Here is a 285,576-nt window from a genome sequence, read left to right as displayed (position 1 = left end):
TCAGAGAGGGGAATTGTTTCCAGGGAGGAGCCAGCTCCTGTCTCAGGAAATAGATCTACTAACGGGTCATCTCCCTGCTCCTCCCAATGTCCACACACGGCTAATACCACATTCCCCCTATCATGATATGGCTTCATCATGTTAACATGGTACATCCTGCGGCAGTGTGCCCAGTTAGACAGTTCCACCACATAATTTACCTCATTTAGTTGCTTGACAACCTTGAAAAGGCCTTCCCAGGCGGCCTGTAGTTTGTTTTTTCTCATGGGGATGAGAACCATCACCTGGTCTCCGGCAGTGTAGGCATGGGCCTGCACTGTGCGGTCATACCAGAAGTTCTGTTTCCTCAGGGCTCTGGCCAGATTCTCCTTGTCCAGGCCCATGAGCTCAGCAAGTCTTTCTTGGAAGGTCAGGACATACTCCACCACTGATTCTCCATCGGGAGTGGTCTTTCCCTCCCATTTGTCTCTCATCAGGTCCAGGGGCCCTCTTACCTCACCTGCTGTTCGCGTACAGGGAGGTGCCCCAGGAGTCTACTGGGTTTTTGCCTTTTGAACTGTTGTATGGAAAAAGGGTAAGTACTTGTCCTAATCCTGCGGATGCTGGTTCATAAAGGTTTTCAGCATCATCTTTAGAGTTCCATTGAACCTCTCCACCAGCCCATTGGACTAGGGGGTGATATGCTGAGGCCCAGGTGTGCCGGACCCCACATTTCTCCCACAAGCACCGGAGCAGGGCTGACATGAAGTTGGATCCTTGGTCTGTCAAGACTTCCTTGGGGAACCCCACTCGGCTGAAGATGATCAGCAGCACATCTGCCACGGCGTCTGCTTCAATGGAAGACAAGGCCACTGCCTCGGGGTAGCGAAATCTACCACCACCAGAATATATTTCTTCCCTGATCCGGTCATCTTGCTAAGAGGCCCCACTATGTCTACAGCCATCTTCTGGAAAGGCTCCTTTATAATGGGCAAAGGTCTCAAAGCTGCTTTTCCCTTGTCCTGGGCCTTCCCCACCCTCTGACGGGGTCACAGGATTGGCAATACTGCTGGACAGTGGTAAAGACCCCAGGCCAGTAAAAGTTCTGTAGCAGCCTCTGCCTGGTACGCCGGATTCCCTGGTGTCCTGAGAGAGGGATGTCATGGGCCAGGCACAGGAGCTTGCGGCGATACTTCTGGGGGACCATCAGCTGCCTCTGGATCCCCCATGACTCCACTTCCCCTGGGGGAGCCCACTCTCGGTACAGGAATCCCTTCTACCACAGGAACCTCTCCTGGCAGAGTGGTCTGTGCCATGCTGAGGCCAGCCAGGTCCCTTAGCTTCTGCAAGGAGGGATTTTTCTGCAACTCGGCCTGGAACTCAGCAGTTGGGGAAGGGATGGGGACCTGCTCCCTCTCACCGGCTGGGTCTGAAGCTACTGCCCCTCTGAGCCTTGTCCCTGGGCACTCCCTCCTCACTAGGGGAGGGTTTGGCCCTCTGGTGAGGTACCCTACCCAATATCAGGGCGCAGTGCCCCCCGCCAGCTCTGGCTACAGGTCATGACTAGGGTGTTCTGGGGGTTGCTTGGCCAGTCCCTTAGGTCACCCCCCATCAACACGTCAGTGGTCAAATGATGATGCACCCGCACATCCTTGGGGCCCTCCTTGGCCCCCATTTCAGATGTACCCTTGCCACGGGCACCTTAAATGGGGTTGTGCCGACACCCGTCAGGGTCAGGTAGGTGTTGGATACCACCCGATCTGGGGCCACCACCTCGAGCCAGGCCAGCGTCACCTCATCACCCGTGTCCCAGTATCCACTGACCTTCCTCCCATCCACCTCTAGGGGAACAAGGCACTTACTCTGTGGGGACAGCCCCGCGCCCACCCTGTAAACTGAGAACCTTGAGTCCGGAGCATCCAGCCCCCCTGAGGAGCTAGTCTGGGAAACGCCTCCCTCCTGAGCAGTGGGTAAGCTGCTAGCCCCCCCGGCCTGGGACGCCTGCCCCTCTTCCAGCTGAGTCCTCACCAGTTAACCCTGTGCAGGTTCAGTCTGCTTAGTCTGTCCTTGAGCTTGGGGCACTGGGTCCATATGTGGCCTCTCAGTTCATGTTCCGTTGGTCCCCTCGATCCGGGCGGTTGGTCCTGAGGCCGGTTGTTCCCCTTGGGAGGGTGTGCTCCACATTCCCCCTTTGGGGAATCCCAGGGTGACTCTTTCTCTGCATCAAGGTGGGCCTATTCCTTTAAGCCTCCTCCTGTCCACCTCCTGACCAGCGGTCCACGAACTCATCGACTAGCTGCCCTGCGCACCGCAGGTCCTCTGGCTTTTTGTCCCCCCAGCCTCATCCTCAGGTCGGATGGGCAATGTTCATACAGTTGCTCCAGTACAATCAGTTTAGCCATGTCCTCCTTAGTCTGGGCCCCATCTGCCTACTTGTAGACATATCCCTGCATTCGGAGGATCAGTTCCAGATTTGTGACCTCAGGGGTTTTACGCAGACTCTGGAACTTTTTCCGGTATGCCTTGGGCGTCATCCCAAACTCGTGTAGCAGGGCATTTTTGAACAGTTCATAGTCCCCTGCCTCTGCCCCTTCCATTCGGCTGTACATCCGCATGGCTTTAGGGTCCAGTAAGGGGGTGAGATACCGGAGCCTGTCAGCAGGGTCAACCCTGTGCAGCTCACAGGCCTTTTCAAAGGCAATCACGAATTCATCTATGTCCTCCCCTTCCTTATATTGGGACAGGATGCACTTACCAAAGCTCCATGCAGTCCTGGGTCCCCCATCACTCACCGCAGCAGGGGGCTCTCTGCTCCTCAACCTTGCCATCTCCCGCTCATGCTGACACTGCTTTTCCCATTCTTCCTGCTCCTCCTTCAGTTCCTGCTGCCTCAGCTCCAGCTCTTTCAGTTTTATCTCCCTCTCCCATTCCAGCCGCCTCAGCTCCAGGGATGGGGAGCTCCGCCGGGAGGATCCCCTGCTGGCCGCAGGGGTCAGGGTGCCCTCAATGTTTGCTGGGCTCCTCCCAGCCCCTCCACTAGGCATATGTAGGAGGGGCCTCAGGATGCCCTTGGCAGCAGTCTGACCCCTCCCAGCTGGGACAGGCCCCGGTGCTCGCCCTGCATCCACTGGGCTGCTTCCCTCAGAGACAGGGATCGGTTCATCTGAGCGATCTTCCTCCTCCAGCTGAGCAATCAGCTGTTCTTTGGTGAGCTTCCCAATGTGCAGCCCCCTCTCCTTGCACAGCTCGACCAGGTCCCTCTTAAGGCAATGGCTATTCATCTTCCCGCTGGCCCCAAGTTATCTCAGCTCCCCATGGTTGCTCTCAGCTCCCATGGTTTCTAGGAGGATCCCCTAGTATGCCAACCCTTCTTCAAGTCACCACCTCTTTCCCAGGGTCAAGCCGCAGATGACTCCACCCCTGGAATCACTCACCGGGGGACCCCATTCCTGCAACAGTCCTTCTCTCTCCCAGGGTCAAGCCACAGATTCCTCTGCCCATGGAACTGCTCGCTGCAGTCCCCAGAGGGACCCCGTTCCTGCAACAGTCCTTCTCGCTGGTCACCCACTCCCAGGAGTTAAGTGTAGCTCCTCTGCCCAGTGAAACCTCTCCTCTCTGAGCCTTCAGCACGCCTGGTCCTCATCAATCCCCCTTCATTTTACTGCTCCCCAGTCGCTTACTGCAAGAAGCACCATCCATGGGGTGCAGTAGATCCCACCGCTACCACCAGTTTTCACGAAGCGTGGGGGAGACAAGGCCCTGCACCGCCCACTTCCTGCAATTCATCATGACTCTCAGCCATCCAGAAAAGCAGAAGGTTTATTAGACAACAGGAACACAGTCCAAAACAGAGCTTGCAGGTACAGACAACAGGATCCCCGCAGTCAGGTCCATATTGGGGGACAGGGAGCTTGGACCCCAGCCCCAGGTCTCCCTCCATTTCCCCAGCCAGCTCCAAACTGAAACCCCCTCCAGCAGTCTCTTCCAGCCACACACCCCAGCTCCTCCTCCAGCCTTTGTCCAGTTTCCCGGTGTCAAAGTTCCTTCCCCACTCTGAACTCTATGGTACAGATATGGGGACCTGCATGAAAGACCCCCTAAGCCTATTGTTACCAGTTTAGGTTAAACGCTGCCACCACCAAAGTGTTATACAAAGAACAGGAAAAGTGCCCACTTGGAAACGTCTCCCCCCCAAGAATATCCCCCCAAGCACTACACCCCCTTTCCTAGGGAAGGCTTGATAAAAACCCTCACCAATTTGTATAGGAGAACACAGACCCAAACCCTTGGATCTCAAGAACAATGAAAAAGCAATCAGGTTCTTAAAAGAGAATTTTAATTAAAGAAAAAGTAAAAGAATCACCTCTGTAAAATCAGGATGGTAAATACCTTACAGGGTAATCAGATTCAAAACAAGAGAATCCCTCGAGGCAAAACCTTAAGTTACAAAAGGACACAAAAACAGGAATATACATTCCATTCAGCACCAACTTATTTTATCAGTCATTTAAACAAAACAGAATCTAACGCATATCTAACTAGATTGCTTACTAACTCTTTACAGGAGTTCTGACCTGCATTCCTGCTCTGGTCCCGGCAAAAGCATCACACAGACAGAGAGAATCCTTTGTTCCTCCCCCCCCCCGCTCCAGCTTTGAAAGTATCTTGTCTCCTCATTGGTCATTTTGGTCAGGTGCCAGCGAGGTTTTCTTAGCTTCTTAACCCTTTACAGGTGAAAGGGTTTTTCCTCTTGCCAGGAGGGATTTAAAGGTGTTTACCCTTCCCTTTATATTTATGACACCTGGGCAGAAGGTATCATCTGGCCCCAACCCCCTCCTGGGCTCAGGTTCCATGCTCAGGTATCATCCCTCAAGTGAAGTCACACCCTGATATCCCATCACCAATGCAGACAGTACCAGTAAAACTCCCACGCAACATCCCCAGGTCAATCCTCCCACTCCCGACTCCATCACACAGGATATGTGCATTCCCTTCATAAGGTCTTGCCATCCAGCCTCTGTGCTGCAGAACTACAACTGTAAGATTTCAGTTCTATGGGATTCTCAGGAGTCCAAAGTTTCTTCTTAGTCCTGTGGACAATCTGAAAAATCCTGGCAGTTTTAGTGTTCCACAGTAATCCCCTTCTTCCCTCTTTAAGCATCCTCTTCCCCAGCCCCCTCCCCCACACGTATATATACCAGTACAGAAACGGTGGTGCTTCCCAGCCTAATTGCCTTAATTGGCAAGGGAGCACACCAAGACAATGAGATACCGGAGGGACTCTGTTGAGAATTGTGATTTCTTTCGCATAATCTGTGCTCCAGAGTGCTCATTAGGCTGTGAATTACTATCATGCAATGCATTCCATTTATAGTGCACAACATCTCAGCACGTAAACTGACACTGATTTGCTATGTCATCTCGGACAAGGCAAGGTTATGTGCCTTATCTGGGAGGTACCATCATCAGTTAGGAAGTGAATTAGCAATTAGGAAACCAGCGTATTTATTCTCCTACTGACATTTACTTGATGTGTGACTTTGGGTAAATAACCTTTCTACAGGTCAGGTACCCCATGGATCAAATGGGCAATATAATAATTATTTACTAACCTGGGTGCTCAGGGACTTCGCTCAAGGGAGGTGGGGTCTAGTGGCCCTTGTTAAGGATAGCAACATTCAGGAAGCATCAAACCAAACAGTTCAGCATTATGGAATTTACAAGACCCGTTAGCAATGTTACGTCAGACAGAGGAACTTGCAAACACTGACTAGAGCCTGAAATGTTCTGTTGCACCTTTTAAAAAAACCTGGGAAATTAAATGCAAAAATGTATATAAATGCAATGTTAAAGTTGCACACCAGCACTCAAAAGTCAGAAAACACAAAAATTATAGTTGGAGAGGCAACCTTAACTGTGACCTCTTTGTGCATATGCATTATGAAACTATACTGTTTCTCAAATAATGCAGTCTAATAACAATTTTCCTGCAACCTTGAATACACATACAAAGCATCTTGAATTAGTGCTTTGGGGGGGGGTATTTAGATTTAAAATAATAAAGACTCCAATCAAAGGCTTTAGATGCCCTAAGAGCCTTAATTATACAATAAATACCACCACATTAACTCTGATCAACATTAAAATCATCAGTGCCAAAAACTCACCCAGCCAGCCACTCACCCCCTTCCTCAACAAGGAAACATACCCTCAGCCCTCTCAAATAGATGCCTTTTTGCATGCCTGGAAAGTCAACAAATTCAGGTTATTTTGGACCACAAGGAGATGAAGTTCCAGAGTTCATACACACAATGGTAGGTAGAAAGCTGGCTAGATTGTCGGGCTCAACGGGTAGTGATCAATGGCTCCATGTCTAGTTGGCAGCCGGTGTCAAGTGGAGTGCCCCAGGGGTCGGTCCTGGGGCCGGTTTTGTTCAATATCTTCATAAATGATCTGGAGGATGGTGTGGATTGCACTCTCAGCAAATTTGCGGATGATACTAAACTGGGAGGAGTGGTAGATACGCTGGAGGGGAGGGATAGGATACAGAAGGACCTAGACAAATTGGAGGATTGGGCCAAAAGAAATCTGATGAGGTTCAATAAGGATAAGTGCAGGGTCCTGCACTTAGGATGGAAGAATCCAATGCACCGCTACAGACTAGGGACCGAATGGCTAGGCAGCAGTTCTGCGGAAAAGGACCTAGGGGTGACAGTAGACGAGAAGCTGGATATGAGTCAGCAGTGTGCCCTTGTTGCCAAGAAGGCCAATGGCATTTTGGGATGTATAAGTAGGGGCATAGCGAGCAGATCGAGGGACGTGATCGTTCCCCTCTATTCGACACTGGTGAGGCCTCATCTGGAGTACTGTGTCCAGTTTTGGGCCCCACACTACAAGAAGGATGTGGATAAATTGGAAAGAGTCCAGCGAAGGGCAACAAAAATGATTAGGGGTCTAGAGCACATGACTTATGAGGAGAGGCTGAGGGAGCTGGGATTGTTTAGTCTGCAGAAGAGAAGAACGAGGGGGGATTTGATAGCTGCTTTCAACTACCTGAAAGGGGGTTCCAAAGAGGATGGCTCTAGACTGTTATCAATGGTAGCAGATGACAGAACGAGGAGTAATGGTCTCAAGTTGCAATGGGGGAGGTTTAGATTGGATATTAGGAAAAACTTTTTCACTAAGAGGGTGGTGAAACACTGGAATGCGTTACCTAGGGAGGTGGTAGAATCTCCTTCCTTACAGGTTTTTAAGGTCAGGCTTGACAAAGCCCTGGCTGGGATGATTTAACTGGGACTTGGTCCTGCTTTGAGCAGGGGGTTGGACTAGATGACCTTCTGGGGTCCCTTCCAACCCTGATATTCTATGATTCTATGAATGCCCAGCCAGTCACCTCCTCTTTCATTCACCAACAAAAAACTTCATTTGGTGTTAGTTAAGGTTGCTCTCATCAATAAACTAAACCATAAAAAATGAGGAAATGCAAAGTTAAGGATTAAAAGGCTGCAGTGACAAATGCTCTCAGGTTAGGAAATGCCATAATGAACGTTGCCTCGGCAGCCTGAATTCAGCCCCCTTGTGTGTGTGCATTGTGACACAGCCTTTAATCACCTGTAGAAGTGACTGTGCAAAGTTTGGTGGGAGTGTCATGCCCATCATCCCATAGGAATTTGGTGGCAGAGGCAAGGATAGAATCCATGCTTTCAAAGTGGCATGCAACTTCCCTAACCACAAGGCCATCCTTTTTCTTCCAGCAGTCCCCTGCCTCATTCCCTACAAATCTTCCAATTTCTGCAGCACATGAGGCAGGGATCCTACAGACAACAGCCTCCTTTTCTGTACTTCCCTGATTCATCTCCAGTGCACTGAATGAACCTGGGGTCCTGTGTTACACATACTATGGGTTCATGTAATTAAAGACTGTATCATAATGCACATGTGAAAAGGGGACAAATTAAGGTGCCATAGACAACTTTCAGTATGGAATTTCTGAACTTGAGAGTGCTTGATTTTGCAACCTTTAAATCTTCATTAATTCTTAACTTTGTATTTCCTAATTCTTTATGGTTTAGTTTATTGTGAGAGCAACCTTAACTAACATTAAATGTAATTTCTGATTCGTTAATTTCCTTAGTTTTTTAAAAGGAAGAAAATGGTTTATATATGTGCTATTTAAAAACAAAGCACTTACACATTTGTTGTCTTCAGTGTATACACTTCATTGCCATAAGCTATCTTTGTGAAGCTCCATATTTCATCACTCAGTGATATGTTGTCCAATATATTGAAAGTCATGAAATTAAATTGTAGTAAAAACAAACCAAGTTTTAATGCAACTTCAATTTTACTGCAACATCTAAATGACAGTTTTTAAAATTCTGTAACAGGAAACTGGGCTGGGACTCAAAGCTAGAATCTTCCACTTTTTAAAGGAATCTACATGAAAAGAAGCTGGAGTTTTGCATCTTCTTTTCATATCCCCCTTTTGAGGAAAATAAGAAACAAACAATTACCGAAGAAACCATGGAACATACCACAGTACAAGCCCAAAGGAGCACAGCTGGAGTTGATCCAAACCCAGTCTGCTCTGTCCCAGGTCCTCCTGGGGCCCTGCTTTGTACTAATGTGATGATCATCTGAGGGAGACCAGTTATCAAAGGCAGTCATTGCTATGACAACCAGGGCCCTAGTGGCTCTCCCCAAGTATGCAGATGAGAGTGCTGAGTGGCTGATTATCTCTGGTGTCACAATGTTACTGTGCAGGTAGCTGCAAGCGACACTGTGTGAACAAAATAAAAATCAGGTTTTTCCAGTATTCTGGTTTTCCCAAATTTTCCAAAACAGACCTCAACATACAAACCCAAAGTACACATTGGAGATCATGCCACACAGGTATTAATCAATGGCTGAAATTTCAAATTCCCCATGACCTGGTTACTTAAAAGGGTTCCAAAAAAGGTGAGACATTGATGTACAGACCCGATAACACAGAACATGTTGATGCAACCTTAACTATGGTCTTGCTGTTGAGAGACCATAATAATGAGGGAGTTCCAGCTTAATCACGCCTTCTAGCCCCAGCTGTGTTAGCATGGCCTGGAGAGAGAAAGGAGATCTCTTAGGTAGGCTGGTGCCGGACCATTTAGGAAGACACCATCCGAAGGCCACCTTACTAACCCTATCGGCCCCATATATCTCTTGCAAAAGAGGTGTGACAGGATGGTGACCCACGGCATCCTATACTCAAGAACTCTGCAGGAGGAAGAGCAGTTGCCCACAACTGCCTGCTGAGATCCAAAGAAAGCCACCAAAGAGCAGCCCTGCCAGGCTGTGAATAATTCTGTGCATATAGCAAAGAACGGGTGAAAACAACTGACTGGACAGTAGACAGTAAACCATGAAGGGACATATCTCAAATGCAGTGTAGTAAAACAGGGTAACAGTGAACAACATATGCATAGGCTAACCATTAAATAGCATGAAGTCTTTCAAGGACTACATCACTAACAGCTGTGCTTCATCAAACCATACGAGTTCTAATCCTTATTTAGGCCTTCATAGATTCACAGAGTTTAAAGCCAAAAGAGGGCCCATTAGATCACCTAGTCTGACCTCCTGTGTATTGCAGCCTCTTAAATTTTGCCCAGTTAGTCCTGTATTGAGTCCAATAGCTTGTGTTTGGCTAAAGCACATTTTCCAGAAAGGCACTCAGTCTTGATGTGAAGAGATGGAGAATCCACCACTTCCCCTGGTAGTTCGTTTCCAGTGGTTAATCACAATCCCTGTTACAAAAAAAGTGCCTTATTTTTTATTTTAATTTGTCTGTCTTGAACTTCCAGACACGTTATGCCTTTGTCCACTACATCAAAGAGCCCTTTAGTACCCAGTCCCGCTTAGTTCCTATTAGGATTTCCATTCTCCTTATTTCACAGAAGGTAGGCACATCCTCACCCCTCAGGCCAGTTTAATCCAGTTTTCATATAAATGAGGCATGTCAGAAACTTCTCTTTAATTGCCCACTTTCCTATTTAGCCTAAGCTATTCAATATCCCTAGTTTCATACAAAATTCCTATTAATTTCAAAGGGAATGTTGCCTTTTAAAGGACAAGTGGATAAGTCACACTGTATAGACATACCACTATTTATTTCTTACAATGTCACTGTACAACTGGGAAATCCCCATGGGGACCTGATCCATCTCTCACTGGCCCCAGTGTAAATTAAGAGTAACTCCATTGGAGTAAATCCAGTTACACAGTGTAAATGAGTGGAGAATCAGGCCCAGGCACTTTTAGGTTAGATTATCAGGAAAAAAATCACTTTTGACTATCATGCATTGGCTGAAGGTGGAAATATATTTAACTTTCAAATTATTACCGTGCAGATTTCTATTCTAGATTCAACAAGTTCTCCTGGGATATTAAAGAAACAGGTTCAAAGAAAGTATCACCAGTACTCAGTGAATTAATTGTTGATTTTTATTAAAAGTTTTGAAGAGGTCACGTGGGTAAGAAATTTGGGGGCAGAACAAAGATAGAGTCAAAAAAAGAATATTAGAAAAATTCATACTCAGTGGATCTCAGGAGGATGAGAAACATTTTATGAACCAGTATAATAATGAATAATATGTTTATTGTTCAGAGATATGTATCCAAAGTGGGGGAGGGGGTCGGGTTTAGATGTACAGTTAACAATTTTTTTTTTAAAACTACATCTAATTTGCTGAATCATAGAATCATAGAATATCAGGGTTGGAAGGGACCCCAGAAGGTCATCTAGTCCAACCCCCTGCTCGAAGCAGGACCAAGTCCCAGTTAAATCATCCCAGCCAGGGCTTTGTCAAGCCTGACCTTAAAAACCTCTAAGGAAGGAGATTCTACCACCTCCCTAGGTAACGCATTCCAGTGTTTCACCACCCTCTTAGTGAAAAAGTTTTTCCTAATATCCAATCTAAACCTCCCCCATTGCAACTTGAGACCATTACTCCTCGTTCTGTCATCTGCTACCATTGATAACAGTCTAGAGCCATCCTCTTTGGAACCCCCTTTCAGGTAGCTGAAAGCAGCTATCAAATCCCCCCTCATTCTTCTCTTCTGCAGACTAAACAATCCCAGCTCCCTCAGCCTCTCCTCATAAGTCATGTGCTCTAGACCCCTAATCATTTTTGTTGCCCTTTGCTGGACTCTCTCCAATTTATCCACATCCTTCTTGTAGTGTGGGGCCCAAAACTGGACACAATACTCCAGATGAGGCCTCACCAGTGTCGAATAGAGGGGGACGATCACGTCCCTCGATCTGCTCGCTATGCCCCTACTTATACATCCCAAAATGCCATTGGCCTTCTTGGCAACAAGGGCACACTGCTGACTCATATCCAGCTTCTCGTCCACTGTCACCCCTAGGTCCTTTTCCGCAGAACTGCTGCCTAGCCATTCGGTCCCTAGTCTGTAGCAGTGCATTGGATTCTTCCGTCCTAAGTGCAGGACCCTGCACTTATCCTTATTGAACCTCATCAGATTTCTTTTGGCCCAATCCTCCAATTTGTCTAGGTCCTTCTGTATCCTATCCCTCCCCTCCAGCGTATCTACCACTCCTCCCAGTTTAGTATCATCCGCAAATTTGCTGAGAGTGCAATCCACACCATCCTCCAGATCATTTATGAAGATATTGAACAAAACCGGCCCCAGGACCGACCCCTGGGGCACTCCACTTGACACCGGCTGCCAACTAGACATGGAGCCATTGATCACTACCCGTTGAGCCCGACAATCTAGCCAGCTTTCTACCCACCTTATAGTGCATTCATCCAGCCCATACTTCCTTAACTTGCTGACAAGAATACTGTGGGAGACCGTGTCAAAAGCTTTGCTAAAGTCAAGAAACAATACATCCATTGCTTTCCCTTCATCCACAGAACCAGTAATCTCATCATAAAAGGCGATTAGATTAGTCAGGCATGACCTTCCCTTGGTGAATCCAAGTCCCAATGCTGTCATCCCTACTCCTAGTGAGTGGTACCTTCCCCTGTTAGCAGGCTTGCTGATTTCAGTAGGATTACTCCCAAAGTAAAACTACTATTTGACATGAATAATGGGGGCAGAATCAGATCCTAAAAATATACTGTACCTTTACGACAATAGGCTTAGTGGAAGCATACAACAATGACACAAATATATGAAAAGATGCGGCATATGAGTAGCTAAAGTTGGAGAAAACCCTGTTGCATTGCATTATTTATGAAGTAGTGTGTGATTGCACAATTAGAAGCCAATCCTACCTCTCTACACAGTGCCGTTTTGCTGCGTAGGAAGAGGACAGGGTGGGAGAGGTCTGTCCAGGAAATGTGCACCCTCTGCATGCAGCTGAGTTCAACTTCAGCTCTTCCCTGCATGCTCTGTAATCTCAACTAAGACCCAGCTGACCATTCCACAACCCACCTTGGCTGCTGATTACAGTGTTAATTAAGAACCTGATCCAATGCCCATTGCAGTAGAAGAGTCTTTTCCATCAGGTTTAATAAGTGCTAAAATCAGGCCCGGAATGCTCCGAATGTTGCAAGTTTTGTCATATTATTTTCCTTTTTTCTTGTTACACTACAAATCCTTTATTTTTTGTGCTGCCCTCACTGACTCCTGAAAATAATTGGTCCCTTTCTTTCATTTTTGTAACAGCCTTTTATATATCTGTAAACAGGGCCATCTCCCCTCCCTTTCCTTTTCAGCAGCCTGAACACATCCAGATCCTCTAACCTTTCCCCATTGGTCTTATTTGCCAAACTTCTGTCATTTTACAGCTCCCTTCTGAACTGTCTCCAATTCTCTCTCTTTCCTAACAAGTGGTGCCCAAAACAGAACTCCAGCTGAGGTCTGACCTGTGCGTTCATTTCATCCTCCTGTTGATACCTCCTAAAGCCCCATCTGTCTGTTTTGCAGCATTGTCAGTTCGTGTTCCATTTATTTCCCACTCTGACCCCCACATCCTGCATTGTCATATGACGCTCAGGACAGCTTTCCCCTATGCTGTGGGCCTGATCCCACGGGTACGCTGACTTGTGGTTCCTCGCTGCGCTCAGGATCAGGCTGTGTATCAATGCACGTAACTACTTCCTATGGAGCCTGTTTACAGAACAAAGAATAATCAAATGTAGTGAGATGGGTAGGAAAGGAAATTTCCTGCCTCCTAATTCCTTTTCTAGAGGGCTCCAGCTTCAAAGCAGCCACCGCCAGCTGTAGCTGCTTACCAGGAGGTAAGTCAAGGCCTCCTACCCACAACCACTGACCCAGAGAGACCTGGCACCAGGCCCACCAATGCCCCTTCCTCTTCTCCACAAGGAGAACCACAACATGAACAAGAGGGAGCTTGCAGGGACAAATGACATAAATCCTCCAACCCTCACCGCTCCTTGCCCAAAGCTATCAGCACCAAATACAACCCAGGGCACAGGGCACAGCATACCCCCCACCACTGGATCCAGAGGGACCCACCCCCAGGTTACTGGGCCCTGTAGCCTTCCCCGCCACGCTCCACATGGGAAGAAGCAGCAGCTGCAAGGAGCAGCTTTCCCAGCCTCCTGACACCATTCGCTCATCACCGAAACCAGGACTCTGGGAACGAAATCCTGGCCCCTTTGAAGGCAGTGGCAAAACTTCCATTCACTTCACCCTGAATATTTTCTAAATGGCTGTGTTATCACTGATTTCTGGCCCCTTTCCTCCTATCCCAGCAACCCCTCAGCTGCCAGTCCCACTTTCCCTGCCTATGGTGGCTTCACGCTCCCCTTTCCACCTCCCTCCTTTGTAAGTTCTCTCTTTTTATCCACTGCCCTTCCTCAGCCCCCATTTCAACCCCAACCCTTGGAGAAACGAAAGCTGCATTTTCATCCTTTAACTCTGACGAATACACAAACACGTTTATTTGGATGGATCTACCAACCATGTACTCAGCACCCTGAGCACTTTGCTTGGATCTCATATTTCTTTCCTCAAATCCATCGCTGTTTTTTTGCCTTTTTAGATTGCAAGCTTCTCAGGGCAGAATTCTGCATGTTTATACGGTGAGTAGCATCCTGTGGCACTACTGAAATAAAATAAAATAATAAATAATTATTAAACAAATAAATTAATAAAATAATAAATAATTATAAAACAAAATTATTTAGTGCATTGTGATAACGACTCAGGGTCTGATCCAAAGCCCATCGGACTGAATGAAAACATGCCTTTTGAATCAGGTCACTGTTTGATCAGCCCCTCAAAGAGGCAGTGTTTCACATGTCAGTTCAGCCCCCTCTTATTTATCTTAGGGTTTTATAATACTGCCACCCATTACCATAGTATCTGGGTGCCTGCCAGGTAAAATCAATAGAAACAGCCCAGTCCCTAGTAGACTTCAAGGAGTCTCTAGTTCAGGGGTGGGCAAACTTTTTGGCCTGAGGACCACAGCTGGGAATAGAAATTGTATGGCGGGCCATGAATGCTCACAAAATTGGGATTGGAGTGCAGGAGGGGGTGAGGGCTCTGGTTGGGGTTGCGGGCTCCAGAGTGGGGCAAGAAATGAGGAGTTCAGGGTGTAGGAGCGGGCTCTGGGGTAGGGCTGGGGATGAGGAGTTTGGGGTGTAGGACGGTGCTCTGGGCTGGGACTGAGGAGTTTGGAGGGCAGGAGGGGGATCAGGGCTAGGACAGGGGGTTGGGGCATGGGGAGAGGCTCAGGGGTGCAGGATTTGGGTAGCACTTACCCCTCAAGGGGCTCCCAGAAGCAGCAGCCATGTCCCCACTCTGGCTCCTATGTGGAGGCATGGCCAGACAGCTCTGCATGCTGCCCCGTCTGCAGGCGCCGTTCCTGCAGCTCCCATTGGTCAAAGTTCTCGGCCAATGGGAGCTGTGGGGGCAGCATGCAGAGCGGAGCCCCATGGCTGCCCCTACACATAGGAGCCGGAATGGGGCCATGCCGGTGCTTCTGGAGGCAGCGTGGAGCAACCCCAGACCCTGCTCCCTGGCTGGAATGGGGCAAGCCCCAGACCCTGTTCCCCAGCAGGAGCTCGAGGGTCAACTTAAAAGGGCTGGCGGGCCACATTCGGCCCATGGGCCGTAGTTTGTCCACCCCTGCTCTAGTTTCTCTCCCCCTTTTCAGAGCAACAACTGCTTGAGGTAAGATAGTTTTGTTTGTTTCTGATTTTTTAGGGCAGGGCAGTTGAGTAGGTGGGGTGTGGAAGGAAGAAAGGAAGAAAACTTGCTAAGGAAGAAAAACTCTTCCAGTATACAGAGAGAAAATGTGCGGATTTGACCTTTATGCAACTAGTTGATGCCGTCTCAGAGAAAACAAGGAAATGTCTGTAGTGCCTGACCGCTTACAGATGGGTACACTATATGACAAACCAGGGGGAGAAAACACTATCTTCTGAAAAAAACCCTACACTTCCATTGTTAGGAGTCATTGGAGAGGAAACAATAGCACATATAACATCTGCTATTTAATAAGCCCTCATGTAGATTGCCCAGCTGGTGAGAGGAATGGGGAAAGTAACCACATGTGACAGATACTACTTCTATGTGGTTGATTCACTGCTGCAACGTGATCTGGTGCTACAGTGATGGATGTATTAAAAGAACCAGTGCAGGCGAGAAACAAACCCATCTGGGGAGGGGGGAAAGTCTCCAGAGCAGTGCTTATATCAAAGCTAAAGTAATGATCATCCGTTATCTTCAACAGGCAGTTTTAGAAAGAGAACAGAGGGCATATGTACACGTCTGTGTTTTTGCTCAAGAGCTGGTAAGTCTGCCTCTAGGAACACCAACTGCTGCACAGATGATCTGAAGGGGGTGTGGATGCCACACCACCAGCAGTGCTAAAATGTATGAGCACATTAGCTGCATGAGAAGATGATCTACAGCAGTAGGTGAAAGGTGCCAAAGCTGACCACAGTTATCTCTTTTGGCTGAATATGCACTCAGGCCTGAGAGAGTGATTTTGAGGATTGCTACCAAGTACTTCTCACGCGAGTGTTCAGAGGAGATGTCTGACTCTCAGAATGTTTTCTCCTCTTTCTCTGCTCAGGTCACGGAGGTAGGCTCAGTTCTGCCAGCAGTCACAAGCAACAGTTATTTCAAGTTGGGCCTCTCTGCCACGATCATAGGTTTGCCAGGCGTCCAGTATTCGACCAGAATGCCGGGTCAAAAAAGGCCCTGGTGTCTCCGGTCAGCATGACTGACTGGGCCATTTAAAAGCCCAGTCAGCAGTGCAGCAGGGCTAAGGCAGGCACCCCTGCCTGCCCTGGCTCTGCACACCACCACAGAAGAGGCCAACATGTCCCTGCGGCCCCTAGGCGCAGGGGCGATCAGGGAAGTTCTGCACACTGCCTCCGCCCCCAGCGCCAGCTCCACAGCTCCTATTAGCCGGGAAGTGCACCCTGACCCATACCCCAACCCCCTGTCCCAGGTCAGAACCTCCTCCCACACCCTAACTCCCTCCCAGACCTCAGACCTGCTCTCACACCCAAACTCCCTCCCGGAGCCCATATCCTGCACCCGCTCCTGCACTCCAATCCTTGCCCCAGCCCTGAGCCCGCTCCCACACTCCAAACCCCTCAGCCCCATCCCAGAGCCCCCTCCTTAACCCCAAACCCCTCAGCCCCAACCCCACCGCAGAGCCCGCACCCCCAGCCAGAACCCTCACCCCCTCCTGCACCCCACCCCCCTGCACCAGCCCAGTGAAAGTGAGTGAGGGTGGGGGAGAGTGAGTCATGGAGGGAGGGGGGCTGGAGTGAATGGGGTTGGGGCCCCAGAGAAGGGGCAAGGCCTTGGGGAAGGGGCACGGCAGAGAGCGGGGCAAGCATGTTCAATTTTGTGCAATTAGAAAGTTGCAACCCTACACAATCACCATCATAAATAATACCTATATTACCTGTTCCAGGTATCCCCTGGGGGGGCACTTCTGCTTCTACTCCATCCATGGATGGTGTTACATAGACCCTTCCCCCCCAAAAAAATGGCTCCAATAATCCAGTTACCCCATGTCTGCACAGATCTAAGTAAACAGGTGAGCCATCCTGCCAGGTACAGGGGTGATCACACCAGTGACCTCACAGGGCCCAGGGTCACTAAATCATCCTGCCGGGTACAGGGGTGATCACACCAGTGACCTCACAGGGCCCAGGGTCACTAAATCATCCTGCCGGGTACAGGGGTGATCACACCAATGACCTCACAGGGCCCAGGGTAACTGAATCATCCTGCTGGGTACAGGGGTGATCACACCAGCAAACCCACAAAGGCCAGCTTTCCTTGGGAACATGTTTCTGTGGTTGGACAGTTCCCCATACCAGGCTGGATGCTCAGCTCTTGCCATAGCATGCACATAAGGATTATAACTGAAGTTTAGCAGATCTTTGGACCCAAACAAAACCTATTTTTGCCTGTACTCTCTGGTTCCCCACAACCTGGTCAGTGCAGAGACCACAGAGATTTTCATTCTAGAAGCTCTTTTTCTTTTTACCCACATAAACTTGACTATCTGTTAAAAAATCAGATCCTCCCGTGCACCAGAGCTCGCCTTGACACAGCGGGGGGTCCGTCTGCATTGCAAGTGAAAGTGCAACTGTAGCACAGGTAGGCATAGGTAGTGTACACCTGGTGGCACAGGCTTTACCCCAAACTATAGACCCAGGCTCCCCAGCAGGCTTGTACTTCACATCTTCGCTTGCAGAACAGACTTACTCTGAAAGGGAGGCAAAGGTGGCTTTAAGCCACATTCGTTGTCCTCAACCCACCAGAACTGACTGGGGCTGACTCTGCCCCCAGCAAAATTTGGACCCACAGATGTAATGGCCCCTAAGGAGCCATTCCATGGGAAAAGACAGCTAGAGTGAAGTTATATTCCCTTCCCCCAGCCCATCCCACGACACACCACCTATGTGGACATTTCCTCCCCCCTATTATGGCTTTAAGGCTGCTGTGGGTCACTAACACAGAGCAGCCTGATTTGGGCCCACGACCTCGACCAATTACTCCTGCCATAGTTAGTATATAACATTCTTCTCGCTCTGATCTGTATACCGCACATGAGTGCATTCATACATCACACTTGGATGCTCTACAACATACAAAGTAAATTAAAACAATAAATAAGAGACGATAAAGGGCTAATTTCACCACTTTTATTAAAGTGCCTAATGTTACTCTTGAGTCCCCTTTATGAAGTCTTTCTTACCCTTCAGCTGTACAGTCTTCCCGGCAAAGTCACAAGAGAGGTGACTTTTGCAGATTGCACTACTAATGAGAAAATTGTTTGTTTTTATTGTAAGATGATTTATATAAATATTCCCCGCATGATAAGACTCTTGAAAAAACAAGTCTCATTTTCAAAAGTGTCCTGGGACACGGCAGGAAACAACAAACAAATTCATTCATAAAAACTTGACATTTAGAAAACATTTGAAGAACAGGGCTTCACGCTTAACAATCCCAGTTCAAAAAACCCTAGCACTGGTTGGCATTAATTTTATTTCTGAGGGAATTTATTATTGATATTATTCTATTGCTGTGCCCACGATGAGCTAGGCATTTTCCATGCATTCAAGGCTATGAGCCACTCACAATTTAAAGACAGCTAAAAGGAGGGCAACCACAAATAGGGAATTTTCATACTGCTCAGCTAGCTTCATTACAGGCAACCCAACTGAGCAACAAGGCCCTGCAGATGGGCTCGGGGGATGGGGGGCAAGATTGGACCATGTTTTGGAGACTCTACAGAAGAAGGTAGAGTGAGGGTTTCAAAGACAAGAGTGATGTGATCAAATCAAGAGGTACGGAAGATGACTTTATGGGCTGAATAGAACCCATTACAGCATATACTGAAGGCAGACAATATTATCTGATTTAAAAGTTACCAGCTATATAGACAAAATGGGAACAATACCAGACACAAGTTTTTTTCCTGGATTTGGATGAGCATGTACACAGCAGGTTGGCTAAATCTGCTGATGACACAAGGTGCTTTACTTTCTGACAGCTGTTGAGGGTTTTGAGACACTCCCAATAGATCTAAGCACACTGGGATATTTAGCCAAGTGAGTGCAGATTAAATTTAATTAGCAAAAAAATGCAAGGCAATGGCCAAAAATAGTCCAAACTTTTATATAAGCAGATGGGCTGTGAATGAGCTTTGAGGATTCACGGAGGGAAAGACCTTTGGGTCAATGTGGATAACTCAATGGAGCTGTCTGCCCAGTAGTAGATAAAACAGATATTTTGTGTGTTAGAAGAACATGGAAATGAAATTTTCTGGAACAACTGTGTGAGCCCAGCTGAAGTGATGTGAACAGCCAACAGCAGTCTTGGACTGGCACTCTGAGCCCCAAATTCCTCCCTACATCAGTGCAGAACCCGGCACAGGGATGGGGAGGAGAGGGGCTACTAGGGACCAGTATGGACCCTGGTAATATTTAGGGCAGCCCTCAGTGCTGCTCTAATTTGGGAGCCAGCTGCCCAAGGCCTCTGCCTGCCCCTATGTCCCCCAGGAATAGCCCCTGTGCTAGCAGCTTTCATGACCCAAGACTACTCAATTGTCACATACTTGCCCATAAAAGTCAAGGGTACATTTAGCAAATGGAGCAGGATTTAATGTGATCTCAATTACAGGCAGCATTTTCCAAAGCATTCAGCTTTGGCCCACCTCTGCTCCTGTTGAAGTCAAAGGTACAATTCCCATTGCCTCCAGGAAATGCAGAGTTAGGCCAAGCTGAGGGCTTCTGAAAAATCCTGCCTTACATAGTAGGTAAGCCTTGAACACTTAGGCAAGTGAAACCTCTTTTCTGATGGGTGACTAGTGTTGAGTCAATATTAATGGCACAGAATTTCTTATTTAAAAGAACTATAAAAGCTAAAAGAAATCTCTAAGCTTTCATAATGGAATACTGAATTCATGAACACTAATGAGCACAATAAAAAACCTAGGGCCTGCCTGATCCAAGGCCCATTAAAGTCAATGAGGGTCTTTGATTAGTCCCTGAGAGAGACTACCTCCATGCAGATTGTAAAATGAAGGAGTGATATAACTGTTCCATTGGTGTCCAAAAGCTATTTTGCACTGAGCACTACCGCTTTGTTGAAATTATCAAAATACAACACCAACATCAAATTCAAGATTTCTCAGAGCTGTGTACTTTCAACACTACTTTATAGTGCAGAATGCTGGAGAATGAGGAAGTATGACATGTCCAAACTGTCTTCATTTCAAACAACCTGTCTCAGAAAAATCCTCCATATTTTTTGGCCCAGAACAATCTCAAACCGAGATCTATTGACACAGCCAAGAGTGCAGCACAGTGCAGCCCCCTCATTGCCAGGAGGCGTTGGAGATGGATCGGTCATGTGCTTCGGATGGAAACTGATTCCATCACCAGAGTAGCAATAAGATGGACACCTGAAGGCAAGCGAAAATAAGGCTGCCCAAAAACAACATGGCGAAGAGCTGTGGAAGCCGAGCTGAAAAACCTGGGGCACAGCTGCGGAACCATTGAAAGACTTGCCAGAAACAGACAGGAGTCGAGGAGCTTCATCGCTACCCTAAACGCCGAGGCATAATAGAAACATCATGATGACGATGACTACCATACCATGTTGTGAACATCAGCATTTCTAGTGCTTATTATGATTCTACTCTCCGTTGTTCATTAACTGGACAAGACCAATTGTTGTTCCAGGGTAAAGCCTGCAACATAAAATAACAGCATTGTCACCTCCTGTTCCTCACTGTGAGACAGTGATTTGAGAGATGAGGTGGCCAGGTTCAACAGGACCAAGAAGAACTGTCAAGCTCTAGGCTAAGCTGAGGAGAGAAACTGGATTCTTTCAAGGAGATCTGTGATGCCTAGCCCTAAAGATTTCCATGTGACTAGTTAGTATTCTATTGGTATTCTACAGGCCAGTCAGCCTCACCTCAGTCCCCAGAAAAATCATGGAGCAGGTCCTCAAGGAATCAATCCTGAAGCACTTACACGAGAGGAAAGTGATCAGGAACAGTCAGCATGGATTCACCAAGGGTAGGTCATGCCTGACTAATCTAATAGCCTTCTATGATGAGATTACTGATTCTGTGGATGAAGGGAAAGCAGTGGATGTATTGTTTCTTGACTTTAGCAAAGCTTTTGACACGGTCTCCCACAGTATTCTTGTCAGCAAGTTAAAGAAGCATGGGCTGGATGAATGCACTATAAGGTGAGTAGAAAGTTGGCTAGATTGTCGGGCTCAACGGGTAGTGATCAATGGCTCCATGTCTAGTTGGCAGCCGGTGTCAAGTGAAGTGCCCCAGGGGTCGGTCCTGGGGCCGGTTTTGTTTAATATCTTCATAAATGATCTGGAGGATGGTGTGGATTGCACTCTCAGCAAATTTGCGGATGATACTAAACTGGGAGGAGTGGTAGATATGCTGGAGGGCAGGGATAGGATACAGAGGGACCTAGACAAATTGGAGGATTGGGCCAAAAGAAACCTGATGCGGTTCAATAAGGATAAGTGCAGCGTCCTGCACTTAGGACGGAAGAACCCAATGCACAGCTACAGACTAGGGACCAAATGGCTAGGCAGCAGTTCTGCAGAAAAGGACCTAGGGGTTACAGTGGACGAGAAGCTGGATATGAGTCAGCAGTGTGCCCTTGTTGCCAAGAAGGCCAATGGCATTTTGGGATGTATAAGTAGGGGCATAGCGAGCAGATCGAGGGACGTGATCATTCCCCTCTATTCAACATTGGTGAGGCCTCATCTGGAGTACTGTGTCCAGTTTTGGGCCCCACACTACAAGAAGGATGTGGATAAATTGGAGAGAGTCCAGCGAAGGGCAACAAAAATGATTAGGGGTCTGGAACACATGACTTATGAGGAGAGGCTGAGGGAACTGGGATTGTTTAGTCTGCGGAAGAGAAGAATGAGGGGGGATTTGATAGCTGCTTTCAACTACCTGAGAGGTGGTTCCAGAGAGGATGGTTCTAGACTATTCTCAGTGGTGGAAGAGGACAGGACAAGGAGTAATGGTCTCAAGTTGCAGTGGGGGAGGTTTAGGTTGGATATTAGGAAAAACTTTTTCACTAAGAGGGTGGTGAAACACTGGAATGCGTTACCTAGGGAGGTGGTAGAATCTCCTTCCTTGGAAGTTTTTAAGGTCAGGCTTGACAAAGCCTTGGCTGGGATGATTTGATTGGGGATTGGTCCTGCTTTGAGCAGGGGGTTGGACTAGATGACCTCCTGAGGTCCCTTCCAACCCTGATATTCTATGATTCTATGATTCTATGGTCACCCATTCCAGCCAAGCTGCATTAGAATCTTTTCCTTGCTGCTAAATCCAGTTTGTCTTTCAATCAATCACCTTGCTGTACATAAATCTGTAACGTGTGGCCCTCAGAGTACTTTTCAATAACAAAAAAATTAAAACAAATACTAAAAGCAAAAGAGGGGAAAAAATTTAAAAAATTTAGCGGGATTTTAAATAACCTGAGTGTAGTGGCACTTACTGTGCTTTGTGTTTAGAGACCTGCCAGAGCAGCAGCCTGTAGCTTGGCCCTGCATGTTGTGTAATTAGCAAACCAGGTTATTTGGACCCCACGGTGCTCGTATGACTCCTTCACATCAAGTTTGTTGTGCAGAAGACAGAGCACACGGATTCTACATTCTCAGTAAGAGGAAACCCTACAGAAGGTGAGTTAATTAGGCAAGTAACTGAGCACCAAGTGATTTCCTTCAAATGTACAGCATTATTTAAACACACTGGGGGACACCTGGAAATGGAATGAGTCCGTATATCACTACCCTTCAAACATGAGCATGTTAATCACAAAGCCTATCTAATTCAGCTTCAAAATATGGCAATGGAAGTGTTGCAAAATTTAATATGGTTAATTTGAGTTAATTATGCCTAATTATACATGTGCCATATTGCTGAGTTATCTAGAAACAAGTGTGTTTAATAGCTACAAACAGTAAGTATAATATTGAGCTCTATGATGAAACTTTAGATGCAAAATATATTCAAATACACACAAAAGAGCCATTGGCCATTATCTTTGAAAACTCATGGCGATTTGGGGAAGTCTCGAACGACTGGAAAAAGGCTAATGTAGTGCCCATCTTTAAAAAAGGGAAGAAGGAGGATCCTGGGAACTACAGGCCAGTCAGCTTCACCTCAGTCCCTGGAAAAATCATGGAGCAGGTCCTCAAGGAATCAATTCTGAAGCACTTAGAGGAGAGGAAAGTGATCAGGAACAGTCAGCATGGATTCACCAAGGGCAAGTCATGCCTGACTAATCTAATTGCCTTCTATGACGAGATAAGCGCTCTGTGGATGAGGGGAAAGCAGTGGACGTGTTGTTCCTTGACTTTAGCAAAGCTTTTGACACGGTCTCCCACAGTATTCTTGCCAGCAAGTTAAAGAAGTATGGGCTGGATGCATGCACTATAAGGTGGATAGAAAGTTGGCTAGATTGTCGGGCTCAATGTGTAGTGATCAATGGCTCCATGTCTAGTTGGCAGCCGGTATCAAGTGGAGTGCCCCAATGTCGGTCCTGGGGCCGGTTTTGTTCAATATCTTCAAAAATGATCTGGAGGATGGTGTGGATTGCACCCTCAGCAAGTTTGCAGATGACACTAAACTGGGAGGAGAGGTAGATACGCTGGAGGGTAGGGATAGGATACAGAGGGCCCTAGACAAATTGGAGGATTGGGCCAAAAGAAATCTGATGAGGTTCAACAAGGACAAGTGCAGAGTCCCGCACAGAAGAATCCCATGCCCCGCTACAGACTAGGGACCAAATGGCTCGGCAGCAGTTCTGCAGAAAAGGACCTAGGGGTTACAGTGGACGAGAAGCTGGATATGAGTCAACAGTGTGCACTTGTTGCCAAGAAGGCCAATGGCATTTTGGGATGTATAAGTAGGGGCATTGCCAGCAGATCGAGGGACGTGATGGTTCCCCTCTATTCGACACTGGTGAGGCCTCATCTTGAGTACTGTGTCCAGTTTTGGGCCCCACACTACAAGAACGATGTGGAAAAATTGGAAAGAGTCCAGCGGAGGGCAACAAAAATGATTAGGGGACTGGAACACATGACTTATGAGGAGAGGCTGAGAGAACTGGGATTGTTTAGTCTGCGGAAGAGAAGAATGAGGGGGGATTTGATAGCTGCTTTCAACTACCTGAAAGGGGGTTCCAAAGAGGATGGATCTAGACTATTCTCAGTGGTAGTTGATGACAGAACAAGGAGTAATGGTCTCAAGTTGCAGTGGGGGAGGTTTAGGTTGGATAGTAGGAAAAACTTTTTCACTAGGAGGGTGGTGAAACACTGGAATGCGTTACCTAGGGAGGTGATGGAATCTCCTTCCTTAGATATTTTTAAGGTCAGGCTTGACAAAGCCCTGGCTGGGATGATTTAGTTGGGGATTGGTCCTGCTTTGAGCAGGGGGTTGGACTAGATGACCTGCTGAGGTCCCTTCCAACCCTGATATTCTATGATTCTATGATTCTATGAAAAGCAAAAACCAGACAGTGCCAACTGCTGAAAAGCAGTAGTGTCTTGTGAGGCCTCTATGTCAGCTCTTGCTATGGGCCACAGGAGACCCTGGTTTTCTTCTTCGTGTGTGTGTGTGTGTGGTGTGTGTGTGTGTGTGTGTATGTAGTTGGTGAGCACATCAGATACACTTCTCCTTCCACTTCCATTTCAGCCATCTGTCACAGAGGTGGCTGCCCCTTTAAGGTCAGGCCCTGGTCCAATACATCCCTGATACAAGTTCTGGTCTTTCAAGGATAGGCATTCTGGGAATTGTAGTCTCCCTCAAAAGGATCATGTGACTGCAGGCTACAGCAAGGTCATCTGGGCAAGGTGGGGCAGACTGTGAACAAGAGTCAGACCAGGAAAGAAGAGGGCCCTGATGCAGGGCACTCCACTGAGGGAGAGCTGAAGAAGCAACAGCAGCTTGCTATTGAAAGCTCTTGAGTGCCCTGTGTCTGTGGAGAGTGACAGGGAAGGAGCAATGGAAAGCCTTGATAGGGGAGTGCTGGGAAGAGGCCAAAAGCTGGGAATGGGTGAAAGATCCATGGGCGAAAGATCACTTGATGCTTTCCTGTTCTGTTCATTCCCTCTGAAGCACCTGGCATTGGCCGCTGTCAGAAGACAGGATACTGGGCTAGATGGACCATTGGTCTGACCCAGTATGGCCATTCTTATGCCAAGGAGAAGGCATAAAAACAGGCCAGCACCATAAGTGGTGGCCCTGGGAAGCACCTTTACTGATGGTGAAGGACTGTGCAGTTCGTTATTGTTTGTGGCTTGTTTTCCCTGGAAGAAGGAGAGTCTGATTTGGCCGGAGAGTCCAGTCGCTAAATTCACAGAAGCACCAAGAGCGAGGGGAAACTGATGTACTGACGCAGAGGGATGGCTACATCTGACGCTGGATGGGCGAGCTGACCCTATCATGGTCCTAAGGAATCCATGGGAATGGGGACAGAAGATAGAAGAGACACATACAACAGTTTATAATCCCAATAAAGGGAAAAAGGTATCCTCTACTACATTGGAATACCTACACATTATCTCATAAAAGGTTGTACATGATTGCTTAGGAGAAGTGAACATGTCTGTATCAAGGAGACATTATCTGTAAAATAGGAAGGTCAGGACAATATCTTTCCAAGACCCCGTATGCTGGTCATAAACTCTTCTTCCAGGCAAGTGGAGAACAGAAGAGAGCATACAGTTCTTTGGGCCCCATTCCCATGTGTGGAGACCACTTCTCAACGCAGGAGAAGGTGAGAAGCTTCCCCCCATTGGTTCAGTTAGTACATGGCTGCCATGCTGAATGAGAGTAGGAAAGGAACTGAAGAACAGATATAAAGGCCTCAAGTTCCAGGACACTGAGATGCAGCTTGGACACGTTTGGTTTCCACAGCCTGTAAGCTCTGAGCCTCTCTTCCAATTCAGATTTTAATGTATCTGTCCCTACATAGGAGACAGGGTGGTTGAGTAAAGAGTGGCCCTCTTAGCACCTTATGTTGTAGGGATCACCAAATCAGCAAGTCATTCTTTCTAAAAGGTTACAGGGAATATACACAGATGATGCCATCGTTTTGGTCTCTTGGACACTGCTCAAAGCAGCATAAATTGTACCCCTGAACAAGTCAGATCTTTCAAAAGGGAGTTTCTGTCTCTTTTTTATGGATTTCCTTGAATGACACAAAAGTTCTGAGCCCAGAATGCTTCTTGAAGGTAATGACTGAAGAAACAGAATTAGCTAGAGTATGGAAAGGATCCAAGAATATTATTACTGCATGCCTGGGTAAGTCTTGTCCCTCTTAAATGGAGGTCTTCGTAGCCTAAAAGAGAAAATCAGGGAGAATAGCTATAATTTGGAGGATCTTACTGTACAGATGGAAGTTGCACCACATCATCAATGCCTCCTAGTTGGCAATTTTCACAGACAAGGTGGCCAAGGAGTAAGCTCTCTTTCTCATGTAATATACCATAACTTCTATGGCTCTTTAAGTTGGAGAATCATCTTGGAAGACCCACCCATCCTACACCTTTCAGAGGCAGCAGAAAATACCAAGGAAGGATCCTGGACAATAGATATGGATGTGATACACAAGGATGGTTTTCTAAGCTGCAGATGAACCAAGGGCAGTGTGTTACCAGATCTCCTCAGCTGGATCCATTCTCCCCTCCTTTATTGGTAGGGCCATCTCTCCTTAATCCTTTGTCTCCACGACATCAAATATCTTGTGTATCTTTTCATGAACTACAGCAACTGGAATGTGAAACGTTAGAGCTTAGTGTCCAGCAGTCTCTTGGATGGCCTGACTGTCCTCAAGAGCAGAACGCAACTATGGAGTAATTCTGTGCAGTGGCTGCAAAAGAAGACTCCTCATTCACCTTGTTCTTCTCTTTTTCTGGTGTCAATTTGCAGATGAATAGATTCTAAGGAACCTCCGGAAGATGATGGCCTTCAAATGCCTGTTTATGATGCGTGGAGACAGAAGAAGATGGAGACTAAGCTCTCCTAACTCCCTTCCTTTTGGAGGGATGTCCTTGAGAGGCTTCCTAAGAAGGTGTCATATAGGAGCATTTTAGTCTTGTGGTTAGACCACTAGGATCCTGGCCTAGGATACCTATTCCCCATGAGGCAGAGGAAGTCAAAGGATGAAGAACGCAACTGTCCTGGTAACACTGTCTCTGCTGGACACTCGCCAGGCTGCTGTGTGTGTGTTCCACCCGCTGGGACCATGTGGTCTAAGCATTCTTGTGGCTAAGTAGAATACAACACTGTCTGTTCCCTGGACCACTCTGGCACATTTCCTAGGTACAGGCGCTCTGTTATCGCTTCATAGAAACGGGACGTGCATCCCAGCTGCCTTAGTGCTGGCTCCCCCAGATTCCCCAATAGCTTAGGCACATCCTTTCCCAGAGCTCCAGCCTCTGGGTACTTTTTACAGTTCACCACTTCAGGAATGTGGCAGTGAAATGCAAGCAGACACATATGCTTTACAAGGATTTCTGAACACAGTTCCTCTTTCCTTAGACAGCATGAGGCAAAATAAGAAACACCTGCACACATTCCCCTGGCTCATTTTCCTCGCCACTCTTTTGCATTCTTTGGGTTTAGGGCAGACTCCTCTAAGGAGTCCTGGATTCCCCTCCTGCGCATGAGTTCTCCTCTGAATCAAGGCATCTCTCCTCTCCTGTAGATGAGTCAGATTCCTTCTCCCTCAGCTGGTCCCTCAGTTAAACAAGACCCACTGCTCTGGAAGCATGCCCCTCTCTTCCTCTCTCCTGCCCAAAGCTTTCTATGTCTCTCTGAGAGTCCTTCCCAAGCCACCAGTCTGTGGTTTTGGAAGGCTAGCATCAACACCTTGGTTTCTTGGTTCTGCTGCTGGGGATTATCCGCTCTCCAAACCCCAGCCCCCTGCAGGGAAGTTGGAGAGAACTGATTTCCCCTAGGATGAAATTACCCTTTTGTTCTCCCTAGGTAAGATCTGTGCAAGTTACTGATAGTCCTTAACAATCAGCCTGTTCATGGGCAGAAATGTCAGTGCTATCCCCTGTCTCCTTAATACAAAAAGCATGGGGCAACACATATTAAAAGAGCTTCATAAGGTATAATACAGACAATTCATAAAATCAAACTGTAATTCATAAGTTGTATATAGACAGATTCCCCAAATTGTCACAGAAGCTCTGGCTAAGGAAGCAGAGATCTGTCCGGGTACCTTAATAATGGAACCAAAAGGGCTGCCTCTGATCTGAATGCCCCCGACCCCAAACAGACAGGCGGGGAATCCAAGTACCAGTCCCTCAGAACCAAAGAGGCTGTATACACTGGACTCACCCTAACCCAAAGGCTCTTATGGCATGGGCACATAAAGAACCGATTTCCCTCCTACAGAATCAGAAATGGGCCACATGCATTTCAAATAGGAGTGACGTTTGTTGCCCTCTCTCAAAGTGTTGCAGCAACTTGGAATCATCGCACAGGACTCCTACTAATTCACTGTGTGCAGAGCACAGGCACAAAGCCCATATATTACTTAAGTGCCACTCAAGGCCTCCTTTGAAGGCCTAAGTGGAATTTAAGTGGTGCATAAGCCTTGAGCCTCTGCACAGGGGTGATGTTCACGGTTAATGCGTTCAATCAAATATTGGAGCAAACAGACACATTTTGAAAAACTGAAGCCCTGAAAGAAAGGATTTTGAGAGTTTTATAGGCTTGGTAAGAGGATTCATTAGACATTTACTCACTAACTTAATACTTGGCCAGAATGTGTAGAATCAACCATTGTCCAGTTTCACCATTAGGATAGCATCAGGCACATTTATGAAATCTGATCATTATTGAATGGCTTTCTGGGTGACAAGTACAAGAAAGATGTCATGTCTTTTACATAATTTATCAAATAATGTCAAGCAACTAATGTTAAACACAAAAGCAAATATCTGATCTTTCCCCATAAGAATCTGTATCATACTTTATAGTCTTGTAATGTAAAATAAATTCTTAAATAATTATTGATACAGCTATAAGCTGAACTGAACAGAGAAACCATCCTTTTTTATTCTAATCCTAAATCATTCTTTAAAATTCTGATCACAGGTCCCTCCACAACTCCTCACTCCTTGCGGAAATCACGTCAGCAATGGGAAGAGCAAGAGAACAGGGAATTTCTCGGAAGCTGGTGAAAATGCCAGTACTATCAACAGAAGAGTGAAGTCTGCTGCTGCTACAAACCGCATTAAACTCTCCATGGAAGGAGAGTAGCTGAAGAGTGCCTGAGACAGCCAATGGCAGCATAGCTTTGAGGCTGATAAGTATAGATAAATAATAACCATAGGTGTAAATTCAACACAAGCTATGTTTGGCAGAAATGCAGGGCTGGAAACTCAGCCTCAGCCGGCTATGCACAAAGGACCCCCATTCAGCAAAACTTTTAAGTGGGTGCTTCAGTCTGTCCCTATTCTTCAAACAGACAAGGTGGGGGAGGCAATATCTTTTATTCTGTTGGTGAGAGACACAAGCTTTCACAGAGCTCTTCTTCAGGTCGGGGAAAGGAACTCAGAGCATAGGCATCAACACTTCCCGGCGCTAGTGGGTGCTTGCCCCCTGCCCCACCCCCATTCCAACCCCTTCCCCAAAGTCCCCGCCCCAACTCCGCCCCCTCCCTGCCCCTATTGGACCCCTTCCCCAAATCCCGGCCCCGGCCCTACCTCTTACCAGAGCCCGCTGCGTTCCCCCTCCTCCCCCCTCGCTCACAGCGCTTGCCACCCCGAAACAGCAGTTTCGCTGCGGCAAGCGCTGGGAAGAGAAGCGGGGACGTAGCGTGCTCAGGTGAGGTGAGGTGGGGCGGGGTGGGGAGCTGCCGGTGGGTGCAGAGCACCCACTAATTTTTCCCTGTGGGTGCTCCAGCCCCGGAGCACCCACAGAGTCGACCCAGAGTGTCAAGGTGGAACAGATAGAGAGTTAACACACGTTGCAAGAGACCATTCAAGGTGAAGTGGGCAGTTAACACCTCTGCAGTCATAGGACAAAGGAGGGGTAGTGGATTACAGATTATTTTAATTTATTACAAGTGTCTTTATTAAATCCATGATTTTTGATGTCTAGCAGAATTATGAATTTAAGTTCCCAGGCCTTCAAAGTGCTTAAACACGTGCTTATCTTCAAGCATGTTGTGAAGTCCCACTGCAGCCAATAGGATTTAGCCATGTGCTTAAGAGTTTTCATGAATAGACCTGAACCTGGACCAAAATAACCACAAAAGGTACAGGGTAGAATACAGGATAAAATCCGTTGCCCTAATAATGTACAGAATCCCTAAAGAACGTGTGGTATTAAGTCATTCTCCAAAGGACAGGAATATGTCCCTGTGAGTATTACCTGATGGACAGCACTTAAACAACCATCAGGGCATAGTCCCTAGATTAATGAAGATCCGCTAAGGCTCCTAATGACATCACACTCATAAATATGACTGGTTCATTCTCATAACTCAGGGCTGTGATAGCACACCTATGATTAGGAATCATTTTTGCCTGGGGTTCCTTGCATATAATCAGTTTTTTAAAGGGTGGAAGAGCAGGCAGGCTTCTACCCATGAAGCTGTTACACATGGAGAGAGGACCAGAATGAGAAGCAGTGGGTTCCATTTTCACAGTTTAAAGAACAAAATGAGCTGTATCACTGGGGAATACAAATGGGACCTCACAAAATGTTTAAAAGTTTGTGTTTCTAAGGTGTGCTTAGTCATAGGACATATAAATTGTTTTTAAATAGAAAGTTTTACAGTTAACTATGTCCCTTTTGGAACCAGAAAATAAGAACCAGGAGACAGAGTAAGCTAAGGCAGGTTATATATCCATCATGACTGGCGGTATTCAAAGCTGACACCCATTTATCAGAGATGGCTTAGAAATAATGATACACATCTTGCTATAATGCAGTGTGCGTGGAGAGGCAGACGATAAAATAATGTAATGCGTTGCACTTAGATGGCATAGTCTGGGGATCTCAAGATGTGTTACAAACATCAATGAGTTTAGCCTCACCACATTGATGTGAAAGAGCATTGTCACTTCCTTTCTGTAGCTGAGTCACAGAGAAACTTAGGGTTTGCCTAGATCAGGGGTTCTCAAACTGGGGGTCGGGACCCCTCAGGGGGTCATGAGGTTATTACATGGGGGGTCGCAAGCTGTCAGTCTCCATCCCAAACTCCACTTTGCATCCAGCATTTATAATGGTGTTAAATATATTAAAAAGTGTTTTTAATTTATAAGGGGAGGGTCACACTCAGAGGCTTGCGATGTGAAAGGGGCCACCAGTACAAAAGTTTGAGAACACTGGCCTAGATGGAGAGTTAGTGTACAGCAAGCCAGGGTGTGCGCTAGTGTGTTGTGCACTAACTGGCTGTATGGACCCTACTGCTGTGCACTAAACGTTTCCTAGTGCTCTCTGATCTACACCAGGGGTGAGCAAACTATGGCCCATGGGCCGGATGCGGCCCACCAGCCATTTTAAGCTGGCCCTCAAGCTCCTGCTGGGGAGCGAAGTCTGGGGCTTGCCTCACTCCGGCGCTCCAGCTGGGGAGCAGGGTCTGGGGCCATTCCACGCAGCTCCCGAAGCAACTGTGTAGCCCCGCTCCAGCACTCCAGCTGGGAACCAGGGTCAGGGGCCGCTCCATGTGGCTCCAGAAAGCTACAGCATGGCCCCCCTCCGGCGCTCTAGCCGGGGAACAGGGTCGGGGGGCGCTCCATGCTACTCCGGGAAGCAGCGGCATGGCCCCCATCCGGCTCCTTCATGCTCCAATGGCCCCACTCCAATGACCCCCTCCGGCGCTCCAATGGGAGCTGCAGGAGCAATGCCTGCGGATGGGGCAGCATGCAGAGCTGCCTGGCTGTGCCTCCACATAGGAGCCGGAGAAGGGACATGCTGCTGCTTCCTGCACCCCTGATCCTCTTCCCACCCCCCTGCCCCAGCCCTGATCCCCCTCCCACCTGCCAAACCCCTCGATCCCAGCCCAGAGCACCCTCCTGCACCCCAAACCCCTCGTCCCCAGCCCGACCCCGGCTGCAGTACCCCCAGCCAGAGCCCGCACCCCTACACAACACACTCTTCCACACCCTGAACTCCTCATTTCTGGCCCCACCCTGGAGCCCGCACCCCCAACCACAGCCCCCACCTCCTCCCACACCCCAATCCCAATTTTGTGAGCATTCATGCCCACCATACAATTTCTATTCCCAGATGTGGCCCTCGGGACAAAAAGTTTGCCCACCCATGATCTACACCCTAGCACCCGGTACAAATACCCAGCTGAGCGCACTAGGGAAAAGGTTCCACCACCAAGTCACTCTAGCCTGAGCAACCTCCATAGGCCTACCAGCCTTTCTTTGCAGGAGGGCAAGACCCACCCCAGATCCTTCCCAGGCCCGCCTCCCTCTTCCCTGCTGTGAACTGACACACATGGAGCTGCCACTCAATTGGGCTAGTTTCTGCAAGAGTGGCTGCACAAGGCATCCTTCCTTCACAAAACTGAATACTGATTCTGCTGCCGGGGCTGGCCACGAAGGGAAAGGTAGAGGCAGGATTTGACCTTAAATAACATGCCCTATGGGAACACAGAAAACCTGTTGCATAGCTGGGAACAGCACCCATATTTCCTATCTCCAAGTCCTATGTTCTAACCACAAGACCATCCTTTCAACCAATTGACCTGATCTAAGCCCAATAAAGTCAATGAGAGTTTTTCCATTTACTTTCATGTACCATCTAGGTACCAGGCCTAGATGATCCAACTGTGGTCCTTCAGACCAAAGCAGTTTGTAACTATTTCACCTTTTCCTAGGTTAGTAGCATCCTAGGGTTTGTTTGCTTTCCTAGTGATGCCCGTGAGTAAGAGAGGGCAGGTGGTCAATGTAAGGTACCGATTTGGGGGATATTTGTGCAGAGCTTTGAAAAAGTAAAGTACTAGGTCTTATTACTATTATTAATTGAATAGTATTATTACTGCATTCCCAGAGATTTAACCCAAAGAGAGTTGAACAGGAGATGGGGGTATATATTAATGACCTTACTGTATGTATTCTCTCCTCTAGCCCTATGTGTGTGAAACTGCAGAGTGCTAAATAACTACAAGGGAAATTCTGCTAACACAGAGCAACACCGAAACCCTAGAGACTGGTGAATAATAAAGTAAGCATTTGTTCTTTTGGTAGTGGAATTCCTAGCCTGGCCTATTGAGTCTGGTGCTCGGAAGGTCCCCAGACATTTTGGGGAGGATTCGGCAGGGACCGTGTGGGAGAAGGTCAGTAATAGCCAGTTGCCCAGCAGGAAATAGGCGCATTACCAATGTTGTTAATGCTTAAACTTGTGTTTGTCAGTCCTGCCTCATGCACGATTCTGAAATAAACAATGTGGAACGGGTGCCAGTGGAAATTGTGGCCCAGTGTGCTAGGCACAGCACAAACACATAGCGAGGAACTGTTCTTTCCCTGAAAAGTTTATGGTCTAAACCAACAAGACAGAAAGGGTGGGATGGCCACAGAAACATAGGAATTGCCAGATCAGCGGATCCTTATCTTGTCTCTGATAGTGGCTAGAACCAGATGCTTCAGAAGGTACAAGAAACTCCAATGTGTCTCCAGTGGAAGTTTCTTCCCTAAGCATAATTTTTTTAATTTATCTAATGTAACTGTGAATGTTCTAACTATTAATATGAACAGCTGACCCTTTACTGAATCTTGTTAAGCTCTTAACTATAAGATACAAATTCTATTCTATATTTGTGTCATGTGTCACTGAGTAAAGCCTTGTCCATTCTAACTGCAATTAGTTCATTAGGTGATAAATTCCTACTAGATGCAGTTCCTTTCCCACACATGGAGAGACCATTTCCCATTTCCCTGCATCTGCTGGATGGATGGGGAGTTCGGACTGTGTGTTACAAGACGGTGCTCAGGCTTCACCAGACACAAGGGCCCAGCTCTTCAAAAGTATTTAGGTCCCTCACTCCTGTTGATTTCAATGGGTGTTAGGCACTCAAATCCCTTTGACATTCTCGATAGGGACCTCAGCAGTTGAGTGCTACAGTTATGTAATATTAAAAAGAAAAGGAGTACTTGTGGCACCTTAGAGACTAACCAGTTTATTTGAGCATGAGCTTTCGTGAGCTACAGCTCACTTCATCGGATGCATAGCATATCGTGGAAACTGCAGAAGAAGAAGTTATGTAATATTGTGCAGGTAGCGTGCATTGCCATTTTAGGAGATGGGAAGATATAGGGTACACTTTTCCAAGGTATTTACATGCCTAAGGATGCAGCAAGCACCTAGAGGGATTTCAGTGGGCTTTAAACACACACGTCGCTTTTGCAAACCCCAGTAGGTACCTTGCTGCATTTAGGTGCCTAAACCCCTTTGGAAATCTGGCCCTAAGTAATTTAGGAGTACAAGTCCCACTTAAAATTAATTAGGCGCTTAGAGGCTTTTGGACCACCCCCTACCCCCAAGTGTTGTTAAAATATTCTACAGGCAGGGGGGCGCTCTCAAAATGCCATGAGAACAAAACCAAACCCAAACCCAAAGGAGGATCTTGCACAATCGCTATTCCTGGAAAGCCACCAAAATGAAATGCAAAAATCAAGACAGCAGACCAGGCTAGTTGAGGGCACCCATCAGCCAGGCAAAGCGGTGTGTTTTAGCAGCTTGCACTGTGCTGGGGAACATACACGCATTCCGAGGCTTTTTTTTTTTTAAAAAGTCCCACCAATCTTTTGGGGCTCACATAGCGGGCCTGACGCTGCCTGCAGAACGGTTTGACTTTTGCCTGAGTCAGGACTGCAAAATGTTGCTGTAGCGCCTCACCTCCATCCCTTCCTCCCCCTCGCTGGTGTGTATCACTGGAAAGGAGAGGAGCGTTGCCACCCGCTGCCTCTGATCACACCGGGCTGTCCAGGCTGCCTGCGCCTGGGAAATCCGCAGGGAGCGAGGTGTTTCACTACAACGGGTCCGGCAAAATGCAGCCTCCAGATCAGCTGGGAGGTAGCTGACACCGCTCCGCCCCCAACACCCCCAAGGTTGCTGGGAAGCCAGAGGGCGAGACCGTGCATGTTTCCGGCGGAGCATGGGCACGCAGATGGTTTGCACATAGCCCCTCTTCCAATGGCCGCAGCAGGTGCATCATCCTCTGCCCACTTCGCCGCCGGGAGTACGGAGGGGACAGCGCGCTGCAGGGCGGACGGCTGGGGCTGGAGCTGCCCGGGACGTTAATCCGCAGCGCGATGCGGAGCGCAGGGGGCCGGAGGCCGGGAGCTGTCGGCGGACAGAACTTTGTCTTCCCAGGCGGGCGGGCGTGAACCCCAGAGCCGCCTCCCACTCCCGGCGGAAACACCCTTCCAATGCAATCGTTACAAGCACCGGGCCGGTCCCGCTCCCCTCCCACACCCACTCAGCCCCTCTCCCACGCCTCCTCCCTAGCCCTAAAGACGCAGCCCGGTGCGTGCAGCAAGCAGGCAGCTCGGGAGCAGCTGGAGCAACAGGCATGCAAGCAGCACACATTGCTGTTCTCCGCAGCTCCTCATCCCTCCACCCATCGCAGCTCGGCACGTCTCCAAGCCCGCGCTCCGGGGATGTGCCGCAAGCCTTAGGATCCTGGGAGCGGATCGTTTGATTATTTCGGGGGGAGGGGCTAGGAGTGTAGCCGGTCCCCTGTAATGTCTGTGCCTTTTGAAAAGCACCGCCTAACGTAATCAACGCCGGTGATAAAACAGGTCTGCACCTTGTTCGTTGGCAGCAAAGCAAAGGCGCGAACAGCCAAAGGACCCAGCAATGTAGCCGGAGACCCCACATCACTCCGAGCGGACACTGAGCGCAGGCAATCGCGTGCCTCTAACTTCCAGCGGGGTCCCACACGCTGCTCGCCCTCGCTTTAGCTGAGTTCCTCTGATGGGGGTGGGGGGGTCCGCAGCAATTACAGGCGGGAGCTGGGTGCAGATGGAAAGCGTCTCTCTCACCAGCAGAAGTTGGTCCAGTAAAAGGTGGGTCCAAGCAAAACCTCGCCCACCTTGACTCTCTAAGATGCTGGGACCCACAGAGCTACACCGCACCGCTGCGTGTCACTTGCAGGCGGATGAATGTGGCTCCCCGTTCTGCTGTGAGATTGCATTCCCTTTCCCAGGGGGATGTATCTGATTTCCTGCCTTCAGCCCTGAACCCTGTCAGAGTCGGGAGATAAATGTGTCTGTGCGGGCGCATCCTAAGTCACGCTACCACTGTGCTAAACTTTTCAATCACACAAACCCACCCGAAGTCTCTCCCCTCCCCACTCCGTCCCTTTCACTATTATTCAGAGATGCTTCAATGATCCAACCTCGCTTGTGAAACCCCCTTCCACTGCCTTGTGGATTCCGTACTAAAAATGCCAGCAGCTTGTATGAAAATAACTTGCACAATGCAGTGAGATCACCCGAAACCGTACCGGGGGACTCATCCCTCCTTTCCCTCCACGAGCAGGTAAGAGGAAGGAATTTAAGGACCCTGCCAATATTAGCAGCAAGGGGGTGGGGTGGGGTGGGGGGCCGATGATAAATCGCGGTTGCCAGCTCCTGGTTTTTCCCCTGTCCCTCCGCTTTGCTGCAAGGAACCGTAGTGCCGCCCTCTGGGGCAGGGCAGCCTTGGCACCACCATGGGGGAGAGGCGGGGGCGGCCAGGGCAGAGCAGTGCCACTGCGGGGGTGATGCCCTGTTCCTCCTCTCTGCAGGTGACCTCACCGGCAGAGGGGGGCAGGGGGGGTTGAAGACTAACACCCCCAGCCCCAATCTCATCCCTCCTGCCATTGTCCCTGGCCAGGCTTTTCACCGTCCCTCAGCTGCGGGTGCCGTGTGCCCGCCGGGGGCTGGGGCTCGCGGCTCGGCAGGCTGAGCAACAAGAGGTCACCCTCCCGCCCGCGCCTGGCTGCGCTCCTCGCCCCTGCTCCGGCAGCCGGGCGGTTGCCATCAATTATTAATCGCCTCCCAGCAGCCGCGGCGGGGAGCGGGAGCAGCCGCGATAAGGGAGGGCGGCAGGGAGGGCGGGCAGGAGGAGGGGAGTGTGTGTGCGAGCTGCGCCTGGCTCACTGAGGCCGGCGGCTGCCTGCGGAGCGGAGGCTGCAGCGGCGGCGCGTTTGGAGAGCTGCGGGTCCCCCTCGCCACCATGTCCCCGCGCTGCGCGGCGGCCGCCTCGCCGGGAAGGGCCGCCGCCCCGGAGGACACGGGAGGATGAGGCGGAGGCGGCGGAGGAAGGAGGAGGCGGCGAGGCAGGCAGGGGGAGGCCGGAGGAGGCGGAGGGGCGGCGGAGGATGAAGTGGAGTGTCCGGGGAGCCTGCGCCGCGCTCTCCAGCTGCCTCCTGCTCGCCTGCGCGCTCAGCGCCGCCGCCGTGGGCCTCAAGTGCTTCTCGCTGGGCTCGGAGCTCAAGGGGGAGCCCTTCCGCCTGGGCACCGCCGCCGGCGCCTTCTACTCGGGGCTGCTGCTGGCCGCCGGCCTCTCGCTGCTGGGCTCGGCGCTGCTCTGCTGCCGCCCGCCGGAGGGGGAGGCGGCCGGGGGGCAGCAGCCCGCGGCGGCGGGCGGGGGCGGCGAGGCGGCGCCGCCGGGGGGCCGGCAGAACTTCCTGCTGCTGGGCGTGCTGGTCTTCATGCTGGGCGTGCTGAGCGCCTTCGCCGGGGCCGTCATCGACGGCGACACGGTGTCGCTGGTGGAGAGGAAGTACTCGCACTACTGCGGCCCGGCCCCGGGCGGCGGCGGCGGCGGCCCGCGGGCGGCGAGCGCGGCGCTGCGCTGCCAGAAGCTGCGGGACTACCAGCGCGGCTTGGTGCTCTCCACCGTCTTCAACGCGCTCGAGTGCCTGCTGGGCCTGCTCAGCCTGCTGCTCGTCCGCAACTACAAGGCGGCCCAGCAGCGCGGGCTCCGCCGGCAGCGCCGCCGCCAGCAGCAGCGGCCGGCGCCCGGCGGGAGGAGACGGAGGCGGCGGCGGGGCGGAGGCGGGGGAGCGGGAGGGCGGCGGGCGCCAAGGCCGAGCCAGGGCTCCATCTTCTCCAGCGAGGAGCCCGAGCTGTCCCCCGCCGACTGCCCCTTCCAGGCAGTCTCCTACATCAACGTGGGCGTCTTCCACGTGTTCGACGAGGCCGGCGTGGAGGTGCACTGTGGCGGGCACCCCTCCCTGGAGCTGCCCGGCTACTCGCCCATGGACCCCGAGCTCAACCCCTCCTACCCCTATTGCTACCCACTGCCCCACGAGCAGCCCCCGGCCTATGAGGAGATCTACCCCGGGGAGCCCTGCGCCAACAGCAGCTAGCGAGGGGCCGGCCCCGGGGACCCGCACCTGCGCTGACAATCAGCCGCTGGCACCAGGCAGCCCCTGCCACAGCTTTTGGGGGACATACCCTGGGCAGCATCAGCCCCCTCTCCTCACCTCATCGGCCCGCGCAAGAAGTGTGCGTTCCTCGTCTCTCCGCGCTAAAGCCCGCTGCGGCTAAGCGCCTTGCAAAAGATCAGCCTCAGTCTCCCACACCCTCGAGCTTCATCACTGCATTTCGTGAGACCGTGACCAGAGCCCCACCGTCCGCTGCTCCTGCTGGTGAAGAAGGCTGGGGCGTGACTGAGCAATCCCACTAGTACATTTTTCACTATCATGGTTCTGCCTGCTGGAGTTTTTCATCTGTCTTGTCTGCTAAATATCAAGATCAAGTTTTAAAATGCTGGACAAGAACCATTTAGGAGTTGGTTCTTCCCGTCCTGATGTCTCTTTGGCCAAATTTTTTTTAAGTGAATCATCATCATAGTCTTTTCTTCAGCTTTAAAACGGTACAAAAGTATACCATTTATGATAACCAGCCAGGGTAAGGGGGAAAGTGTAAGGAAGCTTCTTTACCTCTCAAACAGAGAAATTTTTAACAACGAAAAGACGTTCCTGTAATGTTTACCACAGCTGTTTGGGGAAATTCTTATGTTTACACTTTCTTGAAGATTTAAATTCTATTTAAAATGTAGTGAGAATTAAACCCTGTGTTGGGTCTGGTAGGGTGCACATTAAACCCCCCCTGCACTTTCAAAAGGAAAAGGAAACAGCAACATTTTTGTACACTAATGTGCCTGCTTTTGTTGTTAACTTCTTACTGTAAAAGCTTTCGAAAGCCTACAGCGAAAAGGTTTGGTAGATTCATTGCAATCTAAAATTAATCACTTTACTAAAATAATTGAGATGTTATTGGGATATAGCAATTAAAAGGAAGTCCAAATGTCAGGTACATTCCTTTTTGTAAACAAGTTCTGTGTTTTTAATGCGAGGCAGGGCTCATTTTTGTTTTACACAAGTTTAATTTTGTACAACTATATAATTTCTCTTGTAAAGAATTTCATCTTACTGTTATAAATTCATCAATCTGGTAAGCTTGAATATTAAAGTTTATTTTAAAATATATACTTTAAACAGCCTTAATTGATGTAATTGTCACAGTTCTAAAGGAGAAGTTGTACAAACACACCTTCCAAACACATTTTCAGAATCACACTTAAAATTCCCACTAAACCTGGAGAATAAAAGTGGAAAGCGTAATTTAATGCACAGACAGCAAAGAAAAAAAATTAGATTAATTTACAAAAGTTAGCAAATACAGACATATTTAAAAAGGATTCCAGCCAAAAATAAGAAACTATTAATCCTCATTTAGCAGCCTGTTGTGGGATGTCAATTTATCAGATAGCAGGAGAAAGTAATAATTAAGGAAAACAACTATGGGGTATTTTTTTGCTGCACAGAAAAGGTGAAGGCTTAAGTAATGTTGCCCAAAGAACAAACAAGGCACACTTCGGATGGTAGCCTCCCACCTCTTTTTTCAATTAGCATGTATTAAAATGGAATCCTATACAACTAAGAACCCTTCTGTTAATCCTCATTTTGGAACCTACTGTGTAATGTCAGTGTATTAGATAGTAGGAGGAAGAGGTAGTTACAGGAAAACAGAATTATGGCATGTTTTTGTGGGGGACAAAGTTATTTTTAAATGTTAAGAAGCCAAGAGAAAAGTAATTTACAGCCTTAGACTCAGTAAAAGCACATTTTAGCCTAAAAATGTTGCTGCCTCTCTGCACTATTTTGTTTTCTAAAGTGTTTTGATTTGCACACTTTGTATAGCCTAAAATGCAGAATGCCTTAGAAGTCTTTTTAAAATAAACTGTATCTATGAATCACATAACAAATCTTTACTCTAGATATGGAATCAAATGCAACTATTCCAAGTTTGCCAAGTAATTCTAAATTGTGGAAGTCTAGTGATACAGTGCTTTTCATTTGGCTGAAATTTTATCCTGTGGAGAAGGCCAGCACAAAGCCCTGTTTAAGTCCTACTTAAGTCTTCAAAATAGGCTTTATGCTGGCCCTCTGCACAAGGGGAAAATTTCACCCCCTTTAAACCCAATCCTGTAGTCCTTACATACAGTGCTGATTTAGCCAAAAATTTCATATTTTATATAATAGAGAGAGCCAAGGTTGTGGGGTTTGGTTTTTTGTTTTTGATGGTTTATTTTTTATTTTATTTTTTTACAAAATAGGTAACTGAAGGAAGGATGCTAAATCCTTATTTAGGCTCCTGAATAAGTGGCTTGATTAGCAAAAATGCTGAGCACCCAGCCACTCACTGAATTTAAAGGGGATTTGCTGGGTGCTGAGTACTTTTAAAAGTTAGGCCATTACTTGAAATGGCTAAATAGAGATTTAGAAGGTTAATGGCAGGTGTCTATTTTTAAAATCTTGGCTATACAATGGAATTTTTAAAAAACTTTAAGAAATTGATTTTTAACAGGAAATACCAATATTTTAGGGTTCATAAAATTAGATAAGTCTGAAACGCCAGTTGTTCCAAAGACCAGTGCTCAGGGAAATAAATGGAAAGTCAAGAAAGCTACCTATTACACTCAAGTTTAAATATAAAATAACTTTAAACTCAACATTTTAAAAGATTGTTAAATTCACTTTTTTGTTATGTTATTTAAATATTATCTTTTCAGAATGCCATTATGTTTAAACATTGTTTGTGGATCAGCTACTTCCTAAATTCATATCTTTCTTCACTTGGGCTTTTTCCCCTACTAATAGTTTAATTCAGTGATGGAAAACATGCCGGAAAAACAATCTAAATCCAACTACTACTGAAGTTAATGGGAGTTTTGCCATTGACTTCAATGGGAGTAGGAGTCAGCACAAATGATTCTAGCTACTCCACATAATACATGTGTAGAACAATATATTAGTCTTCTGGCACAACAGATAAGATGCAGCATGAAATATTAGCGCTCAGATATGTATTATTTGTATCAACAGAAGTATGAAGAAGGTAACATGGTGTCACACACTTTTTATACATATAAAATTAGGCAGGCAAGTTGACCAAACAAGCCATGTTTTCTTAAAGATGGTATGCAAATGTTTCAGGTATCAGGTGACTAACTTTTATGGTAATACGCAAATGTATTTATTTCTCAGTGAGAAGAAACTTATAAATACAAAGTACAAGAAGAAGCTTCACAAGCGTGATCCAAGTGTCATGGAGCCATTTTCAGTAATTTTGAAAACCATTATTATATAGATTGAGCAATAATGTTCGAGTGTATATATAGTATTCTGCCCAAATGGAAATAGGCTGGTGTAGTATTAGAATTTTAGGTTAATTACATTAGAGGGCTCATGCTACCCAATCTTTTTAAAATTATATTCCATATGTCATGTGACTGACAGAGTAAATGCAAAAGCAAATTTGATATAGGTCACTGGGGGGGAGGGGGGGTTAACTACCTTACAGGATTTTATTCCATAAACATAATAAAACAAGGGAAAAAAACACACAAATATTGTTAACATGTGTATCCATACATACACACTCATTTAGGTCCCAGTCTTGCTTTAATTGAAGACCATGGCAACACTCCCATTGCGCCTGATCAGCCACTGCTTTACACTTTGTTTAGTCACATCTGTGCAAAGGTGATATAAAGTGGGTGTGAATGCTACTGAACTTGCAGCATTTCACCTCCATTTTCCAATGCCTTTTCGCAGGTGTAAGTGACCAAAAAAGGAACAAGACAGTGGAGAATCAAGCCCATTGTCTTCGGCCGGAGCAGAATTGGGCCTCTGTGTGAAAAGAAAATGCCACCAGCCTATTAGTAATTCAGATGAATGATTTTCACACACTCCAACATCTTGCTTAACTAAGTTACTATATTTTGCATTGTAATTGACAGACAGAATAAATGTAAATTAAAAAAGAAAGAGTATTTGATGCTAAAAGAAATTTTTATTAAACTAGTACAGTTCATACTCTAAGTTTGATTTCACTATAGGACTTCTTTGGTTCACCAAAAGGCACTATGGTGACTGGTATAACTTAGATATATTTCCAATGTAATGTTTAATCATCAGAAAAGGTTTCTAAAAAAAAAGTTAATGTGATGAGGGCAATCTGTTTCTGGGTTTGGACTTAGTACATATGAAAACCTTTTCTCCATTTTGCCATTTAATCTGAGATTGATCCTCAACAAAAATGTCAATAATTGAGATTGTAATTTTAGGATCAATAAAATATGTTTTAAAGCACAGCATATCCTATAAGAAAAGCCTAATGCTCTTCATTTCATCTTTCCTTCTTGTCTTATAGTTATACCTAACATTGCTACTCAAAATAATATTTAGTTGCAATTTCCAGGACAAAGTATGTTTTCAGGGATTTATACTGAGCATCAGGTGGAAAACTGGCATTACATTTATTAGAATCATAGAATATCAGGGTTGGCAGGGACCTCAGGAGGTCATCTAGTCCAACCCCCTGCTCAAAGCAGGACCAATCCCCAATTTTTTGCTCTAGATCCCTAAATGGCCCCCTCAAGGGCTGAACTCACAACCCTGGGTTTAGCAGGCCAATGCTCAAACCACTGAGCTATCCTCCCCTCCCCATTAGCCCTGCTTTGAATTAAAATCTACTTAAGTAAGTTAACCAATATTTTTAGCTATAGAGCATTCAGAGGTTTTTGGATGCCTTTTTAGTTATTTAAATGCCCAAACGAGTTCTATTTTTTAAAAATTTTATATAATGAAATTCTTCGAGCACAATTGAGGTCTCTCTCCTTAATACAGGCTATTAACTCCTTTTAAATTTAGTATGGGAGAATAAGATTGAATTCTTACTGTAGACTCGCCATTTTAAAACTTAATTTTTTTCTAAATGGCCATTTAACCTCAAAAAGTTGCTATTGTACATGACTAAACACATACTCTACAAAATCACTGTGGTACTGAAACTCATAACTTAGCAGATATAAAATGGGGTCCAGAAAGACCACTGCAATGTTATATGAAATTCCCCATCTAATGAATATGTTGCAACAATTCAGTTTAAGTTGCACTGAGTTCAGAAAGCGCCCCTGAACCAACACACTGTCACTGAGAGGAATTAGAGTACATCATTCATTTGCATTGCTTTGGTATGTTCTTGCTATTACAGTATCAAGGTGGAGACCATTGTGCTGCATATGCCATCTATGGGTGAAATTCACCGCAGTGCAGAGGGACAAACACAAGACCTATGCACAACTTATGCTCTCAATATAGGGTTTAAGTGGTGCCTGTGCCAGTCCTCTGCACAAGGCTACATTTCACCCGATATTCAGACAGAGCAAATCATGTAATATTAGAACTCTGTATATAGCCTCATAGTTCACTGACACGATAACCCTGAGACTGAAGCATGATGGTTTTGGATGCGGTAATTGCCCTGTCATGGGTGTATATCTCATTTACAACAGACCAAATCCTGAAGTCCCCTTTTCATTCCCTTCAGGACAAATCCTTATGGACTTCAATGGGTTTATCCTGGAGTAATGATTAAAGACTTAAAGATTTGGCCCAATAGTCCTATGCTGAGTTTCAGATATTTGAAAGATCTCATTAGATTTATAGGAGAAAAATATGTTTCTATTAAAATATCATATAAAGTATCACTGGCGGCATGCTGCCTATTTGTAAGCTTATATGTATTATGGGAAATGGAGAGAACTGAAGGATCAAAATTGTGTAGATGGCCCAGAGATTGCCTCAAGGGAGGATTGATCATAGAAGTAGCTGGTGTGTCACTTCCAGATTTGATTCTATGGTGATCCAGTTTGGTAATGTCTAGTAGTTGTTGTTTTTTATGTCTGACAGTCTTTGTGAATAAGTCAGTAGTCTCAGTCCTGCTCCTAGGGGACAGATGTCTACTGAACACCATAAAAGTCACTTCCACAGTTGTCAATCTTGCTATTCTTATCAGCAGTCAAAGTTTGAAAGGCATGAAGGCTGAAATAGTCTTATATGTGGTCCCTCTAGAACAGAGTTAAGGCATATGGGTGGGATGAAGAGGGGAACTTGTACAGATATTTTTGGAGAAAGAGGACTTCATGCTCTAGATCCATCATTGTTTTTAAGTGAGAATCTGCATTAGATATAGGGAAATATATCCAAGAGAGTATTTTCAGCACACACGTTTGAAATCTTTTCAAAAACCGTAAGACTTTATTTTAGAGAAGGTGCTAGAAATCTTTGCATTTTCCCCTTAGCCACCTTTAAATCCTAATTCAGTTCACCTAATTAAATCCTCAGGAGTTTAAATTTTTTAATTTAGGGAAAATATTAGCTTAATCCTGCAAGATACCGAGTGCACTTAATTCTACTGAGGTCATAGGGAGGAACTCAGCACCTTGCAGGATCAGGCCTGATGTGGCCCAAATTGTGGCAGTCAGTCACTGCCTGGGAAGGGAGTGGTGCAAGAGACAGTCCTTTCCAAAGCAGCACAGGGGCTCCCTGCAGGCTGCAGACATGTCTGAGGTGCATTTAATCATCATATATTCATGATTAAAATGTGTAACCTTACAAAGATGTCCATAGGGGAATGTAAGATTTGAGTAGATGCATGTAATTTCAGCTAATTTATACATATATTTTGAACCAAACTCCTCCTAAGAGAAAATACTGCAAAAAAGGGGATTGTGCTCCCACACACACACAAAAAATCCATATGGAATTTCTGCCATGCTCCTGCTCCTCCAAATACCTGACCGTTCCTGGATTACCATGAAATTGCTGGAACAGACAGAAGATGGTCTAGCTAGAGTCCTGGAGAAGGGATGAAACTGAAGTGCAAATATGTTGAAAGCTATTAAATGTTTCCAGGATGTTTTGATTACCCATGAGTGCTCTCAAGAGCTGCGCATGTGCTATGAACAGCAAATTCCGCAATTTTCAGAAACAGATCAAGCAGTTGAAAGATCTACTTTTATGATGCTGAGGAGGGGAAATATTAGCAAATGAAGATATACAGGTGCTAAATGGGACAACTTTTCTAAAAGACAAAACTAGAAGATTTAGAGAACCAGAGGTGATTCTCCAATCTGTGTTTTGTGGGCATCCGAAATGAAGAGAAGGATGTTGAGTTGATGGTTTTTCTGTGATGGCTCTTGCAACCAACACTCAGTAGAAAAGATCCAGGCCAAGAAATAGAAAGCACACTTGTTTTTCTTAGGCCCAAGTCGAAGACCAGATAAAAGTTCTTGCACTTCACCAGCAGAAGTGATTTTGCAAGAAATCCTAGTTGCAACTTTGGTGGATATTGATAAACAGATTTGCACCCATCCTGATACTAACATTGAAACTAACTCCGAGACATAACATCTGATCGTTGCTGAGAAATCACGTTCTGCCTCTGATATGTTATGTTGCCATCTGAAGGGAACAGAAAGGGGTTTCTGCCAACACTGTGCAACTGGATTATTTGATTTAAAAGAGTTTGACTGGAGTGGCATCTTCCCCTTCTACATCACCAAGAAATCCTGGATCATTACCCTGAGCTGCCAAGAGATACAATTTGTACTAAGTTTTATCCTGAACATTGCTTTAATGTACAATGATTTCATGTTCCTATACATACTGTATAACATATTGCTGTGGCTTGCCCATGAGATGTCATACATACTCATGACATTTATATGCTAACATCTGGTATATAAGTACATTGAGCAGGCCAAGCTTACGGACCACCTGCTACTATGCCCAGGATGGTTTGGTTTTGCGTATCTGTTAAGTGGTGATTAAGCCAGGAGATAGCACTGCAATTTGGGTCAAATCCTGACCCTGCTTTATGTAACAGTGAGAGTGTTATCCCCTTATTGCCAAGGTTTTACACTTGACCCATCAATATTGAGGAGAGGTAGAAGAAGGGAAACTGGTCCTTGTTCTGGGGCCATGGAGATTTCTACAAAACTACCATGTGGGAGTGAGGAAAGGGCCTCCCTAAGGCCAATTAACGGTGGATAGGATGAGTGGGTAGGATACTGTCCTTATCTCCTTGTGAACACTATGGAAGTGATTTCATCACCTTTATATGGGAGCTAGGTATTCTAGCCACTGTGTTCCCCTCTAAACTGACTGCTTTCTGAGACTTATTAGTCAGGAGACCAGTCTTGATTCACAATGTCTATTCAATCTCTCCCAGCCAAGCGACTGCCAGAGGAATTCCCTACACACATGGAGTCAAGACGACACTGTGCTTGTGCATTGCCTCTCCTGTGCTCAGGTGGAAGAATGCTATGGTATATTAAATTATTGGATCAGTCAGGGGTACGATAAATAGAAAAGAGGAAGAAGACATGAGAAAGCCTTGCTAGTATCCTGCAGTTATACAGGTTTTTTGTTTCTTTAAAAAAAACCTATCTACAAACATCCATTGTCTCATATATCCCCCTGAAGTCTGTGGGAGTTTTACCTGTGTTAGGTCTGCAAGATCAGACGTTCTAAGTCTGAGTAATGCTGTCGAAAAGTCCCACACACTGGTTTACCTCAAAAGCAGTCCTGACCTTGTTCCAGCAAATGCATCTATGCATGAAAAGCACAAACAGGGCTGAGACTACAGGAGTCCATTACTCTTTTGACAACAGCAGCAAAATAGATAAAAACGCTATTTAAAGTAGCAACAGCTCAGATTCAAAAAGTTCTTCGTTACAGGGAATATGGACCTGGCCAGGGTTAGAATGGCTTTGGGAAGGCATCTATGCACCAAAGGAAAATGGATATTTTTTTCCACAACATTTTCCTGACAACTATTGGAAACATATGAGGAAAGCAGGGGATTTCAACGCACCATCGCATGTACTACTAGAACTGGTTTTCTGTTGTACAATGTATTCAGAACTTCACCTTACGTCTGATTGACTCTAACTTGCAATTTTTTCCTGGCAGATATCATATTCATGCACACACATTTTTTTAAACATATTCAGGGCTAACCTACAGAACTCTCACTCATATGGAGTAGTACATTGTTCCAGGTGATGTCCCTGTGAAATCAACCCAACTGTTCACGGAGTAAGGGCTTACCAAACATGAGCAAGAGTATCCCAATCTAGCCCATAGTAAAAGAGAGGACGTAAGCTCTCTTGTTGTCTCTGACCATACTGTTCCCTAAACGTAAACCAGGCTATTTGTTAGAAGTGTCCATGGAATGTTGCCTCAAGATCCCTTTAGGCTTTATCGTGGGCATAACTGAGCACCTAGTGCAGGGGAATAAGGGGGTACAAGGAATCCTCTTCTGTAATGAATGGGCTACCCACATTGTCGCCACCTGTGCAATCTGGAGCAAGGACTGGGCAGAGGTTTGGCTCCACTCACAGCAATGCATTTGTATCAGTGTGGGAAACGGGGAATAAATTATACAAGGCAAAGGGTTCATGCAGCTTATTTCTCCCCAGGACAATCGGGGACTGAATCATGACTCACAAGTCAGTCCCTATCCCCCTCTGGGGGCAGCACAGCTCTGTGCTGTCCCTTAACATGGCCTGGATTGCAAGGTCCCTATGTAGCCCTCGATAATGTCATGAAGTCCAAGGCCAGAATTAACTGCAGTCTTCAAAATGACACTCCGCAGATAAGGCCTGGGTAAATGATGCTTCTCTGGTGGAAATTTCTTAGCTGACTTTTGGTAGATAAAAGAAAGCCTCTGACACCACAATGAATGGTGTGCCACTTCCAAAGAAGCTCATCTTAAAAGAAAAATAGGGATACCAAGCCAACTAGCAGAGATAGTTAAAATCAGAAGGGACGTAAATCCAAACGAGAGCCACAAAACAGAGATCTTTGACCATTTCCTCTATTTTCATCCTTGACAGTCATTTCAACTTGTTCATGGTTTCAGTGCTAGCTCTCAAAGAGTATAAAAGCTGGTAGAAGTAACACGGGCAAAGCATCAGGAAAAGGAGAACCAGTTTTTACATTTCTGCTCTGAACAAGAGTGGACCATATTCTAGCCTGCAAGCTTAGAAAGCAAAAGCAGAAATGATTAATTACTCTAATTAGGGCTCTAAATAGGGAAAAGCCAGCTCCCTTGAGCAAAGGCACAATGAATTTCCTCATTTATGCGCAATTGTATTGCTCAGAGGAAGAAGCCATCAAAGTGCATCTCCAAAACAAACATTTTCCGACTTTAATTTAAAAACACATTCAGGCCCTCAAAACTGAAATACCTAATGCTGAGATGCAAGAGGCTATCTAGCCCCTGGCCAACAGGAAATCAGCTGAACTGAAGCAAGCTTTTCCCCTACGGAACTCTTATAAAAACCAATGCAGGAACAACAATAATCTTTATGTCAAAAGTGTACAACTGAGGCCTGAGAGACGGTGAGCTGGCTGACACCAGCTGCAGAGCTGGGGGACTGAGTCTGACCTCTGAGATGGGATTCAAAAATAACTCCATTGAAATCAATGGAGCTCCACCAGAAACAGTCTCATTGTGCCAAAAAGAGAGCAGGCCACGAAAGGAATACGTACGTTATTGACCACTAGCGCTGCCCAATGCTAAACAGAAAATCCCAGCACAGTTTCTTGGTGACAGGATGGAAGATGTTATGCAAAAAACCTTTTAGTTGGATTCTCAATTTGCTCCACTCAATCTAGTCACAGACCAATGTAGCAATATTCTTTCCTTGTTCAGGATTCATTCCTATCCCAGTAGCCTAATAATGAATGACTATGCTAAATTTTGCTCACGTTTTATAATGGATGCAAACTACACAATAGTCATAAATTGGGGAAATACTGACTCATCTCTAAATGACGGAGCACAAGAAACGGGGATGCTTTGATCAGGGTGAAATTAACTTGCTCCTTAAACAGTTAATATTGAAATTAATGAGCTACATGCTTCCTATTTCTTAATGAAAAAGAAAAAATGAAGGTTACTTACCAGGGACTGCAGCTGTTCAAGATGAGTGTCTGTACATTCACCCCACTGGGAGATGCGTCTGTGACAAGAATTTTCTTCTCACTTAGCTAGAACGCACTGAGGAACTGTAAAATCCCTGAGTATGGAAGATCATTCCCTTCCTTTATTCCCAGGAGAATCACTAATCTCAGCTGAAGGAAAGGGCAACTGTGCATATTCCAACATTTTACAATCTTATAGTGCACTTTGGAGTTTAAGATCAAAGTGATTTACACATTCTAAAGAGGCAAGTCACTTGGGATCCACCAAAGGTGTCACTTGGTCTTACCAGAACAAGTGAGCAGGATGCCTGGACATTCCCAGAAGATGATGCCTTGAATGGGCTGAAGACATCAAGAACCAGATGAGGGAACGGGGGGAGGGATCGCTCAGTGGTTTGAGCTTTGGCCTGCTAAACCCAGGGTTGTGAGTTCAATCCTTGAGGGGGCCATTTAGGGATCCAGGGCAAAAATTGGGGATTGGTCCTGCTTTGAGCAGGGGGTTGGACTAGATGAGCTCCTGAGGTCCCTTCCAACCCTGATATTCTATGATTCTATGAAGGAAGCTTCCCAGTTTTCCCTGGAGATGATATCCCACCCCTGGAGGGTTAGCAGACTGCCAGGCCATCACCTGTCAGGACGGCATAGGAAGTAAGGGAGAGCCAGGACCTGTGGGGAGATAGTGGTTCTAAGGCAAGGGTTTCAGGGTTTGGTGGGGCCAGGTCTTAAAGTTTGGGAAAATTCCAATCAATTTCCAACTTGCCGAGGTTTATTCAGCTGAATCCAAGGGCCTAAACCTTTTTTCGAGCATCACTAATCTCACATAAAAATAATATTGTAAATTACAGTAACCCCTAGGAATTTAGGCCTCACATTCCCTTCTCTGCTTCTCCCTTGCTCCTCCGGGAGACCGGGGGTCGTAATTTGCTGTTAGTTTATGCTAATATGTTGGGGACAGATTTTAGGCTGTGCTCACTCCCCACCTATATACTCTACTGGGGAGTAATAGATGCACTGCACTCAATTACTGCTCCACAAGGATATAGCCAAAGTCACAATCCAGACCAATGAGACTTCTCGTGTAGTAAGGGTGGCAGAACCCAGCTCTTAGATATTAGGTACCACAATTGTTCTTTAAATGGAACATGAAATATAAAGTCCATTCTGTTCTCGTGCATTTTCAGAGAAAGTGTATTAGGTGAACAACTGAACTAATTTCAGATCAAGAGGAAATCAGTGATTTGCGAATGTCACATTAAAATCAAGTGATGGGGAGATGTACATACATAAAAATATAAACATTATAAACCTCACATCAAAATCGCAAGGCAGCATTACACATGGAGCCAGTTGTCGCAGAGGTTAGTGGTGTGCGAATCCCTGAGGGCCCTTAAATATAAAAAGACAAATTCATTCAGTACCTGCAATTAGCTTGTCACAGAAGGGCCACATTTTGTCATTATTACTGTCTGCAAATGAAAGCTTTTCCATCAAGAAAGTGTTGGCCATTTAAGAAAGCCAATCCTCATGGGGCAGACAGTTCATCCTTTTCCATTTTCTCAGAATGACCCTCTTACCGGAGAGCAGTAAGAGATCCATGTAGAAGCAAATGGAGTGAGATTTAGCCTGTGATCTTCAAAACAGAATATAACATTCAGCTGATGGAATAATTAAAGGAACATAAAAGAGGGGGAAAGAGCCCTACAGTAGGCGAACTCCTGTAAGTTCACCTGGAGACCAAGTTGAACATCCAGATGGAACATTCACACCCCTCACTCTACTGCTGCTCCCCATTTCTTCTTGGGAACCAGGGACCTTAGCACCCGCACCCCATTACTGCAGACAGAGAAAACACCTTCTGTCTGATGACAGTCACTGCTAGACCGAGACACAGGCAGACAGCATCAACATAGGCCATCGCAACTATACTCTCGGAATTAAGGGGCTCCATTTCCCTGGTGCAGGGTTGCTAGAGAGCTGCTGAGGTTTCCCTGGATACCATGAAAGGGATAATGAGGCCCTACCTACCTCTCCCTATGTGGAACAGTGACTGCAGCCAGAGAGGGAATATGTCCTCTCTTATGCTCTTCTATGGGGGCTCACGCTGCTCTTGCCTCCTGGAGACCCTGATGGATTAGAAGGTGATGACCCTCACTTAAAGCCCACCCCAAAGCAACAGAATGAGAGAGCCTCTGGACTTCCTTTAACACAGGTTAGTTAGGGGATCTCTAGGAGTTACAGGGGCTTCTGGAGGGAAGGGGGACTTGAGAGGTACGCTGCAGTAATAGGGTTGCCAACTTTCTAATTGCTGAAAACTGAACACCCCGGGTCCCACCCCCACCTCTTCTCCGGGCCCTGCCCCCCATTCACTCCCCTCCCCATCTCCCTCCATCATTCGCTCCCCCTCCCCCACGTCACTCATTCCCCCCTGTCCCGGGACTCACCTGCCGCCTGCAGAGCCAGGTGGGGAGGAGCTGACGTGGAGCCTGCCTTCCTGCCCAATCGGGGCACAGCAGGGTGGAGAAGGAGTTGGCTCCTGGAGCGAGGAGCTGAGGCAGGGGCACAGTGGGGGGGGGAGGGGAGTCAGTCCCCGGAACAAGGGGCAGGGATAGGAATACAGTAGGGCAGAGGTGGGGTGGACAGGATCCCCCCCTCCCAGGCAGAGGTAGCACTGGCATCTACCTCTCTGACGGAGATGCTGGAGCTGGGTCTGGTAGCCAGATAGCCAGTTCTCTCCCTCAGCAGCTGAGCAGAAAGCAGCTCCTCCAGGATCCTGCTCCTTCAGACTCTTCCTGCCCTCTTGGCAGGAACCTGATTGCGGTTACTCTGGCCTTTATGACCGAACTTTCCAGTCAAAAACCGAACACCTGACAACACTATCAGCGGTAACTGCATTATACCAGGCACAACCAACCTTGTGTATCAGAGCTGATATATTGCAATCACATTAGAACCTCAACTTCATCCTGTTACAGATGAGTTGCAAGGCTCTAATCAAACCTTATATATTGTCCTCATGCTAAAGATTGAGTCAATACTTCAGCAAGCTTTCTCAACCTTATGCGAGACAGGCTTACAACATTTCCCTGAATCAGATATCAGAAGCATGTCCTGTGCTCTTAGGCGTTGTCCACACCTGGCTGAGAAATCTTCCACCAATATACCAGCATCAGTTGCAGCTTCTCTGATGGTAGCCATGGTATGGGTGTTAGCAGCCAAGGCTTTTCACCACCATTTCTAGACGTATTTTGAGTAGGATTAGCTAAAAACAGTGGCAAAACCCCTACAAAAGCACTCCCACCATGTCTACCACCAGAGGAGCTACAGTAAGGGAAGTGCAATGTTGAGAGATTTCCCAGAGCACTTGTGCACAGCTTTGAAGTCCTGTCCATTACAGATTTTCAGGTACCCAACAAAACCAGGAGGATGTTATTCTGAAAGAATCTCTAAAGGCCAGGCCCATTGCCAGCCAAAATGAGAGAGAATGGAGAAAACTGTGCAGAAACTTTGAAAGAAACTGGGTCTGAATCTCCTCCCGCCAAACGATTTGGAAAAGATGATGCATTCCCTGGATTGTTTTTTTTCCAAGGAGCCCGTGGGAGTTAGGCACCCAAATTCCATTTAAATTCAGTTCTCAGTTCCCTTAGGCTACATGGAAATCCCAGCCTAAGACTTTTTTTTTAAACTTGCAAGCCAAAAGTTAACCCCCCGGTGTTTATCTGTCTAACTGAATAACTTGCCTCTTAGCCAAAATTTTCTCATGTAAAATGCCACAAAACAAAGCCACAACCTTAGAGACACACAAAGCTTCCCATCAGTTCCACACAGGAACAGCCCAAGAAGATATTCAGAAAGCCAGCATCACTGTAATTAGCTCCACAAAACATCTCAGAAACAGCTAGTATGCACCCATATGTGATACCAGCGCTTCTCCGAGGCTAGTATCTTGTTCTCCAGAATCTCAAGCTTTCATTTTAAAAAAAAATGAAAACCACAAAAATGTGAATTAAGTAACCAAAGCAGAGAGAAGTCTGCAGCAAGCCTGGAACAATCACTCGGAGAGGTCTAAACTTCCCCCATGCATCTCACTGAGGGGTTAACTCAGATGCCCAGTGAGGATAATTTAAAGTATCCCTGTTAACTATTTCATCCCTCATGTAAGAAAGCGAGGGAGAGGCATAGGGCTGCACAATTTACTGAGTGATGTCTCATTTCTGTGCCCCAGGGGAGCTGTTTGGGAGTTATCATCACTTATCTCCTCCCCCACCACAGATCAAGAACCAAGGCGCCCAAGAGACCATGTGCATATTCAAGCCCCAGCAAGAGAGAGCCCCACTCAAGGAGCCCAGGAAAGGCAAGCGGCAACATCATGAACATATTTACAATCTTCTGTGACAAGAGGAGTTTATTTGGTGGGCCGAGCTGGGAGGAATACTACCATCTTTCTACCTCACCTCCTGCAACCTGACCTCTGCATAAAGCCCAAGCACCTTGTCATTTCCTGCACCAGGACTATGGAGTCCCCATTCCCACATCCTAGCCACACCCAGGTCACTCAGATCCTCCTAGGGTGACCGGATAGCAAGTGTGAAAAATCGGGACAGGGAGTGAGGGCTAATAGGCTCCTATATAAGAAAAAGCCCCAAATATCAGGACTGTCCCTATAAAATTGGGACATCTGGTCACCCTAGATCCTCCTCCTTACACAATCCTGGCACCAGAGGTTCCCTGCTAGCTATAATCTAAGGCTGGGTATGCTTTTAGGTAGCATTTTCATCTCCACCTTTAAAATAAAAAATCTCTTCGGAAAAAAACACAGCCAAGCAGCCCTGGGCTCGGCTTCCCCTTGCAAAGGCACTGGTTTCCATGGCTGCCCACCCCCTTCATTCCTACACTGTTTTGTTTGTTCGCTCTTCAAGGCAGGACTTTGCACTGATACCAGTTTGATACCAGCACCTGAGCACCCTGCTGGTGTTATACTTATAAGAAGCACAAGGGATCTTTATAGGGGAGAAGGCAGCACGCCGCATTTGTTGAGAATACAACAGTTAGCATATGCTTTTCAATCACACACACACACACACCCCATGCACCCAGTCCTGCCAGTCGATGTTTATAGTTACCAGTTTAGAGTCTGGATCAATCTGGTGGCCAGCCAGATTGGTCGCAGAGGGGAGCAGGGCTTTGTCAGTCGTGATCCAATGCTCCTGGAGAGTGGCAAGACAAACCCAAAGTCCCATGACCAAGCACCCTGTTCTTATAGTCTTTTTTCTCTGTTGAAGTCTATGGATTTTGCTGTGTCAGTTTGTGACCAGTTACTTCTTAATTGGGTATCTTTTGATGTAAACATTCCAATACACCTCCAAGAGGGTCATCCTTTCCTGGTTCCAATTTAATCATTGTCCTGTCTTTAGGGGTGCCAGCCTTCACCTCAGGGTCGTCAGTCTGCCCTTCCTTCATTATGGATGTCCGTTGATGGTTCTTTGGTGTCGTTAAGTCTCTTCACTCCTTCTTCCTTAACCATCTGGCAATAAAAATGGCCTTCACACTTTATCTTTTCCTGATGCATGCATTCCTCATTCACATAAACCGTCTTTTACAGAGACCTTTGAGAATACAAATAGTATCAGTTTATATTGAGCAAAAGACATTGTAAATTAAACCTTCCTCTAATCTCCTTAACATGGACACAATACAAGATCCTGTCTCTTAGGCCTGGTCTACACTACGAGTTTATGTTGGATTTAGTAGCATTAAATCGAATTAACCCTGCACCGGTCCACACAACAAAGCCATTTTTTTCAACATAAAGGGCTCTTAAAACCAATTTCTGTACTTCTCCCCAATGAGGGGATTAGCGCTGAAATCGACATCGCCGTTTTCAATTAGGGTTACTGTGGACGCAATTCAAAGGTATTGGCCTCCGGGAGCTATCCCACAGTGCACCATTGTGACTGCTCTGGACAGCACTCTGAATTTGGATGCACTGGCTAGGTGTACAGGAAAAGCCCCAGGAACTTTTGAATCTCATTTTCTGTTTGGCCAGGCAAGCTTATCAGCACAGATGATCATGCAGTCCCAGAATTGAAAAAGAGCTCCAGCATGGACCGAATGGGAGGTACTGGATCTGATTACTGTATGGGGAGAGGAATCCGTGCCATCAGAACTACGTTCCAAAAGACGAAATGCCAAAACATCTCTGAGGCCATAAGGGACAGAGGCTACAGCAGGGACGCAACACAGTGCCACGTGAAACTTAAGGAGCTCAGACAAGCATACCAGAAAACCAAAGAATCAAACAGACGCTCTGGGACAGAGCCCCAGACATGCCGCTTCTACGCTGAGCTGCATGCAATTCTAGGGGTGAGGCCGCCACCACTACCCCACCCCTGTCTGTGGACTCTGATGATGGGGTACTCTCCGCCACGCCTGAGGATTTTGCGGACAGGGAAGGTGAGGAGGAGGAGGAGGACGACGACGAGCTTGAGGAGAGCACACAGCACACCGTTTTCCCCGACAGCCAGGATCTTTTTATCACCCTGACTGAAATACCCTCCCAACCCAATGAAGCCAGAGAAGGGACCTCTGGTGAGTGTATCTTTTAAAATATAATACATGTTATAAAAGCAAGTGTTTTTTAATGATGAAGTAGCCCTGAGGACTTGGGATGCATTCGTGGCCAGTACAGCCACTGGAAAAGTCTGTTAACGTGTCTGGGGATGGAGCAGAAATCCTCCAGGGACATCTCCATGAAGCTCTCCTGGAGGTACTCTAAAAGCCTTTGCAGAAGGTTTCTGGGGAGAGCAGCCTTATTCCGTGCTCCATGGTAGGACACTTTACCATGCCATGCCAGTAGCAAGTAATCCGGTATCATTGCATGACAAAGCCTGGCAGTGCATGGTCTCAGTGTTTGCTGGCATTCAAGCAACATCCGTTCTTTATCTCCCTGTGTTATCCTCAGGAGAGTGATATCGTTCATGGTAACCTGGTTGAAATAGGGGAATTTAATTAAGGAGACATTCAGAGGTGGCTGTTCCTACTGGGCTGTTTGCCTGTGGCTGAAAAGAAATCCTCCCCGCAGTTAGCCACGTGGTGGGAGGCGGGGGCCATTGGCACTGAGCTGTTTGCGTTTGGCTAACAGGGATCTTCCCCGATACCAGCCACGCGGTGGGGTGAGAGGTAAAGCAATCATCCCAGAGAATTGGATGGGGGAAGGGGGGTTAGTTTGGTTTCTGCTGCTGCACGTTAACAGGAAAACCGCAGCACTAAATGGCCAACTCAACGGGCTTTGCTTGGTATGGGAGAGGAGGGCGCTGCTGTTACAAAGGTTGCAGAAGCTGAAAGACTATGGCTTACCATGGCCACTTGCAAGCCGAATTCTGTTGCCCGGCACTGCATGTGTGATCTCTAACACCAAAGCCGCAGGCACTCAATATAAGATGCAAAATGCGACCTTGTACCAAAATCACATGTGCTATGTAATGCGAATAGTGTTATTCACCGTGAAAGAGTATAGCCATTGTTCTGTAAAATGTATCTTTTTAAATACTTCACTCCCTTTTTTGTCTCCAGCAGCTGCAAATGTTTCAAGTCTCCCTCCTCCGTCCCAAAGGCTATCTCAGATAAGGAGCGAAAAAAACGCACAAGTGATGAAATATTCTCTGAGCTCATGCAGTCGTCCGGCACTGACAGAGCTCAGCAGAATGTGTGAAGGGACACAATAGCAGAGTACAGGAAAGCGGCCAATTAACGTGAGGAGAGGTGGTGGCAGGAAGATCAGAGGAGGCAGGATGCAACACTGGGGCTACTGCGGGATCAAACGGATATGCTCCGGCATCTGGTGGAGGTTCATGAATGGCAGCAGGATCACAGAGTGCCGCTGCAGCCCCTGTTTAACCGCCCTCCGTCCTCCCCAAGTTCCATAGCCTCCTCACCCAGACGCCCAAGAATGCGGGGAGGGGGAGGCTCCGGGCACCCAAGCACTCCACCCCAGTGGACAGCCCAAGCAACAGAAGGCTGTCATTCAACAAGTTTTAAAGTGTCCTTTTCCTTCCCTCCTACCTTCCTCCCACACCCAAACTGGGCTACCTTGTGAGTTATCTCCCTATTTTTATAATCAATTAATAAAGAATACATGTTTTTTAAACGATAGTGACTTTATTTCCTTTGCAAGCAAGCTGTGATCAAAGGGGGGAGGGCAGGTGGCTTACAGGGAATTTAGAGGCAACCAAGGGTGCGGGTTTTCATCAAGGAGAAACAAACAGAAGTGTCACATAGTACCCTGGCCAGTCATGAAACTGGTTTTCAAAGCTTCTCTCATGCGCAGCGCTTCCTGCTGTGCTCTTCTAACCACCCCGGTGTCTGGCTGCGCATATTCAGTGGCCAGGTGATTTGCATCCACCTCTCACCCAGTCATAAATGTCTCCCCCTTACTTTCACAGAGATTGTGGAGCACACAGCAAGCAGCAATAACAATGGGAATATTGGTTTCGCTGATGTATGAGCGAGTCAGTAAACTGCACCAGCGACCCTTTAAATGTCCAAATGCACACTCTACCACCATTCTGCACTTGCTCAGCCTATAGTTGAACAGCTCCTGACTACTGTCCAGGGTGGTTGTGTACAGCTTCATGAGCCAGGGCACTAAGGGGTAGGCTGGGTCCCCAAGGATAACAATAGGCATTTCAAAATCCCCAACAGTTATTTTCTGGTCTGGGAAGTAAATCCCTTCCTGCAGCTGTTTAAACAGACCAGAGTTCCTGAAGACGCAAGCGTCATGAATCTTTCCCGGCCATCCCACGTTGATGTTGGTGAAACGTCCCTTGTGATCTATCGGTGCTTACAGCACCATTGAAAAGTACCCCTTGTGGTTTATGTACTGGCTGCCCTGGTGGTCCAGTCCCAAGATAGGGATATGCGTTCCGTCTATAGCCCCACCACAGTTAGGGAATCCCATTGCAGCAAAGCCATCTAGTGTGACCTGCACATTTCCCAGAGTCACTACCTTTGATAGCAGCAGCTCAACGATTGCGTTGGCTACTTGCATCACAGCAACCCCCACAGTAGATTTGCCCACTCCAAATTGATTACCAACTGACCAGTAGCAGTCTGGCATTGCAAGCTTCCACAGGGCTATTGCCACTCGCTTGTGAACTGTGAGGGCTGCTCTCATCTTGGTATTCTTGCGCTTCAGGGCAGGGGAAAGCAAGTCACAAAGTTCCATGAAAGTGCCCTTACACATAATCACCCGTGACAAATTTTTGGCTCAATCAGGCATTGGGAGCTCAGCCGAGAATTCCAGTGGGCAGCTGGGACTGCGGGAAGTGTGGGATAGCTACCCACAGTGCACCGCTCAGAATGTTGATGCTTGCCACAGTACTGTGGACGCTCACCGCTGAATTACTGTGCTTAGTGTGGACGCATGCACTCGACTTTATACAATCTGTTCCCAAAAATCGACTTCTGTAAAATCAGAGTACTTTCGTAGTGTAGACATGACCTTACTTACTAAACCTTAAAACAAAGAAATGTATATTTAACTAGATTGCCTAATTTGTAATACATATAGGAAACCATAATAGACATTATAACTTATCCTAAAACAAAAGTGTGACCATAATCAGTCATAAGGATTGTTCTGGTCTGTCCTTGCCTTAACATCAGTACAGACACTGGCAGTCTGTCAGATGCATTTCTACCAATGTCCCAGAAGGTCATTCCTTTCTGCTATTCAAAAAGGGTGGCTGGCAGGACAAAATCAAATCATACATTAATTCTCGTAGTACAATTATAAAATCCTGCTCTTACACTGGGGCCATACAGACCTATAGCCATCACAACTTACCGTGTGTCCACTGATTTTCTTCTTCTGTTCCTTGCCATCTTCCCCTCCACACTTCTCATTCCTTCTGAACCTCAGGCTACAGCAGGGTTTGTTTTCCCTCTGACAATTTCCTGCCTTTCTGTGTCTCTTCTCTCTGTCCCATCTAAACCCCTTCCCTCAGCTTCACTTGAGTTTTCTCCTCTTCCCTCCTGGGATCTCTCTGACTGGGCTCATCCAAGTCTCTGTTCCCCATTACAGTCTAATTCCCTCTCCTTCCTTGGGTCTCTTTCCCCTTCCATCACCCACTTCTCTGCTCTACCTTCAGGTAGGTGGGAATCATGAGATCATGTATAGACTTGGACACCAGATATTGTGACCGGCAGTAAAACTGTGAGAATTGGTGGCATGCAACTCTTACTGATCAAGAGGGAACCTCCAACCCAAAAACAAGGAAGAAAAGGGAGGAATAACACAACTCCCCAACAACAGAGGCAGAAGGGCAGCCAGATAAAAGACCCCTTGAGGGAGAACTAGAGGCTGTGACTATGGGAGGAGTCTCCTGACATGAATGCCTAGCTCTTATACAGTGCTCTTCTTCAGCAGATCTCAAAGAGCTTCACAGTCTTTAATGTATTTATCCTCCCAACACCTCTGTGAGGTAAGGCAGGGTGGTTATCCCCATTGTACAGATGGGGCACTGAGGCACACAGAGGCTAAGGGACATGCCCAAGGTCACATAGGAAGGGGTCTAGGAAGAGGGAAGGAGAGAGCAACTGAAAGGATTTCCCCCAGGGAGAAGGTGTGAGAAGGAGAGGGAGAGCGCTGCCTGAAGCAGAGTGACGGGATAAGTGGTGGAGATACCCTGCAAGGGGGAGAACCGTACTAGAGGCCTATTCTAAGAGGGCGTGAGGTTTTTTTGTGCTGGGGGCAGCAAAAAACCTAGAGCCGGCCCTGGTATGTGGGGGTGGGGGGGTGAGCCTGTGGCTGCCCCCGCATGTGTCCTGATATTTTGTTCTTGTCATCTGCTCACCCTAAAGCCCACAGATCTTAAAGGGGGCTCAGTTGAATCATAGAATATCAGAGTTGGAAGGGACCTCAGGAGGTCACCTAGTCCAACCCCCTGCTCAAAGCAGGACCAATCCCCAATTAAATCATCCCAGCCAGGGCTTTGTCAAGCCTGACCTTACAAACCTCTTAAGGAAAGAGATTCCACCACCTTCCTAGGTAACGCATTCCAGTGTTTCACCACCCTCCTAGTGAAAAAGTTTTTCCTAATATCCAACCTAAATCTCCCCCACTGCAACTTGAGACCATTACTCCTCGTCCTGTCATCCGCTACCACTGAGAACAGTCTAGATCCATCCTCTTTGGAACCCCCTTTCAGTTAGTTGAAAGCAACTATCAAATCTCACCTCATTCTTCTCTTCTGCAGACTAAACAATCCCAGTTCCCTCAGCCTCTCCTCGTAAGTCATGTGTTGCGAACCAGCCAGTTGCGAACCAGCTGAGCAGCGAACAGCAGAGCAGCTAACAAAAGAAGTTTGCCTGGGATCTGCCTGAGAGGAGGTACGCTAAGGGCTGCATTAAGGAGGCTGTGTTGGTGAGTATCTGAGTGTTTGTTGTGAGGACAGTGTGACTGTGTGCTGTGTGCTTGATTGGTTGTTTGAAAAGGGCGGGAACTGGGTGTGCTTTGTTCCAGGTGAGTCTTAAGTGGGCCTGACTGCACAAAAAGCCAGTCAGCTGCGAACCAGCTGAGCAGCGAACAGCAGAGCAGCTAACAAATGGAGTTTGCCTGGGATCTGCCTGAGAGGAGGTACGCTAAGGGCTGCATTAAGGAGGCTGTGTTGGTGAGTATCTGAGTGTTTGTTGTGAGGACAGTGTGACTGTGTGCTGTGTGCTTGATTGGTTGTTTGAAAAGGGCGGGAACTGGGTGTGCTTTGTTCCAGGTGAGTCTTAAGTGGGCCTGACTGCACAAAAAGCCAGTCAGCTGCGAACCAGCTGAGCAGCGAACAGCAGAGCAGCTAACAAATGGAGTTTGCCTGGGATCTGCCTGAGAGGAGGTACGCTAAGGGCTGCATTAAGGAGGCTGTGTTGGTGAGTATCTGAGTGTTTGTTGTGAGGACAGTGTGACTGTGTGCTGTGTGCTTGATTGGTTGTTTGAAAAGGGCGGGAACTGGGTGTGCTTTGTTCCAGGTGAGTCTTAAGTGGGCCTGACTGCACAAAAAGCCAGTCAGCTGCGAACCAGCTGAGCAGCGAACAAATGGAGTTTGCCTGGGAGTTCGCCTGGGGAGAGCCCACTGAGGCCTACATCTTGCCGGATTCTCTGAGTAATTACTACAACTCCTGAGGAAGCTCGTAGAAGGAAGGTAATATGGATGGGGGGTGTTCAGCTGTTGTGACCTGCACTGGATGTGCTATGTTTGTCTTTCTTCCACAGGACAGATGCGACTTTGTCTGTACAAAGTGCAAGCTGGTCTCCATACTGGAAGAGAAGGCTCAAGGTCTGGAGCAACAGGTATCGACCCTGCGTTGCATAAGAGAAACTGAAGGTTTCCTGGACGGATGTCAGGATAGGCTTCTACAGGCACAAGGTTCTGAAGATTCGGAGCAGGCTGCACATCGGGGACAGAAGGATGGTGAAGAAATTTGGCATCATGTGACCTCCAGAAGAAAAAAGGGGAACGTCCATGTACCAGCAGGGCAGATACAGGTAAGTAACCATTTTCATGTTCTCTCCACAGGTAGTAATGAGGAGAGTGGACCAGATGATACATCTGAGGGAAGGGAGCAGAAAGAGACTCCAACGATTGGAAGACATGAGATGCACTATCCTAGGGTTGGGGGTTCCACGACTACCGCTCCCAAGAGAAGGAGGCGGGTGGTGGTGTCGGGGACTCTCTCCTCAGGGGGACTGAGTCATCTATCTGCCGCCCCGACCGGGAAAACCAAGAAGTCTGCTGCTTGCCAGGAGTTAAGATTCGTGATGTGACGGAGAGACTGCCGAGACTCATCAAACCCTCAGATCGCTACCCCTTCCTGCTTCTTCACGTGGGCACCAATGATATTGCCAAGAATGACCTTGAGCGGATCACTGCGGACTACCTGGCTCTGGGAAGAAGGATAAAGGAGTTTGAGTTGCAAGTGGTGTTCTCGTCCATTCTCCCCATGGAAGGAAAAGGCCTGGGTAGAGACCGTCGAATCGTGGAAGTCAATGAATGGCTACACAGGTGGTGTCGGAGAGGCTTTGGATTCTTTGACCATGGGATGATGTTCCAAGAAGGAGTGCTAGGCAGAGACGGGTTCCACCTAACGAAGAGAGGGAAGAGCATCTTCACAAGCAGGCTGGCTAACCTAGTAAGGCGGGCTTTAAACTAGGTTCACCGGGGGAAGGAGACCAAAGCCCTGAGGTAAGTGGGAAAGCGGGATACCGGGAGGAAGCACGAGCAGGAGCGTGTGAGAGGGGAGGGCTCCTGCCTCATACTGAGAAAGAGGGGGGATCAGCGGGTTATCTCAAGTGCCTATACACAAATGCACAAAGCCTGGGAAACAAGCAGGGAGAACTGGAAGTCCTGGCACAGTCAAGGAATTATGATGTGATTGGAATAACAGAGACTTGGTGGGATAATTCCCATGACTGGAGTACTGTCATGGATGGATATAAGCTGTTCAGGAAGGACAGGCAGGGCAGAAAAGGTGGGGGAGTTGCACTGTATGTAAGGGAGCAGTCTGACTGCTCAGAGCTCTGGTATGAAACTGCAGAAAAACCTGAGTGTCTCTGGATTAAGTTTAGAAGTGTGAGTACCAAGGGTGATGTCGTGGTGGGAGTCTGCTATAGACCACCGGACCAGCGGGATGAGGTGGACGAGGCTTTCTTCCAGCAACTCGCAGAAGCTACTAGATCGCAGGCCCTGGTTCTCATGGGAGACTTCAATCACTCTGATATCTGCTGGGAGAGCAATACAGCGGTGCACAGACAATCCAGGAAGTTTCTGGAAAATGTAGGGGACAATTTCCTGGTGCAAGTGCTGGCGGAACCAACTAGGGGCAGAGCTGTTCTTGACCTGCTGCTCACAAACCAGGAAGAATTAGTAGGGGAAGCAAAAGTGGATGGGAACCTGGGAGGCAGTGACCATGAAATGGTCGAGTTCAGGATCCTGACACAAGGAGGAAAGGAAAGCAGCAAAATATGGACCCTGGACTTCAGAAAAGCAGACTTTGACTCCCTCAGGGAACTGATGGGCAAGATCCCCTGGGAGAATAACATGAGGGGGAAAGGAGTCCAGGAGAGCTGGCTGTATTTTAAAGAATCCTTATTGATGTTACAGGGGCAAACCATCCCGATGTGTAGAAAGAATAGTAAATATGGCAGGCAACCAGCTTGGCTTAACAGTGAAATCCTTGCTGATCTTAAACACAAAAAAGAAGCTTACAAGAAGCGGAAGATTGGACAAATGACCAGGGAGGAGTATAAAAATATTGCTCGGGCATGCAGGAGTGAAATCAGGAAGGCCAAATCACACCTGGAGTTGCAGCTAGCAAGAGATGTTAAGAGTAACGAGAAGGGTTTCTTCAGGTACGTTAGCAACAAGAAGAAAGTCAAGGAAAGTGTGGGCCCCTTACTGAATGAGGGAGGCAACCTTGTGACAGAGGAGGTGGAAAAAGCTAATGTACTCAATGCTTTTTTTGCCTCTGTCCTCACGAACAAGGTCAGCTCCCAGATTACTGCACTGGGCAGCACAGTATGGGGAGGAGGTGACCAGCCCTCTGTGGAGAAAGAAATGGTTCGGGACTGTTTAGAAAAGCTGGACGAGCACAAGTCCATGGGGCCAGATGCGCTGCATCCGAGAGTGCTAAAGGAGTTGGCGGATGTGATTGCAGAGCCATTGGCCATTATCTTTCAAAACTCATGGCGATCGGGGAGGTCCCAGATGACTGGAAAAAGGCTAATGTAGTGCCCATCTTTAAAAAAGGGAAGAAGGAGGATCCTGGGAACTACAGGCCAGTCAGCCTCACCTCAGTCCCTGGAAAAATCATGGAGCAGGTCCTCAAGGAATCAATTCTGAAGCACTTACAGGAGAGGAAAGTGATCAGGAACAGTCAGCATGGATTCACCAAGGCAAGTCATGCCTGACTAATCTAATTGCCTTCTATGATGAGATAACTGGCTCTGTGGATGAAGGGAAAGCAGTGGACGTGTTGTTCCTTGACTTTAGCAAAGCTTTTGACGCGGTCTCCCACAGTATTCTTACCAGCAAGTTAAAGAAGTATGGGCTGGATGAATGGACTATAAGGTGGATAGAAAGCTGGCTAGGTTGTTGGGCTCAACGGGTAGTGATCAATGGCTCCATGTCTAGTTGGCAGCTGGTATCAAGTGGAGTGCCCCAAGGGTTGGTCCTGAGGCCGGTTTTGTTCAATATCTTCATTAATGATCTGGAGGATGGCGTGGATTGCACCCTCAGCAAGTTTGCAGATGTCACTAAACTAGGAGGAGTGGTAGATATGCTGGAGGGTAGGGATAGGATACAGAGGGCCCTAGACAAATTGGAGGATTGGGCCAAAAGAAATCTGATGAGGTTCAACAAGGACAAGTGCAGAGTCCTGCACTTAGGACGGAAGAATCCCATGCACCGCTACAGACTAGGGACCAAATGGCTCGGCAGCAGTTCTGCAGAAAAGGACCTAGGGGTTACAGTGGACGAGAAGTTGGATATGAGTCAACAGTGTGCCCTTGTTGCCAAGAAGGCCAATGGCATTTTGGGATGTATAAGTAGGGGCATTGCCAGCAGATCGAGGGACGTGATCGTTCCCCTCTATTCGACATTGGTGAGGCCTCATCTGGAGTACTGTGTCCAGTTTTGGGCCCCACACTACAAGAAGGATGTGGATAAATTGGAAAGAGTCCAGCAGAGGGCAACAAAAATGTAAGGTCAGAACACGGAGCATGCCCAAGGTCCCACTCACTGTATCAGATCCAGTTGGGAGGAAGACACCCTAACACCAATTCATTATTTAATTAGATTTCAATAATAACACAAAGACTCCTACCCAAGGTTCTTGAGGCCCAACTAGCATATCATTAACACCACACAATCCCAGCAACATTAAAATAATCATTTCAAAGAGGAACTCAGCCAGCTACCCACCTTTGTGCCCTGTCCTTGTTTCTGTAGGACACCCGCCACCCCCTCCAAACACCAATCAAGTAGATATCCCACTAGATGATGGGAGACACATTGCTTATCCCTTGGGCAGATCCCCACTGTGGAACTGTGTCCCCAGACTCCCAACCAGGGGAGCTGAGATGCTGTTGGAACTCCTCCTCCTTCTGGAGTGGGATAGCATGACACCTCCTGTACTGGCTGCCCCGGCCTCTCTTGCACAGTCAGAGTTGGAGAACATGCAGGCCCAAACTGTACATCCAAATAATGGAGGAGTGCCAGGTAGGAGGGACTCAGCATGCAAATGAGAATGTTAGAAACTCTTCATCTGCATGCACTTGCAAAAATCTGTGACCTTCACAGGAAAGTCCCCGGGATTCTCCACTCCCAGCACATGCAGCCGAGGAACTAACCCAGTATTTTGGCTGGGGTTGACACTTGAGCCCAGCCACTGCCTCACTGCAAGACTTTGACACACAACAGCAGCTAAGCCAAAGCACTTGAATCCAACCTTTTAAGAGTTATTTAAAAAACAATTCTCCTGGGCCTGCTCTGGGACAAGTCTGAAATAAGTTGGTTTCCAAACATTCACACTGACACCATCCCTTTAATAAAAACAACACTAAACAGCTCATGCTCATAACAGTAATAAGCAGTTAATGGTTATCGCTTAACAATGCTAACAGCAATAATTCTCAACAGCTAATCATAATGGCAACATTAACAAAAATGGTGTCCTTACAAATAAATAATAGTAATCATTTGTTAATAGTAATAATGAGAAGAGTGAAAAAACATTCCAAAATTGAATGGTCCGTCAGGGACTCCTCTGCAAAGAGTTACAAGGGATCTCATAAAACTGGGTGACTGGGCAACAAAATGGCAGATAAAATTCAATGTTGGTAAATGCAAAGTAATGCACATTGGAAAACATAATTCCAACTATATAGACATAATGATGGGGTCTATGCTAGCTGTTACCACTCAAGAAATATATTTGAGTCATCATGGATAGATCTCTGAGAACATCCACTCAATGTGCAGTGGCAGTCAAAAAAGCTAACACTGTTAGGGACCATTAGGAAAGGGATAGATAAGACAGAATATATCATAACAGCACAATATAAAGCCACAGTACACCCACACCTTGAATACTGCGTGCAGTTCTGGTCGCCACATCTTTAAAAAAGATATATTAGAATTAGAAAAGGTAATGAGAAGGGCAACAAAAATTATTAGGGGTATGGAAGTTATGCGACATTTTTTGCCTGCCATCTGGTTTTTGAGCTGGTAGGAGAGGCCACATTGTCCCTTTCTGCTCCCTACATTCCTCTGCATGCACCCCTCTGTCTCATCACCCTTCTTAAATTGACTTGGACTGTCAGCATTACTTATTTCACCCACCAATGAGCCCTCTCGCACTGTGCTGACTGAACTTCAACCAGCCAAATTAGCCACTTGGGATCCTCCTCCCATCACTGGGGCGGTGTGACACTGTACCTCAAAATAGCACCCTGGAACCCCTATATTCACCACTGTGATATTGGGATACGTTTTGAACAAAGCATGCCTTATGAGATATCATTGTGTAAGTCTTGATCCGTTGAATAATAATAATCTGTTGGATTGTATGTACTATCATTGTATATGACATTATGAAGTATTATTGTATGTGTTACTGAAATACGTTGTGAGGTTGGGAACACCCACAACCAGCCTTTCAGTTACAACAAAGGAGTAGCCATCAGTAGCCAATGTTAATGGCTCATCAACACACCATCCATTATCCCAGAGACTTCTCGGAGAAGGCAGGTACACCAGGGGGTGGACTAACTCACATCACAGCAAACATCTTTCCAGTAAACTGGAAGAAAGTATAAAAGAGAGACAGTGACATCACCACTTGGCATCTCTTCCCTCAAACTCAACATCTGGAGGAACATCTGGAGGACAAAGACTTTGAACTGGGGAAGTTTGGTCCCAGGCTGGAAGGTAGTGCCAGCCTGTGTATTGAGGAACTGTAACCTGCTTGTACCATCAGTAAGGGTGAGAAAAGCTGTTTGACTCAACATTTGCTTAGACTAAAAGTTTAGGCTTTAGAATGCGTGTTTCTATTTTTGTTTCTTAAGGTAAGTATCTCTAACCTTTACGTCTACCGCTTATAATCACTTAAAATCTATCTTTCTATAGTTAATAAAGTTATTTTAATGTTTTATCCTTCCCAGCAAGTTTGTCTGAAGTGTTTGGGAAATCTCAGGTCAGGTTACAAAGGTTGGTGCATATCCATATGGAGAAGTGGCGAACTAAGTAATGAACTTACCCTGGTCAGGCTTCTGACCAGTGCAAGACAGTACAGTTCTGGGGATCAAGACTGGGGAGCTGGGAGGAACTGGCTAGAGCCTCTCTGTTTATGGTTCATGAGTGGCTGGAAGGTCATTCATGTAACACGGTTGGGTGTGTCCCTGCCTGTGGATGGCTGTGTAAATGCAGTGCCTGTCAGAGGTTTGTAGCTTGACATCAGCATCACAGTGTGAGAGGCAACCCAGGTTGGTGGGTTTGGAGACCTCAACAGTTCCACAGTCCAGGTTGCACCATGGGGACCCTGTCACAGGATGTCATAGGATCTCCCCTCTTCTAGATCAGTGGCTCTCAACCTTTCCAGACTACTGTTCCCCTTTCAGGAGTCTGATTTGTCTTGTGTACCCCAAGGTTCACCTCACTTAAAAACTTACAAAATCAGACATAAAAATACAACAGTGTCACAGCACACTACTACTGAAAAATTGCTGAGTTTCTCATTTTACCATGTAATTATAAAATGAATCAATTGGCATATAAATATTGTGCTTACATTTCAGCGTATAGTATATAGAGCAGTATAAACAAGTTATTGTCTGTATGCAATTTTAGTTTATACTGACTTCGCTAGAGCATTTTATGTAGCCTGTTGTAAAACTAGGCAAATATCTAGATGTATTGATTTACCCCTGGAAGATCTCTGTGTGCCCCCAGCAGTACACAAACCCCTGTGTGAGAATCACTGCTCGAGAAGTGTAGATGTTTCCCCTTGTGGGGCCCTGGAGCGCTGTGGTACCACTATGTATTGGCACAGCCTGTGGCAGCATGTCAAATGCACAATAACTGAGGCAAGCACTGTAGGTGCTTCACCTGCTAAGGCGCTTGTCACCACCTTGGGTTTCCCATGGCCAAGGCTTGGGTAAGTCCTGCTACCACCAAATTTTGCATTTAGAAATGTTGTACTCTCCCACCCCTCTCTCTGCTCCCTTATTCCAAAGGCGGGGGTCCCAGGAGCAGGAGCTCATTGATAAATACGGTAGGCGCTCTGCAAGGGACACTGCAAGAAAACCCAGGCACCACAGCTCCACTCCAGACTGGATTAACAAACTCGTACCTGATTAATTACAAGTAAACCCATGAATAAACTAATTTGGAGTCTCTTCTGGGCACTTCCAGCCCTGCCCCAGAAAAACTCACCTCCAGCTGGCCAGTCTCAAATCCCCTCCCCCGGGTCCTTGCCTGCTGCCAGAATTTGAACCAACACTCCATGGTGGCTCTTAGCAACCAAAAGGGACTTTGCAGAGTCCTCAGTTGTAACGTCACTGTTCCCTGTCCAACCATAGCTTTTGTTTCCCAACAAGCCCACATGTAAAATAACATTAATGCAGCACATTACCTCATGTTCTCCGCAGCTGTGAGAAACCGCATGCCTGGTAGTCCCACAGTCCCAACACGCTTCCCAACTGCCACCACACCACGCTCCCCCATGGCCTCCTGTGTTCATGTAGATGGAATAAATGGGCCCAAGAGTCAATGGTGTCCCAGCTCCCCATGCACTCTGTCCTCCCTGACCATCCTCCAAAACCCATCTGCCCACCCCAGCACCATGCTCCTCCCATAGACCCAGCTCCCTTGACATCTCCACCACCCAGTTGTTCCCCCAGCGGTCCCCCAGCACTACACTCCTTCCACAGTCTCAGCACCACAGCCTCTCTGACACTCCTCCTGCCCAACTGCCCCCCAGCATCACACACTTCCCAGGACCCCAGGCATCAGCCTCTCTGGTACACAGACCCTGCATTAAAATACCACCTTTAGTTACACCATCACATGCCCTACATTATCTGGTGCAAAGAAGGGTAAGTAGTAGCATTCCATGGGTAGCATAAAAATTTTACCTATGAAGGCCTTTGCAACAAGCTTAATCTTATTATACTCGCTCTCTTTCCCCAGTGGGGACATAGGAGCAGAAGAAACCTGTGCCAGCTGGTCTCCTCACACACACATGCCTCCTCCAGAAGCAGCCAGGGAGGAATATCAAGTCACTTTTGGAGATTTGGGAATGAGAAAATGAGAGAGAGAGAGTTTTTCTAAAGTTTGGATGGCAGGCTACACCAACTCTCCCAGGAACACCCCACTGCAGCAAGGCGTCCACAGGCTCTGCTTCTTGTGAGGAAGCAGCCCTGCTTCTCCAGTCTTCCCCACCATCTTGTGGTCTGGAGGACATTTTACAGCCATAACACACACTGCTGAATACTAAGTTCTCCTCTCCCCCAAAGCAAGGGAGGGCAGCAGGGGTGCGATGACAAAGTGTCTCCATGAAATAAATTGCCTGGTGCCATGAGCAGCCTCCTTTGTTGTTGTGCTCAATCCTACCTATTGTTATTGTCACTGTTATTTCTACTGTTAGGCCACCATACTTACAGTACACCCACAATTACACTCCTCCCATTCCTGGGATTCGACCTGGTATAGTGCTAAAAAGGGGCCCAACAGACCTGTCTTCCCCATTGCATTTGGCAAACCAGACAACTACTTAGATGATCCCATGGCACAAACCCCTACTTCACCCAACACAGTCCAAATGGGGAGGGATTGTCCAAGGAAACAGCAGACATAGGAAACCAGATACCAGACACCTATTCTGTATCCACTGCATTGGATTATTACCTGGGCACAAGCCTGAAGCAGGCAGCTCTAAAGCTACACAAACTAAAATTGATGCTGATCAATGCAAGATTAATTGCCAACACACTATACATTCCCTTATCAATTATGAAGCACCCAGTGCAACTTGCATCACAGAGACCTGGCTGGATGCTACCAAAATCCCTGTGCTAGCCCACTTGTCTCCTCAGGAGACCATCACAGACTGAGACAGGACAGGGCAGCAGGCAGCACGGCATTCACCTGCTCATCAATTATCATGTCCTAGAGAGGTGCCTTGTGTAAGAAAAGTTAATTTGAATTCATTCATCCAATAGAAACCAGAGCCAACGCTGACAGACTTTATGCTTATCTTCAGACTACCACAGACTAAAGGGCACATAAAGGAACTCACACATGCCTTGTCGCCTATGGTGGCAAAATATGCCAGAGATTTGTCATCCTGGGAGAAGTACGCGACACAGTCTCAGAGTCTCAGTTCAAGACCTGTGAATCTGACCCATTCCTTTCCTGGCTGGTGAAAGAGTCATGAGTAACTGGGGCCACTAATGACCAGACTAGTCAATGCCTCATTCAGAGAAGGAATCTTTCTTTCCTTCTTCAAACACACAATTGTCTGATCAACACTGAAAAATCTACTCTGGACGCATTGGTTCTAGCCCACTATTGCCCAGTATCAAGCCTCCTGTTCCTGAGGAAGCTCGTAGAGAAGCTAGCCAAAAACTGACAACAAGCTCATCTAGTTGAAATAATACCCTAGGCCAGCACTGTCCAGATTCAGATCAGGACATAGGACAGAAACAGATAGCCTAAAGCTCCAGGATGAGGACCGCAGAACAAACTCCTACAGGAACTAAAAGCCATCACAGACTTCCCTACCTTCTGCTCCAAGTGCAAGGTGCACTTCTTTGACCTGTTTTTTCCAGTAAAAACTTTCCTCCCTTACCCCACTCCCACCAAAAGCCCTACTAAAACAAAACAGTACCTTGCACACACAATTCTCCCCCTGGAGAGAGGATAACAAACCATGCATGACAGACGTTGGCCATATTGCTTAATGCGCAGCTGGAAAGTGCTGCAATACTTTAGGTGATGCAGGCCGCATAAGAACCTGTAGAAAAATGGAAGAATTTATTTCCTGCCAATGCTCTACTTTTTATGACTGGACACACATCTGGGAGGTGGAGACCAGAAGACTTCTGACCTCTCTTCTAGTGAATTTAATGAATAAATTTACAACAGAAAAAAATCTCAGTATATCCTTTCGCATCTGAAATCCAAGCTCAATGGAAGAATGAACTCCAAGGTTTTCCATAGCCTTGCACCATATACAAGTGGGTGTGAAATGGCAGTAGCCTTTTATGCCTAGTTGGTGAGGGAGGGGAGAATCAGGCCCAAATGTCCCTGTCTGTAAAGAACAGGACAAGATCTGGTTCTGTCAAGGGAATGGCTAACTTCCTACCAGACCCATCGCCATGGGGAAGCTACTGAGGGGCACCACCAGCTGTCCTCACAGACTCTCCATTCCTACCTCCAGCTTCCCACTCCCTCACCCCCCATACCTCCTCAGTCATTCCATGCCTACTGACCACACAGTTCTGGCCCTGATCTCCAGGCTGATCAGGAGAGCTGTGTCGTTGTCCCACCTTGACTCTGCTGACCGCTCCCCACCTGCTCCGAGCACAGCAGGGCAGAGCAGAGGGGCAGGTGCCCAGCAGGCGGAGAGCGGGTGGCCCCATGATCCCAGTATTGCTAGCCCCAGGAATCAGCCACCTGCAAACATTAGAAAAATGGTGGTGTTAACTTAACGGAGAGGAATCTGGCTTTCGTTCCCTTAAGAGTAAGGGGGTAGGGAGGATTACCCATTTTGAAAAAGAGCAACTCTTCACAAGCTTGTCCTGTCTGGTTGCCAACTCTTGTGATATTTGGAGCGCTTTTTTAAAGGCATCTCATAACTTTCATATTTGGGGAGCTTAAAACATAGCCTTTTTGGATAAAGGCAATACTAACTCCTGTTACTGCTATCAATGGGACTCAAGCCACAGGCTGCCAAGATAGCCACTATTTCCCTACAGCCTTTGCAGGTGAAAATGAGGAGGTTGCCAGTAAAGATGGACGCCAGCTCCCATTGTTTCTAAGGAAGCTGAAGCCAGTCTGCCCTCAGAAAAGATGATGGCCCCATAGTCACGAGGCATAGGCAGGGGCACTGGAACGGGGAGAAGAGACACACGTGAGTGGGGGTCAGGGCCACCGTTCAGGTGCAGGTGGCACACCCACTTTTAGGAAGCTTCCACCGCCCCTGGGCACAGGCAACTTAATTCTGGTATTTTTTTACATCTGAGTGATTGACTTTGCCACTTTATCTATTTTAAACATAATGCATATGAAAACAATTACCACCATTTTTAGCATATATTCACAGACATTGAAAGAAGTAAGGTTACAGCCTGGTCCTCCTCTGCCAGTTGGGTCAGTCTCTGAAAAAGAGCACCCCTCACAAGCAAAGACAGATTTGCAGAGGCACTGTGATGTCTTGGGACAGATTCTTATCTCATTTATACTGGTGTACATCTGGAGTTACTTCACTTAAATCCATGGAAGTACTCAGGGGATTAAGACCAACATAAATGAGATCAGACAACTTCATTTTTCACCACGTCTGTATTTAAATGGTTCCTTTTTATTTGCCACAATAATGCATATAAATATAGGAATTGTTACAGTGGATTAGCCCAGCCGTGATCAAGGCCACTATCCTGTCCTCAACAGTAGCCAGAGTCAGCTATTGCAGAGGAAGAAGCAAGAAACCCCATGCATTAGACAGTTATGAAATAACCTGCCCTCAGAGGAAATTTCTTCTGAACTCCCATTAACTGGAGGTTGGCTTATGCCTCAAGGTATGCACAACACTGAACAAAGTCATTACTATTTCAGTACAATTAAGCATTTTATGTAACTAAACTGAAATGCACTTTTTTGGCCCTCATTAAAAGAGTGATTATTTCATGGGCTAACCTAGAATGATTATCTATGTACTTACATGGTCCCCGTCACTACAGTATCTGACACCTGTACTATCTATCAGTCTGAACTAGAAAATGCCAGGGAAAGCCATATGGAGGTTTCACTGTCTTTAGCATTCCCAAGGCGGAGATCTGTAGGTTAATTCATACCTTCAGGAGCCATTTTTAGTGATGCAAATAGTCAGGTTCCAAAAGTGGCTGGCAGTTTATAGAAGCAGAAATGGAGAATCTAATCTATCGATTACTTTCAGGGAGATGAATGAATTCTTTAAAAGTTTATGAAAAGGCAAATGTTTGTCAAAGCAATGCTATGTGAAGATAAATGGCAGGTTCTTATGTTCATTACACTGGGATTTACCCCAGGTAATTCTTCCAAAATCAATTGAGTTCCTCTATATTTACAGTGGTGCAACAGAGATCAGAATCTAGCCAATAGCCATAGTCAGAAATAAGTGAAAATCCAATGAGAACCAGGAGCTATACTGGTCTAAGTGAGAGGTAAATCAGGCCCATTACCAGAGAATAGTCATTCTGGAAGGTGCAAAGCTATGAATCTCCCCAGATTCAGATAGCAAAAGCCCCATGGATGGCTCAGTACATAGCCACAGAGCCTGCTGAGGTGGAAGTGTTATCTTACTGGTGGCAGAGTAATGCTGATCCCTTTCCAGGATCTCCATGCAGTCTGATGCCCACATACAGCATGTGACAAATAATATGTAGTAGTTTATTCCCTACTCAGTGAGGAAGGATTTTTCTGTGTTAGTTTAGTGATGGTGAAAAGAGCCAGCAACCAAAATCATGGAGTCCAATGCCCCCCTTGGCTGCAGAACAGGTGCAGCATGGAGAGTGGCCAATACCAGTGTCCCAACATAGCCTCATCCCTGACAGGAGGAAATGCCCTTAGACAATTCAGTCTCCAGGTCTATTCAAAATTTTTGTGTCTCTACTGAGACTGCCAATTAGTGCCAGTTGTGATGGTGTTTTTTGTGATTTCGGTAACTATCCACTGGCAACTGGACTGAGATTAAACAGGTAAAAGGTAGAATCAGCTTTTGGCCAGTGCTGAACTGAATTCACACTGGTAACCCAGAGGGGATTCATAAAGGAGATAAACTGGATTCGCAGAATTTCCAGCAGAGAAATCCTGTTAAAGGAACTGAAGGCCAAAATAATGGGTTTTCTCCTGGATGATAGGTACAGATCAGTGGGCAGCCATGCACAAGGAGAAGATGACATGGAAGAGAAGAATATCACATGCATCACCCCAAGCTCAGTGGAAAGCAAACCAATGGGGAGGGAAAGAAAGACAACCCCCTCCAAAACAAAGGAAATTGGCAGTCTCTTTTTTTTGGTCAAGCTATTGTATTTCTAAGGGACTTATCCTGTGATCTGGAAGAGAGCTCATGATTGCTCCATTGTTTGAATACAGCAAATCTAAGAATATTTGTGGTGTTCACTAAAGGGCTCAGCTTTGTGATGAGATGTGTGACACATTTATGATTTCACATGAGCGAAGAGCTGACAGCAGCCTCCTCCGTTTCAGATGTGACTCAGCTACCCTCCCGCATGCCCCAAGGACTGTGGATCTAAAATCCTGAAGATCCCTTGTGTCTGTGATGTGAGTGCCCTGGAAACAGTTTAAATAAAGAGATGTTATATACAAATTCTAGTCACTTACAAACATAGGTCTGGGAAATAGGCTAATGTTAGTTCAGTGGTGGCTGCTGCATAGCTGTGTAGATTTCTAATATAATAGTTTAAGTATGTAAAGCATTTTGGGATCCCTCAGTATAAAAGGCACTGTAGAGAAGCCATACTTTTATTGGCAACACTGTAACAATGCCTGTGATTTTATCACAAGGCTCTCACTAGTGTTTCTCTCAAAGTCCCAGCTTCCAGAATCATGTGATAACAAAATTTCAGCTTTTGTGTTAAAAAAGTTTCTCCACTAACATGAAGGCTAGAAAAGCTTGAAAGAGTGAAAACTAAAAGCTAAAAAAAAAAACAAAAAAACCCTCCAACCAACCAAACAAAACAAAAAAAAGAAAGGAAGGTTATCTTACTTGAAAACTGGAGTTTGACATGGGCTCTCCACATTCATGGGATCCACCACCCAGGTGCAGCTCAGACAGTGGACCTTAAATAGCAGTGCTCATTGAAACACTTTCAAGCCCTCTCTTGTCCCTCACCCTTACTGTTCCTGAATGTTCTGAGGGCAAAGCAATCAAAGAGAACTTAACACAAAGATCACCTCAGGTCCTCTGCCTCCTCAGATCCATTCTAATTACGCCTCTGAGGAAGAGGAGGCAGGGAATGTCAGCATACAGAGTCCTTCCCTGAAAACTCCAGTTACAAGGAAGAAACCTCCATTTCTCTTTCGAGTGGTCTCTGCATATTCCCACTCGTGAGATAGATTGGCAAGCATTAGTCCCATTAAGGGAGATGGGACGAGGAGTCCTAATTAAAAAGTGATTGAAGGCCTGCTCTGCCAAATTGAGCATCAGATCTGGACACTAGATCCACAGAGTAATGTCTTGTAAAAGTGTGTTTGGAGCTTTACAGATTTCTATAATTAATATGTGTCTAAGGCAGCGATCCCCAAATTTTTTACCTCATGCCCCCCCTTGCTGCTGTCTGCACAAACACCCCCAAGAGCCACAGTTGGGAGTCTGGGCCAGGAACAGGGCCATGGCCAGAGCTGTGGCTGGGTTCAGGGGCTGTAGCTGGGGCCAGAGCTATGGCCAGGCTGGGCCAGGGCCCAGGGACCAAGGCCAGGGCCACAGTTAGGGCCAGAGCAGAGCTGGGGGCAGAGCAGAGCTAGGTGGCACTCCCTTCCCACCCCCATGGGGGCTGACCCATGCCCTGATGTGCCCCCAGACATTCCTCTATGCCCTCCTAGAGAGCATGCCCCACAGTTTGGGGACCACAGGTTTAAGGCATGCCATTGAGGCCACCTTAGCTCTCGTAGAGTGGGAGATTATCCTGAGGAACCGGGATGCCAGCCAAAGTGTAGGCCTCTTGTATACAGAGCTTAAACCATTTGGATAATGTCTATGAAGATATAGCCTGCCCCTTTTTTTATTATTAGCATAGGAGCTGTACAGAGTTGGAGAATGCCAGAACTCTTTAGCGCTGTCTAAATAGTAAACTAAAGTTCTCCTTACATCTAACATATGCAGTTTGGCTTCACCCTTATATGCCTAAATGGGTAGGTTTACTGACTGCTTAATGTGAAAATCTGCTATCACGTCGCGGACAAATTTGGGATGACTGAATACTACTTTGTCCTTATAAAAAGTCATAAATGGTGGCTCTGCCATAAGTCCCTATAATTCGCTCACTCTTCTTGCAGATCTGATTACAACCTACAATGCTGCATTAGCCAATAAGTGAAAGAGAGAACATTCTTCAATTGTTTCAAATGGACATTTCATTAGCTGTATGAGAACTAAATTAAGATCCCATGAAGGTATAGGGCAGGGGTCTCAAACTCAATTTACCTTAGGCCAGTGCCAGTCCTCAGATCCTCCCCGTGGGCCAATAATGTCACTGAAGATGGTGTTCAGAAAAGAAAACTTTTATATTGTATTTTTTATTTCGAATTTCTCAGAAATAATAAAACTGTCATACAACTTTATACAATTCTTCACCTGCCAGAGAGTTTTTAGTGTTTGCCAGACACCTGGCAATGCTTCAGTTCTGTCAGTTTTTTGATGTTTGGCCTCAGTGACTGAGCAGTTGAAACCTTCAGGATTGCAACAAGGTGGGCATCAGATAGCTGTGTTCGGGATTTTGATTTGTTTATATTCCTTATGGAAAAAAGTGATGCTGCCTCCATGACTGACTCTGCCCAGCGACTAGTGATGGTATCGCTGTCCCTCTCCCCCAGCCAATAGGATCTGGGGGGGGAGGGGCAGCGCCTGCAGCAGACAGAGCCGGCAGCGTGGCTGCATGGGTCTCTCCTCCGTGGTCCACAGTGGGGAGGTTCTTAGGCCGCAGATGGCCCTCAGGCTGGGACTTTGAGACCCCTGGTATAGGGCTTCTGATAGGAGAGTAGACATTGAAATCATCTTGAAATGTTTTAACCATTTCATGGGCACACATTGATTTATTGTTAATGAATGAATGGACAGCAGATATTGCCGATAGATGAACCTTAATCAATGATGGCGACAGGCCCAAGAGTTTATGCTGCAACAAAGCCTCAAGTATGGAATGGATTGGAGCCGTGGTCAGGTGTATATTGCTGGGATCTGCCCACTTATGAATCTTTTCCATTTTAAATTATAACACTGTTAAGATATTTTGAACAAGATAGCTCATTAATGGACTTGGAACTATCACCCCACACTGGGGTGAAAGGAGTTCAGGTGTGGATAATAAACGATCATTTTACTGGGTCAGTAGGTCTGGGCTGACAGGGAGTGGCTGGTGGATCCCTGCCAAGAGGTGAAGCAAGTTTGGGAACCATTGCTGTGTGCTTAAAATCTTGTCCTGCTTTTTTTTCTTTCTTATGACCCTCCTATATGAGGAAAAGGGAGGAAAAGCATCTAGAAGCCCTTGGCTCCAGGTTCGGAGGAATGCATCAAATAGAGTGATTGTCCCTTCCTGCTCTGGAACACATTTTTTTGGCATTTCACATTGTGTTTGGTTGTGAAGAGGCCCTTGTCTGGGTGGCTCCAGCAGCCGAAGATCTCCTTTAGTACTGACGTTTTCAGTGACCACTCATGAACGTCTATCATATTTCTCCTTCATTGGTCCGCCAGGTTGCTCTCTTTCCCTGCTGGGTGCAAGGCTACTGGATACATATTGTGGAGAATGCACCATTCCCACAGATTTATTGCCTCCCTCCAAAGCTGTGGGGAATGGGCACCTCCCTGTTTGATTATACAAAACATCGCTGTGGTGTTGTCCTGTACTGGACTGCTGGAGAGGAGGCAGAAAAGCTTTTAATGGCCAACACATCACACTAACTTCACAATGGCTGATATGTAACTACCTTATTAGGGGGTTCCAAAGTCCCTGCACTGTCAAATTGTTGCAGGGAGCTCCCCAGCCTGTGCTGGATGCATCTGTGGTCACAGTTATAAACCAAGCTGGATGGTCGAAAGCTATCCTTTGAGGATGTTGTAAGGCTGAGTCCAATACTTCAGAGACAGAAGTACCTTTTTCAGACTGATCAGTTTTTGACACATGCTGTCTGTACCGGGTCTGTAGTTGCCTGCCAGGCAGTGTTGCAGGGCTCTCATTTTGAGATGTGCATAAGGAATTATGTAAGTTGCTGAAGCTATAAATCCCATCGATCTGAAGTAGAGTATGACTAAGGCACTACCAAATTCACGGCCATGAAAAACACATCACGGTCCATGAAATCTGGTCTCCCCTGTGAAATCTGGTCTTTTGTGTGCTTTTACCCTATACTATATGGATTTCACAGGGGAGACCAGCCTTTCTCAAGTTCAGGGTCTTGACCAAAAAGGGAGTTGCAGGGTGTGTGTGTGTGTGTGTGTGTCACTAGGTTATTTGGGGGGGGCAACCAGAGAGCGGTGGCTGTTGGCCAGGTGCCCAGCTCTGAAGGCAGCGCCCCACCAGCAGCATCACAGAAGGAAGGGTGGCAACACCATACCACACCATCCTTACTTCTGTGCTGGGCAGCCGGAGAGCGGCAGCTGCTGCGGGCCCAGCTCTGCAGACAGCAGCAAAGAAGTAAAGGTGGCAATACCATACCGTGCCATCCTTACTTCTGTGTTGCTGCTGGTGGCGGCTCTGCCTTCAGAGCTGGGCGGCCGGAGAGTGGTGGCTGCTGACTGAGGGCCCAGCTCTGCAGGCAGCAGAGCAGAAGTAAAGGTGGCAATACCATACCATGCCATCCTTACTTCTGCATTGCTGCTGGCGGTGGCTCTGCCTTCAGAGCTGGGCTCCTGACCAGCAGCCACCGCTCTCCAGCTGCCCAGCTCTGAAGGCAGCGCCGCCGCCAGCAGCAGCGCAGAAGTAAGAGTAGCAGTACCGCAACCCCCCCTACAATAACCTTGCGACCTCCCCATGACTCCTTTTTGGGTCAGGACCCCGACAATTACACCACTGTGAAATTTCAGATTTAAATAGCTGAAATAATGAAATTTATTATTTAAAAAATCTTATGACCATGAAATTGACCAAAATGCACCATGAATTTGGTAAAAAGAAAAGGAGGACTTGTGGCACCTCAGAGACTAACAAATTTTTTTGAGCATAAGCTTTCGTGAGCTACAGCTCACTTCATCGGATGCCAAATTTGGTAGAGCACTAAATATGACCCTTTGGCAAGGCGATAAGGTGCAGAGTGTCTATTGATGCCTGGCTCTTCAGAAATCTCTTGAGGACAAAGCACTCTGCCTATGTGAGAGTCTAGGATAGCTCATATGAAGAACACGCTCTGAAAGCGTTGCAAAAGAGTTTATTTTTTCAATTTAAGAGTGCATGTGCAGTAGATGGTGTGGTAAAGGTCTTCCTCTGATGGCACGTTCATTAACAAATCGTCCAAATAAAAGTAAATGTGTAACCCTTAAATGAGCGCCTACTGCAGATGTACATTTTGTAAACACTCTTGGGGCAGTAGAAAGGCCAAAAGGGAGGACCTTGTACTGAAAATGATCCTTCTTCCTAGTGAAATGGAGGTATTTGTGATGAGAGCATCTTATGGAAACAGGTGTCTTAACTCTACAGTTGCAAACAAACCTTTTGGAGAAAGGTTTCAGAGTAACAGCCTGGTAATAGCAGGAGAGTGAGTTTGTGTGGGCGGGGGGTGAAAAAACCTGGATTTGTGCTGGAAATGGCCCAACTTGATGATCACTTTAGATAAGCTATTACCAGCAGGAGAGTGGGGTGGGAGGAGGTATTGTTTCATGGTCTCTGTGTATATAATGTCTTCTGCAGTTTCCACAGTATGCATCCGATGAAGTGAGCTGTAGCTCACGAAAGCTCATGCTCAAATAAATTGGTTAGTCTCTAAGGTGCCACAAGTACTCCTTTTCTTTTGGAGAAAGGATGAGTATGATAGAGGCTAGAATTAGCATTCCAAAACAGAGTCTTCTGATGAAAGTACAGAGCTTTATGAGGTCCAGTATACAGCACAGATCTCCATCCTTCTTCTGAACTGGGAAGTATTTGGAATAAAATTCTCTGCCTCTGTACCTCGACTATAGCCCCTACCTTCAGAGGATCAAGAACCTCTGATCTCAACAGGCTGTTGTGAGAGGGGACTCCAAATAGGGATGGGAGAGGAAACCGGAAGGAGGAATGGTTCAGATTGTATCAGAGACCCATGTGAATGCTTTCTAAAATCCACTTGTCTCTGGTTATAGATACCCAGTACTGGAAGAAGTGACACACACAGTCTTTGAAAGGTAAGGAGGGCAAATGGATTAAAATTGGACTGCAGTTCTCATGCATTATGTCACACTTGGGGCGTAAGGCCCAACGCAGATGTTGAAGATGATTTACCTCTTTTTCACAATTTGATACACCTTCTCCTTTGATGAGAAAGCTATTAAAGGAGGATATTGCAGAAGTTATCATTATCTTCCTTATCAAGTGTGAAATGGAGGAAGATGATGGATTTTGCCATCTCTAGGACTTGAAAACCAGGTATTCCAGGTCTTCTCCTGACTGCTGAGGAACACCCAGTGCGTCTCATCTCCTCTTTTCAAGGACATCTTCCATTATAGTGCTACACCCTCTTTCTCCCGCAAAGGAGAGATCCGCAAACTTGGATTTACATCTTCAGAGCTCCCTCCAGAAACCTCAGCCTAGCATATCTTCTGATGGAGATCGCAGAAACAATGGCTCGAACAGAAGCAGCTGAAGAATCAAATGTTGCTCTTACAGCATGTTTTGTTACCTGTTGACTCTCTACAGTGAGGACATTTGCAAGTTTTATCTGGCAAAGACTTGGCAAAACTCCAACATTTTCTCCCAGAGCTGGTGTTGGTAGTGTGCCTAGAGTAAAGAAGGAGATGAGTTTCCTCTTCCAAAAACATCCATTTCCTTTCTATCCCTATCTGAATTAGTAGACTGCACCTATCCTCCTTTAGACCTTTGCACACCCACCAGGGAGTTTGGGGCCGGGTGTGTCTGGAAATGTGAGAAACCCTCTTGGGGAAGCTGATGTAATTTGTTTCCTTTTTTTAGACATCACCTGAACAGAAACTGGACTTGACCAGATGAATTTAACACATTTCAAAAGTCTATCTAAGACAGACAGTGAAACTCTACTAAAACAATGGAGAAAAACTTACTACATTTATGTCCTGATTTGGGGCGGGGGACTGGCTCATATTTGAACACTTACAGTTGGCAATTTCCTAAAAACTGTTTTCCTAAAAATATCCTCAGCTATATTTGTTGGTAACACTAAAACTTACATCAGATGGTGATAGTCTGGCCTATTAAAGATTCTCTACAGTGAAAGATACCAGAACATTTAAATTAGCCTGAAAATGTCAAATTGAGACAATTTTCTCCAATTAACTATTCTATTCTATTCCTAAATTAATCCCCATCCCCCCCCCATAACAGTGAGAGAGAGAGTTTCCTTTTTAATTCTGCAAACATTTTATAAAACACGATTCTGTGTGCATTTTTATACCTTATTTTGCTGCTACAGTGAAGCTAATAAATCATTTGACTTCCAGGAAAGGAAAGTTACTTTAAACTTCATAGAAATTCAGGGGATTTTCAGAAACACTAAGTGCTGGTCCGACTCTCCTCCCACTGAAATCAGTGGCATTGGTGTCAATGGGCATGCCGAGCACTTCTGAAAATCCCACCTTTTAAGCATAATCTTTTTCCTGAGAAACAGAATTTTTTGAAAGGTCAGCTCATCTCCTGAGGGTGGGGCTGGGACCCAGGAATGCCAGAATTCTAAACCTGACTGCTATTCATGGCCATAATAATGAGTAGGCACATGAGGCATAGGCCTACAATGCAATGATTTGGGGGGCAATGCTTTGGAGAGCCAGATAAGGGAGAAATAATAGTAGCAAATCTGGCTAGGCAAAGGGCCCTAACAAGCAGATGACCAGCCAGTGTGCATTCAACACTTACTGGACACTGCTTGACAAAATACCAGCTCATTTCCTTACTCTAGAACAGGGGTGGGCAAACTTTTTGGCCCGAGGGCCACATCTGGGAATAGAAATTGTATGGCGGACCATGAATGCTCACAAAATTGGGGTTGGGGTGCAGGAGGGTATGAGGGCTCTGGTTGGGGGTGCGGGCTCCAGGGTGGGGTCAGAAATGAGGAGTTCAGGGTGCAGGAGGGGGCTCCAGACTGGGGTGGGAGAGTAGGGTGCAGGAAGGGGAGGAGGGGTGAGGGCTCTGGGGTGGGGCTGGGGATGAGGAGTTTGGGGTGCAGGAGGGTGCTCCGGGCTGGGATCCAGGGGTTTGGAGAGTGGGAGGGGGATCAGGGCTAGGGCAGGGGGTTGGGGCATGGGGAAAGGCTCAGGGGTGTAGGCTCTGGGCAACACTTACCTCGAGCGGCTCTCGGAAGCAGTGGCCATGTCCCCTCTCCAGCTCCTATGCAAAGGCACAGCCAGGTGGCTGTGCGCGCTGCCTCAACCGCAGGCGCTGTCCCTGCAGCCCCCATTGGCCGCAGTTCCCAGCCAGTGGGCGCTGCGGAGGCAGCATGCAGAGCGGAGCCCCCTGGCTGCCCCTACACGTAGGAGCAGGAACAGGGCCATGCCACTGCTTCTGGGAGCCGCATGGAGCGACCCTTGACTCCAGCTGGGGAGTGGGACAAGCACCAAATCCCTCTCCCAGCAGGAGCTTGAGGGCCAGCTTAAAAGGGCTGGCGGGCCGGATTCGGCCCGCAGGCCCTAGTTTGCCCACCCGTGCGCTAGAAGTTCCTCCTACTCACATTCTGCTCAACATTGATCAGTTAAGGGCTAATACTCACATAAATCTGGTTGTTCCAAACAATTCACTGACTTGAAATTTTTAGCATCATCAGAGAGCTGGAAAACATTAGGCATAAAGCATTAGAGCTCACAACCTTTACACCAGTTCGCTCGGTTGCTTTGTAGTTTGGATCAATTAATTTTCTATGCATGCGTGTATCTGCTACTATAGGCCTGTCCAATGCCATTATGATTGGGGGGGAGGGAAGAGGGAAGTACTGATTTTGTCTGACTTCATATAGTTGATCCTAAAGTTGAGCGTTTACAAAAACCTATTGATGTAGCTTGTGAGGGATCTTAGCTGGATCAACATTGTGAAGACAAACTGGCTCCCAGTAGGGTTTACTGGTGGAAACACATTTTAATTATTATTCTGCCTGCTGCACACGCCTTGACCTGGCCCAATCCAATCCCATTCTGCCCATCCGTTACACCAGAAATCAAGTCTCCTTGCCCATTGATAGAGGGTGCTGTGTGGAGAAGAAAGGAAGAGAGATGAAATCTCTCCTATTTCTTTCCTACTAAGAGATCAGCTATGTGCTCCCCCAACCATCCACCCCCTATCCCTCCTCTCAGGGCACGATCCAAAGCCCTTGGAAATCAGCCAGAATCTTCTCCGTTGGCTCAAACCCTCAATGCACCTGCTGCCTCATATTCCTAGGAGACGGATTTACCATTATTGCTAGTCTGAACTAGCATGAGCTCTGCATTGCCTAGAGGTGCTTGTGAAATCAATAAAGGAAAGCTCTACACGTTCCTGGGGGCTCACTTTATTAAATCACTCCTTGACTGCTCATTACATATTGCAGGAGGGGTGGGGGCGAACCCACAGGGAAAGGAAACTGTTCCACAGAGAATGCCCAAGGCCAGAAGATAAAAGGAAAAAGGAAAACACAATGGATATGATTAAGCTCCCCAGAGCCCTGGACTTTAGGAAAGTGGAAAATATGCAAATCAACATTTTCACTGTCCTTAAAAGCCATCAGAAGACAGAAGTCTGTCACCGTTGTTGCCTGATTAAGAAGGTTAATAATATTAATTTGGATAGTATGGTTTATAGGCTCACCAATCAATTTGATCGGAAGATAATAAGGTTCTTGTCCCAGAATATGCAAAAGGTCCCTCGGGGGTATGACAGGATGCTTATACTGATACCAATATATAAAGACTTTTATTGAGATAAATGGAATTATAATCAAATAGTAATCAAATGGTAAAATAATCCGTTACAAATCCAATATTATTGTTCTAAAGCTACATATGATATTATATACTATAAAACTTTTGATTAATATACTCGCACCCTTCCTTGATGACTTGGTAATAAGAGACAAAGGACCAGCCTTGCCTTGGGTTCCTCAATTCATGAGTGAGGTGCAGAGCTTCGAAGAAGCTAGAGAGCTAAGAGCTATTGAAGCTAATTTAGAAATTCACTTGAATTTTAAGTTTTAAGTCAGTTAGTTAACTAACAGACTAATAAACTAAGAAAGATGCTTGGAGCTTAGAAACTTAGATGCCTAGCTTTTTAGGTGCTTAGATTCTTAGATGCATAGATGCTTCCTTGGCATGGTGGGTCACTCCTCTTACAGAGCATCAGTGCTTGAGCCCTTCTTCTATGTCCAAACTTAGTTTCCTCACCCACCAAAATGCTGGGGTACACTTACTCCATAGGCTGGTAGGTTTGTACGTATTGATGACATATACACACATATTCCTGACATTAGATCAGGGGTTCTCAAACTTCATTGCACCGCGACCCCCTTCTGACAACAAAAATTACTACACAACCCCAACAGGCGGGGGACTGATGCCTGATCCTGCCTGAACCCCGCTGCCCCAGCTGGGGTGAGAGGGCAAAGCCAAAGCCCAAGCCCCACTGCTCAGGGCAGGGACAATCAAAGCCGAAGCCCAAGGGTTTCAGCCCCATGCAGGGGGCTTGTAACCTGAGCCCTACTGCCCAGAGCTGAAGCCCTCTGGCTTCGGCCCCAGGTGGTGCGGCTCGGACTTTGGCATTGGCCTGGGCAGTGGGGCTTGCGCTTTGGCCCTGGGCCCCAGCAAGTCTAAGCCAGCCCTGGTGACCCCATTAAAATTGGGTCCCGACCCACAGGTTGAGAACCGCTGTATTAGATCATTGTCACATTTGTTATTTTTGTCCTCCCGGTTCTTTCCTTATGGTGTACCTGTTTACAGAGGGCATGAGCTTCAGAAAGCTCCCTAAGCCAACCTGCTTCAACGCATCCTTTATCTATCTAAGTTAAAGGTCGCTGCCATACATGGACCTTATGCTTTAACTTATCACTATCTAGCTGGGTGAAAGGTCCCAGATATATGTATGCTAACCTTGCCTTAGCTTAACACACAGGATATGGCCTGTAGGTCCCTTGCATTATAGCCAAACTATTTTAATATAAACCTATTATAATAAAACAAACAATCAAAACCATAAGAAAATAAGAAACCTATAAGAAAAGATATATAGGCAAGCAAGCAGGCTAGCCCTAAAGGCCACACTGTATGACTCGGGGACAACTGGACATACACACACAGACAGTGCTGTTTTCAGGCTCTGCTGTCTTGGGTGCAGCTTCTAGCCCAGGCCAGGTGTGGCCGGGAGAAGGCCAGAGTTAGATATCACAGGAGCAGCACATCATCATCAAATCTTTAAACAGGCAAGGGATCCTTTACAGCAAACTGTAACAGGTATGTTAGCAAAGATGAGGGAGAGAAATTGGCTGTGACAGAGGGCAAGTCTGATGCATGCTGTTCTCCTCCCCACAAAGGGGCGGAAAGGTGGAATGGTCCAGTTGACTGTCTCTCCCGTGCGGGAATTCAATGTTTCTCCCGGGAGCACGCGCTGCAGAGCAGGGCATCCACTGTCGTCTGCAGGGAGGAGGAGCTCTAAGTGGACAGGATGATCCATGTGCCACGTGCTTCCCTGCAAAATACAGCAGCCTACAGAACACTTTGATGCTTATTGTCACAAACTAAGGTTAAAAGCCGGGTCCTTCGATTAGGGAGTCACAAAAGCCCCTGGGAGAAGAGATTGGCTGCTGGGCTAGGGTGTGAGCAGCAAGGCAGACTGACAGAGGTTAGAGGGCCTGAGTTACCCCTCAAGGGTACAATTAAAATTTGTCAAGCTAGCAAACGAACAGAAAAGTGCTGCTGAATCCTTCAGCCAGGTCTTGTACTGCTGTGGCAAGAAAATAAAGCAGCAACAGTGGGCTCACTGTGCCAGGAATAGACAGGCAGATTGAAGGAGCAGCATCTAGGTAGCAGGAAGGGGAAGCATTGAACTAGAAGCAGGGACTGATTGGAACAGCTGTGAAAGGGATGGGAACAAAGATCACATCGAGGCAGTGGCTTCCCCTCTGTATTAATAATACATCTAAAACCACGATGTTCATAGAAAGTTAAGGTTGAAAAGTCGAGCACTCAGCTGTTAGGAAATGACAGAATTAAGGTAGCCTGGGCAGGCCTAATTCAGCTCATCTGTGCCTGTGTATTATGATACAGTCTCTAATTATATGATCACATAATGTCTGTTCCAGAGGGCCCTGCTTCATATATATTTTAGTGGAGCAGGGAATGGCAAGAGAACAGCAATAGGACACAGGGATAAGGCAACATGCCCAGTCTATATGATGAATCAGTAGCAGGACCCACCCTATTAATCTACCTCTCCTCTTTTATATCTTGGATTGTGCGAGTTCAGTGGCACAAAGGGATGGTAAAGGCCAAATTAACCAACTCTCCATGAATGCCTCCAATTTAGTCAACAAAGCAGCTGTATGCCACTCCATGGGCAGTCCCTGGTGTCGGGGACATGGTGTGGAGGAAAGGGGTATTATGCTCTGGCTAGTCCTGGCTGTTGGAATTGTCCCTTGGAGCTGTTTTCAGCCGTATATAGGTCAGAACAACCCTAAGGCTGATGCAACTGACACTGGGAGGGCTGACCTGACCTGACCTCTGCCCACCCAGAACTGGGAGGAAGCCAAATTGGCTTCCATTCAGGTTCTGTGTTTAATACAGCATGGCTGGATGCAAGAAGCAGGACCCACATGTGACAGTGTTACACAGGGGCGTTGGAACAATTTGTATACTGGAGGTGCTGAGAGCCATTGAACCAAACTGTAAACCACTTCAAGCCAGGGGGTGCTGCCACACTCCTAGCTCCAGCCCCCGGGGTTACATCTGAGAAACTGAACTGAACACTTGAAACTACTAAAGGATTGTAATAACTTTAATATTTATATTGCTGTTAGCACCCAGAGGCCCCAGGGAGGATCAAGGCTCCAATATGCTAGGCACTGCACAAATACACAGGAAGGTAAGGTAACTGCCTCAAAGATCTTACACTAGTTTCTTGCATTAAGTTTCTCTTGCTCATCTAGTATTTTAACTATAGCTCTTATTTCCAGTGTTTTTTCTTGACTTCCTCACCTGAGCAGTTATAAAGGTTACATTCTGCTTGGCTCATTAGTGAATAGAAAGTGCTCTCAAACACATTTGTAGATCTGGGCCAAAAAGCCAATTATTTTTGTGGGAAATTTTAAGTTTTTCTAAAATGTTCTGTGAAATGTATTGTTTTATTTTTGAAGGCCATTTTTGATAAAAATATCTGGTTTTCAGTAACAATTATTTATTTGCAAAAACCAAAGAGATTTTTCTTTTTTAAACAAATTTTTGCTTTCTGTTTTTTTGTCAAAAAAGTGTTTTGATGAAAAAATTCCAATCAGCAATTCCACCTCTTCTCCTTGGAGAAAGGCCCCCAATACATTCCAGGTGACAGTCTGGAGCACAAATGTTTCGAGTTTTCTTTTTCTTTTTTTTTTTTCATGCGCCACTCAAATAGGTGTCAATGATAAGATTTTTTTCTTTATTGATATGGCTGCCAACTTGACCATTAACACAATATAAAATATATTCTAACATATCTCAAAAGCTGCAGAGCCCTACAATAAGTTAATTGCAGAGACATTAAAAAATCTAATACCTCCACCCAGATGTACTACTATAAACATGTGAAGAGTGTTTCCATTTGATAACTTAATTCTTTAAGAAGCATTGTTGAGAAGCTTTGTTGCAGCACACAGGGAAGATTAGAACATGAAGCAACTGATAACACTTAGTAATCTTGTGTAAACATAAAACCCCAAACCAAGATGTTGCTGCAGCTTCTAAATCAATTGAACTACAGTAGTAGCACACTGCATAATGTTGTATGCAGTGTTAGTGAAGCCATGTTGGACCCTAGAGAGAAAGTGAGTGATGGACCATCATATTTTGTGGAGAATGACACGTTTTGAAGCTTACACAGAGTATAACACTCTGAGCACATTTCTCAGAGCAGAAGAAGAGCTCCGTGTCAGCTCACAGGTTTGTCTCTCTCACTAACAGAAGTTGGTCCAATAAAAGGTATTACCACCCCCACTTTCTCTCTCTAGTGTACTGCATGAGGTAGGAGGAGGGAAATCACTAAGCTGTATGGTCTTGGGGTCAGTTCTTAAAGTATGACCGAAATTGTGGAGTGAGATCCATATTGGTTTGAACAGCCAGCCAGAGCCACTAGATAGCATAATTCATGTAGCTATTTACTCAAGTTGCTACTATATAAAGCTAATTTTGTGCAAGCAGCAGTCACAGAACTGCAGCATGAGGACAATTTGGCTTTCCATTGGTTCTTGTCTTTTGGAATAATTTATTTAGAGTTTTGCCAACCTCGCAAGTTCAAAAATCATGAGTCAGACAAAAAGAAATAAGAATTTTAAATAAACCATGATTTTAAGCCAAACTTTTTTTCTCTCCATTTTATGATGTTTGAGCTGCTGCGGGAATAAACTGTTCTTTTGGTGCATGCGTGTTTCAGGAAACTCAGCCAGGACTGGGACCACACTAAAAGCAACAAGAGAAAAGAGAAAGTCCACAGACAGTGATGGGAAAATTGGAATAGTCTCTATTGTAGCCTATGGGCCTTCCCCCTTCCATCATAGTCAATTTAATATGTCCCCCAGCCACACACAAAAATACAGCCACTAATCTGAGGAAGTTGACACATCCCTTTTACGTTGGACTGACCACGTGTCCACCAACTCTCTCCCTGCTGCACTCCAAACACTGCCCAGCTCCCTCCCGGGGACTTGGCCCCCATCCCTCGGATCATGTCCCTGTCCAGCTGCCCTGCCCTCTCTCAGCACCTGTCCCTTTCCCCCATGCCCTCTCCTGCTCCCATATAGCAGCCCTGCAGTGGTGGAGGAGGCCTGGGGTCCTAGGTTCCTTTATCCTCCCCCAGCTCAGCATTATACCGGGTGAAGCGGATGGGTGAAGCAGTCTCTGGCAGCTTGGCTGGCTCCCATTAGCTGCTGCTTCTCGGCTCTATGCAGACATCACACACCAGGGACGCAGACTCAGGCAGCAGGCTCAAGCGCTGCAGCAGCCTCTAAGGGGGGCAGCCTGAAGGGGCAGGCCACAGCCTAGGCTGCCATGATGGGTATCTAATGGCTGAAGCGAGAAGAGAAACACCAGCTACAACTGAGTTGCAAATCCCTGAGTTGCCAGGAATTGCTTGCGAGAAGCAAGTAAGAAGTGCTCCCAAAAAATCACAAGACTCCTGCGCAGAGCTGGCAACGCTGCCTTCGGTAGAACGGTGTTTGTGCTCAGCTTTCTTCTAGCATTGTACTGCTCTGAGTCCCGTGCCCTCCCGTTCTCAAAGCAAGACCTGTGATACAAGATTACTTTCCCAGCTCTGTGTGGCAGCGCTCGCTATTTTTCCAGGTGAGGCGAAATCTCCTGCTACTAATAATAGAGAGAGACAACAAAAACAAACAGATGTACCGTACCAAACATTATTTTCTTTGAAATTGGTTTCATCCAGAGAAGTTCTCAGATGACAGAAGCAGGTTCCCAGAATCAATAGCTTTAAGACCAATTATATACGGATGGGTATTAACACTTCAGCAATCTGCTGTGAGAATGCACATAGAAACACTGGTGATAATCATTCTTTGCACATACACACGGCCAATCCTATCCTTTCATACTTGGTATCTTTCAACCGCAGAAATCACATTATGATCACTTCAAACCCTAGGTATCTTAATGTGGAAATAATCACTTCAAAAGATGATAAAGCTCTAAGCATCCCACACAGACCTGATTGCTCTGAGATTTCTATTCTTTTTAGCACTGTGAATGCATACTTAATATTTTCCAGTAGCTACTAAGAAATTGAAGACAGAAAAGGCTTCTGAAAGAACACGTACTATTTTAAGAGGATCCAATTTAAATAAGTACCAACCAAAATGTTCCTTGGTTGAAAAGTTTTCTATAGCAACTTGTGAATGCAAAAACCAAGCCTCCAGCACACTCCTAGGTGGTGTATCTTTCCATCACAAGCCAACACTACAATATAGAAATATGGGCAAGCGGGTTTCATCGCAAATATTTTAATCAAGTTACAGTAAGTCAAAACGTATTGGGAAGGTTGTAAAGAAAAGCAAATTACCCACCCAAAACAAACAAATACCGCCCTGGGGTAAGGCACCAATAATTAGAGGAAACTAACAAGCAATAGAACTGCAGGGCCTGGGCCTGCATTTGCTGTCCAGGATCCTGCAGGGGTTCAGATTGCAGGAGCAGGGCCCAAAGGTGTCAATGCAAAATTTCCCTTGGATTTCAGTGGCTCAGACTGTAAATCCCAGACACGTCTGCTGCAGGGTTGGGGTCTTAGAATCATATGTCTCAACGTTTGAGCCCTTCTATTGGTTTTTTTGCCCAGCCTAGGTGAGATTCCATTTCAGTAAGAGAAGATAAAGAATTTGGCCAAGATTTTAAAAACACAAGAGCCTAAAGTTAGGTGTCCAAAGCAGAGGGCTGGTTTTCAAGAGTGCTGAACACCCAGCTGCTCCTGTTGATGCCTTTGGGGATGCAGGGTTCTGAGCATGTTGGAAAGTCAGGTTGCATATTATGCACCTAGCACTAGACAGCTATGTCTGAAAATATCGGCTGCAGCTCTTGAAAGAAGGTTGCCACCTTTGTAGTTCACTGAAAGCTGTCAGCAGCACGGCCAACCCCATCCTTTCAAAACTCATGAATCAGACCTCCAAAAATAATGAATTCAGGGGTTATTTAAAAAAAATACAATGTGGGGGCTTTTCATTTGCCTTCTGGTTTCTGAGCCTTCAGGACAGAGTCAGGTCACATTTTAAAGCTTTCCTCCACAGCCATGAGCGCTAGAAATGGTCAGTTTTTCAACAAAAGCTGAGATTCTCATGTAATCACTTGACTCCAGGAGCTAAGGCCATAAGAGAACCAGCAAATATCTTGAGTCTCAATAAAGGCACATGAGCTGGCCACACTCTCAGCAACACAATCTGAGTCTTACCCACAGTCTGAGTCACCTACTAGGCTGCGGAAGCCCTCGCAGCCTCCTGCACAGTGGTGGAGCTAATGGGGGACCAGGGAGGCAACTGCCCGCTCCCCTGGCAGTCTTTAGGTGTATATGTGGTGCCTTTTGGAGCCAATAGGTATAACTGACTGTGGCCCTGCCAATGACACATCGGCCCCCAGGCACCACCGCTGCTCCCGCACACTTCCTTGTCAGTGGTGAAAGTGTGCCCATTGGTTGGCATTCCACCTGCTGTTAAATGAGTTTGTCAGCTTGTGGGATTGCTGCCCTTTCATGGATTGCTTGCAATTACTCTGGGAGATGCTGCTTAACTAACCTGACTTTCTTAACCCATTCGTTCCTGGTCTTGTTTGACTGCTTGGCTGCAATTAACCTGATCCTTAATTTAGCTCTTCCAAGTGGCCGAATATTTGCTGCTGCCTGTAAATTCATTGCTAGCTTTCTTCTTACTGCTGCTACTTAATACAAACTCAGCAACTGCTTTAACATTGCCTTTCCTACTCACCGATTTTTGCCAGGCTCAGCATCCTCGCTCTCACGGAGTAGTCCCCTCCCCCACACCTTTCTACTGTCTGCTTTATTTCACTTGGCTCTTGCTCCTTTTCATGCCCACTTTGTCCTCCAATGCCCTGTAGTGTATTAAAAAGAAAGTGTAAATCCAACCTTGCTGCCAAAGCCACCATGTAATTAAGGACTAAAATAGAAGGGAAACATGATGCCTATGTGGACGAACAAGAAATCACACGATCATATTTGTTCCCTTTCCTCCCCACCTTTTCACTTATTTGTATTGCCGTAGCTCCTAGAAGCCTCCATCAGAGATCAGGGCTCCCTTACATCCTGTGTGGTAAATCAGAGTAAGAGACCTTGTCTGCCCAACAAAGCTTAGGAGGTGCCGTTTCTCCCCTCTAGCAGGGGATGTCCACTGCTCCCCCCTCTACATGATGCCCAACCCCTGCCTCGATCTTCTTGCTTTTTAAAAAAAAGCTGTATTTCCACCAATCCCAGCTCCAAAGCTTTGGCCGGCTGAGTGTGCCCCACATGGCTACAATACTTGCCCATCTCTAAGACTGGCTCTGTATCTCCAGGGAAACAGAGGGCTGATACCAGTTCCAGCTCCGAGATGCCCATCCTACTCCCTCCCTGGGGGAATACAGACTCCCAAGTTCTCTACAGGATTGCCTGCCCATAGAGCACAGAATCCAGCACATATGGAGACCCAATTCAGCAAGGAACTTAAATACGTGCCTAGCTTTAAGACCACGAGTAGTTCGACCAAGATCAACCCAATTACTCATGTGGTTAAGCATCTTTCTGAATCAGGGCCTGAGTGCAGAGATTCAGCTCCTAAGCCCACATGTCCATGAGACTGTGGGTGGGTCAGCATCTTTGAAAGTCCCATCATTGTTATTTGAGTATGGAAATATGGACTCAGAAACTGAACTTCAGGTTCCCAGTTGTGAAGACATTGGTTCTCTTTTCCATACACTTATAAACAGGCAGCTCTGTTACTGTATGTTCTGGTTCCAGGTGATTATTCAAAATCTATGAGATAAGGTTGAAAATGGGCGTTTGTGAGAAAAAGCCAACGTGACCATAAGAGGATCCTGTCTCCTGGCTTTTACAGTTAGATTTCAGAATCAGTTAACGTACTGATGTCTTAAAATATTGACAATAAAATGCCCGTGATCAAATTGGAGCTTTTACAGCTTGAAATTCATTGGCAGTTTCCCCCGTATTCCCTCTGCAGCAAAAATCAACCAAAGAACTTCTGAGCTCTCTGACTCAACAGGGCAAGACTGGTTTTATGATTTCTTTTAATTTTGTGTTCCTGCCTCTTCATTTGCTAGTCCTTCAATTCCTTGAATTTATAGTCAGCTCCAATTGCCTTCCCAAGTAACTTATTCATATCCTTATAACCCTGTGGTAAACCCCTTCCCCCAGAGCTCCTAATTTAGGCTGTTTCCTCACTGTTATATCATGTGCCTGAGTTTTTGATCATCTTGCAGCTTGTGTCTTCAAATACAAGTACATCCAATTACAGTTCCATCCTACTCCTCTTTTAGGTCTTCACTGCTGGAGCAGACATCTCCCAGCTGACTCGAAAGTCACAAGTAAGGAAAGATTTTTGTGTTCCCTTTAATGTCTCATAAAAGACTCTTGTCTGAATTCAGCAAAATGCTCCAAATCAATAGCTTGTGCCAACAAATGGAATTTCACTCACTATACAGTGCAGTGTTGACATAGCATAGATCAGTGGTTCTCAACCAAGGATCCAGGGGCCCCTTGGAGGCTGCAAGCAGGTTTCAGTGGGGCCGCCAAGCAGGGCCAGCATCCGACTCTCTGGGGCCCAGGGCAGAAAGCTGCAGCCCCACTGCATGGGGCTGAAGCCCAGGTCCCTGAGCCCTGCCACCCGGGGCTGAAGCCAAAGCCTGAGCAATGTAGCTTTGAGGGGGCCCCTGTGGCATGGGGCCCCAGGCAAGTGCCCTGCTTGCTACGCCCTAACGCCGGCCCTAGCTTTTATATGCAGAAAACCAGTTGTTGTGGCACAGGTGGGCTGTGGAGTTTTTATAGCATGTTGGGGGGAGGGAGGGCTCAGAAAGAAAAAGGTTGAGAACCGCTGGCATATATGACAAGGGGCAACATGTTCCCTAAGAGCTTAGCTCCCCTTTTGGCACTTACATGACATTGCCAGCTCACTAGGAATTCTGGCTTGAACTATTCCCTGAATCTGAACTAGCCCTCATTCAATACATCTGGCCAAGTAGTCCTGGGTAGTGTACCTCCATGTGTTCTGCTCAAACTCCCCTGGGGGACTGCTGCTTTCATAGCTTGATGCCATTCATTACAGAAGGACAGCCTCTGCAGATGGAATAACCGGTTAGGTTTAACAGTCCAAGCTCCAGTCAATGCAGTCAATTCCCTAACATGGTATTTTGAGTTGTCCAGTCTGCTTTTAAATAATTTAAGCAACTGGGCTTCCACCACTTTCCTGTGGAGACAATATTCCCCACTTACAAGACAGTAAGACTAGTAAAATCACAAGTAAAATTCCTCAACATGATGTTCATTTTTCCTTAGCACAATTATATTCCAGTACTCTTAGTTATACACTCATCAAACACCCTGAACAATCCCTCTCCTGTGGTGGAAATACCTTTAAAATGCTTCTTACTGGTCATCCCATTTAATCACCATTTAGCTGAGTTACACATTCTGCAAAGACACACCCACGAGGCCCCCTACACCCCACAAAGCGCTGCAGAAGTCAATGGGGCTCCATGCTAGCATTGGGATCCGCCTGTATGCATCTCTTTGCAGGACAGGGACCTTACAAATTAGCATCTTCAGGCCTTTAAACATCTCTGTCTGGTCGGAATACTCTCCAGCTTGTCAACATGATGCTGTTGCTGTGGGCAGACCTCAACAGAGTAACCCATCACAAGACAAACAAACTATATTAAAATGGAGTTACAGTTGAGAGTACATATTGCTGATGTAAGAGTAAAAATGTTACAGGGGTGTGTAACTATCCCTAAAACAAGCATTACAGCTTCAAGAAATTCAGGGTTAAGGTTACACTTAAAATGAATCAACCATGATAAGGTATGGAAATACACAGTTAAGATACCTACATCAGTGACACCATGCAATTAGGGTTAAGATGTTTTAGTGATTATGTTCCATGTTAAAGTAATTTTTTAAGACAAGTCCCCGTCCCGTCCCGTCTCATTCCCCCCCCCCCCCCCCATGATGGAGAGCCTGCCCCACACTAGGCTGTAAGGGTTAATAGAGCCCTAGGGAGGTTGTGCAGGATGCAGCCAATCAGAGATGGGCTGAGAGCAGCAGCCAATCAGGACCAGGCGGCCCATATTAGAAGAGCTGCAGGGTAGAGCAAGTTCAGTAGGTGACTGGAGCTCCAGGGGAGAAGACCAGGCTCCTAGCAGAAGGAAGGAGCGTCAGCACCTTGGACAGAGCAGTGCAGCAAGCAGGGACTGGGGAAGCTACAGAGAGCTCCTGGCTGGCTGCTTGGGCCTGCAGGGTGAGGCAGGGGCAGAAGAGGGTGCCGGAGCTGCTTGGGAAGTGGCCCTGGGACAATGGACTGCAGTTGCCACTGGGGGAGTGGCTGGACAGAGACTGCAGGTCCCTCAGAAGGGGAGAGCACAGAGTGTGGCACAGCCGGAGGTCTGTGTCACTGAAGAGGACGCTGCAGTCCTGGGAGTGGCGCAGGTCCTGGAACAAAACTGATGGGGGCGAGGCACCACCAGAGGCGGGCGCTCTGGTGAGCAGAGCTAATTCTCTTCCTACAGTCCAGCCTTTGTTCCTCAGGTGATTTCAGATGTGTTATTGTAGGGAGTGAGGTCCGTTCATGTTGTCATTGTCCCTCTTTTATATCTTCCCTCCACTTGCTGGAAACCTTTTTTGCTGGGACCTGGGTCAAATAGTTCCCATTGTGTGGAGCTATCTCTGAGACGTTTCTATTGCACACAGTTCCTGGGGTCATCCTTATGCTTGTGTGCATTTCTTCAATAAGCCACTCACATTGTTTGGCCTCATCCAACGTAGCACATTTGGAATACAGAGACATGGTCAATATTCCCAGTTTAAGATACAGAAATGATACATGCACACAAATTGGATATTTACATTCAGTAAATCATAACCTTTCCAATGATACACTTTATGCAAGATGGGTCTTTTATGGTATCTGTTATATCATATTCATATCAGAACCATATTTGTATGAAGAATATGGGGTGCAACGTCACAGCCACATTAAAAGAACACTAAGGCAGCAAGGTTAAGCACTCAAAAGTTCAGTGCCAGAATTAAACTTGCCTGTACAAGTTTGTGCAACCCTAAGCATATATATCAAGCTGTCCCCTTTCCCCATCTCCTCTGGATTGGAGTCAGGTATCTTCCTCCCTCCTGCTCCATGGGCACTAGTGAGGGGGTACTGATAGCACAGGACTGCCTGTTTCCCTGCTCTCAGTTCTGGTGCCTTGGGTCAGTGTAACCCCAAGCAGCCAGGAGAAGTAATTGCAGAAAGTGTCCGGTTCAGCCCCTGCAATCCTGGGATACTCAATTATTCTGTTGGGAAGGCACATGCCCAAGCTGGTCACACGTAGGAGCTGGGAGCCACTGGAGCATGCCCAGTGTGGGTGAAATATTCAGAGAAAAATGCTGCCAACTTCTAACCAACCTCTACTGAGCACATACAAATCCCAATTTTTCTAAGGCTTAGAACTTGTCTGAATTTGGGCCAATTTTCATGGGGTCAGCAAAAGGCACAGGCCTGACACCAGGGCAACCTCTTGTCAAATTTTAAGTTCCTGCTCCTAAGCATGGGGGCAGTAGAACTGCTCAACAAAATAGTTGTAATTTTAAATATTTTATTATGAAACATGGGTGGCTTCTGAGCCATTTTCACTTAGTCCCTTTTATAGCTAGTTTGGGCCTAATCTATCTTTCATTAATTCAATGGGAGCTGGATTGGATCCTAAATTGTTTTTTCCTGCTTATGTGGGTGTTTTACATAGCAACAGGATTGCAAAAATGTGTTAAAGGAACATGTGAATAAACATGTGCCACAGAAATTGGCAAGGGGCTTCAAGGCCATGAGTATTACCTGAAACCTCTTAGAACCGGCTAGGTTTCAGTTTGACATTAGTCATCTGAAATAAAGCCCATGTATGAAAAGAGGATTGAGTGTATGTTTTACAAAAAGTTGCGTGAACCCTTGAAAATATACGCAGCATTTATCTACATACAGCTGACTTATATGCAGCTAGGTGATGGAAAGAATTTATAACCTGTGAGAGGAAAGGCACGAGAGCTTGGAAGGTGTGTAGGTGAAATTACTTTGGAGCAAGAAGTGCTGTCAAATGCATATAGTAAATCGGAAGGATTGAAAAAAATCCTCTAATCTTCCAGTTACAGTAATGATGTTAGTTCTAACAATAGTAGCTACATTTTCAGAGTGATTTTTTTTCATTACCGTTTCCTTAAGACAATTTCATCCCTCCCCCAAATTTAGCCAAATAGTCTCTTCAAAAAGGATTATTTCCCTGTCATATTCAGGTCTCTTGAATTATCCACTGAAAAAACATGTAAAGAAAAAAGTTATTTTCTCTTCATTCACAAACATCTGAAAGAATTTCGCTCAAAATTTACAGAGAACAAGCATGGAAAATTACAGCCCAAAAGATGAAAGTTTCATAATCTGGTGTGTGTGAAACCAGGGGTTATGGAAACTGTTCTGTAACATTTACTAAAGTAGTGTGACTTCTATGCATATGCACACTGGATTCAGAGTTCTTCACATTATTTTAGCTCTTCAATTGCTCTCTGCTGTGGCACTGATCCATGTGAAGTATTAACTATTCTCAGGTCTCGCCATACTAACAGGGTTGGTCTTCAGGGTGACGGTTCATGAAAAAGCACATAATAAGACAGAGTGAGGGGTCCCTAAAGAGCAGAAAGTAAACACAGAGTCACAAGAGCAGCCAATGGCAGTTTGCTCAGAAGCATGAAAGCCTGAATTGGCAACACTGTAAAAAATCCACTTTGATCAGTATTTCTTACATTGATCTCCTCCTTCCCTGAATCACCTTTTGATTTTGTGATCCTTGGGACAGGGAACCTGTTTTCCACTTTGTATGTTCAACACTTAGAACAACTGTGCTCTAATTCTATTATTCAACATTTATAAGCTCACATAAATGAGCCCAGCATTCACATGATCAGATACATCCGTAAATTTCTGCAGCCTTTACTGCAAGGGCTTAAAGAAGTTTTAAGAACACAGTATCAGACAAGAAAGGACTTTAAGGATAGGGTTAAGAAGAGTGCTTAGTGTCTTTCCAATCCCACTGACCTCACTGGGAGTGGAATTAGGCCAACATGCAGTGCTTTAAAACACTCCATTCCAAAAATACACAAATGTTTGGTATTTGTATTTTATTTGAATGGTGTGTTTAAGAATAAATTAACATGTTTCAAGAAAATTAACAACCAATGAAGAGTATTTTTATTTAAACATTCAGCAGCATGTAAAACATTAACAGAGAAGCCAAGTTTCCTTTATACTTAAGAGCATTTTTCAGTCGCATACAGAAATGAATTATATAATGCTTTGCATCAAACAAATAGGAACACTATGTGATCTCAGGGCCTTTGTTTCAGATAATCTACATTTGCTGCACTCCATACAAATGAGCACATTTACTGGAAATTGAGTGATTTCACATTGCTAATCTAAAATTGTATTATCAAAACTGTAGTCTTTAAATAACTCGTTTACACCATGCATGTTCTCTAGCTATACCATTTTGTGCTGTGACCACATCAGTTCTTCCAAACACTCCAGCATTAAGGTGGGTTAGCACTTATATTGAAGGCTTCCAAGTACTTCAGGAAGAAATGCTGGTCGTTCAGCAGTTGATATTGCTCTTCCTGTATCTGTCCTGATCCCATATCTCTGAAAGGTATTGGTAGGGCACTCTGCTGCTGAAGGTGGATGATAAGTCTGGACCCTCTCTAGATGGTGTCTATGCGAGGGCTTTGGCTTCCTTGACCATGTGATGCTGCTCTAGGGAAGAGATGGGGTCCGCGTGACCAAGAACAGAGAGTATCTTTGGACACAAACTCATCAAACTAGTGAAGAGGGCTTTAAACTAGGTTCCAAAGGGGCAGGTGACAAAAGGCAATAGGTAGGTATAAAAAAATAAGGTGATAGAGGACTTTCTGTTGTGAGGGAATGGAAAACTACAGTAGTGTCATAGGAACAAGTAGTAAATCACTGGGGGAATCCGCTCACCATAGATGTCTATATGCAAATGCAAGGAGTATGGGGGAAAAAAACAGGAAAAACTGGAAGTGTTAATACATAAATTATGACTCAATGGGGATCACAGACATGCAGAGCATGCAGTTGCTTCCCTGACTATCTTGGCTAATAGGTCCATCAATGGCTATCTTCCATGAACTTATCTAATTCTTTTCTGAAGCCAGTTACAGAAAAGGAGTGAGCTACAGAATAAGAACAATGGACTTCAAAAAAGCAGTCTCTAACAAACTCAGAACTGGTAGATATAGTCCCAAGGGAAGAAAATCTAAGGGAAAAAGAGTTTGAGAGCTGGCAGTTTCTCAGAGACCATATTAAAGGCACAACAACAAAAGTATCCCGATGCAAAGGAAAGATAGGAAGAGGCCAATATGGCTCCACCAGGAGCTCTTTAGTAACCTGAAAATCAAAGAAGAATCCTACAAAAAGTGGAAACATGGACAAATTGGCAAGGATGAGTATAAAAGAAAAGCACAAGCACGTAGGGACAAAATCAGACAGGCTAAGGCACAAAATGAGTTACACCTAGCAAGGGACGTGAAAGGTAGTAAGAAGAGCAAGAAAAAGGCAAAGAAAAGTGTGGTCCTCTACTGAGCGGGGAAGGAGAGCTAATAGCTGATGACGACATCAAGAAGGCTGAAGTGTTTAATGCCTATTTTGCTTCAGTCTTCACTAAAAAGGTTAATTTCCTCTTTTTGACAGGGTTACTGGCTTAGTGGATGGGGGAAGCTGTAGATGTGGATGCATCTTGATTTTAGTAAGGCTTTTGACACAGTCCCACATGACATTCGCACAAGCAAACTAATTGAATCAACAACGTGATGCAGTTGCAAAAACGACTAATATTCTGGGGTGTATTAAAAGGATTAACTCCTCCTGGATTAACTGGAGTGTTGTATGTAAAAGGGAAGGTAATTATCCCACTCTATTCAGCATTGGTGATGCCTCAGTTGGAGTCATATGTTCAGTTTTGGGCGCCACACTTTAGGAAAGATGTGGACAATTGGAGAGAGTCCAGAGGAGAGCAACAAAAATGATGAAAGGTTTGAAAAAAGACCTTTCAGGGAAAGCTTAAGAAAACTGTTTAGTTTTCAAAAGGAAGACTGAGGGAGGACCTGGTAAGTCTTCAAATATGTTAAGGGCTGTTATAAAAATTTGGTTGATTGTTCTTCATGACCACTGAAGGTAGGTCAAGAAGTAATCAGCTTAATCTTCAGCAAAGGAGATTAATGTTAAATATTAGGAAAAAAACTCTAAGTGTAGTTAAACTCTGGAATAGGTTTCCAATCAAGATTGTGGAATCACCATCACTAGAGGTTTGTAAGAACAGGTTAGACAAACTCCTGTCAGATACAATCTAGGTTTACCTGGATCTGCCTCAGGGGATGGAATAGACAATCTATTGAGGTCCCTTCCAGCCCTACATTTCTATGATTAACCTTGGCTCCCTATCTGAATTCCAACTCTGGTATTCAGAGTAACAGCCATGTTAGTCTGTATTCGCAAAAAGAAAAGGAGTACTTGTGGCACCTTAGAGACTAACCAATTTATACTGTCCACAGTATGCATCCGATGAAGTGAGTTGTAGCTCACGAAAGCTTATGCTCAAATAAATTGGTTAGTCTCTAAGGTGCCACAAGTACTCCTTTTCTTTTTGCGAACTCTGGTACTGTAATTATTCTGCTGCCTTCCCCTTATGGTTTCAGCCTGACACAGTATATTTCTCTAGTGCCTGTCCTAAACAATCATGTAGTATTGCTATATGCTGTTAAGCAGAGAAGGGTAAAGTGCCTCTTGGCTATCTCACAATGGTACTTGGAGACCACACCAATACAACTACACAACAAAAGACATTAAGGCAAAGTTAAGGTTGCAGACACTGCCAGTGGTTTGAGTGTGAGAGCTAGAAAATGAAAAATCCAGGAAAAATAGGTTATTTCCTCTCTCAAACATGGCACTTTAATAGCTTCTCTCCATCCTGTGTCAGCCAACAATGATCCCTTCCTTATGTGCAGAACACTGAAAATGTGCACCACACAATATTGGTTTTGTAGTTTGCGTCATACGTACACATCTCCGATACAATCGATTGCTGGGCCCTCTGTTAGGAAAGTAGATGGTCTGCTGGAAGTAGCACTAACATGTAGGATACTCCTTGAATAGGTACTTCTAAAAAAGTTAATAAAAATCAATCCGATGAAAACACCAGTCCACACGAGTAAGCCTGCCAGATCTCAGCGTTCACTTTAAAGCTAATGCTTGTTGTCTGTCTCATTGAGCCTATCTCGAAGAAAATCAACCTGGTAGGCACTGGTTTTGGTTTACCTGTATCTGACGAGGGCATCCAGTCTAGGTAACTTATTTCTCAGGACTAGAGCATCACAAAATGCTGCCATTTTTTGTTCAAACTTAATTTTTGCCTACATGCAGCAATGGTTTTTAAGAGCTCTTCCCTTGGCCCTGCCCACTAGGAGAACCAAGATGAAAACCTTCCTGAACAGCAACCACTTCCTCCCTACTGCTATTTTCTTGTTTCGCTCTGTCCCTGTTCTTCACCTCACTTTCACCTTCTATAATTTGCTTTTCCCTCTTGCTCCTTTGACAGTTCTTTATGTGTATAACGCCCGACACCCTTCTGAAGGGTCATTATGCTTCTCACAGCACTTTCCTCAGCTCTCTATCTGCCCAAACCAGACTGCATAGAACCTTCTGGCTTAAACATTCCATCCTCTTAAAGGGACATCCCTTGAAACATTCTTCTTGCTAGCTGAATAGCAGCATAGAGGACAGTATTGCTTCCTTTACAGTGTAGTCCTGTTATCTCACTTAACTCACCTGCTGCATGTGTTTTGCAAGCCACACAATTCTGTACCCATTTACCATCGCTCATAGTCAGGAAAGACGCATATCACCTCAACTATGTTCCTATAAAGTGCACTATACTGCAGTCTCCCTGCTGGTATGTTCATATTTGCTTGCACTGGTGGTCTGCTACTTGATAGGTTCTGAGCCAATGGGAAACTTAAGGTTTGGCTTCTTTGGCTGCAGTCTCATGGGCATTGGTAGGAACTGGATTGGGAAACAGTGGAAGGGATTTTTTTTTTTTTACACTTACAAAAGAAGGTGGAAATAAACTAGCCAATTTCAGAATGTCCTCATTAGAGGCACAAGCAGAAGAATCCTGCTTACAATCAAATCTCTTGCTGGGAAGTCTTCAATACTCTTGTCCAGTATTTGATTTAACGAGGACATGAATAGCAGGGGGACAATAACCCCTCCCACCCCTGCATAAAGGCTGCCTGATTGCAACACCACACGGATGACATTTAGTAACAAGAATAATTCTACCAGCAGTATGAAGTTACACAAGAAGTTTTATAACAGAATTCAGCTACTTCATTCAATTCATGGTATTGGTTTAACTTTGAACCCACCGACACCAACAGCTCTAGTCACCCGAACATCAAAATGGCCACCCAGGAGCAGAGCCCAATGAGGGCAATCCGGGGTCCCCAGGCACACTGCAGCATGGGACCTATAGGGTTTCAACCCTTGCACCAGGGCCCCAATTGGTACTTGAAGTGGCAATATCCTGGGTCCCCCCATTCCTTCCCAAGAGGCAAGGGCAGCTGTATGGGCCCCGTCCTCCCCGACAGGATTGGCAGTAGGGACTCCCATTGATCAGAAGCAGCAACAGAGGTCCCCTTGGAGCAGCAGGGTTGGCAGACAGACGGGCCTATTATGTACCTCAGCAGCCAGGGTGTGTCTGCTTGGATGGGGGCACAGGAGTGCAGGGCTCTTCCTTTCCTGCCTTGCAGAGACCTGTGCTGGGCAGGGTTGGCAAAGACCCCACAGCAGTGGGTCATGGACTTAACATCCCATCAAGGTACATGGAGCTGTTCATACATCTCCAGTCTACTGTTCCAGGTTCTCCGCAGATTTGGTTACACTTAGTCATGTTTTCAAGCTTTACTTCAAAAGCATACGAGGTAGGAAGTTTGTTTTTAAAGCAGGTGGAGATTCTGAGGTCATCTCATGTTTCCAGAAGCCAGAGCCCTAGGCACGCGCCTAGTGTGTCCATGCCTTAATCCAGCCTTGCCCAGCAACATTAACAAGTTGTGAGTAAACTGAGCTCACAAGCAGCATTGAACTAAGGGTAACAAATCAGATTTGCCAATCCAGTAATTCTAATGCCTTCCCATCCCATTACCACATCTGGGAACAGACCCTCAACCTTCCCCAAACACCCTACCAAATAAATGGCTTTTGCAGCATGCCTACTTCAGATCAAAGAGGGGACCCAAGGCCCTCATAGAGAATGTCCTGCTAGCAGCCCACTCCCTTTTTTTAATTAAGAAGGGCGTCCAGTTTGAGCACTCCCATTCACCTCAGCTGTTGCAGTATGGCAAAGAAAGTGGTCTCAGGTTGGTGGTCCCATGCTGTTTAGAGCTTTTTAGGGAAAACATCCCTTTAAATTCCACCTGGAGACCAATAAGGAGCCAGCACAGACCCTGGCACCCGGGCATCATTTGTTCTCTGGGAGATGCTCTCCTCACTAAGAGATGCACCACTTTCTGCACAGGCTTTTGTCTCCAAAAATGGCAGTCCGGTTCACCACAGGTAGACCACATTGCGATAGTTTAACCTTGAGGCGCTAAAGGGGTGAACAACAGTGGCAAGGTTGCATCTAAACAGAAAGGTCACAACCTCGTGGCCAAGTGCAGATGATAAAAAAGATGACAGGGTTACAGCTGTAATATGATCGTCCAGTAGCACAGCTGGGGTGCAAAAAGCACTACAAAGGCTATGTCTACACTACCTCTAAGTCAACCTATGCTACGCAACTCCAGCTACGTGAATAACATAGCTGGAGTCAATGTACCTTAGGTCGAGTTACCACAGGGCGTACACTGCAGGGGGGTTGATGGGAGCCTTACTCTTCTCTGGGGTAGAGTACAGGGGTCAACTGGAGAGTGATCTGCAGTCTTTACTAGACCTGCTAAATCAACCGCCAGTAGATCGATCTCAGTGTGTCAATCCCGGCTGTAGTGTGGACCTGCTCTAAGTTGCAAACTCTGGTGACCAATGGCAGACACTCCTTCAGAACAAGTGATATTATCTTGGCTATCTTCTGAGGCTGTTTTCCCCAACATCCCCTCCACCTTGTCTGGGTTGAGTTATAGCCAGCACACTCGCATCCATGCCCCAATCTCAATTTGAGATTGTCTGAGATGCTGAGCTGCATCCTTCTTCAAACTGGATGAGTGGATGAGAAGTGCACATTTGGGTGTCATCAGCACTCTGAAACACACCACAACCAATACCTCCTTATGAACTCTTCTCCGGGCCCCATGTGCATGCTGAACAGGAGAGTAACGAAACAACACCCTGTTATGTCCCACACCAGACAGCTTTTCAGGAAGAGAAGCTATTCCACACAGCTACCCAGTGTTCTCTCAAACGAAAGAACAAAGCCAACCAAAAGCAGTCAAGGTCAGCAGGTGAGTCAACAAAACTTTGTGATCAACAATATTAAAGGGATCCAACAGATCTTATACCAAGATAAATACTGGATCTGCCGGGAGGACATGGGCCAACTGAGACTCCCTACTGACGCTAGGACTTTTATTCACATTCACAAGGGTCAAGAACTTCAGAAGCACCTAGGAACAGGGAGTTGTCTTGTTACAACTTTCTCTACAATCACACCCATTCCCTCTAACGAAGGGCAGGCTGCCTACGGATAACGAAGATTTAGTGCAGTCTGTGCTCAAGAACGCATTGCTTGATGACACTCTGCACCAGCTAAGGACCCATCACTTCCCCACTTGCTTTCACCAGCTAGGAGAGGATGCAGATCCAAAGCATTGGTTGTGGGATGAAGTTCTCACACCTGCAGTACCTCAGGAAGCATTGCTGGCTGAAACTGTAGCAGACTAGTTAAGGCCTTTTTCCCCTCAAGACCTTGTTCTGCCACAACAGAAGCAGACAACTCACCGTTAATCAGCTTGACCTTGTCTGTAAAATATGACATTTCCTTGGGATGGTGAGGACTCTGTCCAGCTACCGAGGAGAGAAAATCCAGATTGACCAGACTCACTATAACCTAAAACATCTTCTGTCCTAGATTTAGTGCATATTATGAAGGGAAAAGACTTTTTTTTGGTGCTTCCTGCATAACCACAATGCCAATTGCAATAATTTTCTATGCCTCAACCAATCAGTCTCAGCATGAGATTTCCAGCCCCCATCCATCTAGCCATCTTCCTCTTGCTCCAGAGGTCACGCATCATCTGTAAGTCAGGGAGACCTGTGACAGCAAAGCCTCTGAAGAGGGCACCTGGTGGCCAGCTCCTCAATGGGGGAGGGCAAAAGTCTCTCAATTCCTCCCAAACCACTGAGGAAACATCCTGTTAGTGGAATCTTTTCTTTGAGGGTGGACCATCAACACAGGTCCTTCACCATGACCAGAGAAACAGGCACCAACCCCAAAGTACAGGGGGCAGTGGTCACAGGTTTTAGACCCAATTGCCTAATCTCCAATTGCGATCTAAAACCCAGTTCCAGAGGAACTTCACATCCCCCAGTTGGCTCTCTATATATGGCTTTCATTGTGTCAACTCCACCCGATACAGAATTTAGGAAGACGTTTTCAGTGGCATTAACTCCTTACACAGTAGCTGAACATACATTTCACAAGAATATTAATGAAAGGTATGACCGTGGCTTTCATTTAAGACCTCACATGACATTCTTTGGTAACCAGAATGTACATACCAGGATTAAGATATTCTTGTAACCCCCTTGCCAAGTGGCACTGAGGGGTTCTTAGGGTCACATCCCATTTTACAAAACTGTCACTTAGTGATTACATGCTATCTCTGAAGATGGGTAAAGATTAGGACTTCTGTTTCAATGTCTCATGCAGTTTCAACGTCAATCAATGAGCCAGATGCCATATGTTATTAAGTAGAATGCCCCACTGAAATAAAGGGGGAATTTGGTTTTCAACACTGACAGCCTGATTTGCCTTAGAGCAGACAAGCAAGTTAAATGAAAGAGAGGACATTGCACAACATTGGTTTTTAAAATTGATCTAGCAAGTATCAAGAACTGTTGAACTAAAAAGGAGTATTGACCTAATGTGCCACATCTTTAATAGGAACCAAGAAAAGCTGGACAAAAACCGGCTATTTGCTTATAGTACTGGCAAGAAAAAAAGAGTCCTGTGGTCAGAACACTAATAGATTTCTTGAAGTTGGTACAACTAAGTCTGCACAATCATCATTCCAATACATTTGCCTCAGTATATCTGAAAAAGCAGCTGTGCTATTTTCCCTCTACAAAGGCAAATCTCTGTAAAACGATGAGAAAAGGACTCCAGGCTGCTCCACTGGTATCCCGACAGTTGCTCTCCAAACCTCTGTGAATAGTGTGCGTTTGAACAGCAACAAATCTCATGAACTTCAAGGTGCCAATTCAAAAGTATCAAATGTCATTTTTCAAGCTGCTTTTCCTTAAAAAGAACCTCAGTCTCTCGTTGAAGTGCTTCTATTATTCTTGTTCAGACCCTTCCAAGGTCAAGTGCAGCAAAAAGTGGTGAAGCTGGAAAAGGTTCATTATGAAGCAGTTTTGAGACAGGAATAGCATACACTGGATACATAAAGCAGTCCGCATTCTGACTCTGCTCATTCAGCTCTCCTATAGAATGAACCTACTTCTGGAGACCAATTTTTTCCTTACCAGCTAGAAGCCATAATACCGGAACTCAGGGAAAAGACCACCATTTATCTATGGTTTGATATTTTCTGAATTCATTGGCAGCACCTCTTCCCCTTGTTTAAACTTCAGCAGGCTCAAGCTTTGGGCCTCACTCCCCGTTTAACCACACCAGGTCCATGCTGATGGAACTCAATGCCAAGTGCCGCAGCTGCAATATTTCACTTTAAAACCCTGAGTGAGACCCACAGCTCAGAAACCGAAGCCACCACGTTTTCTTGCCATATAGCCAAAAGGGAAGAGTTAGTGCCTGTGGATGGGTGATCAAAATGCCTCCTCTCACAGCTAAGGCCTGACAAGCCCAAACACCCTACTGCAACATGTAGAGTAGTTGTCCATCTGTTTCCCCCCAGTTTGATCTGCACACTCCCATTTTGTGCAGAAGTAATGCAACTGTGGGAGTTAGGGCTGGTCCAATCAAACTTTGTATTTGCAAACTGCTGTTGACTATCAGATCCTTCCAAACTGAGCATGCCATATTACAACTGTGTCCTCTTTCATTTCACTTCCCAGGAGGCCAAAGGAAGAGTTCCCAACATATGACGATAAATTGCTTAGATTAGTATCTTCAGGCAAGAAGGGACTACTGTGATTATTCAGTCTGACCTCCTGCAGAACAATCCATACAATTTCAACCAATAATTCCTGTAGTGGAGGATTTTAAATTGATTTGCTAGACCCCAGAGGCAGCTTCCCCTCTAGTTCTCTTTCCATAACTTTATGTGTTAGCCTGATGGGTGGAGGGAGAGATGCTCTAGGCCCCTGTAATTACATTCTATACTAAAATTAGGAAGTGTTGCTCAGGAATTTACCAAGTATAGAAGTTGGCAATAATCCCTATGCTGTTGCCAAGCAACAAATAACCAGAAAAATATTCGACCTGAGTATAAAGAGAATTCTCATTGTGCTGTGTGAGAGACACATTTTAACAAATACAAAATATTTCCAATATTCATCACTTCATAGTTAAAGCATTTTTATTTAAGAAAGGGCAAAATTTCATTTTCTAAATACTCTAACACAGGTCACAATTAATGACGTTCAAGAACCATCCGTCTCTTATATAGTTTGCTCCAGCTGAACACCAGTTACTGAAAGCCAACATTTTGAGATTGCCCATTCACAGAATTCGCATTATAGTGATTAAAATGGGTTGTTGGCTCCTTCTGGTAACAGAGATGCCATGTACCAGAATAGATGTGGCCTCTTTCTGAAACTCAGGGTGTCTGAAAGTTGAGATGAAGGTTATAAGCAACCCTAACAAATTGGCCATCAGCCTCAGAAGTGAATTAGAGGTCTCAAAAGCATTTATTTTCAAACTGATGCAGTCCAAGAGGGTACATCATCTGTTAAACCCATCAATATACCTCTAAAACTACAATACTGATTGTGCCTATGTTACTACACAGGCCAGAGTGAGTTAAAAAATATGGAAAGAATATTTAAATCTAGTATAGTTAACATTGATTTGTTTTCTTGATAGTAGCTTGGAAAATGGCAAGATGTGCATTTACTGCACCACATGGCCTGAAACCTCACAACGTGCCCCCAGGGAATCAGACAAGTGCATCCAGAGCATAAGTAGGGAATCTGACACCTTAGTGCTTGAAACTGAATCTATTAGTCCAGAGGTGGGCAAACTATGGCCCGTGGGCCACATCCAGCCAGCAGGACCCTCCTGCCTGGCCCCTGAGCTCCTGGCTCGGGATGCTCGCCCCAGCCCCTCCCCCACTGTTCCCCCCTCCCCTGCACCTCAGCTCACTGCGCCAGCGGCGCAATGCTCTGGGCGGCGAGCTTCTGTGCTGCAGAGCCTGGCCTGACCCAGTGCTCTGTGCTGCACGATGGGTGGCTGGCTCCAGCGGGGTGGCACGGCTGTAGCGCTGCCAGCCACCGGTGCTCCAGGCAGCGCAGTAAGGGGTAGGGAGCGGGGGGGGGGTTGGATAGAGTGGAAGGGATGGTCAGAGGTGTGGTCAGGGCGGTCAGAGGGTGGGGAACAGGGTGGTTGAATGGGGGCTGGGGTCCCAGGGTGGGGGTAGTCAGAAAGGAGAGGAGGAGTTGGATGGCGCAGCTGGGGGCAGTCAGGAGCAGGGATTCTGGGGGTGATCAGGGGACAGGGAGAATGGGTGGTTGGATGGGGTAGTCAGGAATGAGAGGAGGGGTTGGATGGGGCAGTAGGGGGCAGTCAGGGAGCAGGGGATGGTGGATGGGGCAGGAGTCCCCGGGAGGCCATCAGGGGCCAAGAAGCAGGGGGGGTTGGATAGGGTGGGGGCTGGGCCACGCCTGGCTGTTTGGGGAGGCACAGCCTCCCCTAACAGGCCCTCCATACAATTTTGGAAACCTGATGTGGCCCTCAGGCCAAAAAGTTTGCCCGCCCCTGTATTAGCCCTTCCAATGCTCAAAGCTCTAATGCTTTCATAATGTGTGAAAATCAAACAGGTTAAAATCTAATTATACATGCTTAGTAATAAGCAACAACACGTTCTAGAACTGAGCATTCAGAATCTGTAAAAGATTCATTACTTTGTCAGCCCTTAATGCTTCTTATTCATTGTGTGAAGCTCAGAAGAAAGGAATACAGAAGTCTCACACTCTTAATCATGGCATTCCTCTATGGGAGAGAATACTGCATTTATTGGAAAAAATGCAGACATTAAGAAAACTGCTAGAAAAACTGACACTGAATTACTGTATATGACCAATTACTGTATATAACCCATCCACTGTTTTGATGAAAAGGTGAAATATGTACAGGGGAAACACAAATATCAGTTAAAGAATATAAGATCTTGTAAGTTTCACCAAGAAATCCTGTATTATCTTGCAATGACAATCCCAAAGGAAGGAAACTGTCATTACACATTATGGTGACTGCAAAGTTAATACCATACATTTACAGCATGTAAGATACATATTTCTCATTTTATAAAAGCCTGTTAGGCACTGGCATACATATTTACACAAATCTGCAATTTCAATGAATTCATGTTTATAGAATTACATATGTTTTAATAGAATTGAAAATATCTAATATCTGTGATTTGTCAGGTTTCAACTCTCAAAATATCTACCTATGTAGGCTTAGCATTACATATTGCCTTTACCTAGTAACCTTCTGTCATAAATATAAAGGGAACGGTAACCACCTTTCTGTATACAGTGCTATAAAATCCCTCCTGGCCAGAGGCAACATCCTGTTACCTGTAAAGGGTTAAGCAGCTCAGCTAACCTGGCTGGCACCAGACCCAAAGGACCAATAAGGGGACAAGATTCTTTCAAATCTTGTGGGGGGAGGGGAGGAAGGGGTTTGTTTGTGCTCTTTGTTTGATCGTGGTTGATCTCTCTTGGGACAGAGACGCCAGACAGAAATCATCCACACTGAGTCAACAGTCAAGAAGGCCAATGGCATTTTGGGATGTATAAGTAGGGGCATTGCCAGCAGATTGAGGGACGTGATCGTTCCCCTCTATTCGACATTGGTGAGGCCTCATCTGGAGTACTGTGTCCAGTTTTGGGCCCCACACTACAAGAAGGATGTGGAAAAATTGGAAAACGTCCAGCGGAGAGCAACAAAAATGATTAGGGGACTGGAACACATGACTGCTGAGGAGAGGCTGAGGGAACTGGGGATGTTTAGTCTACAGAAGAGAAGAATGAGGGGGGATTTGATAGCTGCTTTCAGCTACCTGAAAGAGGGTTCCAAAGAGGATGAATCTAGACTGTTCTCAGTGGTACCAGATGACAGAATGAGGAGTAATGGTCTCAAGTTGCTTTGGGGGAGGTTTAGGTTGGATATTAGGAAAAACATTTTCATGGGGAGGGCGGTGAAGCATTGAATGTGTTACCTAGAGAGGTGGTGGAATCTCCTTCCTTAGAAGTTTTTAAGGTCAGGCTTGACAAAGCCCTGGCTAGGATGATTTAGTTGGGGATTAGTCCTGCTTTGGAGCAGTGGGTTGGACTAGATGACCTCCTAAAGTCCCTTCCAACCCTGATATTCTATGATCTTCTCCAACCCATCCTAATCCAAGTCTCCAATATTGCTACCAGTATAGGTAAGCCAGGCAAGGCAGATTAGTTTATCTTTTATGTGAATTTTCCCTGTGTTAAGAGGGAGGTTTATTCCTGTTTTCTATAACTTTAAGGTTTTGCCCAGAGGAGGATCCTCTGTGTTTGAATCTGAATACCCTGTAAAGTATTTTCCATCCTGATTTTACGGAGATGATTTTTACCTTTTTTTTTTTTAAATAAAATCCTTCTCTTAAGAACCAGACCGATTTTTCCATTGTTCCAAGACCCAGGAGTTTGCATCTTTGATCATTTTGTAACCAGTTGGTTATGATATTATTCTCAAGCCTCCCCCGGAAAGGGGGTGTGTAGGGTTTGGGTGGGGGGATATTTTGGGGGAAGATGTCTCCAAGTGGTCTCTTTCCCTGTTCTTTGTTTAAAACGCTTGGTGGTGGCGGCAGTATACTGTTCAAGGACAAGGCAAAGTTTGTACCTTGGGGAAGTTTTTAACCTAAGCTGGTAAGAATAAGCTAGGGGGTCTTTCATGCGGGTCCCCACATCTGTACCCTAGAGTTCAGAGTGGGGAAGGAACCCTGACATGGTGGCAGAGTGGTGGGATCATTTTGACCAGAGATCATTTTGAACCAAAAGCACAGACCTGAAGAGGTGGTTTTTTTTTTAAGCTGAGAGCAGCTAGAGGGTTTTCTGTCTATTTGCCTGGGGACAGAGGTGTTAGTTTTTTTTACAAAGGGATTTTTCTTTTTTGAGCTGGAGTTTTCTCTATCTAAAGTCAGGGTAGTAAACCTCCTGCAGGGAAATTCACAAGTTTTTTTTTTTTCCCCCTAACTCTCGGGTATAGTTAGAGTTAAGCACAAGAAAGCAGGAAAATGACTACCAGTGAAGCAGCTAATAAACTAGAGCTGGCCAGATTCGAAGCTGAAGAGAAACAAAAAAAGCATGACACACAGATGGCCTTAAGGCGCTTGGAGATGGAGGCAGAAAAAGCCAGGGTGGAGGCAGAGGAAGCTGCCCACAAGAGAGCTATGGAGGAGAAAGAAAAAGAGAGGAAGCATGCACTGGAGATGGAGAAGGCAAGGGCTCAGCAGAATATACCAACCAACTCTAACAATCCTTCTCCAGGTACCGCTTCCCATCCCAGAAAGTTCCCCACCTACAAGGCAGGCGATTGATACTGAGGCCTTCTTAGAAAACTTTGAAAGGGCCTGCCTTGGGTACAGCATCTCCACAGACCAGTACATGGTAGAGCTGAGGCCGCAGCTCAGTGGACTCTTAGCAGAGGTGGCGGCTGAAATACTTAAGGAACACATGAACAGTTATGAACTTTTTAAAACCCAGGCGAGAGTCAGAATGGGGCTAACACCTCAGCATTCCCGTCGGCGGTTCAGAGCCCTAAGGTGGAAACCAGACGTGTCATTTACCTGACATGCCTACCACATTGTGAAACATTGGGATGTCTGGATATCAGGAGCAAGTGTTAAATCTCCAGAAGAGTTGCCCTTCCTAATGCAAATGGAGCAGTTCTTAGAGGGTGTTCCTGAGGAAATAGAAAGGTACATCCTAGATGGGAAGCCCAAAACTGTAATCGAGGTGGGGGAGATTGGAGCCAAATGGGTGGAGGTGGCAGAAAAGAAAAAAACTAGTAGCAGTTGGAGCGAATATCAGAAGGGGCAACCCAAAACAAAACCCTATCACCAGGGACAACCCCAGGCCCCACCTACATCCCAAGGAAAACCCCAGACACCTTATCATCCCACCACACCATTCTCCAGCAACCCACCTCACCCCAGTGACCAGTCAACTGGGCAATGTTTTAAATGTAATGAGCTGGGGCATGTGAAGGCCAACTGCCCCAGGAACTCCAACAGATTACAGTTCATTGCACTGGGGTCACATCAAAGGTCCTCAGGCAGAGATGCCTCCCAGATACCCTTAGAGCAAAGGGAAACTGAGTGCGGGCGGGAAGAAGGTTACAGTGTGGAGGGACACTGGAGCGCAGGTGTCAGCTATCCATCAATCCTTAGTGGACACCAACTTAATCAACCCTCTACAGGCCAAAGTGGATGCTATCCAAAAGTGGCCTGTCCCAAAGTCAAAGAAACAGGTCCAATCCTTCTTAGGCTTGGCCGGATATTACAGGCTATTTGTACCACAATACAGCCAAATCACCGCCCCACTGACAGACCTAACCAAAAAGAAACAGCCAAATGCCGTTCAGTGGACCGAAAAGTGTCAGAAGGCCTTTAACCAGCTTAAAGCGACATTCATGTCTGACCCTGTGCTAAGGGCCCCAGACTTTGACAAACCGTTCCTATTAACCACAGATGCGTCCAAGCGTGGTGTGGAAGAAGTTTTAATGCAGGAAGGACCGGATCAAGAATTCCACCCTGTAGTGTTTCTCAGCAAGAAGCTGTCTGAGAGGGAAAGCAACTGGTCAATCAGTGAAAAAGAATGTTACGCCATTGTCTACGCTCTGGAAAAGCTACGCCCAAACGTTTGGGGACGGCGTTTCCACCTGCAAACCGACAATGCTGCATTACAGTGGCTTCATACCGCCAAGGGAAATAAACTTATTCGGTGGAGTTTAGCTCTCCAAGATTTTGATTTCAAGATACAACACATTTCAGGAGCTTCTAACAAAGTGGCTGATGCATTCTCCCGTGAAAGTTTCCCAGATCAACTGGTCCAAATCGTCCTTAAGATGTGGGAAATATTGTTAGTCTTTATACAGTTAGTAGTACATTTAGAGATACATGTGTCTTAACTCTGTTTTCTCCTAGAGCTACAGGAAGAAATCACAGCCAGTGTTTCACCCTATCTGTGATTTGGGGGGGCGTGTCAAATATAAAGGGAAGGGTAACCACCTTTCTGTATACAGCACTATAAAATCCCTCCTGGCCAGAGGCAACATCCTGTTACTTGTAAAGGGTTAAGAAGCTCAGCTAACCTGGCTCGCACCTGACCCAAAGGACCAATAAGAAGACAAGATACTTTCAAATCGGGGGGGAGGGGGAGGGTTTTGTTTACGTGGTTGATCTCTCTTGGGACAGAGAGGCCAGACAGAAATCCATCTTCTCCAACCCATCCTAATCCAAGTCTCCAATATTGCTACCAGTATAGGTAAGCCAGGCAAGGCAGATTAGTTTATCTTTTATGTGAATTTTCCCTGTGTTAAGAGGGAGGTTTATTCCTGTTTTCTATAACTTTAAGGTTTTGCCCAGAGGAGGATCCTCTGTGTTTGAATCTGAATACCCTGTAAAGTATTTTCCATCCTGATTTTACAGAGATAATTTTTACCTTTTTTTTTTTTTAAATAAAATCCTTCTCTTAAGAACTTGACTGATTTTTCCATTGTTCCAAGACCCAGGGGTTTGCGTCTTTGATCATTTTGTAACCAGTTGGTTATGATATTATTCTCAAGCCTCCCCCGGAAAGGGGGTGTGTAGGGCTTGGGTGGGGGGATATTTTGGGGGGAAGATGTCTCCAAGTGGTCTCTTTCCCTGTTCTTTGTTTAAAACGCTTGGTGGTGACGGCAGTGTACTGTTCAAGGACAAGGCAAAGTTTGTACCTTGGGGAAGTTTTTAACCTAAGCTGGTAAGAATAAGTTTAGGGGGTCTTTCATGCGGGTCCCCACATCTGTGCCCTAGAGTTCAGAGTGGGGAAGGAATCCTGACACCCTCCCATTAACAACCTCAAATATACGTAAACAAGTAAGATTTGACTATTATTTGCTCCACACAATAGAAAAATATTTTTCAATTTACAGACCCATCTTAATCTTATGACTAAAATCCACAAGGTTACTTCAAAAGAATGTTATTCCAGTTTATAATGGCTTTTGGGACTGTGGTTTTAATGAATTACCTTTAATATTTTATTGTCTAGCTAAAAGTAGCTATATAAAGACTGTTCCCAAAACCAGCAATTTTAGAATAACTGAAGAAATCTAAACTTAATGAGCACAGTTTTCACTTAATTGAATGAGGACAGTCAAGTGCGTCCCCATTTAAGGCCTGATACATCTCCCATTGACCAGAATGGGGGCTGGATCAGGCCTTTAACATTGAAGGCAATGAGTTGCAAGTCCATGACCAACAATGACAAAACACCAATAAGATTTCATTGCTAAGGAAGTTCTTAATATTTGAAGCCTCACTAAATCAGATGGTAATGGCTGCACTGGTGAAGATGGTAAAGATCTGAGTTCTGAAATAACTGATACAGAATAAGGGAGCTGTAACTAATGATGAAAAGGTGGGTTTACTCAAATTAAACATTTTGAAACAAACCTATTTAAATAAAACAAGCCTTGTATAACATATGTTTTCCAACAAACAAAAGATAATTACATTTCACAGGATAATTTAAAACTATTATTTTCATTATATGACTCCAGTCTAACCAGCTAGTACTGTAATGACAGACTTTGGAACGATACATTCACTTTCAGTCATGGATTTTCTGAGACCGGTTCTGATCCATGGCTGTAAAGAACATGCAAACAGCAGCTGTGATGAACACACGCATTCCCTCATAAAGAAGTTTAGGTGAGAACACACTCCATATGAACAAGTGGTACCGTAGACCTGTTACCAAAATTATGTAGACTGTGACTGGAACAGAACATATCAGTGCATAGCAGAAACAGCCATGACCCATTGCTGCTGAATTCCTGTTAAAAGAAAAAAAAAAAAAGTTAATGTTCATGTATTATAGATTCCAAGGTCGAACGGATGATTGTAGCCATCTGGTACAATCTCCTTGTATAACACAAGCTATACAACATCCCCCCTCCAACTGCAAACTCCTAGAGCATATCCTTTAGAAAAACATCCAGTGGTGATTTAAAAATGGTCAGTGATGGAGAGTCCACCATGACCTTTGGTAAACTGTTCCAATGGTTAATTACCATCACTGTCAAAAATTTACACTTCCTGTCTGAATTGGTCTAGCTTCAACTTCCAGCCACTGAATCATGTTATACCTGTCTCTGTTGGACTGAAGAGACCATTATTACATTTCTGTTCCCCCTGTAGGTACTTAGACTGTACTCAAGTCACCACATAACCTTCTCTTTGTTAATCTGAATAGACTGAGCTCCTTGAGTCTATCCCTATAAGGCATGTTTTCTAATTCTTTAATCATTCTTGTGGCTCTTCTCTGAACCCTCCCCAATTTATTAACATTCTTCTTGAATTGCGGGCACCAGAACTAGAAATAGTATTCCAGCAGCAGTTGTACCAGTGCCAAACACAGTACAGACCCGTTTACGCACGGATGTCAGGAGTCAAGCCGTCACAACCGCGTGTTAATGGACCACGGGTTAAGAGGGCCATGCTGAAATATCTTAAGATACCTATATATATATATATACACACATACATACATACACACACACACACACACACACGTACCAGTTTAAGCTAAAAAAGTGTAAGACATGTCGCGAAAGAAAGGTTTCCCGTTAGAATCAAATCAACAAGAATCAATTTCAAAAATTATTAGCACAGACTATATATATATATATATTACATGTACCAAGAGTCCACAATGATATATACAGTAGTCCTTGGCTCTAAAAAGTGTCTATGATTCACTTAGAAAAACAGCCGTTATTTTCTGCTCTTTCTGGCTCGCATTTTTTTTTTCTTATGAAGTCTGTCATTCGCCACAGATGAATGATTTCGATATTTTCCAGATTTTGCTCCTCCATAAATCTTACAACAGTTTCTACAACAGTAAGGGCTTCTGTGGGCGAAATTTTGACCTTTTCAACAACATCCTCGTCGTCATCATTGCCATCACTTTCGCGGTCTGACATAGCCTCGCAGCCCGTTAATATTTCTTCCTAGGACAGAAATTCTGAAGTCTGGCAATCTTCATCCATCTCCAGCCACTCGGTAAGGATTTCCGGTGATGTATCAAAACTAAAATCTTTTATCATCTGAAAGAGAAGTTTACCTTTATCCTCTTTTGCCTGCGTGCGTGTTTGTAGGATGTCTTCTTCCGAAAATCCCTGAAAGTCTGGCTCTGAATAGGTGCCACTGCTGGCATTTTTCAAGTCTGAGCCGTCTTTGATAGAAAAGGCATCACAGAGAGCCTTCATCCAGCAGTTTTCAATGGACTTTTGTTTTACTCCGTCCCAAACTTTTTTAACTAAATAAATAATTTCCTTCATGTTTAACTGTTTCGGGAATTCGGAAATGCCTGAAGACGTGCATGACACTATCACCGAAATCAGCTCCCGTTGATAATTGTTTTTAATATTCTGAATAATACCCTGATCTAAAGGTTGAATGTTTGATGTTGTGCTGAATGGTAGGTATAGCACTCGAATTTTTCCATCCATCGATACCAGTGATTCGGCTGGAGGATGGGCTGGACTATTGTCAAATAGCAAAAGTGCTTTGGCTTCGAGTTTCTTCAACTGCAGATGCTTACGAACAGCTGGAACAAAGCTGTTGTGGAACCAGTTGTCGAAAATGTGTCTCGTCGTCCAAGCATTTTTGCTGTTAGCGTACATTACTGGCAGTTTGGCTCTACTGAGGTGATTAAAGCAGCGAGGGTTATGAAAGTGGCCAATGAAAACAGGGGCAAGCTTATGGCTGCCCGTCTTATTACTACAAAAAAGAAGAGTCACACGATCTTTTATCTTTTTAAATCCAGCTGTTTTCTGTGTATCGTAATTAAAGGCTAAAAAGTCTTAACAGGTAGCAGTTTTGCAAATAAAGCTGTTTCATCACAATTATAAAGTTGTTCTTTATGGTAGTCTTCATTTTGTAAAATAGATTTTAACTCGGCGGGAAACGCGTTCGCAGCCGATTCATCGGCTTTCTCCAGAAATCAATACCTGCACTATGCCATGACACTTTTAAAAACTCCTTATAAACCCCTTGCTGGCTTGGAATGATTCACACACACACCCCCCCCCCCCCGTTAAATTTCCAAATTCTGTTGCTTAGGCTTGAAGAATTGGCCCACTTAGCGGCATTCCTTTCGGCCTTTCCTGAGCAAACCACGTGCGCATGGCTTTGTCTATTGTGGCTTTTGCTGAATAGCGCACATGTTTTCACTTAAGTCCCGTGGCAGAATCAATATTTTGTATAAAGCCATTCAGTTTAGATTCGTTTTTTAGCCATCCTTGGAGAGTAGATTCAGTAATCCCAATATCTTTTGAAACTTTGGCCTGGGTTTCTCTGCTCTTTACTCTATCTATTGCAGCTAGCTTTTCTTCTACAGTGTAGGAACGCTGATGCTTGCCCTCTGCTATTATATTAAGCCTACCATTAAAATTTTCTAATGTAGTATATATATTACTATATAACTACTATATATTCTATATCTCTCCAGTGTGACCATGACTGAGCGTGCGTGATACGTCTTTACCAATATTGGTAAAGATGTACACAACACGTTTCCGCTCTGCACTTCCTGTTGATTTCTATGTCACTGAGTTAGTGAGCAAATCTGTAGCTCTGCATAGCAAATTCCTGTACTAATGAGTCTCGCATGTTAAATAGGTAGCACTGGGAGGCATGGCACTACTGCGCATTAAGCGGATTCACACGTAAACCGGTCTGTACTGCACAGAAGTAAAATAACCTCTTTACTGCTATTTGAGATCCTGTTTATACATCCAAGTATCACATTAGCTCTTTTGGCCACAGCATCACATTGGGAGCTCATGTTCTCTGATTATCCACCATGACCCCCAAATCTTTTTCAGAGTCCTCCATTCCATAAGTGTGGTCCAGATTCTTTATTCCTTGATGTATACATTTACAGTTAGTTGTATTAAAACACATATTGTTTGCTTGCGTCCAGCTTACCAAGTTGTGTGTCCGCTGCAAACTTTATCCGTTATGATTGTATGTTTATTTTCCAGGTCACTGCTAAAAATGTTAAATAGCATAGGGTCAAGAACTTATCCCTGCAGGACCCCCCTGGAAACACACCTGCTCAATGAGGATTCCCTATTTACAATTGCATTTGAGACCTATCAGTTAGCCAGTTTTTAATCCATTTAATATCATTCTACTCTTTTTTAATCAAACTATCATGTCAAATGCCTTACAAAAGTCTTAGTAACAGAAGTCAACACTAACCAACCAACCAAACTTGTAATCTCATCAAACAAAGAAATATCAAAGTTAGTTTGACGGGCTCTGTTTTCCATAAATCCCATGTTGATTTGCATTAATTAAATTATCCTCCTTTAATTCTTGATTAATCAAGTCTCATATAAGCCACCGCATTATCTTGCTTGGGATCAATGCCAGGCTAACAGGCCTATAATTATTCAGGTCATCCCATTTACCCTTTTTAAAAACTGGCAGAACATTTCTTCTGGAACTTCCCCATTGCTTCAAAACTTATTGAAAATAAACATTAATGGTCCAGTGAGCACCTCAGCCAGCTCTTTTAAAACTCTGGGATCCAAGTTATCTGAACCTGCTGATTTTAAAAATGTTGAACCGTAGCAGCTTCTGTTTAACATCCTTCAGAGATATAGTGGAATTAAAAAGTGTTATCACCCTGCAATGAGATTGTCATCGTTTTTTTCCCCAAATACAGAACTGAAATATGTATTGAACACCTCTGCCTTTTCTGCATTATTATTGATAATTCCATCTAGTAACAGATCAGTACCATTGTCAGGATTCTTCCCCCTCCACCCCCACCCCAAAATGAATAAATACCTGTTATACAGAACCTTTCATATCTTCATCTAACATTGTGTTATTATAAAGGCTCCTCTTACATGATCATCTTTATTTAGAAGACTGTCATATTTATTATTCAATGGCAATAATGTAACGAAGCCCTGGTCTACACTAGGATTTTAGGTCGAATTTAGCAGGGTTAAATCAGTGTAAACCTGCACCCGTCCACACGATGAAGCCCTTTATTTTGACTTAAAGGGCTCTTAAAATCGATTTCCTTACTCCACCCCTGACAAGTGGATTAGTGCTTAAATCGGCCTTGCCGGGTCGAATTTGGGGTACTGTGGACACAATTCGACGGTATTGGCCTCCGGGAGCTATCCCAGAGTGCTCCATTGTGACCGCTCTGGACAGCACTCTCAACTCAGATGCACTGGCCAGGTAGACAGGAAAAGAACTGCGAACTTTTGAATCTCATTTCCTGTTTGGCCAGCGTGGCAAGCTGCAGGTGACCATGCAGAGCTCATCAGCAGAGGTGACCATGATGGAGTCCCAGAATCGCAAAAGAGCTCCAGCATGGACTGAACGGGAGGTAAGGGATCTGATCGCTGTATGGGGAGAGGAATCTGTGCTATCAGAACTCCGTTCCAGTCTTCGAAATGCCAAAACCTTTGTCAAAATCTCCCAGGGCATGAAGGACAGAGGCCATAACAGGGACCCGAAGCAGTGCCGCGTGAAACTTAAGGAGCTGAGGCAAGCCTACCAGAAAACCAGAGAGGCGAACGGCTGCTCCGGGTCAGAGCCCCAAACATGCCGCTTCTATGATGAGCTGCATGCCATTTTAGGGGGTTCAGCCACCACTACCCCAGCCGTGTTGTTTGACTCCTTCAATGGAGATGGAGGCAACACGGAAGCAGGTTTTCGGGACAAAGAAGATGATGATGATGAGGTTGTAGATAGCTCACAGCAAGCAAGTGGAGAAACCACTTTTCCTGACAGCCAGGAACTGTTTCTCACCCTGGACCTGGAGCCAGTACCCCCCAAACCCACCCAAGGCTGCCTCCTGGACCCAGCAGGCAGAGAAGGGACCTCCGGTGAGTGTACCTTTTAAAATACTATACATGGTTTAAAAGCAAGCATGTGAAAGGATTACTTTGCCCTGGCATTCGCGGCTCTCCTGGATGTACTCCCAAAGCCTTTGCAAAAGGTTTCTAGGGAGGGCAGCCTTATTGCGTCCTTCATGGTATAACACTTTACCACTCCAGGCCAGTAACACGTACTCGGGAATCATTGTACAACAAAGCATTGCAGTGTATGTTTGCTGGCGTTCAAACAACATCCGTTCTTTATCTCTCTGTGTTATCCTCAGGAGAGTGAGATATCATTCATAGTCACCTGGTTGAAATAGGGTGCTCTTCTTCAGGGGACACTCAGAGGAGCCCGTTCCTGCTGGGCTGTTTGCCTGCGGCTGAACAGAAATGTTCCCCGCTGTTAGCCACGGGGACGGGGGAAGGTTGAGGGGGTAGCCACGCGGTGGGGGGAGGCAAAATGAGACCTTGTAACGAAAGCACATGTGCTATGTATGTAATGTTAACAGCAAGGTTTACCCTGAAAGAGTGTAGCCACTGTTTTATAAAATGTGTCTTTTTAAATACCGCTGTCCCTTTTTTTTTTCCTCCACCAGCTGCATGTGTTTCAATGATCACAGGATCTTCTCCTTCCCAGAGGCTAGTGAAGATTAGAAAGAAAAAAAAACGCACTCGTGATGAAATGTTTTCTGAGCTCATGCTGTCCTCCCACACTGACAGAGCACAGACGAATGCGTGGCAAATAATGTCAGAGTGCAGGAAAGCACAAAATGACCGGGAGGAGAGGTGGCGGGCTGAAGACAGGGCTGAAGCTCAAATGTGGCGGCAGCGTGATGAGAGGAGGCAGGATTCAATGCTGAGGCTGCTGGAGGATCAAACCAGTATGCTCCAGTGTATGGTTGAGCTGCAGCAAAGGCAGCTGGAGCACAGACTGCCACTACAGCCCCTGTGTAACCAACCGCCCTCCTCCCCACGTTTCATAGCCTCCACACCCAGACGCCCAAGAACGCGGTGGGGGGGCCTCCGGCCAACCAGCCACTCCACCACAGAGGATTACCCAAAAAACAGAAGGCTGGCATTCAATAAATTTTAAAGTTGTAAACTTTTAAAGTGCTGTGTGGCATTTTCCTTCCCTCCTCCACCATCCCTCCTGGGCTACCTTGTAGTCATCCCCCTATTTGTGTGATGAATGAATAAAGAATGCATGAATGTGAAGCAACAATGACTTTATTGCCTCTGCAAGCGGTGATTGAAGGGAGGAGGGGGGGGGTGGTTAGCTTACTGGGAAGTAGAGTGAACCAAGGGGCAGGGGGTTTCATCAAGGAGAAACAAACAGAACTTTCACACCATAGCCTGGCCAGTCATGAAACTGGTTTTCAAAGCTTCTCGGATGCGTACCGCGCCCTCCTGTGCTCTTCTAACCACCCTGGTGTCTGGCTGCGCGTAACCAGCAGCCAGGCAATTTGCCTCAACCTCCCACCCCGCCATAAACGTCTCCCCCTTATTCTCACAGAGATTGTGGAGCACACAGCAAGCAGTAATAACAGTGGGAATATTGGTTTCGCTGAGGTCTAAGCGAGTCAGTAAACTGCGCCAGCGTGCCTTTAAACGTCCAAATGCACATTCTACCACCATTCTGCACTTGCTCAGCCTGTAGTTGAACAGCTCCTGACTACTGTCCAGGCTGCCTGTGTATGGCTTCATGAGCCATGGCATTAAGGGGTAGGCTGGGTTCCCAAGGATACATATAGGCATTTCAACGTCCCCAACAGTTATTTTCTGGTCTGGGAATAAAGTCCCTTCCTGCAGCTTTTGAAACAGACCAGAGTTCCTGAAGACGCGAGCGTCATGTACCTTTCCCGGCCATCCCACGCTGATGTTGGTGAAACGTCCCGTGTGATCCACCAGAGCTTGCAGCACTATTGAAAAGTGCCCCTTGCGGTTTATGTACTCGCCGGCTTGGTGCTCCGGTGCCAAGATAGGGATATGGGTTCCGTCTACAGCCCCACCACAGTTAGGGAATCCCATTACAGCAAAGCCATCCACTATGACCTGCACATTTCCCAGGGTCACTACCCTTGATATCAGTAGATCTTTGATTGCGTGGGCTACTTGCATCACAGCAGCCGCCACAGTAGATTTGCCCACTCCAAATTGATTCCCAACTGACCGGTAGCTGTCTGGCGTTGCAAGCTTCCACAGGGCTATCGCCACTCGCTTCTCAACTCTGAGGGCTGCTCTCATCTTGGTATTCATGCGCTTCAGGGCAGGGGAAAGCAAGTCACAAAGTTCCATGAAAGTACCCTTACGCATGCGAAAGTTTCGCAGCCACTGGGAATCGTCCCAGACCTGCAACGCTATGCGGTCCCACCAGTCTGTGCTTGTTTCCCGAGCCCAGAATCGGCGTTCCACAGCATGAACCTGCCCCATTAGCACCTTGATGCATGCACTGGCAGGACCCATGCTTTCAGAGAAATCTGTGTCCATGTCCTGATCACTCACGTGACCGCGCTGATGTCGCCTCCTTGCCCGGTATCGCTCTGCCAGGTTCTGGTGCTGCATATACTGCTGGATAATGCGTGTGGTGTTTAATGTGCTCCTAATTGCCAAAGTGAGCTGAGTGGCCTCCATGCTTGCCTTGGTATGGTGTCCACACAGAAAAAAGGCGCAGAACGATTGTCTGCCGTTGCTCTGATGGAGGGAGGGGGGACTGACGACACGGCTTACAGGGTTGGCTTCAGGGAGCTAAAATCAACAAAGGGGGGTGGCTTTACATCAAGGAGTATTTCAGGCAGGACTTCACGGAGGGTTCCAATAAGAAATGGTGCACCTAAGTTATTGTTCTTATTGGAACAAGGAGGTTAGTCTGGCCTCTGATTGATACATGGCTAGATTTACCTCGCTGCACCTTCTCTGTGAGTGACTGCAGTGTGATCTAGAGGAATGAGTCCCCTAACTCAGGAAAAAAAAGCGCGAAACGATTGTCTGCCCTTGCTTTCACGGAGGGAGGGAGGGAACGGGGGCCTGACGATATGTACCCAGAACCACCCACGACAATGTGTTAGCCCCATCAGGCATTGGGATCTCAACCCAGAATTCCAATGGGCAGCGGAGACTGCGGGAACTGGGGGATAGCCACCCACAGTGCAACGCTCCGGAAGTCGACTCTAGCCTCGGTACTATGGAAGCACTCCACTGAGTTAATGCACTTAATGCACTTAGAGCATTTTCTGTGGGGACACACACACTCGAATATATAAAACCGATTTCTAAAAAAACGACTTCTATAAATTCGACCTAATTCCGTAGTGTAGACATAACCTAAAAAAAGTTTCCCTATTGCCTTATATATCCTTTGTCCTCTTCTGTACAGCCTCTCAAGCATCTGTCACCGCAGCAGCTGAACACCACAATAAAGGTGCCTGATACTATGGTGATGGGAGTCATCTGTGTACATAGATAGATATCCAGATGTTTACTTTCAATATTTTTTTCTATGTAAAGACTCCATAAAACAGTTATGTTGACAACTTTACAAAAAAGTATGTGTCTTTTGCACTGTTCACTTTCTGCTGCACAGGCCCCATCTTTCTGCAGAACCATTCTACAGGAAGAGCTGACAACAATTTTCCCAGCACTAGTTTTCCCCTCTTTGCTGGATGGTACAGAACAGAAAAGGATTATTTATGTCTTGGTGAGAGCTCTCTAACATTAGTAAAGGGTAACTGGGCAGTGCACAAAACTGCGCACTCTCAAAATGAACTGCTGCCAAGAAGCGATGATACTGTATTAAAGCAATGTAAAAATTAGAGTATTAGAAAAGTTATAAAACCATGCTTGTTATATGCCCTCCAGAAAAATATTGTATTTCAAAGTGAGAGAGCAGTCAATTAAATCCATGTCATTAAGGCTGACAGCTCAGCATGATCCTAACCATAAATTAGTCTTCTCATAAAGTAGAGATCTGCCAATCCAGTGAAATATTAGAAGTCTGATGGAAGTAGTATATGTTCATTTTTCTAAATAGTTTTTAACAGATCTCCCTCATGACCCAAACCCCAGGATATACTGCCTCCATTGGTATAGGTGTGTCAAGGTTCCTTCCCCACTCTGAACTGTAGGGTACAGATGTGGGGACCTGCATGAAAACCCCTCTAAGCTTATTTTTACCAGCTTAGGTTAAAACTTCCCCAAGGTACAAACTATTTTACCTTTTGCCCCTGGACTTTATTGCTGCCACCACCAAGCGTCTAACAAATATATAACTGGGAAAGAGCCCGCTTGGGGGGATTTTGGGGGGAAAAAGGTTTCCAAGCCCTACACTCCCTTTCCTGGGGAAGGCTTGATAAAAATCCTCACCAATTTGCATTGGTGAACACAGACCCAAAGCCTTGGATCTTAAGAACAATGAAAAAGCAATCAGGTTCTTAGAAGAAGAATTTTAATTGAAGAAAAAGTAAAAGAATCACCTCTGTAAAATCAGGATGGTAAATACCTTACAGGGTAATCAGATTCAAAACATAGAGAATCCCTCTAGGCAAAACCTTAAGTTACAAAAAGACACAAAAACAGGAATATACATTCCATTCAGCACAGCTTATTTTATCAGCCATTTAAACAAAACAGAATCTAATGCATATCTAACTAGATTGCTTACTAACTTTTTACAGGAGTTCTGACCTGCATTCCTGCTCTGGTCCCGGTAAAGGCAACACACAGACAGAGAGAACCCTTTGTTTTCCCCCTGCCCTCCAGCTTTGAAAGTATCTTGTCTCCTCATTGGTCATTTTGGTCAGGTGCCAGCGAGGTTATCTTTAGCTTCTTAACCCTTTACAGGTGAAAGGGTTTTTTCCTCTGGCCAGGAGGGATTTAAAGGTGGTTAGCCTTCCCTTTATATTTATGACAAGCTGCAACTCTATCCCTTTTCCTTTTCTTCTGCAACTCTGAACTACTGCAACTTTTATCCCCCACCTGAATTCTCATTTGCCCCCTTTTCTCCCCTCCCCTTAGCTAGCAGGATCCTGCATCACTCGAGAGCTCAGCTGGATGTTCCTCTGACTGAGTGGTCTAGCCCAGTTGTTTTGCCCAATGTGTCACAACAAGCTTCTTCCCAACTCAGTCTGGGTGGTCTGAATCCTGGTACCCACATGACAGGAGTCAGAAGACACCCAAATGAGACAGCGTGGAGCTGGAAGGCTCTGTAGAAAGTACCCAGGACTGCAAGATATGCAGACTACTGCTTCTACTACTCAGAGGCACTTCCTCTACAGTAGTGATACCATGGTGGTGCATATCCTCCTTGCCTCCCACATGGGTCTGTCTTGACTTAGCTCAGCAGAGACTGCTCAACCACTCCAAATTATGGGTGCCTGGTCAGGTTGGTAGATGGAATAAATGTGGGTAATAACATGCATAAGAAAGTTTACTCCTGCCCATCAACAGAATCCATAGATTATAGTTTGTATTGACTCAGATTCTGAGTGGACAGTGCAGTGAATGACATTCCCCTCAGTTTTTAACTACATGGATCTTGATATTCTTCTGAACAGAAAATCATTTAAGATGGCCAGGTAGCTCTAAGATACACTGTCTTTTTATATTGGTGACAAAATATCAAGCCAAATCCTTCCCCTCCCGCCCCCCTCAAATCTTGATTGTTTGTATGGGCCACAAAATACATGAATGTACTATTCTTTAAGACAAAGTCCAGTTAATAACTTCAGACAAGTCCTGCTCCCATCGAAATCAACAGCAAAACTCCTACTGATTTCAGGGGGGAAAAGAATGGGCCACAGCAGCATATTTCCACTCTGGCAATTGATTAAAAATGGCAGGTGCCATATTCATCGTTACTCAGCAACTCCAGAACAAATATACTCAGTTTATAAATAAATGTTATTCCCTAACTGCCCAGCCAAGGAAACTCAGCTAAAATAGAAGAATAAGCTAGGTTTCTCCCTTCTTACACATAACCAATAAAATATTCTGTAGGCAAAATTAGACCTCAGTTACATCTGTACATTTCTACTGTGTTCATTGGCTTGTACAAATGTAACTGATTCTAAATTTAATACGGGATTTTTTTAATATATAGACTGAACAGAATCTGCAGCTCTCTCAATCCTAGCTGTTTGTGCTAACTGAAGTAAAAAGTAGCAGAAATTTGACACTAAACTTAGGGCATGTCTACACTTACCGGGGATCGACGCTGTGGCGATCGATGCACTGGGGATCGATTTAGCGGGTCTAGTGAAGACCTGCTAAATCGACCGCAGATCGCTTTCCCGTCGACTCTGGTACTCCACCAGAATGAGAAGCGTAAGGTAATCAACAGGAAAGTGTCTCCCATAGATCCAGTACGGTGTAGATGCCGCAGTAAGTTGACCTAAGCTTCGTCAACTCCAGCTACGTTATTCACGTAGCTGGAGTTGCGTAAATTTACCCCCGTAGCGTAGACAAGGCCTTAGCTAATCCAACTGAATAAACAAAAGACAAGACCTGTTCAGTAAGAAGATAATTGTTGTTTCTTGTTTGTTAGTTTTGTTTTACAGTCAATTCTCAGAGTTACACACTCTGAGAACAGATGTGACCAGGTGAAGATTATTTATGGCTGAATGCTTCCGATGTCTATTAAACACAAAAAGGTTTAAATGAGATTGTCAAAGGAATCTACATGAGTTAGGTGACCAACTCAATGGTAATTATGCATTAAACTACTTTAAGCCCCTTTAAAAAAGCCCAGCCTTTATTTTTAAAACAGAGGCATTTTCCGTTCCCAGTGTTCTCCTGCCAATACATTTGATATAGCATTGTGAAAACTTTCACTTAACATAATCTCAAAAATTAATCCGTTGGAAGGGCTAAAAATGGCAATGCCCTTGATTAGAAATAAATTGATTAAGAGCAACTTTTAATGGATGGGGTGGTATTTATACATGTACTGACTGACAAAAATAGACAAATGCTGATTTTGATATCCCATTCTTATAAACTGAAAAACACAAATACAGTTTTCTATCAAATAAAGATGAACCTTTCCAATACTTTTCCCATCAAGAATAGAAAAACAGTATCTAAGCTAAATAGTAAATATAGAAAGCACAGAACTACTCAGACACACAGTAATATCTGATTGCCTTCTATTTGTATAATACTTAAAATTCAAAAAGATCTCAAAACAATTTCAAAGTAGGATTCACCTTGCCTCTAAATGAAATACAGCCAATGTGGGGGAGAAACAAGAACTGTTTCATCGCTCATAGCAACACTGCACTACACTTTATGGAAGTATGACAGACTGTGAGTAGCCTAAACCTGACTCACCACTCTATGCAACTTGCAAGCATCCCACATGGCCAAACAGAAGAGAGAATTGGTTAAGGATTGGATGATTAAAGTACTAACAAGGTGATTCAGCTCATCAGCGGAGGACACTTAAAAGACGGACAGAAGAGGGGGAGGGAGGGGAAGGCTGGGCCAGAGAAGCCCAAGGTCTAAGAGATGAGATTCACTGCCCCCATCCTGTTGTGAGGGACAAGTGTAACCCACATGCCTAATAGGGAGATATCTTTAAGAATATAAAGGGAAGAAAGGGGGAGGAATGAGTTGTGTCTGGGTCATTGCTCTGCAGATGCACAATTAACATTTAACCCCCAGACATTTCTGGAATTGGCTGTGGTAGTTTTGGGCACGCTGTATAGCAGGGGTTCTCAACCTTTTTCTTTCTGAGGCTCCCCCAACGTGCCATAAAAACTCCAGGGCCCAGCGGGGCACTCAGGGCTATGTGCCAGGGGGTCCCTCAGGTATAGGCATAGTCTGACTTCTATTTGGGGGATCAGGGGCCAGCGGGACTTGGGCCAAAACTGCCCGGCCCGGTCCCGGGAGGGACCACCACCTCCGCCCCCCACTCACCTCAGCAGACATCTAGCCTGTCTGGGTTGTGGGGTGGGGGGACACAACCAAAAATTATCACTCAAAGGGACAGGGTTCTCAGCTCAAAAAGTTTGAAAACTGCTCAGGGTGCAGACACAGGGTAGCTAAGGGCTGTGTACAGGCAGGGGGGTAGCTCAATCTACAAGGAAAGGGTAGCTAGGGCTGTGTGCCAGGAGGGCCCCCACCTGCAGTCCCTGCTCCCCGACGGCTCTGCCGGGAAATAGGCTGCTTTCCTCTAACTCTGAAGCATTGTGCAACAGGTTAGTGATATTGTTAGCTTTCTGATGGGGAAGCAGGGGCAGTGTTAGTTACATAAAGGGGAAATTGACTCTCAGACTGTACAGAGTTGAGGAACAAAAGACAGGTGAACTAAACCTAAAGCTTTTGGAACTCTGAGTTACTACTACTTCTGTTTTTGTGGGGACTACCTTATTTAGATTTAATGTGGGTTTTTATATTTATGTACAACTGTGAAGATAATATACGTGGATTATGAAGTACCCTTGTTATTTAGTAGAAATTAAGTTATTTTATTATGTTTCTTTATCATTCTAAAATTTTATTAAATTGGCACATAAATATTAAGTTAATTGTTCTTTTTGGACTTGATTGTGAGGAGACTGACCCTCTGCAATCCTTGCTGACAATCCTCAGTGACTAAATTCTGAACTCCATGTGCTTTTCTAGGAGTTGGGTAGAAGCACTAGGAGAGGCATGGTTAAGTAAACTCTAGCCCACCCAAAGGTTTTGAACACTTTTATAGCACACTGTAAATAAAGCACACAGTGCTGAACCTATGCAGGAGTGTAACAAGACTGTTTGCAGTGAGGAATCCAGGGTGAGGTAGTTTAGTGCTGACAGGAAGGGATTTCAGTAAGCAGAACGTAGTTATCTAATAGATTTTAGACAGGGTATAAGAGCTAATCCCCTAACTCATGAAGAAAGGGCCATGAAATGTTTAATGGGCATAAGCAATTACAATGGTTTTAATGTCATATTCCTAAAGAGCTCCTTCAGCAGCACAGCATTCCATAAAAATGCTGGCTTTCTGGTCTGCTAATGGCTTCAAGAACAACTGCTGTACTTACTAAAGCATGAAGACTGTTCCATAGTAGATTGATTTTCCTTGAATGTCTCCAAACCCAATGTAAATCAGACCCAGTTGGCTTAACTGATGAAATCACAATCTTTAGGTAGTTGGGTTAAAGTTTTTGAGTAATAAAAAAAATACACCTTCCATTTCAGCATTGAATACTAATACCAGCAATAACAGCCACAGAGTGCCCTTAAAAATGAGCATATGCAGGACTAAGCCAAGTTATAGGCCCCATCTAAAGTTCTGATCTATGGCTGCTTTCCTAGCATATGAACTCTGCAACAATTACTTCCTTGTTGGTGCGGTAAGGGATAAGGTACAGAAAGAGGGAGAAGTAGTCAACGTACTGTGGATAAAGTGCCACTAGAAACACGTCTGTTGATATTTATTCATGTTTTAGTGCCGTGCAGAAGGTTGCATCCATTTTTACTCTTTAAAGGTTCAGCTCATTTCCTAGATTAACTTCCAACACTACTGAGTCCTCAGAATGCATTAAGTGTAGAAATACAAATCAGAATTTGCTCACTTAAATGTATGCTGAAGATAACTAGAACCAGAAAAATCAAAGGCTTATCAGAAATTGCTGCACTGAATGATGCAATTACTGCAAATTCCCTGTTCTGACTCCAAACACTAAATATAGTCCAGCTCAGGCAGGGGCTTTAAAAAGAAATCTTCCTTCTAAATTAATATTTAATGATATACAAGGAGGCAAAGCCGGGAACTTCCACACTATTTATGGATTTTCTGCTCGCCTTGCTCTCACACATCCCAACAGTTAATATTCTTCACCAAATCTTTCACCCTACAATGCCTCGCTTGCCTATTTCCACTGAAAATAGGGTATATAGTACGGAGGTGAACTTAAAAAATAAAAATATTATGCTGGCAAAAAATGTGAAAAGAAAACCACTCTTTTCTTGTAAAAGTATATCACCCATTTACACTGAATACTTGTGTGACCGGGTGCCTCGATGCACCACACTTTGAATGCTATATTCCGGGCAGACTGCAAAGAATAGGGCAGACAAATCCCAAAACTGGTAGTTTATTCTATAATTAGATTCACCAGGCCAATAACAAAACAGCTTCTGTAATATCACACTGGTTACCAAGAAGCCAAATACAGTCTCCTTTAAGCGTTCCAGCCCACGACTCCCATCTAGACAGCCAATTCTAAAATAGTAAGAGGTTATTGAAAATCTGATTCACCATATATGAGTCTGATTCACCAGTCCCAAAGGACCAGACGATGATCACCAGGTCAATAGGAGTCTCAGATCTTACCCAATAATCATGCAGATGCCAATCTTTTGGTAACTAAAAACACTCAAGGTTTAACAATAAAAAAGAAAGAAAGAAGAAAGTTGCTGTAGTTAAAAGATCAATATACACACAGATATGTGTAAAGGCCTTAGGTCAGTTTCACAGCAGAGATGGTGAGGCTGCTGATTTGTAAAAGTCTTTTTGGAATCAATTTTAAAGGTTATAGTCCAACAAACAGTTCAGGTATTGAGTCTCTTCAAGTTCTTCCATGAGAATTTCAGGGTAATCCAGGTTAAACTGGAAACCTCCGTTTTTAAGGTTTAGACCTTCCCTGTTAAAGTTTAAGCAGACAGGAGATAAAAAGGATCAGTCCTGAAGCTTTCTTTATAGTTTCCTAGCCAGCTGATAAGTCTCTTGACAGCAATTGTCAAGCAGGACCTCCCCGCACCCGCAACGAAGAATGGGCAGTGCAGATTGTTGTTTTGAAATGAATCTGTTTCCTATCATACACAGGTAGACTACCTGCATCCAAAAACAACGAGGAATCCTTGTGGCACTTAGAGACTAACAAATTTATTTGGGCATAAGCTTTCGTGGGCTACAACCCACTTCATCGGATGCATGGAGTGAAAATACAGGAGCAGGTATAAATACATGGAAGGATGCGGGGTTGCTTTACCAAGCGTGAGGTCAGTCTAACAAGATAAATCAATTAACAGCAGGATACCAAGGGAGGAAAAATAACTTCTGAAGTGGTAAAAGAGTGGCCCATTACAGACAGTTGACAAGAAGGTGTGAGTAACAGTAGGGGGAAATTAGTATTGGGGAAATTAAGTTTAGGTTTTGTAATGACCCAACCACTCCCAGTCTCTATTTAGGCCTAATCTGATGGTATCCAGTTTGCAAATTAATTCCAGTTCTGCAGCTTCACGCTGGAGTCTGTTTTTGAAGTTTTGTTGTTGCCATTTTTAGGTCTGTTATTGAGTGACCAGGGAGATTGAAGTGTTCTCCTACTGGTTTTTGAATGTTATGATTCCTGATGTCAGAAAATAACAGAATGCCCATAGCCATCACCTACAACCGCCAACTAAAACCTCTCCAGCGCATCATCAAAGATCTACAACCTTTCCTGAAGGACAATCCCTCACTCTCACAGACCTTGGGAGACAGGCCAGTCCTTGCTTACAGACAGCCCCGCAACCTGAAGCAAATACTCATCAGCAACTACACACCACACAACAAAAACACCAACCCAGGAACCAAATCCTGCTACAAACCCCGGTGCCAACTCTGTCCACATATCTATTCAAGGGACACCATCATAGGACCTAACCACATCAGCCACACCATCAAGGGCTCGTTCACCTGCAACATCTACCAATGTGATATATGCCATAATGTGTCAGCAATGCCCCTCTGCCATTTTCATTGGCCAAACCGGACCGTCTCTACGCAAAAGAATAAATGGACACAAATCACACATCAGGAATCATAACAATAAACAATAAATAAATTTGTTAGTCTCTAAGGTGCCACAAGGACTCCTTGTTTTTGCTGATACAGACTAACACTGCTACCACTCTGATACCTGTATCCAGTCACATATGGCAATTAGCCTTGCAAACTATCAAGGCAGTTTACAGGTGGTTTACTATGTGGAATTTCAACTTTCAAAGAGAGATTAGGACAATAATATTATTACACCATAAGTCCCATCTAAATGATAATATCCCCTTTTGATCTCTAATAGAGCATTATGAGACAGGAACAGGATTAGCATCTACAAGTTAATTAGATCACACTGTTAAACTTCTAACAAGATAACAGGTAAACAGACAAATACACTTAGGACCTACCCTTGATTCTATTCCCACAAATAAATGGGTTAATGATTACTGGTCTAGGACATCTCTTTGAAATTCACATACAAGTAGATTGTCCTGATAACTCAACAAGAGGCATTGAAATGTAATTGGTCAATTTGGGAATGACTCGTCTGTCAGTATCACAACTTGGCAGACCCCGGGTCACATTTCATTCTTTAAAATAAAAGACAGCTGGCACTAGACACGTTTCCATAGGAATTGTAAAAATTCACAGTTTGCATTAATATAGGTCTTGATTACAAGATAAAAAGATGCTGCAGAACAATTTAACCTTCTGAAGCAAGAACATGCTGTTCTCCTCTGAACGATTTTACTGTGAAATAGAGGATGCAAGGCAAACAGCTAACGGCAAACAACAACTGCTAGTTTGTGTCTATTTTGTTGTCTTCCTTTCATCACTGGTTTTCTTTTGACATTTCTGTTCTCCTGGTTTCTCTCCCGCACTGAATATTAGTGTTTACAAGATTACTTTTTCCTTGGTGTACTGAATTGCATTTTTCAAAACTGATTCTTATTTTATTTCCTGCTCTTCTCTGTGTAGGTCCTGTTGTATTTGTCCCGCAACGCCTTCCAGTCACCACTATCTGAAAACAGTCAGTGTACTGTTAACCTGTGCCTCACAGATTAGTGAAAGACTGGACCAATCCCTGTGGCATCCCTCCTGTAACACATATGACATTCCTGCAATCCATATGACATTGTTCAGATTCGCCTAATTTCAGTTAATTTTACAATGAGAAATACTGAGAAACGCTATCTGGTATCCAAATCTCAGCTGTATTACCTCTACTGCATGCCTTTCATCCACTATTTGTATAGTTCTATTAAACAAGAATTGTAAGGAATAATCCTGCATTGACAGGCAGATGGTCTGGATGGCTTCATTAGGTCTTTTCCACCTCCAAACTGCTGGTGTGGATACTTTGGTACCAGTGATGAATCAGCCCAGATTTTGTATAATTTGTTTTCATTCATGTCATGGGATCCTGGAAGCAGGGGTTTCAAGCCCTCTCTCCAAACCACAGAGGTCAGAAGGTTTTGGGGAAGCCTTTCCCCAGTGCATTAGGCTTCACATATTTCTCAGGAAAATAGGTTGGCTATTCGGGGACCTTAAGCCATTTTACAAGTTCAGGGGCTGTCGCACAGGATATGATATGGCTTGGAATAATGCAGCCTCTGATACGGCCTTGGTTTTAAGTGGCTGTTAATCCTTGGGACTTCATTGCTCTGGATTTCAGCATCAAAAGGGGAAAGGCAAGTGAGAGCAGAGCAGAGAGGCCTGATCCATTTTCACCACGAACTGGAGAGGTGGCCCTGAGAAGCTACCTTGCTGTGGATTTAATAAAGTTTCACGCACTGGCCAAAAAATCCAGATGTCCCTGCCATTAGCAAAGCTGCCTCAGAACAACCCAATTTTGAACCCAAGGTCCATCTAGTGCAAGTAATTGCTCCCAGAAGGCATTTTAATGCTCTGTGAATCTCAGACACTCCTCTCTATATCATTTGTGCATGTAACGATTGGCTTCTTGACTTCTTTCATTCAAATTTGGCACTGGAAGGCAAAAAGCTGTTCCACAAGGCTTCCCAAAGGAATACCATAAGGGTTCCCTATGGCGATTTTCAGTTTGCTGTTCGATACTGATTAGCTGTTCAAGTAGATAGGCATGTTTAAGTGTAAATAGCTAACATCTCTACTTTACGTAGAAACGATAAGTTTAGCCGCCATGGCAATAGGCCAGTTGTATTCATTAATAAAAGACTAAGATTTTGCCAAAATCTTAGCAACCTATCTGGAAAAATACCCATCATTGCTTAAACACTGGTGCTCTGCCAATTCTCTCTCAAAGGCTTGGGACCAGTGTATATTCTGTCAGTCTGCTGAGCCAGTCACTGCCTTCTCCTTCCATGTGCAGAAGGTACTTGACAGGATTGAATAGCAGCATCTATTTCGTGTTTATAGTTAAAGGGATAACCATTTCATACCCTAGACAAAACTAAACAAATCCCAGGCTCCTTCGTAGACTCATTGACTTTAAGGCCAGAAGGGACCATTATGATCATCTCTAGTCTGAGCTGCACATTGCAGGTCACAGAACCGCACCCACACACTTCTGTAATAGATCCCCAACCTCCGGCTTACTGAAGTCCTCAAATCATGATTTAAAGACTTTAAGTTACAAGGAATCTACCATTTACAATAGTTTAAACCTGCAAGTGACCCCATGTCCCATGCTGCAGAGGAAGGTGAAAACCTCCCAGGGTCTCTACCAATCTAGCTTGGGGGGAAACACCTTCCCAACGCCAAATATGGTGATCAGTTAGACCCTAAGCATGTGGGCAAGACCCACCAGCCAGACACTTGGGAAAGCATTCTCTGTAGTACCTCCGAGCCCTCCCCATCTAGTGTCCCATCTAGTGTAGGCAGTCCCAGTATACCACCCCTTCCATAAACCTACCAAGCTCAGCCTTGAAGCCAGTCGTTTTTTTGCCTCCGCTGCTTCCCTGGGAAGGCTGTTCCAGGACTTCGCTCCTCTGATGGTTAGAAACCTTTGTCTAATTTCAAGCCTAAACTTGTTCACTACCAATGAGGTGAAACAGGTCAAGGATATGGAGGCTACTTACTTGTAAATGGAGTTTTTTTGAGATGCACCCTGCAGATTCACGCACTCTGGATGCACTGACTCGGTGCAGTTAAGATGGTGGAGCCTTCTTCTAGTAGATGTTAGAAGCTCCTTGCCCCTCCCCTCCTATCCCCAGAGCCCATGCCAGTCAGGGGGCATGGCTATAGGAGGGGCATTGGCATAGTTGACAGCTCAGTTTCGGCCAAACTAACACAGAATACCAAGTAATTATACAATCAAACTCCACAGAAGCAGGGAAGTGGGTGGGAAGTGGGAACATGCAGTGCATCTCAAAGAACTCCAGTTACATGTAACCAACCTCCATTTCCTTTGAGTGCCATTTGGCATGCAGTAATTCAATAGGGAAGGATGGGCAGAGTCCTAACTGAACAATGATTGAACTACTGCCCTGCCAAAATGAGCATCAAACCTGGATTCTAAATCTAGTGCATAGTGACTTGTAAAAGTATGGATTGTTCTCAGCGTAGCACCCTTGCAAATTTCAACAATAGGAACATGCTTGAAAAATGCTGTAGACAGCCATTCCCCTAGTACCATGAGCTCTAAGAGGACCTGGAAAGGAAAGGAGAGCAAATTTGCCCTACACCACTCCTCAATACAAAGTCTGACCCATCTAGATAATGACTGAGCTGACATGGCCCTAAACTTCAAAGAACCGGTACAAGAGATAAGCAACTTAGGAGAAGATCTGAAGTTCTTAGTACTATCCAGGTCATATGAAAGTACTCTTTTTGCAGCTAAAGAATGCAATTTAGCATCTCCCATACCTCTACTTTCCCCCAAAACCACATGTAACTAAGTTTATATATGACACACACAGAAATCAAACAATTTTTGGAATGGACTTTATGATGTGGTCTAAGGACCACCCTGCCCCCATAAAAACAGTACCGGGGTGTAGGAGGAATCTGCCATTAGTGCATGCAGCAAAGTCATTGCTACTATAAAGGCTGTTTTCATCAAAAGGTGAAACAGGGAGCAATCTTGTAATGGCTCAAAAGGGGAAGATATCAGTTGAATCAATACTAAATTCAAATTCCACAAGGTGACAGGGTCTCTGGTGAGCAGATAAAAGCTCAGTAAACCCTTCAAAAAAAATCTCTTCATCATATGTGAGAAAATGAGTGTGTCCTCAATACACATGTACTGATGAAATAACTGCAAAGGGCTGGTATACACTAGAAAGTTAGGTTGACCCAGTTATGCTGGTTAGGGGTGTGAAAAATCCATACCCTCTGAGCAATGTAGTTAAGCAGACCTAAGTCCCTGCGTACACAGTGCTAGGTTGACAAAAGAATTCTTCTGTTGCCCTAGTTACCACCACTAGGGAAGGTGAATTGCCTATGCTGACAGGAGAACCCCTCCCCTTGGCATAGGTAACATCTACACTGAAGCTCTACAATCATCAGGGGTTACATATGGCATGGATGCCATGAGCCCAGTAACTTCAGAAAAAACCCTTATCATTTGAACCAGCTGCATCATCAGTCATTGCATCGAGTCTGTTATTTTCAAAAACCTCTCTTCTGGAAGACAGACCCTTCCTTTGACAGAACTGAAGATTGCCCCACTGAAGGGAACTTTTTGAGATGGAGGGAGAAGTGACTTTTGCTAGTTTATAACACCCGAATAAAGAACAAATTGCCTGAATAACTCTCTCTAATTCTCCTTTGGATTGGCCCTACAGCAACCAAATATCTAAATACGGGAATACAAAAATCCCCCATTTTCTTAGCTGTGCTCCTACCAAAAAGTCAGAGGAGCTGCTCTGCAACTCTCCTGAGATTAAGGAAACTCATCCTGTGAAGGTCCCTCTTGATAGTCTTCTTCTGAGGGAGTGGGGGGAAGGGCAAGGGAGATCTGATGGTCTCGGATCCGTGGCTGAAAGACCCGGACCTCTGAGCTCCATAGACTGCAGTAGAATCTGTTCTGGCCCTGGAAGTCCAGTTTTCTACTGACAAAAGAAAAAGGAGGAGTCAGCCAATATGTCCACAGCATCCAGAAAGGCATAGGGTTTGCTGCCAGCTTGCCAAGTCAGGTGTCAATCACCAAAGGATATCCAGGGAATTCAGGACCACTCCTTGGCCTGAACACTTCTTCCATGAAAAGAAACGTCCACTCAACATCCGTACTGGATCCAGCTCTACCTCCAACCTCAGATCCAATCCTGGATCCAACACTGAAGTGATTAGTGAAGCCCATGATGTAGGAATTCTAAAAAGAGAAGACGGGGAAAAAGATCTCCCCTGGTGACCCTGTCAGGGCCTAGGGTGGAAATAAAGCCAAGGAACTTGGCCGATTGGAGGAACTGCTGGAGGCAAGCTTAATCACACTCTTCCTCAGAACCAAGGAAGATGTTCCAGATGTGTCGTGTGGATCCCTGTGATGCTTGTCCGGATCCAGGACTGATGCAGACTGCACTATGGTCAAGGTTGGTTCAGAGGGCCTAACCACTGGGGTCTCAGCTGACTTGGAACAGGAACCTGGCGCTGAAGCTGAAGCTCTTGTCATGGATATGGATGACTTCTTGGACCAGAAGTAGATGGAGCTGACTCTGGTCTCTTGTTTTTACAGCCAGATCCTTTTGAGCTTTCAGATCCTGCAGGTTTAGCAGACAGCACCTCCTTTAACAAAAGAATGTGAAGTCTATTTTGTCTGTCCTTCTGGGCTCAGGGGGTAAATGTGCTGTACATCTGACAGCGTTCTGGCAAGTGATTTTTGCCTAAACATTTTAAGCACCAGAGCACATGTCAGAGGAAGGAAAGGCCACCAGACACGATGCACATTTTTTGAAGTTGAGCTTCTTCATGTCACCCATTATGATCATCAAGTTAACTACGTTATTTTAATTTAATTTTTAATCTGATTTTAATCTTTTTACCAACAAGTATAAAATATACTATCTGTCTAACTACTAAAATATAACAACTGTTGCTATTTATTTTAGTCAGGCAGATGGGCAATGGCACTAACTACGGACAGAAACAGATCTAAGGTGGTTCACATCTTAACTCAGTGATGGCTGGAAGGAACTAAGGCGGCGGTGGTGCCAATACCCTCCTATAACCACATCCATAGACTGATGCAGGCTCGGAGCAGAGGAGGGGAGATGCGAGGTGAGTAGTATAAGGGCCCTACTGTCAATCAAACCCTAACCCTGCCCCTTGACCCCTTAAGCCCCATCCCTTGATCGCTTAAACCCTGCCCACCTGTCACCGGAAGTCCCGCCCCGTGGGGGTATTACTTCTGGGGTCAAGGCTGCCACATGACCGGAAGCAAGGTGTGTCATGTGAGCCCTCTAACTCCTCCCACTGCCCTCTACCAATCAGGAGGGGTTTCGCCCTTGTAGGACCGCCCCGAGAGGAGATTTGACCAATCAGGGCGAGTTCCGGGGCGGGGTGTCCTCTCCAGAAGTGGGTCTTGTGACCCCCTCTAACAACTCCTCCCACCAACCTCTACCAATCAGGAGGGTTTTGGCCGCATAGGACCACCCCGAGAGCAGATTTGACCAAAATAGGGCAGGTTCTGGGATGGGGTGAACCGCCCAGAAGATGGGCGTGTGACCCCTCTGCCAATCAGAGCACAGCACCATCACCCCATAAGTCCCAGCGCCGGGCAGAAGAGGCCATCTTTTACCAAGAGCACGTGTTTTAGAAATCATGGAAACATGGACTCCTTCACCACCCCCGTGAGAACTTCAGACATTGTTTTAGCCCCAAGGGTCTTCGACAAACCGCTGAGAAAGCGCTTCATCAGCGAGAGTTCTGAGAAGGAGGAGGGAGCAACTGAGGGGAGCCCTTTGGCCCAGCCATTGATGGATACACCGGAACCCGAACCAGAAACCCAGCTGCTTGTGAGGCACCCGATGAGCGTGATGGCCTCTTATTGTGCATCTCCCTGGAGGAGGAAGGAGAACGTAGCTCGGGGGAGTCACTAGTGGACAAGGTGAACGGAAAAGACAACGCTCAGGTAAATGAATGTTTAAGAAGTGACGGTCAAGGGTTGGGGGTGTAATGGGGCTAGGAACCAGGGATTGTGTAAATCAAAAACCAGGCAGTGGTTACACTTTTCCTTTTCTGAAAAAATCTCTCAACAGCTTGATGATGTCTTTGTAGAGGACCTGGAAACCCTGGACAGAGTTGCATCAAGCAGCGAAGATGAACCAGGCCCACCTTGTTTTTGCTCAACGCCGATATAAAATGTTGAAGAGGACTCTGAGGATGACAGCTATGAGGAGTTTAGGAGGAGGCTTGGCACGGAACTGACTGAGCCAGTTCCACGTCGTGAACATAAAAAAAGTTATGTGGACTATTGTACGCGTTGCTGTTTATGCTGTTCTTAATCACTGTCTTAGGGAAAAGCTTTTTGAAGATTGTGAGGGCTGTGTCATAGATGCACCAGGTCAGCAGCACCATGACTGTGTGACTTGGACTTCAGTGGATATAAACTGCAAATTCCGGGACCCGTGTACTTAGCCGTATTTGGAAAGCTTATTAAACACTGTTATAGCCATAGGTTATGCTATGCAATGTCTGTGCCTAACCCAAGAACATTCAGCGCAAGGGGTGACCTTGATAAATGCTGTGCAATTCAGTGGAGACCCTGACCGTGTTTTAAAGAAAATGACCAAACCGGAAGATGCCTCCTTAAAGCGTTATATTGACCATCTGGTCCGCACAAAAAGTTACAGAACCCTGGTTCAGAAAAAGGCTATTTGTAAGAAATCTAAAAAGATTAAGTTAGAAAATGGTGAGGGGCCAAACATGCGATATAAAACTCGGTAGCTGTAAATTAAAAAAAAAAAAAATCTATTGAAAAGGGCTTTGTGACTCTCTGTATTTCTGTTAAAAGGTCTCTGGCCCTTAAGGGAGCTTAAAATTTTTTTCTTTTTTAATGGAGCATCTTGGTTTGTTTTCAAGGAGCTGTATGTCTTTTAAAATAAAAAAAATAAATTGTTTGTGAGAACCTAGCTCTTGTGTCTTTGCGCCGGTTTTGTTCAATATCTTCATAAATGATCTGGAGGATGGTGTGGATTGCACCCTCAGCAAGTTTGCAGATGACACTTGTCATAAATATAAAGGGAAGGGTAAACCCCTTTAAAATCCCTCCTGGCCAGAGGAAAAATCCTCTCACCTGTAAAGGGTTAAGAAGCTAAAGGTAACCTCGCTGGCACCTGACCAAAATGACCAATGAGGAGACAAGATACTTTCAAAAGCTGGGAGGAGGGAGAGAAACACAGGGTCTGTGTCTGTCTGGATGCTGCTTTTGCCGGGGATAGAACAGGAAGGGAGTCTTAGAACTTTTAGTAAGTAATCTAGCTAGGTATGTGTTAGATTATGATTTCTTTAAATGGCTGAGAAAGGAACTGTGCTGAATAGAATGACTATTCCTGTCTGTGTATCTTTTTTGTAACTTAAGGTTTTGCCTAGAGGAATTCTCTATGTTTTGAATCTAATTACCCTGTAAGGTATCTACCATCCTGATTTTACAGAGGGGATTCCTTTACTTCTATTAAAAGTCTTCTTGTAAGAAAACTGAATGCTTTTTCATTGTTCTCAGATCCAAGGGTTTGGGTCTGTGGTCACCTATGCAAATTGGTGAGGATTTTTACCAAACCTTTCCCAGGAAATGGGGTGCAAGGGTTGGGAGGATTTTGGGGGGAAAGACGTGTCCAAACTAAGTTTCCCAGTAAACCCAGTTAGAGTTTGGTGGTGGCAGTGGAGATCCAGGGCCAAAGGATAAAATTAATTTGTACCTTGGGGAAGTTTTAACCTAAGCTGGTGAAAGTAAGCTTAGGAGGTTTCCATGCAGGTCCCCACATCTGTACCCTAGAGTTCAGAGTGGGGGAGGAACCCTGACAACACTAAACTGGGAGGAGAGGTAGATATGCTGGAGGGTAGGGATAGGATACAGAGCGCCCTAGACAAATTAGAGGATTGGGCCAAAAGAAATCTGATGAGGTTCAACAAGGACAAGTGCAGAGTCCTGCACTTAGGACGGAAGAATCCCATGCACCACTACAGACTAGGGACCGAATGGCTAGGCAGCAGTTCTGCAGAAAAGGACCTAGGGGTTACAGTGGACGAGAAGCTGGGTATGAGTCAGCAGTGTGCACTTGTTGCCAAGAAGGCCAATGGCATTTTGGGATGTATATGTAGGGGTATTGCCAGCAGATCGAGGGACGTGATCGTTCCCCTCTATTCAACATTGGTGAGGCTTCATCTGGAGTACTGTGTCCAGTTTTGGGCCCCACACTACAAGAAGGATGTGGAAAAACTGGAAACATCCAGCGGAGCGCAACAAAAATGATTAGGGGACTGGAACACATGACTTATGAGGAGAGGCTGAGGGAACTGAGATTGTTTAGTCTGCGGAAGAGAAGAATGAGGGGGGATTTGATAGCTGCTTTCAACTACCTGAAAGGGGGTTCCAAAGAGGATGGATCTAGACTGTTTTCAGTGGTAGCAGATGACAGAACAAGGAGTAATGGTCACAAGTTGCAGTGGGGCAGGTTTAGGTTGGATAGTAGGAAAAACTTTTACACTAGGAGGGTGGTGAAACACTGGAATGTGTTACCTAGGGAGGTGGTGGAATCTCCTTCCTTAGATATTTTTAAGGTCAGGCTTGACAAAGCCCTGACTGGGATAATTGAGTTGGGGATTGGTCCTGCTTTGAGCAGGGGGTTGAACTAGATGACCTCCTGAGGTCCCTTCCAACCCTGATATTCTATGATTATAAATGTGATCAAGTCATGATCAGTTTTACCTAAGCTATCATTTTTAGTTCTGTGATCAGCTCCTCTCTATCTTTCAGGAAAAAGTCTAAGAAAGAATTCCACCTTGCTGGCTGAAATACTTTTTGAGTTAGGAAATTGTCATTTATAATGTTGAGATATTCTAAGTATGTTAAAGAAAAACTACAGCTGAAGATCATTTTGTGCAAGGTGACCTTGGAGACTTAAAATAGTTGTTTACTTGCTTACTTAGTTGTTAAAATGAGACTGACCAGCCTATAATGTAACAATAAAGAAAGTAACAGGAGAAGCCAGGAAGAGAATGAGGATCTTCCATGGAGATACTGTTAAATTAGTTCATATAGCTGGCAGATTTTTAGGTAGTGCTTTCCCCTTTGGCTGGGAAAAACTCATTTAGTGTACATCTGATTCCCTCCAACACAAGCTGTTTCTTCTACTTTCAGGCTCCAATTACTTTTGAATACTGATTTATTTTAACTAAGAGCTACATTACAGGACAACTCTTGCCTTCCCAAAGTATGACGGTAAACAGCAGTTTCAAAGTTATGCACTCCAAGAGATAGCTTGCCAGAGTAGTATGGGGAAGGAAGATCCCCAAGTCTTACATAACAATGGACAATATTTAATCTTGCATACTGCTAACTGACTAAAAATGTCAGTTTATCTTGGGTACAGTTTAGAGAAAGATTAAAGTTCATTTAAAGGTGAAAAACAAGAAACCAGAGACATGTTTGAACTTAAAAGGATTCTTGCCTAGATTTGTGGACTGTTAACCCTTTCCACCTGTTTGCATGGCTGAACATGTCATCAGGAAGCTAAAGAAAACAATGCTTTTGGCTAGCCAAACAAGATTAAAAGAGAACTAAAGTTCACACTAACAAGCAGTGTTGCGTTGGACCAGACTGGCAAGCTGGTACTCCCCTCCTCTCCCAAAGCTGCTATGTGGCATTCCAGAATTTGAGCTTTCATTAAAATAAACAAAACTTAAAATTTCTAGCCATTAGGGTTATAAAAAACACCCTTCAAAATGTGAACAGAGTGCAAACTAATGCAGGGACAACTGCCTGTTTGCAGACAAAGTAAACGTATGAATTGCCCCCACTCATCTTGATGAGGTGTTAACTCAATGCCAGTAACTTAAATTTCACCTATTTTATTGCTGATCAGAGAATGTAAAAGAAAGGAACAATCATAAAAAAAAACCCTCTTGTAATAGTTGTGCATGATACTACTGCTGCAGAGATGACTAGCCACTTATTTTCTCATATATAAAAGAGGGGTAGCTGTGTTAGCCTGTATCCACAAAAACAATGAGGAGTCAGGTGGCACTTTAAAGACTGACAGATTTATTTGGGCATAAGCTTTCATGGGTAAAAACCCAACTTCTTCAGATGCACGGAGTGAAAATTACAGATACAGGCATAAATATATATTGGCACATGAAGAGAAGGGAGTTACCTTATGGTGGAGAATCAATGTTGAAAGCCAATTCAGTCACGGTGGATGTGGTCCACTCCCAATAACTGATGAAGAAGTGTCAATACCAAGAGAGGGAAAATTACTTTTGTAGTGAGCCAGCCACTCCAAGTCCCTATTCAAGCCCAAATTGATGGTGTTAAGTTTGAAAATTAATTGTATCTCTGCAGTTGCTCTTTGAAGTCTGTTTTTGACTTTTTTTGTTGAAGAATAGCTCCTTCAAAATCTCAGAGGGGTAGCTGTGGAAGTCTGTATCCACAAAAACAATGAGGAGTCCAGTGACACCTTAAAGACTAACCAATTTATTTGGGCATAAGCTTTCATGGGTATAAAACCCACATCTTCAGATGTACATATGAAGTGGATTTTTTACCTATGAAAGCTTATGCCCAAATAAATCGGTTAGTCTTTAACGTGCCACTGGACTCCTCATTATTTTTAAATCTGTTATTGAATGTCCAGGGAGACTGAAGTGTTCTCCTACTGGCTTTTGTATGTTACCATTGCTGATGTATGATTTGTGTCCATTTATCCTTTTACGTAGACACTGTCCGGTTTAGCCAATGTACGTGGTGGCAGAGGGGCATTGCTGGCACATGATGGCGTATATCACATTAGTAGATGTGCAGGTGAATGAGCCTCTGATGGTGTGGCTGGGTCCTCTGATGGTATCACTAGAGTAGATATGGGGACAGAGAAGGCAGTGGGGTTTGTTACAGGGATTGGTTCCTGGGTTAGTGTTTCTGTGGTGTGGTGTGGAGTTGCTGGTGAGTATTTGCTTCAGGTTGGGGGGCTGTCCGTAAGTGAGGACTGGCCTGCCTCCCAAGGCCTGTGAGAGTGGGGGATCGTTTTCCAGGATAGGTTGTAGATCATTGATGATGCGCTGGAGAGGTTTTAGCTGGGGGCTGTACGTGATGGCCAGTGGGGTTCTGTTATTTTCCTTGTTGGGCCTGTCCTGTAGTCGGTGACTTCTGGGTACCTGTCTCGCCCTGTCAATCTGTTTCCTCACTTCCCCAAGTGAGTACTATAGTTTTAAGAATGCTTGATAGAGATCTTGTAGGTGTTTGTCTCTGTCTGAGGTATTAGAGCAAATGCAGTTGTATCTTAGGGCTTGGCTGTAGACAGTGGATCTTGGTATGTCATGTGTCCTGGATGGAAGCTGAAGGCATGTAGGTAAGTATAGCAGTCAGTAGGTTTTCGATATAGGGTGGTGTTTATGTGAGCATCACTCATTTGAACGGTAGCATCCAGGAAGCGGATCTCTTAGAATCATAGAATATCAGGGTTGGAAGGGACCTCAGGAGGTCATCTAGTCCAACCCCCTGCTCAAAGCAGGACCAATCCCCCATAGTTGCCCCAGATCCCTAAATGGCCCCCTCAAGGATGGAACTCACAACCCTGGGTTTAGCAGGCCAATGCTCAAACCACTGAGCTATCCCTCCCTCTTGTGTGGACTAGTCCAGGCTGAGATTGATGGTGGGGTAGAAACTGTTGAAATCCAGGTGGAATTCTTCAAGGGCCTCCTTCCCGTGAGTCCATATGATGAAGATGTCATCAGTGTAGCATAAGTACAGGAGGGGCGCTAAGGGACGAGAGCGGAGGAAGCATTGTTCTAAGTGAGCAATTTTCCCTCTTGGTATTGACACCTCCTCCTCAATTATTGGGAATGGACCACATCCACCCTGACTGAATTGGCCTTCAACATTGGTTCTCCACTTGTAAGGTAACTCCCTTCTCTTCATGTGCCAATGTATATTTATGCCTGTATCTGTAATTTTTACTCCGTGCATCTGAAGAAGTTGGGTTTTTACCCATGAAAGCTTATGCCCAAATAAATCTGTTAGTCTTTAAAGTGCCAGCGGACTCCTCGTTGTTTTTATTTTCTCTTATTTCTTCCACCCACTTCTCAATGACTGATGCTGCCAACAAGCCAAAGAAGAGGAGTGGACCCAGATGGGACTTCCAAACCCCACCAAAGAGAAACCAAGCTGAGCCTACCCACACAATTCCCGCAGCTCCCAAAACCATGTACTGCTGTATCCAGACTTACTGGCTCTTACATGCCACTTCCTGTACTGCTTATAGCACATGTAACTGCACTACCAGGCCAGGCACATGGGAATGTGCCTGGTTCCCAACACATTTCACTTTCATCTAAACTTTGATGAACTCTAGCCATAACTAGTAATACACACCAATGATTATAGTTTTAAGCCATGTTTTCTGCATTTGATTTCATCTTGGGTTTGTCAAGGTAAGTTTTAAATCTGACCTCTGTATATTGAAATTTGTTTCACAGGATTAGGTTTGAAAGTTCTTCCTGAACAAGGTGCTGGCCAAAGTACTTCCTTAAAAGATGAACCCATCTTTTTCCATATTTTATCTTTTGACTCTTTTTATTAATATGTAGCATTTTATTCTGTATACTTGAGAATCAATAAAAACAGATTTGAGAACAAGCTGGTTCAGTTATCACAGAAGATTAGGGTTGGAAGAGACCTCAGGAGGTCATCTAGTCCAACCCCCTGCTCAAAGCAGGACCAACCCCAACTAAATCATCCCAGACAGGACTTTGTCAAGCCAGGCCTTAAAAACCTCTAACGCTGGAGATTCCACCACCTCCCTAGGTAACCCATTCCAGTGCTTCACCACCCTCCTAGTGAAAAAGTTTTTCCTAATATCCAACCTAGACCTCCCCCACCGCAACCTGAGACCATTGCTCCTTGTTAAGAAGATACATAACTTCTCAGCATATTCTGCAGATACACTAAATACAAAAGAAACCCATAACATTAAGGTGAAGACCTAATAGGAGGCAAAAGTGAGGGGAAGATAATGAAGTACCATCTATACTACACTTTATAGTAGAATCAGGGGAATCTTGTTACAGTCAAAATTAGTAATGTAGATACGACCATATGGTATCCTTTTAATTGAGATGAAACCTTGGGTTCCCACTAGTTAATCTCCCCAATGGCTCCAACCTCTGAAACTAGTATGTATCAGTGCAATGTTCCGTTCACCTTTATGGCCAATTTCCACAACTATCACTTTTTTTAACCGTTCTAAACTACCTTTATTATATTCAGACATGCCAAATAGCCTCTAAATCTACTCCTAAATCATGCTTTAATCCCCTGTAAACCCTTGCAAGTGCTGGAATTTTAATAATTGCTCTTGTCCTTTAGTCCAATCCATTGTGTAGAAAGTCATTGCTTTGTGCCTACTTATTTTCGTACCCATGCACTGGTCAGCAGGTAGGCAAGCAAAAAACATATTAATGGTCAGGAAACTGAACCAAGGGGGAAAAGACTGCACCAATCACGCAGGTGGCTGTAGCCCATCCATACCATTATGTGAAAGAGACAATGCACAAATGAGGTTTGGCCAGAAGTAGGTCTTCTATGGAAGGGGAAGCAATATATCAGCCTTTTTACAGCATGATGTCATTCAATACCAGAAGTGAATCATGAATGCCAGTGGTTTTCATCCTATTTTCATTTGTGGACCCCTAAAAAGTTTTGAATGGAGGTGCGGACCCCTTTGGAGATCTTAGATATAATCTGCGGAGCCCTGGGGTCCACGGACCACAGGTTGAAAACCACTGGTATATGCTGTGAGCCTCATTGGAGGGGTAACATGTGAGCTGCTAGCCGGAGAGCATTTTCAAAAGACTCGCTCATTTGAAAATGCACACAAAACTTCACAATCTTTCCATGATAATTAGCTAGGCTGTGGCTTGCATTCTTCATTCAGCATTTCCCAAAAGTGTACTTAAGGGAACTGGACTATTACCATGACCTACAGAAAGAGGCACAAAAGCCATCTAGAAATTGTAATCACAGAAGATTCTGATTAAACAACATTTCGAAAGTCAGAGGATGTCTGATCCAAAGCCCTGCAGAGATGCATACAGTACAGTATATCCAGAATGCTCCTTTTAAGTGGCATCTGTAGATCTCTGCAGTGGGACTGGGATCCTGTGGGTCCCGCAGGACCCACTGTCATAATACCGGGAGCGGGATTAAAGAATAGTTCCACGCAGGGCTCTAGCTTCTCTAACTGCGCAGGAACCCATACTGGTAAGAGCTCAGTATCAGCATGTAGCTTTTACTGTTCAGAAAGGAGAGAGAGAGAAAGGAAGAGCAAAGTTGCTGCTCAGTTTCAGTTTGCCAAAGGTTTTTCTGCTTCCTAGGGGGAAAAGATACAGAACAATTACAAGGAATGAAGAATGGCAAGAAGGAACGTGCAAAGTGATAAAAAGCCCAGGGAAAGTAATTACTGGTGTATACCTGTTTTTCAGTGCTCTCCATTACAGTGAATTGTTTTCCGCTTTTCTGACAGTTTAAATCTGTGTTGCAGTATGTGATGAATTGCTTACATAAGAACGGCCATACTGGGTCAGACCAATGGTCCATCTAGCCCAGAATCCTGTCTTGTGACAGTGGCCAATGCCAGGTGCTTCAGGGGGAATGAACAGAACAGGCAATCATCTGTGATCCATCCCCTGTCTTCTGGCAATCAGAGTTAGGGACACCCAGAACATGGGGTTGCATCCCTGACCATCTTGGCTAATAGCCATTGATGGACCTATCTTCCATGAATGTATCTAGTTCTTTTTTGAGCCTAGTTATAGTTTTGGCTTTCGCATCCCCTGGCAATAAGTTCCACAGGTTAAGTTCCAGAGATGAGTGAATGAAGAAAGGATGAGATGGAGCCCTGACTTAGAGTAACCAACACTTCTCTCTCTCTCGTACCTACTTGTCTGTGGTTGAGAAACCATTCCTCTGAGAAATGGGATATTTTGTCCACTAGTCTTAAACTTGGCTAAAATGAACCAGTATTTTATTGTTCAGCTTTTGATATATTGCTGGTACCCCTGGCCTAGCTATCAGTTCCAAGGTTTCCTTCTGGCATAGTTTTTATCCCTTCTTTTGCAGTTCTAGCCAGAGAATGAGTGAAGATAATATTTCTGCCTGTTGGCCTTGTAGTCAGAGTTCTGTTTGATGAACAAAGGGCCAGCTTTAGTTTAGATGCATTGTCTCCAACTATCTCATCCAATTTCCCCCACAAAAGGAGAGTGCATGGGAACTTTGAGGTCCTCGGGATTTACGGAAGTGGTCTCTGCTACCCAGGGACATAAATAGATCTGGCACCTGGCTACTAAGTTAGATGTCATGGTTTGGGCTGCAAGTCACATGATGTTCATGCAGGCATTTCCCACAGAAGTGAATGCTAGGGATATTCTCTTAAAGATGGACAGGTAGTCAGGATGGTCCTTCCTGTCTAGAGACTTTAGGTATTCTAGCCAAACCACAATAGCTCTTGGGAAGCAGGTAGTGGCCAAAGAGGCTCTTACAGCTGCCAAAGAAGCCTCAAAGTCTCTCCATAGGGTGGCTTCCACCTTTCTGTCCTGTGCATCCTGGGTTGGAAGGTCACCTTCTGATGGTATAACTATCACGGTTTCAGGGTTAACTGTAACTTTAACCCCCCGCCTCCCCCGTCTACCTCGAGGGCACCCACTTAAAGTTTCAGGCTCCCAGCTGTCACCACTGTCCCTTAACACTATGCAACTTTTAAAAAACATTCTACATAATTCATTAATTTTTGTTAATCTGCTTTACAATCCTGGGTTTGTTTTTTCATTATGTAGTTTAAACAGCCTGTTCCACTAATGATAGAAGTAACTTAGAACTATTATAAGTAATCTTTTCTAGGGCTTTTCTGGGAGGCCTTTCAAGTCTCCCTAGAATTCTGCTAACAGTTCCTGTCCAGATTCTTAATTTTCTTTAGAAAAATACTGGTTTGCTGAACATTAGAACCAAAGTCAGTGAAGGAAGCAGTTCCTTCCTAGCCATCCCTAATGTCAGTTAACCAGTTTATGACTATAAACTTTATAGTTTATGACTATAAAGTCAGTTTATAACTATAAACTGGTGCCAAGTATCAGAGGAGTAGCCATGTTAGTCGGTATCCACAAAAACAACAAGGAGTCCGATGGCACCTTAAAGACTAAGGGATTTATTTGGGCATAAGGATCTGTGGGTAAAAAACCCCCACTTCTTCAGATGCATGGAGTGAAAATTAGAGATACAGGCATAAATATACTGGCACATGAAGAGAAGGGAGTTACCTTACAAGGGAGAACCAGTGTTGACAAGGCCAATTGAATCAGGGTGGATGTGGTCCACTCCCAATAATTAATAACTGCATGGACTCTTCCTGACAGTTGAAATGACAGACTGGACTTCCAACTTCCTGAGGAAACTACAATGCATTGGTGATCTTCCTGAAAACACCATCCTGGCCACCATGGATGTAGAAGCTCTTTACACCAATATTGCACACGAGGATGGACTACAAGCTGTCAGGAACAGTATCCCTAATGAGGCCATGGCACACCTTGTGGCTGAGCTTTGTGACTTTGTCCTCACCCACAACCATTTCAGATTTGGGGACACTTATACCTTCAAGTCAGCGGCACTGCTATGGGTACCCGCATGGCCCCTACAGTATGCAACATTTTTATGGCTGATTTAGAACAAAGCTTTCTCAGCTCTCGTCCCCTAGCACTCCTCCTCTACTTATGCTACATTGATGACATCATCATATGGACCCACGGGAAGGAGGCCCTTGAAGAATTCCACCTGGATTTCAACAAATATCCACCCCACCATCAACATCAGCCTGGGCCAGTCCACACAAGAGATCCACTTCCTGGACACTACAGTGCAAATAAGTGATGCTCACATAAACACCACCCTATAGCAGAAACCTATTGACCACTATACTTACCTACATGCCTTCAGCTTCCATCCAGGACATATCACAGGATCCACTGTCTACAGCCAAGCCTTAAGATACAACCGCATTTGCTCCAATCCCTCAGACAGAGACAAACACCTACAAGATCTTTATCAAGCATTCTTAAAACTATAGTACTCACTTGGGGAAGTGAGGAAACAGATTGACAGAGCGAGACAGGTGCCCAGAAGTCACCAACTACAGGACAGGCCCAACAAGGAAAATAACAGAACTCCACTGGCTATCACGTACAGCCCCCAGCTAAAACCTCTCCAGCGCATCATCAACGATCTACAACCTATCTTGGAAAAGAATCCCCCACTCTCACAGGCCTTGGGAGGCAGGCCAATCCTCACTTACGGACAGCCCCCCAACCTGAAGCAAATACTCACCAGCAACTACACACCACACCACAGAAACACTAACCCAGGGACCAATCCCTGTAACAAACCCCATTGCCTTCTCTGTCCCCATATCTACTCTAGTGATACCATCAGAGGACCCAACCACACCAGCCACACCATCAGAGGCTCATTCACCTGCACATCTACTAATGTGATATATGCCATCATGTGCCAGCAATGCCCCTCTGCCACCACGTACATTGGCTAAACCGGACAGTGTCTACGTAAAAGGATAAATGGACACATATCAGACATCAGGAATAGTAACATACAAAAGCCAGTAGGAGAACACTTGTCTCCCTGGACACTCAATAATAGATTTAAAAGAAGCCATTCTTCAACAAAAAAAACTTCAAAAACAGACTTCAAAGAGAAACTGCAGAGCTACAATTCATTTGCAAACTTAACACCATTAATTTGAGTTTGATTAGGGACTGGGAGTGGTTAGCTCACTACAAAAGCAATTTTCCCTCTCTTGGTATTGACTCCGCCTCACCAATTATTGGGAGTGGATCACATCCACCCTGACTGAATTGGCCTTCTACATTGGTTCTCCACTTGTAAGGTAACTGCCTTCTCTTCATGTGCCAATATATATTTATGCCTGTATCTGTAATTTTCACTCCATGCATCTGAAGAAATGTTGTTTATTTTTTACCCACAAAAGCTTACGGCCAAATAAGTCTGTTAGTCTTTAAAGTGCCATCGGACTCCTTGTTTTTATGACTATAAACTGTTAGTATTGCAGCTGGCTCTGCTATGGGACCTAGTCGTACCTGTATTTATTCTTGAACAGAACCACTTCATCCTATGAGAATTAATTTCTGCACCCTTTGCAACTGGAGTTGGAAATGCTGGTCGCATAAAATAGCTTATGAAATTTAATAAAGGATCAGATACTTATGTTTTTATAATAGAACCACACTACACAGGCAATCTCTTGGAAGCACAGTAGATAACAGGTAGTAGGTCTGCAGAGACAGTGAAAACTGCTTGGCAAAATAAACCACACACTACCGAACATACTTCCAATAAGATGTAGGAGGAGAAAAAACCCAGGAGATGAGATACTGTAAAGTCTAAGATCAGAATTTTTGGTGGAAGCCAGTAATCCATAGACACTCTGCTTTTGACTGAAGATCACATACAAGGAAAGAGAACAGCTAAAACATCCAAATATTGAACACCAGATCCTGCCTCCCTTATTCCTGTCAAGTAGTACCTTTCTCAACAAATAGTTCTCTTGGTTCCAGTGGAAATATTCACATAGTAAGGTGCTACTCAGCATGACTAAGAGTGGCAATCTGGACCCAAGTATTTAAGGCAGTGACCATCTGTTATGTGTTAGTAAAGGATCTAGCACCAGGAGGACCTGGCTTGTATACAATTGCATCCTTAGACACTACACAGTACAAAACATATTTCTGACACGCAGGATTACGTGTCTTGAATATTTTAAATTCCAATCCCCTTAGAATATGCACATCCTGTATCTGTTAGTAAAACTTTTACAATAGATATTTATAAATTCAGGCTCACTTCCACCCCCTGCCAATTGCACAGTGTTTCATCTCCTGAACTACGGCTGCATAGTTGGCCCACAGGGGAAGGAGATGACATTTATGTTTCAGTCAGCTTTCAAGCAACTTGTCATGTATTTGTGACACAAGTGATTGTAGGCAACCCTGGTTGGCTGCATAGTTCTCACTTAGAAACAGATGACCAAATCCTGCCTTAACATACAGACTATGTAATAATATTGGTAGCAATGGATCACATGGGCCAAGAGTGAGGGCAAAACAAGGCTCGTAGGGGTATGTCTATGCAGTGTTTTGGAGCCCACAGTAGTGAGCCTTCCAGCCTTGGTCAACAGACTCAGGGTAGTGCTCTAAAACAGCTGTATAGCTAGCACTTTTAAGGGGTAGCCCAGGCTAGAGCTCAGACTCTGAAGCCCAAACCTATCCCTAGGCTTCAGAGCCCGAGCTCTAGCCCAAGTCACAACTTCAAACAGGATACTAACAGGAGCCTTGCTAGTCCAAGTCTGTCGACTCTGGCTGGAAGGCTTGCTCCCATGAGTTCCAAAACACAGTGTAGACATACCCTAGGAGGCTTAATTGGAAATGTCAAAATCTCTGCTCACTGGAATGACAGGGGAATGACCAAAAAGGTGTCAGTTGTCCAATGTTAACTTCAAAGGAAATTCACCTGCCCCTCCTGGAATCATAATATGTTGTGAGAGATCAAAGAAAACAAGATATTTTGTAGTTCTTCCCCATATTGTTAACACTTATTCCTAGTCTCAAACTATTTCCAGGCATGCATATGCTCTATACAAGAGACATGTAGATGTTTCCAGTGTTGATTTTAAAACCGGCCAGGCTTCTTGCAGGAGGCAGGACCTGGATGAGCAGCATGGATTCCTCCTTCTCTATAATGTTATTATATTAACATGGTGGGAACAATTCTTTAGATTCTTCCTCCCAAGGCTGATAGACATGAGCAGCAGTAGCAGCATTTAAAAAGGCAGTATCATTTGATTTGATTGGGGATTGGTCCTGCTTTGAGCAGGGGGTTGGACTAGATGACCTCCTGAGGTCCCTTCCAACCCTGATATTCTATGATTACTGCAATTCAGAGAAAATTCTTGCTTTGCCTCTTTATAGCTAAGAAAAACTGACTTTGAAATGGGTGGTATGAGCATTGTATGTCATTGAATTTATACGGGGGTAAAAGAACTGCTTTAGATAAGGTGCAAGCTAGGGATAAAATTGTCAGAAGGTTAAATGGGGAAGGAGCTGTCTTGAGCTACAGTATTTCCTCTAGCCAACATATCCTCATTTTAGTTTGTCAGCACTATACTAATTTTACAGTAATTTAAGTAATAAGCCCCTTAAGTTATTTCTGAATGCTTATTAGACTAGCAACAAACTTAGTTTATTGAATGACACTACTGTTAAAATATTAAACATTTTATAGCTATTAGCATGCTATTGTTCTGTGCAATTTCCATCTACAATATCTGAAAAGGCACTCACTCCTATTCAACTGAATGTCTACTGTGTCAATATGAATACAGAAGATTTATTAAAATCTAAGATGATGAACATTGTAAAACCATTTTTCATTTTCAGGTTCCAGGAGATATCCAGCAGAACACACTGAAACCAAACTCATCAGGCCAATTAAAATATTCATTCAAACTTTTTGAAGAATTTGAAAATCTGAGTGGCACAACAGGAAATTGAAAGTCCGTAGCAATTTTACTGCTCCTCTAGGCATATTTAACAATGCCTCACAAAATATTTAACGAGAGGTCTAAAAAGAATGTTTAGAGCATAAAAGGTTTTTTAAAACCTAGAGCTGCAATATGTTTAAGTAACGACAGGTTTCAGAGTAGCAGCCATGATAGTCTGTATCCGCAAAAAGAAAATGAGGACTTGTGGCACCTTAGAGACGAACAAATTTATTTGAGCATAAGCTTTCGTGAGCTACAGCTCACTTCATCAGAGGCATTCAGTGGAAAATACAGTGGGGAGATTTATATACACAGAGAACATGAAACAATGGGTGTTACCACATACACTGTAACAAGAGTGATCAGGTAAGGTGAGCTATTACCAGGAGAGTGGGGGTGGGGGGGGGAAGGGACCACATTTTGTAGTGATAATCAAGGTGGGCCATTTCCAGCAGCTGACAAGAACGTCTGAGGAACAGCGGGAGGGTGGAGGATAAACATGGGGAAATAGTTTTACTTTGTGTAATGACCCATCCACTCCCAGTCTTTATTCAAGCTTAAGTTAATTGTATCCAGTTTACAAATTAATTCCAATTCAGCAGTCTCTCGGTGGAATCTGTTTTTGAAGGTTTTTTTGTTGAAAAATTGCCACTTTTAGGTCTCATTGGGAGATGATTAACAAACCTGTGCCAGATCCAGGATTTTTTTTTTAAAACATGGGAATAAAAATAGGGTGAGAAATAAAGGAGTTAGTAAGAGTACTGAACTATAAAAAGGGCAGGAAGAGCAACTAAGGGCTAAAGTTAAGGGGGGAAAGGCATATGAGCTCCTGTTTACATTATGTGGATGCTTTTCTGTATCTGTGAGAACCATTACTTTTAATTTTATCAGATTTTAGTACAGACAATTACCTGCTAACTTCGGAACTCAAGTAGCACAGCAAGTGAATGGCCCAAAGCAAAGGTCCTGCGTACGTTGCAAACCCAGTCAGAAAAATTGCTGGTATTTCCACATAGTTGTCTAATCCCACAAAACCAGCTGAAATATCCACTGTAGCGATACTATTTGAGTTTCCCTGAAAATAAAACAAAGATATCACTTAGATGTCTGAAAGGCAGAATGAAACAGTACACAACAAAGAGTTTAATTAACACGTAGGTTTAAAGGCTTAATAAGTCTTTGAGCCCTAAATCAGTATTCTGAATTTAACTAAAGAAACTTATGAGAAAGAGGTTCTACGTTAGCACATAAATGAGGAACACAAACAACCCTTGAAGCATGAAGCTTTTCTCACAAGCAAGAATAAAAACAAATCTTTGGCAAATGCAAAACTACCTTAATATAGCATATATGCTGTGGAGAATAACTCCTTTATGTTCAAAAGTCTGAAGAACGGGAGGCAACCATATGCCTCTGAAAATAGCACTCATTTTGCTCAAAACATGAAATTTCATATGGTCAGAAGCACCTCTCACTATCTGGAAGCTATTAGTTGCATTGCCTTCGCGACATTTTGTGACACCGACAATAAGGAAGTGCTATGTCAGACTAACGAGTTTCCAATCTGCTTTAACACTAGTTTAATGACACAGAAGCTTAGTGTTCTTCTGATTGCTTTTCCTCATGACCTGGCCTTAAACACATGCCTCTCTTTAGTAACTAGAGTATCATGCAGAATAAATAGGTATACAAGCAGGTTGTGCAAGAAAAATCAAGAGTTATTTTAAATAATTATTTGAATCCAATCATTAAATTTAATATGAAATAAAAGAAGAAAGGCAAGAACAATATTCAAGGTTTTAGCCTACAATTTCCTTCCTCCCTCTTACAGGCACATTGTTTCAAAAGACAGTTAAAGACGACAAGTCTGACCAATGCAATCAAATGGAAGCCTCATCTGCCAACGGTCATCCATTCCTGACAATTTTACATTGTAAGTTCTTTTGAATAAAGTTTTACTAATATGAACTTCTCCGCATATTTTCAATTGCTATTTTCTTAGTTATGAAGCCGACCATGGAATACTAACTGAAACCTCAACTTATGAACTGGATTTGGAGACTTTTTAAAAGACATTTAGTTTAAGCTGTCACTGCTTGTAAACATCAGGTTTCAGCATGAAGACAGGTTTCAGCCAGACCACACCACACGATCCATTGTCTACAGCCAAGCTCTACGATACAACCGCATTTGCTTCAACCCCTCAGACAGAGACAAACACCTACAAGATCTCTATCAAGCGTTCTTACAACTACAGTACCCACCTGCTGAAGTGAAGAAACAGATTGACAGAGCCAGAGGAATACCCAAAAGTTACCTACTACAGACAGGCCCAACAAAGAAAATAACAGAACGCCACTAGCCATCACCTTCAGCCCCCAACTAAAACCTCTCCAACGCATCATCAAGGATCTACAACCTATCCTGAAGGATGACCCGTCACACTCTCAGATCTTTGGAGACAGGCCAGTCCTTGCTTACAGACAGCCCCCCAACTTGAAGCAAATACTCACCAGCAACCACACACCACACAATAGAACCACTAACCCAGAAACCTATCCTTGCAACAAAGCCCGTTGCCAACTGTGTCCACATATCTGTTCAGGGGACACCATCATAGGGCCTAATCACATCAGCCACACTATCAGAGGCTCGTTCACCTGCACATCTACCAATGTGATATAAGCCATCACGTGCCAGCAATGCCCCTCTGCCATGTACATTGGCCAAACTGGACAGTCTCTATGTAAAAGAACAAATGGACACAAATCAGACGTCAAGAATTATAACATTCAAAAACCAGTTGGAGAACACTTCAATCTCTTTGGTCACTCGATTACAGACCTAAAAGTGGCTACTCTTCAACAAAAACAACTTCAAAAACAGACTTCAACGAGAGACTGCTGAATTGGAATTAATTTGTAAACTGGATACAATTAACTTAGGCTTGAATAAAGACTGGGAGTGGATGGGTCATTACACAAAGTAAAACTATTTCCCCATGTTTATCCCCCTCTCCCCCCCGCCCCATTCCTCAGATGTTCTTGTCAAGTGCTGGAAATGGCCCACCTTGATTATCACTACAAAAGGTTCCCCCACCCCCGCTCTCCTGCTGGTAATAGCTCACCTTACCTGATCACTCTCGTTACAGTGTGTATGGTAACAACCATTGTTTCATGTTCCCTGTGTATATAAATCTCCCCACTGTATTTTCCACTGAACGCACCCGTGAGCTGTAGCTCACGAAAGCCTATGCTCAAATAAATTTGTTAGTCTCTAAGGTGCCACAAGTCCTCCTTTTCTTTTAGTATGAAGACAATGGTCTACATTTTTTAGGACTCTATAATTAATGAAGACTAAAGTAATCTTTACTTCTGTTGTCACTGCATGCTCTGAATTAAACAGCAATGATAAAACCACAAGGCACTTCCAGGGAATTAATGATCCATTGGAAGGCGCGGATGGCTTGAGGCTCAGGAAAATAATGATAATCAGGCAAGGTTTGTTGAAAAATTCATTGAGGTTCATAAGCTACTGACTTACAGTAACAACGTGACACACAAAAAAGATGCTGATTTAACTGTATTAAATTTGTTACAGTTGGTTAATAAGCTTGATTTTTTTCCTCTTCATCTTGTAACACAATGTAGCAATTAAAGCAAAAAAGCAACAGGAGTCAAAGTAAGCTGGCTTTCGCATCTTCATCTCAATAAAAGCCCTCAATTATACTGATCCAGCCACTGGCAAATTAACATCTTTCCTCTAAATATAACTACTTCTCCAATTTTACAATAAAAATACCATATTTAAGAGTTAAGAAAGTGTCCCTGGTAATTTCCCTGATGAAAAGCCTGGCCAGCAACCCTCACACCTCATATAGAATATATTCCCATATAGCAGGAGAAAAAGCCACAGAAATTCCTTATGACTAACCACCCGCAATGTCTCTCTCATTCAGAAGGAAGTCAATCCAATCCACATCTCCCTTCCACAGGGATGGAAATGCTGGTTGAGGTAGCCTGGGACCAGCACAAAAAGGAAAAAGAGGGAAAAATGTCACCCTCCCAAATCAATGTCCATAAATAATGTATCCTTATATTCTATATCCCCAATATTACCCTGAGAGTTATATTTGCCACCCTTACTCACAGTAGAGCAGCTCTACTCATTGATATCAATGAGGCTCCGCAGGAAGTAAGGTAGCAGAATTTGGCCTTTCTTCAGATTCTCGACAAATTACATTTACAATAGTTTTCATCTCACCTAAACTACATCAAAGTTTCATACAGTTCCAGTTCAGAGGCTTTGTATGTCTCAAGTCAGTGACAGAACTAGATTTGTCTGTTGCTATTTTAAATATTAATCATGTCTGTTAACATTCTTAAATTAATTATTTGTATTGCAGTAGCACCTAGGAGTCCTGGGACTCCATATTAAAGTGGAATATTTTTATACAAACCAGCATGATCCAAGCGGGGTGAATGAACATGATTTTACATGCCAGTGTTTTTGCCAATATTACAGTCCACAATGAAGATATTTACTGGAGTTACCTGATCTTTTCCCCATTTGAAAAAAACAGTGGCAGTAAATATTTATACTATGGCAGGAAATCAAAGCACTTCTGAGAATTTGGCAAAACACCATCTCAAATTATTTATTAAATACCTTAATTAACATGGACCATAGAAGTTTTTCAAAAGCTTTTAAAATTTTTAAATTAGTCCACTTAGCCCTTGAGTCTTCCCATTGCCCACTGAAACTACCACTATTAATACCTCCTGCTCCACAAATTAACTTTACATATTTCCTTTTTTATATACTTTATTTCTGATGCTATTCCTTCAAGAAATTAGTTGATGTTATAATATTAAGAATAAAAAACATTCTGAAAGTTGTATCACTATTTTCAGAAGCTATCCTTCCCCATATGTGCCAGGATAGATTTTACCATATTATATTTTATTAGTAGTAGCCTTTAGAGAGAGACTAAAATAGACCAGAAGTTATAAATTGACTGCAATTTTATATTAGCTTAGTTCATGTTCTTGCCAAGAACACTGTACATTATATATATATATATGCGCACATGTTAGCACTATTTATTTATTTTTTGTATGTACGTGCAAACGTTATTCCACGCTAAATAGCATAGGTTGGTGGAGAATAAAGTTAACTGAAACCTAGGGGCCTCACTCTGCATGAGTAGTTCCACTGACTTGAGTCTTTGCCGGATCAGGCCCTATGGTGCAATTTAACACAAAACATGGTAGAATACCTACACACATTATTTTCATTGATGCAATATTATCAGCTTACCTGAAAATAGAAGAAAGCTTGGCCAAACCAATAATGCATAATAGTAATTTGAGCTGCATCAAATTTTAGTGGCTTCCAGATACATCTTGTCATTATCATTTGAATCAGTAGGCAAAACACCAAAACTGGCAGGTTATGGGGTCTAAATAGCAAGGCTGCTAGCAGAACCAATCCGCTATATACTTCCCATAAACCGATACTCTTGGTCTTGCAGTCTGCAGATATAACCTGTGATTTGAGTAAATCTTTGGTTCCAGTGAAGATTATGCCAAGAACAAAGACATAAACAAAACGAGCTTCAATAATTCCCCTAAAAAGGAAAACCAGAAAGATAATTTGTTAGTATCTATTTTCACAAGTCAAAAAAAGTATGAGACAAAGATGATTCTGAGAAATGCATCAAAATTCAAGTGTGATCACTGGCCAAGCGTGTCAAAGTGTATTTCAAATAGAATAGTGTTAAAATATTTCAAATTTAAACTGTGCTACCCCAATGAAACAGCTTTGGCAACGAACACATTAGTTTTTTTAATTGTTAAGTCAGCTAAAGTCACTGCAATGATTTGTTACTCCTATCAAGTATCAATCCTGGTACATATGGGGAAGGATAGCTCCTAAACTTACTAACATCCAGATGGCTTGTCAGTTTAACACATGAATTTTATCTTGAAATTTAAAATTCAACAACTTTTTAGATTTAGGAAGTTTCTTTCAACAACTAATTATTTGGTTTGTGTCAGTTCTTTCAAATCACAGGCATTTAAGGCTATATCAAAATATTACTCAAACGTTTTTATTTCAGCCAGAGATCCACGATCTACAGTTCTCTTAGAAAATCGAACACAGTGGGCATGAATGGACTTTTCACAATAATCTCCCAATTTTAAACAGTATACACCTGACTAGAATCACTGGATGCATAGTACTACATCACCTTAAACTCTGGTAATGTGCAAACTGCAAATTAATAGCAGGTGAAGAAAGGTTAACATTAAGCTTGAGATTTTAAGCACACCAGATTTAGGAAACTGAAAAGTTAAAAGTTCATACAACGGGAACTTGACTAGGTTATACTTTTGACAAAGTAATTAGATCACTTCATTCAGTTAAATGTATAATCAACCTTGAATATATACAAAAGCAGCAATATGGCTTACTGTTTTATGAATATTAACTTGTGTATTTAATTTCTCAACCTTCACATTCCATTAACAGAATTTGGGTGTTTTGGGGTTTTTTACATGTAATGTCTTTATATTTTTTCTCTTTCTCCTTCCCCCACCCCCCCCAAGTACTATTGTTCCAATTCACTTCTGCTTGCATGTAAATTTCTGCATATGATACCTTTCTGAAAATAAAGTACATGTGCAAACAGTGGTTAAGATTTTCAAAAAATGGTTGTATAAGATCAGGTTCTGAAATTCTTAGTCACAAAGTGGCACAACTTATCAATTTTAATGTTTCAAGGCACAAGAAAACCACTAAAATGAGGCTAGGAAGCGTCTCTGGTCAGGTTTTTATGTAACCTTCTGACATAGGGTTTCTTGTACCATCCTCTGAAGCGTACAATACTATCTGCTGTTGAGGACGGGATACTGGTGGGTACAAATGGAGAGGATAAATTGTAGAAAAGGAAAAGAATTAAGAAACAACCAGGAAAAAATAACTTTCAAAATCATCAAAAAGCTTATGAATAAATGTTGCTGACCTGTAACCCCTGACCTGATTTTAGGGAGCAACATTCAATTGTATATCATATGCTAAGGCACATTAACATGCTTTAAGATAGTAATATAGAAGTTAGAGCTGTAATAGTAGTAGAATAACAAAAAAATAATATTTGAGATAGGCTTTGCAATAAGTTGAGGCCTAGTAAAGTCTGTTAGTTTAAGTATCATTATCTTAAGCAGCAGACAGTTAGCAGAAGGCCTAACACTTAGGCCAAGAGTAAGTGCTTAACCTAGAGTTATATAATTTAGCAATTTATAATAAGCTAACCACAAAAGAACAAACCAAATCTAATTTTGGGGAGTTTTTTTAGTACATGTAACCATGTGATTAACCTCATTCCCATATTGGAAACAATGAAAAGTGTATTAATGCGGTATTGATGCAAACAGCTATGTTATCAACTGAAACTCCAGTTATGGTTTTCCAGACAGCCAGACATGGATGGGGGTCAGGATTCAGTCAAATATGGTCACCAGACATGTGAGCGTGTCCAGGGGAAGGAGGCATGAGGTATTTAAAAAAAAAAAAAAAGATGTCCAACAGGACATCGGAATCAACAAAGTAGATAGAAGCTCAAATGTTATTCAGGCTCATGATGAACTTCCCCAAAATGATTCCTAGAGTATATCTTTTGGAAAAACATCCAATCTTGATTTAAAGATGGGTCAATGATGGAGAATAAGTTGTTCCAATGGTTAATTACTCTCACCGTTAAAAATTTATGCTTTCAATTTGTCTAGCTTCAACTTCCAGCCATTAGATCATGTTATACTTTTCTCCGATAGATTGAAGAGCCCATTATTAAATATTTGCTCCCCGTGTTGGTACTTTTAGATTGTAATCAAGTCACCCATTAACCTTCTCTTCATTAAGCTAAATTAAGCTCCTTAAGTCTATCACTATAAGGCATGTTTTCCAATCCTTTAATTATTCTTGGGGTTCTTCTCTGAACCCTCTCCAATTTATCAACATTCTCCTTTAGGATTGAAGCCATTCTCTTGGCTTTACTGTTGGTAGTACTAAAAACATTTAACCAATTTTCTGTTTTAGAATATCAGAACACACCACATTTCACAGCTTCTCAAGCAAAACCAGTATTTTAGGGAATGTACGCTAACCATTTCCTACAACTGATATTTTAGTACACCCATAAATTGATCTTTATTCTCCATTTCCAGGTACCATCACAGCCACAATATCATGCATTTGAGAGGGGAGCAAAAGTTTTTGAAACAACCTGAAGTGATCACTGGGCTCCAGAATTTTGAGAACAGCTGTTCAAGAAGAAGAGAGCATGAGACAAGGCAAAGTAGAACTGAGAGGAAGAGAAGGTATCTAGATGTACACTAAAAATTAATTGGTGCGTCTCTGTTCATTGGGCAAACTGGACCAAAGTCAGCATTCACTGTGGACTACTGAGCCACCCAATAGTACAATGGGGTCCTAGTCCATAACCAGGACTCCTAGGTGCTATGTAATACAAATAAATGAAAAATGCTAAAAAATAATATTTTTAGGAAACCAAATACAATAGAATTTCTCCATTGCCACAATTAACTACTTATATGTTCTGAGTGGAGGGTGAACATGCCCTGCTCTATAGATACCAGAATCAATTCAGATCTTAAAGTAAACTGATTCAGAAGCTCTCAGGTGCTCAAGATGTGGTAGTCTGGATCACATAACTCAACTTTGGACAAACCTGATTTCAACCAGGAAAGCATTCACAAGAAACAAGCTTAGCCAGAATCTCCTGGAAAAAGTCAAAGCAAAACTTTTCCCTTTCAAATGCGTATGTTTCAACTCTTTGTGAAACCAATTTGCATTAGCATCCCAAATAGAATAATAGAATCATAGAATATCAGGGTTGGAAGGGACCACAGGAGGTCATCTAGTCCAACCCCCTGCTCAAAGTAGGACCAATCCCCAATTTTTGCCTCAATAGGCAACTTTGACCAAAAAACTACATTTTCATATCAGAGAAAGAGACTAGAAATGAAAAGAGGATGGGGGGAAATTGGGGAGATTATCTGGGGCTCCAGTTCTTTTCAGTAGCACCAACATTAATAATTTGTGGTTCTATCAAGCCAATAAAGGCTGAAGAAACCTGACACTAATAATGAGGACTTTCAACATATAAAGACAAAAAAAACCCTACACCCACCATTAAGCCTTCAAAGCAATTTTTTTAAAGGCGGAGACACAAATGAAACCTAACACTACAAGCTAGTGTTTGCTTGCACATTGGTGTACAGTATTTAAGTGTTTTCCACTTAACGTCCAGTTCATATGAAAGTCAGAACTTCCTTGCATTGATTTTTTCTGGTCTGCAAAGCAATTAGCCAGTAGCTATTAAACAATGTTGCCCACAGAGATTTTCCATGTGATCATGATATATACCCTTCTGACAATTTCTATTTTTGGAAATGAGTTCTCCCTGCTTCTCTCCCCCACCCCCTCAAAAATTCAGCTGAAAATATCTTTCGCCTTTAAGGGCTTTTTCTCTCCCTTGCTTCTGTAATAAATATACAGTCCTTGCCTCAGAATTTAAAATTTAGTTTAATGACAAGATGCAACAGTCAGGGAAAGGTAAATTAACAATATGTGCATGTATTTGTACAAGAAAGCTGTCTTCACAACATAGTTCACCACCTGGCAGGGATCTGCAGGCATCATGGCAGAGTGTCTTAAAGGATTTGAAGGAAAGTGTTTTGGACTGACCTGAGTTCAAACAGGGCACAAAGCTGGAGAAGAAAGAGTGGATTTGATTTAAATCACTAGCCAGGAAGACTCGATTTAATCATGGATTTCTACATAAAAGTGCATTCTTGTTGGTTGTTATAACCTTAATGCATATTCTTCACAACTCAGAGATAGATGTAGGTTTCATTTTTAGAAGGTACACACTCTACATTTTTAAAGTGATGTTCCTTTCATCATCTTCAGGGCAGCTTCCTCCTGAGAAGGAATACTTCTCATGATGTTGTTTCATTCGCACAACCAGGCCTTGCATTTCTTTGTTGCACTGTTTGCATTTTGCACGCATGCCTATCTTACCCACAGGTAGAGGAATGTCATTAAAATGTTCCCAAACTGGGTCTCTTATGGCCTGCTGCCATTTTAGGTTTTCCCTTCTAGTGAGAGAATGATATGGTAGATCTCAAATCAATGAAGGCTACACTCAGAAAGACCTCAAGACTTCTGGAATACGCTGCTCAAACAGTTTCACTTTTGTTTCTACTGCCTGTCCCTCCTTCTCACATTTATCTCCAGACTTCTTCTCCTAGTCCAGATCTATTCTGCCCCCAACAATCTTCTATTCATTGAACTTTCTGGAACTTTGCACTTTTAGAGAGAGGTACGGGATTGACTCTGTGTACACAAATTTGCAGAGGGAGAATAGGGTTGAGGTCTGTTATTTCTCACCTCTATATATTAATTTATTTTAAAACATTTTTGCTGTTAACAAGCATGGTATCTCTGGAGAGACAAATCCACAGATTGAGAACTGAAAAACTAAGCATGTCTGATGGTATCTTCTAGACTGAGCACTGAGTGCCATTGGGTAGATAAAAAGATTAACCTAAATAATCTATACAGAAGCCCCGGGTACCCCATAAAATTGGGACCCTAATCCATGAACTATTGGAACTCATTTACAAAACTTTTCTTAAACATTACATGAATATATGGTCTTATACTATAGAATTAGAATTTATAATCCCTATTCCATGATGAGATCTCTTTGAGCTATAATTTATCTTAATTAAAACTGTCTTTAGATAAAATGCTTTTTGAGGGGAAAAAACTATCAAAAAAATCTGATTTTTTATTTTGATTTTTTTAAAACATTGATTTTTATCCACCCTGGAAGCAAATGGTCTTTTCAAATTGACAGCACCCTTTTTAAGGCAAGGAATTGCATCTTTTGGACACAATTTTCAAATATTTTTTCAAGTTGGAAGCACTTATACAAACATCAGCTGGGTTGAATAGTCTCAGTAAGAAAACCAACCATTACTGTGCAATACATGTTTCATGCAAATGTCCAGTTTAAAAAGTCTTTTTAAAAGTGACCAACTGAAAATTTACTGGAAAATATGACGTCTGAAGTAAAAGAATTTCTCCTGCCCTTGTACTCTCTGCGGGAAAGAATTTCACTCTTAATTAGAAGCGAAAATCTAATACAAAGTACTATGTACAACTAGATCAAGGAGCATATGTAATTCAAAATCACAGAAGCACCAACTTAAGAGCAAACATTCAAGATGGCAATATCACATTAACCAAGTCAAATCAAGCAATAGGCAGGGCAATGAGGCAATTTTAGCATTAATCATGAATTTAACCAGGTACTTACAAACATCTGAAAACACCGTGTCCAGTATTATAAAAACCTGCCCTTGGACTCTCTGCGGTTCTCTGATCTGAAATTTCCCTCTCTCCCCCCCTCTCCACTGAAGATAAAACTACAGTTTCCAGTTGTGACTGCTGCTCAAGGTGGATGAGGAAAAAGGTAATTAAAATATGCACACTCTTCCATGGCTTGTGCTAGATAGTCTCTAAATTAAAAACCACTGAAGAATAATTTGACCCTTCTCTGTCCCTCAAATTACCTATTTAAAAAGATAAAATGTGGAGAGTGGAAAAAATAATTTAAAAAATGGTAGTGTGAAGAAAGTAAGACAACGTTGCATCATCTTAATGTATGTGCTCGTCTGGGAGAATTTCGCGTTTGAAACTTCACTGGCCAAATAGGTCATAGCTTTTATCTAAGATGTTAATAAAGGGCAACACCTGATGCTGTTCTCTAAAGATATTTTTTTCTTGTAGCTTGTCTCAAAATATTTAAATGACTCCTGTGAGGATAATTAGTGAAATAACTTGATACAGTAAAAGCTGTTTTATCCAGCATGTTGGGGGAATGGGGGTTGTTGGTAAATGAAAAGTGCTGGTTAACTAAGAGGAAGGGAGTTTGGGTGAGGGAGAGGGCTTGGGGCAGGTGGTCAGGGTGCAGGAGGGGCTCGGCATGCTGGATCCGGGGGGCACTCACCTCGGGCACCTCCCCGCAAGCGGCAACCTGTGGAGGCGTAGCTAGGTAGCTATGTGCGCTGCCTCCAGCCATAGACGCCACCCCTGCAGCTCCCATTGGCCGCAATTCCTGGCCAATGGGAGCTGCGGAGTCACACTTGGGGCAGGGACAGGGTGCAGAGTGGTCTGCTGTGCCTCTGCGTAGGAGCAGCCGGGACTGGTTGCTGCTTGCAGGGAGCCGCCCAAGGTGAGTGCCTCCTAGATCCAGCACCCCGAGTCCCCTCCTGTGCCCTAACCCCCTGCCCCGAGCCCCCTCCTGCACCCCCAGCTCCCACCCAGAGCCTGCTCTCTGAACCCTGTGCCGCACCCCAACCCCCAGCCCCGCCCCTCACCCAAACTCCCTCCCTCTTAGTTAACCAGCATTTTTCACTTACTGGCAACCCCCATTTCCCTGACATGCTGGATAAGAAAGCTTCTACTTCACTGTCAAGCCATGGGAGAACTTGGCTAATGTCAGCACGATGTGAGACAAGAGAGCTTTTAAAGAGGATTAAGCTTTCTGGAAAGTAATGTGGGATAGGTTCAGCTGGATCCTCTTTTTGCTGTAGATGATCACACTTTACAGGGTTGCCACACCTCTTATTTCATTCATGATGCCTCATGAAAGGAAAGAATCAGGTTCTCTGTCTTGAAACAATACGGAGTTTGCAGGACGCCTTTTTCCCCATCCTGTATATTTTACCGTGGAAAGGGAGCCAGTTGGCCTTAGTAATCTGTGACAAACTTGACACGTTACCTGCCTTTTGGGCCATATTTTTTAATTTGAAGATTTTAAATATAGTTTTCAGAGACCTCCTAGCCTTATTTTTAATGTATAATTGTCATAACCATAGGGGTAGCCTAAATTCCTCCTTACCTGAAAGGGGTTAAGAAGCTCAAGTAACCTGGTTGGCACCTGACCAAAGGAACCAATGGGGACAAAAGATACTTTCAAATCTGGGGGGAGGGGAGATTTTGTTTTGGGTTCTTTGTTTCTGTGGCCGTTCGCTCTTGGGACTAAGAGGGACCGGACATCAATCCATGTTCTCCAAATCTTTCTAAACAAGTCTCTCATATTTCAAACTTATAAGTAATAGCCAGGGCACAAAACAAGTGTATTAGTTTATCTTTGTTTTCTCAACTTGTGAGTTTTCCCTTTGCTAGAGGGAGGTTTATCCCTGTTTTGTTGTAACTTTGAAACTAAGGCTAAAGGGGGTTCCTCTGTGTTCTTTGAATTTTCTGCTACTCTGTAAGGTTAACTACCAGCCTCAATTTACAAAGGTGATTCTTTTACCTTTTTCTCTTTAAATAAAATCCTTCTTTTTAAGAACCTAACTGATTTTTCCATTGTTCCAAGACCTAGGGGTTTGCATCTTTGATCATTTTGTAACCAATTGGTTAGGATCTTATTCTCAAGCTTCCCCAGGAAAGGGGGTGTATAGGCTTGGGGGAATAGGACTCCAAGTGGTCTTTCCCTGATTGTTAAATCACTTGGTGGTGGCAGCGATCCCAAGGCAAGAAGAGAATCTGTGCCTTGGGGAAGTTTTAACCTAAGCTGGTAAGAATAAGCTTAGTGGATCTTTCATGCGGGTCCCTGTATCTGTACCCTAGAGTTCAGAGTGGGGAAGGAACCCTGACAATAATTATGAAAGGTTTTTTTATAATACTGAACACGGTGTTTTCAGATGTTTGTAAGTACCTGGTTAAATTCATGATTTGTGCTAAAATTGCCTCATTGCCCTGCCTATTGCTTGATTTGACTTGGTTAATGTGCTTTGCCATCTTGAATGTTTGCTCTTAAGATGGTGCTTCTGTGATGTTGAATTACATATGCTCCTTGATCTAGTTGTACACAGTACTTTGTATTAGATTTTCGCTTCTAATTAAGAGTGAAATTCTTTCCCGCAGAGAGTCCAAGAGCAGGAGAAAGCTACTGGGCTTTTTATTCTTCCCTCTCTTGTAATAACTGTCATCAAATGAGGCACCTGCCACTTTGCAGTCAAGCATAGAGGAGACTAGCTCTGATCCATGCCTGGACACATTGGGGCCACCTCTGCTATCCAGTAGGATATTTGAGATGTACAAAGGCAGAAAGTGCAAGCTTTTGTTGCTGCTGTTTTTAATAGAGCTATTTGTCTTCTACTGATCACATAAGAAGTGAGATAAGACCATTACTGCCTCCAGAGTCAAATATGTTGTAAGTAGTGCATGTCAGAAGCTATATATGAATTCTACTTTTCTTCATGTAAGCAAGGATTAACTGTGGGATTTCTTAAATAGCTTCCAAAAATATTTCTATTATAGGCAAAACTGGCAGCAATGGCTTTAACTAAGTAAGGTTGCATAACACTTAATTTTTAAGACTCTTTTCAGTGGTTTACAACTCTGCCAAATTTCCATGCTAGTCTCTGCCTTTGGCTAATTTTTTTTCTCTGAGAAAGAGAGAGAGATGCAGCAAACAGCTCAGCTAAGGATTTTCAAGGATTAGGTTAGGGAAATATTTTTTGCCAATGTGAAAACATTCTCCTAACATTCCATTGAGGAGCTCTAGCATTTCCATACTGGGAAGCCGGGCTGAAATTCAGCAAGGTGGTGGTACTTCGATCAGAGGGTTGCCTTTTGTCGTCCCTGTGAAAATCTATTCAAACTTGTCTGAACGTTAAATTTCTGACAACTGTCATTTACCCCTGTTCAACAGAGAAAGTTTGGCAGCAAATTTCTCCAAAGATTCCATTTGTACTGAGAATGCTCAATTCCCACATAGCTCCATGGCAACCACATTGAGCATGCTCAATGCCCACACAGCTCATGTTCAAGGGGCTGAAAAAGACAAACAGCATCCAGGAGGAGCAGTTGCTGGGGGATGCTTTAGTGTTAGGTACTAGAACAGGGCAGGGACAGTCTCTCCTATACCTTCAATGCTCCCCCTTGGTGGTGCCCAGGCTACATTGGAGAAGAAAGAATCAGCCTGACTAGAATGCAGATGAATGACAAGCAGCAAGGACACAGTGACATGCTAGGGGACAAGAGGCAGAAGGGTCTGAAATCACTTGAGGACATTCCTTTCTATACCATGGAATTGAAGCCTAGAGTACTGAGTCAAAATTCTTCTGCTATCAACCAATGTCTGAAACTCACTGGCAAAATGTGTCTCTCTTTAGTGACTGGCCTATAGAGAGGTTAAGAGCCTATTCTTGCTACCAATTATCCCGTTACCTCAAATAGCAGAGGTCTGGGCTGCAGATCTAAAGGTTCCTACCCTGTTGACAAACCACGTGTGGGCTTAATATGGTTCCAAATAGTGGATTTTTTTTTTAAAGCTTGCTTTTTAAAAATGAAGAAATTACACACAAAAAGCTATGTTCAAATAATATTAGAATTGCAAAATCAAGCACTTAAAAGTTAGGAAATGCCAGAATTTAATGTTTCCTGTGCAATCCTAATTCAGCCCCCTTGTGCATGTACATGATTGTAGTGGGGCGCCTGCCCCACTCCAGTAGGCAGGGGGTTAAAAGCAGCACTGGAGAGAGCTGCAGCTGGGAAAAGGAGTGAAAGCACTTGAGTGGTGAAAAGCACAGGTGTGGCCAGCTCAATCAGGGCCCAGCTGGCCCTTATAAGAGGGCTGTGGGCCAGAAGTTGGAGGAGTCTCTCTCCAGCCCTGGGGGGAGAAGGGCTAGCTGCCTCAGAGGAAGAAACCTGAACTGGAGCAGTGCTGGGGAATAGGGCAAGGGAGCTGGGGAGCTTCAGCCTGGCAAAACCCCAGGCTGCAGGCCTTGTTGAAGGCCTACAGAGGTACTGGGGCTGCAGAGATCCAGCCTGGGAATAGGCAAAGGCAACAGGTGATGATGAGTGGCCATTACAGACTGCAGTCTGCCCAAGAGAAAGGGAGCTAGATGGTGACTGGCAGTAGCCGTTGAGGCAAGGTGGGGATAGAGGGTTAGGGGTTCCCCTGGGAGGGGAGACCCAGAAAGTGGGCATACTGTAGAGGACAGAACCCCGAGGTAAAGGGGCACCGGAGTCTGGGAGGGACACGGGGGCCTGAGGCAGGCGAGCCACCAGCAGAAGGAGGTGCTCCATACGCTGGAGAGCTAATTCCCAGACAACTAGCAGGAGGTACTGCACTCGTGGGTCCTTGCTTCGCTACTATGATACAGTCCGTAACTGCACCATCAGACACTTCTCACAGGACCTCTGCTTCATTTAGCATATTCAAAGGTTGTATAGTGGATGAAGCTTTTGTGTGGAGGGTCCTGTGTCATTTGTTGCAGAAACTGGGAGGTGTGAGGTAAATACAGGCAGTCCTCAGACTTACGACACAATTGGTTCCTTACCATTGCATTTGTAAGTTGGAACTCAGAACTGCAATCTACTCCATTGCAGGACCGAGCATTGTAAACTTGAAACCTATAGTCATAAGTCGAATCAGGGTGTCAATGTAGAAGCGTCGTAAGTGCCGTTCATTGTAACTCGAACATCGTAAAGTCGAGGACTGCCTGTAATGCAGGGGACTGCAGGAACTGAAAGGATGACCTCTTGGTTACGGAAATACATTGACACCCTGAAGATCTGAGTTCTAGTCATGTCTCTGCCACCAAGCTTCTAACTGATGCTGGGCAAGTCACACATCAAACTTTTCACAAGTGGACACTCTGTTTCTCACTTTCTTAGTGCTCAGCTTGAGAAACTTGGGATACTTGGGGCTTCATTTGCAGACACACTGGGCACTCAGTGCAACTGAAGTCAATGGAAGCTGTGTTATTAATGTATGTGCTATAAAAGTAGTAACATATCTGTCAAGAACATCCACTAGGGCCCAATTTTCAATATTGACTTTAACCTCTGTGCATCTTAGTTCCTCATCTGTAAAATGTGAATATCATCATCTAACAAGGGATCCTCTGAATCCATTCATTAATGTTTGTGTAGCACTCAGCAGCTATGGTGAGGAGTTCCTGAGAAAATCCCATGAGGAAATAATTCTGTATGGAATTCAGGGTTTGGATGGTGCGCAGTAAATAAGGCACAAGTAAAGAGAAATATTCAACAACTACCCATTCAGTGAACACCATTCATTTTGTGCACTGAATGAGGCAGGGAGTCCTGATGTAAAAATAATAAGTGATCATAAAGTACTGGTTGTTGGCAATGTATACATATAATGGGGCTGAATGAAGGTTACACAGAAATTTTTTTTGACTTTCCCACCTTTTAGGTACTTGACGTTGCAACCTTAACATTCTTTTAATGTAGTTTTTATATGTAACCTAATACACAACATTTCTCACATTATGGTCAAGTTACAAAATTAGGAAAAGCATAACTTGCTAAGATCACATAGCAAATAAAGAGTTACAAATAAAAAACACAGGTTTCCTGACTTGCAGTCCAGCATTGGACCATGTTGCCTTTCCAGATATTTCTACCAGATTGTGTCAGAGTTCAGGCACATTTGCAAGGCAAGGTAGAAAGACCTGCATTACTGCAGCCCATAGAATCATAGAATATCAGGGTTGGAAGTGACCTCAGGAGGTCATCTAGTCCAACCCCATGCTCAAAGCAGGACCAAGCCCCAATTTTTGCCCCAGATCCCTAAATGGCCCCTCAAGGATTGAACTCTCAACCCTGGGTTTAGCAGGCCAATGCTCAAACCACTGAGCTATCCCTCCCCCATAATGTATGTATTCTATACTTCAGTCTCTATGGCAGTATTTTTATCTTAAAAGGTAAAGGTAGTAGGCAGTTTTAAAGTGGATGTCCTGTCAACGCAAGTAACAGGGAAGCCCTGATACGTAATGCTAAGGATGGTGTAAAGACAAGGTTAAGGTGTACTGGCAGAGGTGTGCACCAAAGCTTGTAGTGTACCTGCTCCCATTTAGAAGAAGCACTAAAATTCTCCAATTTAAAAAGCCTTGTGCCATTTCTATATCTAAACAGTCATTTAATGTTAACATGCAAGTCTCACTCTTAAATGTGAAACTTAGTCAGCCACGACTGTAACTGATCGTGAAGTTTGGTTTTATTAATCTAAAGAACTTTTAAGCCACTGCATAATCAAACCTATAAATGAAAGGTCTGACACAGCAGTTTAAGCAAATCACCATATTCACATTTAAAATTAAGCTGAGTATAAAAGCCCTATATTTTCTTAGTCAATTCTAATTGCAGTTAAGACGCTGACTATAGTGTAAATCAGCTGTCAGTGAAACCTTTGCTCACTTTGTAAATTTAAGAACTCCACTTATTACTGTAACTATTCTTTTAATTTGCAGTTCAGCTGATGCAGTTAACATTCTGTTCCACACTGCAGTATTTTTCCTCTCACTGAAGGAATTGCATTCTACCCTAAGGAATTGTAGTCCAACAAAAACTAAAAATCATATTTAGCAATCAGATGTATTTCCAGACAAACACATTCAAGCACGTAGCCAGATTCTGTAGTCCAAGTAAAGGTCAATGGAAATTTTTGTATGCAGAAGATCAAATAACTTACTTCCTTAATTAGTATTAAGGTATCTTCAAATATCTCTACTATATATAAAAGAAATATATGCACCACTGGTACAGTTGGCCTTAGTTAGTCTAAAAATCTTTTCCTAGGCTGCTTTCCACAGTAACTCCCAATCTCCACTTCTTACAGAGGGTGTGGCCTCTGATCCCCAATCCTGAACCAAGCTACCCAGACTCAGGTCAAATTCTAAGCGATCTCTGAACAATTTATTCTAGCCACAAGCCAATCATCTTTCTAGCATTTCCCCCAAAAGACTACAGGAATGCATCCTGAAGCTTTCCCACAATTCTGATGCTCCCTTTAGAACATGTTGGCGCTGCAGGTCCAGCTATATCACAACAAAAACTGAAAAATATCAGATAGGTTATAAAAGAATCAAAGCTGCTTTCCTGCACTCCGAAAGCAGCTAATGCTCAGTATGAGAAAAAAAGCCCTCATGAATTAGAAGCATCATTGGGTTGTTTCATCTCACATGGTAAACAATATATCACCTGCTGACAGGTATGGTAGGAAAGGAGACTCAAAACTCTTAGCTTTGAAAGTTCTCAGTCTGTACAATGCTCCAAGCTTTAGATCCCAAAAGCAGAAATCTATTACATCTTGAAAGGCTATGGAGCACAACTCTCAGCTGTAAGAAACAGAAAGGCACAGGGAAACTGTTTCCTAAACGTATTTTTAGCCTTGCAGTCAAATAGTAAACTATTTCATTGTTATAAATAAGTCAGGTTGGCATTGTTCTGTACTAAATGTAGCAAATCAACATAATAGTAAATAAAACAGCAAAGGTAGTAATCTTTATAAGCCAGATTCAATAATGGAAATGGAAAAAAATGGTAACTGGCTAGATCAATAAGCTATGCCTCAAGGTAGTCAGTGTATGTGTGTCAGCCTTTGACAGGTTTCCAATTTGAGATATGGTACAGGAACATACCACTTTATTGTACCCAAATATTATTTAAAGCCATAACACGAAACTTGTTAGGGCACATCCTAAGAGAACCATCCCTTTGCTCATAACAGCCTGATTCTAACAGAGATAACGGTGCTATTTTTTCAGTATCCAAAGTGTTAAAACTGTTCTAGAAGTTGATTTAAATATCTGCTGATGAACTTACTTTGAGATATCTCTGCTGTCTTGTTGCCATGGAAATGCAACATTTCCAATGGCTGCCCGGTAACTGTAGACTCCCAAGAGCCCAAGTGCCATCGCTATTTTCGAAACCAGGGAGCATCTCCTCTGAACCAGAATGAAGAGCATAACTAAGGAGACAGCTGCCAGAAGGGACAGTACAGCTTTGTGTTCAGAACTGTAAAAGAAAGGAAAAAAATAAATCTATAATTACTGCTAAAATACATTGAACATAGCTCCAGCAACTGTAGTGAATTTCCAAATTAATCACTGCACTGACATCTGTTACTAGCTTTCTAAGAGATGTGGTCAAATATTTTAGTATTTTTAGAAAAACGATTTTGTTAATGAGGTTTTATATTCAAGCATGCATGTTTAAAAGTAATCATGTTTCATCATATGCTAGTTGGTCTGTTTTAACTGGATAAAACAAAGTTTCATATGATATAAAAAAATTGTAATGATTTAAAACCAAAATTTTATATTTATATACACGTGCAAAATTCACCATCACTTCTACTATAGCATACTAGTTTCTCTAATATAAGAGAACAAGGATTGTTACAGTACTTCACAAGCATCTCTTTTTAAATTATAACTCTGCATATATATATCCATTTTATTAAATTTTAGATGTATAAGTTGTACAAAATGTTCCCTAAAGCCATCACATCTAACGACAATGTAGCACACAAGTTTTCCTCCAATAGCAAAAGAACAATCACTGAAACAAACCAAACCTATTAGCACAATGGGGGTCCTGATCCATGACTATGAATCCTAGTGTTATGGTAAAACAATACAATAAATAGAAAACAAGACAGACATGAGCCTTGCATCATGCCCTAAAGATGCACAGAAGTTCTCACTTTTAGACCAGCAGGTGGAGTGCATTCCATAGTAAGTGCTATACACTGATACCCTGCCCATTGCCAAATATTGAAACATACGGAGTGCTGGCACTCAGACACTATAGAAAAACCTAAATCACATTAGATAGAGTACTTCATCTGACCTCAACTACCCTGATGGTAAATGGGGAGAGATGAAGTTTCCAGTACTGGGATCTAAGGTTTTTGTTTTTTTAAATAGGAAAGTAGACAGCTGGAACTGAACCCAAAAGCCAAGCAGGAAACCAGCAGTTGATGTCTATCTCCATATGTTAATGTTTTTTATTTGTTCCAGATGCCATGACTTTGACTGCGCAGGCCAGAATCACACATACACTGTGAGAACCAGTGGCTACACCCTGCCACACTTCAGCATTTCAAAGTCCTCACATTTTGAAATGCTATGGGGAAAGACTGCTGGCCTCTGGCAGACTGACACCGGACCTAGGCTATATTAGCATGAGCTCCACATCTTATCACGGGAGTTGGAGTTCTTAAATTTTATCATGCTTTCTTTCCTTATTACCTGCTTTTCTTTGAATTCTACAAGGAAACACAAGACAGCTATTTCAGCTATACAGATGGGAGTCAGCCAGGCTAGAGCTGAAAGAAAAAACATTCCCTCTTGGTCCTTCCATGTGACCCAGTCAGCTCCCCATCCAGCTTGGAGAGGCTCCCAGGGGAGGTACTGCTCTTTGCAGGGAAGGGAGGCGAAGAAAGGTGATGCTGGAGCACCAGGAGAAGCAAGTACATTTACTTGATGTAATCTTACCGTGTCTCTTCCCCAGTATCCTTTTTTCAGATCTCAAGAGCCTGGGAAATGTTGCTGAGGTCATATGGACTGCTGTGGCAATCCCAAGGTAGTATGTACACTGGCAGCTACATGCCTTAATGGCAGAGACCCTGTGCACGTGCATGCAATAAGACAGTTACCTACCTTCTAGATGTGGGTGCAGACATGTATTCCATAACCCAACCTCTGTCCCCTCTGCAACAGAGTCTTAACTCTTGATGTTCAGCGCAAAGGCTGATGCTGCCCTTAAATAACCTAAGGAGAGGCTAAAAGTCAGAGACCATGAGCACCGCCCCACAGGTACTGGTAGGCAAAGTTCTTCAGCTTCAGTGCAGCAGGTGTGCGCACACCTGAGTGGAATACACATCTGCACTCACATCTCGAAGAACAACTGTTACCATACAGGTGAGTAAGTCTTTTCTTCTTCAGGTGGTTGCAGACATGTATTCCACTCAGGTGATTCACAAGCCACATCGGTAGGAGGTGAGGCTCAGAGTCTACTTAAAGAATGACCACACTCTGTCTCTGAAAAACTGAGTATGCAGGGTCTCTGCCATTAAGGCATGTAGCTGACTTACTCATAGACTTTAAGGCCAGAATGGACCATCATGATTTATCTAGTCTGACCTCCTGCTCATCAGAGGCCACAGAACCACACCCACCCACTCCTGTAATAGACCCCTAACCTCTGGCTGAGTTACTGAAGTCCTCAAATCATGATTTAAAGACTTCAAGTTACAGAAAATTCACTGTTTACTCTAGTTCAAACCAGTAAAATGATCCAGAACCCAACCTGCAGAGAAAGGCAAAATAATCCCAGAGTCTCTGCCAATCTGACCTGCAGGAAAATTCCTTCCTGACCCCAAATATGGTGACCTGTTAGACCCCGAGCATGTTGGTGAGACCCACCAGTAAGATACCTGGGAAAGAATTCACTGTAGTAACTCAGAGCCTTCCCCCCCTTGTGTCCCATCTCTGAATGTGGCAGATATTTGCTCATAACAGTAGCAGATGGATCACATGCAATTGTTGGCAACCTCATCATACCATTCCTTCCATAAACTTATCAAGCTCAGTCTCAAAACGAGTTAGGTTTTTTACCCCCACAGCTACCCTTGGAAGACTGTTTCAGAACTTCACTCCTCTGATGCTTAGAAACCTTCATCTAATTTCAAGACGTCACTTGTTGGTGGCCAGTTTATACTCATTTGTTCTTGTGCCAACACTGGCCCTTAACTTAAATAACTCCACTTCCTTCCTCGTGTTTACCCTTCTGATGTATTTATACAGACCAATCATATCTCCCCGCAGCCTTTGTTCTGTTAGGCTAAACAAGCCAAGCTCCTTAAGTCTTCTTTCATAAGCTAGGTTCTCCATTCCTCTGATCATCCTAGTAGAAGGCCAGAACTGTACACACTATTCATTCCAGATGAGGTCTCATCAGTGACTTGTATAATGGTAACAACACTTCCCTATCTCTACTGGAAATACCTCACCTGATGCATCCCAGGATTGCATTAGCCTGTTTCACAGCTACATCACACTGGCGACTCAGTCAATATACCTAGGTCTTTCTCCCCCTCCTATGTTATTTCCAACTGATAAGTACCCAGCTTATAGCAAAAGTTCCTGTTTAGTCAGTCCCTCAGAGCGTGATCTTACATTCTGCAAATTTTATACTCTTCTTGCAGAAGTGATAGTAACAAGAAAGGCTATCTTTTGGCACAGATGAGACAGAACAGGTTGCCAGGGGCTCAGAGGCCCCACAAGGGCAGTTAATACAGTATTAAGGTCTCACAAGAGAAATGGTGCTTTCACAGGTAGGTAGAGACAAATGACTCCTCTCAGAAATCTCACTATAATGGAGTTGGAGAAAGTTGACTTCCCTTGTATTGGAGGATGAAATGTTGAGATCACGGCTAAGTGGACACTCAATAAGCTGTGACACGGTCCAGAGGACTATAGGTGTAGCAGATACTCCAAAATGTCCTGAATGCCAGCTAGCATAGGTTGAACCTAAACGATTGCTGAAGGAGATGTTGCTGCTGTCATCATTGCCCTGCAAAGTAACACCTCTATCACCAGGGTAAAACCCCCAGTGAACACAATGCCCATTTACTGAGGTGCTTAATAATTTAGATATCTAACTTCAGACATCCATGCTTGAAAATTCAAGTTTTAATCTCAGCGGAAATTTAGCGCATTTTGCCTAAACTACATAATGCAATTAGATACAACATGTTTCTGGGGAAAGAATCTGAAAAATGCCTTTCTATGTGTTTCTTACTACACCAGCCACTTTTCATTACGTTTCTACTCTCTCACTGTTCCAGTGAACACAGAATGCATTTGTTTACTAGCTTTGACCTCTTCTTACCGGCGTGAATACAGGGTAGAGTGAAAGGAATGATAAATGAGTTCATGATTTTTATTTGAGGCGAGCAAAGCCTTTTCCACTTGTTTACTTTCATTTTGCTAATGTGCTGTACATAATAGTACAACATACCCAACACTCCCACAGTAAACTGATTTTTTTTTTTTTGTTAAAGATAAATATATTTTTGAAAGACACTCTCTAGGGTATATATAGTAAGCTTTGCAGCTTTTAATTATGGGTAATTTGTTTTGCTAAGGGCTAGTCCAGCAATATATTGTGACAAAGTTCCTGCGCTACCTTGGTGGGTCTTGCGCTTATTGGCAGATTTGCGTGCCTTGGAGCTTCACAGCAGCCCTCAGCTTGGCCATTTTTCTGAATTCACAGTCCAGGTCGACTCCTCCTGTGTCTGACCAGGAGTTGGGAGGATTTGGGGGGAACCCGGGCCCACCCTCTACTCCGGGTTCCAGCCCAGGGCCCTGTGGAATGCAGCTGTCTGGAGTGCCTCCTGGAACAGCTGTGTGACAGCTACAACTCCCTGGGCTACTTCCCCATGGCCTCCTCCCAACACCTTCTTTATCCTCACCATAGGACCTTCCGCCTGGTGTCTGATAATGCTTGTACACCTCAGCCCTCCAACAGTCCGCATTCTCACTCTCAGCTCCTAGTGCCTCTTGCTCCCAGTTCCTCACACGCACACCACAAACTGAAGTGAGCTCCTTTTTTAAAACTTAGGTGCCCTGATTAACCTGCCTTAATTGATTCTAGCAGCTTCTTGATTGGCTGCAGGTGTTCTAATCAGCCTGTCTTAATTGTCTCCAGAAGGTTCCTGATTATTCTGGAACCTTCCCTGTTACCTTACCCAGGGAAAAGGGACCTACTTAGCCTGGGGCTAATATATCTGCCTTCTGTTACTCTCCTATAGCCATCTGGCCTGACCCTGTCACAATATTTACACAGAAATGCCCTCCTTGCTCCTTGGGGCCATCGTCATAGTGCTCTATAGACCATGCACTTCCCTGATAGAGACGACAAAGGCTTGCATGGGTCTCTCAAGGCCCTCTTTGGCTGACAAACAAGAAAGGTGAAAGATATACTGGAGAGAAGCTTGTGACAAAAACCAAGAAAATCAGAAAAAGGGAGAGGACAGATGGTAAACTACAACTATTCAGCACACAAAACTATTTTAATGCGTTAAGACTGAGAATTTGTAACTGTGTTTTTATCACCTTTTATATGACATTGCATATGCCTTATGTTTTTGTAATGCTGTCAACATAGTTTTGGAGTTCCAAAAGGTTTACATTGAATTCTCGCAAGAAAGGGAAAAAGGTCAGAATACTATCTCTGTTACATTAAGATATAATCCATTCATCCTTTATATGGAACCAAAGGTAGTACATACAGTAACTCCTCACTTAATGTTGTAGTTCTGTTCCTGAAAAATGCAACTAAGTGAAACGATGTTAAGCGAATCCAATTTCCCCATAAGAATTAATGTAAATGGGGGCAGGGGAGTTAGGTTCCAGGGAAATTTTTTTTGCCAGACAAAAGGACCCGGCACACCTTTCCTCCTGCTGCGGCAAATCAGCTGGCTTTGGCGTTTTGGAGGAAGGAGGGAGCGGGGAGGAGTGCCAAGTCCTTGCTCCTCCCTCCTTCCCGGGGCAATCAGCTGGCTTGCCGCATTTGGGAGGCAGGGGGAGCCTGTGCACCAAGTCCTCGCTCCTCTCCACTCCCTCCTGCCTCCAAAACGCCACAAGCCAGCTGAACCACAATATTCCTAAACTCATTACCAATAAATGACCTCAAATTTCGAATGTAATGCCCTATTGTGTTAAATTTAAGAAAAATTCTCTCCCCTTCTCCCCACACCCATAGCCCATGTGACCAATCAGAAAGAACTCCAAGCACTGTTATTCTCCATTATAAGAACATAGAATAGCCCTACTGGGTCAGATCAAAGGTTCATCTAGCCCAGTATCCTGTCTTCCAACAGTGGCCAGGGCCAGGTGCCCCAGAGGGAATGAACAGAACAGGGTAATCATCAAGTGATGCATCCCCTGTCGCTCATTCCCAGCTTCTGGCAAACAGAGGCTAGGGACATCATTCCTGCCCATCATGGCTAACAGCCATTGATGGACCTATCCTCCATGAATTTATCTAGTTCTTTTTTGAACCCTGTTATGGTCTTGGCCCTCACAACATCCTCTGGCAAGGAGTTCCACAAGTTGACTACACGTTGTTTGAAAAAATACTTCCTTTTATTTGTTTTAAACCTGCTGTCTATTAATTTCATTTGGTGACCCCTAGTTCTTGTGTTATGAGAAGTAGTAAACAACACTTCGTTATCTACTTTCTCTACACCAGTCATGATTTAATAGACCTCAATCATATCTCCCCTTAGCCGTCTCTTTTCCAAGCTGAAAAATCCCAGTCTTATTAACCTCTCCTCATAGGGAAGCCGTTCCATACCACTCATCATTTTTGTTGCCCTTTTCTGAACCTTTTCCAATTCCAATATATCTTTTTTGAGATGGGGTGAACACATCTGCACACAGTATTCAAGATGTGGGCATACCATGGATTTATATAGCGGTAACATGATATTTTCTGTCCTATTTTCTATCCCTTTCTTAATTATTCCCAGCATTCTGTTCACTTTTTTGACTGTCGCTGCACACTGAGTGGATGTTTTCAGAGAACTATGCATAATGACTCCACGATCTCTTTCTTGAGTGGTAACAGCTAATTTAGACCCCATCATTTTATATGTATAGTTGGAATTATGCTTTCCAATCTGCATTACTTTGCAGTTATCAACATTAAATTTCATCTGCCATTTTGTTGCCCAGTTTTGAGAGATCCTTTTGTAGCTCTTCGCAGTCTGCCCGAGTCTTAACTATCTTTAGCAATTTTGCCACCTCACTGTTTACCCCTTTTTCCATATCATTTATGAATATGTTGAATAGGACTGGTCTTAGAACAGACCCCTGGGGACACCACTATTTACCTCTCTCCATTCCGAGAACTGACTATTTATACCTACATTTCCTACCCTTTAACCAGTTACCAATCCATGACAGCACCTTCCCTCTTATCCCATGGCAGCTTACTTTGCGTAAGAGCCTTTGGTGAGGGACCTTGTCAAAGGCTTTCTGAAAATCTAAATACACTATATCCACTAGATCCCCTTGGTCCACATGCTTGTTGACCCCCTCAAAGAATTCTAGTAGATTGGTGAAGCACTAAAACCATGTTGACTCTTCAACAAATTATGTTCATCTATATGTCTGACAATATTGTTCTCTATTATAGTTTCAACCAGTTTGCCCAGTATTGAAGTCAGGCTTACAGGCCTGTAATTGACAGGATCACCTCTGGAGCCCTCTTTAAAAATTGGCATCACATTAGCTATCCTCCAGTCATCTGGTACAGAATCCAATTTAAATGATCGGTTACAGACTACAATTAGTAGTTCTGCAAGTTCACATTTGAGTTCCTTCAGAACTCTTGGGTGAATACCATCTGGTCCTGGTGACTTATTACTGTTTAATTTATCAATTTGTTCCAAAGCCACCTCTAATGATACCTCAATCTGGGACAGTTCCTCAAATCTATCACCTAAAAAGAATGGCTCAGGTTTGGGAATCTCCCTCACATCCTCAGCCGTGAAGACCAATGCAAAGAATTCATTTAGTTTCTCCGCAATGTTCTTGAGTGCTCCTTTATCACCTCAGTCGTCCAGTGGCCCCATTGGTTGTTTAGCAGGCTTCCTGCTTCTGATGTACTTAAAAAAAAATTGCTATTACTTTTTGAGTCTTTGGCTAACTGTTCCTCAAATTCTTTTTTGGCCTTCCCAATTGTATTTTTACACTTCATTTGCCAGTGTTTATGCTCCTTTCTATTTTCCTCACTAGGATTTAACTTCCACTCTTTAAAGGATGCCTTTTTGCCTCTCACTGCTTCTTTTACTTTGCCGTTTAGCCACGGTGGCTCTCTTTTGGTTCTCTTCCTATGTTTTTTTAATTGGGGTATACATTTAAGTTGAGCCTCTATTACAGTGTCTTTTAAAAGTTTCCACGCAGCTTGCAGAGGTTTCACTTTTGGCACTGTGCCCTTTAATTTCTGTTTAATTACCCTCCTCATTTTTGTGTAGTTCCCCTTTCTGAAATTAAATGCTACAGTGTTGGACTGCTGTGGTGTTTTTCCTGCCATAGGGACATTAATTTTAATTATTTTATGGTCACTATTACCAAGCAGTCCAGCTATATGCACCTCTTGGACCAGATCCTGTGCTCCACTTAGGACTAAATCAAGAATTGCCTCTCCTCTGGTGGGTTCCAGGACCAGCTCCTCCAAGAAGCAGTCATTTAAGGTCTCAAGAAACTTTATCTCTGCATCCCGTCCTGTAGTGACATGTACCCAGTCAATATCAGGGTAACTGAAATCCCCCATTATTATTATTGGGTTTTTTATTTTAATAGCCTCTCTAATCTCCCTGAGCATTTCACAGTCACTCTCACCATCCTGGTCAGGTAGTCGGTAATATATCCCTACCGCTATAGTCTTATTATTAGAATATGGAATTTCTATCCATACAGATTCTATGCTACAGTTTGATTCATTTACAATTTTTACTTCATTTGATTCTATGCTTTCTTTCACATATAATGCCACTCCCCCACCAACATGACCTGTTCTGTCCTTCCGATATATTTTGTTCCCTGGTATTACTGTATCCCATTGATTATCCTCATTCCACCAAGTTTCTGTGATGCCTATTATATCAATATCCTCATTTAATACGAGGCACTCTAGTTCACCTCTTTTATTATTTAGACTTCTAGCATTGGTATATAAGCACTTTAAAAAGTTGTCTCCTTTCGGCTTTCTGTCACGATGTAACTGAATGGGACTATTTTTTATTTGACTATTTCTGATCAGACTCTGTCTGTATTTTATCATTTTCTGTCCTTACTAGGACAGAGATTCTCTATTAATAGATCCTCCCCTAAGGGATGTCTCTGTCCGAACCACACGCTCCTCTGCACCTGTTGGCTTTCCCCCAGCCCTTAGTTTAAAAGCTGCTCTACAACCTTTTTAATGTTAAGTGCCAGCAATCTGGTTCCATTTTGGTTTAGGTGGAGACCATCCTTCCTGTATAGGCTCCCCCTTTCCCAAAAGTTTCCCCAGTTCCTAATAAATCTAAACCCCTCCTCCCTACACCATCGTCTGATCCACACATTGAGACTCTGCAGTTCTGCCTGTCTAACTGGCCCTGTGCATGGAACTGGGAACATCTCAGAGAATGCTACCATGGAGGTCCTGCACTTCAATCTGTTACCTAGCAGCCTAAATTTGGCCTACAGGACCTCTCTCCTATCCTTCCGTATGTCATTGGTACCTACATGTACCACTTTACTAACTTAGTGAAGTTTGGAATTATGCACTGAATGTTCTGCTTTAAATAATCTACATTAATTCTGCGCCTTGCATGACGACAGGTTTCAGAGTAACAGCCGTGTTAGTCTGTATTCGCAAAAAGAAAAGGAGTACTTGTGGCACCTTAGAGACTAACCAATTTATTTGAGCATAAGCTTTCGTGAGCTACAGCTCACTTCACTGGATGCATACTGTGGAAAGTGGAGAAGATCTTTTTATATACACACAAAGCATGAAAAAATACCTCCTCCCACGCCACTCTCCTGCTGGTAATAGCTTATCTAAAGTGACCACTCTCCTTACAATGTGTATGATAATCAAGGTGGGCCATTTCCAGCACAAATCCAGGGTTTAACAAGAACATCTGGGGGGGGGGGGGTAGGAAAAAACAAGGGGAAATAGGCTTGAATAGAGACTGGGAGTGGCTAAGTCATTATGCAAGGTAACCTAAGTTAATTGTATCCAATTTGCAAATGAATTCCAATTCAACAGTTTCTCGCTGGAGTCTGGATTTGAAGTTTTTTTGTTGTAATATCGCAACTTTCACGTCTGTAATTGCGTGACCAGAGAGATTGAAGTGTTCTCCGACTGGTTTATGAATGTTATAATTCTTGACATCTGATTTGTGTCCATTTATTCTTTTACGTAGAGACTGTCCAGTTTGACCAATGTACATGGCAGAGGGGCATTGCTGGCACATGATGGCATATATCACATTGGTGGATGTGCAGGTGAACGAGCCTCTGATAGTGTGGCTGATGTTATTAGGCCCTGTGATGGTGTCCCCTGAATAGATATGTGGGCACAGCTGGCAACGGGCTTTGTTGCAAGGATAGGTTCCTGGGTTAGTGGTTCTGTTGTGTGGTATGTGGTTGCTGGTGAGTATTTGCTTCAGGTTGGGGGGCTGTCTGTAGGCAAGGACTGGCCTGTCTCCCAAGATTTGTGAGAGTGTTGGGTCATCCTTCAGGATAGGTTGTAGATCCTTAATAAGGCGTTGGAGGGGTTTTAGTTGGGGGCTGAAGAGGACGGCTAGTGGCGTTCTGTTATTTTCTTTGTTAGGCCTGTCCTGTAGTAGGTGACTTCTGAGAACTCTTCTGGCTCTATCAATCTGTTTCTTCACTTCCGCAGGTGGGTATTGTAGTTGTAAGAATGCTTGATAGAGATCTTGTAGGTGTTTGTCTCTGTCTGAGGGGTTGGAGCAAATGTGGTTGTATCGCAGAGCTTGGCTGTAGACGATGGATCATGTGGTGTGGTCAGGGTGAAAGCTGGAGGCATGTAGGTAGGAATAGCAGTCAGTAGGTTTCCGGTATAGGGTGGTGTTTATGTGACCATCGTTTATTAGCACTGTAGTGTCCAGGAAGTGGATCTCTTGTGTGGACTGGACCAGGCTGAGGTTGATGGTGGGATGGAAATTGTTGAAATCCAGGTGGAATTCCTCAAGGGCTTCTTTTCCATGGGTCCAGATGATGAAGATGTCATCAATATAGCACAAGTAGAGTAGGGGTGTTAGGGGACGAGAGCTGAGGAAGCGTTGTTCTAAGTCAGCCACAAAAATGTTGGCATACTGTGGGGCCATGCGGGTACCCATAGCAGTGCCGCTGATTTGAAGGTATACATTGTCCCCAAATGTGAAATAGTTATGGGTAAGGACAAAGTCACAAAGTTCAGCCACCAGGTTAGCCGTGACATTATCGGGGATAGTGTTCTTGACGGCTTGTAGTCCATCTTTGTGTGGAATGTTGGTGTAGAGGGCTTCTACATCCATAGTGGCCAGGATGATGTTATCAGGAAGATCACCGATGGATTGTAGTTTCCTCAGGAAGTCAGTGGTGTCTCGAAGGTAGCTGGGAGTGCTGGTAGCATAGGGCCTGAGGAGGGAGTCTACATAGCCAGACAATCCTGCTGTCAGGGTGCCAATGCCTGAGATGATGGGGCGCCCAGGATTTCCAGGTTTATGGATCTTGGGTAGTAGACAGAATATCCCAGGTCGCGGTTCCAGGGGTGTGTCTGTGCGGATTTGATCTTGTGCTTTTTCAGGGAGTTTCCTCAGGCCCTACGGTGGGGGGGTGAGAAAACCTGGACTTGTGCTGGAAATGGCCCAACTTGATTATCATACACATTGTAAGGAGAGTGATCACTTTAGATAAGCTATTACCAGCAGGAGGGTGGGGTGGGAGGAGGTATTTTTTCATGCTTTGTGTGTATATAAAAAGATCTTCTACACTTTCCACAGTATGCATCCGATGAAGTGAGCTGTAGCTCACGAAAGCTTATGCTCAAATAAATTGGTTAGTCTCTAAGGTGCCACAAGTACTCCTTTTCTTTTTACATTAATTCTATTACACAAGTCTCTATATACTATGCCAGCCACTGTTCACTTAGGCCTGGTCTACGGTATGCAGTTATTTCAGAATTAGAGTTAATTCAAAATAAAACTGATTCCGTCCACACAACCAAACCGTTTTTTTTTCTATTTAAAGGGCTCTTTAATCAGATTTCTGTACTCCAGCTCGGCAAGTGGAGTAGCGCTAAAATCAAGATTGCAGTTCCGGGTTACGGGTACTGTGGATGCAACTGGACGTTATTGGCCTCCGGGACCTATCCCAGAATGCTCCCTTGTGACCGCTCTGGACAACACTCTCAACTCCGATGCACTAGTCAGGTAGGCAGTAAAAGCCCCGGGAACTTCTGAATTTCATTTCCTGTTTGGTCACCATCAGCACAGTCCACCGCCACAGGCAACCATGCAGAGTCCACCATCATAAGAGACCAGATTTGCAGTCCCAGATTTGCAGACAAGCTCCAGCATGGTCCGAATGGGAGGTACTGGATCTCATCACATGTTGGGGAGACGAATCTGTTATGGAAGAACTATGTTCCAAAAAAAGAAACGCAAATACATACACTAAAATCTCCAGGGCCATGATGGAAAGAAGCTGCTCCAGGGACACAGCAGTGTCATACAAAAATCAAGGAGCTCAGGCAAGCATACCAAAAAAGTCAGGGAGGCGAACAGGCGCTCTGGGTCACAGCCCCATACATGCCGCTTCTACTGTGAGCTGCATGCAATTATGGGGGGGTGATGCCACCACTACCCCACCACTGTCCATAGAAACCTGCAAGGGGGGAGTTGCATGGAGTGAGGAGGACGAGTTACTGGAGGACGAAGAGGAGGAGGACGACGACAGTGCACAGGCGGCAAGTGGGGAATCCGTTTTGCCCCCTAGCCAGGAACTAGTCTTAACGCTGGAGCCAACAGCCTCCCCCCACTCCCAAGGCGGGCTCCCGGACCATGACCCTAGAGAAGGCACTTCTGGTGAGCGAGAACCTGACCGAAGCCACGCAGTGCGGGGTGGGGGGAAACCCAGACGTGCTGGGCTGTTCATGTTTAGTTTGAAGGGCTCATCCCTCCTCAGAGCCTCATCGGAGCCATGCAATGGGTGCCGGGGCGGGGGGAGAGTGTTGTGTGAAGCGATCATCCCAGAGAGCCCGCAGGCCCTCCATTTATATGGCAAACCCACCAGGCATTGCTTGGTATGGGAAAGGGGGCCCGGCAGTTTTGAAAGCATTGAAATGAATGAAGAAGCAGAACCCCGCAAGCCCCTAAGGCTTACCATGGCTGCCTGCAAGCTGAATTCTGTTGCCTAGCTGCGTGTGATGGCTTACTCACACCAAAGTGGCAGGCACTTCAGTGAGGCAAAATGCAACCTTGTACCGAAAGAACATGTGCTGTGTACTATGAATTGCCTGTTTCACTGAGAAAATGTGTCCCCTTTGTTCTCTAAAATGTATCTTCTAAAATATTACCCTCCCTTTTTCTCCTCCCGCAGGTGCAAATATTTCAACGTGGCCCCTGTCTACTCTGTCCCAGAGACTGGTCCAGATTAGAAGGCGGAAAAAACGAACTCAGGACGACATGTTCGCCGAGCTCATGCAGTCCTCCCGCACTGATAGGGCTCAGCTGAATGTGTAGAGGCAAACAATTGCGGAATTCCGTAAAGCATTAAATGAACACAAAGAGAGGGGGGACGCGTGCAATGAGAGCAGGCAGGATGCTATGGTCAAGCTCATGGGGGAGCAAACTGACATGCTCCGCTGTATGGTGGATCTAATGCGGGAAAGACAGCAAGACCACAGACTGCCACTGCAGCCCCTGTATAACCAACCTCCCTCCTCCCCAAGTTCCATAGCCTCCTCACCCAGACACCCAAGAACACGGGGTGAGGGGGGGGAGAGGCTACAGGGACCCACACAGTCAACCCCAGAGGATTGCACAAGCAGCAGAAAGTGGGCATATCCAAAATTTTGATTTGGTTTCTGGACTTGTCCTTCTCTCCTCCTCCACCCCTCTAACCCAATACCCACCCCCTCCCCTGGTCTACCTTCTGATTTCTCTCAATGTGTTGTGCAACAAGTAATAAAGAACGGTTTTTAAACAATTGTGACTATTTCCTTTCATATATGTATATATAGGGGGCGGGTAACTTCTAGAGAAACAACCACAACTGTCACACCATACCCTGACCAGTCATGAAACTGGCTTTCAAAGCTTCTCCGATGTGCAGCGCGCCCTGCTGAGCTCTTCTGATCACCCTGTTGTCTGGCTGTGCAAAACTGGCCACCAGGCAAGTTGCCTCAACATCCCATCCCGCCATAAACATCTCCCCCTTACTCTCACAGATATTGTGGAGCACACTACAAGCAGTAATTACAATTGGAATATTGGTCGTGCTGAGATCTAACCGAGTCAGTAAACTGCGCCAGTGCACTTTCAAACATCCAAAAGCACATTCTACCACCATTCAGCACTTGCTCAGCCTACAGTTGAACTGCTCCTTACTACTGTCCAGGGCGCCTGTGTATGGCTTCATGAGCCATGGCATTAAGGGGTAGGCTGGGTCCCCAAGGATAACTATAGGCATTTCAACATCCCCAACAGTAATTTTCTGGTCTTGGAAGTAAGTCCCTTCCTGCAGCTGTTCAAACAGACCAGAGTTCCTGAAGATGTGAGCGTCATGCACCTTTCCCGGCCATCCCACATTGATGTTGGTGAAACGTCCCTTGTGATCCACCAGTGCTTGCAGCACCGTGGAAAAAGTACCCCTTGTGGTTTATGTACTGGCCGCCCCGGCGTTCCAGGGCCAAGATAGGGATATGCGTTCCGTCTATCGCCCCACTGCAGTTAGGGAACCCCAGTGCATTAAAGCCATCCACAATGGTCTGCACATTTCCCAAAGTCACTACCCTTGATAGCAGCTGGTCAATGATTGCATTGGCTACTTGCAGCACAGCAGCCCCCACAGTAGATTTCCTCACTCCAAACTGATTCCTGATTGACCGGTAGCTGTCGGGCGTTGCAAGCTTCCACAGGGCTATGGCCACTCATTTCTCAACTGTGAGGGCTGCTCTCACCTTGGTGTCTTTGCACTTCAGGGCAGGGGACAGCAAGTCACAAAGTTCCATGAAAGTGGCCCTACGCATACGAAAGTTTCGCAGCCACTGGGAATCATCCCATACCACTATGCAGTCCCACCAGTCTGTGCTTGTTTCCCAGGCCCAGAATCGGCGTTCCACGGCATGAACCTGGCCCAACGCCACCATGATCTCCCAATCATCACATGCCATGCTTCTGGGAACGACTCTGTCCATGTCCTCATCAATATAGTAATCGCGCTGTCATCACTTCCTCACCCAGTTTTTCAGGTACTGCACATACTGCTGGATAATGCATGAGGTATCTACAATGGTCAAAACTGCAGCGGAGATCTGAGCGGGCTCCATATTTGCCATGCTATGGTGCCTGCATGGGTAATCCTGGAAAAAGGGTGCGAAATGTAGGAGAGCAGAGTGGCAGCGGAAGAGGTGCTGTTTGGTTCACGATAGCTGAAAAAAGGCGGGAAATGGTTGTCTTCTGTAGCTTTCACGGAGGCAGCAGCCCAGGACAGACAACATGGAGAAGCTCGGTAGTGCGGCAAGAGCGGGAGAGCAGAGTTGATGGCAGAAGCTGTGCTGCTCGGTTCACGATGCCCGAGCAGAGTTGGCAGTGGAAGCGGTCGATGAGGAAGAGAGAAAGAGTAGATATTTATAGAGATTACATAGAAAGACAAGAGGAAATGAGAGGTGGATTCATAGTACCAGGATAGAAGCGGTGCACCTTACTGCACCGTCTGCTGAAAGCAGTATGGCGTCTGCACGCCAAAAAGGCGCAAAACGATTGTCTGCCGTAGCTTTCACGGAGGGAGGAGCGACTGACGACACACACCCAGAAACACCCGCGATGTTTGCCCCATCATGCACTCGGAGCTGAACCCAGAATTCCAATGGGCAGCGGGGGCTGCGGGAACTGGGGGATAGCTACCCACAGTGCACCGCTCCGACATTCGATGCTACCTTCAGTACTGTGGACGCACTCCGCCAAATTCACGCGCTTCACCGAATGTATAAAATCGCTTCCAAAAATTCGAATAGAATAATTTTGAAATAATTTTGTACTGCAGATATACCCTTAGTTATTGAAAAACATTAAACCGCTTATAAAAAAAACATGCTTTCAAGTTTGCAAGAATTAGATTATAAATCTTGATTAGTGCTAAGGACAATAGCCTAGTGGTGGTAAATACATTACACAGGACAACTACTCCAACAAGAACAGTGAAAAAACTCCGCAGCACTTAATACTCACTTCCTTCAACTATTTACAGTATTTTCTATTTACAGAATATTAAATCATTATCCCCTTAGCTAAACACAAAGACAGACATGAAATTTTAAGTAAGTAGTAACTATTATCCAACTCAGATACCCACCTTGTCAACCAATGTCCAAAGTCAGGTCGATGAGCCCACTGAACTCCCGTCTGATTTAATGAACGAAGTAACCGACAGCAAATAAGGATGATTAATGGACTTGCTAAACCCATCCACTTTTCTGAGCCTTTTAGAAATTCACCTGAAGAGGTGACTTTGACCAGTTTTGAGTCACATGATGGTATATCAACCTTCCTGTACTGGGTGGTTTCCTCAATATCTTCAAAATTTTGTTTCACAGCAGTACTAAGCTGAAGATCACATTCTTTCACAAGAAAGTAGTGTCTACAAATTTCCTGGCATAGTGCCAGGCAAAGAGTATTGATAAGAAAATACCAGGTTTGGTGCTCCTCTTCTATAAAGCTGCTTGCTCCCAGGCTCACAGCATAGCCAACAGTTCCTGCCAAAATGAGTACATCTAGTTCTGACCAGCTGGAACTGGAGACAGCTGGGTTCTGTGAACAGAAAATGTGTCATTGGTGAAATAATCTGAAAAACATATTACTTCAGTGTGTTTTTAAAATGTGCTTACAGTACTTGTTCAGTGACAACAAATCCTAAGCAAAAAGACAAATTATGTAATTTTTCTCAATGGCATTTCCTGCACTTTTACTCTTAAATAAGGGTAATGTTAGTGTAATCCACTGATTTAGCACCATAACACATTTAACTATACTATCATTTTATATCTCCGAACGTCTCTCTGAATAATCACCAATACGCACTTCAGCTTCAGGTTCTCTACAATCACGTGACAGAAGACGTGGAGCAGCTCTTTCTTGTTGCACATCAATAGATCTAAAAATAGAACTCTTGCAGTAATCAAAAAAATGAGTAGCGATACCACTAACAAGCACCGCTCTAGATCTCTAGTCATTCTTGGCTTGATAAAGTGAAAAAATCATCTCAAATTACCAGCAGCTATTGCAGACATCTTGCTGCCTATTGCTACCTTGCAAACTGAACGGTGTATTTATATCATGATAAAGAGAGTGTTAAATAGTGGGTGTTTAAATATGTATTTCACATGTTATATATGGCTACAACAATACTCTTGGCCTGATTTTTTCATTATTTCAATTTTCTGCTCATTGCAGCTACATAGAACCATCCTCAATGTCCACGGCTGGGAAGAGAGGGCTATATACTCACGAAGCATGCCAATGAGCACTTTGGGAGAAGTGCTGCCTGAACAATCCTTTCTTTTAATTGTAAGTAATTTTCTCTGTTGGGAAATACACTAAAGAAACAGCATATCATGAATAAGAACTATTGATACTTTAAAGAACAGTAAAGAGACTATTTTAAAGCCAAATCCCAAACATGGTAAATGATTTATATTTAAAAACAAATTTCTCTGAATGCATATTCTGTAGATTCATTTTCTTAGCTATATGCTCCTCCACTTGACCTTGTGAGCAGACTTTAAAAAAGCACTGAATATCCAGGAACCTTATACAGACTAGTCAAATGTACTTTCCCCAAAACTGTGTATAGTGCACCATGATTTCTAAGCTTTAGTTCTTTTTTTAGACCTCTCCCCCTTACAACAGACAACTAAGGAAAGTAAAGTGATATTATATTAAACATAAAATCATGAAGTCTGAAGACCACTGACGTAGTTCACTTCAGAACAGATTTAATTTCCTAAGCAACAGGCCACAGCTGTGAGGGTAGGAGAAATGTGTTATGTATGGAAAGCACATACTACAGCTTACTGTGCTATTTGACATGGTTTAAAATTAATGTAATGGTCAAGCCATTGTATCTAAAGATGGTGACTAGCTGCAGTGGCCCAGGACATAATATTTTGTTGCATAGAGTACCTTGCTAAAAGCACTGGCCATGGTGTGCGGAAAACTGTCCTGTGAAGACAGTTATATGTCAGCCCAGCTAAGCAATCTAGTTTTTCTACACTAAGCAGCTGTTATTAAATTTAAAAAGTGTTCTCCCAGAAACAAGCACCTCCAACAGTTAATTTGACAGTTCTGATTACATGGAGGACACAGTTCAACCCTGAGATGCTTACAAGAAAACTAGTTTCTGCTCAGCACGTTTGGTTTTGCATGGTCAGTGATTTCACCTTAAATAGCTTGTCCTAGTAACCACTGCAGGGTTTAATCTCGATCAGAAAAACATTTGCCAACAATTAAACATTAGTACTGTATGTGAGAGATCACAAATTTTCCTGTACTTACAAAGTATCTTCATTATCTCAGACATTGCTGTGTGGTAACTGTTGGACATATTTATTGTTTATGTGCCATTAAGTACTGACTTCAGATGTAGAATGATAGAATATCAGGGTTGGAAGGGACGTCAGGAGGTCATCTAGTCCGACTCCCTGCTCAAAGCAGGACCAATCCCCAACTAAATCATCCCAGCCAGGGCTTTGTCAAGCCTGACCTTAAAAATATCTATGGAAGGAGATTCCACCACCTCCCTAGGTAACGCATTCCAGTGTTTCACCACCCTCCTAGTGAAAAAGTTTTTCCTAATATCCAACCTAAACCTCCCCACTGCAACTTGAGACCATTACTCCTTGTTCTGTCATCTGCTACCACTGAGAACAGTCTAGATCCATCCTCTTTGGAACCCCCTTTCAGATAGTTGAAAGCAGCTATCAAATCCCCCCTCATTCTTCTCTTCCACAGCCTAAACAATCCCAGTTCCCTCAGCCTCTCCTCAGAAGCCATGTGTTCTAGTCCCCTAATCATTTTTGTTGCCCTCTGCTGGACTCTCTCCAATTTTTCCACATCCTTCTTCTAGTGTGGGGCCCAAAACTGGACACAGTACTCCAGATGAGGCCTCACCAATGTCGAATAGAGGGGAACGATCACGTCCCTCGATCTGCTGGCAATGCCCCTACTTATACATCCCAAAATGCCATTGGCCTTCTTGGCAACAAGGGCACACTGTTGACTCATATCCAGCTTCTCATCCACTGTAACCCCTAGGTCCTTTTCTGCAGAACTGCTGCCGAGCCATTCGGTCCTTAGTCTGTAGCGGTGCATGGGATTCTTCCGTCCTAAGTGCAGGACTCTGCACTTGTCCTTGTTGAACCTCATCAGATTTCTTTTGGTCCAATCCTCCAATTTGTCTAGGGCCCTCTGTATCCTATCCCTACCCCCCAGCGTATCTACTTCTCATCCCAGTTTAGTGTCATCTGCAAACTTGCTGAGGGTGCAATACACACCATCCTCCAGATCATTAATGAAGATATTGAACAAAACCGGCCCCAGGACCGACCCTTGGGGCACTCCACTTGATACCGGCTGCCAAATAGACATGGAGCCATTGATCACTACCCGTTGAGCCCGACAATCTAGCTAACTTTCTATCCACCTTATAGTCCATTCATCCAGCCCATACTTCTTTAACTTGCTGGAACAACACGTCCACCGCTTTCCCCTCATCCACAGAGCCAGTTATCTCGTCATAGAAGGCAATTAGATTAGTCAGGCATGACTTGCCCTTGGTGAATCCATGCTGACTGTTCCTGATCACTTTCCTCTCCTCTAAGTGCTTCAGAATTGATTCCTTAAGGACCTGCTCCATGATTTTTCCAGGGACTGAGGTGAGGCTGACCGGCCTGTAGTTCCCAGGATCCTCCTCCTTCCCTTTTTTAAAGATGGGCACTACATTAGCCTTTTTCCAGTCGTCCGGGACCTCCCCCGATCACCATCAGTTTTCAAAGATAATAGCCAATGGCTCTACAATCACATCCGCCAACTCTTGTAGCACTCTCGGATGCTGCGCATCCGGCCCCAGGGACTTGTGCTCGTCCAGCTTTTCTTAATAGTCCTGAACCATTTCTTTCTCCACAGAGGACTGGTCACCTCCTCCCCATGCTGTGCTGCCCAGTGCAGTAGTCTGGGAGCTGACCTTGTTCGTGAAGAAAGAGGCAAAAAAAGCATTGAGTACTTTAGCTTTTTCCACATCCTCTGTCACTAGGTTGCCTCCCTCATTCAGTATGGGGCCCACACTTTCCTTGACTTTCTTCTTGTTGCTAACATACCTGAAGAAACCCTTCTTGTTACTCTTAACATCTCTTGCTAGCTGCAACTCCAGGTGTGATTTGGCCTTCCTGATTTCACTCCTGCATATATATAGACCATATATATCAGATTTTTAACTCTCAGGATGTTGACTATCTCCATGTTTTCCAATGCAAACTCCGAAACATTGGCTTACCTTGTAAGATTTGCTAACAAGTTATGCATTTTCACCCAAAAATTAAACCTACATATAATCAGGTAATAAACAAGTTTAGCTTCAGCATCTAATTAAGACTAATCTGGAGTTTTGATTTGTGGGAACCAAGCTGTGCAAAGTCTAAATGTAGTCTGTTATTCACCGCCTGGAGTTCGTGAGCTGAGTAAACAGGGCAGGTGGTGTACCTGAAGTAAGTATTAGATATTATTAATTCATACTAACAGCATGGACCCTGTGTGTGTATGGTTAGAGGTAAAGGAGCACATTACACCAAAACCTCTGCATTTACAAATTAAAATTACAGAATGTGATGATACAGAATTGAAATTTCAGCTGAATGAGAGTTTCCAGATGAAATACATCCCAAGTCAGTGATCTAAACTTCTTATCATCTGAAGCCTGTTTGGTGGATTATGTACTAATACTTACTCATTCCAGTTAACAGACTAGGTTACATCACAGGAACCACCAGCATTAGCATTAACCTCTTGTTTAACAGTCTCAGCAGAGAGACCCAAAAAGAGTGAAAATGTATTGAGACCGAAATGTGCATAAGCATGCCATTAGACCACAGGAGATTTAAGTCACAGCAACTCCACTGCATTCACTTCTGTACTCTAAGTTCTGCATTTAAGGGACTAGTGTAGCCAACCTGTGCCTCCAGAAGCTACAGGAATCTCAGATCCCCTCACCCTCCTATCAGACAATTTATGTGTCTTCTTTTAAAGATTTAACACTTCCTCTTACAGAAATATATATCTCGTACCTTATGGTTATCAGCACCAACCCAGGGGCCCTAGACACAGCAGTAAACTTCATAAATTGGAAACAATTGAAATGTAAGTCACTGGGGAAATCATGAAAGAACTTTATGGGGGCAATCAAACTAATGGGAAAGTTTCTGGTGTTTCTCCAAACTTGCTCCATTTCTATGCCCATGTCAATACAGTTTCAGTGCAGCAGCTTAGTGTGACAGCTTAATATTCCTGTTGCAGAGACAATTACTTCAGCAGAATTACACTAGTAACCAAACAATCCCTCTGCACATCAGCAAGTCTCATGCACTCTCAAAGTCTAGAAAACAGTAAGAAAAATAGATTTATCAGGACTGATATTAATCCTGGTTGCATTGTTGTGGCTTTTCTGACTGTTAATAAACATTATGGTAGGGCTTCAAGATGCCAATCAGGACTGGAGCCCCATTGTGCCGGGCACTGTACAGATTTACGTAAGACAATCCCTGTTCTCGAAGGCTTACAACCTAGAAGTCAAAATGGAGTAGAGGATAGGGACATAATATATAAATAAATATGGTGAATTGACAAAGCTTTGGTATATGTTTTGTTGTTTAAATGGCAGGAATGGTTAAACGGGAAGCTAATGGAACTAACCGAATACAACAGAAGTTCACCTACCTCACCAGAATCAGCAAACAGGGTTCTTTATGCATCACTGACAAATGGACCTGTTCCCCTAAGGGCATATCCTCCTCACCTCCATAACAATAACCATGTTTTCTCCTCCTGCTCCCGCCGACAGTCCCCCCATACACACACAACTCTATGGTTCCTGAGAGAGGGACACATTCAGTGATCATTCCCTCACACAGAAAGCACGTACAAAATAAATCTGTGCCTCATTACTGAATGTCATCATTAAAGGTTAGCTACGACTTGTCTCATGGAACACGAAATTTAGATTTCTGTGTCAGTAGCTGACTTAGTGAGAACTACCCTGAAATGGATTTTGTAAAAGCATTGTGGGGTACCATGGTTAGGGCTCACTCCTTCAAGCTCTTGAGCCTCTTCAACCCCCATTAATTTTCTAGTCATTGCTGGTACTCAACACCTTAAAGGACTGACACCCTCATTGTATCAAGCAAATTGTATATGGAATCCTTAATTTATAAATATGGATTTTCTAAGCAGCAGGCTTGCAAAACCAACCTAGTATCTGCAAGTCAAGTTGGGTTCTTTCTAGTTTGTGCGTCACCACGAGTAGTAAAAATTTTGCAGCCCAAATAAGTTCTTGATGCAATTCTCTTGCCACCATTGGGTTAATCAGTGTAACTAGGACATAATTAGACAATGGGAATGCACAGGCCCTTGCAATTGAAATTAACATTTCTGTTAACATGTGGGGCAGAAAAATACAGTTCACTCACAAAGCTGTGCAGCTTTTGGAGGGCTGATCATACAATAAAGAGTTATTTTTACACTAAAGTAAATATCAGTGACTAAATACATAAGTAATTTTTACACACTCACTTTTCAGACTAGAAATTATACGATTTGGGGGATGCTGGTAAAGAGTCTAACATTCCTGAAGTCATTTTCTTGGCTTCTGCTCATTTGGACACAAAGTGAGCTAATCTTGATTTCCAAGTGTGCTACCTTCCATGTGATGGAACAGCATTGATTACAAGGTTCCCAGTAAGGTTTTTCCAGAATGCTGGGATCACATTTCAAAGCTACCAAATCACTTCACCATCTCATTCATACTACCTTAAAAAAAAAAGTACGAATGAAAGAAAAGGTCTTAATGTGAACTGCAGTTTGGTGCTTTGGTAGCTAAACAGGAGATAAAAAAATACCATATTGGGGGAACCAATAAAAATTAAGCAGAAGACAAAAATTCAATGAAATACAATTTATTTGAATTGCATTTTATTAATGGGAGTAATACTCCATAGCTGTTGCATTCTGAGCACTTTCAAAATGTCCCTTACTTAGGCTGGCCCCAATTTTTAAGGGAAATAGCAAAACATGACTACAAACAGTAACACTACATATTACACTTCAAGACAATCCAGTAACTTTGAATTGAGGCACTACACAAATAAGTTAACATTCTGAAGATTTGCTAGGATTTATAAAGGACTGCAGCATTATTTAAAGCCTTACATGTCACTGAGGGAGTGAGTGATTGTGAAAAGATGTAGTAATCAAAAGTTATTTATAGCATCCAGGAAGCAGATGTTAACACTGCCTAAAGCATTATGGTCTCCAGAAAATTCATGAAATTGATAATCAGCTCCTACATTCAAGCACAGGAAAAAAGCCACATTGAAGGACATGTACTTCAGAGACTTCCTTCAGAGATATGAACTAAATGCTTTATTTAAAATTATATAGATATAGATAAATAAAAGATCTGAAGCCATTAACAGATGGTCGAATACATTTTTGAAGTATATATTTGTAAAACAAATTTGGAAGAGGGATTTATTCAACCTAACAAGATGCATGTTCTAGGTTCTACACTGGCAACATCAAACTCTTAAACTGGAAAAGAACAGTCTTCCTTGCCCTCTAAGTATTTGAGATGTCATCTCAGTTCCTGCGGAAGCCAGAGATCTGACATTGCAGTGGTTCTCAAACTTACTTGATCGTGCCCCCCACTTGTGTGTCTGTAGTATTTATGCCCCCCACTCCTGCCACACAAGTACATATACCAATTTTAAAAAGCCATGCAAGTTTCACTAAATATTAAAAACAGTAAGGTACTGCCACCCCCTTACTTCTGCTGGCGGTGGCGCTTCCCTCAGATACAGGCACCCAGCCAGCAGCCGCTGCTCTCTAACCACTCAGCTCTGAAGGCGGAGTGGAGAAAGGTGGCTGCTGGCCAGGTGCCCAGCTCTGAAGGCAGCACAGCTGCCAGCAGCGGCAGCACAGAAGAGTGGCATAGAATATATAACTCTATGAACTCACCCAAGAAGTTTGCTCTTTATGCCCTAACCAACCCACAAAAAAATACGTGATTTCACTGTGATTTAAGTAGACCCCTACTGATATGTGTGGAGGAATCAACTTTGCTAGTTATTCATTGCTGTGGATAAAATGGGGGCAGTAAGCTTTTTTCCCCCCCAAAAAAGCTTCTCATAACCCCCCCCCCCCCGAATATACTCTGCACCCTGCTCCCGGTTTGAGAACCTCTGTGATACTGTAATGCAAGGAAGAAAGGGAATGATTTTATAGTACTATTTGTAATTCATGTCTACTCGTGTATACCTTTAGCAATCCATCTTTATATATTTCAGTTAAAAGCATCTGGGCTAAGCATCTGCAACTGGACATGGGAATGAAGCATGTATAGACATACCTGAGCTAGCTTTAATCCAGCGTGAATATCAATAGCGCCCATGCTGCTCCAAGCCAACCCTGTCCCCTGGGTCCTTATTACATGGGCAGCCAGCCTGTGCTGAAGTTTGTGTTGCCACAGCTTCACAGCTATTATCATAGAATATCAGGGTTGGAAGGGACCTCAGGAGGTCATCTAGTCCAATCCCCTGCTACCAATCCCCAATTTTTGCCTCAGCTCCCTAATGGCTCCCTCAAGGATTGAACTCACAACCCTGGGTTTAGCAGGCCAATGCTCAAACCCCCAATTAGCACGCTAGCTACATTAAAGCCAGCTCAGGTATGTGTACATATGCGTCAATCACACTTTCAACTGCAGTGTAGACAAACCCTCAGCACCTCTACATTTCTTTACAAAACATGACATACAAAAATTCCCCTTGGATTGACAGTCTCAAAAACCTTCCTATCCAACAGACACTGCTGCACCTCAACCTGCAAAATCCACTCCCCCATTTAATCCAGGCCCTTAGGCAAAGCATGGGAAAACATGCAAGTCTTCCAGCATGACTTGAAAGTCAAACATCTGGAAACTGTTGAACTTCAATTTTAACGTGTATTTTTCAGTTTTTTGTGGTATGACTACACTGCAGCAGGGAGCAAGCCTCCCAAAAGACACAGACTCATGCAAGCGGGGATCCAGCTAGCATTCTAAAAATAGCAGTCTGAACGTTGTGGCTCCAGCAAAGACTCTGTCTAGCCACCCAAGCTCAGACCCAGTTGGAGGGGAGAAGTGGGGGAGGTTTGAGAGCCCAAACTGCTGCCCAAGCCACATTGCTTGCGCGGCTAGCGTGAGAGCCTATCTACCCAGGCTGGAAGGCTCACTTCCAGCTCAAGTGTTGACAAGTGGCAGCTGGTCAACCTCGGCACAAGTGGGGGATAGTAGAAACGCCTGGGGCTCCCCATACCAGAACTCTCCCCTTAGCCCCAGTTCTCTGGGAGCTCTGCCCCCTAATTCTCACCCCACTTGGCCCTCGCCCCTGAAGTCTCCCTCCTCCCTTTACCCTAATTCCTCCCTTCACCCCAGCCCCTGGTGCTTACTCACTGCCCTGCCTGCCCCCCGAAAGTTCACCGTTAGCCGCAAGTCCCTAGGGCTCCCTCTGCCCTAGGCCGGGAGCAACAGATTTACCAGCTCAGAAGGGTGGCTCTTCTGCCCATTTGGCCCTTCTTCCTGCTTCCTTAGCTCCTGGTCAACGTCTCCTCCAGCTTCTTCTCCCCCGCAGACTGCGCAGTGAAGGACTGATAGGAAGCAAGCCACAAGGATTTTGAGTGGGGTCCGAGGCGTTGGATTCACTGCCCAAACCACAGGCTGCAGTGACAATACAGCACAGTAAAGCATTACACTCTAATTGCCCCCATTCAAAACCCCAGCAGCTTGCCTCCTATCAGACTTTCACCGCACAGTCTGCGCACTTGCCATGGGGCGATAGAGAAAGACTTCTGGAGGCTGTTATTAAATACAAATTGCTAACAGAATATAGTTGCTGTGTTCTCAATTCATATTTAGTGACACAGGTATTTGTGTGGACTTTTACAGGAGGGGCGGTGCCCTAATGCCCTCTATACATAAGCCACCGCTGGTGTAGACATACACCTTCAAAGCTATTCGCATCCTCTAAAAACCACCAAGGGAGGCTGGCATCATGGACCATTCAGAGATGGGAGTTAACATCTCAATAGTGAATGAGAAATTATAGGTAGGGTGTGGACTGACTGAAGGACCCTGAAAGTGAAGACAAACCGCTTATGTTCGATGCTATAGAAAAGAGCAAGCGAGTGGAGGGATGCCATGGACAAAGCAACAGGCTAGTAAAATGATATTTGAAGCAGCATTCTGAATGGATATGAGCCGTGCAAGATTTGTCAAGGCCAGAGAAAGGGATGTTGCAGCAATCAAGACACAAGATGACTGAGCTTGGACAAGAATGTTAGCTGTATCTTATATTACGCTGAAAGAATCTGCAAGACTGAGATGTGCCCTGGGTATGAGGACCTACAGAGATGCCACAGTTGAACATGTCACCCAGGTTATGGCCTGAGTACAGGTAAGACTGGTGGTGTTCTCCATAGCAATCAAGAAAAGAGGGGAGGGGAGATTAAGAGCAGACTAGCATGACCAGTGTTTCCTGATGAAGTGTTGACAGATTTGTCACAATGCTTTTGTGCAAAGAGTAAGAACTCTCACATAAACCCATGAAGACCAGAAAAATTGAGTTAAGGTTCAACATCTTAACCTTATTGCCTAATTTCTTTAATGAATTTTAGGATATTTTCAAGAAAACATCTTCAGTCACACATAAAACTCGAAACAGCAAAAGAAGAACTTCTGCAGCCCTCAAGCTAGATGAATTTGTTTTATGCTTGTAAGTGAAGTGACTCATTGGCTCAAGGAAAAAAAGTTCCCTTTAACCTGACTTTGAGTAGATCAGTACAAATGCACACTTTTGAGTATATGCCTAGGCTTGGCAGAATTTGATTTCTTTAATAAATTCAATGGATAATATAGATGTTTATTTTTAAGCTTTTTTTTTTTTTTTAATTATCTGTTTAAATTTTCAGTTGTGGAAAATTGGGGAGGGGGGGACAATGATTTAATGACAGCAGACGTCGAGATTCGAAAAGTTAAACCTACCTAAATGTTGCACTGCTCCAGCTCCACTAATGCCAACATTACAACACATTTTATATACATTAAGGTGGGACTCTAATTTAAAGTTCTCAAGCAGCACTTTTCTTACTTTGCCTATTGTAAATTTTGATCATCGTCAGTGGAAACTGTGTGTCTCTGCACGTACACCAACATTTACCAATACAAATCTAATCCTTCCAAGAACCTTCCGGCAAACCGACCACAGGGAGGGGAGAGGCATTCTTGCCTTGAGTAAAGGAATGCTTAATTCAATGCTATGTAAAGAAACATGGCTCTCTGCATATCCTCAGCCCCTTCATCCTCAATAGAACTTGAACAGGTGGGAGTGTGGGGATCTTCACTGATAATCTATATGAACAAGTTACAGGTAAGCAATTTTCTCCAAGTCCTAACCATTATTTTTTGGCTTGTTGCTATTTATAAAATTGGGGGGAAAACTGGCACTATGAAAAAAATGTGGAAAACTGTAGAAAGAAAAAAAAAAAAAAAAAAAAAAGAGTACCCAGCACTGCTCACCATGAGTAAATATTTCCGTTTCAGCAGAGACTATTAAGGCACTATGAAATGTTAGCAGCATCAAGGTCAGACTGCTTTTAGTTAAAGCAACATTAATCTAAGAGATACATCTCCTTATTTCATAGTAAATAAAATAAAAGCTAAAAGTCAAAGCCTAAGTAAGAAAATTCAGAGATGACTGAAGTGTGTATAGGCCATTTTGAGATCAATATTCCTTTTCCAGAGTAGACTGTGCAATTGGGTCTCTTGCTCAGCAGATCTCGCCTTTCGTTGATTAGTTCATTATTTTAACAAGTATTTGCTGTTTGGCACCAAAAAGTTAAGCTAACCAGCTATCAGACCACAAAATGAATTATTCTTTTTACGATCAAGACAGTAAAGGAAATGATACAGCTTCTGTATTAAACATTAATTGATTTTTCCATTATTACCACCTGCTGAGGAGGGGCAGCCCATTTTATATAGCTGATGTGGTTTTAAAACCTCTGAATTTGTTTTATGAAACTAAAAAGCTAACAATGCCTGTTTTCTTACTCAAAGTGTTGTCACGTTCCAAGTATCTGGAAAATACAACCAGTTCTTTTCAGTGTGTGGTATTTTGGCATCACCCAAACTGCTTTAGTTGTATACGCAAGCGTCATAGCGTAAGAAGCATGTAACTAGTGTACTGCATAATTGTTTCTGATCTACTAAATCAAATGCAAAATTACATTCATTAGAACATTTCTTAAAGTAATGTGAAAACGAACACTTTTTATGATCTTCATTATAGTAATCAGTATGATGCCATAGTGACTATATCACATTTCAATTTCACTACCTTCAGATTATACTATACCTTTAGCATACAACAGGAACTTCAGATAAGACTTGGCTCGAGAACACATCATAAACAGCAAAAGGCTTCAACTATATTTCTTAAGGAGTGGTCTCACCTTAGCTGGAAGTTTGGGATTCTCAATCATCTTTCCAAAGGCGGATAAAATTACACACATAAGTGCAGAAATCAGCATCATCACTCCAACTGCCGTTAACCATGATATACTGCAGAAATAGCATAAGCTTTCTGCTGATGTGCATACAATTACATGAACTGCACAGAGCATCAGGCACATCAAGTAAAACAGCAGAGAAAACAGCGGAGGTGAGAGTGGCACTTCAAATTCAGCCCTGCTGCTCAGTGCTTTCGACATGCTGAGCAAAAGCAGAAGTAGAACCTAGAAAAGAAAGCAAAAATATTGGGAGGATCACTAGACAGATTCAGAACTACAGTTAGAGTATTCAGCAAACATTTAAAGGAAAACAGTGTTGTTTTTCCATACTAAATTGCTAGTAAATATATTTTGCAACAAGGTTGTGTGTGATGGAAGGTACATGCCAGACTGGGCAGTTTTATGCCAATTGTAACTGAAGAATACACTTACATATTTTAGTGTTTTTAAACCGATATACAAACTGTTGCACAGAAATCCTGCAAGCACTCCATATACAAAACTCCCACTGATTTCAATGGCATCCCTGCACAAGGAGGGCTTGCAGAACATGGTTTGACGTATGAAGAAATGATTACTCATGCTATGCAATAACTGCAGTTTTTTGAGATGTGTCCCCCTATGGGAGCACCACTCCAGGTGTGCTTGCGCCCCCTCTGTGGCGTTGCCAACTTTCTAATTCCAGAAAACCGAACACCCTTCCCCCGCCCACTGCCCCACCCCTTCCAAGGCCTTGCCCTTCCCCCACCTTCCTGAGGCCTCACTTCCCCGCCCACTCCATCCCCTCTCCCTCTGTTGCTTGCTCTTCCCCGCCTTCTCTCGTGCTCATATTCACTGCAAGGCCCCAAAAGGCATATTATTGTTTTGACAGCTGTATTATGCTAAGTTCATGTTTTATTTGTTACAGGACATTAGAGCTGACAGCAAAATAGTCAAAAAGGGTAATTTTTTTAAAAAATGAAATTTCACAAAGGTTTTCATTATTCTCTCTCTGCCCTCTTCCCATTTTTCGTAACCAGCTCCACCTTTTTTCTTCACTATTGTTATTGTGTGTGGAATTAGAACCACACATTAACACAGTTGCAATGGGTCCATTAAAGGCCCACTCCTGAAGCCCAAATACAAAGCCATGGAGCACCACCACAGAAATGCACACCAGTCCAGAAAACTATATAAATAAACTGGTAGAAACGGACTCCCATCCCTCCATGCAGATACACGTGTATTCATGTGTAAACATCTAGCATGCACTAATGCATGTAATTCCACATTATTTAATATTACAATTATTGTTTAGTGCCTAGAGACCCCAACTAAGATCAGGGCTCCAGGGTGGTAGGTGCTGGATATACACATAAAAAGAGAGAGTCTACAACAAAGAGTTTATAATGTAGCTCAGCAAAGGTGGGGATAAATGTAGGATACATTGGCTCTTCTGCAATTACTAGTTGACAACTTCACCTTTTAAGAAATAATACATTTCTTGTAGAGTTCCCTTCTCTTTTAAAAACTTATTATGAAATGAATACACACATATTTTATGTCATCAATTTTTTTGTGCGCAAGCCAGCAAAAGGAATAAAAGTCAAATAGTTAGGCTGCAAATTGTATTCACACACGTATACAAACATGCGGTAATACACATACCTCTCTACACAAAGACCCACAGTCTCTTACATACATACAACGCATGCATGCATACACTTGCCTACACAGAGACACTTCTTCATACACTTTTCCAGGGGCTGCCTAAATCACCCAGCTGGGAAGGGAGGAGGGTGGGCTGGAGGGGAAAAGATGGGGGGGGGGGGGGGAGAGAAGATGGGTGGGTGGGTTTGTGTGTGTGGAGGAGAGAGACTGGGGAGGGAAAGAGGCCAAGGATGAGAGCAGGGTCAGGGTGAGAGGGGGCAGTGAAGGAGAGAGGAGGGGATGTGGGGTGGATGGGGATGCAGAACGCTACAGGTGCATGAGGATGTCGGGGGCACAAGGGTGTAGAGGTGAATGGAGTGCAGGGCTGTGGGGGTGGCAGCTCTGGGAGGTGGAGAGGATGGGTGGGAGAGTGCTGTAAGGGGTACAGAGCTGGGATGGGTAGGTGTGGTGGGCAGGACAGGATGGGATGGGGAAGGGATGCAGTGACTGGGGGATGGGGATGCAGAGGGGTTGGGGCAAGGAAGAATGCAGTGATGAGGCTGCAAGGGGGCTGGGATTGGGAGGGATACAATGACGGGTGGATGGGGGTGCAGCCTCATTCCCAGCACTCGGAGACGGGGATACACATAAGTCGAACTCCTCCTGGTTGCTGGCAATGGGGCGACAGACAAACCGCGGTCAGAGGCAGGGCACGCACCACAGCTCAAACCCAGCCACACAAGGAGTGTGAGGAGAAGAGGGCCGGGCAGCAGCAGGAGAGGCGCCCACCACACGACCCCTCAGCCACCACCTGCGGAACGCTCTCGAGTCGTTCTCGCGCTAGTTCCTCCCCTGCCCTGACCCAGCCAATGAGATGCGCCTACGGGGGGGTGGGGGGGGGGGTGAGGGGGGAAGCACACGGACCCCCCTGGCTGCCCCTAAAGCTAGGGCCAGACATGCCGGCTGCTTCCCAACCCGTGAGCCACACAGCACCGCAGCTAGCAGGGAGCCTGCCAGCCCCATAGGGCAGTGGCTCCTCCAAACAGACAGTCAATGGCCCTGTCAGCAGTGCTGACCGGAGTTGCCTGGATCCCTTTTTGACCATGTGTTCCAGTCCAAAACCGGACACCTGGTCACCCTACCCGTGTGCCTTTGAATGGAGATTTCTCATAGCAGTGTCCGTTCAGCCCATGCACATGTACTAGTCAGCCTCGTGCCCCAAATCATTATTATATAGTGCTGCACAGGTGAACCCACCCACAGTTCCTTCTCTACTGTGGAGCTGTAGAACAGAGAACTCAAAAGCAGAGGGGAAGATGGGTGGGCAGTGGAGCGCCCATAGGGACACAGTTCTCGAAGAACTATAGTTACTGCACAGGGTGAGTAACCATTTCTTCTTTTTTGAAGAGAGTTTTTATCAGTGCCCCATTCTAGGTGAGTACTGAGCAGTTTCCCTTTAAGGAGGAGTGGACTTTAGAGTCAAGTCCAGTATAGAAGAAAGTACACCTGAGCTGAACATAGTATCAGCAGCAGAGTCATGAGTTATTGCATAGTGGTTAGCGAACGTATGTACAGAAGACCAAGTAGCAGCTTTACATATTTAAATAATGGGCTCATTTTTGAAAAATGCCATAGAGGTAAAAAGGGACCTTGTAGCATGACTTCATATGTCTGAAGACGCTTGAATATTATGAGGTTTGCAGCAAGAATTAATGCAGATGGATATCCACTTGGAAAGTCTGATTAGAGATTACAGACCTTTTTGATCTATCTGTGAGCAAGACCAACAATGTTGGGGGGGGGGGAGGGGGTGTCTTTCTGAAGGGTTCAGCCCTATCCAGATAGATGTAGACAAAACTCCATTTGAGGCCAATGAACCTGAATGCTAACCAGTATAACCTCCGCTATTCCAACATGCCACCTCTAAGCAGAAACAGGAAATCAGGCCAAGTTCCACAGTGGTTCGCAATGTGCACAAATGGAATTTGGACAAGGATGAGATCAAACAATAGAATTTTAAGGCAACATTTAAAATACGTCTCAAGGTTAAAAGTAAGCGCACACTATACCATTGTGCCACCTGCATTTTCATGAATCATTGCCAAGAGTCAGCTTTTATCACATAATGTAGTAAAATGTGCAAACAGACATAAAAGCAGCACCCTCTACCCTCCATGAGAAACTGAAGATCCACATCTCCTTACAGCAGGCTGCCAGTCTTCTCTTCCCCCACTATACTTTGCATGAAGTCACCCTGGGTTCTCTGTGTCAGGTTCTCTCCCCACAGCCTCTCTTCCCAAACCACACAGCCACCTCAATGCTGAGTCCAAAGCTAAAGAAGCAGGCAGGACCCTGCAGGAGGAATGAGTGGGACACAAGAGGACAGACCAGTTGATCAGCAGGGTCCTCAGTAGTCATTGTTTATCCTAAACAGGAATGCTACCCTTCCTCTGCTTCCCACAGAGGGAGATGCTCCCTTTCCCTTTTCCATGGCAGCTATAGCTGTCCCCAGCAGCCTGTATGAACTGGTCAGTTTTTATGGTCTTTAGTGTCTCAGGGTCAGTGTTAAGGTTTCAAGGATGTTGGAAGTCATCACTTATGTATTCCACAATAAAGAAAATGCATTAAGTTTAGGTCTTAACTAACCTAGACAAACTATGATCAACTTCCGAGCCAACACATACTTATGGTACTAGAAGTAAGTGCTATGATGTTATTGGTCACAATTATTTTTGCCTATCAATAGATGTGGATCTTTATACTCTATAAGCCTTCATATTTGTAGACTGGAATTCATTTGGACAAGGAAGTCCCGGATGACTGGAAAAAGGCTAATGTAGTGCCTATCTTTAAAAAAGGGAAGAAGGAGGATCCTGGGAACTACAGGCCAGTCAGCCTCACCTCAGTCCCTGGAAAAATCATGGAGCAGGTCCTCAAAGAATCAATCCTGAAGCACTTAGAGGAGAGGAAAGTGATCAGGAACAGTCAGCATGGATTCACCAAGGGAAGGTCATGCCTGACTAATCTAATCGCCTTTTATGATGAGATTACTGGTTCTGTGGATGAAGGGAAAGCAGTGGATGTATTGTTTCTTGACTTTAGCAAAGCTTTTGACACGGTCTCCCACAGCATTCTTGTCAGCAAGTTAAGGAAGTATGGGCTGGATGAATGCACTATAAGGTGGGTAGAAAGCTGGCTAGATTGTCGGGCTCAACGGGTAGTGATCAATGGCTCCATGTCTAGTTGGCAGCCGGTGTCAAGTGGAGTGCCCCAGGGGTCGGTCCTGGGGCCGGTTTTGTTCAATATCTTCATTAATGATCTGGAGGATGGTGTGGATTGCACTCTCAGCAAATTTGCGGATGATACTAAACTGGGAGGAGTGGTAGATACGCTGGAGGGCAGGGATAGGATACAGAAGGACCTAGACAAATTGGAGGATTGGGCCAAAAGAAATCTGATGAGGTTCAATAAGGATAAGTGCAGGGTCCTGCACTTAGGATGGAAGAATCCAATGCACCGCTACAGACTAGGGACCGAATGGCTAGGCAGCAGTTCTGCAGAAAAGGACCTAGGGGTGACAGTAGACGAGAAGCTGGATATGAGTCAGCAGTGTGCCCTTGTTGCCAAGAAGGCCAATGGCATTTTGGGATGTATAAGTAGGGGCATAGCGAGCAGATCGAGGGACGTGATCGTTCCCCTCTATTTGACACTGGTGAGGCCTCATCTGGAGTACTGTGTCCAGTTTTGGGCCCCACACTACAAGAAGGATGTGGATAAATTGGAAAGAGTCCAGCGAAGGGCAACAAAAATGATTAGGGGTCTAGAGCACATGACTTATGAGGAGAGGCTGAGGGAGCTGGGATTGTTTAGTCTGCAGAAGAGAAGAATGAGGGGGGATTTGATAGCTGCTTTCAACTACCTGAAAGGGGGTTCCAAAGAGGATGGCTCTAGACTGTTCTCAATGGTAGCAGATGACAGAACGAGGAGTAATGGTCTCAAGTTGCAATGGGGGAGGTTTAGATTGGATATTAGGAAAAAACTTTTCCACTAAGAGGGTGGTGAAACACTGGAATGCGTTACCTAGGGAGGTGGTAGAATCTCCTTCCTTAGAGGTTTTTAAGGTCAGGCTTGACAAAGCCCTGGCTGGGATGATTTAACTGGGACTTGGTCCTGCTTTGAACAGGGGGTTGGACTAGATGACCTTCTGGGGTCCCTTCCAACCCTGATATTCTATGATTTTCTTTGATGCTGTTCCTATTTGGGGTTTATTCTAATACAAGAACACTTATCTGTTTGTTTTCCAAGCAAAGGTATCCTAATATTTTCAAAGCATTTTCAAGATATCACTCATCTAGTTATGACCTAAAACTGCCATTATGGACATTAAGGGCAAAAGAACTAAGATACCTGCAGAAATTGACCCAAACCCGTAAAGCCACAGTGAGCCTCCATTTTCTCCTCTATAGTTAGAGAAGAACAGATTTATAGAGGACAGGTTATTATAAAGTGGCTCAGGTAGCAGTGCCTATGTAGTTAATCACACAATCAACTACTTGCCTGATGTTTTCCATTCTAAGACCTTGTTTTACCCAGCCCTTTCCATTCTAATGCCCTATTTTCAGTTTCTTATAACCCCACCAAGCTAATGGTTTAGGCTGAAATTTTCCATGTTTGCTGTTTGGCATGGGATGAATTTTCTTTTTTTAAAGTCTCAGCAAAATCACAGCTGTTTCTCATATTGATATTTTGTCCATGTTAAAAAATTCGTAACCATTTTGTTGAGAAGCTCTAGTACCTCCGATATTTTGGATCAGAGACCTGAAATTTGGCAAGGGTCCCACAGTGACAGGGATGTGCTTTTTACCATCTTTGTGAAAATTCATCCATATTTGGACATGTTCTGAACCCCAAAACCTCGGTTCACACATGCTCATTTAGTAGACTACGACAGCTATGTTAGAATCTCATAGAATCTCAGAGTTGGAAGGGACTTCAGGAGGTCATCTAGTCCAACCCCCTGCTCAAAGCAGGACCAATCCCCAATTTTTGCCCCAGATCCCTAAATGACCCCTTCAAGGATTGAACTCAATCCTAGGTTTAGCAAGCCAATGCTCAAACCACTGAGCTATCCCTCCCCCACAAAGATGTTCTCTGAAGATTTCATCTGTACTGAGCATGCTCCAACCCCTCACAGATCCTACATGCTGACCACACAACGCATGTGCTACCCCACAGATCAACAGTGCAGAAACTTCATCTCAGGACTGCAGGGGCTGAGCAGGACTATCTCTGCAATTGGTGCTCTCAGCAGTCAGGGACTGTTGTAGCACCAAGCACAAGAACTAAAAGCACAGAGACTCTATCCTGTGCTCTCAATACTCCCCAGTACTGCCACACTGGCAATGGAAGAGGAAGCCACTTGACTAATACAGATGCATGAAGTGCTGAGGAGGGAGACGGACAAGGACAGGCTGGAAGGGGCAGGGGAGGCCAGGGGCACAAGGGTCTGTATAAACATTAGATTATGTGCCACTACAGAACCTGCCATAAAAATCTAGCATTTCCTGAGCCTCAACATTCCTCTGTCAACAAATAGTAGGCTGACAGAGGAATGCTGTGAAACCCAAATCTTGCCTCACCTCCCTATAGTGGCTAACCCAATACCACTACCACCAGTTATTCCATTAGCTCAAGTAGCAGAGATCTGTTCTGTGGGTCTTCAGGTTTTAACACTGTGATGACTTATGTGGTGTCAATGTGATCCGACATGATGGAATTTTTTTTAAACCTAGAAAGTAGGGCTGTCATGCAATTAAAAAGATTAATCGTGCTGTTAAGCAATAGTAGAATACTATTTAAATATTTTTGGATGTTTTCTACATTTTCAAATATATTGATTTCAATTACAACACAGAATACAAAGCACACAGGGCTCACTTTATATTTATTTTTTATTACAAATATTTGCACTGTAAAAAAAAAATAGTATTTCTCAATTCACCGAACACAAGTACTGTAGTGCAATCCCTTTATCGCGAAAGTTTAACTTACAAATACAGAATTATGTACAATAACTGCACTCAAATAGAAAATGTAAAACTTTAGAGCTTACAAGCCCACTCAGTCCTACTTCCTGTTCAGCCAGTCACTCAAACAAGTTTGTTTACATTTGCAGAAGACAATGCTGCCCGCTTCTCGTTGACAATGTCACCTAAAAGTAAGAACAGGCGTTCACAGGGCACTGTTGTAGCCGGAGTCGCAAGATATTTACGTGCCAAACGCGCTGAAGATTCATATAGCCCTTCTTGCTTTGACCACCATTCCAGAGGACATGCATCCATGCTGATGTTGGGTTCTGCTCGATAATCTCCAGCAGTGGACCGACACATGTTCATTTTCATCGTCTGAGTCAGAGGCCACCGGCAGATGGTTCATTTTCTTTTTTGGTGGTTCGGATTCTGTAGTTTCCGCATCAGAGTGTTGCTCTTTTAAGACCTCTGAAAGCATGCTCCACACCTTGTCCCTCTCAGATTTTGGAAGGCACTACAGATTCTTAAATCTTGGGTCATGTGCTGTAGCTATCTTTAGAAATCTCACATTGGTACCTTCTTTGCGTTTTGTCAAATCTGCAGTGAAAGCATTCTTACAAATTAACGTGCTGGGTCATCTGAGACTGCTATAACATGAAATATATGGCAGAATGCAGGTAAAAGAGTAGGAGACGTACAATTCTCCCCCAAGGAGTTTAGTCACAAATTTAATTAACACATTTTTTTAAATGAGATCATCAACATGGAAGCATGTCCGCTGGAATGGCGGCTGAAGCATGAAGGGGCATATGACTGTTTAGAATATCTGGCATATAAATACCTTGCAATGCCGGCTACAAAACTGCCATAAGAATACCTGTTCTCACTTTCAGCAGACGTAAATAAGAAGCGGGCAGCATTATCTCCCATAAATCTAAACAAACTTGTTTGTCTTAGCGATTGGCTGAACAAGAAGGAAGACTTGTAGGCTCTGAAGTTTTACAGTTTTTAATGTAGTTATGTAACAAAAAAAAAATCTACATTTATCATTTTTACAGTGCAAATATTTGTAATAAAAATAGTATAAAGTGAGCACTGAACACTGTGTATTCTGTGTTACTGAAATCAATATATTTTAAAATGTAGAAAAACACCCAAAAATATGTAATAAATTTCAATTGGTATTCTATTGTTTAACAATGCGATTAAAACGGCAATAAATTTTTTTAATCACAATTTTTTGAGTTAAATCGCGTGACTTAACTGCGATCAATCAATAGCCCTAATAATTATCCACATTTAAAAAAAAAAAAAAAAAAAAAAAAACAAAAACACCTACAAATAGCCTGTTCCAGGCTTCATACCAAAGATGGTATTTGCTATTTTTAGGGCCCAGTCCTGTGAGGTGCTGAGTACTCTCAGCTCCTACAGAAGATCTTAAGCAAGAGTTGAGGGCACTGAGCTCCCTGCAGGAAGCACTCCTTTCCCAGGATTATACCTTTAAGCACGAAGAATAAATGTTCCTACATCTGAGAATTTGACCCGGACTGCTGAAATGTGAATTTTACATCATCATTAGGCACAAACAGAATGTTGTCATAACTGCTGTATACTTTTTATATAGAGAAGCTCTGTTCATGAAGCAATATAGGCTAGTGGATACAAGAGCAGTTAAAGTTGGAGCACATCTACACACTTACTGTAAATATCAAAGGTTTCAGAGTAGCAGCCGTGTTAGTCTATATTCGCAAAGAGAAAAGGAGTACTTGTGGCACCTTAGAGACTAAAATTTATTTGAGCATAAGCTTTTGTGAGCTACAGCTCACTTCATCGGCTGTAGCTCACGAAAGCTTATGCTCAAATAAATTTTAGTCTTTAAGGTGCCACAAGTACTCCTTTTCTTTTTGTAAATATCAAAGTACAGAAAGCGTAAACCAAAGAGATTATACCAAAAGCTTCCTAACACTTATCCCAGAAAATAATTTTGGTGTGTTGAAAAGTCATACTTCATCTTTCAATAGAAAAGAGTTAACACTGTGAAACAGTTACCAATTTCCAGCATTACTCATTACTACAACAATACTATGTAGTCAAAAGAGCAAATTGAACGTTTCTGCTCTTAGCCGCTTCATAATGAGATGTGAATTCACAAGAATATAAATTGGGACGGGACCTCCTGGGTCATTCTCCCCTAGCACAGGCAATGCCATCATATAACCTTCTTCCTAAACTTATCAATTCATACCTCCAGGACTATCACAGTCCCCACCGTCATTGAATACATGTCGTATTGTGCCACTTGCTTGCTCAGTGAAGAACTCAAGATCTTCAGAGCCTCTAAATATTGCTTAAGGACCTTTTTGCCAAGGTTTAAGAGGACTTCTGAATTATTTCCCTCTAGATAGAGCTTGATCCAATTCCCATGGGATTTTTCTGCTATCTTAAAATGCTCAAATCCAGGATCTAGTAAGAAAGAAACAGATAAAAGGATCAGTAAGTAAATTAGTAATTATCAGAGTCCTGATTATATTTTCCCAGGAAAACCTTGCTTCAGGACCTAAAACAATTGTAATTTCACACCGAGAAAGACATAAAACCTAAACAGGCAATCAAGTCTATAATGAGGTAGTTACCCAGAATAAGACTGATTAATCCCCCAAAAATGAAACAAAGCCCTCGAAGTTGAAAATAAACATACTGAAAACAAAAAACGTATAAAAAATTAGAAGAACTTTCTAAACTGACACTCACTCATACTTATGTACTTAAGCCCTGTCAGAACTCATATGTTCTCCATTAGGATCACTAGTTATCCATAATCGGTATAGGCCAGGTTGGATACCATCTGTTGTTGGTCGTTCTCTAGAGGGAACATCAGTTCCTTCATTCAACTTATGTGGGCAAAACAGCAGGAATTTGTATATAATGTGATATGGACTATTTTATTTTAGTTTAAACAATAACACTGCAAACAATGCCTTTTCTGATTTAAATGCAAAGTTTTCCATATTTGTCTCATTGTCCAATAAGACATGGCTTGTTTTCTGGGTTCTATCCAGTATATTTTAAATGTCTTTTTGCAATATGGGGCATGTAACCTATACTATTGATGGTAAAGAATGAGATTGTAAGAGCCCTAATCAGGGGATAAGCATAAAGCATACAAGTAAAGCCAGTCTCTTTCATTCAGAAGGGGACATAGGTACTGTGAGACTAATATTAGACTGCATCCCTGAAAAGAAATAATTTTAAAATGTTTTTTTCCAAACACTTTTTGTTATCAATAAAAACGTGAAATTGTTGAATTCAAAAGACTCAGATTTGCCAGTAATATACGAACACACAGCCATTCAATCTTTTTTCAAGGAGTATCATTCCCTGATCTCTGCAATCAAGTCCCCAACATATACATTTTTGTAATTTCACCTGATAGAGCCAAATAAAATTAGTAGAAACATGCACTTACATCTTGCGGTCAATAATTTCAAAAGTGATTTTGCATGCCTCACTTTTAGGTTGTCCAACCTGAAACACTGTAAATGGCCTGATTTTTCAGATTACCTAACATCTGAGCATCAGGTCCCTTTCAAGACAGATTCCCAAAATCCTAGACTTCTGAAAATCTTGGTACTGTTTCTTAGGAGCATACTATTAAGGAAGCTACGACAGTCAAGATATTTCCAAGACAAGGAGACTTCAGCCTGATCTTCAAGCCTTTTAAATCTGAGTCCGTGAAAAGCAAAGGGATGATCAGATGGTCCGACCTTGTGCACAACGCAGGCCATAGAATTTCACTAAATGGCTCCTGCATCCAACCCATCACTTCTTGTTGAGCTACGGCACATCTTTTGGAGAGAGATTTCATCTGGATTTAAAGACTTCAAGTAACAGAAGCTACCACATCCCTAGGTAAATTGCTCCAATGATTCATTACCTTATTTTAGTCTAAGTTTTCTTTGCTTCAGCTTCCAGCTACTGAGTCTTATGTCTGTCTGATAAATTAAAGAGCCCTCCATCAAGTCTTCTACCCATGTAGGTATTTGCAATCTGTAGTCAAGTCATCTCCTAAATGTCTCTTAGATAAACTAAATAAGCTTCTTCTGTAGAATCTAAAGTTTTCATTTTAAAAATGAAGTTTCTAACACTTATGGTTGCAAAGAAGTTTTCAAATGTGAACTGTGAATTGAGGAACTGTAACCCTCCCAAGTCTGCACACAGAGCTGGTGCCCCAGCTCCTGCTGGTTTGTCAAGCTGCAGAAGCAAAAAACTGCTGCTACTCAGAAACCTGTAAGCAAAAGTAAAACAGACTGCAAATCTAGGAGCAGTAGCAAAGGCAAGAGCTGGAGTGAAAGACTCAAACTGAAGCTGCAGGAAAAATCCTATCAGAGAAACTGCCACTCCGCTCGGCAGCTAGAAATCTCAGGAACAAGGAGGGTGACAGAACTGCACCTACACAGCTGCCAAGCTGTTGAAGGAAAACAATTTTCCTTCTCCCTTCAAGAAGTCAGAGGGTCTTGCTTCAAGGGTGCCACGCACTAATTAATGAAAGTCTGATATGAAAGATGGAGGCCTCAAACATTTTGATAAGAAACTATGCACGCTCTCCCTTCGAGCGGCCTGCAGAAGATTATTTCTCAACTGGTCATTGTCTCTGGACAGTGACTATTCCATATTTTCTATCAGTGCCCATGGCCAGCAACGTGTTGGAATACCCTGGCCATGCCCCGCCCTCTAGCCCAGCCCTTTATCCCTGGGCCAGGTCGGGGAGTGACTTAAGAGCTACAGCAATCCTAGACCAGAGGATTCATCTCATGCTGGGAGAATACTCCACTGACCCTTTAATTCAAGCTAAAAAGTACTTCTTTTTTGGGGGGGCCAGTCACACAAAGCAGTCTTTCACAGGCCATAGATATGATCCAGAAAATAGAGCAGCTCTAAAGCTACATAGGAAGAGGGACATAAGGACAGAGAAAGAAAAAACTAACACTGAAGACAAAACAGGAATGATATGCCATGTCCTTGTAGAGTAGGACACTGAACTGGAATACAAGAGACCTGGGTTTAATTCCTGAATCCACAGACTTGCTGTGTAACCTTGGGCAAGCCACTTAATCTGTGCTTCAAAACCCCATCTATAAAATGGGGGTGATCCTCCATCCCATCTTGTCCATTTGGTTTGTAAGCACTTAGGTCTGGAGCTATTTGGGACACCACTGTACCGGGCACTGTATAATCTGTTGGAACCTCCAGACACTATTGTAAAACACATTTTCTGTTACAGGAAAAGATAAAAAGTGAAGTAAAGACAGGAAGAGTAAAAAGTTACTACTTTTCTTATTTCTCTTACGCTTTCAGCATATTTTATATTATAAAGTTGATTGACAATATAAGTTCAGTACATGGTGAGCATTACACAAGAATAATACATAGAATCATAGAATCATAGAATATCAGGGTTGGAAGGGACCCCAGAAGGTCATCTAGTCCAACCCCCTGCTCAAAGCAGGACCAAGTCCCAGTTAAATCATCCCAGCCAGGGCTTTGTCAAGCCTGACCTTAAAAACCTCTAAGGAAGGAGATTCTACCACCTCCCTAGGTAACGCATTCCAGTGTTTCACCACCCTCTTAGTGAAAAAGTTTTTCCTAATATCCAATCTAAACCTCCCCCATTGCAACTTGAGACCATTACTCCTCGTTCTGTCATCTGCTACCATTGAGAACAGTCTAGAGCCATCCTCTTTGGAACCCCCTTTCAGGTAGTTGAAAGCAGCTATCAAATCCCCCCTCATTCTTCTCTTCTGCAGACTAAACAATCCCAGCTCCCTCAGCCTCTCCTCATAACTCATGTGCTCTAGACCCCTAATCATTTTTGTTGCCCTTCGCTGGACTCTTTCCAATTTATCCACATCCTTCTTGTAGTGTGGGGCCCAAAACTGGACACAGTACTCCAGATGAGGCCTCACCAGTGTCGAATAGAGGGGAACGATCACGTCCCTCGATCTGCTCGCTATGCCCCTACTTATACATCCCAAAATGCCATTGGCCTTCTTGGCAACAAGGGCACACTGCTGACTCATATCCAGCTTCTCGTCCACTGTCACCCCTAGGTCCTTTTCCGCAGAACTGCTGCCTAGCCATTCGGTCCCTAGTCTGTAGCGGTGCATTGGATTCTTCCATCCTAAGTGCAGGACCCTGCACTTATCCTTATTGAACCTCATCAGATTTCTTTTGGCCCAATCCTCCAATTTGTCTAGGTCCTTCTGTATCCTATCCCTCCCCTCCAGCGTATCTACCACTCCTCCCAGTTTAGTATCATCCGCAAATTTGCTGAGAGTGCAATCCACACCATCCTCCAGATCATTTATGAAGATATTGAACAAAACGGGCCCCAGGACCGACCCCTGGGGCACTCCACTTGACACCGGCTGCCAACTAGACATGGAGCCATTGATCACTACCCGTTGAGCCCGACAATCTAGCCAGCTTTCTACCCACCTTATAGTGCATTCATCCAGCCCATACTTCCTTAACTTGCTGACAAGAATGCTGTGGGAGACCGTGTCAAAAGCTTTGCTAAAGTCAAGAAACAATACATCCACTGCTTTCCCTTCATCCACAGAACCAGTAATCTCATCATAAAAGGCGATTAGATTAGTCAGGCATGACCTTCCCTTGGTGAATCCATGCTGACTGTTCCTGATCACTTTCCTCTCCTCTAAGTGCTTCAGGATTGATTCTTTGAGGACCTGCTCCATGATTTTTCCAGGGACTGAGGTGAGGCTGACTGGCCTGTAGTTCCCAGGATCCTCCTTCTTCCCTTTTTTAAAGATGGGCACTACATTAGCCTTTTTCCAGTCATCCGGGACTTCCCCCGTTCGCCACGAGTTTTCAAAGATAATGGCCAAGGGCTCTGCAATCACAGCCGCCAATTCCTTCAGCACTCTCGGATGCAATTCGTCCGGCCCCATGGACTTGTGCAAGTCCAGCTTTTCTAAATAGTCCCTAACCACCTCTATCTCTACAGAGGGCTGGCCATCTCTTCCCCATTTTGTGATGCCCAGCACAGCAGTCTTAGCCATTCGAGGGGAGTTTTGAAATGTGTGGCAAGACAACTTTTTCCATGCCAGCCAGTAACACCTTAATCTTCAGGCTAACTGTCGTAAGGTTTTCAAACTCCCTGTAGTTTCTTCTCTTCAAGAAAACTGTGCTTTTAAGCCTAACTCAATAGTTATCTCAAACCATAATTTAAAATTAAACAGAGTTGAATTACCAACCGTGATGTTCTGTACCTCATGGGAACACCCTACACCCCCATGTTCATCCTTATGATTGTGTGGTACCCAATGCAAAGTTTGTCATGTTGGGTGTCTTCGGAAGGCTCATGATGCACTGAGCATTGTTGTTATAATGATGTTATAGTAATTGTTGTTACAGTAATGTTATAGGTTATAATTTCATGTATATAGTTATGAGGCTGAAAATGGATCCTCATGGCTTAAAGCAAGCCCAGGCAAAATCTCTCCAAGAGCAGAGCAGCAGTTCACACCTCATCAGGGCATGTATGGGACAACCCCAGTCCAGCCTCACAGGAACAAAGGACATTGGCCTCGGCAACAATAAAGGATCTGTTGAACTCTCGAGTGAGTCACCCCCATTCCTTTGGTCAGTTTGGGTCTGCGATGAGGTAATGCTCATCTGACTCTGAAGAGGTGATGGGGGAGGGCAAAGCCAAAAGGGAAGAAAGGACATGATAAAAGGGAGAGACATTTGCCATGCTCTTCTTCTCTCTTCCAACTCCATCTACAGACACCACCACCAATCAACTGAAGCGCTGATCAAACAGGAGAGCCTGGCTGAAGAGCAACCAGCCAGCCTGTGGGGAGAAGCATCTAAGTTTGTTAGGGCACTAAAAGTGTTAAGATCAGCTTAGAATGTGTTTTGCTTTTATTTAAATTTGACCAAATCCAATTTATGCTTTGACTTATAATCTCTTAAAATCTATCTTTGTAGTTAATAAATCTGTTTATTCTACCTGAAGCAGTTTGTTTGGTCTGAAGCATGTCAGAGAGTCCCCTTAAGATAACAAGCCTGGTACATATCAATTTCTTTGTTAAATTGATGAACTCATACATGCTTCCAGTGTCCAGTGGGCATAACTCATACAAAACGGAGGTTCCTAGAGTTGGGTCTGGGACTGGAGATATTGGCTAGTGTCATTCGGTTGCACAATCCAAGGAGCAATTTACATGCCAGAGGCTGTGCGTGAACAACCCAGGAGTTGGGTTCTCACAGCAGAGCAGGGTAAGGCTGGCTCCCAGAGTCAAGGATTGGAGTGACCTAGCAGATCACCGGTCCGGATGACACCAGGGAAACGTCACACCTACCAATACTGCAAAGGCTGAGGTGACCGAAAGAAGAAATATTTGATATTTGCAAAGACAAAATGGACTTTCCCAGAGAGAATGGGAGATCTGTTATTCCAAGACTCATCTTCCTCAGTGCTCTCAGGAAGATGAGAGACTCAGAAGATAACTGCTAGTTTTTCCATTGTAGAAATTCATTTACCCTCTGTAAACATCCGAGTAAGAGTTTTAGTACTCTCCCCTCAAGACTGTAGTGCCACCATCTTTACCTCTGAATTTTAACTAACTCCCTACAAATTCAGTTTTTCTCCACACTCTAGGATGGAAAGCATCTAGTTTATTCAGCTGAATCAAATTTTGTTTCAAAAAAGTTGCAGACACAATATGGTGTCAAGGAAACATCCACTGAATATTTCAGTTTAGATAAACAGCCGAAGTATTTGTTGCATTAGTACTAAACAAATAAGGGCTCCTCTATACAAACAATTAGTGTACTGCAACCTGGAGCATAAGTCTATCCCACACTAACCTGCCGTAAACTAACTGTCCACGTAGCCCCTGCTCCCAAGCACTAAAATTGCCTAGTACTCTCGGATATATTCCCATTTCAGAGCAGAGTTCCTGCAGTTTGCAATGACGACTGTTAGACTTGAAGGTATTTTCCTTACCCCCAGGACTCTCACCAACTACCTCCAACAGTAGCCTCCAAAAGTTATGAAATTAAGAATTCCATCCATGAATTTTTGGTGCATAATCTTCTAAGATTACAGATGATTTCAGCTACATTTTTCCAGCAGTTACAATTCAAACCAGTACTTCCAACACAAAGATTGAAGTCGCTGGAATCAAAGTGCTTTTCTATTCTGAAGAGTGACTGGGTAAAAGAGCACTCACTCACTCGAGCCCATCTACTCCTTGTATATATTCAGTTACATCTGCTTACTTTAGGGACAGGGATTCTTTGCTTTTTTAATACAACCTTTTACTCCCATTAACCCGGCAGAGCCACAGCTAATTTGTTAGTCTCTAAGGTGCCACAAGTACTCCTTTTCTTACAGCTAGAAGAGTGAGCTAAATCCTTTTTCTTGTGCAGCAACAAAACTGTTTAGTGAGTTTGTCAGTTACAGCTGTGCAATCCTATTGAAGGCAATGTTGCACGGGTGTAACTGACAAACTCATTTGGCCTGCAGAATCTTTTGAGGAATAATGCATGAGAACGGAAGAGCCCAGATTCAATTTACATGACTAGCTGAACTTAGAAACTTTACTGAATATTGAATCTTGAATGACAAATGGAACATCACAATGCCTTCTTTTACAGTCATTTTTCAGTGTACACCACTGAGACTTTATATTGCCCATCCAAAATCCCCCTATTATTGTGATCATCGTCAGCCATTTTATTATGTGGTGTGTACAGCCATTTCTACCCTGAAACAAATCTCCATTTATAAATATTGCCTGGTTTGAGACTTAATACTACAAACATATTAAACTTTTCCTCTAATTTTTTCCTTCTGTACCATTTTCATTTATGGCAGCGTTTTGCAAACTGGGGTCCATGGATCCCTGGGAGTCCGGGAGGGTATTCCAGGGGGTCCCCAAGCCCCGTTGATCAACTCCTCCCACTCCTTCCAGGTGCCTCCTGCACACCAGGGAACAGCTGTTCCCAGGCGTTCAGGAGACACTTGGAGGGAGCTGGAGGAGCGGGGACAGGGCGCACTCGGGGGAGGGGGCAGAATCATGTCCGGGGCAGCTGGCCCCAATGATCAAATCCTCCCCCTCCTTCCCAGCACCTCCTGCACGCTGGCATGAGGGCACACAGGGGAGGGAAGAGGCAGGGAAGAGGAGGAGCAAGGGTGGAGTGGGGGTGGGGCCTGGGGCTGAGCGGGAGGCTTGGGGGTCCATGGCAAAATTTTAAATCAAAATGGGGGTTCTCGGGTTGCTAAAGTTTGAGAACTGCTGACTTCTGGATTAGTTAAGTGTGAGGCTTGGCAAGATACCTAAATGTCATAACCACAAATGCATCTTTCAGATCGACTCCTGTCTAGCATACAGTACAGGATCAGTCTGAACCTGCACTCACTTCTGGCTGCTGGAAAGGAGAAGAAACTCTCTCTTTCCTCCTTATGAACCCAGAGGAGTGCTGGCTGTCCCAAGGACTCCTTACTTTACCTCTCACCCCAAGACTTCTAGATGAAGAAAGAAGATAGGAGAAGGATAGAGTAAAGGTGACCAAGGGTCCAAGAACCTACATGTTATGAGGAAAAGACTCCATTCTACTCCTTCCCCAACCTCCTTCTTTGGAAACTCCTCTCCCCCTCCACCGAATCTCTGCCCACATCATTCCAGAACAGCAGCAGCAGGAAATTGACGTGACTCTTCACAGTTTCATTGCGACCCAAATGTGTCTTATCAGCAGTGACATGAACCAGAGTCTAGTTATTTCACTTTCTTGCTTCCTGGCAAAGCTTTGAGCAGCAGCAGAGGCACTGGAGGGTCTGCTTCCAGATGACAAAGGCAACACTTCACTGGTTTGCATATGAATATTCATCTCCATAAGCAGAAGGGCTAGAACTTTTTTTAAAAAACAAAAAATCCGGAGAAATTGATGAGTCTGATCCCCTGGCTTGCCAGGGACAGCTTCCCTCTCACTACCTGCAAATTAACTTTCCAAGCCAAGTGTTACACCATTTCACAGGACTGAACATCTAACATGCTATTTTAGTCCATTTTAGGCATACTTTATATAGAAAGCATGTTTTCCTTTGTAGTCTTATTTGGACACTACTATATAGCACCTCAATATGCTAGATAGGTATTTAAATTTGTAAATAAACAGTATTTTAGCTGAGAAATTGCACATGGTCGCCTAAAACTATAATCTAAAATACAAGGATAGCATGAAGTGACCTTCACTCTAAATCTGCTTACTTATACTTGTGACATTCTATACTTCGGTATAGGTAACCCAGCACCCCCATGTTCAACCTTATAATATAATTGTGTGGTATCTAATGCAAAGTTTGTCATGTCGAGTGTCTTCGAAAGGCTCATGATGTACTGAGCATTGTTGTTATAGTAATGTTATAATAATCATTGTTATAGTAATATTATAGGTTGTAATTCATGTATATAGTTATGAGGCTGAAAATGTGTCCTCATGGCTTAAAGCAAGCCCAGGCAAAAACTGTCCAGAAGCAAAGGGGCAGTTCACACCTCATCAGGGCATGTATGGGAAAAACCCAGCCCAGCATCACAGGAACAAAGGACATTGACCTAGGAAACAACAAAGGATCTGTTGGACTCTCGAGTGAGTCACCCGCCTTCCTTTGGTCAGTTTGGGACAGTGATGAGGTAATGCTTAACAGGTAGTGATCAATGGCTCCATGTCTAGTTAGCACCCGGTATCAAGTGGAGTGCCCCAAGGGTCAGTCCTAGGGGCGGTTTTGTTCAATATCTTCATTAATGATCTGGAGGATAGCGTGGATTGCACCCTCAGCAAGTCTGCAGATGACACTAAACTGGGAGGAGTGGTAGACACGCTGGAGGGTAGGGAAAGGATACAGAGGGAACAAGACAAATTAGAGGATTGGGCCAAAAGAAATCTGATGAGGTTCAACAAGGACAAGTGCAGAGTCCTGCACTTAGGATGGAAGAATCCAATGCACTGCTACAGACGAGGGACCGAGTGGCTAGGCAGCAGTTCTGCAGAAAAAGGACCTAGGGGTTACAGTGGACGAGAAGCTGGATATGAGTCAACAGTATGTCCTTTTTGCCAAGAAGGCTAATGGCACTTTGGGTAGGAGCATTGCCCACAGATTGAGGGACATGATCATTCCCTTCTATTCAGCATTGGTGAGGCCTCCTCTGGAGTACTGTGTCCAGTTCTGGGCCCCACACTACAAGAAGGATGTGGAAAAATTGGAAAGAGTACAGCGGAGGGCAACAAAAATGATTAGGGGACTGAAACACATGACTGAGGAGAGGCTGAGGGAACTGGGATTGTTTAGTCTGCGGAAGAGAAGAATGAGGGGGGATTTGATAGCTGCTTTCAACTACCTGAAAGGGGGTTCCAAAGAGGATGGATCTAGACTATTCTCAGTGGTAGCAGATGACAGAACAAGGAGTAATGGTCTCAAGTTACAGTGGGGGAGGTTTAGGTTGCATATTAGGAAAAACTTTTTCACTAGGAGGGTGGTGAAGCACTAGAATGGGTTACCTAGGGAGGTGGTAGAATCTCCTTCCTTAGAGGTTTTTAAGGTCAGGCTTGACAAAGCCCTGGTTGGGATGATTTAGTTGGGGATTGGTCCTGCTTTGAGCAGGGGGTTGGACTAGATGACCTCCTGAGGTCCCTTCCAACCCTGATATTCTATGATTCAATGACTCGGGGGCAGGGGGGAGAGCAGCGCAAAGCCAAGAGGGAAGAAAGGACATGATAAAAGGGAGAGACGTTTGCCATGCTCTTCCTCTCTCTTCCACCTACACCTGGGGGTTCTCACAGCAGAGCAGGGTAAGGCTGGCTCCCAGAGTCAAGGATTGGAATGACCTAGCAGATCACCGGTCCAGCCAACACCAGAGGGGAACGTCACAATGCTTAAGAGCAATACTGTTTATATTTTTGCGCTGGATTTTTTAAAATGTCAACATTAATTCTCCATCTTTGTTATTCCAAATAAATTTATTTTTAAAAAAAACTGTTGAATCTAACCATAATTTGACAACTGCAAAAAATCCAGTTCTAAGGAAGCTATATAAGAAACTAATATATAGATTAATTTCCTTGTGGTCCTGTAACTTCTACCTTCTCAAACAAAGATAGAAGAAAATGCTTAAATTCAATGCATTAGTAACAGCACTATGGTGGACATATCTGGATCATGGAGACTTAAGAATTCTGGTTGGATTTTATTCCTGACTGCTATATAGTAGATTGGATAAAGCAGATTTACAAGAAAAAAGTATCACCTGATTATCAAACATAAAACAATTTGTTCATTTCAATTTTTTGAGGTAGTTCAAACGTTTACATTTGTAATCATGGTATGGTTATAACCTTAAAAGACACCGGGCTCACTTCTGTTCAGTTGAAGTTATTTTTTCCACATCACTTAATCATTTATCTTTTAGGTCCTCCTGCTGAATTCAGGTCGTTGTAGATCACTGAGCATGTCAAGTTCTATTTTACTAGACTTTGTAACATGCACTCCCAATGAGCAGCTCATGCTGTCTCAATGTCTTGCAGATCCCCTGGTTAAGAGCAGGATTCAAGCAATAGGTAGCTCTTATAAATGTGGCTGTAATTAGGCTTGTTAATTCAGAATTATGTACTTCCATTCACACACACCATACAAGCTCCCTAGGACATTTCATTTCCTGACAGTAGGAAGACTGCTCTCCTAGAGTAGCAGCCGTGTTAGTCTGTATTCGCAAAAAGAAAAGGAGTGCTAGCGGCACCTTAGAGACTTACCAATTTATTTGAGCATAAGCTTTCGTGAGCTACAGCTCACTTCATCGGATGCTTATACTCAAATAAATTGGTTAGTTTCTAAGGTGCCACTAGTACTCCTTTTCTTTTTGCTCTCCTAGAGTAACTCAAGTAACATTACGTAATGCATTTGTATTTCCACTGAAACACTGAGGATCTCAAAGAATAAAACAAAATTTTGACCAAGCTCCATGAGATAATTACGTAAGACACTATTTTATGGTATAAATCACAGGAAAGAGTTTCAAAGTCTTATTTAACTTAAAAAGGGGGAGGATTCATCTTTAGCTCTCATTTCTTTCCACTCTAAGCCTTCTTTCTCATCCTGCTCTTTTCACTTTTATTCCACTCTGCTGTTCCTTTTCCATGTTATTGCTTATGTCTTTACATCCATCCTGCCCTGGAGTGAGACCTGCTCACTTTACACAAATCCACACTTAAAACTCACTTCAGTGACACACACTAACGGAAACCTATGTAAAACCTCACAGCCAAAAATGGGAGGAAGGGGTTAGTGAATTTCCCTGGACAAAGCTAGAATTATCTGTCCTCCAGGGAAGTTCATAAGCTGTCAGTTGGGAGGGAGGGGCTGACAGCTGGTCCTGCCTCATTAAGGACACAAGCCTTTTAGCCTCTGAGTTAAAGAAGAAGCCTTTTGATTCAGGGAGGAACAAAGTCTTCCTGGAATCTAGGTCAAGATGATCTCTGCATACCGGGTATATGTGGTCACATCTTCCATTACATTGGGTAGCTTTGTACTGCTCCACTGGTCAAAAGCTGCCTCAGAACCAGCTGCCCCAATGACAAGAGTCTTCATACAAAATAGTAAATGACCGCCTAGGAAGGAGTAGTTCAGAAAGGGTTCTGGGAGTTAAAGTGGATCACAAACTAAATGAGTCAGCAGTGTAACAGTGGTGCAAAAAAAGCAAACACTCTGGGATGTATTAGCAGGCGTGTTGAAAGCAAGACACCAAAGATAATTCTTCCACTTTATTCCATGCTGATTAGGTCTCACCTGGAGTATTGTGTCAATTCTGGGTGCCACATTTCAGGAAAGATGTGAACAAATTGGAGAAAATCTAGAGAAGAGCAACAAACAGGATTAAAGATCTAGAAAACATGACCTATGAAAGAAGACTGAAAAAAACTGGGTTTGGTTTGTCTGGAGAAGAGAGAACCAAGAGGGGATACGATAACAGTTTTCATAAAAGGTTGTTACAGGGAGGAGGGAGGTAAATTGTTCTGGTTAACCTCTAAGGATAGGACAAGAAGCAATGTGCTTAAATTGAAGCAAGGGCAGTTCATATTGGACACTAGGAAAAACTTCCTAACTATCAGGTTAAGCACTGGAATAAATTGCCTAGGGAGGTTGTGGAATCTTGGTCATTGGAGATTTTTAAGAGCAGGTTAGACAAACACTTGTCAGGGATTGTCTAGATAATACTTAGTCCTGCCATGAGTGCAGGGGACTGGACTAGATGACCTCTCGGGGTCCCTACCAGTCTTTTGATTCTGTGATTCCCCAAGTACAAGGGAATATTTTGTCATCACAGAGCTATGTTAGCATCCTTTACACCAGGCTTCCTCTTAGACTACGACATAAGAATGGCTGGGCTTCCCCGATATCAAACTACCAAAACAACTCCTTGGGCCCAGTGACAACCCACATCAATTGTAAACTGGTGTGACAGGGTCGGGCCAGAAGGCTACAGGAGAGTAACAGAAGGCAGATATATTAGCCCCAGGTTAAGCAGGTCCCTTTTCCCTGGGTAAGGTAACAGGGAAGATTCCAGAACAATCAGGAACTTTCTGGAAACAATTAAGGCAGACAGGCTGATTAGAACACCTGCAGCCAATCAAGAAGGTGCTAGACTCTATTTTAAGGCAGGCTAATCAAGGCACCTGGGTTTAAAAAGGAGCTCACTTCAGTTTGTGGTGCACGTGCGAGGAGCTGGGAGCAAGAGGTGCAAGAAGGTGTACTACTGGAAGACTGAGAAGTACAAGCATTATCAAGACATCAGGAGGAAGGTCCTATGGTGAGAAGAAAGAAAGTGTTGGGAGGAGGCCATGCGGAAGTAGCCCAGGGAGTTGTAGCTGTCACGCAGTTATGGAGCCCCTGTAGACAGCAGTAATACACAGGCCCCTGGCTGGAACCCAGAGTAGAGGGCGGGCCCGGGTTCCCCCCATCCCTCCAACTCCCTACTTGATACCGGAGTTGTTGAACTGGACTGTGGGTTCCACCAGAGGGGAAGGTCTCTGGCCTGTTCCCCAATCCACTAGGTGGATCAGCAGAGACTGCGGGGATTGTTGTTCTTCCTTTCCCTATGCTGGCCAGTGATGAGGCTAACTGAGTGAATGGCAGATTTGAGCCACGAAAGTGGCCAAACTGAGGGCTGCCGTGAACCTCTGAGGCGAGAAAATCCGCCAATAAGCTCAGGCCCCACCAAGGCAGAGGAGGAACTTTGTCACACTGGACAGATCTAAGAAGGGGATCGGAGAATAAAAAGTGGCTTCAATTTCACCACTGGTTAACTCCATTAGGAATCAACATGTGTTTTCATTTAATCCACATACCTAAAACACAAAGTAAATATCAGACATTAACTGAAGAGTTTCATTTTAGTTTTAGGCCTAAAATGTAACTCATCAATGCAACTGTGCTTTAAGCAAGCTAGTATTTTTGCAAAATAGTTCACCCCCCCCCCCCGACAGTTATTTACATTTTACAGAAACAATCATCAACTTGCATGTCATTCGTAACATGCCACACTTTGGGAAGTGAGCATTCATGTGTACCATCAACCTACAGCTGTCATCTTTCCATTCAGGAAGTCACTCACTCCAAAACACATATTTATGTCTAGCTAAGCTCTTTCCAGGCTCTCCTCTTTTCTGTCTTCTCATCTTGACACTGCATTTTCAGAGTCCTCTATCAACTATCTGGGCTCACCTCTTCCAAAAGAAGCCACTCCACTGCTCCTATGTCAGTTTCTATTAACTCTTCCCCTCAGAGTGATGAGCTCCCCAGTTCAGTTTCAGAATTTTCATTTAACATTTAACTTTAACGTACCTGAAAATTGATTTTTAGCTTGAAGATTCCTTTGTCCTTCAAGTTATTCAGATACCTATGCTCTTATGACAAAGTAGAGCTGTCAGAATGCTCATAAAATCATATTGAAAGGTGGCACAAAAAACAAAGTAAGTTCCTAATCTACCTTCCCTATATTGTTCATTAAATTTGTATGATGTAATATAGTTGAAGATAGATAACACTTGTGTACTCCTCCTGTTAGTGCAAGACTGGCTATGTCTGTGTACCCCCGCCACTCATCCACCTCTCTAACGCTTCTTCCAAAGAAAATGTGAAGATGACACTTTTCATTCTCATTTGTCTTTAAGGTGAAATAACCAACATAGGGCACAATACTGCAGCTGACGGCATATTATTCTACAAACAGATCATAAACAAGACCTTGCTGGCAGAACAGCAGCAACTCTGTGCAAAAGAAGTCAGCTCATTAACAAGCAAAGGTAGAGTTCCAAAAAAATCCATGATATGAAGAACAGATGGTGGCTGGATAAATCAAATGAGCTTCAACTTCTCGCTGAAACCCTTGATATACATGACTTCTTTAATGCTGTTAAAACCATTTATGGCCCATGCAGCTGAGGCCAACCCCCTTGAGATCTAAAGATGGAAGGGAGTTGATCAAAAAAATGGAAGCCATCAACGCACACTGGAAACACTTCAAAGATCTCCTCAATCAGGATTCTGCTGTTGATGACAGCATCTTCACCTTCATCCCACAACACCCGATCAGAGATGAATTTGGAATACCTCCAACCTTGGAAGAAGGGTGCAGAGCTATTAAGCAGTTGAAGAACAAAGCATCTGCCGTTGATGGAATCGCTATAGAAATTTACAAGCAAGGGGAGAGGAACTCCTCACAGCTACACAATTTTGCTTTGAAATCTGGAACCATGAAAAAATCCCGTTTGAATTTAGAGATGCTATGATCGTGACGATTTTCAAGGCTGTTCCTTCAAAAGGAGATAAATCCGACTGTGGAAATTATAGATGAATTTCTCTGTTAGGAACTGCAGGAAAGACTCGCAAGACTTCTCCTGAACCATCCCCTTCTCTCTTGCAGAAAACAGTGTGGGTTTAGACCATCATGAGGCACTATTGACATGATCCTCACTGCTCGCCAGCTGCAGGAAAAATGTAGAGAACACAGACCACTATCCTGGGCGTTCATTGACCTGACAAACGCCTTTGACTCCATTAACAGAGAAGTGTTGTGGAAAATCCTTCTGAAGTATGGATGTCCACTGAAATTTGTCGCCATTCTTTGGCTCCTTCATGACGACATGCAAACGGTCATCCTCTGTAATGCATCTACTACAGCTTCCTTTTAAGGTTAAGACAGATGTTAAATAGGACTGTGTCACTGCCCCAACGTTCTTCTCCATCTTCCTTGCTGCGATGCTTTATTTGATCACTGATAAGATACTGGTAGGAGTGCAGCTAATCTACTGAATGGATGGCAAGCTGTTGAACTTTGGCCGCTTCCAATCCAGAAGCAAAACATCATCCACTTCAGTCATCGAGCTTCAGTATGCTGATGACGCCATAGTGTGTGCTCACTCGGAATCATATCTTCAAGCGATCAACATCTTTGCTGAAGCATATCAGAAAATGGGACTTGCACTTAACATCCAGAAGACAAGGGTCCTCCATCAGCAAGCTCCTGGTGCACAATTCCGAGCACCAGCAATATGGATCCACAATAACACTCTAGGGAATGTTGCATGCTTCCCATATCTTGGAAGCCACCTCTCACAGATATTGGTATGATATTGATGAAGAAATCCAGTATCATCTCAAATGGGCAAGCCAAGCTCTTGGTCATCTGAGAAAGAGGGTGTTTGAAGACTGCGACATCAGAACCAAAACCAAACTCATGGTCTTTAAAAGGGTTGTGATCCCCACCCTACAGTATGGGGCTGAAAGGTGGACAACATACAAGAGACATCTTAAGGCGCTGGAGAAGTATCAATGCTGTATACATAACATTCTGCAATCAAAGGGGTGACAGACACACTAACATCAGCATCCTCTCGCAAGCTAATATTACGAGCATTGAGACCATTATTATTTATCATCAACTTCACTGTGCAAGCCATATTGTCCGGATGCCCGATTCCAGACTGCCAAAACAAGTAGTCTCCTCTCAATTCAGCCCAGGCAGAGAAACCTCAGAGGAGGGCAGAAAAAATGTTACAGGGATGTCCTCAAGGCTTATAGGAGGAAATTCAACATTAACATCAACTTGTGGGAATATATAACCTAGGACCGACAACAATGGAGGAACTGCTTGAGACAGGGAACTCAGCACTTTGAAAATCATATGTGACTACATGTAACGGAAGAACAGAAGCGATAGTGAGCTTGGTATGGCCCGAACTAATACCCCAAAGTCACCCGCCCTACTTGGAAACACACGCCTGCAATGTGGCAGAGTCTGCAGCTCCAGAATAGGCCTTATCAGTCATCAACGGACCCACAGATCATTTGAAATGGACAATCCATGAAAGACAATCATCCTCAACTTCAAGGGATTCCCAATGATATACATACATACACACACCCCTACCTTTTTCCAGGCACCCAAGCATCATATTTAATACATTTATTGCTTACGCTACACACTGGACAGATTTTTTTTCAGTTGACTACCTTAGCTTAGTTACTCCTTGATCATTTTTCCCTTCAAAAGATACTACTGCTTTTAGACTCAAGGGACAAGAAAAGTTTAAACTACTTTTAGCAAAATTTGTTACTTTATATTTATATCCATCATCTGAAACTACTCAAGGCAACATAGTTTTTAACTGGCCAAAACACAGTGTTTGCAAGCTTCAACTCACAACCAATCTCCTCCTTGAATGAGAAGTTTCTTATCCCTGCTAATTTTTGGTTAGCAGCTTCTCCTTCATCACAAATGAGTAATGCATCTCCTCTGTAGAATTCAGAGGTAATCCAACTGGTACTCAAGGCTCCAGTTGCCAGAAGCTGGGAATGAGCGACAGGGGACGGATCACTTGATGATTACCTGTTCTGTTCATTCCCTCTGGGGGACCTGGCACTGATCACTGTCAGAAGACAGGATACTGGGCTAGATGGACCCTTGGTCTGACACAGTAGGGCCATTCTTAAATTCTCATAATCTAAGCCCTGCTGTTCAACTCAGGGCACTAGAAGGATTTTTTAAAACCTGTAGAAGCCCTCCAGCAACCTATTAGCATTCAGACAACTTGAAATTACATTAACTAACCTAAACATATAATTGCCTTCAAGTCTCTCTTTAGAGAAAAAAATTATTTTGTATTCCAGTCATTTACGAGACTACCATAGTGGGCTGAATGAGAAGAGACTCTGCTAAGAGAAAGAAATTTGCAGGTAAGAAATTTCTCATTCTGCTGCACAGCTTCTCTTCTCATTCATCACAAGTGTGTAGTAGTGAGCAGTGATTCACAGATATAGGGATAAAGGATAAAGCAGACTTTGTTATTATGGTAGAATTATCAACAGAAATAAAAGTTGCCCCAAAAAAGCAAATCCTTGTAATTTAAGAAAGTATTTGAGATCCAATACAGTCATACCTTTTCCTACCAAAGGATGCTTGTATAGAGGAACAGAAGCCTAAATTGCAAGACTTCCTCTGATGAGCCTCAGACTTGTCTCCCACACTGTCAGGTATCTTGAAAACCTCCATGAATGGTATCCCAGATACTTAGCATGTAAATTGGTGCAAGATTTTAACATCTTGCCTGGTGCAACTTTGAGGCCTTAAGGCCTGGCATTTTGGTCGGAATGAGATGAACAAGGAACAATTGGTGTGGTCACTTCATATGCTTGAGATTTTTATTGCTCTAAGAATGCCCATTTATGCCACCCTCTTCTAAAGGCATGCTAAGGATTGAAACAAAATGGGACAACTATTTTCCAGGAATTATGGAAAGAAGAACTTACCTTGGGCATAAAGGTTTCTCAAGCTCTAAGAATAGCAAGGGCAGCTCCCCACCTTTGTTATGGTGCTTAGTTGTAGGACCCATTGCTGTACAACAAAGAGCACTGTACAAAGATACAGGCTGTTAATTGTGGGTAGCCCAGGTTAATTGTAGGTGGTCCAGGCCCTAATGAAATGGGGTCCCTGCTATAAAAAGTCTAGTCTTTCCTGGAGGTGTCACAGAAATGCCTTCTGGAGCAGTGGAGAACTAGGAGGAAGACCTGAATTCTTTTCTATATCCTTTGTATGAACTGTCCTGAAACACATTACATCTTTCTCTGCCTGAGGCAATTATCCATCGCCACAGAGAAGCTTTGACCTCTGGTTACTCTCAGGTTTGGGAGGAATAGATACTTGTGCTTCAGCTTGGAAGCCAGCCTCTAACAGGAGGTAGGAGGAAACTTGCCCAAAGGGAATGTTATGCATAACTGCTCATTACATGGTTTCTTGCACCTTTACTGGCTACTGTCAGACAGGATACTAGACTATGAACCACTGGTCTGACCCCACATGGGCATGTCTATGTTTTCTTTTTCCAAACATGCAACTGATAGAGCTATCAAAGTAAGCTGAAGAGATAAGTACTTGGGGAATTCACCCTCTAGGTATGCACTCCTCCCTTCAGGATTGTTTCCATAGTAAGTACACGATTGGCTGAGAGTGAAAACTGGACTGGCTTTCAGCACATTTGTACTTGCCTGCCCACAAAGACCCATTTGGATGTGATCCACGAATGACACTTAATTTTGCATTGCCTCTGGAGGAATTTTTGCAAGCACATTGAGAATCCCATTCAGGAGGTAATACTGTTGCATATCACCAGCTATTTACTGGGGATAACTGAAGATTTTGTTGGGGGGCGGAGAAGATATCTAAATTTCCTTGACAGCTTAAGTTTTCTCCCCTCTGCTAGGAGAATATAGTCTCTTCCTAAATACCCTAGGTGCTGGTAGCAAGCAACAGTTTTCTATGCTGGCTTTTACAGTGATGAATGAGGCCTCTATAAATTCTCAGCTACTAATTTCTTTAATGTTTCTCCATAGAGAAACATATCCTACCATAACACTAAAGAAGTTTAGTTTGGTATTATTTCTTGAGTTACATGGAAGTCAGTAGGCCCTGGCACAGAGTGCCTCATTCATGGATTTACATATCAGACTTCAGTCACATCTGAATTTGCTTGTGATGCCTACTTTATTTGATCATGTCTCTTGCCCTTTTGGTTAGCAGCTTGCCCCCATATCTATGAACCTTAATTTAAAACAGCATACAACAAACACTAATACACTTAATTTAGCACATACTGTTCTCAGAACTCACCTTGACTTCCTATCGGTTTGTACTGGTGTGTTGTGTTCTTGTTCCTAAAAACCTCAAATTGAAGTTTAAGTGTCTCCTGCTGACAGAGAAGAAACAGGATACTGCTGGATATCAGAAAAATAACTTTAATTGACTTACCTTTTTCATATGTAGGCATGTTCTCCTGAAGGAGTCTGCTAAGCTGGAACCCATTTAAATGCAAGAACCTTAGTTGTTCTCTCATTGTTTTCCCTTCTATAACAGAAAGTATAATATTCCCAACACTATTTCTTGAAATTGGCAGGCCAAGACCTATTGCCAACGTAGCAGCTAAATCCGTCTGTTGCACAAGTTCTGGCTGTTTTAAAGGGCCTAGAATAAGGAGGAGAATATTTACATTACAAAATTATTCCAATTTGGAGGGTGGAGCTGCAAGCTTGGGTAGTCTGCAAATTTGTTCACATGTACTAGATCAGATATGTTCCCAAACCAGGGTCTGTTTAAAAAAAAAAAAAAAAAACCACCATGGGTTGATCACATAGTCTAGCTCCTCTTCCTTTCCAGCTGCTGCAACACAATAGAGGACAGCAAACGCGTTATTAAATTCTTATGTAACATTACTCTTCCACATTAATAATTACTGTAGTTTTAACAAGCATGTATGTAATTATGAATACAACAGGGTAGTCCATGAAAACATCTTTGAACTAAGTTGTGGTCCACATTATGAAAGTGTATGACAATCCCTGTACTATATAATGACAGGTTTCAGAGCAGACGACGTGTTAGTCTGTATCCGCAAAAAGAAAAGGAGGACTTGTGGCACCTTAGAGACTAAAGAATTTATTTGAGCATAAGCTTTCGGGAGTTACAGCTCACTTCATCGGATGCATCCTGACACACTCAGTGTCCCCAACACACTGTTGCCATAATATGTATCTAAAGGGTGCCATGTAAGGTATCATATGTAAACCAGTGAAACACCGGTCCTGGAAATCATTGTAGGTTGCATACAAAGACTTATGGGCATGCACTGGAAACAGGTTCTTAAAACATGTTTGGAAAGCAGTGCATAAACCCAGCCCGCCCTAGACAGAGGGACTTTGACCAGAGGGTTTACAGGCAGAGAACAATGAAAGGAAAATTACATAGAAGATAAACAAAGTAATCAAACCCAGAAGAGGAGCAAATTATTATGAGGATGTGAACTCCTTAGTTAGCACACTTGGGACCCCAGAGTCTGAACCCCACTTCCCAGCAAGTAGGGTGACCAGACAGCAAGTGTGAAAAAATCGGGACGGGGGTAGAGGGTAATAGGAGCCTATATAAGAAAAAGACCCAAAAATCAGGACATCTGGTCACCCTACCAGCAGGTCACCCTGACTCTTAAGGCAAAGACAATGGACTTTGGAAAATACAAGGGAGCAAAAAGCCATTGGAGTTATCTGTGACTTAGGAGACATAGGAAACAGAACCCTCTGAGCATATGAACATGCGATTCTCTTGGCCTTAAAGGCAGGAGCTGCTGGAAACTTGATCTAAGTGAGAAACCTGCTAATGTAAAGATTGTAACTTGCTAAAATTAAGTTTTAGTGACTGAAATCATGTTTTATTTGTAACCATAACTGTCTTTTATTCTTGCTTAGAATCACTTAAATCTCTGGTCATGTCTACACTAGGAAGTTTACAGCAGCACAGCTGTACCAATACAGTTGTGCCAATGTAAGATCGCTCGTGTAGCTGCACTATGCCAAGAGGACAGAGCTCTCCGGTCGACATAATACCACCACCTAAATGAGAGGTGGTAGCTATGTAGGCAGGAGAGCATCTCCAACCAACATAATGCTGTTCATCCGAGCACTTATGCTGGCAAAACTTATGTCACTCAGGGGTGTGAGAATAGCACCACCCGAGCGACACAGGTTTTGCTGACATAAGTGGAAGTGTAGACACGGCCTCTGTTCCTCATTAATAAACTTTTTCTTAGTTTTACTACAAACCATCTCAGTGCTGTTATATTGAACTAAGTGAGAGTCTTCAGCAAACCTAACTGACTTATGTGTCTGGAGGCAGGAAACAATTTCTGTAAGTGTCCAGCGAGAGAGAATGGACACTGCAGGGAGACATCTCTGGGGAACTCATGTTCACAGATTGATACCTGTAAGGCAAGATTTAAACTGGCAGAGCCTTGAGGAGTTTGCTGGCAAGGCAGACAGGCTGCTGGTCAGGGGCCTGATGCATAGTTTAGCAGCAACAAAGCTCTCATTTGCTGAGACAGAGGGATAACAGCGGCTTACAGTTCTGGGAGTCCTAAACAGAATGTCACAGATGGTTCCTATTTATTCTCATGCTCATTCAAAATGCCACCTACAATCCTTAAGTCTTCTTTGCATGTAATCCTTGCATGCTAGTCTCAGCAACTTTCAGAATGTCATTAAAGACAAGAAGTTACCCACTGGTAAACTTGATTGATAACAACTGGTTGATATGTAGATTATATCAAACTTATTTAGTAGCAATAGGGATTTGTATCTCCTTAATAGGTTACACAAGTAATTCTTGATCAGCACACTAATTCAAATATAACTGCCAGTAGGATTACCCAATTTGCATAAACAAAATCTACCAAATTAAACATAGCCTGAATTATTTGCCCATTTGCAAGAGTAAGACCATTTAGATAGAGTGACTAAAATTCCAACTAGAAATAGAACGGATAGCAAGGGAAAGCTACATATGAGTTGCAAGGCTCACTATTAGTTACACAAATATCAAGGGACAAAATGCCATAATTTCACAAGATTCTTCAAGGTGTCATGCAGTTGACATTGATAAAATTCAACTGGGAGCAACAATCAGCTCTTGATTCGGTTATTTCAATATCTGAAAGCAACCCAACTGCCCTTGCTTGACAGCGTTGAGTGCATCAGCTGGACACCAGCTCTGCAGATGAATGATATTTGGAAGTGCCTCAGCTGTGCTGAAGTAACCTCCAGCAAGAGGACTAAGCCAAGTATCTGACGGCAAGATTTAAAAGCAAGAAAAGTCAGATGTCATAGCAAATGGGTTGGGGGAGGCCAGGGAGCAGGGGACAGAGTGATACGGAAGGGCAAATTTATCTCACTGTAACTTAACTTAATTAATTGATTATTTGGACAAAGTGTTTGAATGTAATTAAAAGTTATGCAAACCATAGAATAAATACCTTTATAAAACACAAACACTGTGATATTCCCTCCCCCTTTTCCTCTTATTATGGACAAATGCACTTTTCACAATGGAATGTGGTGTCAATCAGAAAAATCTTTAGTGCTGTACAATTAGAAAGTTGACCAATAGAAGGACTACTCTCCTGCTCAGCATTCTGCATTCAGGGATTGGAGACAGGCATCCACATTGTCAATATTTCAACCTCTTGCCCCTCCACAGCAAGAGCTCCACTTCTCTCCCTAACACCACCACTCCAGTCTTTAGTCCTCCCACTCAGCACCGGAAATTGACATTTACTCCCCCATCACTATCTGGGGCACAAGGGAAGGACAGAAAGAAGTTCTTCTCAGAGAAAGGCAAGGCTAGGCAGAACTCATTTCAAGCATTAATTCAGTTCCAATCTTGCCTCCTAGTGGCCAATAATCAGCCTACCTCTTCAGAAAAGACCCCTTTAATAGACTCCTGAATCCTTTAGGAAGTTAGCCAGTCCTAAAGTGATGGCCACATGGAAAACAGATAGTTTAAGAGGCCAAAACACAGAGGTCCCGTTTTAGCAGGACATCAGTGCACACAAACACACATGGCCAATGTGTCACAGTTTATTTCTCTACTAATGCAAAACCTTGTTAAAAAACTGTCTGTAAAGAGGAAGTGTCTTATGTAACTTAATCTACACCAGGGGTCGGCAACCTTTCAGAAGTGGCATGCCGAGTCTTCATTTATTAACTCTAATTTAAGGTTTTGCATGCCAGTAATACATTTTAACCTTTTTAGAAGGTCTCTTTCTATAAGTCTATAATATATAACTAAATTATTGTTGTATGTAAAGTAAATAAGATTTTTAAAATGTTTAAGAAACTTCATTTAAAATTAAATTAAAATGCAGAGCCCCCCCGGACCAGTGGCCAGGACCCAGGCAGTGTGAGTGCCACTGAAAATCAGCCCGTGTGCCGCCTCTGGCTCGCATGCCATAGGTTGCCTACCCCTGTTCTACACCAATGTATAACAGCACTTTGAACCTGAAAGTTTAGAGCCATTATGAACTAAACTAGAGATGAAAGCATATTCTAAAAGACTGTTTAAAAATCTCCTACAATTGTGCAGTTCTGAACAGGTTTTTTTAATACGATAAGAACTGAAATTCTTCAATCCTTACTGTGACAAAGTGGGGGTTCTGTCTGTACCACTTCTGAATTGTGGACATTTTATGAAATTGTACCATGAAGTTACCCTGTCATGGAAAGCTTACATGTATGTGGATCCACCATGAATTAGCATGATTGTGTCATGTCTCCACCAGGCCAGAGATAATGGTGAGTGATCTGCACTCAGCAATTGTTGATTCAGAGTAAAGCATCCTGCGACAATGGATTTGTTCTAGATGGAAGACACTTCTTCCCCTTGTCGAAAGGAAAGGGGGTTGAGAGCTGTGGAAAATTACATAAAGGCACAACAAAAGAAGCAGGCGACCCCAACAGGAGTCTATAAAGGGACTCTGAGGGTGAACTGGGCCTGGGGAAACTGAGCACCCAGCCAGCAGCTGCCATTTTCCAGTCGCCCAGCTCTGAAGGCAGCGCTGCCACCAGCAGCCTTGTGGAAGTAAGGGTGGCAAACCAGTAAACACGCACGCTGCTATTAGGGCACACCAGGAATTGCAGTTCTACCAGAATCAATGTTGGAAAAAGGATGAGCAAGGAGAAATCACAGACACTTGTTCACATTTCAAAAATCTGCCTGGACAGAGATCAGTGGACCAAAAGAAGAGGTAGGTCTACTTGGGAAAACCCCGACATATGCTGACCCTACTCACAGCAGTCCTAGTGGGTGGCCAGGAAGAGGCACTCGCTAGGATCTGTGACACTTACCATTTCTCTTTTCAAAAGCAGAGCTGATAAATAGCAGAGGTGTGTGAACTTCTTCCTCTGAGGAACCTCCATGACTGCCTGTTTCGGACATCCCATGATCACCACACACAATAAGTAAGTTGGGCAAAGACGACTCTCTTTCCTACAACTCAGAAAAAAAGGCTTCAGTAACATCAGACATGCACAAGCTTCAGAAGAATATTATTTTTCCATTTTAATAAAAGTATTTCCTCTAATAATTTGTTTTTAAAATGGCTCTGCTTCCAGAGCAGATTAGCAGAGATGCACTCAGCAACTGCTGACTGCAGTACAGCTACACTGCCAGGATACTGGATTTTGACACTGCTTCCACTCCTCTCCTTAATTTTGAAGTTTTAAGGCAAGCAGATCTTTCAGTACCTAGCAAGGATAGCAGAGTTAAAAAATTTTAATGATTTTTTTTCAAAAGAAAAATTGATCAAGGTCTAGTCAGCCCCTTGACAATGTTGCTAGAAAAATCAAGAGCACCCCATCAGGATTTAAGAGTTCATAAAGGAATTAAAGATTATATAAATCTAGTCTGTATCTCCTGGTAAGAAACAGGATCTCAAAAAACCAACAACTCAGGATCTAAATAGAGTCAAAGGAGACACAGACTGAACTAGCAGAACAAGTAACCCTCAATATTAATCCTGTATCGTATATTAGGACAAAAACCTAAAATCAAGATGAAGTCTAATGAACTTTTAGAAGGTATTTATATTCCAATATCCTCTTTCCATTCACTCATGACTCAGATGTATTCAGGGGAGATATCCGATATGGTTTATCTCATGCCAAAAGTTTATTTTTGTTGTGGGAGGGGAGAACCAGAGGAAGTTTAAGTGAAACCCATCCAATGAGTTGAGTTAATAAATTAAAATAAAAACTGCAGAAAAGTTATTTTTTCCTTAATGTAAAAAATCAGTCATGGTATATTTGTAGTCTCCAATGATAAATACAATACTTGCTCTGTTTGAGTAAGTAGTTTTATAAGTTTTATATTTTTTTAAATGTCCTAAAGCTTTTATATTTATATTTGCGTATTAACAACTCTATTGATTATCTATTAATGAATTATGCCAAGCCATTCCAACACCATATGGAAGATTGCATTCTATCTTGCACTGAAAACAGGGGTTCAACCTCTGATGAAAACGTGGGGCAGATACTTTCATACCAAAAACTAAACCAAGCTTAAGTTTTGATAAACTTTAGAAAAAAATCAATTTGCCCGAATTCTAACCAATCAAAAATTAATCTTAAGAAGTCTGTTTTGAGTCTCAGGATTTTGGGCGTCCTTCTAGCTTAAACTACAAACATGAAACTGCCAAGCTGCACATAAGTAGTTTGGGAGTCTTTCTAGGGTTATACTATTATTTACAAAAAACTTATAACTGAATCCTTAAGTGTTAACATAAAACTTGATTTACAACAGCTACTTCTATTTGACGCTGTATGCAGAAATCTTTATAACAATTAAAGAGAGTGTAACACTACTTTATTTTATGCTCTCTGTAACTTTTCCTGCATCCAAAGTTGAAGGCTAAAACAGTGCGCATAAACTGCATGTTACTAGTTCAGGGGCATTTGTGAGCATTAAAAACTTTTAAACACAGAAATAACTACTGCATTGAGAAGCTATGTTCTTCATGAAACCATACTTCAGGTTCAGCAACTTCATTCCTGAATAAACTCACAGTTTCATGGAAATAATGATCTTCCTGAAAACAACAGCTACCATGCTGAAGATTCTGGATTTCATTAAACTGGTCAGCCAAATCAAGTGTGAGCTCTTGAGCCAAATGAATGGTTTCAAAAGAGAAAAGGATCCGAGACAAAACAAATACGACAGTGGTTCTCAACTCTGGTCCATCACTCATGCAGGGAAAGCCACTGGCATGCCAGGCTGGTTTGTTTACCTGCCGCGCCCGCAGGTTCGGTCGATCGTGGCTCTCACTGGCCGCAGTTCGCCACTCCAGGCCAATGGGGGCTGCAGAAAGTGGCATGGGCCAAGGAACGTGCTGGCCGTCCTTCCCGCAGCCCCCATTGGCCTGGAGCGGCAAACCGCGGCCAGTGGGAGCCGCGATCAGCCGAACCTGCGGACGCAGCAGGTAAACAAACCGGCTTGGCGTGCCAGGGGCTTTCCCTGAACAAGCGGTGGACCAGAGTTCAGAACCACTGAAATACTAGGATCTTTCAGAGTAACCAGCTAGCTCAGGAGTCGGTCCTATTCTTCATGAACGGAGGCGCTGCTATGGTGGAGAGACTTTCTGAAACTATTAGCCTTATAGTCAACCAAAAACACCCCACACCGAAGTAGAACACACAACTTTCGTTTTCAGAAAAAATTCAGCTGCACTTTTGAACGTTAGGATTGCAGTATAATATTGGCTTTTGCCACGTGCTTCCAGCTGTGCCCTCTGCCTAAAACTGGGGCCTTACAGGGTGGAGGGGAATTGTTTTTCTAGTCCATGAGCATTTGTGCTGTGCTATAGAAGAAAATCTTCAAAGCAGCAGCTACTTTCATGATGAAGGGATTCTTTGTGAAAGTGCCCCTTTTATTTTAGTGCAGCTCCTGAGCCAACTATATAACTTTGATGGACGCTTCCACAAAAATCCTGGGCTTCTTGAAGGTAGACACTGTTTTGGCTAGAGATCCTCTCAATCTTAAGACTGGAAATACATAAACTATCAGTTCAAATTTCATTACACATATCAACAAAAGCATAAGAGCAAGGAAATGAAGTCAAGTCATTCAACCGTATATACTCTCGGTTCCTCCACCTAGAAACAAACTTCACCACAGAGAATACACCACTATAACTCTGCCCCAGTAAGGGTAACAGTTTTCCAGCACCCACGTTCCCCTCCCACGACATATATTAAGGAGTGTGATTCCACAGAACTGTGCAGAAAGGATAGAGGTGATGAAGGCAGAGCTATTTGTGGTGGTGCTGATGTTGAAGTGCTGGGAAACTGGCATTCCTGCTGGGACAGAGTTGAGGTTGCAGTATGTCTATAGTAACGTACCACTGTGGGAATTCTGTGCCACTACAAAAGCGCAGAATTAATGTTCCCCACAGATTTCCCCCTCCCCCTGCAGAATAATTGATTCTGACATGCAGGCAAAGGGAAGCTGCAAGAGGGATCATGCTGTAGTTACACCTTTCGCCTACCAGGGACTGATGTGACACCAGAAGAGAGGGCAGCTGGCTCACAGGCCAGAGCAGCCGCGGAGAGGGAGGCTGCCTTCCTCACAGCGCCCTGCCTGTGGAAGCAGATGAGAAGGCACAGCATATGGGGTGGTTGGAGAGAGTAGGGCAGACGAGGCTGCTGGGGGATGTGGGGGGGTGTCACACAGATGGGCTAGTGGGGAGGACAGACTGGGGCAGGAGCACAGGAGCTAGTGAGGGGCTAACATTGAGCCAGGGCTGAATGGGTGTGAGGATGCAGGACCACAAGGGGACAGGGGCAGCTATGCCTGGCTGAATGGGGAGTGGAGATGCAGGGACACCTGGGGACAAGGGCAGATGTGCCTGACTGAATGGGAGAGGCTAGGAGTCAGCCAGGGTCTGCATGGAGGCGGCTCCACAACTCTAGAACAACCCCTTCCCTCCCCCCAAAAAACCCCAAACTGTTCCATACTTCTCCCATCTACACCCAACAACCCTCCAAGTTCACTCCCAGGCTCCTTCCCAGCAATTACTTTCCTCTCCCTCAGCTCTTCCTTTACACCTGACTCCCCCAAGCCTTTGCACTGCTTCCGAAGGGTGCAGGAAACACGTTTTTGTATTGTAGATTAAATGAATTATTACTCAAAATTCTGTATTAAGATGCCTAATAAGGAATCTATTTGTCAAAAAACATTTCCTGAATCTTTTTTGTTGTCTATATTGTGTGACAAAGCTCTGTCCTTGCCTCCGTGGGTCCTGTGTTTCCTGGCGGATTTCGCTAGCCTCAGAGGCTCACTGTGACCCTCCACGTAACCCTTTTCTCTCTAGAGACAACGGTCACAGTCTACTAAGCCATTTTCATCATAAGCCAGCAAGGGAGGTGAGAAGAAGTTATCCTTCCTTGCACAGTCTCTGTTGTCTCCCAGTCTCAGTGATTAATCAGGGGGCAAACGTGGGGGGGGGGGGGGGGGGGGGGGGGGGGCCGGAATCACCCTTTACTCCAAGCTCCAGCCCAGGGACCCTAATAGTATCAGCTATGGTAGCTGACCTTTTAGAATCATGACATGTACAATACCCTGGGCTACTTCCCCCACAGCAGCCCTCACTTCCTCAAGCTCCACTTCACCCTTATCTCAGGGCCTCCTTCCTTGTGCCTGATATGGTGTGTACTACTCAGTCTCTCCAACAGCGCAACTTCCTCCCACAGCTCCTGACATGCACACCCACCTGACTAACTGGGAGGCTTTTAACTAGTTTCAGCCAGCTCCTGATTGGCTTCAGGTGTCCCAATCAACCTAGCATTCTCCCTGCCTTCTGGAAAGTTCTTAATTGGCCCCAGATGTCTTAATTGAACTGGAGCAGCTGCCATTTCACTTATACTGGTACCAGGGATTTGTTTAGCCTGGAGCTAATATATCTATCTCCCACTACTTTTCTATAGCCATCTGGCCTTGCCCCGTCACAATTGGTTCAGACATACTTGCTGACAGGTATTTTGAAATAAATTACCAAAATGAGTGAAACTAGCATGATTATAGTGTTATTTTGACAAATAAAATATGCAGAACTTTTTGGCGCAGAATAACCCCAAGAGTACTAGTACATGATGGTTCTAGTACCAAAGTAGCAGCTTTCAGTGGAGTACTGTTAGATGCTTTAACTTCATTTCCTCATTTCTGTAGCTTTGTGTTAGTCATAGCTGAACTTTAACTGAGTGTTCTTGTGTGTTAACATTGATCTGAAACATACGCACAATTGCTAGCATAGCAGAATGGAAATACATGGCACCCAAATTAAAGTTATTTAGGTTAATACTCCTTATCACATTAGATTGATTGTGCTTGTATAGTATTGTAATAGCTTGAACATTTTAAAATAGGACCTGATCCTGCAGAGTTTTGACAGTCTTTTCTTTCTGTGGCTTTGATAGCAGCTCCTGGGTGCTCACCACCACTTTTGAAAAGCGGGTTATATTTAGGCTCCTAAATATGCCTTTAGGCACCTGCTTTTCAAAGTCTTGGCCAGTATACTCAAGAACATCTGTTAATAAAAGTTGTGAAAGTAAAATCTTTAAGAACAGGAACTATTGCTACAGCATTACATACTTCCTGGGGAGTAAGACACTCCAATTTTAAGTATACTGAAATAACTGTCACCTTAGTCTTCCAGGAATATTACAGCAGTGTTAGTCTATCACTGTTAGATTTCTGTCCAGAAGTAAGTGTTTCACCTTTGAGAGGAGTGAAGTGTGAATCTTCTTGAGGATGTTATCCATTTCATAAAGCTTTGGTCCCACCAAAGGGCTGTTTGGTCCAGTCAGATGACCAATATGGTCCAATCCTAGGTAGTGAAGTATTAGTATATCCCAGTCTTCTCTTTTTAAGACACCGTCCAAATGCCTGGTAACATTATCATCAACCTTGTAGATGAAAGCAAAACATTTTAGAAAAATCACATCTTCCTATTCTACTAGGAGTAAAGGAAAATTAAATTGCTTCATTTGACACCACACGTTCAAGTTCCATAGAAGTTAAGTGAGAACTGCAGGATGCTCACCAATTTTGAAAATCATATTTGCCATGTAAATCAGCTTGAAGCCAGGAACCTAACTGTAGGTACCCAGTTTCACCCCTTTCAGCCCCGGTTCCCCCCCTTTCAGCTGAAGAGACCCCAAAACAGACAAGAATGTATATATAAAAAAACAAAACAAGACAGGGCTGTCAAGCCACTGAGGGGCATTCCTTTTCTTAAAAAAAGAAACAGTTTAACCTTTTGACTAATTTTCCTCCTGTACTCCCCTGCCTTTCACCTCTATCTCCTTCCCTACTGTTCAGTAGGGTGTACTGTCTCCAATATTAACTCTTTTGTCCTTCTACTGGTTTTCATTGGAGGAGCCCAACCCCTCCCTTCCCATTCACTCTTGATACAAGTTTTTAAACTTTCTACTCAGTTTGACAGCCCATTTTGAGTTTAACATTCATTCTAGGTTCTTCTCATTTTAAAAGAAAAGCTATGTAAACATTCAGTTCAATACTAACTTGTCTATTGAGCGATCAAGGCCTTGTAATAATGGAATAATCCACACTGAAAACTTCAGATCATGTTAATGTTTCTAGAGGAGCAATGTGTATCTAATGTAGTTAAGTGGTAAAAAAAAAAAAAAAAGATTTCCACTAACTCCTGTAGGCCTAACAAAAAAAAAAAAAAAAGTTAGCTTTTCAAACATGGAATTAGAAAGTACCTATGGCAGCAGCCACCTAATGGTCTTATGGTTTACTGGAAGAAGGAATCACAACTTCCAAATATTAACTGAAATTGTAGAATTTTTTTCAGCACATGGAAACAAGTGACTTCAAAACTTGATTACTTCCCTCCTCCCTCTTTGCTAAAATAATCACATGAGCCACAAGAGCTATAAAAAAAAAAAATCTCAAGTATGGGATTAAAAATTTGGCAAGGCATATAGCACTGGTACTAACTTTGGTAGTCCTTTAAGACACTAAAATCATGTCAGAAATGAAGTGGCAGAACAGAACACAGTAATTAGACTTACGTGATTTTTAAGGTGCAAAGACACACAACTGGCCAGGAGAGGGCGATATGTGTGGGGAAGGTGGTAGGTGTGTGGCAGGAGACCCTGTTTTCTAGTGTTCAACTGCATTAAATTTCTGTTGTAAGTGATTTGTGATAAATCAAACTTTCAACACTGTTACTACACTTTCGCCACTAGGCCCAGACTTCCAACCATGAAGTCGTTCAATCCCTGCCACTATAATCTGATTATTTAGAACAAGATGGAGAGTTTAGCACAAACAGGATTACGTTAAAAGGACAAACCAATGCAGTATCCTGCTTACATCTGCATGTTACCCTACGTGTGGGCCAACATGCCGCTGCACTGCCCCAAGGGAGCACAAAGAGGCATTTTGTTTAAGAAACACAGCTCCTCCCAGGGCTCCTGCATTGCAATGGAATGGGTGTGCAGGGAAGAATAGTTTGCAGCACTCCTTTACGTAGGAGCTGAACACTTCCCCCTTCCAGCCAGCTGGCTACCACACCCCTGGCCTTCTGCAACCAGTTGTTCAGAGGAGGAAGCCCCTGGGCTTGCTTAAGCACCCAAAGCTGAAACATGGGTAGTCTTTCCAGGACTGCCCTTCATCACTCCTACACCACTACACAGCCATGTTAGAGCACATGGCAATCTAGACAAAACTGGATATTTTTGATAGCTACATGATCAGAGATCCTAGCTGTACTAATACAACTTTTATTTTTGGTTTGTATTATGGGAATGGTGAGTGGACTGAAAACATGTACAGCTTTGTTTAAAAATTCACAAAATGATCTAGTCTCCCACCACTACAAAGTTTTGTGGGTAAACCACATGAATATTAAAGGAGTTATTCACAGACCTCCTGCACATTAATGGACAAACGAAATGGCACATGCTTAATCTTTTCCAATTAATTAGACCTGGAATAGCTGTTTTTTAAAATGAGCATGCAGCTATATTAAGGGTTTTCTATTGCTCCCCCATTATTATCGTATCCAAGGACCTTCCACATGAAATTCATGGGAACAGCAAAATCCCTAGTTTCATACTGTGAATACTTTTTTTAAAATAGGGTATATCAATCCAGTTTTCAATTAGTAGCCAATGTCTTGCATACTCCAAAACATGGCCAATGTTTTTTGAGAAGAAAGTATTCACTAAAGGTTTGAAAAATGTGTGTGCTCATATGTAAAAGCTTCTTACCTCAGTATAATCTGACACAAAAAATGATGTTGTTCCATCATATTCCACAAAATGCTTTGGAAACAGTTTAACCCAAGTGTCATCACCATAAAAGACTATTCTTTTCCCAGCTGTTTTTGCCTGCCATATCAGGTTGTCTTCCAAGAGTGCTGGAGAATTAAGGTTCATGATAACATCAATGAAGCCAGGTATGCTACCAGTCATCAAAGCCTAGATAAATAAAGTAAAGTAAAGTAAACAGCAGAAGCTAAGGAAGTATTTGACACTTGTGTGAAAAATAATGAGGTAAAATTAACAGTCGCCTGGCAGGGGGGGTGGGAGGGGGAGAGAGAATCAGGCTTACAATGTCAAAGCCTAATAAATGAATTAACCCATGAATTGCCATACTAGAGTCCAGTATCCTGTCTCTCACTGTAGTCACTGGAGCTATACTGAAAATGCTCATTCAGGGCAAACCGCAAAGAATAGGGCAAACGATCCCCACAATTAGTGGTTTAATCTATAATTAGGTTTCACCAAGCTAATGACCAAACAGCTTCTTGCTCTCCTGGTTACCAAGAAGCCGAAACACAGTTCACTTTAAGCAATCCAGCCTTTGGCTCCCACCCAGACAGCCAAGTCTAATATAGTGAGGGTTAAACTTTATTCACCATATGTAAAGTTCTACCAGCCCCAAGAGACCCAGACACATTACCCATCAGGTCAATGAATATTTCAGAACTTTCTGCCAATCCTTATCAACTAAATCTAAGATTTATTAATAACGAAAAGAAAAAAAAAGTTTCTATGGTTAAAGATTATACATACAGATACGAGTAAAGTCCTTAGGTCAGTTTCATAGCAGAGATGGTGAGGCTGCTGATCTGTAAAAATCTTTTTGGAATCAGTTTAAAAGGTTATAGTCCAATAGGCAGTCCATATGCAGAGTTTGTTCAAATTCTTCCACGAAAATTGCAGGGTTAATCCAGAGCAGACTAGAGCCCTCAGTTTTACAGGTTTAGACTTTCCCTGTCAAAGTTTAAGCAGATCCAAGACAGCAAGGTTCAGGCCTGAAACTTCCTTTATAGCTTGAAGCTCAGTGGATAAGCCTCTTGGCAGCAAATGATTACAGCAGGCCTTTCTTGATGAAGAATAGGTAATGTACACTGTTGCTCTAAAGCTAATCTTTGTTTCCTAGGCATACACTGGTAACTAGTTGCATTCATTAGCATAAGGCAATTAATCATTCAAACAATTCACAGGTAGTTTTACTATGCAGAATCACAAATTTCAAAGAGAAATTAAGGCAATATTACACCACAAGTCTCATCTAAATAAGATCCCTTTTGATCTCCGAATCAACAGAATACAGTAATGCAACATTATAGGCAGGAACAGAAATCTAGCACCCACAAGCTAATTAGACCACATTGTTAAACTTTTAACAAGATATCGGTAAACACAGACAAATACAAGAAGTATCTACTTTTAATCCTCTTACAATACAGACCTACATACCTAAGACTCTAGTCTAGATAACAGGGCCCTGTTATCTATTTACAAGCAATGGCCCTGTTTACCATTTCAATACTCTTCTAATATGTCCTCCTAAGGGTTACTTTCAGGTCAACCAGCCTACTGGTTCCTTAACCGCTGGTTCAGCATCACAACAAACTGCCACACCAGAGGGCATCTAGTCCTGTACCCTGTCTCTGACATTAGCCAGTGCTAATTAGTTTACATGAAGGTACAAGAAATCCCATAATGGATCATTTTCCCATAGGGGAAAGCCCAGGCAGTAGTTGCGTTTAAGCCCACACGGACACAGCCCATAGTAAAAGCTTCTACACTTATATTATGTAAGGATAAAAAATTTACAATCCATAACAACGTCATTTTAAAAAAATCCTGCTAAGCTCTTGGCCTCAATTAGGGACAGGAATATTCACATACTGTGCTCTGAGTAGCAACAAAAAAGATTTCTGATTTAACCGATTTTGTGGAACCTTACCAAATGTTAAGGATGACTCAACTAAAAACAAAAGTTCTCAAAAGAGGGAACAAAATTTAGGAATAAGGGAAGGGTGTATTAATCATGGATGGCAAGAGAGTTTCTAAAGAACAGCCTAAAAATAAATATTTGAGCGGGCACAGATGTTTTCAAACATCAGCCCATAGACAGCTGCCAAAAAAATTTGCAAAATGAGAAAGTTTCAGCCCAAGGAGGCAGAAGCCTTCTTGTTTTCATGGAAGTAAGTGTTTACAGAGATAAAGTATTGTTTATGCCTCTGCTGGTCTAAAAATATCAGACTGTTAGCCAAAGCAGAGAAAAGTACAGCCCTCACCAAGGACTCCAATATAGGTACAGAAGACTATTTATGTACTGAATTATTTGATTGCATTTATTTTTCCATTCTGAGAACAGAAATAATGGTGTACAATTGACAATGTATGTTTGGCTAAGAAGCTGCTGTATCTTGCAATGTTGTTTTCTTTATGTTTGCATCTTTTATAAAGCTATAGTTATCTGGGCAGAAGCAGTGGGATTCTTTGATGTTACGTGTACTCAAACTTTGTATCTGAGATGAAATAATTTAAGACAGCCTCCAGGTTTGTGTACAAATAGCATGAAACAGGAGGGAAAAATTCAAGTGATTAAGAGTTTTACTATGAATGAAATTCTAGGATCCTACCATTTTCTTTATATTACATTCTATAATATTGTTGGTTAGTTTTGCAGACTTACTGGTCTGCTGAGCTCAGCAACACCAAACAACTTATTCTCTGCAAATTTCCATTTTAGAGCAGAAAGTGTAGGCAAAGCAATTTGGTTTCCCAAATTCAAATTATCTAACCTAAAAATGAATAATCACTATGCAGTTGAAATTGAACAAGTTTGAGACCCAGCTAGAATATACTGATGCTTAATCCACCCGTACAGGCTTCAGATCCAGATAACAGATGCTGCTATGGTCATCACCAGTCCCAAAAAGAGAGCCACGCAGCCCTGGATTTCTGTTACCTTAATCATCATTGAACAACATCACATTGCTTCTTTGAGAAGAGATATGGTCATATTGTAATCCAAATTGTGTTCGCAACCATGACCGGAGTCCCAGGGGAGCCAACTGATGTCACTCAATTAGGGTGAACTGCAAAGAATGGGGAAGACAATCTCCAAAGCTGGTGGATATTCCAATATTTAGATTTACCAAGCCAGCACAAAACAGCTTCTATAATACCTCACTGGTTACCAAGAAGCCAACAACACAGTCCCTTAAAGTAACCCAGCCTTAGGCGTCCACCCAGACACCCAAGTCAAATAGGATAAGGATTACTGAAAATCTTATTCATCACACAAAAACGTTCTACCAATCCCAAAGGATCGGACACATTACCTCCCAGGTTAATGAATATTTCAGATTTTACCCAAACACATGCTGACAGCCAATTCTTATTAACTAAACTAAAATTTGTTAAAAAAAAAGAGAAGAGACTACTGGTTAAAAGATCAATATACATACAGACAGGAGTACAGTTCTTGAGATTAGATTCATAGTGGAGATGGTGAGCTTTGTAGCTGCAAAGAGTTATTTCAGAAATAGTCCATAGGTTATAGTCCTATGTTCACATTCAGGGTGATTCAAGATTAGGACTGGAGATCTCAGTCTTGGTTTTAAGCTTCCCCTGCATGAAGCATCAAGCAGATCTGAGATAAAAAGGATTGGGACCCAAGGCATCTTTATACATTTTCAGGCCTTCTTGTGACAGCTTGGAGTCCTTAGGCGAACAATAGGCACTCATGGGGACTTTGAAGAGGACCCATTTCCTAAGCATCACCAATAATTATCTACACAGATTAACATAAGGCAATTGCCTGCTTTCCAACAGTCTCAGGTGATTTGCTATACATTTCAAAGAGAGACTAATAGAGCGATATCCTAGATTCACAATTTAAATATTAATATTCCCTTTTGATCTCTGAATCAATAGCTATAGTGACAGACAAAAATGTCTGTTTACATGGCTAACATTTAACAAGAAATAAGCACATACATACAATTAGTATCCCCTCCAGTTCTCTAACAATACAGGTTGCATTTCAAAGTTCTAGCTTATCTAACATGGCGTGGCCTAATTACCATTCACACTCTTTTCTAACATTTCTAATGGTTGTCTCTGGATCAATTAGCCTGCAAGCTGCTTAACCCTTTCTGGCTATGCATCACAGCAACAAAGCCACTCACACTGTCTGCAAAGCTTTTATGGAAGCCAAGGCTATTGCACTCAAGAAGCTTCAGCCAGGAACAACATCACCTCCTTATATAAACATTTGCACAACCTTACTGATGAGAAAGGTCATTCATTCAGAGTTTGTAGCAATGATGTTACAGACTGCTGGCTTGTAAAGTCTCTGATAACTTCTAAAAGATGGGAAGGTCCTCAGATCATAATCAATATGCTCTTTTCAGTTGTAAATCCACAGTCCAGAGCACAAAACAGACAAGATGGAGATATTTCCAGGGTCTTTCATAGCCTTTGCTATGTGGATGGTGTGACGTTACACTCCGTATTCTTATGGAAATATGCTTATGATATGAATATGGCATAACAGATATATTTTATGCAAGATGGGTCTTGTAAGGTGTCATTGGAAAGGTTATAATTTACTGAATGTGATTATCCAATTTGTATGCATGTATCATTTCTGTATCTAAAGTTATGAATATTGACTAGGTAACAATTACAATTGGGTGTGTACTTGGGGAACATCCCCTCCCCACAAGACAACAGGCCATCAGCCTTGATGGGCAATTGGAAGAAACAATAAGACTTTGAAGATACTAATCTCTCTCCTTCCTGAGAGGCGTCCTGGGACATAGCTGTGACACTACTAGGTCAGGTGATCCTGTCACCTAGTACTAAACACCATCTTGGACTTCTAGTAATTTTCCACTAAAAGAGGAGGGAGGTCAAGACTGGGAAACAAAAGATTCCTGCCTTATGTAAATCTTATTTAAGGCTGGGGAGTAAGGTAAACAGGACTCTTCTCCATTGCCTTCCTGCCCAAGAAAACAGACTGAGCTGTGGGAAAGGCAAGGGCTGACTTCAGATTGAGACAGAGGAGTCTAGTCTGTAAAGAGAAATACCTGGAACTCTAAGCTATAGAAACTCTGCAACTTCCTAAAACAACATTTAGGATAAGAAATTACTTCTTGAAACTAGTCTCTAAGATCTTAAGCTTAGTATGCGTGTTTTGTTTTATTTGCTTGGTAATCTGCTTTGTTCTGTTTGCTATCCCTTATAATCACTTAATCTGCCTTTTATAGTTAATAAACTTGTATTTGTTTATTATTAAACCCAGTTTGTGCAATTTATAACTCGGGGGTGGGGGTGAGAAGTTGTGCATACCTTCCTCCAGATTGAGAGAGGGGGCAAATTTATGAGCTTACATTGTATAGATTTCTCTACAGCGCAAGATTTTATTATTTTAGGTGTACTTTCCAGAGGGGAGCTGCATTTGTGTGCTGGGCCATTTCCTAGCTGAGTCTTCTCATGGAGAACTGCTTGCAGCCTCTGAGATTCTACAGCTGGTGCGTCCCTACCTGAGTGTGTGTGCTGCCAGCAGCCAGAGAGCTTAATTCAGCAAAACTAGTGGAGCAGGCAGATTCAGTGAAATCCCAGGACATCAGGTGGCATCCCAGAAAGGGGGACTAACCCATCACAGATGGAAATTTACTGACCCAAACAAAGCTCACAGTTTCAGTTTGTGGGAAACTATTGGCACAAGATGAAGTCCAGGGTCACATGAGCAAGTCACATTCCCTTACATGGCTTGCTGACTCACAGGGGCAGCCATTACCCATATTCTGGCTGGGGCATCCACAGAAAGGCTCACCAGGCAGGATGAGTTTCTTCTATGGCCCATTGTGAGAGTCAATTGCCTTTGAAGCGCCATCAACATCTGGCTTCAATGTAGATTTTACCTGGTGGGTGTTACTCCACGAACAAACATCTGGGATGCAGATATATATAGCCAATATTCATAACTTCAGATACAGTGGTACATGGATTTAAGCAGGATAAATCACCTTTAGCAAATCATAACTTTTCCATTGTCACCTTACATCAGGGTGAGCAAACTACGGCCTGAGGGACAGATCTGGCCTGAGAGCCATTTTAAGCCGGCCCACGAGCTCCCACTGGGGAGTGGGGTCTGGGTCTTCCCCCGCTCTGGCGCTCCAACCAGGGGCACAGGGTCAGGGGCTGCACCACGTGGCTCCCGGAAGCCAGGGCATGGCCCTACTCTGGCTCCTACATGCTCCTGCTCTATGCGCTCCAATGGCCATGCTCTAGTGGCCCCCTCCAGCACTCCAGTGGGAGCTGCAGGGGCGGTGCCTGCGGACAAGGCAGGGAGTGCAGAGCAGCCTGGCTGCACCTCCACATAGGAGCCAGAGAAGGGACATCCCGCTGCTTCCGGGAGCCGCTTGAGGTAAGCGCCGCTCGAAGCCTGCACCCCTGAGCCTCTCCCCATGCCCCAGACCCCTGCTCCAGCCCTGATCCCTCTCCTGCCCTCCAAATTCCTTGATCCCAGCCCAGAACACTCTCCTTCACCCCAAACCCCTCATCCCCAGCCCCACCCCAGAGCCTGCACCCCTTCCCACACCCCTACCCCAGCCCTGATCCCCCTCCGAACCTCTCAGTCCCAACCCAGAGGGTCCTCCTACATCCCAAACTCCTCATCCTCAGCCCCACCACGGAGCCCACACCCCCAACCAGAGCTCTCACCCCCTCCTGCACCCCAACCCCAATTTTGTGAGCATTCATGGCACGCCATACAATTTCTATTCCTAGATCTAGCCCTCGGGCCAAAAAGTTTGCCCACCCCTGCCTTACATGATGTACTTTGTACAAAAGTTTTGCTGAAATTGTCTAACAGTGGCAATTATCAATGATACATATGGTCATATTTCAATCATACACCATCACAATCCATAAAGAAGCTTAATAGAAATAGGGCAGCAGGAATCTGGGCCAGCTATTCTTTTGTGGCTCCAAATGCCATCCAATGTTATCCGGGGACCACAGTCAGTCCTGCCCAACGGCAAAAAGGCATTATTTTACTGCTGTGGAAAGATTGTTTTAACTATTACGGCATTAACTCTTCTATCCATCGCTGCGAAAGTTTTTACTTTGGTCTCGTTGGCCCAAGTTGCTGATATATTAAGAAGCAAGAGAAGACGACAACAAGCTGGCTTTACTCTTGGCTGTTCCATGATGGAACAAATTTCACAGCATGACAGCTTGTTGAGAAAAGAAGAGAATTCAAGCACCCCATTCACATTGTATTTGTGGATATCAAGGCAGAGTTTGACTCTGACAGAGAATCACTCTGGCTGACCTTTAAACTCGCAGGCCTCTCTGACAAGTATTGAAGAACATTCCATCTCTTATATGACAACTCCTCAGGCTGTGTTCTTGTAAATGGGAAAAAAATCGCCTTCTTGCAAATTAGGTCAGATGTTCAACAAGGATACTGCCCCAGAACTCTTCAATGCCATCATAGACTATGAGCTTGACCACACATTAAGTAAATGTCATTCAGACATACGCATTGTTAGGTGACTGGAGAGCCCCGAAACAGGCCACACCCTGAGACACTCCTGTTTCCCTGTGGTGAGGCACCTTTATCCTTTCTTGTTTTTAATGTTATCTTTTTAGTATGTGTTTCAGGTTTTCCAGCAGTAGGGGGAGCCATGATTGGGGCATGTCTGGACATGCGGTGTATATTCCTGTCATAGGGCGCATGCATTGCCTACGTATATACACAAGTGTCTTAAAAGCTTCTCTGTGGGGTGTGGTAAAGTGGTGACAGACTCTAGACAGAGAAACAGATTCATCTGACCACAGCTCGTACGCCTCGCCATGCCACCTGGCAGGAAGTGAGATTTTACTTACTCACTATAATTGTAGCCTAAGATTGTGTATTTAGGTCCTACTGTAGTTTTCAACAAATTATTAAAGCCACCTTGTCTCTCTCAAACTTGACTGAATTGCTCTGGAGGAAGGGCCGTTCGTAACAGCCTAAAATACAAGAACCTCACTGACACAAATTTTGTCAACAACACAGCATTAGTTGTTGAATCAGTGGACGAGCTGATTGCAGTATCTAAACCCCTAGAAAGTTCACTTGCAAAAGTCAGCCTGAAAATTAATTGGGGCAAAAACAAAATTATTCTAGCTGGCAACTTTGAACAGGCTGTGGGCTCTAGCATTTAGTGGATGACCGAGTACAGATTGTCAGCAATTTCACCTATCTGGGCTCTGTTTTGGATAACATGGGCAGCAAAAGAACTTGAAACTTACACTGCAAAAGCATTGTCAGTAATGGGACACTTCATGAAGAACGTCTTGCAAATCAAACATCTTGATCAGTAGAGAAAAAATGCTGAGGATATACAATGCTTTGGTGGTCTGAATCCTGACCTATGGGACTGAAACATTGCCCCTCACTGTTTAGATTGAAGAGATATTGGACGCCACTCAAATGAACCAACTCTGAGTGACTGAAAACACAAAATGGTTCAAATTCAAGCCAAATGAAGAGAACCAACTAATTAGGTCCCGCTCTCTCAAACGGTCGCCCAATGCTCTCTAAGGTAGTATGGTCAATTTCTCCGAATGCCTACCAATCTTCCCCACGAGAATCATCTTTGACTTGAATCAAATGAAAGCAGGATGGAAAAGACATACAAATGTATCCCCAGAAGACCTAAAATATGATGGTTGGACAGCAACAGACACCTGTCCCTAGCAGGCATTCTACCTTGTAATACACCACGTTTGGTTCAGGACAGAACAAAATGGGGGCCTGTAATGCATTCTGTGGCATCTATGCTGCATAGACAGCATGAGAACTATCTATCTAGCTATGCAACTAGAAGGGATGCAAGCTTTTTCATTTTTTAATTAAACATTTGATTCTAGAGAAGACGACAGACCCTAATTCCACAACTGCCATGGAATTTTAAGAACAAGGAATTTCAACAACCCAGCTGGGAAAGAAACTTGAGAAGTTGTTCCCTCCTCCAGTAATATTTATTCTGTTTAATTTTAACTTTTGTTCTTTGAAACAAAGCTTCTATACAGCAAACATTCCAATCATGCAACCAAAGTATTGGAGAGACATTTTAAAGTCATATTATTCAAAAAAATAATCTTGGTTTCAAAAGACAGTTATGGTTCCTAAGTGACTATAGAGTAGTTTCTTACCAGATTATTTACATAATCTAAGCACTAAGAGCAAAGAAATGAATAGTTAAGTACATAAAGCTTACATGACTCACAAACACATTTTTATCTAATACAAAGAAATGCTTGAACTCTGACTTAAAGATTTCAACATCTTGATTTCAGCATCTTTTAACAGATACTGTTCGGACAATATATTTAAACGATTACATTTTTCATGAAATACTCACAATTGCTGTTTGAGACTAATGTACCGGGAGTTTAACAGCAGTGAGTATGACTGTGAGCCTGGGTGCCCCTCAATACCAACTGGCAGATGGCACACCATACTATAACTCACATCAGGCCTGACACACATTGCCACAACACATGGTTGTCATAATCTGTATTTAAAAGGTGTCACGCGAAGGATCATATGCAACCTGGTAACATGCTGGTCCCAAAAATCACTATGTGGTATAGTTACAAAGTGTATAGAAAGAGTTTGAGATGTGCGCTGGAAATAGATTTCTAAAATGTGTTTGGCAGGAAGCACATAAGACCAGCCTGCCCTAGACCAAGGAATGTGCACTTATCTAATCAGTGTAATCACAGGCAGAGGACAATGCATGCACATTTATATATAAAGGTAAACAAAGCCATCAAGCTAAACAAGCAGGGGAGAAGACTGCTTAACAATCACACCATGGGACCGAATCTGCACCCAAGGAAATCTTCATGGCTCTTTAAACAGAGACAACCTAACTAATATAAGCGGGAACAAAGACATTTTAGTTATCCATCACGGAAGTGACTCAGGGTTCAGTGCCCTGTGAGCCTATGAAAGCCAGATCCTATTGGCCTGGAAGGAAAGAATAGCAGGAAACTGATCCAGACTTTAAAGTGAGAAGGAACCATCATGATCATCTAGTCTGACATCTTGCACATCGCAGGCCAGAGAACCTTACCCACCCACTCCTGTAATAGACCCTTAACCTCTGGCTGAGTTCCTAAAGTCCTCAAATCTTGGTTTAAAGACTTGAAGTTACAGAGAATCCACCATTTATTCTAGTTCAAATCAGCAAGTGACCCATGTCCCAAGTTGTAGAGGAAGGCAAAAAACCCCAGAGTCTCTGCCAGTCTGACCTGGGGGAGAATCTGACTCTAAATACGGTGATCAGTTAGACCCTGAGCATCTGGGCCAGACACCTGGGAAAGAATCATAGAATCATAGAATATCAGGGTTGGAAGGGACCCCAGAAGGTCATCTAGTCCAACCCCCTGCATGAAGCAGGACCAATTCCCAGTTAAATCATCCCAGCCAGGGCTTTGTCAAGCCTGACCTTAAAAACCTCTAAGGAAGGAGATTCTACCACCTCCCTAGGTAACGCATTCCAGTGTTTCACCACCCTCTTAGTGAAAAAGTTTTTCCTAATATCCAATCTAAACCTCCCCCATTGCAACTTGAGACCATTACTCCTCGTTCTGTCATCTGCTACCATTGAGAACAGTCTAGAGCCATCCTCTTTGGAACCCCCTTTCAGGTAGTTGAAAGCAGCTATCAAATCCCCCCTCATTCTTCTCTTCTGCAGACTAAACAATCCCAGCTCCCTCAGCCTCTCCTCATAAGTCATGTGCTCTAGACCCCTAATCATTTTTGTTGCCCTTCGCTGGACTCTCTCCAATTTATCCACATCCTTCTTGTAGTGTGGGGCCCAAAACTGGACACAGTACTCCAGATGAGGCCTCACCAATGTCGAATAGAGGGGAACGATCACGTCCCTCGATCTGCTCGCTATGCCCCTACTTATACATCCCAAAATGCCATCGGCCTTCTTGGCAACAAGGGCACACTGCTGACTCATATCCAGCTTCTCGTCCACTGTCACCCCTAGGTCCTTTTCCGCAGAACTGCTGCCTAGCCATTCGGTCCCTAGTCTGTAGCGGTGCATTGGATTCTTCCATCCTAAGTGTAGGACCCTGCACTTATCCTTATTGAACCTCATCAGATTTCTTTTGGCCCAATCCTCCAATTTGTCTAGGTCCTTCTGTATCCTATCCCTCCCCTCCAGCGTATCTACCACTCCTCCCAGTTTAGTATCATCCGCAAATTTGCTGAGAGTGCAATCCACACCATCCTCCAGATCATTTATGAAGATATTGAACAAAACCGGCCCCAGGACCGACCCCTGGGGCACTCCACTTGACACCGGCTGCCAACTAGACATGGAGCCATTGATCACTACCCGTTGAGCCCGACAATCTAGCCAGCTTTCTACCCACCTTATAGTGCATTCATCCAGCCCATACTTCCTTAACTTGCTGACAAGAATGCTGTGGGAGACCGTGTCAAAAGCTTTGCTAAAGTCAAGAAACAATACATCCACTGCTTTCCCTTCATCCACAGAACCAGTAATCTCATCATAAAAGGCGATTAGATTAGTCAGGCATGACCTTCCCTTGGTGAATCCATGCTGACTGTTCCTGATCACTTTCCTCTCCTCTAAGTGCTTCAGGATTGATTCTTTGAGGACCTGCTCCATGATTTTTCCAGGGACTGAGGTGAGGCTGACTGGCCTGTAGTTCCCAGGATCCTCCTTCTTCCCTTTTTTAAAGATTGGCACTACATTAGCCTTTTTTCAGAATTTTCAGATGTAAGTCCGAGCCCTCCCCATCCAGTGTCCCATCTCCGAAGGTTGGAGATATTTTCTAAAAGTCATCACGGACAATACCATCCCCTCCAGTCTTGAAACAAGTTAGATTTTTTTGCCTCCACTACCCTTGGAAGACTGTTCCAGAACTTCACTCCTCTGCTGCCTAGAAACCTGCATCTAATTTAAAGCCTAAACTTGTTGATGGCCAGTTTATAGTTATTTGTACCAGTGCCAACATTGGCCCTTAAATAATTGCTCTCTTTCCCTGGTATTTATCCCTCTTTATTTATCGACACCAATCATATCTCCCCCTCAGCCTTCGTTTTGTTAGACTAAACAAGCCAAGCTTCTTAAGTCTCCTGCAATAATGTAGGTTCTCCATTCCTCCGATCATCCTAGTAGTCCCTCTCTGCACGTGTTCCAGTTAGAATTCATCTTTCTTAAACATGGGAAATGAGAATTGCACCCATAATTCCACATGAGGTCTCACCAGCACCTTGTATGTCGGTAATATCACTTCCTTATCTCTACTGGCAATACCTCATCTGATGCATCCGAGGATTACATTAGCCTTTTTCATAGCCGCATCACATTGGCAGCTCAGAGTTATTCTGTGATCAACCAATACACCCAGGTCTTTCTCCTCTGTTGCTTCCAACTGATATCTCCCCAGCTTACAGCAAAAATTCTTGTTAGTCCCTAAATGCATGACTTTGCACTATTAAGTTTCATCCCATTTCTATTACTCCAGTTTTCAAGATCATCCAAGAGGACTTTCTGACCTCCAGAAGGGAGCATTCCATGCTGAACCATCCCTTCAAATCCTTGTAAGCTTTTTGCTTTCTCTTGGTAACTTGTCTGACATGCTTATTCATCCAATTTGATCTGCAACCTTCCCTACAATTTTTTATCTATCCCCTTGCTTGGGATGCAGGCTCCAGATAGTTTCTGCAACTTTGACTTAAAGTAATTCCAAGCCTGCTCCACATTCAGATCTTTGAGTTCTTCAGTTCAGTCCACTTCCCTAAGTAATTCCCTTAATTTTTTTAAGTTGCCCTTTTGAAATCAAGGACCCCAGTTACTGACCTATTTTGTTTATCCTTAGCTGAACCTGAATTAACTCATGATCACTCCAATCAAGGTTGTCCTCTACAACCAGTTCTTCTGTGAGGTCCTTGCTACTTACCAAAACAAAATTACCTCTTTTTGATGTGGTGAAGAATCTGTCAGCTAACACATCCAGGAATATCTGGGCCCTACCATTATTAGTAGTGCTTGTCCTCCAATCTATATCTGAGAAATTAACATTCTCCATAATCACACAATTCCCAGAAGTATTTATTTCATTAAAAATATTAAAAAGGTCTCTATCCATTTCAGATCCTGGGAGTCTGAAGCAGACCTCAAGTAATATAGGTTAGAAATCTGTTTACACAAAGATAGTAACTTGCTGAAATTAAGTTTTAGTCACCAGAAAATGTGTTTTATTTTGTTTTACTTGCAACCACATTTGTTTCTTTTATTCTTACTTATCACTTAAATCTCTGTTCTTTGTTAATAAGCTTATTCTGGTTTTATTATAAAAAAATCTCAGTGTCATATATTAAAGTGAATTTTGAGTCTTCAGCTAAACTAGTAAGCTGCCGTGCACTCTCTTTGGAGGCAGCAAACTTAATTTCTAAGAGTGTCCAGTGAAAGGGACTGGACGCTGCAGAGAGATGTCTCTGGGAAACTCGTGAATTGGAGTTCTTTGATTGTTACCTGCAAGGAAAGATTTGGCCTGGCAAGGTAGAAGGAGTGGCATGTCAAAGCAGCAGCAAACGGTCTCTCCTGCTGAAGTTGATTGGGGGTAATGCAGTAGCTTACAGTTCTGGGTACCTTAAGCAGAACATCACAGAGACATTGGAGAGCTAATATTTAGTTGTAATAGACTTCATGCCTACAATAGGGCTGAAGTTTCAATGACTCACTGTAACTTACATTTAAACAGAAACCACAACTCCCTAGCACACAGCCTTCTGTCCCCAAGATGTCAGGTAGTCTGAGAGAATTCCCTGATTGAGTCACACTGAATCTGATCTTCAAAGTTGGAGTGAACATTGGGGACCGAGCACTCTGCTCTCCTGGTCCAACAAACCCTCTCAGCCAGGTAAAGATCAGAGGCTTCTCTATCCCCAACTACCTTAGATATTTTCAGATCATCATAGGAAAGTATATCACCCAACTATAAGACCACTGGGCAACAAGCTGGTAGAGTAATACAATCACCGTGCATCAAAAACTGTCAGTGGCTTAACCCCAAATCAGCTCCAATGATCACCTTGGCGTGGTTCACCACAAGATTAAATCAGTTGAAGTACACAAATACACACGTGTCCACAATCCGATCAGAATGCACCCACAAGCAACACAGACGTTTTGCAAAACTATGCTGCCACAGTAAAGAACATTACTTCTAGTCCACAAAAACCATAAAATCATGGATGGCAGAACAATTTTGTCCAGTGAACTAACCAATCGCTGGACCCAAGCGCTGACTACTGCAAAGAGCTCTCAACCTATTCTACAGAAAATCATAGAATCATAGAATATCAGGGTTGGAAGGGACCTCAGGAGGTCATCTAATCCAACCCCCTGCTCAAAGCAGGGCCAATCCCCAATCAAATCATCCCAGCCAGGGCTTTGTCAAGCCTGACCTTAAAAACTTCCAAGGAAGGAGATTCTACCACCTCCCTAGGTAACGCATTCCAGTGTTTCAACACCCTCCTAGTGAAAAAGGTTTTCCCAATATCCAACCTAAACCTCCCCCACTGCAACTTGAGACTATTACTCCTTGTCCTGTCCTCTTCTACTACTGAGGATAGTCTAGAACCATCCTCTCGAACCATCTCTCAGGTAGTTGAAAGCAGCTATCAAATCCCCCCTCATTCTTCTCTTCTGTAGACTAAACAATCCCAGTTCCCTCAGCCTCTCCTCATAAAAGTCATGTGTTCCAGACCCCTAATCATTTTTGTTGCCCTTCGCTGGACTCTCTCCAATTTATTCATGTCCTTCTTGTAGTGTGGGGCCCAAAACTGGACACAGTACTCCAGATGAGGCCTCACCAATGTCGAATAGAGGGGAACGATCACGTCCCTCGATCTGCTCGCTATGCCCCTACTTATACATCCCAAAATGCCATTGGCCTTCTTGGCAACAAGGGCACACTGCTGACTCATATCCAGCTTCTTGTCCACTGTAACCCCTAGGTCCTTTTCCGCAGAACTGCTGCCTAGCCATTCGGTCCCTAGTCTGTAACTGTGCATTGGGTTCTTCCGTCCTAAGTGCAGGACCCTGCACTTATCCTTATTGAACCTCATCAGGTTTCTTTTGGCACAATACTCCAATTTGTCTAGGTCCCTCTGTACCCTATCCCTGCCCTCCAGCGTATCTACCACTCCTCCCAGTTTAGTATCATCCGCAAATTTGCTGAGAGTGCAATCCACACCATCCTCCAGATCATTTATGAAGATATTGAACAAAACCGGCCCCAGGACCGACCCCTGGGGCACTCCACTTGACACCGGCTGCCAACTAGACATGGAGCCATTGATCACTACCCGCTGAGCCCGACAATCTAGCCAACTTTCTACCCACCTTATAGTGCATTCATCCAGCCCATACTTCTTTAACTTGCTGACAAGAATACTGTGGGAGACCGTGTCAAAAGCTTTGCTAAAGTCAAGAAACAATACATCCACTGCTTTCCCTTCATCCACAGAACCAGTAATCTCATCATAGAAGGTGATTAGATTAGTCAGGCATGACCTTCCCTTGGTGAATCCATGCTGACTGTTCCTGATCACTTTCCTCTCCTCTAAGTGCTTCAGGATTGATTCCTTGAGGACCTGCTCCATGATTTTTCCGGGGACTGAGGTGAGGCTGACTGGCCTGTAGTTCCCAGGATCCTCCTCCTTCCCTTTTTTAAAGATTGGCACTACATTAGCCTTTTTCCAGTCATCTGGGACTTCCCCCGTTCGCCACAAGTTTTCAAAGATAATGGCCAATGGCTCTGCAATCACATTCGCCAATTCCTTTAGCACTCTCGGATGTAACTCGTCCGGCCCCATGGACTTGTGCACGTCCAGCTTTTCTAAATAGTCCCTAACCACCTCTTTCTCCACAGAGGGCTGGCCATCTACTCCCCACGTTGTGATGCCCAGCGCAGCAGTCTAGGAGCTGTCCTTGTTAGTGAAGACAGAGGCAAAAAAAGCATTGAGCACATTAGCTTTTTCCACATCTGCTGTCACTAGGTTGCCTCCCTCATTCAGTAAGGGGCCCACACTTTCCTTGGCTTTCTTCTTATTGCCAACATACCTGAAGAAACCCTTCTTGTTACTCTTGACATCTCTTGCTAGCTGCAGCTCCAGGTGCTATTTGGCCCTCCTGATTTCATTCTTACATGCCCGAGCAATATTTTTATACTCTTCCCTGGTCAAATGTCCAACCTTCCACTTCTTTTAAGCTTCTTTTTTATGTTTAAGATCCGCAAGGATTTCACCGTTAAGCCAAGCTGGTCGCCTGCCATATTTACTATTCTTTCGACTCATCGGGATGGTTTGTCCCTGTAACCTCAACAGGGATTCCTTGAAATACAGCCAGCTCTCCTGGACTCCTTTCCCCTTCATGTTAGTCCCCCAGGGGATCCTACCCATCCGCTCCCTGAGGGAGTCGAAGTCTGCTTTCCTGAAGTCCAGGGTCCGTATCCTGCTGCTTACCTTTCTTCCCTGTGTCAGGATCCTGAACTCAACCAACTCATGGTCACTGCCTCCCAGATTCCCGTCCACTTTTGCTTCCCCCACTAATTCTTCCTGGTTTGTGAGCAGCAGGTCAAGAAAAGCTCTACCCCTAGTTGGATCCTCCAGCACATGCACCAGGAAATTGTCCCCTACGCTTTCCAAAAACTTCCTGGATTGTCTATGCACCGCTGTAGTGCTCTTCCAGCAAATATCAGGAAAATTAAAGTCACCCATGAGAACCAGGGCGTGCGATCTAATAGCTTCTGCAAGTTGCCGGAAGAAAGCCTCATCCACCTCATCCCCCTGGTCCGGTGGTCTATAGCAGACTCCCACCACTACATCACTCTTGTTGCTCACACTTCTAAACTTAATCCAGAGACACTCAGGTTTTTCTGCAGTTTCGTACCGGAGCTCTGAGCAGTCATACTGCTCCCTTACACACAGTGCTACTCCACCACCTTTTCTGCCCTGCCTGTCCTTCCTGAACAGTTTATAACCATCCATGACAGTACTCCAGTCATGTGAGTTATCCCACCAAGTCTCTGTTATTCCAATCACGTCATAATTCCTTGACATCACTAGGACCTCCAGTTCTCCCTGCTTGTTTCCAAGGCTTTCTGCATTCGTATATAAGCACTTGAAATAACCTGCTGATCGCCCCTCATTCTCAGTATGAGGCAGGAGCCCTCCCCTCACAGACGTTCCTGCCTGTGTTTCCTCCCGGTATCCCGCTTTCCCACTTACCTCAGGGCTTTGGTCTCCTTCCCCCGGTGAACCTAGTTTAAAGCCCTCCTCACTAGGTTAGCCAGCCTGCTCGCAAAGATGCTCTTCCCTCTCTTCGTTAGGTGGAGCCCGTCTCTGCCCAGCACTCCTCCTTCATGGAACACCATCCCATGGTCAAAGAATCCAAAGCCTTCTCTCTGACACCACCTGCGTAGCCATTCGTTGACTTCCACGATTCGACGGTCCCTACCCCGGCCTTTTCCTTCCAAGGGGAGGATGGACGAGAACACCACTTGCGCCTCAAACTCCTTTATCCTTCTTCCCAGAGCCACGTAGTCCGCAGTGATCCGCTCAAGGTCATTCTTGGCAGTATCATTGGTGCCCACGTGGAGAAGCAGGAAGGGGTAGCGATCCGAGGGCTTGATGAGTCTCGGCAGTCTCTCCGTCACATCACGAATCTTAGCCCCTGGCAAGCAGCAGACTTCTCGGTTTTCCCGGTCAGGGCGGCAGATAGATGACTCAGTCCCCCGGAGGAGAGAGTCCCCGACCACCACCACCCGCCTCCAAAAGATCAACTAAATCTGAAAGAAACTCACCAAGGCTGACCTTCCTAAACTAGACCATTTAATATTAATCTCTCTGCTACTTCTGATGGAGTTTGGACCTGTCATGTACAAAGAAACCCCAGAATCTAAAAAACATTCAAGTCACCACTCCTGCCAAACAGAGCTAGTGTCTCCCATCACACCCTCTCTGGTGAAAGCCAGCAAGGAAACACTGTGTCCTGTGCTGGGAAAAATAATTAATACCTCTTTCAGAGGAGCAAACCTCTCCAACTATTGCCCACATTCAGCCTCCCTTTCCTAGCAAGAGACACTGAAGCTCCAGAAAAACAAGACATCTTCAGGCATCCCGGATGCCGAAGAATCTTGGCTTCAGACCAGGACACAGCGCAGATGATCCTAGCACTGCTAATGATTGTCTCCTCTTTGCAATGGGTACTGGCCATTTATCAATGCTCATACTAACTCCCTCCACAGCCTCAGACAATCATAGAAAGGTGCTGCTCGCTCATTTATTGAGTATATTGGAAGTCAACTATTCAGTGTGTTACAATGGACTTCAATTATTCTTTCCATCAGGACCCAGATAGGCTACTGCTCCTATCACTGCTATCTCCAAAAGTAGATACCTGGGGGGCAAGAGAGAGATCTAACCTGCCTCTCCCCATTTTTAATATCTATGAGTAATGATTTCAAGAAATGGTGAGGTACCACAGACTCTGCTGCTAACAGCATGCCAAAAACAACCAACTATATCTCAGTTTCCAAAGACAACCCATGCCATCACAAGAATGTAACCATACCTAGATCAGCATCTAATGAACTGATGCCAAGAAGGCTACACTCTTCATAGTAATCCACCAACTGCACCTTTGGGCCTAAAATTCTGGTTCTACAGCTCCAAAGCTATAGGCCCTTCCTAAAGCTAAAGAAAAAGCTCTCCTAATTATCAGTGAGAGAGGAAACCTCTTTCTTAATACCTTAGAAAGAGTATGAGAGTAATATACTCAAGCAGTGCCCTATCCTGCTCCCACTGAAATCAATGACAGAAGAGCTCGCATTAAAATCAGTAGGAGTAGGACTGGCCCCCAACGCTCAAAAATAAACTTCAAACTTTACTTTACAAATAGAAAGGAGAATCCCTCCAGAGCACCAATCCTCCTCTTCAGCCTATAAAGGGTAGAACTACAGTCGTTCAAGTATCGCTGTAAGTGATGGAAAGATAACCTCCTTTCCATTCTCAACTCCTGTAACACTAGGGCAAGGAGAACAAGGTGTCATGTTAACTTGAATCCCTGGCTGGGTAGGACACAATGAGACTTGGGAGTAACCACCAAAATGGGACTGCTTACCTTAATTCGAGGCATGGTGACAGTGGGTGGCTTTGCTTCAGCAATGAAACTGTGGCATGTTCCTTTTTCAACAAGTTCTGTAGTGTAGGGCATGAACTGTTTACCCTTTGATCCAAACACGAAATCATCTCTCAAAGCATCTATCAACACAATGACCACTTTTTTGAAAAGAGGTGATGGAATCTTGGTCCAATTAGAAGTCACTCCTAAAATAAAAGTAAACATAAAATGTGTAGAGCATCAATGCAAGTTAAGAGTCCACAACAAAAATGATCAGCACTTCTCAAGCTTCACATAAGACTTCTGCAATAGTTATAATTGCCAATGACAGCAATTTAAAGTTAGAAAGTCAGCCCACATTTTCAAGATTTGAAATTCCAGTCTAGTACCAGTATTTGACTGTGCATGTTCTGGTTTTCATTGTAAACAAGACAGGACCATACTGTTTTTAGGTCGCCTGCAGCTGGAACCTATGTCTCTCCATATCCACCTTGGCTTCAGGAAACCAAAAGATTCAGTCCACGCGGTCTTTAGTCTGACTTAGGTCCCAATAATGCACTGACCTACAGTGGTGCCCGTCATTGTGGGGAAGTGCTAGATGTAATGAATAGAAATGGGGTAAAACGGCTTGTGAGCCCTCAAGTGGCTACCACTGCATTTTATGTTTTAGAAGCCAGCTAGTAGTTTTTATATACAACTTCCTTGTACGTTGCATATATTTAGAAAATATGGTTATCTAGAATCCCATTGTGCCTGTGCTTTTATATATTGTTATGTAAAGAACAAAATAAATAGGGATTCAACTGAAACAAGTAGTAATCATACGGTCTTACTCTTCACAGCCAGGGACAACGTAACAAAAGCAGTCAAGATTCACAGAAGCAAAAAGCTGTGGCAGCAGCTCCACTTCTACCTCCTTGGGGGGAGCTAGCAGTCCAGTCCCATTCCAGAGAGGCACAGGGAGGAGGTGGGCATCCTATCCCCTGGAGAATAGGGGGATTGGTGGGCTAAGGTGGCGGGGGTGGGAGGAGGGGGGGTCTCATTGATGGCTGGCCCAGAGCAGCCATTAGAGCCCAGCTTGCTCCATGCTCAGCTGTGGCCCAGGCTACCACTGCTACTTCTTGTCCAGCTGATAGGGAGACAAAGGACCGATCAAATTAAACTTTATTTTCTTTCCTCTGCCAATGCCTCAGCTCCTGCTGGCTTTATTCTTTCTCATGAATCATAAAACCAAATACACCAAAAACAGCCCAAACACTTGGGATCCTGGATCTTATTTTCCAGCTTCCAGCCCAAAGCAAGCTTTTAAAGCCAAATTCTAACCACCTGTAAAAGGATTTAATAATGGAATTGCTGTCAAGCTGTTAATTAGAACAATATGAATAGAGCTGTTATAATAAAAGGTACGAGGACCATGGCAAACATAGGGAGCCTGTGATGGAAAGGAATTAATGTCTCAAATGAACATGGGTGAGTGTGATCCATGTACAAAAATAGTGCATGGAGCGAGGGCAGGCTCTCCATGTGCACATGCTAATGATGCACCTAAGGATTTTCTTGCTTTCAATAATTAGATCTGGCAAGGTTTGTCAAGAAGGAAAAGTGAGCAAGGGCCCAGCAAGGCAGGGGATGGGGGCACGGTTACCTGGGCTGGGGTTTGGGAAGTGGGAAAGGGGCTGGTTACCTGGGCCAAGCAGGGGTAGGCGGAGTGGAAGAGGAACTGACTACCTAGGCAAGGCCAGGAGGAAAAAGAAGGGGGTTGGGGGGAACCAGTCACCTGGACTGGACCAGACCAGGGAAAGAAGAAGGGGGGAATGGGCTGCTTACCTAGACAGGATAGTGGAAGGAGTGAACAGGGAAGACAGTGGCAGGCAGAGGAGGGGATTATACCTAGGTAGAGGTGATTACCTGAGCCAGGCAGAGGAAGGAGGGACCAAGGGTTACCCAGGCCAAGCGGGAGATGGGGAAAGGGAGGGAGGTCCAGGTTACTTAGGCCAGCTGGGGGAAGGGTCAGGCCGGATACCCAAGCCAGATGGAGAATGGGCCAGCAAATTACCTGACCCAGGCCAGGGAAGGAGAGGACAGTGGGGGTGGGTTACCCAGGCCGGGCCAGGTCAGCGATTTCGGGGAGGGGGGGGAGAAAAGAGTTACCTGGGCCCGGCAGAGGAAGGAGAGGACAGTGGGGACTGGTTACCTGGACGGGGCCGGGGGCAGTAACCGGGCCGGGCAGGGGAAGAAGAGGACGGAGAGTGGGGGGACCGTTATCCGGGCTGAGCCGGATGGGAGGGAGGAAAAGAGTTACCTGGCCGAATAGGGGAAGAAGAGAACAGTGGGGGTGGGGGGGGGGTTACCTGGGTTGGGCGGGGGACGGAGAGGGCTGGGGTCGGTTAGCCGAGCTGGAAGCGATTACCCAGGCCGGGGCTGGGGGCAGTGGGTTACCTGGGCCAGGTGGTGGCGGTTACCCGGGATGGGGGGGGGGGGTACCTGGGCCGGGCGGATGACAGAGAGGACGGTGGGGGCTGGGGTTGGTTAGCCGAGCTGGAAACGATTACCCGGGCCGGGGCTGGGGGCGGTGGGTTACCTGAGCCAGGTGGTGGCGGTTACCCGGGATGGGAGCGGGTACCTGGGCCGGGCGGAGGACAGAGAGGACGGTGGGGGCTGGGGTTGGTTAGCCGAGCTGGAAACAATTACCCGGGCCGGGGCTGGGGGCGGTGGGTTACCTGAGCCAGGTGGTGGCGGTTACCCGGTATGGGGGGGGGGGGTTACCTGGACCGGGCGGGCGATGGAGGGGGCGGTTACCCGGGATGAGGGGGGTACCTTGGCCGGGGGGGGGACGGAGGGGGCTGGGGTCAGTTAGCCGAGCTGGAAGCGATTGCCCAGGCTGGGGCTGGGGGTTACCTGGGCCAGGTGGTGGCGGTTACCCGGGATGGGGGGGGGGGCTGGTACCTGGGCCGGGCGGGGGACGGAGGGGGCTGGGGCGGTTAGCCGGGATGGGGGGGGTACCTGGGCCGGGCGGGGGACAGAGGGGGCGGTGGGGGCTGGGGCAGTTAGCCGGGATGGGGGGGGTACCTGGACGGGGCGGGGGGCGGTGGGGGCTGAGGCGGTTACCCGGGATGGGGGGGGTACCTGGGCCAGGCAGGGGGCGGTGGGGGCTGAGGCGGTTAGCTAGGATGGGGGGGGGGGGTACCTGGGCCGGGCTGGGGACGGAGGGGGCTGGGGCAGTTAGCCGGGATCGGGGGGGTACCTGGGAGGGGCGGGGGGCGGTGGGGGCTGGGGCGGTCAGCCGGGATGTGGGGGGTACCTGGGCCGGGCGGGGGACGGAGGGGGCGGTGGGGGCTGGGGCGGTCAGCCGGGATGTGGGGGGTACCTGGGTCGGGCGGGGGACGGAGGGGGCGGTGGGGGCTGGGGCGGTCAGCCGGGATGTGGGGGGTACCTGGGCCGGGCGGGGGACGGAGGGGGCGGTGGGGGCTGGGGCGGTTAGCCGGGATGGGGGGGGTACCTGGGCCGGGCGGGGGACGGAGGGGGCGGTGGGGGCTGGGGCGGTTAGCCGGGATGGGGGGGGTACCTGGGCCGGGCGGGGGACGGAGGGGGCGGTGGCGGTTAGCCGGGATGGGGGGGGGTACCTGGGCCGGGCGGGGGACGGAGGGGGCGGTGGGGCGGTTAGCCGGGATGGGGGGGTACCTGGGCCGGGCGGGGGACGGAGGGGGCTGAGGCGGTTACCCGGGATGGGGGGGGTACCTGGGCCGGGCGGGGGACGGAGGGACGGAGGGGGCTGAGGCGGTTACCCGGGATGGGGGGGTACCTGGGCCGGGCGGGGGACGGAGGGGGCGGTGGGGGCTGGGGCGGTTAGCCGGGATGGGGGGGTACCTGGGCTGGGCGGGGGACGGAGGGGGACGAGGCGGTTACCCGAGATGGGGGGGGGGGTACCTGGGCCGGGCGGGGGACGGAGGGGGCGGTGGGGGCTGAGGCGGTTAGCCGGGATGGGGGGGTACCTGGGCCGGGCGGGGGACGAGGCGGTTACCCGGGATGGGGGGGGGGGTACCTGGGCCGGGCGGGGGACGGAGGGGGCGGTGGGGGCTGAGGCGGTTAGCCGGGATGGGGGGGTACCTGGGCCGGGCGGGGGACGGAGGGGGACGAGGCGGTTACCCGGGATGGGGGGGGGGGGGTACCTGGGCCGGGCGGGGGACGGAGGAGGCGGTGGGGGCTGAGGCGGTTAGCCGGGATGGGGGGGTACCTGGGCCGGGCGGGGGACGGAGGGGGACGAGGCGGTTAGCCGGGATGGGGGGGGAAACCTGGCGGGGCGGGGGACGGAGGGGGCAGTGGGTTACCTGCTCCGGGCTGGGGCGGCTCAGCGGGCGGGGCCCCGCGGGCCTCTCTCCGGGGCAGGGATCTCACAGGCACCGGGAAGAAGCCCCGGAGGAACAGCCCGACCCCGAGCGCCTGCACCAGGAGGCAGCCGGCGGCGAAGACCCCCGAGCGCAGCCGCATCCTCGAGCTAGGGGGTGGCCCCAGCGCAACAACAGCGCTCCGAGCCCGTCAGGCTCAGGGGTAGGGGGCGGAACACCGCCCTATCAGCGGCCCAGGCTCTGCTCAGCCAGCGCTGCGATTGGCTAGTGACTAACCAACCGGCACCCTCCGCCTGCAAAACAAACCAAACCTCAGCGCTAAACCGGCCCGAGCCCGGAAGAGCAGCTCAGAAAACTACAACTCCCAGAAGCCCCTTCCACAGCCCCCTGCTCTATGGAGCGGCGCAGGGATCAAGCCGCGTAGCCCCCTCCCCGCAATCTTGCCCAGCGGTCTTGTAGGCACTGGGAGGAGTCACTGGTGTTGCCTCCTGGTCCATGAGCGGCTGCATGACCAAAGTCACTGGCCATGGGTGTGACTATCTAGGCTAAGGCCTGCACAGCCTGGGCCTAGGGCTAGTCAGCTGCACGTGCCTTTGGGGCATGGTTGGTGCCTGGCCTATCAGGAAGTCCTGCCACTTGCCCAGCATTTGTTAGTTAACAGTGGCAAGCGAAGGAGAGGGATGTGCTGGGCATGCAGCAGAAAGGGGCAAGTGAGGGTGGGGAAAAGGAGCTAGGGCAGAGAAATCTGGGCAAAGCTGAGTCTGGTCAAGCGACAGCTCAGCTGCTCTCCAGACGGGAAGGAAGGTAGCAGTACCCAGTTTCCTGGACACTACCTGGCCTGTAGAGAATGGAATTAGGAAAGAAGAGGCTAGAAGAAATAGCCAGCAGTTAGCCCACCACACTGGAATCTTCTTTCAAAGTGTGCTTAATGTGAATTGAATTAGTTTTCTGTATTCATGTGCATGCAATGCACCCATGCATTGCTTTGGCAGTCTCCAGCTGCTACGTGTTAATGACCTGTCTGTGACTCTGCTGCTCTGGCATCAAATTGACTAGATATTCCCTCTCTCATTTAAAAAGTGAGGCAGGGCCTGATTTTGCCCATTTGCTCCTGGATTTAGCTGTATCTCCAGTGCTGTGATATTACTCCAAAAGTCTACAACATGCCTCAAGTAGCTGCTTAGAGTCATGCTGAGATCCTGGATCTCATTGCCAGCTGAGGAGAAGCATGGGTGCAGCAAGATCTTGAGCACAGCCCTGCAGAATAAAGATCTTTTTTGTGACTATTGCTAAATAGATGTCTGCCAGGGGGCCACAACTGGGACACTGTCCAGTGTTGAAGAAAGAGCAAAGAACTCATAGATATTAAGGTCAGAAGGGACCATTATGATCATCCAGTCTGACCTCCTGCACAATGCAGGCCACAGAATCTCACCCACCCACTCCTGCAATAAACCTCTCACCTATGTCTGAGCTATTGAAGTCCTCAAATCATGGTTTAAAGACTTCAAGGTGCAGAGAATCCTCCAGCAAGTGACCCGTGCCCCATGCTACAGAGGATGGCGAAAAACCCCCGGGGCCTCTTCCAATCTGCCCTGGAGGAAAATTCCTTCCCGACCCCAAATATGGCGATCAGCTGAAACCCTGAGTATGTGGGCAAGATTCACCAGCCAGATACCCAGGAAAGAATTCTCTGTAATAACTCAGATCCCACCCCATCTAACATCCCATCACAGGCCATTGGGCCTATTTACCATGAATAGTTAAAGATCAATTAATTGCCAAAATCATGTTATCCCATCATACCATCTCCTCCATAAACTTATCGAGTTTAATCTTGAAGCCAGATAGGTCTTTTGCCCCCACTGCTTCCCTTGGAAGGCTATTCCACAACTTCACTTCTCTGATGGTTAGAAACCTTCGTCTAATTTCAAGTCTAAACTTCCCAATGGCCAGTTTATATCCATTTGTTCTTGTGTCCACATTGGTACTGAGCTTGAATAATTCCTCTCGCTCTCCGGTATTTATCCCTCTGATATATTTATAGAGAGCAATCATATCTCCCCTTAACCTTCTTTTGGTTAGGCTAAACATACCAAGCTCCTTGAGTCTCCTTTCATAAGACAGGTTTTCCATTCCTCGGATCATCCTAGTAGCCCTTCTCTGTACCTGTTCCAGTTTGAATTCATCCTTCTTAAACATGGGAGATGACCAGAACTGCACACGGTATTCCAGATGAGGTCTCACCAGTGCCTTGTATAACGGTACTAACACCTCCTTATCTCTACTGGAAATACCTCACCAGATGCATCCCAAGACCACATTAACTTTTTTCACAGCCATATCACATTGGCAGCTCATAGTCATCCTGTGGTCAACCAATACTCCAAGGTCCTTCTCCTCCTCCATTACTTCTAATTGATGCGTCCCCAGCTTATAACTAAAATTCTTGTTATTAATCCCTAAATGCATGACCTTACACTTCTCACTATTAAATTTCATCCTATTTCTATTACTCTAGTTTACAAGGTCATCCAGATCCTCCTGTATGATATCCCGGTCCTTATCTAAATTGGCAATACCTCCCAGCTTTGTATCATCCACCAACTTTATTAGCACACTCCCACTTTTTTTGGCAAGGTCAGTAATAAAAAGATTAAATAGACTGGACCCAAAACCGATCCCTGAGGAACTCCACTAGTAACCTCCCTCCAGTCTGACAGTTCACCTTTCAGTATGACCTGCTGTAGTCTCCCTTTTAACCAATTCCTTATCCACCTTTCAGTTTTCATATTGATCCCCATCTTTTCCAATTTAACTAATAATTCCCCATGTGGCACCGTATCAAACGCCTTACTGAAATCTAAGTAAATTAGATCCACTGCGTTTCCTTTATCTAAAAAATCTGTTACTTTCTCAAAGAAGGAGATCAGGTTGGTTTGACACGATCTACCTTTTGTAAAACCATGTTGTATTTTGTCCCATGTACCATTGACCTCAATTTCCTTAACTACTTTCTCCTTCAAAATTTTTTCCAAGACCTTGCATACTACAGATGTCAAATTTACAGGTCTGTAGTTACCCAGATCACTTTTATTTCCTTTCTTAAAAACAGGAACTATGTTAGCAATTCTCCAGTCATACAGTACAACCTTTGAGTTTACAGATTCATTAAAAATTCTTCCTAATGGGCTTGCAATTTCATGTGCTAATTCCTTTAATCTTGGATGAAGATTATCTGGGCCCCTCGATGTAGTCCCATTAAGCTGTTCGAGTTTCGCTTCTACCTCAGATATGGTAATATCTACCTCCATATCCTCATTCCCATTTGTCATGCTACCAGTATCCCTAAGATCCTCATTAGCTTTATTAAAGACCGAGGCAATGTATTTGTTTAGATATTGGGCCATGCCTAGATTATCCTTAACCTCCACCCCATCCTCAGTGTTTAGCGGTCCCACTTCTTCTTTCTTTGTTTTCTTCTTATTTATATGGCTATAGAACCTTTTACTATTGGTTTTAATTCCCTTTGCAAGGTCCAACTCTACTAGACTTTTAGGCTTTCTCACTTTATCCCTACATGTTCTGGCCTCAATAAGGTAGCTTTTCTTGCTGATCCCTCCCATCTTCCACTCCCTGTATGCTTTCTGCTTTTTCTTAATCACCTCTCCGAGATGCTTGCTCATCCAGCTTGGTCTACAACTCCTGCCTATGAATTTTTTCCCCTTTCTTGGGATGCAGGCTTCCGATAGCTTCTGCAGCTTTGATTTGAAGTAATCCCAGGCCTCCTCTGCCTTTAGATCCATAAATTCTTCAGTCCAATCCACTTCCCTAACTAATTTCCTTAATTTTTGAAAGTCAGCCCTTTTGAAATCAAAAACCCTAGTCGCAGATTTATTTTTGTTTATCCTTCCATTCAGTTTGAACTGAATTAGCTCATGATCACTTGAACCAAGGTTGTCCCCTACAACCATTTCTTCTATGAGGTCCTCACTACTCACCAAAACCAAATCTAAAATGGCATCCCCTCTTGTCAGTTCAGCAACTACTTGATGAAGGAATCCATCAGCTATCGCATCTAGGAAAATCTGAGCCCTATTATTATTGCTAGCACTCATCCTCCAGTCTATATCTGTGAAGTTAAAGTCGCCCATTATCACGCAATTTCCATCAGTATTTACTTCATTAAAAACATTAAAGAGGGCTCTATCCATATCCAAATTAGATCCCGGCGGTCTATAGCACACCCCAAGTACTATCACAGGGGAGGCTCTAGTAGTTTTCTTCCCCAGTGTAATTTTTGCCCAGACGGACTCTGTCTTATCCATTCCATCGTTTCTTATTTCTTTACATTCTACCTCATCCTGGATATACAATGCTACTCCACCACCTTTACCTTTATTTCTGTCTTTCCTAAATAGCACATAACCTTCAATAGCTGTAGTCCAGTCATGACTACTATTCCACCATGTTTCTGTTATCCCTATAATATCTGGTTTCACTTCCTGCACCAGTAGCTCTAGTAACTCAGGACTTACGTTAAAACCAGGGAATGGTGTGGAAGTGAAAGTGTATTCTCTCCATTTTTTTTTGAGGAGATGGACAGGATTTTGAACAATAACACCACTACCAAGCATTATGGACCCTGTTGCCCCCCTTCCAAACTCCCTGAGTACGAGAAGCAAGAGTCATTGGAGGAGGAACACAAGGAAGACAGCGAAGGGCTCTCTCAGAGGGCAGCCGTGTAAAAAGCAAGCCCAATCTCCAGCCAGAAACCCAGGCCAGGACTGAGGAGGCAGATCATTTGGAGAGAATGTCAGTATGTTAAGTATTTATTTTTACAATTTATTATACTGTACTGCTGTGCTAGCTTCTGTTCTGGGTGCCACGTGCTCCATACAAGCTAAGAGCTTTTCCAGGTCCTCAGCCCCCACCGCTCTCCTGCCATCCACCCATGCACTACACCTCCACAACGCCTGATACACTTTTTCAGAATGGCGTCTGTCCTGGCCAGGCAGTTGACTTCTGACTCATGCTAAAGCCCTGACTATTGACTGTTTTCAAGCCCACGCCATGGAGGGCACATACTACTCTACCCAATTCCTTTCCTCTCCCTGCATCTGTCCAGCCTAGTGAACATCCCCATCGTCCCCCAAACACCATTTGCCTGCTCAAAATAACTGTCGGCAGTGTGGAGCAGCTGCAACTTGTACCCCACTTCCCCTCCCCTTCCTCAGCATATTTGAATAATGAAAACATTCAACTGTGCAAAATTCAGCAGTTTGAGACAGTGGTTCTAGGAAAAGAAGTTTGGTTAGTGTTCTTAGTTTACATGAGGTAGGTGTGGGCACTGCACATCACACAGCTGCCATTTGAGGCATAAATGGCCTGTAATAGGCATTCATACAGGAAAACCTTAGGGATAACCAAGCTGAACAACTCTGAATAGCTTTTTGCAGGCTTACACAGAGACAGACTGGGAGCAGTTCATGCATCAAACAGTCAGTGCAGAAACCAATCAGTGTCTCTCTGCAGTTTCAGTATATCTGCAGCGGAGATAAAGCAGCATCTACGATAGAGAAATTGCTCAATTTAGGTCTGACGCTGTGAGGTTATTGTCCTCGGTACAGCTCGCAATTCCCTTCCACTCCTGCTGCACTTATGGGGGAACCATCTTGGTGAATAACTTCACAGCCTGTCTCACTGGTCTGCCCTTTGCCTTTTTGAATAAGGCCATTGGCTGCCTCCTAGGCACCCACCTCAGGGTAACGTCACGGAGCGCCGGGGCAGCTTGAAGCAATGTGGAGGGGATCACTACCCAGCTCGTCCCCAGATGACCCCCACTAACCTAGCCTGTACCACATAAGCACCTCCAAGGCACAGCAAAACCAAACTGGGAACATAATTCCCAAGCCCCACAGCCTCCAAGGCACAACGGCCTGTGACGTACAAGGGGGGTTGTTGGTAGGGAAGCCTGGGCCCTCCCACTCCACCAGGCTCTGACCCAGGGCCTTTGAGAGCTGTCAGTGCAAGGCATCCCAACCTGAGACACTTTCTAGCACATCCCCCGCCCCCCATGATTGTCCCAAAAATCACTGTGTGGGTTTAGGTGGTGTGAGTGAGGGATGTCTGCTTCAAAAAAGCACCCTCTCGGGCAGCAACTGCCTCTGCCAGCAGAATGGACCCGCCTCCTGGGCCAGCCTAGGCCAAGGGCTTTACCCTGCTGGGGTAGTTTCAACAAAAATAAAGGGGGATTAACCAAGTCCAGAGTTCGTATGAAAGGGAGAGGAGAATGCTCTCAGACTATCTCTGCAGCAGGTCCTCCCTTCACCTCAGGGAGGGACCACTGGGTAGCTGTTTATGGAGGGATTCTGCCTTTCCTCAGCTCTTTGCTCCTGGAGCTGTAGATAACAGGTCTGCTCTCTTCCCTGAGCAGACACCAAATGACCTGCTCCCCTGCCTTTTAACTCCTCCTCCAGTTGGTGCATTTGCTACAGGTGTGGTGGGATGGGTCTGGCAGGGCCCAGAGCAATTCCTTAACCCCTTATTGTCCAGTGTGGGGTTTGTACATCCCATTACAGCTGGTAAGAATCTTAGGGACAGGAAGTCATACATGCTTGTTTAAAAAAATGCTATTGTAGCCTCTCTGGAATGTGAACAATAACCGCTTGTGGTTTTGTCCTGTTCCCACAGCCACGGCACCTGCAGTGTCTGGACCTGTGAGGACAAGGCTTTTACCAACGGCTGAGCAGCTGGCTAATCGGAGGGGGAAGAAACAGAAAATGCAGGATGAAACGTTTGCAGACTTCATTGCAGACTCCCTGCAAAAATTGATACTGGAGAGGCGGGGGTTGTATTTGAGGTGACAGAGGAGAAAACCCAGAGAACTATCCAAAGAGAGCATTGAAAATGCCAGAGCTAGTTGCAGTGGTCAAAGCCAGCATCGCCATGGTATTGTGGAGAAAGACAGGGAGATGCAGAGGCAACTTGAGGAGGCAAGACAGAGTCAGAGTGCTCTGCTGCAGTGCAAGCTGGTAGTGGGCACACAGACAATCCAATGCCCTCAACCAGACCCCGCCATGTTCTGTAGCCCCTGGACAACACAGGGTACTGGGAATGCCAGCTATGTTCCCCACCGTACTCCTGGAGCCATGCTCCCAGAGGCCATTCCCCTCCCCGGCCCAAGCTCAAAGCAACAAGAACAATTGCAACTGGGAGCACAGCTCTTCCAAGTCCCTGATAACTTTGAGCCTGACACTCAAAACCAGAAGACCCAGGAACAAGAAGCGGCGGAGGCATGGCATGCACTCATCTGTCAACTGGAGCATTCCCCGCCCCCCCCACCCCATTGGCATGTCCTGTGTCACTTTAAAGCTTTGTTTCACTGTCGTTTTAATTAAAGTCCTCTTTCTGGTTGTCATGGTTTAATAATAAAAAACATAAAAATTCAGTCACAAAGACTCAGCAATGTATTTTACACAGTAAGTCTGAATTTTGCATAAGTCTTCGTTTTTTACAAAAGTATAGAGGTGCAGACGCAAGATGAAGGGAGGAGTGCCACAATGGTCCCTGCTTACCACCCATAACAGAGAGTGTCATGCTCACAGTCCAGTCCCGCCCCTCACCCTGGGATAGCAGCGGGATGTGCAGCTGCACATTTTTAGGCCTCAGACTCAAAGTCAGAGAAATAGGCTTTCTATTGGATGCTCTGCTGGCTGCTCAAACCGCTGAGTGAGTCTCTGCACTTCAGCCTGCCACCCATCACGAAGGCTTTCTCCTTTACTCCTACAAATATTATGGAAAATACACATGCTGCTATATTCTTGGCAAGCACTTTTCTGCAGCTTCCAACTTATTCCACAAACAGCACCACCATCCTTTCAGACGGCCAAACACTCCACTGTCATTCTGCCAATGCTGCCAATGCAATAGTTAAACAGTTCTTTCCTTCTGTCCAGGTGCCCCCTGAATGGCTTCATTAGCCAGGGAAGCAGAGGACCAGCCAGATCTCTCAGGATATCCAGACCAGTCTCCCCACCATCAATGCCCATAGTGATCGTGGGGGCAAACTGTCCTGTATTCATTCATTGATGTAAATAGAGTTGAGTTCCAAAAGATCCTAGCATCATGAACCCTTCCAGACCACCCTGCTCTTTAGGTCTGTAAGCCTGCCTGCCACAGTGGTCAACTGGGCACCAGGGAGAAATACCCCATTCTGTTTATAAGCTCTGAGCCCTGGTGTGGGGAGCAAGTGATAGCCACATGGGGCCCAGCAACTGCCCCAATACAGTTTGGGAGCCCCATACATGCAAAGCCATCAATAATCTCCTGTTACCCAGCTTTATAACCTGGTACAACAGTCCCTTGTGCATCGCATCACACACCTATGTGACAGTGGCCCCAGCAGTCCATCTCCCTAAGCTGAATTGGTTGGCTAATGACAAGAAGCACTCGGGGTGGCCAACTTCCTGATGGCAATGCTGGTACTGCATGTTGGCATGCTGTCACTGCAGCTCCAGGGCTAGTTCAGCACAGATCTCAAATAAGGTTGCCTTCGCCATCCTGAATTTCTGTCGTCACCATTGCTGGTCATCCCAGGGTCACAGAATGACCCTTTCCCACCAGTCGATGCTGGTTTCCCAAGCCCAGAAATGGTGCTGTACCCTGTGAAGCGGCTCCAACAACAGTGTCTGTACTAGCAGCTGCTCAGCGTCATCCTCGCCTTCGTCCCCCTTCCTCCGCACTGCTGAAACTGCTCCTGCTGGAGAAGCCGCAACTGTAGTCATCTGCTCAGTGGCATAGCAGGCAAAGTCCAAACCCAAAGTCACCTGGCTTTAAGAGCTGAAATGCAACCCAAGCAGCATATTCCCGGTTGCCACTACAGCAGTGCAGTGCGTTGTTGGGTCTATGCTGGCTGACAATAATTTGAAAATGGTGTTAGCCTGCCCAAAAAGAGAGGAAGCGAGGGATGGAGAGAGCAGAATCATGGGATCTTTTTAAGTTTGACTTTAAGTTCCAGAATGTCACTGGCTTCCACTATACATCCCCTAATGTGCAGCAAGAAATGTGGCAGAATGCATATTGCTTAGCAGCAAAGCAAAGGACCACGGGATACTCTCCAAGAATGCCCCACACTTAGTACACAGTAAGCCCCCACTGTGTGTACCCAATGATGTGAACTGAAAGAGGGCACAGCCGTCCTGTGTGTACACTATTAGTATGATTTACATATTGTGCGTTAACTATGCACATCACGCTGTGGATTAAACCCCTCATGTAGACAAGCCACCCTCTTCTAGTCTCACACACCTTTGCCTAACATTATGCTTTGCTGATGTCTCTCCTTTTTCTCAATTTCTTGCTCTTCATTTCCCTTCCAGAGCTTAGTCTCTTTTGAAAACTCCTGTTTAGCTTTCCTCTCAGATCTTTACATCAGATCTATAATAACTTGTCAGGATCTACTCTATACCATCTTGCTCTTTGAACACCCTGAGGATCTACTTCATCTCACTCCCACAGGACTTCTCTGTCTTCAGTCCCAACGGAAAAGTTGACTTCTCCTGTGCTGGTGATAGAACAAACATCCTCTCTCTGTAATCAGAATGCTACTTGCAAAGTTGTCACTAGGAAATTAGACAATGTACTTAGAGAGGCAATGGGGGTGGAAGGAGGACACCACTTGCTCTGTGCACAAGCCTCTGAATAAAATCAAGTCTGAACAGGAGAGCCAGCCTCCTTTTATACAGAGAGCATATACTGTATCAGTTGTGAGGCACATTTATGAAATAGTACTCTGGGCAGTAAGTATATAGCCAGTTACAATACAATCCCCAAGAATGACTGTTTCATCAGAAAATCCAAAAGGACATAAGGTAACTTTTACCATCTTTCCATTCTTTAGTACCTGGCAAATTGTATGTATGCCAAGTCTCTGCTGGTTTAAACAGAGCCAGAGCATCAAAAGGGTTATCTAAGGCTGTCCACTGAAGTGCGAATCTCTACTGCATGCTACTGCAGTGGAAGTCTCAAAGGCTTTGTAGAGATTGAGGTGAAAGACCAGGCACATGGGTTGTCATTTTAAACCCCCACTACAAAGGGGACATTTTTAATACCACAAGTGAAGGAGGCAGCAGAATTATATGGTAGCTCTACCCACAAACAAAGCATGAGTTCCCCCTCACACCCCAAGTTCAGTTTCAGATACTAAGACAAGTGGCCCTACATAAACGTAACAGAATTTGGAATGGAATGGTTCAGAGGCAATCAAAGGCTGTGAAAGCCTCTAACAACCACCTGCAGGAAGTGAGAGCCATTTGGTTTGTGTCCTGCAGGCTAAAGACTAATGGGTGAAAAGACATAGCTCCTGAGCTTGCTGTTAGGATGATTTTTTAAAAAAAGGAAAGCAGACCTGTAGATTAAACAAATTGAAAGAACTACATGGTGCAGGTAAACTCATCAGTTGCCACAGGAGTCAAAATGACAAGGTAGCTTGGTAGCATCATCTTGATCCCTATTTGTACGCGCTAAATTGTATTGAGGTGTGATTATCAGTCTGTGCTTATGAGCGTCCCTGTCTGTGTTAGAATAGCAGTGGTACTGCAGGTTCACATGGAGATACTTTGGCAGAACGGAAAGAATCATAGTATATGTGTTGGGGACACTGGGCACTACACTAGGTAACTCGGGAGGGTGGAAGACCACAAGTGTCGATGAAGCCCTCCTGCTCTAGGCCCAGATAAACCAAGGCCCCTTTGCTTCTTGAACCCTCTGTGATCCTGCATAACTCTGAGGAAGCTAGCATACAAACAGACAGGTTAGCCAAGGCCAGCTTCGGCCTGGGAAACAGATAGATAAGGCAGAAATGTTTAGCAAAAACTAGTAACAAATAGGACCAAACAAGGCAAGGCTCAGGCAATGCTACTGAGGAAAAACACAACTGGCTCCTTTAGCTGATTGGCTACGGTATTGTACGGGGCAACAGGTAATTGGTTGCAGAAGCTTGTGTAGTGAAGTAGGCAAAGGTATAAAATGTATACGGGAATCTGCTGCACTGCTGCAGGATTTGAGACAGCTCAGTCTCCCTGCGCCCTATTTGGAGCTCCAGATAAATCTCTCTGCTTCTCCACCCCATTGTGGTCATTGGCGCGACGCATACCGGGCAACGAACCCCGCTGTTGCTTGCCTCGGGCATTCTGTGCCGGCAACATATGCTTGCACTCTACCTGATCCTAGCAAGTGCTTTTCAGGTCAACAGGTTAAAAACATGGGTGCCTAAGGTTATTCCCCGAGTTGGAGGCGGGTGGTGGTGGTCGGGGACTCTCTCCTCCGGGGGACTGAGTCATCTATCTGCCGGCCTGACCGGGAAAACAGAGAAGTCTGCTGCTTGCCAGGGGCTAAGATTCGCGATGTGACGGAGAGACTACCGAGACTCATCAAGCCCTCGGATCGCTACCCCTTCCTGCTTCTCCACGTGGGCACCAATGATACTGCCAAGAATGACCCTGAGCGGATCACTGTGGACTACGTGGCTCTGGGAAGAAGGATAAAGGAGTTTGAGGCGCAAGTGGTGTTCTCGTCCATCCTCCCCGTAGAAGGAAAAGGCCGGGGTAGGGACCGTCGAATCGTGGAAGTCAACGAATGGCTACGCAGGTGGTGTCGGAGAGAAGGCTTTGGATTCTTTGACCATGGGATGGTGTTCCATGAAGGAGGAGTGCTGGGCAGAGACGGGCTCCACCTAACGAAGAGAGGGAAGAGCATCTTTGCGAGCAGGCTGGCTAACCTAGTGAGGAGGGCTTTAAACTAGGTTCACCGGGGGAAGGAGACAAAAGCCCTGAGGTAAGTGGGAAAGCGGGATACCGGGAGGAAACACAGGCAGGAACGTCTGTGAGGAGAGGGCTCCTACCTCATACTGAGAATGAGGGGCAATCAGCAGGTTATCTCAAGTGCCTATATACAAATGCACAAAGCCTTGGAAACAAGCAGGGAGAACTGGAGGTCCTAGTGATGTCAAGGAATTATGACGTGATTGGAATAACAGAGACTTGGTGGGATAACTCACATGACTGGAGTACTGTCATGGATGGTTATAAACTGTTCAGGAAGGACAGGCAGGGCAGAAAAGGTGGTGGAGTAGCACTGTGTGTAAGGGAGCAGTATGACTGCTCAGAGCTCTGGTATGAAACTGCAGAAAAACCTGAGTGTCTCTGGATTAAGTTTAGAAGTGTGAGCAACAAGAGTGATGTAGTGGTGGGAGTCCGCTATAGACCACCGGACCAGGGGGATGAGGTGGATGAGGCTTTCTTCCGGCAACTCGCAGAAGCTACTAGACCGCACGCCCTGGTTCTCATGGGCAACTTTAATCATCCTGATATCTGCTGGGAGAGCACTACAGCGGTGCATAGACAATCCAGGAAGTTTTTGGAAAATGTAGGGGACAATTTCCTGGTGCATGTGCTGGAGGAGCCAACTAGGGGTAGAGCTTTTCTTGACCTGCTGCTCACAAACCAGGAAGAATTAGTAGGGGAAGCAAAAGTGGATGGGAATCTGGGAGGCAGTGACCATGAGTTGGTCGAGTTCAGGATCCTGACACAGGAAAGAAAGGTAAGCAGCAGGATACGGACCCTGGACTTCAGGAAAGCAGACTTCGACTCCCTCAGGGAACTGGTGGGTAAGATCCCCTGGGGGAATAACATGAGGGGGAAAGGAGTCCAGGAGAGCTGGCTGTATTTCAAGGAATCCCTATTGAGGTTACAGGGACAAACCATCCCGATGTGTCGAAAGAATAGTAAATATGGCAGGCGACCAGCTTGGCTTAACGGTGAAATCCTTGTGGATCTTAAACATAAAAAAGAAGTTTACAAGAAGTGGAAGATTGGACAAATGACCAGGGAAGAGTATAAAAATATTGCTCGGGCATGTAGGAATGAAATCAGGAGGGCCAAATCGCACCTGGAGCTGCAGCTAGCAAGAGATGTTAAGAGTAACAAGAAGGGTTTCTTCAGGTATGTTGGCAACAAGAAGAAAGCCAAGGAAAGTGTGGGCCCCTTACTGAATGAGGGAGGCAACCTAGTGACAGAGGATGTGGAAAAAGCTAGTGTACTCAATGCTTTTTTTGCCTCTGTCTTCACTAACAAGGTCAGCTCCCAGACTGCTGCGCTGGGCAACACAGCATGGGGAGTAGGTGGCCAGCCCTCTGTGGAGAAAGAAGTGGTTAGGGACTATTTAGAAAAGCTGGACATGCACAAGTCTATGGGGCCGGATGCGTTGCATCCGAGAGTGCTAAAGGAGTTGGCGGCTGTGATTGCAGAGCCATTGGCTATTATCTTTGAAAACTCGTGGCAAACGGGGGAAGTCCTGGACGACTGGAAAAAGGCTAATGTAGTGCCTATCTTTAAAAAAGGGAAGAAGGAGGATCCTGGGAACTACAGGTCAGTCCCTCACCTCAGTCCCAGCCTCACCTCAGTCCCTGGAAAAATCATGGAGCAGGTCCTCAAGGAATCAATCCTGAAGCACTTACACGAGAGAAAAGTGATCAGGAACAGTCAGCATGGATTCACCAAGGGAAGGTCATGCCTGACTAATCTAATCGCCTTCTATGATGAGATTACTGGTTCTGTGAATGAAGGGAAAGCAGTGGATGTATTGTTTCTTGACTTTAGCAAAGCTTTTGACACGGTCTCCCACAGTATTCTTGTCAGCAAGCTAAAGAAGTATGGGCTGGATGCATGCACTATAAGGTGGGTAGAAAGTTGGCTAGATTGTCGGGCTCAACGGGTAGTGATCAATGGCTCCATGTCTAGTTGGCAGCCGGTATCAAGTGGAGTGCCCCAAGGGTCGGTCCTGGGGCCGGTTTTGTTCAATATCTTCATAAATGATCTGGAGGATGGTGTGGATTGCACTCTCAGCAAATTTGCGGATGATACTAAACTAGGAGGAGTGGTAGATATGGTGGCAGGTAGGGATAGGATACAGAGGGACCTAGACAAATTGGAGGATTGGGCCAAAAGAAATCTGATGAGGTTCAACAAGGATAAGTGCAGGGTCCTGCACTTAGGATGGAGGAATCCAATGCACCTCTACAGACTAGGGACCGAATGGCTAGGCATCAGTTCTGCGGAAAAGGACCTAGGGGTGACAGTGGACGAGAAGCTGGATATGAGTCAACAGTGTGCCCTTGTTGCCAAGAAGGCCAATGGCATTTTGGGATGTATAAGTAGGGGCATAGCCAGCAGATCGAGGGACGTGATCGTTCCCCTCTATTCGACATTGGTGAGGCCTCATCTGGAGTACTGTGTCCAGTTTTGGGCCCCACACTACAAGAAGGATGTGGATAAATTGGAGAGAGTCCAGCGAAGGGCAACAAAAATGATTAGGGGTCTGGAACACATGACTTATGAGGAGAGGCTGAGGGAACTGGGATTGTTTAGTCTGCAGAAGAGAAGAATGAGGGGGGATTTGATAGCTGCTTTCAACTACCTGAGAGGTGGGTCCAAAGACGATGGTTCTAGACTATTCTCAGTAGTAGAAGATGACAGGACAAGGAGTAATGGTCTCAAGTTGCAGTGGGGGAGGTTTAGGTTGGATATTAGGAAAAACTTTTTCACTAGGAGGGTGGTGAAACACTGGAATGCGTTACCTAGGGAGGTGGTAGAATCTCCTTCCTTAGAAGTTTTTAAGGTCAGGCTTGACAAAGCCCTGGCTGGGATGATTTAATTGGGGATTGGTCCTGCTTTGAGCAGGGGGTTGGACTAGATGATCTCCTGAGGTCCCTTCCAACCCTGATATTCTATGATTCTATGATTCCACACCTAGGCACTTAAATAAGTGACCTGATTTTGAAGAGTGCGGAGCACCCAGCAGCTCCTATCAATTACTAACATAATTCTACCCATGTAGCCTTTAGGACTGAAACTGCAGGGAAGAGCCACCCAGAGTCTGAAAGCTAGCTGAGCTGCTGGAGAAGCAGCATAAAAAAGAACAGACAGCCACTGATAACTTGGTCTTGCTCTGCCTTGTGCTGACTACTGGCTGTTTGCCCTTCCTGCTCCTTCCCCAGACTCTTAGCTTCAGCCTCAATCCACAACTGCACCTTAGCTTCCTCCCCTCCCCCGCTCTGTCCTCCTTACCTGTTACCCCTCCTCCCTCCTTTGTTCTTCTGTTTAGTTAATCACCTCCTGACTAACACCCACACTGCAATAAAATCATGGCACATATTTGCCCCCATCACAGTGATTACTCTTCTTGTATGTTATATCCCTTTCCCCGGCCCTTTTTCTGTCTTGCCTGTTTCGACTGCAAGCTTTACATGGCAGGGGCCGTCTACCACTCTGTGTTTATACAGCACCTGGCATCACAGGCACCTATGCACTACTATAATAAACTCAATTAAGATGCTGAAGTTAGAAATTTAAATAAATTAATTACTGAAATAGAAATTCATCGAAATAATAGTCCCAGGTGATAACTCATAGCCAAGTGTTTTCCCCATCACGTGTGCACCTTTCTCTAACCTCAACTATTCATTTAAGACTTCTAGTTTCTTTTGAAATTCACAAGGAGATGCAAGAACAAGTACTCAATAACCCTGACCTTGATTGACTTAAAGCCCTGATGTTATATTAGCCCACTGCCAAAAGCAACGGCTAACTTTAGCTTAAAAATATTAACACATTAAGACACTTACCTTGTCTTAGAAGCTATTGAGTTCTGTGACACCATAATCATGTAGTATTTCTAAGATATGAATGCTGGAAATATATAGGTTTTTAGCATACAGGTTTTTTTCTCGACTCCTTTTTCAATGTGTATAAACACAATACGCTACGATTTCTAGCATAAGAAGTTTACTCATCTTAACACACAGTCTCTTATTTAGTCTATTTTTAGGTATTTAGATTGAAAATTGGAATGAGGCCAGTGCACATTAAATATGCAACTTGTTTACAGGATTCTTAACTAAAGTATGCATT

General features: G+C 44.6%; 2 protein-coding genes and 2 long non-coding RNA genes across 17 annotated transcripts; 1 reads left to right on the top strand and 3 right to left on the bottom strand.

The window, feature by feature from the left end:
• Positions 1-37,068: 37,068 nt before the first annotated feature.
• Positions 37,069-39,452, top strand: TMEM271 (transmembrane protein 271). Its single transcript, XM_037902279.2, has one exon. The coding sequence runs from the start codon at positions 37,335-37,337 to the stop codon at positions 38,325-38,327; it is 993 nt and encodes a 330-aa protein (XP_037758207.1). The 5' UTR covers positions 37,069-37,334; the 3' UTR covers positions 38,328-39,452.
• Positions 39,453-80,171: 40,719 nt separating this feature from the next.
• On the bottom strand, positions 80,172-93,582 carry LOC119566602. The gene is made up of 3 exons (XR_005225871.2): positions 92,117-93,582; positions 83,207-83,264; positions 80,172-81,249 (listed from the first exon to the last, which is right to left on the bottom strand). It is a non-coding gene; the product is annotated as an uncharacterized LOC119566602 (long non-coding RNA).
• A 5,036-nt stretch (positions 93,583-98,618) lies between these two features.
• On the bottom strand, positions 98,619-110,749 carry LOC122465805. Its single transcript, XR_006290862.1, has 2 exons — positions 101,120-110,749; positions 98,619-100,922 (listed from the first exon to the last, which is right to left on the bottom strand). It is a non-coding gene; the product is annotated as an uncharacterized LOC122465805 (long non-coding RNA).
• Positions 110,750-115,497: 4,748 nt separating this feature from the next.
• Positions 115,498-269,969, bottom strand: PIGG (phosphatidylinositol glycan anchor biosynthesis class G). Of its 14 annotated transcripts, none has more exons than XM_043546516.1 (14): positions 269,591-269,946; positions 265,263-265,468; positions 245,983-246,192; positions 243,457-243,645; positions 238,033-238,174; positions 232,979-233,329; positions 212,980-213,197; positions 203,020-203,301; positions 190,565-191,019; positions 174,246-174,437; positions 159,822-160,131; positions 155,414-155,577; positions 119,086-119,148; positions 115,498-115,928 (listed from the first exon to the last, which is right to left on the bottom strand). In XM_043546516.1, the coding sequence occupies exons 1-14, from the start codon at positions 269,748-269,750 to the stop codon at positions 115,703-115,705; spliced, it is 3,168 nt and encodes a 1,055-aa protein (XP_043402451.1). In that variant the 5' UTR covers positions 269,751-269,946; the 3' UTR covers positions 115,498-115,702. The 14 variants fall into 14 exon arrangements, 12 of the variants coding, with proteins under 12 accessions (XP_043402451.1, XP_037758198.1, XP_037758199.1 ...); XM_037902270.2 differs by having other exon boundaries at positions 233,117-233,329; positions 269,591-269,942; XM_037902271.2 differs by lacking the exon at positions 119,086-119,148 and having other exon boundaries at positions 233,117-233,329; positions 269,591-269,969.
• Positions 269,970-285,576: the final 15,607 nt, after the last annotated feature.

The sequence above is a fragment of the Chelonia mydas genome, chromosome 5 (genome assembly GCF_015237465.2).
Source record: "Chelonia mydas isolate rCheMyd1 chromosome 5, rCheMyd1.pri.v2, whole genome shotgun sequence".
Lineage (NCBI taxonomy): Eukaryota > Metazoa > Chordata > Testudines > Cheloniidae > Chelonia > Chelonia mydas.
This window is presented reverse-complemented; position numbering and strand designations above follow the sequence as displayed.

Excerpts from the sequence above, each read along its gene's own strand:
- TMEM271 (XM_037902279.2), top strand. The coding sequence starts at position 37,335 with ATGAAGTGGAGTGTCCGGGGAGCCTGCGCCGCGCTCTCCAGCTGCCTC.
- PIGG (XM_043546516.1), bottom strand. The coding sequence starts at position 269,750 with ATGCGGCTGCGCTCGGGGGTCTTCGCCGCCGGCTGCCTCCTGGTGCAG. Across the intron at positions 265,469-269,590 it reads GCCGCCCCAGCCCGGAGCAG|GAGTGACTTCTAATTGGACC; the intron begins GTAACCCACTGC and ends CTTTTATTTTAG. Across the intron at positions 203,302-212,979 it reads GGACTGTGATAGTCCTGGAG|GTTCTACTTCTGCTTTTGCT; the intron begins GTATGAATTGAT and ends TTTCTTTTCTAG.